General features: G+C 40.3%; 13 protein-coding genes and 1 long non-coding RNA gene across 22 annotated transcripts; 5 read left to right on the forward strand and 9 right to left on the reverse strand.

The window, feature by feature from the left end:
* Positions 1–49,494: 49,494 nt before the first annotated feature.
* Positions 49,495–58,173, forward strand: LOC6567505. Its single transcript, XM_043215233.1, has 3 exons — positions 49,495–49,542; positions 53,747–53,916; positions 57,609–58,173. Exons 1-3 carry the CDS (start codon positions 49,495–49,497, stop codon positions 58,171–58,173), a joined length of 783 nt encoding a protein of 260 aa, XP_043071168.1.
* Positions 58,174–81,916: 23,743 nt separating this feature from the next.
* Positions 81,917–86,751, reverse strand: LOC6567244 (G protein-activated inward rectifier potassium channel 3). 5 transcript variants are annotated; one of them, XM_032739751.2, is made up of 6 exons: positions 86,464–86,751; positions 85,569–85,822; positions 83,298–83,572; positions 82,451–83,233; positions 82,222–82,392; positions 82,092–82,159 (listed from the first exon to the last, which is right to left on the reverse strand). In XM_032739751.2, exons 2-5 carry the CDS (start codon positions 85,820–85,822, stop codon positions 82,337–82,339), a joined length of 1,368 nt encoding a protein of 455 aa, XP_032595642.1. In that variant the 5' UTR covers positions 86,464–86,751; the 3' UTR covers positions 82,092–82,159; positions 82,222–82,336. The 5 variants fall into 5 exon arrangements, with proteins under 5 accessions (XP_032595640.1, XP_032595641.1, XP_032595642.1 ...); XM_043214990.1 differs by having other exon boundaries at positions 82,127–82,175; XM_032739749.2 differs by lacking the exon at positions 82,222–82,392 and having other exon boundaries at positions 81,917–82,159.
* A 2,500-nt stretch (positions 86,752–89,251) lies between these two features.
* LOC6567243 (juvenile hormone esterase) lies at positions 89,252–98,946 on the reverse strand. Of its 2 annotated transcripts, XM_032739748.2 has the most exons (10): positions 98,746–98,946; positions 96,055–96,239; positions 95,058–95,138; positions 92,368–92,472; positions 91,647–91,783; positions 91,428–91,589; positions 90,640–91,370; positions 90,410–90,579; positions 90,071–90,351; positions 89,252–90,011 (listed from the first exon to the last, which is right to left on the reverse strand). In XM_032739748.2, exons 2-10 carry the CDS (start codon positions 96,208–96,210, stop codon positions 89,822–89,824), a joined length of 2,013 nt encoding a protein of 670 aa, XP_032595639.1. In that variant the 5' UTR covers positions 96,211–96,239; positions 98,746–98,946; the 3' UTR covers positions 89,252–89,821. The 2 variants fall into 2 exon arrangements, with proteins under 2 accessions (XP_032595639.1, XP_001993629.1); XM_001993593.3 differs by lacking the exon at positions 95,058–95,138 and having other exon boundaries at positions 89,254–90,011; positions 98,746–98,924.
* On the reverse strand, positions 92,479–94,578 carry LOC116805755. The gene has a single exon (XM_032739753.1). The coding sequence runs from the start codon at positions 94,276–94,278 to the stop codon at positions 93,895–93,897; it is 384 nt and encodes a 127-aa protein (XP_032595644.1). The 5' UTR covers positions 94,279–94,578; the 3' UTR covers positions 92,479–93,894.
* A 4,823-nt stretch (positions 98,947–103,769) lies between the features above and the next one.
* On the reverse strand, positions 103,770–105,873 carry LOC6567242 (glutamate dehydrogenase, mitochondrial). The gene is made up of 4 exons (XM_001993592.3): positions 105,327–105,873; positions 104,670–105,262; positions 104,207–104,614; positions 103,770–104,118 (listed from the first exon to the last, which is right to left on the reverse strand). The coding sequence occupies exons 1-4, from the start codon at positions 105,706–105,708 to the stop codon at positions 103,894–103,896; spliced, it is 1,608 nt and encodes a 535-aa protein (XP_001993628.1). The 5' UTR covers positions 105,709–105,873; the 3' UTR covers positions 103,770–103,893.
* A 1,609-nt stretch (positions 105,874–107,482) lies between these two features.
* Positions 107,483–164,395, reverse strand: LOC6567240 (ETS-like protein pointed). Of its 4 annotated transcripts, XM_032739979.2 has the most exons (9): positions 163,169–164,395; positions 157,754–158,063; positions 154,845–154,941; positions 130,119–130,235; positions 129,537–129,734; positions 128,450–128,698; positions 108,093–109,084; positions 107,865–108,022; positions 107,483–107,792 (listed from the first exon to the last, which is right to left on the reverse strand). In XM_032739979.2, the coding sequence occupies exons 2-9, from the start codon at positions 158,048–158,050 to the stop codon at positions 107,729–107,731; spliced, it is 2,172 nt and encodes a 723-aa protein (XP_032595870.1). In that variant the 5' UTR covers positions 158,051–158,063; positions 163,169–164,395; the 3' UTR covers positions 107,483–107,728. The 4 variants fall into 4 exon arrangements, with proteins under 4 accessions (XP_032595870.1, XP_032595871.1, XP_001993627.1 ...); XM_032739980.2 differs by lacking the exons at positions 154,845–154,941; positions 157,754–158,063; positions 163,169–164,395 and adding an exon at positions 130,354–131,250; XM_001993591.3 differs by lacking the exons at positions 128,450–128,698; positions 129,537–129,734; positions 130,119–130,235; ... (1 more) ...; positions 157,754–158,063; positions 163,169–164,395 and adding an exon at positions 110,627–111,941.
* LOC122322487 lies at positions 134,704–135,833 on the forward strand. The gene is made up of 3 exons (XR_006246630.1): positions 134,704–134,893; positions 134,978–135,397; positions 135,456–135,833. It is a non-coding gene; the product is annotated as an uncharacterized LOC122322487 (long non-coding RNA).
* A 2,041-nt stretch (positions 164,396–166,436) lies between the features above and the next one.
* On the forward strand, positions 166,437–174,131 carry LOC6567304 (DNA polymerase epsilon catalytic subunit 1). The gene is made up of 4 exons (XM_001993588.3): positions 166,437–166,565; positions 166,636–166,762; positions 166,818–173,107; positions 173,173–174,131. The coding sequence occupies exons 1-4, from the start codon at positions 166,495–166,497 to the stop codon at positions 173,474–173,476; spliced, it is 6,792 nt and encodes a 2,263-aa protein (XP_001993624.1). The 5' UTR covers positions 166,437–166,494; the 3' UTR covers positions 173,477–174,131.
* Positions 174,132–175,186: 1,055 nt separating this feature from the next.
* On the reverse strand, positions 175,187–183,858 carry LOC6570831 (fatty acid synthase). Its single transcript, XM_043214816.1, has 10 exons — positions 183,697–183,858; positions 182,330–182,847; positions 180,449–182,266; positions 179,962–180,382; positions 178,614–179,894; positions 177,944–178,556; positions 177,607–177,881; positions 177,186–177,535; positions 176,014–177,109; positions 175,187–175,932 (listed from the first exon to the last, which is right to left on the reverse strand). Exons 1-10 carry the CDS (start codon positions 183,841–183,843, stop codon positions 175,258–175,260), a joined length of 7,194 nt encoding a protein of 2,397 aa, XP_043070751.1. The 5' UTR covers positions 183,844–183,858; the 3' UTR covers positions 175,187–175,257.
* Positions 183,859–184,356: 498 nt separating this feature from the next.
* On the forward strand, positions 184,357–185,255 carry LOC6570830 (DNA polymerase epsilon catalytic subunit 1). Its single transcript, XM_043215236.1, has 2 exons — positions 184,357–184,886; positions 184,952–185,255. The coding sequence occupies exons 1-2, from the start codon at positions 184,357–184,359 to the stop codon at positions 185,253–185,255; spliced, it is 834 nt and encodes a 277-aa protein (XP_043071171.1).
* Positions 185,256–187,321: 2,066 nt separating this feature from the next.
* On the reverse strand, positions 187,322–195,966 carry LOC6570749 (fatty acid synthase). Its single transcript, XM_043214815.1, has 10 exons — positions 195,805–195,966; positions 194,440–194,957; positions 192,559–194,376; positions 192,072–192,492; positions 190,724–192,004; positions 190,054–190,666; positions 189,717–189,991; positions 189,296–189,645; positions 188,124–189,219; positions 187,322–188,042 (listed from the first exon to the last, which is right to left on the reverse strand). The coding sequence occupies exons 1-10, from the start codon at positions 195,949–195,951 to the stop codon at positions 187,368–187,370; spliced, it is 7,194 nt and encodes a 2,397-aa protein (XP_043070750.1). The 5' UTR covers positions 195,952–195,966; the 3' UTR covers positions 187,322–187,367.
* A 3,944-nt stretch (positions 195,967–199,910) lies between these two features.
* LOC6571616 (fatty acid synthase) lies at positions 199,911–208,636 on the reverse strand. Its single transcript, XM_043214814.1, has 10 exons — positions 208,475–208,636; positions 207,112–207,629; positions 205,234–207,048; positions 204,744–205,167; positions 203,396–204,676; positions 202,724–203,336; positions 202,384–202,661; positions 201,963–202,312; positions 200,791–201,886; positions 199,911–200,709 (listed from the first exon to the last, which is right to left on the reverse strand). Exons 1-10 carry the CDS (start codon positions 208,619–208,621, stop codon positions 200,035–200,037), a joined length of 7,197 nt encoding a protein of 2,398 aa, XP_043070749.1. The 5' UTR covers positions 208,622–208,636; the 3' UTR covers positions 199,911–200,034.
* A 555-nt stretch (positions 208,637–209,191) lies between these two features.
* LOC122322505 (DNA polymerase epsilon catalytic subunit 1-like) lies at positions 209,192–210,068 on the forward strand. Its single transcript, XM_043215003.1, has 2 exons — positions 209,192–209,674; positions 209,740–210,068. The coding sequence occupies exons 1-2, from the start codon at positions 209,208–209,210 to the stop codon at positions 210,041–210,043; spliced, it is 771 nt and encodes a 256-aa protein (XP_043070938.1). The 5' UTR covers positions 209,192–209,207; the 3' UTR covers positions 210,044–210,068.
* A 2,329-nt stretch (positions 210,069–212,397) lies between these two features.
* LOC6571452 (fatty acid synthase) lies at positions 212,398–221,132 on the reverse strand. Its single transcript, XM_043214907.1, has 10 exons — positions 220,971–221,132; positions 219,601–220,118; positions 217,720–219,537; positions 217,230–217,653; positions 215,882–217,162; positions 215,208–215,820; positions 214,871–215,145; positions 214,450–214,799; positions 213,278–214,373; positions 212,398–213,196 (listed from the first exon to the last, which is right to left on the reverse strand). The coding sequence occupies exons 1-10, from the start codon at positions 221,115–221,117 to the stop codon at positions 212,522–212,524; spliced, it is 7,197 nt and encodes a 2,398-aa protein (XP_043070842.1). The 5' UTR covers positions 221,118–221,132; the 3' UTR covers positions 212,398–212,521.
* Positions 221,133–223,283: the final 2,151 nt, after the last annotated feature.

The following is a 223,283-nucleotide window of genomic DNA, read 5'->3' on the forward strand; positions in this document are numbered from 1 at the left end:
TGGTGTTGGATGTTGTTGCAGCTGGCAGGAAAAATCGAAGAATGTCTAGACAGCAGACAGCCAAAGTCACTTCAGATTGCACATTGCTTCCTGACTGGCTGTAACGGACGAACGGTGACTATGGATGTGGAAGTTGCTGTTGCTGCATTAAACCTTGGTGGATTTCAAATATCAGGAAAAACGTACAAAAAGTTTTGGTATTGTTTTAATATAAGATTCGTGGGGAAGTAGTTTCCGATTTCGCTGACAAATACGCATTATGTGTTTCTAATATAAATTTCGGACTCTCAATAAAATAAAAATAAATAGATTTTTTACGCTCAACATTTCACCTCCCTCATCAACAAATAACAAATGACTGAGGCAAGAAACTTAGCAATCAAAACATTAAATGCTACTTAAGTAGTTCATCAGTCAGGAAGCTATACGAGAATTATATTGTATGCTTGATAGTGTCAGATAAATGCTTTGAGGCGACATTGCATGAAATTTATTATACCGCAACAATAGCACTTAAAATATCAACAAACTGGCAACAACAGCGTTAGACGGCACATGGGAGCAAAAAGAAAATGTATTGTAGTGCATCAGCGAGTATGTGGTTTGAAGTTTATAAATAAATAGGTAAAACGACGAAAATCAAACAGCCAAAGCAACTGGAGCCAAAGTTCTCAAACTGACAAGAGCAAGAGCAACAAATAATTTATGACACATGACGATGTTGTGTACAAGCAACAGCAACATAAACATCAATAGCTACTCTACCAACCACAAGAAGAACAGCGACGCGTCGACGTCGACGTCGTCGACGACTGAAGTGTAACTTCCCACTGACCCAATTTACAAGCACTTAATGCCAAAAAGGAGAAGTTGTAGAAGAAGAAATAAACAAAGACGAAAGCCAAGCTGGTAATGCATATCAAATAAAATTGTAGCAGCAACAACAGCAACAAGAGCAACACCAACAACAGCAATGGAGCAGCAACAATGCGTGCCAGCAAGACGACAAAAATTATGACCAAAATAGACAAATAAAAAAAAAACAAAAATTTAAATTAAAAGCCAAAAACTCCCACACATAAAAGTCGAGAAAGAAACTTGAAAAAGGTCTGTCAAAATTAAATCATTTCAGTGGCACACAACATTAACCGATGGTTAAAAGTTGATAATGATGATGCTTGGATAACGCTCGTTATTACTTTGCTTGCCGTTGTTGTTGTTATTGTTGTCATGTTGTAGTTGTTGTTGTCCAGTGCGTTGGTGGCTGGCACTGGCAGCGTAACAAATGCTGTTTTGACTAAGTGTTTGACATGAGGAGCGTGGAAAAAAGGCAGCAAGCACACACAGGTCACAAACACATACACACGCACACACACACACACACATATGAGGAGATGTAAGTCTGTGAAAGTGAGAAGAGTTCAGTGCAAAATGTGATGCGTGCATTGTATACAAATGCAAAATTTTCGTTTTGTGGAGCTGCTGCTTCTACACTGATAGACTACCATTCAGTTGATTGTCGGGCAAACCGACGGTGCGACCTACCGACCAAGCGACCAAGCGACTCAGCAACAATTTAAGTCCATACCACTTGAAGACCGCGCTTCCGGTTTCATTTGAGTGAAATTTTGCGCCTGCGGCAAATTTATGTGAGAAAACAACAACATACCAACACCAAACACCAACACTAAGAGCAGCTGCATTTTTCTTAGGAAATTATGAACGAAACCGAACCAACATAGAAATTTGCATATGCCGCCTTTGGCGCATTGGCACGTATTAATTTTTGTTGTTGAATACAAAAGCACGAGACAGCCGTCAGTTATTAATTATAAATATTAAATATTACAAAAAAACAATAAAAGCCAAATTAATCTGTTTGATTTCATAAAACTAAATGCATAGCAGCATATTATCGGCATTTAATTCAAACATAAAGTGTGTTGATTATTTCATTTAATTTGAGTAACATCGTTCCATTTATTTAGTTAATGTGCAAATTAGGTGCTAATCATTATAAGGTTCTAATACATGAAAATTAAAATTGACAAAGTAGTTTTCAAAGCATATTTGACAAGTTTAAATTTGAAAATAACCAGTTATTTCATAGAAAAAAGCGGAACGTCATTATCCGTTTTAATTTCGTAATTTGATATATTTTGAATTAGAATTGTGCCATATATTTATAAATTTATGTTATTATTTCCAGTGCTGATCAACCCAATATTAATTAATTTTTGTGTTTATTATTTAGATATTGTGAACGTGGGTTTCTGCTATGCCAAAAATGTGGCAATTCGTTTGATTGATCATCTATTAAAATCATTTGAGGCAGTTACTGACATTATTTAAACTATTTAACTGTTTCATTTTTACTTGAGGGTTAAGTGATATATTTATTCTTCAACAAATTTTTTTTGTTTATTAAAAATACAATACAACTAAAAAATGATATAAGGTAATAAATATACTTATTGAATACAATATTTGGCATTCTTATTAATAATCGTTTCCTAAAATATGCATTTAATTTATTCCATACTCTACTCTTTAAGGCGAAAAAGTTTTTCAATTTTATACTGACTCTACCCAGTTTGTACACACATTTTGGGGCATATCACACAATTGATATACACATTAAGTCGCTTGTTTTCTAATGCGGTACTAAAAATTTGAGTTTTATTGGGAACTCTTTAAAAAAAAGTTAATTTAAAAAATTGACTTTATTTGAGTATAATCAACATCTTAACCTTTCAAATTTGTATGTTTTAATGACACATATAAGGTTAACTTTAAGGCGATATAGATTGAGAAGCATTTTTAAGTGAAATTTGACTACTCAAATTTGATATATATATTTTTTTTTAGCAATTTGCAATTTTTAATTATGAAGCCATTAATACTTATTTACTGAGACCCAAACATAAGCGAGCAGATTTGATTAATTGCTTTTTTCGGCTTGTCAAGGGCTTAGTCATGCTTGCTGTTTTCTATTTTCGCAAGCATTTTTGCACAAAAGGTGTAGCCGGAAGATACTAAAGCGTTGGATTTTCAGTTTTGGCTTGGCAGCTTTTGCTGCGCAGTTCTAATTAGCTAATTATACGCTAAATTAATGTATAATTATTGTGAGCCAGGCGCGTGATCTTGGCGAGTGAATATTTTTTCCTATGAGCGCCTGCTCTAGGTAGTTTTGACAGAATTTGAAATTGATGTGGTGAATAACTAAAATGTGTGCAATTTTTGTGCATAAGACGATTTTATGATACATTGATTAGTAGCTAGAGAGAAGTGCTTTACAATAACATTACACAATTATTAGATAACGATTATCCTATGCAACCTGTGCATTTTTTTCTACTACACTTATAAACTAGTTTAGTCTTTGAATTTACTGCCCTAAATTGGTTTTTCTAGATTTGGTTGACAAAATGAACACAAGCTTTCAGTGAGCAAACAAATAACTAAAATAAAGAAGAACCACATTTGAAATTAATGAAACAGATCCGTATCTTCGATATGCAAAATGAAATTCTTGTGGTGTTTAAACATAAACATAAAATCGAATTGTATGTTGACGATTAGTTGACGGTTTGTGATGTTTGTATCAGTATTGAAGTATTAAAGTTTTTTGTTATTTTATTATGAATAAAATATTTTTAATTATATTTTTACTACTTATATCAATGGAAAATTTCAAGCAGGTTTTGTTCTGAGGAATCGCTTGTTTAATATATAAGATTATAAATAGACTTTGTTATTGGTGCCTACATTAAACAAAAGACTTGGGCAACGAACTTGGAAAAAAACTTGCACTCACCAGCTTAAAGTTGTTCGGAATTTTTTATCCAATTTGTATAGCTTAATAAATCCATGTAGAGGTGATAGCAGCTAATTTTTGTTTATATATAAATGTAGATGCAGAAATTGATAAGGTTGGCAACTCTGTTGTTTGTAACTTCTCACTTTGCATTAGTTTCTCACATGGCTTCAACTCAACCCATTATGGGCATTATTTACGACTTTCAATTGTTGGACACACTCACACACATATCATCATACTTGTATTATCAACTTATCATACAATACATAATTCTTGCAGCCATTCATAAATTTGCACTTTTCATTCCCATTCGGCGTGTCAGCTCATTAAAAATTCTGGAAAACTAATTTTGCTCGTCGAGCCTCGTTAATTAAAAATACTGCAATAATCGTCGGTCGTTATCGCTAGCCCGACTTCCGTTGGCGTTTTCGGTTTCCGTTGCGTTTACGTTTGTATTTGTGTTGGTGTTTGCACCCTAACTCGGCGACAGGAATCGCGACGCCCACGATAACGATCGTGATCGAAATTTGGCACTGGTCGGCGACCGACGGCAAATGAACTTTACGGAAGTTGATTCGACGATGCCGAAAACAACGACAACGAAACACTACAAAATCTCCGCTCTCCGCTTCGTGGCGCACGCAACGCACAAACACTTGAAACTGAACTAAATCTGGCCGGGCTCGGACCCGGGCCAGCAAGTCCAAGAAGTTGCTGGCCCGCAGCAGCGGTCGCTGCTGGCTTCGCAGTCTACAGTCTAAGTCGTTGCTGGTGCTGCTGCTGAGAGCATGACGGCAATACTGGAAGAGCGAGACCTACTCGTAAAAGTTTTTGTTTTTTTTTTTGGGTTTTCGTTTTTGGTTTTTGTACGGCGGACGAGCGGTAAATGATAATAAAAGCTGCCTAGGTTTTATTTCTGGTCGCCGCTGACGTCGGCGACGCCAACAGCGAAAAATCAATGAAAACGTTTCGATCTTTATTGTTGATCTCGTTGTTGTTTGGGGGCTTTTGCGCTAAGAGTTCGCTGTGCGCTCTTCGCGCTCTATTAGCTATTCTGATTTATGCTCTTAATATATTTGTCAATTATTTTTATGTTTGTGCGATGCCAAAGTCTTTTGTTTGCGCCAAAATCATTTTGGGTTGTAGCATTTTTCATTGTGAGCTTTTCTTTGATTTGCAAAAGTTATTGTTATTATTGTTGTATAAAAAGTAAGGTTTATTTTTGGAGATGCTATTGTTACTATTTTTGTGGGGGATTTGCATAGATCGTGGCGCATACATGTGTATGAACATGTGCACATTTATAAAACTGTCAACATTTTGTTGCGCTACGCCCCATAAATTAAACAATTTATGATAAGCTTTTTTATGAATAAACCCATAAAGGGCTGTGCAAATTTTGAGTTGGCCAAAAATACCTTTTGACCCCTAGAATTTGGAAAGGCCTGAATAGCAGACACGCCCTGCTCTTCAACTTTCCAATATGGATGCTATTTTCTCACACAATTATGCTGCCCCATTGATCGATTTTATACAATTTAGCGTCCATTGATGTTGTAGTAGCTTGCCTCTTTTTCGCTCCAACACTCGCTGCCTAACTGACTATCTCTTTCGAATAATTTATCAAAAGCTTTTAGTCAATGATTTCAAATTTACGTTTTTCATCTGACTCGTTCCGATGAGATGCTTCAATGGTCCATTGATCTGGAACTGGAACTGGCACCGGGGGTCTTTTAAAAGCCTTTGACTCTGGCTCCAGTAAACAGGCCGCGACGTCGCGACCCCCATAAGCGTTCACTAATTCATTTCACTTCCACTTATTAGCTACAACATCAACAGCAACAGCAACAAAAGCAGCAACAAAATCCACTTGCACCTGGCTCTCAGAGTTTGCTCCATTTAAAACATTTCAACGTCAATCAATAAGCATTTGAGCTCAATTTTCCGTTTCGATGTTGGGATTGAGCTGAGATTTCTTTCGTTTTGGCCATATCTGTTTTATGACTTAATGCCGTTTGTTGAGCTTTGAACACACTTAACGCTACATTTAAGGGGGCTCATTGTGTTGCAGCTTGGAATTGCCATTACCTTGCTTATTAGTTGTCATATCTCTGGCTATCTGTGGTCATCTATGCCTACTCTCTAACCGCTCATTTGCATTTTACAGCGCATTTAGATAGCTGTTGAGACATGCTGTGTCTTTCTCACATTTCTCTGCGAAGCCTTTTTCAATTTTGAGCACTTTTTATGAATTCTTAATAATATCTCTTATGTTTGATTTGACACCTAGCGAATAGCGTTTCCAATATTAACGGTTTTTTAATTACCTATGCGCCCCATTGGTTCGGCTCCTCGACTTTGTTGGCCAGGTCTTTTGTTTTGCAGCCAGCAACCATGACAAGCTGTCTTGTTCGTATGTAGAAAAGTGAAATTGAAAAAAACTCTAGTAATAATAACAAGAATAATAAAGGAGGCAGCTCATTAACTTGCCGCTTTCGTCAACTGTGCGACTGCCGAAATGCCAAATAGCGCCACGTCATGGCCACTGCCCTGCAACTTCACCAACTGGTTGCCTGCTAGAAAACACTTGCCCCTTGCGAGTCCATCTGTGGCATGCAGCGCCCACTCAGCCACCGATCTCGAGTAACTTTTTTTTTTGGGCTGGTCTGCCGCCCCGCTTGACCCATTTTGTTTAGCTGCTCGGCTGCTCTATTGCTTTCCTGTTCTCCAATCTTCTCTGTCTCATTGTTAAGTGTAACTATTAGTTCGGCCGCTCTTTGCAACGTTTCCAGGTCAACGGGGCAATCAATCATATTACAGTGTAAGAAATTTGTGTACCGCTGCTGCACGACGTACATAAAACGCCGTACAAAAATGTATCAATAAAAAAAAATTAGACGAAATTTAACTTTTATTGCCGAAGTTTTCATGCCCTTACAATATACCGATTGTGACTTTCAAACTTCATCGAGCCTTTACGGAGAGAGTTGCAAATGATGCGGACAGAAGAAAAATACAATCTTTAAAGCAAAAAAAAAACATATGTCTAATAACAAGCTTTTGTAGAATAACTCCTATATATGGAATTTTGTATTTTCCGCGGAAGGAATTATGGATGAATAAAATATGTATACTCGATATGTATGGCAAATATTCACAGGCGCTTTAGGCAGGGTATTCTATTCGCATTGATTCGCATCTACATGATCATGTACACATATAAATATGTACATAAGTATGTATTTAACATGTTTCTTCTTGGAACATTAAATTGTAATTTTCACAGTATATTTCTAAGCACTTTGGTATAAAAATTAGCGCAGGAAGCGCATACCACAAAAAACTTGCACATTCATTACACTGCGCGTTGGTGAGTATGAAAATAAGTTTATTTTCGTTTTGTTTACTTTGGAAATGAACTTTTCCCCATGCTACGATTTTGCTCCCGTTGGTTTTGTTTTTGTTGTTTTTGGCGTTGTTGTCGTTGTTGTCGTTGTTGTCGTTACTGTAGTTACTGCTGCCTGTTGCTCTTTGGGCGGATGTCGAGTGTTTAGCGGAAAGTGAAAAGTACTGCTTAAAATGGCTTAGTTTGCAGGTTTCGCCTTGCGGAAGTGGCCGCTAACAACGCTAACAAGTTGTCTATCATAGAAAAGCAATTTCCATGCCAATGATTTATGAGCCGCTTAACGGGGCCATTACTATCTTATCTCTTGGCTATTATGTATACCATTTGAGCTGACAAAATATATTGTGCTCGAATCTAAAGCTGGCGTTGCCACTGCCACGCTGACGCTGACATGTCGCGCTTATCGCCGCAAAATTATCAACAAACACATAAGAGACAAACAGACACAACAGCAACAGCAGCAGCACCAGCAGCAAAACAAAAGCCAAACTCAAAAATTGTTGGCTCAGACAAAAGCTTACACTGTTTCTCAATTGTTAGCCACCTCGCACGCGTGCATTTACTTAAATGTATCGGAGCTCGGGTTTCATTTGGAGCCATTCCGCTGAGTCCAAGTCTAAACATGTGCCCACATTGCAAGTGGAGTGGCTTGTCTGAGTTTGAGTCTGAGTCTGCGACTGGGTCTGCGATTGAGTGTGCGTGTGGGGGTCTATGCAAATGCAGTTAAACTCATTGAATGACCCTCGTTAGGCCTACTGCGTGAGTTCGCCCGTTTATCTGCCTGCCCCACCGTATGTTCGCTGCACGTCAGTCACGCTTTGTTCGGCCTGTCAAGATGACAAGTGTTTGCTTTGGACGCAGGCTGCAGCTTTCAGCTTGCAGTTTGCAGCTTTCAGCTTGCAACATGCAGCTGGCGCCCGAGCAACAGTAAACTTGACATTTGATTGTATTTTAATTAAAAAGTGGTCGAACATTCAAATAAAAGCAGTGAAAATTTATTGCGGTTCGCAAAAATTGTCAGTGCGTGGTCCAATGCTAAAAAATTGGACCGCTTTGACTTGCCTATAACTCAAAAATTATTTCACGCAGAGATATTATACGTCAGCAGGGGGGGAGTGTGGGGGGCGTTGCTAGTGGCATATGAATGCCGTCCGTGACCGTGTGGCGGACCAACAATGACGACGACGCCTAGCGAAATGAGGTCGAAATTATTTGCAATTTATTGAAGGCAATCAAAATGCTTATAAAGCATAGTTTGCCTTTATTTCTGAGCTGTTGTGGTTGCTTTGATTGTAGCGTGGTTTCTAAGCTGTCCGTGGAGTCCAAGTTTATTAGTTCTTCAGCTGGTATTGCCATTGAGCCATGAAACTCAGTTTTCTATAAATAATTTGTATGGGTACTCTTCTACAAAGAACATAAAGTGTTCAAATTATATCTATATATATCTTAAAATTGCAGTTGTACTCATTAAAAAGCCAATTGAATGTGAAACTAATTTCTGCAAGGTAGTTTGAATTTCATAAGTAAGAGTATTAACTTTTCGCCTATCCTCATAATTTCCATTTTGCAGACTCGCAGTCTTCTCATTGTTTGTTGTTTATTTCCATTTTGCCGCTTTGTAGATTGAGTTATTTTTTTTGGTAGCGGGTGGTTGATTAAAACGGAAATGTTGTGCATTTAGCTTAATATGTTTTACGACTTGCTCTTTTTTGGTAGTCCGTTTGTTTAGTTTCAAGTGGCAAGACTATTTCAATGCATAAGCAAATAGTAGTCACATATTTTAAGGCCTCAAAAATGTCATTAGGCAATGGCAACGGCAACTGACAGGCACCTTCTTAACTCAAAGTCTTACCGTGAACCGTTGCTCATTTATTACATCATATTTATTTTGGCAATGCTTTAAACTGTTTTATGTTGACTGCCAGTCGGCTGCAAGTCGTAAATATCAATGCAACTGTTGTAATGTGCTGTATGCATCCAAGAAGCCTTCAAGCCAGACTCCCAGCTGTACCCTGTGAATGCGTTTATGGCCGTCAGTCTAGAGCCTAGAGTCTAGAGTGTATAGTTTCTCAGGCCCACAGCTGGCTGGCCTGGCGATGTCAATTCTGGCAGGAAATTTGAATACAGTATGATGTCTAGAAGAGTTACAAATAAACGTTGTTGTCGACGGCTTTCATGCTTTTCATGTTCAGCGTGATCATTCAATGGCAACCTAGTCTCATCTCACCCAGATGCAGATCTGTGTTCAGTGTGCATCTCCATCTTCATTTTATGCGCAGGTGTTGGATAAATATCAAAATAGTGCAAAATCGTGCATACGAAATTTGTACGTGATGCCATGTTGTAGGTGTCGGTTTTGGGTCTTGGGTTTTAGGTTTCAAATTCGGCTTCAGCTTCAGCTTTAGCGTCGGCTTCGGCATTACAGCGTCCAATTTAAAAAACCTACCAAACCGACAAAAAAAAAAGAACAGTCAAAACAATGGCAGAGGCTGGCATGGGGGCAAGTAACTGTGCCAAAGTTGGTCGTCATTGGGGGTACATGAAATGCGTGGCTTATTCAAATTGCTCAAGTCAAGCATTATCACACTCTTGCACAGACAAACATCAGCACACACATACACACACACAAACAATCTTTTTACAGACATAGTCATAAATATAAAACCGACGTCATTAAAAAACGTTTAAAATAAATTTTTGCGCTTTTATTAACTCTGACATTTGAACAAAGGCTTTTGTCAGCTTTGCTGCCTGTTGTCTATTATTATGATTAAAATATCTCCAAAAGAAGTTTATTTTTTTATTTAACTCGATGCCGCTATATTTTTCATTATCCGAGCAAGCTGTTTGTTTAAGTAGCCAGTGCCAGCAGCCACATCACAAAAAAAAAAAAAAATTATTGTTGGTTTTTTGGGCCGCGCTTGTTATTTCATTGTTGTTTTCTTTACTGGCTTTTCAAATCAAACTGCTCCACATTCAATATTGAACGCATTCAATGCTACACATGGTTTTATTTATTATTATTATTTTTTTTTTTGTTTTGTTTATTTTCATAATGTCTGGCCGAATCGGCCTGGGACACACCTCAAAAAGAGTAACACTACAACAACGGGTGCCACTGATAGCCACTGTAGAGCCACCGACTGACTCGGTGATATCTGAGTACACACGCCGACGAGTCGGCTTCTTTCGGAGGCCGAAACTATGCGGCATTTAAACATTTTCGATTTGTTTTAAATAAAAGCAATCACACACCGCAAAAGTATTAACAGTATTGCAGCACATAATCACAAAGGCGCAGCAATGTCTGTCGATACGATACGAAACGGTATGATATTTCGAATATTGGCTTGACATTAAAATCTGTAAATAATTCGCGCCATTAAGCGTGCGACGATCTGTTTGCTGTTCGCTGTATGGCGGCTCCATTTGTCGCCTTATAAATTGCCCCAAAAGTGATCTCAAGTTGTTTGATTATTTATATAGAGTTGTTGTTCACGCTGTTGTTAATAATTTTGAATTTTTAGCTCGTTTATTTATGGTGCAATTCAGCCGATAATTTGCTGTTCAAAATGTGCACAGTGCTTTGAACACATAAATATGAATTTAGCATAAATAAATGTCAATAAATAACATAACTAAAAATAAATAATTCGCTAACCATATTTTCATTTCGGGTTTGGCTTGATTCAATTTTTTCTATTGTGTTTTTCTTAGTTTATTTAAATTATTTTTTTCAGATTGCTTATCTACGCTCGATTAGTCTTCTTGTCTTGATAATCTTATCATCATGGTTTCAATGTTCATCAAAGTCCATATCAAAAGCATAGAAGGTTACATATATAATATGTATATTCCGTGCTCATTGATAGTTACAGCCAATTAGTCTTTATTTGGACTCTTGCTGAGTGCAAAACATTTGTCAAATTTAACATGATTGAGAATGAGGCAACAATTAAATGAACCAATTAACATAAATCCGCATAAATACCGTATATTGGGAAAATAAATTATATAAAATGTTAAGGGCTCGTTAATTTAATTTACATTAACATTTTTAGCATGCATATTCATGCTCAATCAAAATGATGGAGACCCTAGCTTCAATACGAGCTTATTTGGTATGCAGCTCCATTAAGCGAAAATATAAAATATATATAGATAGTATACATATATTTCTCGTTTCAGTTTATATGCTGTTGAACATGTCGGAAATTGGGCTGCAAACTATTAAAAATGTTCAAATTTAAAATCAATTAAGTCAAATTTATGCTGACATGAGACAAATTTAAGGCAACATTGTGTGTAGGCGGTCATAAAACTAACGAATCCCAATGACGTGAAAATGAAACGAACTTCAAGATGCGAGTCAACACTGAATTGGTAGCCCATTACCAAGGCATAAACAAACAAATCATTAGGCGCATTTTTGGGCAGCTCGTTCTTGTTTTCGATATTTGATTTCATTTTCGGGCAGCGATTTCTGCTGATTTATGAGACGGGTGCACGCGATAAGAGCACGTTGCTGATGTAGAGGGTAGAAGGATTCGGAGTAGGTGCAGGCGCGATGCAAGATTGCGACGAGTGTGCGAGTGTTGGGGCCACCTACGATGTGATGAATAACAATTAGTGGCATAAATCAATGACAATCGGCAATCGACCGTCGACGAGTGTCTCAAAAGGCAAACAATCGCATAAATAACTAACGCAGCCAATGGCTACATTGCCATCTAAGTGTATGCCGTTGTTTGTTCGGTTACAGCTACGGCAACAGCGACAGCTTCAGTTTCAGGTTCAGCACTGGGTCTGATCACTTGTCGTCTGCTTGGCTCTAATTGATACGCGTCAGTGTTTACCAAGCTGTGGGTGTTCCATACGCACTGCTTGTTGACCGCTATAGCAATAGAATTTTCAGAATGTTTGCTTATTCTAATGAACTATCACAGCAGCCCACTCGGCGCATGCGCAACATAGCAACACACTCTCTCTCTCTCTCTCTGTCTGTCTTTCTCTATCGCTCCTTCTGCCTCTTTCTTTCACTCTCTCTATCTTGTTTCTGAGCAATGCGGAATATGATCTCATGTAACTCAATTCACATGATTCATGCGCTTGCCAGCGGTAGCTGTGAGAAAAATGATTGAATTAAAAGATACATTTGGAAGCCTTGGGCAAGAGATTTGGGGTGGTAGCAAACGCGCTGTGCGCCTGGCAAAATGTGTAACTGTGCAGGCGTTCGATTTTAATCACTTCATTTAAAATGCCGCTCGATACGCATCAGGTAGCCAGCAAGCGCTGTCGGCAGCGCATTGCGTGCCACTTGCTGCAATCTCGTTTTGACCAAAAATAGAGCTGCTGGCCAAAAAGCAATTGACTGCAGCTGCTCCAGCTGGCGCTGTAAATTGACCATACATTTTGATAACATTTTTCAGTTAGTGGCGAAAATATTTAATTAAATAGTATGCCTCACTCGGAACAAAACGAGTTGAATTATAACTTATATATGTGCGCATGTTATAAATTTATGTTGAATTGCATTTGCATACACTATTTATCTTAAATGTAAATAGTAAGTAGATGTACTCCTATATCCCATACTCTCATCGAGGCATCGAGGAACACGTGTTCTCTGCTTTGGCTGTGGTTGTAAATCAAATTGCCTAATGATGCATTTAGCGGTTGAAATATGCCAATGCAGCCACGCCGGGTCACTAACTGCGGATAATTTACAGCACCGGTGCCAAGCAATGGCCAATGCCGGCAACAGATTCAGCTTCAGCTTTAGATTGCCGCGTGCATATGGCGGCATTATGGCATTATGGCCTATCAAAGTCAAGGTGGATATTAAATGTTGAAAAATATGTGAGCTTGCCTGCGAGTACTTACAAGCATACATCCATAAATACATACATATGTGTGTACTAACGTGAGCATTTGTAATTCTCACAGCCGGCGCACAGAAATCTACACCAATACAAGCGCACCTATCATACTAATGATGCAAAATAACTTTAACGGCTTTTTTGTTGTTGTGGTTGTTGTTGTTGCTGTTGCTGTTGCTATTTTTGCTTTGGCAACTGCGACAACAACAAGGCCGACAATGACAGGCCCGGCTGGGAGCTCAGACGTGGCTAACTGGTTCTCTGCTCTCTCCCGCAAATGCAGTTGGCAAAGTGCAGACATTGCTGAGCTCTTCGATGAAATAAAGGTCGCATTTGCCCCGACAAAAAACAGAGAGAAATCAATTTCAGTAAAAACAGGTGTTTTTCTATATAGTCGGAGCGTCCACATTCGAATAGACCTCAATGCGATCTGCACGCTGTGCTTTGGTCACAATTAAATGACATAGCCAAAAACGATTTATTGCTTAAGATTTCTAGCTCGACATATGTGTAACATATTTGGTATTGGGTTTTTCGAAACTAATTCTACTATATTTGATGTACAGATTTGCTCGACCAGCACTTGCTCTAGTTATTTACATGCTGCTGCTTATCTATAAATTATATTCGAAACATTTCGAAACATTCCCTCATTTCGTATATTTCGCAAAGAATTTTTCGTTGTTATTATTGGATATTTAAATGAATTAGCTATGCAGATTGAAAGCCATCCAGCTTCTAATTTCCATAGACTGGCATATTTATCATCCGATGCTTTTGCTGGCGCCGTGCAGACAGCGAGTCCAAACCAAAAGAAAGCTGATCCAACGTGTTGCTTTATTTATTTCCGCCTTCTCAAGCAATGCCAACAGATTGGACTATACATTATATGGCTCCAATCTTTTTTGCTTGCGCTTCGCCAAGAAAGCGGTCTTAAATCAAAACGCTTAACAACGGAAGCTTTGAGTTACCACAATCATGAGCTAGCCAAAAATATTTGGCTGGCCCACAAAAAAATTAATCTAGCAATAAAGAAATTTTAAAGCAAATAAAAAGCTTGCCACGCCGCGAGACAGACAGCATGAAATTGGGTCTAGATGGCGCAGAATATGGCTTTTGCCTCAAGGCTAATTTGCGAATTCGAATGACCGACGAGTGGACCAGCCACATATATATATGAATAATAATAGATACAAGACTACTTATCTCTTTTCGCCCTTTGTGCGTCACGCAAGGGCGTCAACTGTTTTGCTGTGTAATCTTCGGTCAATTTTAGAAGCAGTTGCCGACACGGTCCAGAGGCGATTCAAGTCTGGAAAGTAGAACAATCCAGCGAGCCCCCACAGCAACAATTGACCAAAAAAACGAGACCAACAAATATTGAGCTATGAAAAGCCAATTATTATGAATAACTAGTTTCAATGGAATGTCGGGCCTTATTAAAGTGTTACAGCTTCGTCGAAGCAAGACATTACTCATACGCACTGTTCGCTCTGTGGGGCAGGTTAAAGATTTGACGAGACTTTGTCATGTCCGATCCGATGCTGCTGTCGACTATCGCTAATATTTATGTTGACTCTTGTAGCTTAGGGGCACTTAGTTAACTGCGATGCCTCCGTTGCGACACGTTACGCATGCGCCGTGTTGGCCCGTTGAAATGCTCATACGAGTATCACGAGAATGGGAGTGAATATGTGAGTGAGTGCCCATAGTTTGTCGTGGCCATGATTGATATACGATAGCATAATATGATCGATCTCTTTTTCCATCATCAATTACACTTTGAATGGCTTATGGCCCGGACTCATTGTACAGGCTGCGATACACTGCCGTTAGCTTTGATTGTTTTTCTTCTTTTTTTTTCTCGAAAAATGTTAATAATAGCACACGTTGTTTTTGCACTGGCATTTGTGGGTTAACTGCATATTAGTTACTGTTTGCTTTGCGCGCACGGGCCACACACGTCGGATAACGCCAAAGCCCAAGCTGTAATAAGTTTAAAACGCTGGACGTGTTATTAGCATTAGACCCATGGAGCTCTTAGTTTAGTAAGCCATTAACAGTTTCGGTTTTAGCATATGAAAAGCATTCACAGCTATAGAGTAGCAACTGCCACCTGTACCGTTTAGCTCAGTTAACGCCTGCATTTTAACCTACTTCAGTCTGATTTTGGCTGTAGCAGTGACGTTGGTGCTTAATGGTGATCAATTCACCTGATTATGCAAATGGCATGCATAAGATATCTGATTTTTATATATGTATCACATGGAGTGGAAGTGCTTTAATCAAAAGTTGACGACTTCAAAACACTTCGTGAGACAGAACAACGCAGCAGCAATCGTTGACGCACTACCAGACAAGTTTTGAAAAACTGTCGAAAATCATTTGCATAAATGATTTCTTTATCGAAATAGCCCAATCGTCTAGAGTTGCGTATCAACTGGGGGCGTGGTGCGACTAGCGAACATGCATTTGTCGTATCATATTTTCTGTTGTATGTTTTTACATGTTGTCTCACTCCTTACACGGGCTGTGGGTTTCGAAAATTAATTTGTCACTCAACTGGTGGAGACTTCGCTTAAGACGATCGGCTTACGTTGTTTTTTTTTTTTTTTTTGTTTTGTGTTTTGTTTTTTTTTTTTTGGGCGGGGCAATGATTATAAACTATGTTTGACTATGGATTTTAATGTACAGATATTCAAGGGAACAAATATTCTGTCTCAAACAACCATTTAATTTTTGTTGATTTAAATAAAATTGGTTGATTATTATTAAGCATCTTACTAATTTTATAATAAATATGTAAAATCTAATTTTTTTAATGGATCTGGACATTCAACAAATGATATATCTAAATTTCAAAGATGTAAAGATGGATTTTATTGTTGTTAAAAATTCTTAAATAGTGCTTTAATCAAAGCAATATAAAAAATATGAACCAGGACTAGCGCCTGATCCTAAATGCCAGCAACGATGGGACGGCTAGTGCACTAACAACTATAAGTGGCAAATGTTAGTATGTATAAAAGCATTGGACACGATGGTTGTTTCTTGCAATGGTGTACACCCTTCTCTTGCTTCACTGTCAGTCTCCCCCTGGCCGCTGTATGTTTCTTATCTCCTGACTGGCCACGCCATTTGCATGCGACGCTGACAGCGCAACATTTTGTTGCCCGGCTACCAATTCCGCAGTTGGAGTCGTCGACGTTGCTGTTGTTGTTGCTGGTGCTGGTGCTGGTGCGGTTGCCGCATGAGCAGGCAACAAGGTGCTGTGCCGTGTGCTGTTTGTGTTACACTAAGTTAGACTGTAGTTGCAGCCTGGCATTAGTTGTAGCTCGTTTGGCTACAGGTTGTTCTTGTTGCAGTCGCTTGTTGGTTGTCATGTACGAAAATTGTAGCGCGCATTGCTGCAGGAAATAGTTCAAACATATCAATTTTATTTTTATTTATGCTAATAAACCGTTAGGCTGCCTGAGTGAATTATTGGCAATATACGTACACACATAGAATATGTATACATATGAAGTCAGCGCTTGGGCACGACCCATTGGCACAGGCTGTCGAAGGCAAGCTGAGGCAAAACACTGGGACTGAGGTGAAATCTGTGCAAGCATTATGATTAATCAAATCAAATTACCGCCACATTCCCACACAAATCAATGCAATTTGCGGCGATGCCCGCGCCAGTCCGTAACCCAATTGCCAATTGGTGGCGGCGTCTGTGGCGTTGGCGAAAGTGTTGAATCCAACTCCCACCCAAATGTAGAGACAAGCTAAAATGGCTGCCTGCCCCTGCTGTTGGCCGGCTGGGCGCGGGCGTCAGACAAATGCAAGGCAAGTGCAGGCCGGAAAAGAAAACAAACAAAATCAATCCAGCTCCACAGTCTTAGTTGCAGAGTCAGATTCAAATTCAGATTCGGTTTCAGTCTGTTAAAGGCAACTGCCAAACGGCAAACGGCAAACGACAGACAGGCTAGTTGACTAGGTGGCTGCCACAAAAACAAAAAAAAGTAGAAGAAAAAAACTGGAATCGCTCGGACTGCGCCATTTTTGGGCAACCCCTGACGTTGTCATTATTTTTGGACACATAATTAAAATTGACTATCGCATTGTCGCGCCCAGTTGGTCGTCTTGGGTTTGCCGCAGAGTGTTCTCGACTTCAACTCCAACTGCAACTCCAACTGAATAAATTTCAGGCTACAATTGTCAGCTGCCGCTGTTACAGTTGTAACTGTTAGTGCAACAAATCACTGTCGCAGAGTAAAATAAATGTTTATTGTTTTGTAAGTGCCGTCGCCTTAGAAAAAAGTTTGCATTAAATGTATTGGCAATTTACAGCAGCCATTTTCGGCCATTTGACTGAAAGGCCGCATTGGGCGTTTACTGATTGTCCAAGTTATTCAGCAGTGTATATGTGAGTGTCTGTGTTGTAGGTATGTGTGTGTGTTGAAGAGTTGCGAAAACTATTTATTTTCGCATATTAATTTACAACTTTCTTAAGCAATGACCATAAAAGCAACTGGACAAACAATTTGACTTGGCCAAAAATGGTGGAGCATCCAAATTTTTGCTTGTTGTTGCAATTTTGTATTTTCGTATGGTTTTTTTCATTGTTTTTTATAAGTTTTGCATAATTTCCTTGTTGGAACGACGCACGCCAAAGCATAAAAGTGAAAACTTCATGAGTGCTTGAGAATTTCTAGCAACAAAAAATCATTTAAGACCTCGATTTACCTTTGCCGCTTTGTGGAAAGCAGCTGACGTTCATTGCTTGCTGTCTTCGCAATTAGGAATGCAATAGCCACGATTGTCTAACGGTGGTTAAATCTCCCACTTACAGTGTTTGTGTGTGGTCCCAAACGGTGGCTATATTTGCACTACGCATTAGACCGTCCAAGTCAACAAACGAGGAAGAGCATCTCCTGTCCTTGTGTAGAGTATAGTGACTATTTCGTTCACTTTGTGCTTTCATTTTTATATTCTATTTCAATCCAATCTCAGAACATAAATAAATAGAAATTTTTTTTAATTTTGTTTCAATAATATAAGTGTTTATATAAAATCGTATTGCATTAAATGATTATTGTTATAAAATCGCCAGAGTGTGTGTAAATGTCGACTTGCATATGTAACTCGTATACTATTTGTATTTGTTTTCAGCTTGAGTTATGGCCGGAGTTCAAAGTGTTTGCTCAATGCCAATGTGGCATTTAAAACTAATACGAGCGACAGCAGCGTTTACTTTTGCTGCTCGTTCAGCTTGTTGCCACCAATATGGTGTTGAAAACAGTCAACAGCAGTCCACAGCCTCTAGACTGCTTGGCGGCAGTCTCAGTTCCACTCGCAGTGGCAGTCCGAGTCGCCGTCTAGTCAGTTAGTTGTTTGCGCCTAGCAAACAATTGACTCGGAAGCCAATCCACGACCCGAAGACAACCAAAATTCCTACACGTGTCCGGCGCACAGCAGCATGTGCTTGTGTATATTTGTGTAAAAGCAATGTAGAGGCGGGACAATGCCGTACCCTTGCATGCTCAATTTTCTGCCCGTACCCCACTGGGCAAATGATACGCCACCTCCTAACGGCCGGCAGGCAATTGATATGAAGTTGCGGACCCATTGACTGCAGCAACTCGGTCATCTCGATCCACATATGATCCACTTGCCCGGCAAAGGCAAAGAAAATGCCTGCTGGCGCACTCCTATGGTTTTCCTAACTGTTTATCTGCATCAGCGCTTCGATATTTGCCATGAAGAGCTTCCCATTCTGTGCAGGCTGTGGCGCACCTGTTGGCGCAATAGGTTCAGTTTTGTGTTGCAAATTAATTTTGCTTTCATTAGTTTTGCAGAATTTGCATATAAAGTGAAAATCTGTGATACCCTCAAGCGCACACGTAGCACTATTTCTGCATTGGTAGTGGGGCGTTTCTGATAATATTACATTTTAATTTGTCAGTCTCCATCCGGATTTCGGGGCAGTTAAAAATTTGATGTCTAATGAAGCTAAAGTTGTCATGCACAACAGAGAGATTCGAACCGGTTGCCGAGCTAATAATTTAATTTATGGCTGTCGTAATGCGATAAGCTCTGATATGGATATGGAAGATAACTGCCTGGATATGCTGACAGCAAGAATAAGACAGGTAGTTGGCTGCTTGTCAACAGAACGTTTAAAATTCGAGGGGGGTTAGAAATTGGTAATTGGCAATCTAAATCGGAGCTGTTTGATCTTCCGATCTACTAACCAGTCTTTGGTTTGAGTGTAAAAGATAATTTAAAATCAAAGTATCACTAATTAATACTATTATAAGAGCCGAAAGGGTTCTGTTTTCATTATATGTAATCTTTCATTCTGTATTTGTACATGAATGTTGGCATATACAGACGCTAACAAGCAATTATATCCATTTAATAGTGGCATCCGAACGAATTCCTCTATCTAGTGAAAGCCTCGGACACAGAGTGAAAAGGAAACACATTTAGCTAACTTGCTTTAATTTACAACATGCAAAATGCGGCCCAGGCGCAAAATGAAATAGAACCGCCTCATTGCCGCACTGCCACAACCAATGCACCACAACACCCCAGTATTACTGTACCACTAAGGACGCATGCTGTGCACAGGCAATTTATTGTGTGTTTGTTTTAAGCGCACATATGAGCACATGTGCTCCTATGTATATCCCAGATACAGCTCCAGCTATAACGATAGCAACGGTGCCTAACTGCAAATGTGAGAAAAACACAATTAGCTTTTGGCGGCGGTGCAACAGGGGACCACCTGCTGCTCGCTCGCCTAGCTACGAAATCAAAAACTTTCAACACACGACGCGAAACCTACAAAAAAAAAAAGGAAAACAAAACAAAACAAAAAAAATCAAAACAAAAAAACCTAATAAAAATAAATACAATAAGAGATAGAAAAAAAAAAAATACGACTTATATAGTAAAAACTAATTGCACATAGAAACTGACCGCTGCATAGTTTATTTGAATTTGTTATTTGCCATAACAAAAGCCGCCTTGCAAGTTTAAGGTCAGTTCGTCGTGTGATATGCGGCCGAGACTTAGTTTGAAATTTCATGTAATTGCAGCAGTGACTGAGACTGAGACTAAAACTGAGGCTGCGGTTCAATAAAGCAGCATGGATACTTGTATTTGTATAAAATATAATCGTAAATGCAAAGACAAGACAATAAAACACAACAGCGATACAAAACAATACTATTCGTACCAATAACAATAGCAACAAATTGAAACTAGTCAAGTTTTGGCCAAAGGCAGCTATAAAACAGAACAAACCGACGCGGCGAGACGGTGCACAGTTTGCAATAAAAATCACTTTGAGTATCGCATAGGTGTGGTCCTAATTACCGATATTAAAGCGGATCTATTTCATCTGGCTGCTTGCCCGACTCAATTCGATTCGATTCGACTCGATTCGATGTGCCGCGCGTGCGCCGCAACATAACAAACATGAAAATCAATATCAACTCCGAAGTCAGAGATGCTGTTTCGCTTGTATTGCTAATGTTGGGCTTAGAGTCTATGGCGGACCTACTGTAAGCGGCCACTGTTACCACAACAATAAGCGACACCCAGTCGTGGCGGCATCAAAACAACTTTGCATTGCAACTTGAGATTTGTGTTAATAGCATCAAATATCAGTAATTTCACTTGGCAATTCAATACAACAAATGCGCTCCACTTCAGATTGCCAACGGCCTTAAAAAGGAGCGACCTCAGCGTCAGTTGTCGTCGGCGTCGGCAGCGGCAATGTCGCAGCTACACTGTTAAAGCTTTTGGGCAGTAAGTAACGATCGTTCTTATCAAGGCCAGTTGTTGAATACTTATGCCAAGCCTTAGTTTTAATTAGATAGCGTCGCATAAAATACAATACACTTAAATCGCAACTTGCAAACTAAGCAGGAAGTGGTCAGCCCGAAAGACTTCAGATTCGGATATGGGATAGGTATCGGACTCGTTGTCGGTCTTGGTCTCGGTCTCGGTTTCGGTTTCGCCTACTTTCGTTGTATCAATTTCACTCGTCTAATGCGCTGGCAGTGCCCATCAGTGTCAGTCTGTTGGTCAGTTAGTCAAGTAGTTCGTCAAACGGTCGGTCAGTCAGTCAATCTGGGTCTCAGTCTTGGCCACTCATTCGCCGTCTGTCAAAATGCACGCCCATTCATAAGTTTTGAGTTTTACATTTAACGCTCAATTATTGTACACTTAATGAACTCATCACATGACAGCACATCAAACAATAACTGCAAACTGTCAAAACATTTTTGGTCAGCTGTGAGCCGATTGAATCGCTTGCCACAGCGATCAACCTCAACAAATCAAATTGGAGCAGTCTCAAACGAATCATTGGAAGCAGCTTGCGTGGGTGCGTGTCCATGTCAGAGTCAAAACCAGAGACAGCAGCTGCTGCCTCATCATACTTGTTTATAAAAGAAAGCAATTACCAATTACAATTACAGCTTGATTGCAAGCATTTGACTTTTGGGCGCGCCATTAGCTAAGACGACATTAATCCAGCAATTGAAATTGAATCCACTTGGCAAAAAGCTAGCTACAATGGCAAACTTTTCTTTCTCTACGATGCTTGAGATGAAGTAAATTGGAGAGTAAATGAAATGCTAATATTAATATTATCGTTATTACCAATCGGTTATCTTTAATTGATTTGCTTTAAGAAATAAGAAATAAGAAAACTGCCCTAAATTGGAGAACTTTTGTATGAATCAAATTACAAAATTAACTCTGGCATGCATTGCAATTGTATGTAATCTTCGTTTACATTATTTTTTCTTGTTAAACTTGATTTTAAACTAACATTTCTTACCCTCCATTTCACAGTCACCAATTAAATATAAATGGTTTGATATTAATTTTAACTGCTAAGCATAAATGTATAAATTTAAAATTCAGAATTGTGCTGTTTAGCAGGCTGACAATTGTGTTTTCATAGTATGGCAGCTTGTCGCTGACCAAATTCAGATCGACCCGGTCGTATATATATATATATAATCAGTAAAAACAATTTAGTTCGATAGAAACACGCCTTTCTCTTCGGTACTGAGTCATGTGAAACCTCTAATAATAAGTTTGTACATATTACACTTGGTTTTACCGTTTCAGGGGGTCTAATTGATTGTTGTAGTTGCCGACCGCCACCTACTGACCTTCACATTGAGCGACCGCAGCAGCAGCAGCAGCAGCCGCCGCCACAGTCAGAGCAGTAGCTACGGACAGCAGTATCCGCAAACCAATCGATCCGGTAGACAAACGTCTCGGCGTCTGGCTCGTGCAAAGACAGATAGCCCGAATGAATACCGGACTGAGGTTGAAATTGCGACTGCGACGGCTACTGCGACGGCGACGACGACAGTGGCTGAGTTTAAGTCCGACCACACAATGGGCGCGTAAGATTGCTAATCGATTTGCTGCTCATTCGATTTGTATTATGTATTAAAATTGGAGCAATTACCACTTGAAACTTGTATGGCATAAAAGTGGGTGTGCCGCCTCAATAATAACAACAGCAGCAGCAACAGCAGCAGCAGCAGCAACAGCAGCAACTGCACGTAATCGTACCTACTACTAGCAACATTTTGCGAACAGTGTTGATAATTATAAATGTTGTTACAAGTGGACAAAACCACACTTAGTCTTTGTTGTGTGCACTGAAATTTCTCTAGCGCTTAAATTACCTGCCGGATTTGAAGTACAAGACAATGGTAACCTGCACGTGAAGCAGCCGAAGGTAACTCTATACCGTCTTTCACAAGAGGAGCAAAGTAAGAAGAAATAAGAAATAAAAAATATAAAAAAACAACAGACATGAAAAAAAATGATTTTCATTCAGTTATTGCCATGCCAACGCTTGGTATGCAGATATTTGTAACCGCAGCAATAGCAACCACAGTGGGCAACACTTGCTGCCTGGTTGGCTACTATGTCTGCCGGGTCTAGTGGGGATTGAGGAGCGGAGAGTGGAGTTGTTGCTGTGGCTCTCTGACTTGTTGCCAATCACTCAATCAAAACGTCACTTGGCGTGGCAGTTTTGCGTGGAGTTTGTTGGAAAATTGAAATAGAAACGTCAGAATTTCTGCTCTAATTATAAGGCGGTATGTTTAACGTACTAGTAGCTAAGTTTCTTGACTTCTCTATCCGTTCGTCCGTTCGTCAGTCTGTCTCTCTGTCAGTCATAGAGACTCTCTGTCTCTCTGTGTTTTTCTTCAATGAAATGTTACAGTCTGCACCAGAGCGCTGGCCCGCCGTCTCTGTTGCAAGAAAATTATGCTTTGATGCACTCACGTTAAGCTCACTTTACAGTTACAATTATTGTTTAATATCTTGACTCCACTCTTAACAAATACGATACCAAAAACAAAAACAAAATCACGAAAACCAACCGCATTCGGCTTGCATTTGCAACACTTGGCGCATTTTGTGCTTGGCTTTTGCAATTCGAGTCGCTCAGGTTTTTGTTTCACTGGTTTTAATTTGCAATTATTATACATTAATACATTAATTGTGGGTGGGATGTCTCGGATGTCGCTCAGCTTTGCATCTGCATGTGCTGCGTTTGCGTTTGCGTCTAGCGCTCTGACAGCCTGAAAGTCTGGCCAGTGCTACCAATTGCAACACTAAATATATCTACTGTAGGCCAGCTTCAGGTACAGTATTTGACCAATTTTTGTTGCCGAAAAGCAAAATTCAAATTGTTTTAGATTGCCCAAAGCAGGCAGCTAGCAATGGCAAATTACATGTAGTATGTTGCCACGTTTTGTGTCGCCGCTGATTATATAAATTGGTGCAGAAATTGTAAGCAAAATCGGCAACTACCATACGGCCGGAGCACGACCACTGCACGTCGATAGCAGCCTCTGGTCAATTGTGGTGCGGATTTAGTGCCGTGTGCCTGAGCAGGGTGCCAATGCAACACGTGATTATTGCCAGGCGGAAGTGGAGCTCTAAATATGCAAATACACTATACTTGTTAAAAGTTTGATAAATTAAGAAACAAAATTAAAGTCGAAGAAAAAATTAATCAACAAGCTTTCCCCATCTTAACAATTTAACTCTAATTAATCTCTTTCTATTAAATAACAGGAATTTACATATTTAAAAATTGAAATATTTAATTTATTATCACAATCACTTTACAAACAGTAGGTCACATAAGCGATTTATGCTTAAACTGTTAATGACAGCTATTAAAAATTGCATCTTATTAGAAATATGGGAGTTTTATCGTTACCAATTTAATTTATTTAACCAAAAATAAAAAAAGAAGCGTATGCAAAGTGCCGTAAGACTTGAAATTTCGCATGCACAAATTCGTTGCTCGTTGTATTTAATTCAATGTTTGAATTTCAGATTAAGCATGCATCAACAGGCAATGCACAAAACTACGTTTATACTTAACACTGCTGTTGCAGCTCCAGCAGCAGCAGCGACGTCGACGCCAGCAACAGCGCTATTGCCGCTGGTTAAAAAATTTTACGCGATTTGCGAGCGTGTCAAAAAATTGGTCATTGTTCATAATTATGAAAATTGCTTAATTGTTGCTTAACAGAAGTGGCAGCAGCAGCAGCGGTAAAACATTTTTTTCTGTTGCAGCTTTATTTTTGTAGTTGTAACTGTTGTTGTTGTTGCAGCGTCGCGACGCTAATGTGCCCAGAATTGCAGGCATAGCTTTAGACCCAAACAAAATATGTTTTGGCATCTGCTTCAGTGCTGCACCTAATTATTATTAATAATAAATGTTTTTGTTATAATTTTGTAGTGTAAAGTTTTTAGTTTTATTGCCAAATTATTAATCACAAAAATATTTTGTGCATTTTTGTAGCAGTTAACAGCCGTGGGCTAAATAGCTGTGCCCATTCAGCGGACCGCTTATTGCCGCTTGACTAAGCAAATTTTAAAACCAACTATAAGTATACACACTTACACACACAAAAGTGTGTGTAGTCATGTGTGATTGTAGCCCAGTTTCTTGTTGCTATAGTATGCAGCTAGTTGGTTCAAAAATTGGTTTTTAATTATTATTATTGTTATTAATTTGGTTAATATTTTTGGTAGGTGGCTGTTAATGTTGTTGTGCTTCTGGCTAATTGCCGCCTAATAAGCAATTTCAGTTTAAATTCTTTCAAGTGTTGCCCCTTTGTTGAGCTCTAACTGTAGCTATAAGCACGCAATTAAATGTTACTCATACGACCCTGTGGCCCCTGCATTAAGTCAAATTGTGGCGGTTTATTATAACAGCAACAACAAAAGGCAAAATAGTAGGAACAGCAACAAAAAAATCAACAGCAGCAAACAGCAAATAGCAACAGTCATAGGCAGAGCTCGATATGGTTCACTAAGGCGTACCAATAATTAAACACCCCGCCAACAGTTTGTCATATGATTTTTAATAAGTTTTGCATAGATTTATTTGCTATACAAGCAGGAAGAATGTGCACGCAGGAAATGCCGTATAAGTTGCAAAACGTTTAAAGCGAAACATTAAAGCGTTATAATTAACACAAAGAGCATACTTAACATACATTCATATATCTATAAATATATATACATATGTATAAATAGTCACAGATAAAAGCATAAAAGCGTAAAGTGGAGCCCAGTTTCTGGTATGGCCAGCATGCAGAGCGATTTTAATTAGACATAAATACGCACAGCAACTGCGATGATGATGACGTCGATCGGGGCTGAAAGTGTTTAGTTGCCAATTACATAAAATAAGGAGCAGCTAGCAACTGGCTGCCATGTAACGGCTGCTTGGCAGCTTGTCTGCTCGTTTTGCTTTTTATGCAACGCACCGCAGCGAATTAACATGTTCAACAGCAAAAAGTCAATGCGCACAAGTCCGCTGCCCAAGATGCTGTCATCATACTTAGCCACAAGACACACACACAAACTCACACAAACACGCACACACGCACCAATGAGCCTTGCCTTGCTCTGATTTCAGCCAGCGACAACAGCAACAGTTGCAACAACAGCAGCAACAGCAACAACAACAATAACTGTGTCCACAGCAACAGGTGCCTGGCAACGCCCATTGCGTGCGACCAAAGGCGGCGGCTAGAAAATAAAAAAAACTTGACGATAAGTTGCAAGCTGAGAAGAAGGCTGCAGCGAAGACTGGAGTTGGCCTGAAACTGGCAGCCCAGTGCGTGAGAAGTTAAAAGCAGCCGCAGAGGTGGCGCTTGTAGGGGCTCTAACAAAAGACCAAGATAAATGCATTGCATTACATGACTATATTATGTAAGTTGGGAGTTAAATAATGGAAACAATGTGTAGCTACACTTAAAAGTTGGGTGCTTCATACCGTTGACCCCTCTTCGCACTATGTCTCTGTATTAGGCTATTGAAACTACTCTATAACTAGCTGTCTATGTCCATTTGTCTTTGGGCCTGTCCGCCCGTCTGCCAACTCCAGCTTTAACTTGTCAGCCCGACGACGAAAAAGAAGCTTCGGTGGTGCTGGCGCTAAACGATTTTTGCCATATAAATGTCTTCATTGCGTATGAGTGATGATGCAGCCACCGGTCTCTATACGCATGCGTCTGTGTGTGTGTGTGTGTGTGTGTGTATGTGCGTGTATTCGTTTGAATGTGGCTGTACTGCTCTCAGGCTGAAGGAAGCCGGCTCTACGCACTTGGGTGTTAATTTATAATTTATGCGCTTTTAATGTGCGAGAAAACATGCATTTAAACAGAATTTATTATGAATAAAAATCGAATCTTAATTATGCGTGCAACTTCGAGTTTCTTAGTCCTCAAAAGAGCCAATAAGTTCGGCTGGTAGGTGGGGCAGTAATTAAGCTGATTGGGTGGTAGCAAAGTTGCTTTGTGTACTCCGATTGAGGCTTAGTTGGCTGTACTAGCAATGGACCAAAATTTGTCGTTGAGGGAATTGCTCAACTCGCAGTCTCACTTACGCTGCCCACATCCTGCAACGGGGACTGGGCACGGCGCGCCGTTTGCAACACTTTGGCACGCATTTGCGGCATTTTAATGTACAAAGTGCAATAAAAAGACTAGCAACAACAACAACAACAACAACATCAAGAGCAGCACGCCCACTTTTTGCTAGTCTTTGGTACCAGCACACTCTTTAAGATTTATTATATTGTATAATAGGCCGTACGCTGTTTTATTTATTGCAACGCATGCCGAGCAACAAAATCAATTGAAAAGCTATAAAAACACTCGTTCATTTATTTATTTTTTTTATTGTTGCGTTTCTTTTCGCATTTTGTTAAATATTTCAACATTTTTGTTACTTGCATTGCACCCAATTGCCAAAATGGCAAAATCGTTTTTGGTTTGCCAATGGGTTGGTCTCGGCACCACAGCTCGGCAACATACATAGTTCAGTGCAATTTTTAATTTGTATCATTCGGCGACGGGGCTGGGGGTGGTTTTGATCCGAAGTTAAGTGCTCAAAGAGGAGCGCACATGAAAAGAATATTTAATGCTTTTCAGTTGAGAGAGCGGTTTTGAAAAGTGAAAGATCATAAATCGTGCAAAATCGTATAAAACTTATCGACTATGCACATACTAAAACTTGTATGATAATACTTTAAATTTGGATCTCCAAAGAGCTTTTACTTGGATTTTGTGAACGTATATTTTAGGTCATATTCATAGTTTATCGCTAAGATAGTGCTTATAGGGTAATCAAGCCATCAGTATTCAATACTGCATACGCATAATAAAAACAGAAATTAATGCAATACTACTACTTAATTTCTATACATGCAAATTAGTCAAGCAAAAGCTAAATTTAAATTCTATTTATGGCTATATAAAAATTGGGTGTTCTTAAAACATTTAATTATTATTAAAAAAAAATTCAAAATTTGCTTTTGATTGAATTTATTAGCAAGAAGCTTATGGACGATTTCACTTTGGCGACAGACGGCTTAATTTCATTGCGAATCATGGGACAATAACCAACTGGAATCATATACAAGCGAAATCACCTGAAACATTTAAGCCAGCAACAAAACAAAATACATCTATACAGCAGCTCCTTTGTGTGGGGCTTAATGGATTTAGAGTCTAACACATCATTTTAGTGCTCTTCACACTTTAACGTGTTAGTTCCTTTCAAGCGGAAATGCCACACCCATTGCCAAGTTCTGTTGCTGAGCCATTATAGTTTAACGATCGTTTATTGATATGCTGCTTATAGAAAAGCCAAAATGTGTCAACACTTTTAAAAGCTAATGCGCCTTTTATAAGATAAAAATTTCGTATGCGATTGTAAATGCGTGTATTTGTCATAAAAATGAGGCAAAGCCACTTTGCCAGCTGGACATGGTATTAAATGCGCATAAGAGTTGAGAGAGGTGTAACTCATAAACCACCCAAAAACATTTGGGCCCATTATTGCTGTGGCTATGACTACACCTAAATACCATTGAACGAAAAGCTTGTCAGTATATTGACGTATTAGGTAGATAAGTACAGCATAAAACCCATTCACTTTTTGTTGTGATGATTTCATAAAACCAAACACTCAACTGGCCATAAATACACGTAGATGTAGATACAAGAAGTTGGTATTAAAGAAAATGTGCCTAACGCATCTCCAAAGCTGTCATTGTCCAGCGCATTTAGCGTAATGTGTAGTTAACAATTTTGTTATTGTTGTTGTTATTGCTGCCTCATAAGTATTGGGCAACTGCCAATGACGAGTAAATGACGAATAGCTGAAGCGATACCTAAGCCCCTAGCACTGAGCGCCTAGCGCCTGATTGGCTTTCATGGGCTGCTTGCTGAATGGCTGAGACGAGCCGGGTCGGGTCGGCCGCAACAAGTGGCTTAATTTATGCTAATGCCACTTGAAGAGATCGCCAGAGATCGCTCAGCACTTGAGTGGCTGCAGTTAAGTGCGCGCAAAGTGAGCCAAATGTTGAATTTGTGTGCACTCTGCATAACAATAAGCGGCCCAAAACATTTTGCATTTGAATGCCCCATAGAATCTCACGGCCCGATGCGGGCAATTAGACGTATGAATATGAACGCCCTCTGACTGACTGCCCGACTGACTCTGACTGACTCTGACTCCGGCTTTGACTGCTGTGTGCGACATGTTGGGCGTAGTTGGCTTTTGTGTTAAACGTTGCATTATTTGCATAAGCGATCCAAGCAGCGACACCTCTGAATGAGCTGCTGGGACCACGCATGAATGAAACCGTCAAAGAAATCAGAAAAATAAAACAACACTCGTTTCTCAGTGTGGGGCTCTCTTTGCCTGAGTGTGGGGTCTCTGTGTGATTTATGCCTGGGAGCCTAAACTGGGTTTTCTTTGCATATCGAATTTATTAAAGTGGGAAATACATTATGAATAGCCTAAAAAAAAAAGTGAACGCATAATTTAATTAGAGCCAATCTCTAATAAAGTAATTTGAACAACGATGGGAACCAAAACTGTAAAGTTCTTAAATATTGTAGGCCCGTTTTCCATTAGTTATGTGCTGAACCAGATCTTTATCTGCTGTAACAATATCTGATCATATGGTGAGTCAATCAAAGCTGGCATATTCAGCTGCTAGTCTGAGTCATTATATGACATTTAGGCACGGGCTAATTCCATTTGAAATCTTGTCCGGCTTCATGCGGAAGAAAATTTCTTGCAACATTGCCAACTCACCCAAGGACGCTGTTGAAATTAACGCTTAATAAAGCAATCAATGACTGGCCTGCAAATCAAATTGGTAGCATTGCCAGTCACAGCACCAAAATTAAACAAAATGCGCTAAATTAACTAAGTTTTTAAGCAACGGCAGCGGCAGCAACATCAGCAGTCGCTGGCACTGCAAAAACAAAGCCAAGCCAAGAGTGGGAAAATAAATGTACTGCACTAACAATGGCACATAGAAAACTACCGTGTTGGCTTTAGTTGGGACTTGGGTCTTGTACTCGGACTATGACTTTGAGTCGTTCTCGGACTTGCGGACTGAGGCAGGGCCTGGCCTGGCTTGGCCTGGCCTGGCCGGGTCTAAGCTGAGCTGCAGTGGCAATTTTGTGGGCGCAGCCGCTGTCCGTGTATGCCATAACTATTTATGAACAGTTAGTTAACTCAAATGCTAGGTGGCAATTAAATGGGCGTGGTTGCTTTGCCACACAGTCAGAGATACAGAGACACAGAGAAAGAGAGAGAAAGATAGAGACTCACACATATTCACGATTTACAGAAGCTCCAGCCAGCTCCAGATAGAGCTTCAGCTTTAGCTTCTTGTGTTGTCCAAATCATAACCTTGCCCTGGCCCCAGAAAACAGAGAGAATCAATGAGAGCTTCGGACGTACTCAGTAACTATATAATTAGCATTTGTTTTGCGAACTCGCTGGCCGTCAGTCTGTACGGGACTCGCCCAGGTCCACACCCCGAAAACGGCAAGTCAATTTGTGGGTTCTTTTTGTTTCGGCATCTCAATAATAATATGACCACCTTAGTTGCCACTAATTTGGCCAGCATTTAACCTGCGCCACATGCCTCAATTAAAAAGCAAACTCTCTAATTGATAAATGAAATAGAATATTCAATTAAATGCGAGCCTGTCGCCTCTATGTAGTAGATATGTATGTATGTAGGTGCAAAGTAGTTAACACAAACATTGAACTTCAATTCGGTGTGCTGTGTCTTGGATTGGTTTGGCTTTGCTATGGCATGGCTTGGTTCGATGAATCCATTAATTTTCGCCTGCGCCCCCAAACCGTAATAACATCAACTGCAACAACAAAAACATCAACTGCAATTGAAGTGCAAAGTTGAACAACAATGCAGTCTGTAGAGCTCTTGCTGGCAGTTGTTGTTGGTGGTGCTGGTGGTGTACTTGAAGTTACAGCTGCCATGGCAGCGATACCGCGTCGGAATAAGTCGCGAACCTCGCCTTGTCTGGTGTGCAGCAGTTTGTAGTCCTAGCCCAATCTTGATCGCATTTTTTACGGCACATAAATATATGCCAAAACACTACAATGAAAATATTGTGCTATACGAAAATGTGGCAACAACGGCAAGCGCTACAACTATGGCAAAAATATGAAAACGTTTTCAATGAAAATTAATGGGCAACGCCGAAAATTTCGGGGTGCTCGCTGCGCATGCGCAAAAATGTTAAAATCGTGACCACAGCCATAGCCAGAGCAGCCAGAGCAAAAGTTTGGAGCTCCCAGCTACAGCAACAACAAGTACCACAACAACAATAACTAAGTTCGACGCTACGATACGTTATTGTCTTGTGTCTCTGTGCTGTGGCTAGTCTGTAGAGCGCGTGTGATTTAGCAAATACTTAGACCGTATATGGAGCACCCGCCGCTGTCCATTGGGCAATCAATGAAAACAATTTCCTGCGTTGCGAAAAACGTTTCGCATTCTGTGACCGGGCGATGTCACTAGGGGCGGCTCCATATTGATAATTCATAACGCGACCATTTTTGGTGAGCAATCTGAAATTAACGCGCCAACAAGCGACAGCCGGTTGAAATGTCAACATTAATTTGCCATTGCGCGAGCACTTTGATAAAAAGCAGTCGAAAATATTGCCAATCTTCGCTGCAACATGCTGTGGCAATTAAAAATGCGCATACGCCGCGTTGTCAGCCAAGTCAGCCATAGCTGGCGGCGGCATCGGCGTCGGCGGCATAGTTAAAAGTGAACGCTTGGCTGGCAACGCGGAAATCGAATACAGGCATCATCTGGCAATAACAACTCATTTCCATTTTGATTTTTGATTTTAAAAGTGAGTGTGACGGCGGGGGAGGCCACTAAAATAAATACGAGTATTTAGCAAGAAGTCACTTTTGCAACTTATCTACAAAATACACTTCTCAAATTGAAAGTGCAATCTTATATACTTAAAGCCAAAAGTACAATTAATTTTAAAATCAGAATTTAACTTGTTTATTTAGTTTATTCATATGCTTTATTATGGCTACGCCCAATTCTCCAAACAAGTGCATTATAAAGTAATCGAGGTAAGTCCATATAAAAAGCTATAGCAAGTCACGCAAGTCTTTTGGTGCATTCAATTGACTAGTAAATCGTATTCATATTCCAATTCGTATTCGTAATCGTATGTATAGAGCGCAATGTATTTCATTATGCGAGTCACGCCCCGCTGGATCACAGCACGCACTTTATAAAGCCATTATATAAAAATATTTATTAGCAATGCTTTGCTTTTAATTAGCTTATGAGTTGGCGAACCAAATGCTTGTTCATTGACAAAAAAAATAAATAAATATACAAAAATGCTTTGCCCCGCACGTCGTCTCGAAGTTGAGCCGCGACGTCAAATGCTTTGCGTGCGAAATGTAGTATATATGGTTAATTAGAGTGCAGTTAATTTGAATGTTCATTTATCTGTTGGCCAGGTGTGAACAGACACAAAGCGCTGGCCCGGACTCTGTTATGAGCATAATCAATCTGCGTCATTTGTAGTGCCAAAATATTGCAATCGCAGCATTCCCACACACGCCCAAGCCAAAAACCAAAATCCATATTTAGATGTGGGGCGGCCTGGAAAGCGAAATATTGAATGGCCAGAGCCTATGGCGTTAATAATGCCAATTGCAAGTTTTATGTGCCACAACGATGCCAATAACAATAATAAACTGCATATTATTAAGCGTTTTAAAGTATTTGCAACGTGCGACGCTCGTTCATAACTAAAAGGCCTCCGATAGAGCGACGGACCAATCGACAAACCGACAGTGTAAGCGACCGATCGTTCGACAGACAGCCAGAACGACCGCAAAGCCGGATCTGAGGCTGGACGACCTCTCGCGGGGGCACACACGCTGCCAGACCAGACACGGCGACGTGGTCAGCCCCATGCCAACATTGTTATAATCTCGAGCAAGTCGTTTTCGTCGTTGCCGTAGTTGTTTTTCATAGCTCGTTGCTCTCTTTATGCATTGCATTTATGCTGCTGTTGCTGTTGGTGTTGCTGTTGCTGTTTTGACTTTGGCTATTGCAAAATCATTGCATTTTTTTAAGGAGCTCGATTTGCTCTCGTCTTGGGGATTCATGCTAATTGATTGATGGAACTGTTGGCACCTTCATGCTTAGCTCTCTAATGCTAATAAATTCATAGATCTGCAAGAAACACACGAGCGTCTCGAACAAATTAATTAGTCGCTTAATAGTGACACTAAGCCCAAGCAGCCAGGCCCAAAACGTACAAATTACCCAGGCATTAGCATAATAAAACGATGCAACCCAAACGACTCTCATAAATTATGCATAGTTGTGGACAAAACGAAACCGTTGCGACCACTGCGACTCCGACTGCCGCAATACCATCACAAAATTACAATAATAAAAGAACCCGAGACGATGAAACTGAAGTTGTTTTCTGATACCGGTCATCTTCTGGCTTTCGCATGTATTTCATTAGTAGCGAATATGCTATTGGCGAAAACTGCACGCTAGATGGCGCTGCTACTACTGCTGCTGTTGACTACAAACTGGTTCACATTTAACTTTTAATGCACAAGAAGCAAAGATGCAAAGAGCTGGCGAGCAACCAGGCCCCACAATCCAGGCAGGATGACGCTGATGATGAAAATCGTTATTGACAACGGAAGACGAGGGCTGGGGCAAACGGCTTGGACACCGATGGACTCGGCACCGTCAGCTGAGCGATTTCCATGCAAATGACCATGAAATGGAATCTGCTCGTTTGCCTGGTTCGGGCGATGGCGACTTATCTGAGACAAACGTACTTGAACCAGAAAACCAACGACACTTTAATGCAAGCCGACATTGAAACGTTGCCGTTGCCGTTGTCGTTGTTTGTTGTCGTTTTTGTCGTTCCTGTTGCCGTTGCCGTTGCCTGTCACGGCCAGAAAGTGGCACACAGGCGAACAATGCGTAAAGGAAAGAGAAAAGTGGCGACAGAGTAGTAAAATTAATTGAAATGTCCCGTGGAATGTGGCGCAGAAAATCATTTTTCAATTTCGGTTTTCATTTTTTTGGGCAATGGCATTCGGCGTTCGCCCGCTTTTCAATTAAGCTGCAACTAATTGTATTTGACAGCAGCAGCAGGCAATTTATATCAACACGCAAAAAAAAAACATAAAATTTGCGCCAAGTTTGTTGCTTAAGTCTTTTGTCAGCATCTGTTTGTGTGTGCACATGTGTGAGTGTCAACTGTGTCGACTATGACGGGGTGGCCGAGCGGCAAGATGCTAGCAATTTTCAAAAAATATAATAATCATAAAATAAAAAGCTGGCAACAATCAAACGGACCCAACAACAACAAAAGCAACGGCAACTTGTGCGATGAAAAAAGAAATCTTTGTGATTTCGCAAGCTAAAAACGTTGGGAAAAAGCAACCACAGAAATCAAAGCAGCCAGCAGCAAAACCGACTGCTAACTCCCCAGAGATTTTTATGACATTTTCACAGGCAGGCAGTCAATGTGAGGGCGAGAGGGGATGCGGCTGCCTTTGCCTGGCTACATGGCAGCCGTCTGACAGACGCGTCACTACGTGAGCGACGTGTTTAAAAGTTTAATGAGCCGCAAAATAATTGCAAATGCGGCGCATGTCGCCAAAACGTAGCACAGAGGCAGCCAGGAAAGCTGGCAGGTAGTTGCAGCACCCAAAGAAAGACCAAATAGCAGGCCAATCGAGCAGCCAGCTAAATAACACTGCGATCAGACAGCCAACACCCCCAGCGCCCAGAAAGGAGGCTGCTGCTGTTGCTGCCACCTGTCGAGGGCGGCCGCAGGCCACAGTCGATGCGGTGTTTTGGTTCGGTGTTTGGCGTCGGTGTTGGGGGCACTTAATTGCCAAAAGCGTGACTTACATTTAAAAAATCATAAAAGCCACGAGACCAGCGCTAAGATAGCGCTCAGATAAGGATAGACGGATGCTAAGCGTTTGTCAGTTTCGCAAATTAACGAAAAAATGCTTAGGACGAGCCGGGGGCCAATTAGGAGCACTTACCGCTGCCAGCTTACAGCTAACAGACAAGCGAACAGAATGACAGAAAGACGGACAGATAGTCGCAGCCAAAGGCGTCATTGTGTTGTCTGATGAGTCGCCAACTGGTTACTCTTTTTGTTGTTGTTTTATTGACTTTTAATTGGAGTCGTATTAAAAGCTTTGACACATTTCTTTGAGTCAGCTAAAGTTGATGCCAAAATTATGGGAAATTCCGTTCGCCAAATGACAAATCCCCCAAAACGTGTGTATGTCTGTACATAGCCAGTATTAGCGTCAGCCAGTGGGCGTAATTGCCTCAACACATTGATCCAAAGTATACGACGAATAAGAGATACTACGCACAGCACGTTAAATGCCTGCCAACAAAATTGTGTACGCATAAATCATGGCCCAAAGTGTCACTGGGCTGACAGCGGAGACACAAAATCGGGTGCGAGATTCCGATTCCTATTCCGATTCAGTTTCAGTTTCAGATCTGGAGCAGTAGATAAAATATGTTCGAGTATGACTCGTATTTAATAAACAATCAAGCTGAGAGTGGGAGACACATATATGTACGTATGATGGAGAATGTGTTTCAAAATAAAAAAAGGGGGAAGGGGATTGTTGTTGACCAATAACGGAGTTTGGTTTTCATGTCTCTTTCATTTGGTTTGCGCCCGCACTTTAAACCGCTTGTTTTTGTCATTGTCGATGTCGATGTCTATATGTCACTGCTCTCCCGTCCCTCTAACGATTTATCAACGTTTACAATTTCTAAACGTTTTAGCGCGTGCCTCACGCCGTCAGCTTAACGCACCCTCAGCGGCCAATCTATCTGGGTATCCCTCGCAAAGCGTTAATCCCTTGGCAAACGTTTTCATTTTGCATAGATATTCGAGTATCGGGTGGCAGCAGCTACAGATACAGATACATTTATAGCACAGGGATTAACGCGCCATTGACATTTTTTGTTGTTGAGATATTTGGTTGTAGCCGACGCACAGCAGGTGAGTTGTGTTGCTGGTGTTGACTTAGCGGCTAACGAAGCTGGCAGATTTGTAAGCCGAATCTCTTATAATCAAGTGTAGCTAGCTGTTCATGTGATCGCTAGTCGCGTTTGATTTATTTGCTGGCTATTTTAATGTCTGGACAACAGAGTGTTCGTTGTTTCATTAAACAATCATTGACTTCTAGTCAGACAAGCAGTCAGGCGGACAGTCAGTTTTTATGACCACCATATAAACATGCATAAAAATTCATCAGCAGTTGTGAGTTGATTTTAGTTATGTGCCCGTTTTCCGTTTTGCTTGATTTTAATAGTCTTACAATTCAGATGTTGCTCTTGCTGTTGGTGTCGATTTTGTTGTCGGCGTTGGTATCTTTGCAGCTATCGCGTTGCCTACTGTTGGTCTCTTGGTGTTGGTTTTATTGGCCCAATTTGTAAATATAGCGGAAAAGTGTTAAGCATAACAATGAGCTGCCCAGGTGGGGCAGTAATTTCTGGATCATGCCATCAACTTCGTTGCCTAAGTCATTCGATTCAATTCAATTGAATTCAACTCCATATTTTTACGTTTCGTGCTGCATGATTTGTTGTTTATTTGTTGCTTCTAATCAAAGTCAAATCAAACACGCACCTACAGTCAAAGTGTGTAGAAGTGCATATAAATTACAATGCTTATAGCGGCCTGCTAGCCACTAAGTCTTTGAAATCAACATTAATGCATCAATTCCTTTTTTTTTTGTATATTTTTTAATTTTAATTTTCATAAACAAACAGCACAAAATTTACGCATTATTTATGATTGCAAGGCATGTAATTCGTATGCTAATTGATAAGTATCTCAAAATTTATTAACCAGCTAGGCTGAAATGCAACAGCAAACTCAAAAACAACAAAATCAACAGCAACAACAAATGCGTGCGTGCCGTGCGGCGTCAATTTTCAAGTACACAAATGCAAAATTGAAATCTTGATATATATAAGGCAGCAGCAACAACACTGTTGTTGTTGTTGTTGTTGTTAATGGCCAGCTGGTTCTCACGCACAACTGTTGAACACAGCTGCATTCGGACAGCGTCAGGTTTAGAGCTGACCCCGGTCCCCGACCCAAACCGCCCCCTTGGCGGAGCCCATGACTTTTGTGATACCGCCACCAAAATCAAGTTCAAATATAAAGTTGCTTTAGTGGCGACTTCATTTGCAAGGCAAATTTTATTTGTGCACAGTTTTTAACTGGCATCGAGTTGTTGCTGTTTTTGTCAATAGCGCAAATATTTGTGTAATATAAAACCGCCTGCAATAATAACAACTGCAACGTCCAGAAACAAGTGCAACAACCAACACAAAACAACTTACATTCGGCAACTTTGTAACACGAAAAGCCACTGCAACTGAAACCGAAGCAAAAAGCGAATTTTGTATCAACAACATTAATTATAACAGCCATGCAAAATGACTAACACCACAAACAACAACACGAGCCAAATAAAATAATGAGTTTTTTCAATTGTAAATATCAACAACACTGCAAGAAATAAATAATAATAGTCCGTTGGTATTACAAGGTTCCTTGCATATAGATAATCTGAAAAAAATTTGTTTCTACATATTTTTTTTTAATATTTATCGTATATTTGTATTTCTTTTTATGGTATAATCAGGACTTTTCCTCTGTTTTCTATACTAAAAAAGTTTTATGTTCATGAGTATGAGTTTTTGTTGAGTTGTGTTTAGACTACTGAACTTAATGCGATGGCAAAACACTATTGCTTTGATGATTTATTTCTCCCGCCTGTTTTCTGACAGCTGATGATTTCTACTCCTCTTATAATTTAATTATTATGCTGACGTCAAACACTGTCAGATCGTCAATTAAAAATAAAATCGAAAACGATGTAACGCAGTTAAAATAAATGGAAAATAACAAATAAATAAAATGTGCGAATGGTCAGACTATATGGAAACGAAATACAAATGCAGTGTGTGGTTACAAGGGGTCGACGGGTACACACAGAGTGCTTGAAATATATTTGTATAGAGGACAAAAAAAAATGAAAAATAAAATATCTACTACGTGTCGATCAATAACAACAACGCACGCTTGTCCCGTGTGTGCGACATTTTTGTACATTTTCGCCTTGATCTAGAATTTTTTCCTATTAATTGATCTCATAATGACAGACACTTCAAAAGCGACATCACGACATTTATTAATTAATGCACGCAGCTCAACTAAACGCAACGAAATACGGCCCGAACTCGAATTTAAACTCAAAAACCTCATTGATCGACTGGTGCGTATACGTAACATACGTTTTGCATGCGTTAATAACAACAACAGCAGCAACAGCAACAAGAACACGTACAACAAAAATGCCGGCAGCTTAATTAGCATTTTAGATTACTTCGGGGCAAGTGCGTAGCAAGAATTGAGCAAAGCGAAACTTTGCTTATAAAAATAAGTTTATGAGGTTACACTGAAGGTTGCAGCTAAAGTGCATTTAAATAAATATAATAAGCGGCTAACTATGACTGAACTAAGTATGCTAATTAGTCACTGCTGTCAAAGTATTTCCCGTTTGTCAAACACCCAGCAAAGACCACAACACATTCACAAATTATTTATCAACTAGCCAGTTTGGCTAGCCTCTGTTGCACTAGGCAATGGTCTACTACAACTGTAGAAGAAGATACGATGCTTAACATGTCTGCTATCTGCAAAACATTGCACAAATGCACGCAGCTCATGTTGAAACTCAACTGCTATTAAAAGTCAAGGAAAATCGAGTCAATTGGCATCTAATATCAATGATATGGCTCGTTAGCAACGTAAAATGCTTTAATAGAATTGTCAGCAAGCCAAAAGGCTGTTGCCAAAATTAATATTATAATAGCGAAGTTTTATTCAATTTTAAAAGTATTTTCATTAGTGCATAAAATTAATGAAGTCTTTTATATTAAAGACAATAAAGATATTTTTTTAATTTAAATATTTTAGTATGAGTCGACTAACTAAAGTACAATTAATTGCTTTTGTAGTTGCTGATTGGAATTACTTTTGTTTTGTATATCGAATTTTATGCAAATGCTTGCAAATTTGTCAAATTACGCGTAGGCGATTCAATCCGAGAGCTGGAAGTGTTACTGTTGCCGTCTTGCGTCGCCATCGCCGTCGCCTCATCATGTGACGCCCCCAACGGATCCAGACTCGCTTCGCTGTAGCAGCAAGTTCATTGAACCACCTACGAGAAATATGCAAATCGAGCGTTGCAAAAAAAAAATCAGTGAGCCAAACAAAAAGAAAACTAATTTTTGATTTGATTTTTATTGCCTTTGTCTATTGTAGCTGAAATTTGTATGCATGAATTTAGATAGCTACTCGCATTTTTCTTCTTGTTTTTTCTCCATTTTATTTTCTGTGTTGCAACCCCATCAAAGCCAAATTAATTAATGTTACCAAAAATAAGCTGCTGACAAGAAGATGAAGATTTATGTGCATTGCGCTTCACACGAGTCAGCTAGCACTTGGAAATACGTGCTTAAAATTCCGATTGGCCAGCAACCAATTTACGAAGATGCTTATTAAATTAATATACGTTTATGGTAAGTATTCGACATAAATAATTTATAGCTGAATTTAAAAACGTTGTTCAAATTATGAATGCAAAATATTTTCATTTTAACATAGAACAACACAACAGCAAAAAATTAAGCATGCCGCCAGTTCAAGCCAAAAACTGCCAATAAGCATAAAGAAGCCAGCTTGCGATTATTTCACAGCTGACAATTTAGTGCTGTCGCAATCACTGACGCAAGAAAATTTGTAAAGCGAACTATTAATCTAATCGATTAATCTTCCACATCTTATCAGTGTATTTATTGATAATTATGCAAGCCATAAACCAGACAATAAAGAGACTGATTTATTAATCTAGGTTATCTCTTATGCCTGCGACCACCTTTCAAATCACATGTGGTGGCATCATTATGACGATTTGATTTTTATTATAGCCTATATAACCATTTTGATTTTGATTTAAATTTTAATAAAAAATTATCACGCCCATTTTCTGGTTACTAGTTAAAATGTCTGGCCCCAAATGAGTAGAAAAATTCATTAGGCCGACTAAAAACGCACAAATTTCTCACTTGATTACAGACCAAGGCCCCGAAACTGTTGCCCTTTTCGATTGTGATTTCAAGGGTCGCCGATGCTGCCACATGCGGCGTAATTAAATTTTCTTTGTTGCTTGGGAATTCGCTACGATTTTAATTGTCGATTTGTGCTGAAGCAGCCCACGGCGCTGAAATAGGCCTCTCATTTGAGGCAATCCCAGGCCTAGGCCCATTGGGTTGGGCCCTTCCGCACGGCTAATGCTACAATTAGCAATTTCATGCGTCGTTTTTTGGTTGTTTGTGGCGTTTTTATTTTGTAATGTGTGAAATTGATTATAATTGGCAATCGGAATTATAAGCGGTAAGAGATTTCCCACTCAATTTATCCAGCTTAGTTAATTTTTTATTGAACTATGGGAAGAACTAAAAAAAATGTAACTGTAATAAATGGGTAGTTGGCATATTGAATATATCTATAATCTGCTATTTGGCCAACTCACAAACAATTTTAATAAATGATCTCATGTGAGCATTCCACTGAAAAACTCTTCATGTATAATTACGTATTGCAATTTGCACATCTGCAAGGCGATCGCAACTTGCGTAGCAAGCTCTTTGAAGTGGTTTTTATCAAATGCTTCCACAATGTCGCCGACGCATGGGACCTGGACTCGGATATCTGCAAGCATTATAACACTCGTAATATAGGCAACAAGCACATTCAAATGACACTAACGGTTCTGTCTGTCTCACTGTCTGTTTGGCAGTGTGAGCGCCAGTAATCATGTTTTAACGACACTCACTCACACACACACACAAGCATACACATCCATAAAAAACTCACGCTAGTACTTATATGCAGACATACAGGCGCGTCATCTGCGAGTTCATATAGAAATCTTGTAATCTGATAGGCATGACAAGAAATATTTTGCTTGTCATTAAATTTACTTTTATTTATGCAGCAGCGCTGATTGTCTGCTCTTTGTTGCTGTTGTTATTGTTGTCGTTAGAGTTTTTGTTGTTTAATTCGCGTGTTTTGTTTCGCAGCAACTCGAAATTAGTGAAAACTCTTCATATTTGTGCCATGAAGTTGGCTTAGGATCGAAAGAGCCAAAATGTATGCATATTGTGTTGGCGCCTCCTACCGTCTGCCTAGCTCATCGATTTCGGCCGCTGTTGTTGTTGGTTTCGTTTGCTCGTTGTGTTGCGTAATAGACGAAATATTTGCGCATGGCTCATTACAGTTGGTTTGGTTGCCGTAATCAACGCGGGCGCAGTGTAAGCGGAATATTCCGGGAATTCCGTCGTATGACGAAACAAAAGACTTAGGCAACAAACTGAGTATCGCTACAGCTGCTTAGAATAAACAGTTGTGACGTATCGCAAGCTGAATCGCATTTAATTTTCAGAAGTGCGTGACATTTAAAGTGCTGGCATTGCATTGGCAGCTGATGACGGCGATGACATCAGTGGCAACAGCAAATGTCAGTCAAGTGCGTCATTGGTATTTTAAACAAAGGGCAAAAAGCGTTTAGGTGAAAATCAAAGCATTCGTTGCTAAGTTGCAGTAGCCAAATGGGCAGACAGCACGATTGACAGCCCCACTGACTAACAGACTGACTGACGGACGTGCAAGCGATCACCAGATGACTGGCGCTCATCCGGACAGACGGACTGACAGTCTGTCTGCCGCCTAGACAACATGTGTAATGACGCGAGCCCGTGCAAAAACCACAACATAAAAAACAGCCGGCATAATGAGCGCAATTACAGGTAAATCAAATCAAATGCAACTCGTTACTAGCCCAGGCGAGCACCGTTTGGAATCAGTCACAATAATTGCACTGGCAAAAAAAGTTAATAAATCATGGCAGCAGAAAAAAAGAATTAATTAAAAAAGCATATCGAGAAAAACTTGCTACGGTAATAATTTCAGCAGTTATAGATGAAACAAAAAAATGCAGCCAGACCGCTATTAAGAAGACTTCTTGTTGACTCATCAGTCAGGCGGCGGCCCACAATTAACAACTCAGACCAAGGCTACTACCAAGAAACTATCAGTCAACATTTCTTGAACTCAATTTCTTTGTCAGTGCTTACAATTAAACAATTGCCGACGTTTCTTGTTGTTGCTATGGTTAATGTCGCTTTTGTAGTATTCTTACTGTTACTGATGCATCTTGTAATGTTGTTGTTATTCCTGACAATATATTTAATTTAATTCGCTTTATGTGCAACCTCTAGCACACGCCCAGTTGTACCTGAAATCTCGTGACTTGCGTTTTGCTATTGTGAGAATTAAATAATTCTTTTCTCACATATTTGCAATTGGCTGTTGCCTTTTTATGTAATTTCCTTACTGTTGATTAAGTTTTTGTGTGATTTTGCTTTAATTATAGTCTGATAATTGTTTATGTCGGGCGTTAAAAGCAATCTACGTAAAATGCAAAGTTAAAATGATATGCGGAATACCTTATGAATACAACAGATCAGAACAAAATAATGGTAATAATAACTAATAATATTTATTTAAACGAAATTTTATGGAAAAGCCTATTATTTTTCTATGTATGTGACTGTTGTAGCATTAAAATCATAAAACATTTTCAATGTATTCATGCTGTGCAAGTAAATACTAAAATTTTAATTTCAATCAAACACGCCAATTAAAACGTTTTTCCAATAGATTGCATCACCAGACTTTAACTATCCCACTAACACAGACAATTAGACGGACGAAGTCAGACAAACAGCTGCTGCTTGCGGCGCTGATTCGTCTATTGTTAAAGTGTTGAAGTGTTTTTATTTAAATTGCTCAACTGAACTTGTAATTATGGCGCACTCTTTTTTCGTAGTTGTTGCTGCTGCTATTGGTCGGACAGCGGCTGCTCTTTGGTTTTTACATAAAATAAGGAAATATATGGCAACGAAAGCATCAGTTGAAGTCTTAAAAGCCAAGTGGCCCGTTTGTAGCTGATGTTTTCTCTCAAATCACTGCAATTAATTGTTGTGGCAAACTTTTAACTAACGGTTTTATAGCCGAACGCACCATCATCAGCAGAGGCAGCCACAACAGCATCAGCACTATCAACACCAACAACATCGAATGCGGCAGCTGTTTTGTCTGTTAATTGTAATTGAAATCATTCCGTCTGTTAATTGATAAATCCATGGCTTAGTTCAGCTCAGATTCGAGCTGGTAGTCAACTTGGAGTCAACTTAATGAATGCTTCACATCTAGTTTACTGATGCTGAACATAAAGTGCAATTAAAGGCTCATAAAAACAAATTCGACAAAATAATAACTATAGATGAGTAGAAAACATTCACACTTACCGCAGGCAAAATCTCCTGATCCATTCAAATTAACAGAATATATTAATATATATATATATATTATATATATTTTGGCTTTTTATTTGAATTATTTGAAATTATTTTTTTGGATTTGTCTGGCACAGACTTTTAGCCGATTGAGATTCTCCGAGAAACAACCACGGCACATACACAGAGAGAATGCACACAGTCAAAACACTTGCAAGTATCCAGCTCGGCAAATCTCAATCTTGAAAACGCGGATGTGACCGTCGTCTGTGCAACAGTTGCAAAAGGCAGCACGTGAAATATTTATGTAAATTTATTTGGCTTTTTTTCGCGGCAGTAAAATGCATTTGGAAACATTAAGAGGCACACTTTGCAATTGTCGTTGGGGCTGCGATTTGATTAAAGTTGAAGCCACCAGTCTGGCAGTCGACGAGCTGTCCGGCGTTTGTTTTTGTGTTGTTAGTTGTTTTGTTAGTGGTCGCCGCTGGTAGCCAGCTGTTTGTTTGTGGCAGGCAGGATTTGACTTGTCAATTAGTTTGTTGCTTGTTGCATTTTGTTGCTGTTGCTGTTGTTGTTGTTGACGTTGTTATTGTTGTTTTTACTTTTGCTGCTATCACCCGAAGCACCGTTATCTGGCGCAACTCTCACAGCTAACAGTTTACGGTTTGTAGTAGCTCTCGACACTCAATACCAAACACATAATGCAAGCGAGCAATGAAATCGGCAGCAAGTTCGTTGCCTAAGTCTTTTGTTTAGCAGAGCGACAGTTGTGTTATAGCTTCTGTTGCTGCGCCTATACTATATATTTGTATATGTTTTTTTTTATTATTTTTTTTTTTAAATCGTAAACTTTTTATCGCTTCATGTTTTTCTATATACAATATAATTAATTTGCTGATATTTTTCTTTTAACTGCACGCTTTTTATGTGATCTTTTGGCGGCAATTAAAATTAATTTAATTTAATTTGTTTTATATTTGTTACTGAGCGATGCCGTTGAAGGAAACAAGTTTGTGTTTTTGATTATACTACTATGTAGTATATATGTGTATAAGTTATGTGTGTATATACTACATCTGGTAGCTTGACGAAGGGCATATCTATGCACATGTTTATTTACATTCACACATGTAACATATGTGTATGTGTGTATGTGTTGTATTAATTTGGTTTTATGGCAACACTGAATTGCTTTTTACTGTTGCTTGTTCGGCTGCTTTTATGAGTGATTTGGTTTAGACCAGCCACAGATGGCTAAACATTAAAAATTTTAAGCTTTCGATGCAGCTGCAATCATTATTTGCTATGTGTTATGAATGCAGTTCATTGGCCAAGTCTTGCATACGGCCACAGTAAAACAGACGTACACAAATCGCATGCAAAACGCACGAAAATCGCAAATAAAACGAGCGCACGCGACTGCGAAAACGCGTGAACAATTCAGAAAACTTTTTTGCAACGCGCGCAAACGCAAAAAGTTTAAACAGTCCCGCAAGAAAGTCGCACAGAAACTGCAAGAGGATGAAAATTGCAGGCAGCTCGAGCTCCCAGCTCACAGCCGAAGTCACCGCTTAGTGCAGCGCAGCAGCAGTCGCGGCAGCAATTGAGTGCAATTGCCGTTGCTGTTGCCGGTGCAGCAGCAGCAACAACAGCAGCAGCAGCGGCAACCATAACAATAACAATAACAACAAGTTGCAAAACACCAACGAAGCGCAGCGAGCAAAAATCGCCAAGCAAAAAAGTGGGAAAATAGCAACAACCTCTCAAAGACCGACTGACCGAGTAATACAGTCCAGCAACAGCTACATCAACAGTAACAACAACAGCCAAACAGGCAACAGGCTGCCGCAGCGACTCTGACAGCGGCTGCGGCTTACGATTGAGAAGCCGAGCTCACATACGAACCTGGGAGCAACGGCAAAAAAGCCGCTAAAACGCAAAAAACCTGTTGAGCTGGCTACGGCCGCCGTTTGGTCTCTCTGCCAGCGTCGTTCGTTGCTTCGTTTATCGCCGATCGGCGTCGCTCTCTAGCTTTAGCTCCAGGTTCAGTTATAGCTCAGTTGCTTAGTGCTCAATGCTTAGCTCTGCTCTCTCAGTTGGCGTTGTTGAATTTGTTGGTGATTTTCCAGTCAATCGCTCTGCTGCCTGATGGCTGACCTAGCGGTTCATTTCCAACCCAGCTGTGCTATCAGTTGCCGATCAGCTTTTGACCAATAAAAAGAGGTTTCGGCGACGTCACTGGAAAGCGACGCAGCGACTGCGACGCTTGGAGTGTGCGAGCAAAGTATACAACACATGAATTGAAGAGAATAAGAAATACGCGTCATGGCGTTAAGAGAACTTAGACTTAAGCGTACTTCTAGCCCAGTGGCCATTTGGTTGATAAGAAATTTAATAAAATTATATGAATTTTAATAGCAACAGATATTCAGATTTATGTTTTTTGTTTTTATATTTTTGGCATAATTTTACAGGTATACTTTAAAACGCCTCTCGACAAATTCGAGCTGAGTCGTATCAAGGCTCATTTATCAGTGAACATTAAAAAAATTGCCAATTTTCTGGTGAGAAACTAAGTGGCCGATTAAAACAAAAAATTATAAACAAAAAACGAACAAAAATAAAATAAAGCTGTTGCTGCTCTGCCGCTGCTGCCACCGCTTGACTGTTGTGATTAAAATCATAATTGAAAAGCGCCCCTTCCGCCAACGGGGCGATAGAAGTGCTGCCAAAACCACCTTGCTGCTCACACTTTGCTTGCATACAGAGTGGCAAAAGCAATAACAACCACAGCAACAACACCAACAACAACTTTGACACTTGCCACGCGTCAATGTCAAAGGCCTGCGCTTGACAATTTAATTGTCACACGCCCGCCGCTTTTGGTCAGCTGCAGCAACAGCAGCAGCAGCTACAGCACACGAACCTGCCGCCGGGGTCCAAGCTCGAACTCTATTAACGATGCCAATTGACGGACACTTGAATGCAGCACTGCTGTCAGTGTGGGGGGCGCAAGGAGAGCGTTTCGAACTTTACATTAACATAAACACTGTTGGGCAGCAGGAGGAGCGTGCTCGGCAAGGGAGACAATAACAGCAACAGAAACATCTTGAACATTGTCATAAATAACGCGCCAGTGACAACTTGTTTGGTCGCTAGATGGGATTGGGATCGCTGCTCGAATCAAGACAGAGACTGAGACTGTGGCTGGAACTGGGACTGAGACTGCCATCTAATGCAGGAATTGACGTGCGGCGTTTGCACCTACCACGTTTTTGATGCGTCCGCTGCAGCAGCTCCCCAGGCGGAGGCCACATAAAAGTGGCGCGGCAATTGCCAACTTTGGCCAATGCCGGTGACAAGTGTAAAACGACTGTCGATGCCGGCGACTGCTCCAGCACCGGCATCAGAACTACCTCCTGCACAACAGCTTGGCCTGGCCTGGCCTGGCCTGGCATGATCTGGTCTGCTCCTTTTAGCTATCGTCGACACGTTGACGGCGTGTTTGTGTGTTTATGGCAGCTGCCGTTTGATACTCATTCAAGTGCCGCCTAACATGATTTCGGTGTCATCTGCCTTTCAGCTTTAATATCGCCTGTTTAATGTGACATTTCGTAGCTGCATGTTGTTGGCTGCTGCATTATTTATGAGACGAGGCAAACGTTTCAGCATCTAACATTTCCCCATGCAGGAATCTTAAATGTTTTTTAATTTAGTGATGATTGATGTCTTGTCCACGTTGCCTTGACAACGACACACGACTTGACGCAGACTAAAACTTTGACTGCGACGTCGACTGCGGCTGCGACTTCATCTGATTGCCATTTTGGATGTTTGATAATGTGCCTGTGGGGATACGCAGCTAAAGAGTACGTCAGCACAAAAGTCAATTAAGCGGCGATTTAAATGCAAGCAGGGTCAATGCCAGGTTGCAGACTAGAAAGGAGTGCCTCAAATGGCAGCCAGATTTGGCCTAATGGTCTCTCGCTACGTGCTGCCCATTGTGCCCCATTTGACCTGATTTTATTTGCAGTAGTTTACTTTTATTTCTCACTGTATACTGTGCTGTGTTGTGCTGAGCTTTGCCGCGCTATGCACGCTGCCTGGCAATGATGCGGAACTGAATTCGAAATGAAATTGCAACCACAAATTGCAAGTCGGAGCCATCGACAATTTCATTTTTCTCAATGCAGTCGAGTTCAAAAGGTTTACCAAATTATAAATTAAAAGTAAATCGAATCGAATGCGCACCCATTTGTCTCTGAACTTGAAAGTGCCTATCCCGCCAGGTAGCTTGTGAAAGTCAGGTTTGGGGTCAGGCTTATAGGCAGCAGCAGCAGCAGCCACAGCAGCCGTTCGACAAACAGGTGCACGCCAAATCCGTTTGACAGTGCTGTCAGCTGTGTGTTTTTCCATCGTGTTCTAATTTGCATGCAAACGGAACTGAAGCCGGACTGGCATCGATTCTTGAACTACGACTGTCTGACTGCCATGATGAATTACTTGACATTGGCACGTGAACGTACTAGATCACACACACACAGACAAATGAGATCACATTACCAGTGACACGGCGTGTGGGCGTCCTCAATAGTCTGCCAAAGCGATGTCGATTGTGATTCTGATTCCGAATACCGCAATCTCAATTCATAATGATTATGCCGGTCATTAGCAGGGAAGCATCGAAAGCACTAACAGCAATAACAACAAGAACAACGGCAGCAGGAGCTGGCTCATTGCTAATTACTATTGCCTACTGCCTGACAGAGCAAGCTGGCTGCTTTAACGAGGACATTGGCAATGGCAATGGCAATAGCAATTGCTGTGGCCCGGCTAATTTATGCCCACGCATTGCCATTGCGAAGATTCCATTGACCATTGGCCATTTGCCTGTCAGCTTTTAGTGCGTACATCACTCATTGTTACAGTTAGAGAGTTGGCGGCTCTAATTTAATTTAAATGAAACTCACTGTGGTTAAAACACCCGCGCGATGTAGCCGCATGCTGCACATTTATCTGCCAGCGGCAGCGGCTCTAACTGCAAGTTGGACTGGGCAAGCGGATCTTGCTCCACATCCACTTGGCTGTCGACTGTCGACAGTCCAGTTGCTGCAACTTTTCAAATGTGTTTGGGTTTACTAGGTGAAATTTTGAGCTGACGTGGGCGTTGCAATATTTTTGGTTTTATGGCCGTCGTTCACAATGCACCTCAATTGCTGTCTCCCGGCGGGTAAACATGGCAAAACTGGCACTGTCATTAACCCATTAAAATGTACCTGTAACTCGATATCAAGCTGAGCCTTCAATTTGAATTGCTGCCAGGATCCGCATGTTGTTCCTAATTCCCTTAACGATTCTCATTGCAGCCAATCAAATCTTTTGATGGATATGTTGACATGAAATTAAACTAAATAATAAAAATATATATACTTAATTCGATAATGGCATTTAATTTATCTAGAAACAAAAGTCCCAAAGCAGAATATGCCTAATGTGATCTGTTTCGCTATGTGATAAATTATTAATGTTTATGCTAATTATGATGTCTAAATGCGTCATTATTGTTTAACAATCTATTCTAAAATTCTGTTAATTAGAAAAATGAATGCGAATGTCTTAAACAACTGTCGACTAGAGCTGGGCAGTAGGTTAATCACCAGTGCCAAACCAGAATCAGCGATTGTCATCATCAGCGTCATCGTTGTCTCTGGCTTATTGCTGTTAATTCATTTTGCTCGCGCTTATCAACAGCGCCATCAGCGCAAAAGCGAACATTTGTTAAACACTAAATGCACTTATTTGTTTTGTGGCAGTGGCATCCGCATCCGCAGTTGGTGATGCTGCCGCAGTCGCAGTCGCAAAAATGCAATCAACAGCGGCCACACAGCGGCAAAGACAGCAACTGCGGCAGCGTCGACGACTAACTGACTGACAGTAGTTAGGAGCTGCGACTTGCTTGCGCAGTGGGGAAGCTACTAAAATGAGCAGCAGTCTTAGTCTGAGCCAGAGTCAGAGTCAGAGTCTCGGTGTGAGTGAGCCCCATGGCGGCGCAAACTCTGACTCCGACAACACAGTTTTGACTCCCACGTTTGCGCAGGCGCATTGCACAAATTGCATTATTTGCACGCCGCGCAGTTGTCTGCCAGTTGGATTTGTTGTTCTTGCTTTTGCTGTTGCAGTTGTTTGTAGACTGTTGACTGTTGTTGTTACTATTATCATCAACATTGTTCTTGTTTGGGTTTTGGCCGTATGGTGCGCAAAATTTCTACCGCTTTACTGCTCGGTGCATGACGGCAGCGGCACTTGACGCCACGAGAACATAAAAATGCTTTTCAGCAGTCGCACTCGAAGCGATGACGATGCTGCCGCGTTGTTCAACTAAACTACTCCAGTCAAAATAGCATTTTAATAGACGCAGCATCCACAAAAACAGCAACTACTACAGCAACATGAATAGCGAGTCGACACGACGACCTGGACCTAGGCTTTATGACGCTGCAACATGTGAAAATAGTTGAGCGAAAGAAATTACAAGCACACGCTTTTCTAATCTACGAACCTTTGCTGCTGCATGTCCAAAAATTTGACAGCGGTTTGCGGGGGGCGGGCACAAATCTTTATTTTGTGTTTTATGTTTGCGTCCAGGAATTAAATCCAGTTAGCTTCCTCTGCCCAAAGCAAATAGCACTTGTAACGCCCTGCACGGAGTCTGTGGCTCCGTTGCTGTTGCTGTTGATGTTGGTGTTGGTGTTGTTGTTGTTGTTGTTGCTATTCGTATTGGTGTTCATGATCATGTTGGTGTTCGTGTTTACTTTGCTGCTGAGGTGCTGAGCTGGTGCACATTTAGCTTAACGCTTGACTTACCCATACCCCATTTTTGGGTGGGTGTTTGTGTAATGAGCAACTGTTTATTGCTGTCTGAAGTTGGCAAGTGAAGTGCTCATCATGACAGCTGTAAATTTGCCAAGGCAAAGATGATTTATAATTGTCATAGACTTCCTGGTTATGTTATTTAAACGGGCGACTCAAAGATACGTAAGTTGCATAGCAAAGATAGTGCTTGAAAGTACTTGTACTCGTAATCGTACATGGCATATACATTTCAGCCGCTTGTCATCATGTTGGGCATCATGAGCTGGCCTAAAACAAACATTGCGGTCATGCGGCACTAATCATGTACTAACCACAAGGAGCAACCACTTTTAGTTTAGTTTTTCTTATAGCAAAATTAAATTTCTCTTTTATAAATTTAATCTAAACTAATTTTTTCTTGTGTTCCAGTTCCCCGAAGCAACAAATATCGAATATCTCGTGGCATTGTTTATTCGGCAAGGATTAATAACATCGCTTTAAATATATTAAGAAGACTGACAATACATATCCTTTAAGACAGTTGACTTAAAATCAAACCAATAAATCGATAGATTCATTTTATTTATTTCAGTTCCTGCTTCGGACAGAATACCCTATAAATCAACGTATTCATTAAATTGCCTGCAATAAAAACAACAGCAAATGAGCCGGTTGTGCAATTTTGGGCTGAATAGAGCCAGCCATTAGCAATTAATTTAATTGCAATTGCATGAAATCACACAGCACTCAACATAATATTCTAATTAGTTTTAAATGTGATCCATTATACAAGACGCAACTGATACCGAGTCAAATCACTGATGCACTGCGGGGAGTCCTCCACAGCTCCTTTTTAAAAACAGAAAATGCGAAAATAGTTCAATTTAACGAGGGACATTTATAATTTTATTGACTACTAGTCGACGGTCCATTAATGCCGAGTTCTGGGGTACAGTTGTGAAACTTGGCGCAGCAGAAGCACCGCAGGCGCTGACATGTGCGATTTGGATTTGGCTTTGGCTTTGGTTTCGCTTTTGTACAATCAAGTTAGAGCGGAATTTTCAACATTAGTTTGCAATTTGATGGCCCAAAGCTGTCACGTCGGAAAGCAGCAGAGGAAAAACAAAATGTAAAGCAGCAACACATTTGCAACATTTTGACTTCTCGTCAAAAAGTGGCGGGGAACAGCCAACAATGTTTGCTAAGCAGGCACACGTCGAGCCACCGAACAGACTCGAGTTGAGGTCTCAGCCTCAGCCTCTGACATATTCCTTGTTGACGGCGCACGACTTGGCTAAGGACGGCGGCCGTCTTTGCCGCTGACTGGCACGGATTGAGGGCATCATTATGATGTGACTGTGGCTGTGACTGCAGCAAAAACGGCTATGGTGACGGCAACGGCGACGGCAACCTTTCGGGAGGGGCTACATAAACATTTTCATTTTCGTTTGGCATAGAAACGTCACCGGTTGGCACATTTATCAAAACTTGCCTTACTGACATTTGCAAGCCACTTGAAGTGGGTTAGCGGTGCAGCGGTTTTTTGCCCCTATTTTTCTTTTGCCTGTCCGCGTTCAGCTCTGATCTCATTAATTTTATTTGTTGCAAAAACAAAAGAAAAGACAGTTTGCAGCACATTGCCACCCTGAGGCGTCATAATGTGGCGATTTCTCAATACGCAATTTTATTGTTATTTATTGAATTGAGAAATTACTCTGAAATTGACTAGCAGAAATACCAATTATAGATCTGATAATGAAAGGGCGGCCCTCTAATGATATCAGCCCCAATCGGAGCATTAATAATGTTTTTCTTCAACGATTTGTTTGCAACTAGAAGGCTACTAAATCAATTAACGCCTGCAGCCAATAAACGGAGATAACAAGCCCAGGCTAAAAGCAAATTATTTTGACATTTGCAACCGCAATACGCCCGACAGCCCGATGTTGTCGCCGTCGCCATCGCCGTCGTGGTTGTCGTTGAGTTTGCCGTTGACTCTGATGTAATCGCCGACTGGCATCGGGCTCGGCAACAAAACATTGGCGCTAGCCACAAATATGTTTTATCGCATTTATTATCAGTTGCACAAAATCGTCTATAATTGAAATACTGTTAACTAGATTAGCGACCATTAAAGACGAACGCGTTTTAGCCTGCAACAGTCGGCAGTTAAATTAAACGGCGGGCGTTGCATTTGGCCGCCAGTTTGCCAGTATCCCAGTTTATTGCCTGACCAGATACGTCATTCGCTCATTTTGCTAGTTTAAAGTTAAAGCACTCAGTCTCAGTTACCGAAATGGCGCGATTGGTAAACGTCGATCCAATAAATCAGCAGCCGCCCGAAGGGACATGCTCTCCATTTTCGATATTGTTTATTTAAGTGCATTCAAATAAGCCTTTTTACTTTTTCAAATCTAATTAAGTTGTTTAAGTGGAATTTGCGACCATTAAATTATGCAAATGTTGCCGCATACTCGAAACTCACTCGCTTCATGCATTTTTACACTGGTAATTTGCACGCCGTCGCCCTGAGGGGCCACTCCATAAATTGTAAATCACAAAACTGGGCAAGTTCGGATTTGTTTACCATTTGGCGCCAGTGCGAAGCCTTATGTGAGGGTGCGTTGCTTAGATACGTTTTATTTTTATAAACTTTAAAGTAACGAACATTTAAATTGTTATTTATTTTAAAAGTTGTATTCATTGATAAGAATTAGATAAAGTATCTATTATAAGTTGTAGGCTATTATTGAGAAAAGTGATGTATTATCACCGATATTTATAGAGCCTTAAATTATGTGTTTAAATCATTCACTAAAGCTGTTTAATATTTATTTTTATTCCCTTATGTGTTTTACATTTCTATTAACTTTAATGGATAATGGTAACGATTCGAGTGAGTGCGTTACATTTACAGCATCATGTACAAAAGTTTTCGTGATCGTTAAAGAGAGCACCATGCCTTTTTAATTGGCATCAACGCACAACTCGAGGAAGCTAAAAATTATACACGGATTTGTTTATTTGCTTTTTATGTTGGCTCCTTTTTCGATTGTGGTCAGCTATGCCAACTGGCATATACTGATAATGATGATGATGATGATGGCGCTGGGTTTGTGTGCTTGTTTAGTGCCCACACACGCACATAAAGATGTCAACGCTTAACTTATCAAGCAAGTGAAGCAAGCGGCTGTAGACGACGCCAACGATGCTGACGTTCATACAATAAAAACTACTATAATTTCTTATTTGAGTTTTATTTGCGTGTCGTTGCTGGACACACAAAATACAAATACAAGTAGCGCCCACCGTTGGCCGTTTATCAAACAACAATAAACTGTAATTTATGAAAAATGCTTGTAAAATGACGATAAAACAAGTGCCAGTCAGACAACGAGACTGACGGACGCTGCACCCGAAGAGACTACAACCACGACAACGACAACGACAACGATGATGATGATGATGATGACACGGACATAGACATTGCTGCCTGTCTTGCACAGTGGCATAGCTTAAGCCCGACCCATGGCAAGTGCACACAAAGCATGTGGGTGTCTCTTTATATGTGTTTGTGTTTTTGTATACCTTTGTGTGTGTGTCTATGGGAGAGCACAAAGCGAAGACAAACAATTCATTGTATGCAAGTGTCTCGTGGTCGTGGCTTGGGGTCTACGATCCCAGTTGCATCTTCACTTTGGCCTGCACATTTGACCATTGTCGACACGCTTGTTTTGTGCCAGCCCAGCCGGCCAAGTGAGCAGCCAACAACTGCGACGGTAACTGTTTTGGACCAGTCTAGCGACAGGTCAGGTCCACACAACATTTGTACAAGCCAAAACTTTTGCTTTCATACTCCGACGCTGGCGAGTTGTTTATCTAATTGTTGTGGACAATGTTTTACAATTCCATATTAATTGAGTCCATAGAGTTTTGCAAGTCAGCCCTTAAAAATGCTGACGCCACAATTTAAGCAGCCCCATTAAAAACCACAAACTTCTGGCCCACTGAAGAGTTCTGCTATACGAAACATTAAGGAGAATTTAGCGCTGGAGAAGGCACTGGTAATTGTTATTACTGCTGGCCTGGCGCTTAGTGGCAGTCTACCCTTGTGACCATTTAAGTACAATTAAATTTGTTTACTCTGACGAGCGATATTGAGCGATAGTATACAAGTGTAATCCATAAATAGTGAGAAGTTTGATGAAATTATTTTATTCAGTTACCTTTGTCCTGTTGGAGTTAGTCGCGCATTCGAACAGACTGTTGACTGGTGGCGTTTTTAGTAAGTGAATATTTCGTTGTTGTTTTTTTGTAATTCTGACAAATAAAAAAAAATGCAAATCGCCTGCCAAAAAGCCACCGCAGAGGCACGACGAACGGCACGAAGACTCATTTCAGCCTCAGAAATGAGGTACATTCAAGGAAACCACAAGAAAACAACCAAATTATGTAAAAACTCTGGCAACAGTCACCCTAACTTCAGCTAACCAATATTGGCCTAGTCCCCGTTGAAGAGATTTGATGTTAAGCTACATTACCCTTTGGTAGGCAGTCTGTCTGTTTGGGCTCATTTCATTAGCATAAATCGGAGAACTGTACGCCTGCAATAGACGTAGTAGTAGTCGTACAAATTTGTAAGCACGATTTTTGCAGCAGAGCAAACACCTGAAACATTGTTAGAACCTACTCTGCCAACATATTTCCCAACTAATGAGCATTTGTATCAATCAACTATTTGTTTATATTTTATAATTTATTTTCACAATAGCTGATTAACCACGTAATATTATGTAATATTTGTTCATATTAATCCAATTCAATATGGTCAATGGATATCAATTTACTAAACATTCAAGTATATTCAACATTTTAAATGATTGAACTTGTATTAAAAATCATCTCAATAATATACATGTATAAAGCCGTCTTTTATAATGTTTGACATTAAAATAGAGATATATCATTGTCTCAAAAATCAATTGAAATAATAAACGATTACACGCTTGTGCTCATATCCTTAGAATATTGAACGAACCCATACATTTCTATGGTTTGATCTTGCGTCAGACAATTGCCATACAAGTATCACAGAAAAGAAATTGGAAAAACAATTTATGGCGCCACGATTTGTTGACAAATTTCTCACAACACGATTCATAAATTATGTGACCGTGACCGTGGGCTGCCTGTGGATACATTGAAGGAGCTATGGTAGCCCCAGCCGAACTTCTATCCGCACGACATGTGAGACAATTTGGAAACGTAATCGTGCAATAGGTGTCACTGATGAGTGCTGACACTATTTTGCTGGCCTGACGATCATAACTTGCAAGAAATTATCGCTGCGTCGAAGGTCGTTAAAAAAATACACGAATTAAGGTAAATGTTGTTTGCAGACTTTTAAATTATCTCCATCTTTTTTGAGTAGGGGTCGCATAACTTTCTCTTTTCTTGCTTGGCCCAAAGGCATGAGCGGGTGTTGTCGCTGTCACGAAGGATCAGTTGAAACGCTCATAAAGTTTTATTACACTCATAAAGAACGCCGGATGAACTTTGGCATGCGGCATTCAAGTTAAATATGTTTTTAAATCGAATCTTTATCTGAAGTTTTCCTTAAGGGTTACCATAAGGCCAGTATATAATTGGTTAGGTAGAAGTTTTCTTTCTATCTATCTTTCTGACCAGCGAATAAAATTTATCTTGTATGCATTAACATATATAAGCAATTCATAAATAGATGTATAACCACTTTTATTTTTTTTTTGTTTAATATCCAAGGCAATTATGAACTGAATTTTTCTTCTCTTCTTGCAGATAAAGTTTATAGAAGATTTATTCCAAGGCAATTATGAACTAAATACATATCTTCTCTTCTTTCAGTTAAAGTTTATGGAAGGTGGACTTCGTTATGTGGATTAATAATGATTTTAAGAATTTTGACTTTGGACTTTACCAACTGTACGCGTTGGTAATGCAAGTCGTCAAAGCAAGAAGCATTTTCTATTATAATCCAAGTGGGCTGGAATGCAACTGGCAGTGGTTGCAGCAACATAATTTGACCAACCAGCCACAGTGGGCTTGGCACAGTCAAACACCATACTATTCACTGAGAGAGCACCAGAACAGCGAACTCTTTGTTTTTGCCTGTCTATCTGGCAGCTTCAATATTAATGAACTGATGACATTACCGGCTATTCTTAATCATTTAAGGAACGTACCTGTGCTCATTGAGCTGGCAAACAACAGTAGCAACAATGGTATACTCAACTTTAAAATGGATACTTTGGCCACTCAGATTCTTTCATTTTGCAAGCAGAGCAGCATGCTCAATGTTGCTCTGTATTTTCAACATACGACTCATCCCTTCACTCTATACAGCTTTAAGGCATTTCCACACTTTAGATTGCTTAAGCGAATCTTTACCAGTTCGGGCCTAACCCGAGATGATGAGCTGTATCCTAACCAGATAAAACATTTTGGGGCTATGCTCTCCGCGTCATGCTAGATTTGTCTGAGCCAAATTCGATCATGTATCGCGATGCACAAGGAAATTCGCGTTTCACGGGATCCATGTGGCATTTCATTGAGTCCTTTGCCAAAACTCTTGAAGCGGGGCTAAGTGTTTCGTATCGGACATGGAAAAAGACAAACACGAGGACGGAGGAATTGTATATGCTAGAATTTACAAGAAACGGCAGCGTAGATTTCGGCCTGTTTCCTGCGAATCCCCAGCCTTCGAATAGGTAGGTGGATACATTCATTGAAATTATAAGAAAAAAATCTATATTTCTTAACTTGCACTTAATTTAAATATTTTATTATATTTTCCAAATTGTAGTGCATAGTTATAAGACCCCAAATGACAAGTTATCCGAATTTGAATTTTAATTAATGTCAAAGATAGATTGACCAATCAATTTATTATAGGTATTACCAATATTCATTTCCGATAGTCTATGGAAGTTTGTGCATCTTACTGCCTTGGGAACGTCCCATTGAGATACAAGCTTTATTTAAATGCGTCCTGGAAATTAAAGCTCTCGCACTGTTGCTGGTTGTTTTTGGCTGCTATGGGCTGTCGTGCAGGATAGGAGGACGGCATTTCCCGATCTGGATACGATACTGTCGGGATCGTCTAAGTACATTTCCCAAACTACTAGCTCTACTGGTGTTATGTGCTTGCGAAGCTCAGTTGCTTGCATTATTGATATCGCGTCCTTTGCAAATGCCCATTAACAGCTTTGGTGCATTGCTTGAGTCGGACTTACACATCTTTGCCTTCCGACCAGAATTCAGTAACATAGAAAAGAGCTTTCAGGCCAGGTATGCGGCGGCTTTTAGGCTGACAGACAATGTAAGCGAGGTGTTCCAGTTACGAAACAGTTTTAATACCAGTTGGGCCTACATCATTCCAAAGACGAAATGGCATGTTATTGAGACTCAGCAGCATTACTTTCAGAAGCCGCTTTTTCGCTACTCTGATCTGTGCCTATCCGGAAACACTCCCCACAGTATTCTGGTGTCCGAGGAATCCATCTATAGGGAAGCTGTGAATTTATTCGCGATGAGGGCACGACAGTCAGGCCTAATGTTTCATTGGTTGACGCATGGTTTCAATGACATGGTAACTGCAGGTCGTATGTGCCTCAAGGATTACAGCCAAAGCGACCAGTGGCGAATTCTACGTCTGAAGGACTTACAGTTTGCCTGGCGTTGCTGTGGTGCTGGATTACTCCTAGCGCTGATCGTGTTTATAGTTGAGCTACTGAGATTCTACGTCGAAGTGTGGCTGGACAACTTGTAACTTGTTGTGTTGTATGTGGCATGTAATATAAAACCAAATGCAAATTGACTGTCAGAAAATCACCACAACATCACGACGAACTGCACCAAGAGTCATTTCAATCACAGAATTGAGACTCAACCACAAAAAAAGCTCAGAATTATGCTAAATCTAGGCAACAAGCACAACAACGGAACTAAGGCGCGAAACTGACTAACACCTGCCTTAAAGCAAATGGTGTTCCCTTGAAGTTGACAAAAAGAAAATGTAGAAATATTATGTTATATAAAAATGGACCATTATTGTGTAGGAGTTATACCAGTTTTTGATTATACATATGTAAATAGAATACTTTTTTTATGTTATTTTGCATACAAAATCATGCAGGTATTTATTAATGCTGTGCAATACGAGAATTGCAAAAGGTTTGTCTTTACCTTGCTACCAATCGTATGACTCACTGTCAGACGTTGACCGCCCTGGTTGGCATGGCCACCGCGTCATCGTCGTGGTCGTCCAGGTGTTCAATTAAATACCGACGTTGACCTTAATACTCGAGCTGTAAAAGCCTGCCAGAATTTTTGACAAATTGTCGTCGAATGTGCACAGAAATCAAGTTTATGGTCAATTTACTTGAACAACTTTTTAAAAATGCTCATTCACACTCGCATACGCTTACACACACACACACAAACAAAAACCACACACGCAGACATACGGGTGCAGATGAAGCCATGGCAAATATTTTTTTTATTTCAAGTCTTGTAGAAAGTTTGACTAAGCTAGCATTAAAATACCAAAAATAGTCAACGGCCGATGCAATTGCCAATTCCAAGGTGTTAAATACTAACGTATGCATTAAAATTGCTGATGAGGCGTCTTGTAGTCTGTGTGGATTGTAGGATTACCAAATATTTGCGACTGCTGCCAAAAGTCAAAAGAAATCAATCAAAATGCCACAATCAACAACAATGGCAACAACCGCACCAACAACAGCAACAACGGGCGCGAAAAGGCAACACAAGCAACAACAACAATAACTGCAACTGCAGCAACACACGCCACCGACAGAAGCGACAGTCTGACGTGTGCCTAAGACGCTTAGTGGCTGCCTGCCAGACGACGGCTGCTGGCATACCGACCGACAGCCCCTCGTCTCTAAGTGGACAACAAAACGCCTCCAACACTTTTGGGCGCGAAAAATGTGTTGCCATTGCCGGCGATGATGCCTTTGTTGTTGTAGCTGTTGCATTAAGTTTCCCGGGCCAAGTGTTTGCCAAGTGCTCGGGCCGACTGGGTTTACATGTTGCAGTTGCAGGGGCGTAACGGCTTTTCTCGACTCAGACTCAAACTACAACTCAGGCAGACTCATGTGATGCATATAAAATAAATAAGCCAACTTTGATCTTCATTTGTTGTTGTCAAGAAGCTGACATGACTCTTCCATTGCCTTCGGGCCTGACCCATATTTGCATAGTTTAGTCGAGAACAAAATGGCAACGCCAAAATGTTGACAAGTGTCAGTCAGGCAAACGCTTCGTGGGATTTGAGATCCTCGCATTGTGCATAAATTTGCATGTGGTCGCATCTCACGCTTTGGCCACAGACTCGGCATACATTTGTTGAGGTTGCGGCAGTGAAATTTTGTTTTGTTTTGATATTTCGATTTTTCGAGCGCACCTTTATGGTCTATTATACTAACGGGAATGCCCCGAGAGCAAGCGAGCCGATCGACGTCGACGTCGGGTAATAATAAGTAAATTGATTGAAATGTGCGATATCATGTTGGCCGCTATTGAACGGAAATGGCCAACTTCCCCGCAACTCCGCAACCAGACTCTGCAACATTTTTGTGGTAGCGGATTCAATGTCGATTTCGTTTTACACCAGAGGCGCAGATACGCAGCCAAAGATAGACGAGTGGGGTTGGGTCACTTGGCTGGGTCGCTGCCAATGCCACGCACGCGGGGTGCGGCTCAGTCCGAGACGCCCACCCAGTTTGCCCACCGGCCAATCAGTTAAGGTCGGGGTCGGGCAGCCTCAATGCTAACTTTATGCTTTAAATAAATCATTAGCATTTGCATCCTAAAACCCTTGATTGCAAAATTCGACACTGACTGGTTCTCTAAAGTGAATCTTAATTGAATACTTAAGAATCCTTTCTAAATGTATGAACGATAATCAGTTAATTAGCATTTGATCTTAGAGTTGCCTTCTGCTTGATTTAAGCACGTTCGTTGACAAAATCTTTTGTAGCGCGTGTGCGCAAAATAAGCAAGTCCGTATATGAGCTGCAACTGTGTCCCGCAGCAACAACAAGAACAACAGCAGCCACTTGGCGACATGTTGCTGGGGTGTAATTAGCATGCTAACTGCCCGGCGATTGAGTTGACTTTTTGGTCAACTTACACCAAAGTCTGGCGCACCTGCACATGCAGCAGTTGCCGTTTCCGCCGCCGCACACATTCACCGCCATCTCAAATGATCTCATAAAATGCTACTTAACACGTCGTTGTTGTTGGTCGGCACCTTAGTCTCATGTTAAACTGAGCAGTAACGATAACTCTTTGACTCGTGTGTACGACTGACTTGTCTTGTGAATGTCGGTCTGGCGATTTTTATTGACTTTTCATTGATTGCTGCCGAGCACCACAAATTAAAAATTAACAAAAAATTCTTTCAACAACGCCGGCTTCTTGACACATGCATAATTAAAACACTTTAAAAACTCGCGAATTGCGTTAACCAGCTGAAGTTTCTTGTTTCTTACCGCTGTTTGCGGTTTTTGTTTTTGTATTTGTTTTTGTATTTGTTTTTTTTTTTGCGTACGTTACAGTTCAGTATTTGCATGTCCCATGCGAGCTGATGTAATGCATTTTTTTCGGGTTTTCTTACTTATTGATTTTTTAAGTTTGCTCAAACATTTAATCAACTCTTTCTGTGTATATGCAAATGTATGGTTTCCTGCCTACACTAGCAGCAACACAAATAATATGAATACGACAACAGATGTAATAGCAACAACCACCGCAACTGCAAATGCCTCAGCCCATAAATAGGCAATTTTCGGCTGGCCGCTTAACGCCAACACCAAAATTGGTTGGTCTGCAACGAGTCGAATCGATTATCGTGCACTTAACACCAAGCACCTCTTTAACCTGTGCTCTGGATCGGTCCAAGTTGGAGCAGTGTTACCCTTTAAGGTTTTTGTGTAACAATTTCGAAAATATTTTCAATCAAAAACTAGGCGGTAACTGCAGCATGCTGCTTATACTGAGCGTTGATTGCTCGGCACTGCATCACACTGCACTCAAACATGATTGTAAAAATAAAAACAGCAACCTCGTCCAGAGCCGCAATCAAGGCCAGCACTGGCATCATTATCAGCTTCAGCTTCAGCTTCAGATGCAGCTTCGGTTTTGGCATCGGCATTGGAATCGGCCGATCGGCATTGGCTTCGTGCTGATTATCAGCATGTGCACTGGCTGGCCGACAATGACGACGTCGCCGCATGTGCTTTTGCCCTCGATCCATAGATCAAGATCATAAATAGCAATAAGCCAAGCTAGACAATGTCTGCTAACTGTTTCAGGCAATCAATCAATCCATCTTGCCGATGCTGCGCCGGCTGCAGCTGCTCAGTTGACGCCGACAGCATTTCGCGAGCCTCACGCTGCCCATTTGGAAAGTTCATTCAGTTGCGCTTCAGTTTTTCCTCTACTTTTATTTGATTTTTTTCTTTCCAAAACCAAGTTTGCTGCGGCATTATAAAACGTGATCGATTGATTTGTGCGATCGCAGCGGGGACAGCGGCAGCGGCGGTGACGGTGACTGCAACAGCTACAGCTGAAGCGCCGGTTGCAAGTTCAACGAGCCGATTGACTGACTGACTGCTGACTAGATAATTGTAGCGTTCTGCCGTTGACGCTACTTTTTTTTGCGCTAAACAGCTGGAGCAGTGAGAGCAACCAGCCGAGGAGGCTGTTCTGCCGCATAGCTGAAGCATGCAGCGCATTCCACTTGGCCTGGCCAGCTTCAACTGCCCCAGCTCCTTCTCCGGTTTACTGCTCTCGCTGAAAGCGGCCAATCTGTCAGCCTGACAGTTGGCCCAGTCACAGAATTCTGCCAGCCGCTGTCGGCATTGCATTTGATGATTGATGATTGTTGAAACGCGAACAAAATTATGATTAAATAAGTAATTGTAGTTAAACAAAACGGCAATAGCCATGGCGATGACGATGACTACGGTGACGACGTCTTCGAAGACGACGAGCACGATTGAGCCAAAATGGCCAGTAAGAAATGCTAAGCAGTTGGCGATTGGGACGTGGATTAGCGGCAGCACCTATGATAGCTGAAAAGCAGTCAGATCAGTTGCAGTTTTTATATGAAGATGAAGATGGAGATGGAGACAACGCTGACATTGTTGTAAATCATCCAGACTTCTGTAGCCACACTGGTAGAGCATTCCTAGCAATCCATAGACCTCGTACATAGGCAATTTTTATGTTAATTCTTTTTTTTTTTTTGTCAATGCTTAGGTTAATGTTGGCAGCGATATAGTTGCTTAATAAAAAGCTGCTTGGGTGGTCCCTTGCTCATCTTCGGGTCGAATTCAGTTAGAAAAGCAGACCACATATAAACACTTAACTTCACAGACACAGACCCATACATACAGTTGCACAGACTAAAGCACGATGTATGAAAATAATGTAATAACTTAGCACTAATAATAAATTCAAACGCTCGGCAATTAAATCGTAAATTTTTACAACTACAAATTTACAGTTATTAAAAACATAATTTGTTGTTGCTGCCCGCTATTATTAATTACTACAACAGTTTGGTGTCACGCTTAAATGCAACAAGCGACGCCAGCGGCGGTGGTGGTGGTGGTGGCGGTGGTGGTGGTGGTTGCGGGTACGTGGCGTCGTTTGTTGCATTTGCTAAATAAGTAGTCGAACGAAAAGACTTGGGCTACGAACTTGAGTTCAATCAGCATTTTCAATTTGAAAAGCATTTGCTGTTGCCGTGCTCCGCAAGTCATTGGGGCACAGGCACGTTTTTGTTATGTATTCCTCGACACTTGCGAGGGTTGCTCGTAAATTAATGAACATGATTATACTCAAAATAAGATTTATTATGATATACACATATAATATGGCTTTAAATAAACGAGACAATTAATGAGCATTTCCTATTGCACGATTATGGGCTGCTATGCTTTCAGTTACATATTGTACGCCTGAATTTGCAGTCGGTCAGTCATGTGGTGTTCTGTGGAGCACGTGTTACCCCCGTTAGAGTTAACTGCTAATCGACCATTTTTACCAAAGTCGTTTGTTCATTCGCATAGCTTAGCTCGATCGATGCTTATCGCCAAATGTGTTGAATGCTCGGCGAGTGCACAGCCGCTGCAGAAAAATTAATTAGAACAAAATACAAAACGAGAAAATATTTACAACAATGGGCGTGCCCGTTTGAAGCATTTTGTGTATTTGTTTTGGCAAACAATTGGCAACAATTTGTGGCAACAACTGCCAGTCATAGCCGCAGTCAACGTCGCAATGCGCAGACAGGCATGACGATGTGGCAGCCGTGGCGCTATCGCGATTTATGTATCTATGAATTATTTGTTAAATTGGCTGCCCGCACATGCGCGACTATTGACGAAAGGTCTGCAGGCCAACCAAAAGGTAGGCATCGGCCGGGAACTCCATTTCCATTCCTTGACGAACCAGTTTGCATGAAAATTTCCAACTAATTAGGCGTGGTGGCTTTTAATCAAAACGATTAAAATGCTTTCCGACAATATTTTTCGACGCCTAATCAAAGACTTAATACCATTTTTTGCGTTGCGCTTATGACAGCTGCAATAACTGCCAGAGTCGAACCTGAAGCTAAACTCAAAGCTGAATCTGAAACTGTAACCGTAGCCAGGGGACGGGCGTGGCGTTGCCATATCAAATTGTGCTACAATTTATTAAAACCGAAATATGTGCGAGTCTGGCGACGGTCCACACGAACGATAACAAGTTGTCGAACCAGATGTCAAAGCGATTTGCAAATATTTGACAAGCGCAAAACACCGGCACCGAAAACCGATGTGCGGCTGGTCAACAAGTTGGGAGTATAAACGATCATTAATGGCGACTGGATCTGGCAGAAAAATTCAAGTAGCTGCGGTATACATGCATACGTAGATGATTCACATGTAGGATGATACATTACAACCAAATAAGAACTCTCTGATCGAGAGAGCTCGACTAAAAGATACCCTGAACCCAAGACTTTTTCTATCACATCTGAGAAATTCAAGCAACATAAATACTTTCAGATTTGAAAAAGCTGTGCCTCTTTTTCTCATCAGAGTTGTAATATGAATATTATCAAGTCTTCTTCGGTTTTTATCGCTTTTACGAACCTATATAAAGTTATCAATGAAGTTAAATAAACTAAACAGTCTCGACTTTGGATTCATTTTCATTTAGAATATAAACTTCTTATGGTGTCGGCGAACTACTTTCATTTTTAATGGATTCAGGGTATACAACTCAATTAGTTATAATCAAAAGCCTCAATTAAATTTTACATACAATATTATTTCTTTTCTGCTTATAATGTATGTTAACCGTTCGTATATAGCCATTACATCCTAACGGGCACATACAATGTTAACGTATTTTTGACGAACTACCAGATTCGATCTTTTTATGGCATCGTCACAGCGGCGTCAACATAATAATAACATAAAATTTTATTTTATTTTTATTTTCAATTTAATTTTATTGAAAATCATCAAAAATATCATGTTAAAAATCAAGCGCGTGGCGGGCGACGGACAAGAGTTGAGAAGAGATTCTTGTTTTTGCAAAGTTGCCAAGGGAAAACCAAATTTAATACAACACACGGCGTAGACAGCGGCGACGTCGCACGCATTAAAACCGCAGCAGAGCCGGCGTTGTCCCCTGCCTTTCCCCTCTTCGGTAACCTTCGCGACCGTTGCCACCGGTCTGAGCCACTTTTAGGCCATTGTAGCTTCGCAAAATCTGATAAGTCGCATTATAAGAACATAAAAACACCCAAACCAGAAAATGTAAGCGAAACATGCACGAGGGAGAGAAAATAATTTCAGACCGGCCTGTCCCCTGCTCAGGCCCGGAATGACCCAGACCGAGGAGCAGTCCGATGAGCAACAACAAGGCCGAAACCAAAATATGCAGCATGCATGTTGCTGTTATGTTGATGTTGTGGTCGCCAAAAGTAATGCAAACCGAAGCGATGCGAAAATATTTGGGGCCATGCCACGAAATAAAGTTACAACAATGTACTGTACTTTACTTAAGGGCAAGTAGATGCACAACTGATACACGGACATGGGACTTGATTTCGCCTTTATGGGTATTTCTTCAGCTGCTCGCATCGTTCGAGTTCAATTTCTTGTGCAAACTTCGAGCCACTTGATGGGGCGTGTTAAGCCTTACATTTTACGAATGGGCAGCGGCATCGGCAGCGGCAGCGTTGCATGCAGCTGCCCTCATTACGTTCGACAAGGATGCGAGGAGGAATCAACACTGCCATTGTCTTTTTGCCTCATTGCCGCTGTAAATCTGCATTACGTGCGCATCATTTTGAGGTGTTCAATTAAGGTACGATGCAACCAGGGCATGGGCACACTTTATACTCGTGTTGCTTTTAATTACACTCGATCAAAAAAATCCGAACTCATAAATACAAAGCAATCCAATTTGAAGAAACCTGCTGTTACTGCTGAAGATGTGCCAACCATAAAGCAATATTCAATTAAAAATACTATTTTACCCACTGTTTGATGGTGGAAGGGGGTAATCAACTGTGCCTTTTTTTTAGAAAAAAATTATTGTTTTTAACGAATATAATTTTTTGTTTTCCTTTTCTTTTTTTTGGTATTATTAACTTAATTTTGGGATGCCAGCTGTTTATGTGGCTTATTCACTTGACTGTTTGTTTATTTATATCCATCTTCATATGATTTGACCACACGGTGAAACTGTAAAGTGCCTTTGGCCTCGCCGACTTTGCTCCACCTCCACCATCAACTTTATCTCATCTCCAACTCTGATTGATGCCGTAGACAACTGCAACAACAATAACAGCCCATTTGGCTTGATTTATTTTTAGCTTATTTCGTTGTTATTTGCTTTGATGAAGCGGCCAATAGTCTCTCTACATATAGAGATGATGAAGCATGTTCAAGTGCATTTGAAAATCGTTTAACATTTTTTAGCTGAGTCTCTAGCATTTTGACTGTTAATCAATTAAGTCGATTTGTTTGGGCCATGCTAGGCATTTAGGCCTAATAAGCAGCTATGCGGAACTGCGAGCTTGCCCAAATTTTTTCGCTAGAATACTAATTACTTTGGCACTCAGTCACAAGAGAGCACTTACTCAAAGCCACTCGGCATGCTTTCATCTCGCTGGCATCCAACGCCAGCCAAATGCAGCTGGTTGGCAACATTTGTGGATGTGTATGTGGCAGTGGCAGTGGCTTTGGGTCAGCAAAAAAAAGCCACCCGGACTGTCAGCTGGCTGGTCAACCTACTTTGGCAGCACGCCACTGAGTCAGACTGCATCCTCAAAAGGTGATGATGAGGTTGATTACTTGTACTTGCATTGGCGACTTTCCTTCTAATTCGAGCTGTACAAATAATCAAAATTTTTACCGCGCGCCTTGTAGCATTTAATTTGATTTTCAGCACGGTTTCGACTTTAATTGAAACCGTTTTTCGGACTCCATTTGTAGCTGCAAAGCGAGTGCAAATGCTGGGTGTCAAAATGAGCGCACGTTTTGGCCAAACTTTCACCCATTTCGAAGGCGTTGTTTAGGGTAAGCTTTTGCACTGTTTCGCTTAAATTCAGAGGTGATAAGGCTTAAAGTCTTAAGGAAATGTACTTACAACTTTTTAATAAATAAATAAATTGTCGTTTCTATTTTGGTTGGAGTTTAAGCAATCAATGCGAGATAGAATAAGTAATAATCAGATATATTTCAATTGCCAGCTTCATAATGTGAAGAGTCAGAACTATTTTAAGAAGATTATAACATGTTTGAGCATGTAGACCAACCCGAAAAAACGGCGTTAAATCATCAAAAAGTTGCACACGCGCCAACATCGACATCATCGCTGTCAGCACTTGACCCAATGCCGAAACAATGGCTTTAATTTTGGGCTGTCCATTTGTAGTTTCATTTTGAGCTGCGACGCGGGTGTGGCGCATCTTTTTCTCCTATTTCTTGTATTTATGATTATTTTTTTCTCTTTTGTTTTGATCTTTGCGCGTCGGAAAACAATGAAACCCTATAAGCAAATTGTCTGTCAGCACCACCACGATCAAGCTTTTGAACCACGGTTCGGACCTCGAACGGTTGATGGCCTGGTCAAAATGCTTGATGCCCTTACAAATGGCGCTTTTTGATTTTGTTTTCGTTTTCGTTTACGTTTTCGGCGGCGGCGACGGTGTTGGCAGGGGTCACCTTTCTGGGCGGCTTGACCTGACTTAAATGAAAAACCATATTTCTCTGATGCTGGCCCCAGTTTTTGACGTGCGATCGATTGCGCCTGTCCGGGTGCTGCAGCAGCGCAAATTTGTTGCCGACTTGGGCGTCTCTGGTCTGGCCTGGCTTGACCTGATTTCATTTTGGGGTTGGGCAGCATAAGTCATGCACTTGCCAAGTCCAAAACTAAAATCAAAACCAAAACGAAATCCAAATTCGAAACCGAACTCTAGTTTGGGTTAGAGTCGGATGTTGGAGTCTGTGGAGTCCATTGGAAATTGCCTTCTAATTAAGTGCATTTCGTTTAATTAATTTAAACTAACTGTAAATTGGGCGCGGTGGCATCGTCCGCAGACCAATAGCCATTCGCCAGGCCCAACAGCAGTGAACAAACCATCGAGAGGCGAAGCAACAAGCTCGTTAAGACGACCAAATCGAGGGCCAAAGACGACGACCAAGTTTATTAGTTCGTGCCTTCATTTCGTAATTACTTCAATTGATTTTGCGCTGCTGATGGCAGTGGCAGCGGCAGTGCCAAGGGAGAGGAAGCCAACGGGATCTAACAAACGAATTGAACGGAACTAAACCGAACCGAACCGAACCGAGCTCAACTCAACTCAACTGAAACCTCATTGCGACTCTTTGCGCGCTTCATTGCCTTTGATTATAAATCAGTTTACTTTGCCATTTAGAAGCATTTCTGCTGTTGTTGTTGTTGCTGATGTTAATGGTGGTGGTGGTGGTGTTACTGTAGCCTGCCAGTTGGCAGTTGAAGTTTGCTAGCCTTACCTTGCCTTGCCATTTCCAAAAGGTGAAATCACGATTTTCAAGTGCATCGCCATCGATATACAATGAGAACAAGCCAGGAACTGCATCGCCGTTGCAAATTGTAACTCTAACTGTACAACAGGTTCAAAGTATCTCTTAACAGGTACGCCTGACAATGCTGCAGCCCCAAAAGGAGCTCAGAGTCTAAGACTGTTGTCTTTAATTATCGCCAAGCATTTCAACAATTTCCACCCAAACAACTAAGCAAATAAATTTCAAATACTTGTGGATTACAAAAAAGTTAATTAGTTTTTTTTTCCATTCACACAGCATTCAGGAAATCACTCAATTAGATCGAGCGGCGAAAGGCTGCCAAACTGTGGTAATAACTTGCTGGCATAAGAGCAGAATAAATTGTATGCTACCCTGACGTGCATATTAAAAATTTAAAGACAAAAAAACATGAAAAAAATATACGAAACAATGGCCAGAAACTGGTCATAAACTTGGGCAGCGTGTGAGGTCAGCGAGGAATATGCGACTCACGTGATAATCATGTGAAAATACTTTGATTTAATAAAGTAGCCAACTTTGGCAGCCCTGGCAGCCAACTATAACAATAATTTTGCAGCCTTAATCGCATCTAAACGTTGGGTCTACGAGGCTAAAGCGCAGCTGCGAGCCGATTGGCGGGTCACAAGGCAGCCGGTAAAGTTCGCCGGCATCAACACCTCGGCTCGAAGGAGTCGCAGCCTGGCCGGCAACGCTGCTGACCCGTGGCTGGCTAATTGACAGTATCGTGACTAAAATCAATTTGTTGTGTGCGGCCAAAGCAACAAATTTCACGTTGTTGCTGTTGATGTTGATGCTGCTGATGCGGCGCTGCTGCTGTTGCTGCCTCTATGAATGATTTACGATGCGTCGTAGCTGCAATGACCCCAAAGTTCGACTTTGTTGAAACATCAAAAAACTAACATCATCGCGATCCTAGTCCCGGAACCGAGTACCCCTACCTGCAACATTCGCAAGCAGAGGCGCAGACGCAGTTGCAGCCCCAGCGTAGATTATGTGTTTGCCAGTGACGCCTGCTCATAATCAGCAGCACATAAACAACATTGCTGACCACCGCATTGATCAGCCGCCGCTGATCTTCGCAGATGGTCGAAGATCACTAGCGATTTTCACCATGGCCTATACAGAGACGTTGCCCCAGACGAACATAATCAGCAGTGGGTGTCCAGCAGTGAGTGGGCATGGCTGCTTAGCTATTTTGTTGCAATAACCACAATTGCGACGGGCGGGCTGGCAGACGGGCGGGAGAGATGGCAGGCGGGCTAGCACGATCATCAACACGATCATTACGTTTGTTTATTGGCGAAAATTCAAAAATTTATTGCTCATTTGTTATTATGACTTAAAAGTCAAAGCAGTTCTTACACTTTGGACTTTGACAGGTAAATAGCCCTAGGATTGTCGCGCCTCCCCGCCTTTCCCACTCCACAACTCGTGTGTTATATGTGCATTAAGCCCGACATTATCGGCAATCAACGGGTGGCTGTCTGCACAACATTACGCCAAATTAGTAAGCTCCACGTATTGGAGTGGAAAATTTGGATGCGTTGATTTGATGAATACTTAATTATATATTGTTTTTTTTTTTTTTTTTTGGTGCAACTGCTGGAGGTTGAATCTTAATTAGAATAACTGAAAGATAATGATTACAATCAAAACATCGAATTTGAGTTTTGCTATTTATAAACTTCAGTATACCTACTCGGCTGATTGATGGGCTTGGCCTTAATTTGCATTGAAAGCCAACTAATACTAATAGTTAAACATCGAAAAATACACATCCAATGTCTTCCGATGTTATCTTTACATTATTCACATCATTCAAGATGCGAACAGATAAGCTTAAGTTTTATTTTTATGTCAAACTTTATTTACAGTTTAATAAGCTCTGTAAAAACGAAATATTATATTTATAAAATAAATATCATTCAGTTATGTTTCCCTTTTAAGGCTCTAAGCACCAATTACTGCATTAAGCTTGTACAAACTACAAGAAAATTAATCGAACGTTTTCTATCAAGGTCTTGAAACTGTTTCATTGCCGCCCTGCTGTCATATCGTGCCACAACCACCGTGAACTGACGTGATAAAGGCGCGTAATTAAAATATGAACAGCGTTCATCTGTTGGCCTGGCATTTGTCTATGGCCTGCATCGGTGTCCGCTGCTCCATTCCCTGTGGTAAAAAGCGGTGCTCTATTTTAAATAAATGTTTTGTGGCAAGCAAAAAGTTATTCGTATTAGCTCAAGGATAGAAACAGGCAGCGGCTGCAACACGATGTGCGACTCTCACGGATGTTGATACTGATGCTGCTGCTGCTGCTGCTGCTGCTGCTACTTTTGCTGTTGCTGCTGTCGACCATCAGTATTGGATCTGGCGTGGGGCCAACACATGGTTGTTGGTAGCAACGAAGCCCGCTCCTTGCGCGCGAGCTGCCAGCCAGAGCTGCGGGAGCTAATAAATTTTTCGTCGACTGTTGTCTGTTTGCCTGCCGCTATTGATCGTTAAGTAAATTGTCTGCAATTATGCCAAAAGGGAAAATAATAGAAATTATAACGAAAACGCTGTTGACTTTGTGCGCCGAACAGAGTAAAATTGTGGGAAGGTACCGCCACAAACACCGCATCCTCCACTTCACTATATACCACACCTCACCACACTTCACTGCACATCAGTTCTGTTTATTTCAGTTTGGTTCAGTTCCCATTTGTGCATAAGTGACGTGACGCGTTTTGTTGTTGCCATTATTGCCGATCGTCTGTCTGTAAGCAGCAAATGCTACAAATGCTGGTGCTCACAATTTCCTTTAGGTGGAAAATAGCTAGCAGTTTCTGGCCTGCCATGTGGGTCAAAATGCACACGAATATTGCTACCCAGTTGGATCTTTATTTTGACATCTTGACATTCATATTTATAGCTCGAGCGAAATTCATTTAATTGTTTGCTGGTAAGTGAAACTTACAGCCTCATTGGAGTCCACAAAAGCCAAAACTGCTACAATTGCAGAAGCCAAATGTCTTACTAGTTGCTTGACTTACTAACCAACTTACTAACTGACTGACTGACTGAATGACTGACTGAGTGAGTGACTGACAATTGACTGGACAACAAGTAACTGGTGCTGTGGGCTTGACTTGTTTGAGGCGACTATCGACATGTTACATCCGAGCGGATTCTCAACATTCAATTAACATGAATAGCACAGAAATCAATTAAGAAATTGCCATGCGATGCTAATAATAACCCAGCCCCGCCCCAAAGTCAACCTGAGGCTGTCATTCAACATGAAATTTGAGTAGCTCTACGGTGACTGACCACTGTACACAAGAATTTGCATTCAAGCGAGGGTTGCTCAATCAACTGTTGCTGATGCAGCCGCTTCATAGTCCCAGGAAAAGTCAATATTTATAAAATGACTGAGCGTCGAGTCACCCTCCGCAAACGTCTACAAGCCCATTTGACTGACTGACCAACACACTGTGACAAAGTTATCCTGTGGACATTTGATTGATGCATGTTCTCCGCATGCAGACAAAATGCTTAATTGGCGCATATTCATGACAGGCCGCTGGCAAAGCAACCACGCTGCCCGCTGCAAAATGCTATACAAAAAATGTAGATTACATAAACGCTGAAAACGCGAACAAATGCTTAGGCAGGACTTTGATCCTGTTTTCACACATTGTGCAACACGCCCAGTTGGACAACCGGACAGAGAGAGCCCGTTACATGTGTATGTGGTATGTCCGTATGTGTGTCTGAATATGTTTGGCAGTATTTTTGCCCCGCCCGCGCATTGTCACTCTTTCAATTTCAATTGGAAATCGCAGTCGTCGTCAGCAACGTGTAAAAATATTTGTGTAACTGACTTCGATATTTGGATTTATTTTATTTTTTTTTAAGTTTGTTTCTGTTTCTGATTGCTGCAGTTGATGCATTTCAAATGAGTTGATTTATGGCAACATTTCGGCTGGTTTTTGAATGACTGACTGACTGACTGACTTTGCTAACTGGCTAACTGGCTAGCTGGCTGCCTGTCGCGGTGCATGAATGAAGGCTTGTTGATTTTGTGTGTTGTGTGACAGCTCCAAAAACTGGCCAGCTCGGGCCAACTCACAGCCAAAGACATGTTAAACTGCTTTAATTACTCAGTACTCCAACAACTGAACAACAGTGCATATGTACATATGTAATTATGTCCAAGTACATATATTTCGGATTGGTTTGCATTTTGAGGCCAAAGATTTATGAGAATTTCTGCCGCGCCCAGTTGCTGTTGGCAATTCAGCTTCAGAGCTGCCCTTAGCCAAAAGGAAAGTTGTTGGACATGCGACGACTTATCTTAACTGACCTGCAGATAGTTTTGTTTGTAAAAAAAAGGCAACATTTGACTCCCACGCGACGACAGAGCAACAGCGACACGAATTGAAACCAAATGGCACACATGCTGCCTCCCCTCCCTGTGGGTGCCCAGCCAAGTCCCATCTCGTCTCGTCTCGTCTCACCTCGTGTTGTCTGCGCAAACGACTTTGATAAATTCCGCACAAACACACGAGTATTTGAATAATGAAGCGGGGGCCTCGGCAACGGCATCCGATAGTGGGGCAGACTCGATGCCCATGCTGCTGTTGGGGGCATCAATCTGTCAACGCCGTCGCGTTTGTTGCATGCGCGTGCTCACAGTTTGAGTTCGATGGGTTTTGTGCCACTGGCGGCCTGGCCAAAGGCAAAGTTGGTAACAGCAACACCAACAACAACAATACGAGCAATAAGCAAACAGTTAAATCGCGTGCCGCATGGCCGGCGCAGCTTTGTCGCCGGCGTGGGTCGTCTATCAATTAAACAAAGCGGCTGCTGCAATATCAAATGCAAGGCCGGCATGGCGGCCACCCAAAACGCTGCTCCAGTTGCCAGTTGCCTTTTGCGGCACCAGTAATAGCAAGAGCCGCAACATCGGCATCGGCAACGGCAGACATCGTTGTCGCTTCCGCTCTGAGCAGTTAACCAGTTTAGTTGCTGGTTGCACCCATCGCCGTCTCTCTGTACTATCACCGCCTTCGCCTCCATCCTCTTCTCATGCAGGATTTGCCGACATGGCGCATTATTTAACGACACAATTCGTGCAACTCCCACGCATGCAAACTGAAAGCGAAAAATGCGCACAGAGCTCGCCAGTTGTTGCTGTTGTTGTTGCTGTTGCTTAACTGATGCCCCAGCGACCGAAATTGGCGCAAAAATGTCACCAACTTGCACTCCCTGGATATGCATCGATCATCGAAGCGAAATGTCAAATTGGCGGCGCGCTTATCGACCCACCAAAAGCAGCTTTAATGTCAGTTTAGTAATTTGACAAATGACTTGCGATACCAAAGACAAGTATTGCACACAAAATGTTGACAGATGCGTTCAATGCAGCTAAAACGCAGCAGAACGATGGGAACTACATTCAGCTAAATGTATTTATACACAGATATATATAAATATATTTATGTGGCTTTAGTTTACTTAGGCCTGCAGCTCGCATGTTAGCTACCTGTGTGCCACACAGCCAATTGGGGTTATCGGGTGGGCCTAATCGGCGATAAAAATGTTTGCCGGCATGTAAAATCAGATGATGACGATGCTGCCACCGCAAAACGAAGGCATCGTTAGACATTCATAAATGGAGGCCGAGCAGGAGCATTCCAACATTATATTTGAGAGTATCGCATTTCAGCGGCAGCAGCAACTGCCACAAATTACACGCAACCCGGCGACAACAGGCATTAATAATTGACAAACTAAATGCAATATCAAAGCACACTGGCAAGCGTTATCAATAAAACTGTTCAGCGACCACGCCCTCGCACGCACTTTGTGTCTTTTTGTGGCTTTGGGCGATTGCGGCTGCCTGCAGGATGGATGACAAATTGCGCAAATCCATGAGATAGTTATGGTTGGCGGTGGGGCAGTCGCACGATTGCATTGCCAATTGCATAATATTCAGCTTAGATTTGTATCTTTTGCATGCGGCAACGAGCGCGCCATGTTGTTGACTCAAAACGCTGTCAAAATGGCAAAGCAAAAATGATTCGTGGAGATAAAGACTGGGCGCGCAAAAAGCCACAAACAAATGAAAACTCAGCTGGCCCATGGAGCTGGGCTAGGCCTGGCCCCTGGTCAGCCATGAACATTTAATAAACATTTTTGCACCATTTTTAAGGAAGGCTGACAACTGAAAATGTTGCTGCTGCTACTGCTGCTGCTGTTGTTGTTAATTGCCATCATTAGCTGTTCATCTGCAGCCGGGGCTTATCAATTATCTGCACTAGTCTAGCCTGGTTAGATCGCTGGCAATTAGCCACGCTAAGCTTCTAATTAAGTTGCCCCTCCAGTTAGCAGCTCGTGCACATACGAGTTCTGATCGATGGCGTGCAAGTGGCTAACAATTTGGTTATAAAGTTGCAGATGCTAACAGCAAGCGAATAGATACATTTGAATTTGCACATACAATAACTAGTATTGGCAGCTTTAATTTCTCATACATTGTAGTGTAAACCTCTTAGTTACAAACCAAATCCGTTAATGTATTCAGATATCTCTAAAATAATGTACAGCCTCAAAAATGAAGTTGATTATATTTTTACCACCTAATGTCCCGAAAAATATATATATGTAATTGAATTGAATATAAGATGAATGCAGTTTTTAAAATGGTGAAATTAGCTGGCATATTGCAATTAACTTTGATTGGTCTCAACTACCATAACACCCTTTTAGCGAAGGCAAGTTGCCAAAAACAAAGCAAACATATAGTTGGTTATTGTTGCTTAAGAACTGCTGTCTGGGAATATTGAATAAATTCGTTAAGTCTTGGTCAAAGTTTATAGCAATTTTCAATCTTTTTTTCCGACTACTACGGCGACGCTACTGCACCCGTTGCTGTTGCCATTGTTGATATTGGAGTCACTCGATTCATTCAAATTGCATTCAAATCAATTACATTCGAACTAAACATAATTCATGTGGTATGGGTTAATACAACAAATTACAACTGACATTTAAACAGAAACATGAAGCGGACAATTTAACAAAGCCACAGTCAAACGGAAAGCAACAACAAAAACAGTAATCAAAATAATATAAAAGCGGCGCAAAGCCTGCCAACAGCCGCTGCCAGGCATCATATGAGGCAAATATATGGACAAACGCAAAAGTCGAAAAACCAAAAAGCCAAAAAGATACAAAAACAAAAATCAAAAACAAGGCGCACATAAAATCGGAGCCACTCAGGCAAACCAACAGCTTGTGATCAAGGTAAAGTGACCTTCAGTGGCCACAAAAAGTGCAGCCCCACACACAGCCAACAACGTCATGCCTAAGAAAAAAAAAACAATAAAATTCTTTTCTCACGATTGTTGACTTTAACACTTACAGCGTCGAAAAGTTACGAGGCATATTCACTGTCATTGCCTGCAAATCCCCTGCAGAAATTAAGCTTGACAGCGTGGCCGCATAAAATGCACTCGTATACAAAAGTTTTCTTTTACCAATAATAATAATAAAAGCAATGACAACGACAACAACTGGAAATAAGCTACTGTGCTGGAAACAAATTTCCAGCTGACGAGCAGCAGGAAGACTCGTGGCAGCAACCTGTAAGTCAATTTAAATGGAATCCAGAAACGAAAAGATAAATGTTCTTGGCCAGGTCTGGCCGGGGACAGGCAATTGTATTATTTTGCTTAATTTTATGTGCTTTGCATATTTTTCGGCTTGGATTGCATTAAAATTTTGTTTGCGTGTTGAACTCATTTATTTGTGCTGTTTTTATCGATTTAATGCATTTTGTAGTTGGCCTGCCTGCCAGGCTTTAAGTCTGTTTGCCTGCCTTTGTTTTTGCAATTAAGTGAAATTTATATCATTGCAAGTTCGTCGCTTAAGTCTTTTGTTTGCGCGTCGCGCATCGTGGCACGTAAATTGCCAAAAAAGATATTTCCTACTCACTCAGCAGGGACCGTGCTGCGTGGGCCGATACTAAGAGCTTTCCTCTCCACTCCACGAATCCCTGTCCCGCATGCAGCTCACTGCCACACTTGCGCCAAGCTGGGCTTCGGTTGTCCTGGCTAGCGGCTTCCCTCACAGCAGTAGCTTATTTTAATCCGCCGCGTTGGTGGCGTGCATACATAATACATAATTACCGGTTTCACTTTTTGCCTGCCTGTGATTATCGTGGCATTTCTTGACGTTTTATATTTGCTTATTTCTTTTTTTTTCTCCTCTTTCCAGCAATTGCGGTTTTTTATTACCCTCCGCTTGTTGTTGTTCTTTTTTCTTTTATTTATAGATGTATTTTTTAGTAGTAGTGGTTGCCGCTGCATTGTATGGTTTCTTAATTTTAAATTTTTATGATGTGTTAATGGATATTTTTGTGACATGACCTCCTGGCATGCCGTTGTTATGGCCGTAGCAAATCCGCCTACTTGATGAGTTCTGCAGCGCCTTGCTGCCTGTCTGATTTGGTAAAGCCGATGCGGTTGAATAGAGAGAAAAACATCTGAGGTATTATGCAATGCTATGCATGTCCAGTTGAAGTGCGCTATAATTAAAGCTATTTAAGGCTTATTTAATAACAAGGACAAGGTATTACCCTTTTGGGTCCTGTTAATATTCACCTGCCAATCATATTGATAGGCAGCGATAATGGGAAAATCGGCAACACCCTGTCTGGCTGGTGATAAATATCTTAATAGTGTTTAGCGGCGATAGATGGCGCCAGTGGAAGGAAAGCTGCCATAACATATTCACCAGATCATCAGACTTAAGTGAATTTCACATCAAATTGTGACCCAGTTTGCTATCAAGCATCTGCACTTCTCCGAAGAACATGTTGATATAGAGAACAAAGCATGTGGTATGAAACCGAAATCATGCTGGTTTGAGTTTGAGTTGGAGTTGAAGCCGGGGCAAGTTGTCGCTCAAATTACACACACTGCTCGGCTGAAAGCTGATTATAAGCCTCAAGGCATGCAATTTGCATCAATAAAACTCGGAGCTTGCTCCGACAATGTCTGCTGCTGTAGGTCAGTTTGTGATTACTGTCCCTGACGCTGTCCTTAAATGCCGTTCATCTTCCTCGGCTGGTGTTGATTTGCTGACTGCTTCTGCATTTGCCTCTGCCGTTAAAAGGCGCATATAGGATGGATACCAGGCGCAGCCTAACTCACGCCCCGTACACTTTCATCTGAGGCCGATGCCGACCTGTTATCCACAGCGTCTCTCTTATCGGAAAGAGTTTGCCATAGTGATGTCTGATGGTTTCTGGCCACTTGATCGAACAATAATTACTTTCTCCATCTTGAGGGGGCAACGACTGTTATTGATTTCTGACTGCCAGCATAATTTTTGTATGCATCATTAAGCCGATAAAGTCTCAGCTCATATACCAAATAACAACGAACATTTGCAGCCATTTGCAAATTGCTTATGGCCTTTAAGAACTGATTCAGCTTCGATAAAAATTATCCCATGAAATAAGAGATCATTTTCATAACCATATAACTTTCCAAAAATGATGTGTAAATGTGAAAGGTTCACGGCCTCTTGGAGCTAAAAGTGGGAATTTCAATCAGTTACACTTTTTGGGCGGGGGTCACTTGATTTGCATTTGAAAAGGCTGCTGGTTTTATTATTTTATATCGATTAATAAATCTTTGCTAATGATTTGCATCGAATACAAAGAAAAATTTAGATGTACAACTAAACGGAACAAAGGGCAATAAATCAGTGATTTATGTTAAAACCTAGATCTGATTTACATTGTGTTTAAGTGTTTGTGCATAAGAGCCAAAAAGTTAAGTTCTCCAGTAGCTTGTCCACTAAAACCTTAGCAAATCTTGCTGCAGCCTGATTAATGTCTGCTACTGTTATTCGCTTTACACAAAATCTTACAAAGTGAAAAACCGTATCAATCTTAAGCTCATCAGGGCTTATGGTTGCCCTCTCTGGCTAAGGGCCAATTTTTATAGTATATATATACATATATACATACTTGTTATTGTGCAATTTCTTTTGTGGCAGTTGAAGTTTGCTAAATTAACTTCACTTCAGATCAAAAGCCGCCAAAAAAGCAAATCCACAATATCCAAAAATTATAAAGAAGAAAAAAAGAAAAATGATAAAGCTGCAGCTTCTCCACACTGCTCAAGTGTTATTCCTGACAGTTTGGACGTCCCAACCAATGTGAGATCTGTCATAAAAGCGAACTGTGCCGCTCTTGATTGTGATTTTGATTTTGATTTTGGCGGATTTTGGATGACGGGCTGTCTGACTGCCTGGCTGCCATTTCAAAACGCAACTGCCCAAAAATGTATGCAGATCTTAAATTAAAGCGCGTTATCAACAACGAAATATAAAAAACCGGTTGGCCAAAAGCAATTTGGTCGGGGTCTCGGTCTGAGTTGATGGGGTTTCTTTAAATTTTTGACTTGTTTTGTTTTTATTATTACTATAATTTTTGTATTATTATTATTTTTTGTTGGAGTGGCACTTCCTTAATTGGAGCAGGCATTGCAGCAAGTGCAGTGCTAATTTATTATGTTATTTAATAAATTTAATTAGTGAATAACAAGACAGCAAAATGAAGCGAAACGAAAAATATAAACGTTTAAAGGCAACGAGAGCTGCTCATTTGTTGGCAACAGAAAAATTACTTAATAATTTCCATCAAAACTAATTAATTTCAATATTATTCAGGCAAGCGAAGTCAGCCGCAAGGCATCGTCAACTGGACGCGTCCACACAAAAGACACCGTCAACGGCGACGACATCGTCAACCACAACAGCACGTTAAGCAGTATTGCAGTTAACCCTTTTTGCCAACTTTGCGCTTTGAAGATTGTGGATGCAGCATAAAAATGCTCATTACGTCCAGCAGAACATGCAGCAAGCCCAAAGGCTTTTTACAATTATTATATACATAATTATACATGTAGCTTTGTGCTATGTCGTAAATATATAGTCATACTATATATCTCTTTCTTTGTGTGTCTTTCTCTCTCTCTCTCTCTCTCTCTCTCTCTCTTTTCCTCTCTTAGTTGGTTTTTAGAAGTAAGTTAAATCAATTGCTGTATGTAGCTGCAAAAGCGTCAACGGTTGGAGCTGAAACTGCAACCTGGGACTGGAGTCTCACTCGAAGTCTTTCAAGTCTGAGCCCCGTTCGCTACGCTTGAAAAATTTCATTTTTGGCGGCTTTGTCCTTACTGGCAAATGACTTGATGCTTGGATGTGGCTACCTTGCCAGTTCTTATGGCACTTATGCTACTTATGCAGCGTTTGTGGCTGCTGCTGCAGTGCGGCCAAAATGACCGTAATTAATCAATTTAAGCAAAGTGGGAGCAGCGGGACCTGAGAGTAGGGCGTTCGGTCAACGGCAATGTCCGTGTAATAACAATGAAAACAGCGTGTGTTGCATGGTACACGGGACCATATGCATGTACTCGTAGTCATATTGGTACTCATGTATATCTGCACACCATAAATTATGTTCGCACAGGGTTAAGCGCATTATTTAAGCATTCATCACGAGCTGCGGACCAGTCGCAGTCACCGCCTCAGTCCGGGCTCGTCCGGGGGCCCTTGGCTGCTTCTGCCTGCTGCTTCTCTCATCTGTTGCCGTGTAATAATTTTTGAAATTTATGTAAACAGTGTTGATTATGGATGAGTTATGTAGTATGTTCTACCTTTTGTTGCTGTTGCCATTTTCGCGCTGCGAGTGCAGTTAATTTTAAGCTTGTTTTGCAGGAACTCGCCAGCAGTTACCCGCAAGCCTGAACTTTATTCAGCCTGAGCTTGAGTCATCGGCCAATTGATGTCTTTATTAGGCTGCCCGCGACATGGCTGGCTAAATATCAAGCCACTTGAATATTTTCGCCTGCAACAGTAAAATGCCAGCTAGTGAGCGACTCTGACTCTGACTGTGACTTTGAATTGGGCTTTTGACTCTGAATATGCTGACAGCTTCAATTTAAGGCGTGTTCGGGGCACTTAGCCGAGCCATTGGAAGCCAAATATCTCTCACGGTTTCTTCAGCTTCTAAGCTTCATAATATGCATAAATATTTCAAATTTCCGATTTTTGTATGTGGCACATTAAGAATGACATGAACAATTATTTTCCAAGCTTATACCATACACACATACACACAGATACATGCATTTTGTTTTCGGCGAAATATGAGTTGCAGCGTGCAAAGCCACAGGTAGAGACCATACCATTTGGGTGGCGCTTTTGTCTTTGAAACGTGTCCGTGCTCGTGTCACATGCAGCTCGCGTCGCCTGCATCAATTCAAGCGCCAATAATATTTTAATTTTATTTTATTTTTCCATCAGTAAGTCAGGTACGCCGGGCCACGTAGCCAACTGGCAGAAACGGGCATGTTTAGCGGGGACAATCACTTGATAGACTGCCACATGTCCCCAACTGCGGCGCATATCCCATGAGCCTTAGCCTTAGCATCAGCTTCTGCCTCGGCTGCCAATAGCTGCCAATACAGTTGCAGCTTGAAGGTTGATCGCCTAATGGCCTGCGGCTAGCGCTTTTCAACATGAGCGCTGATAAGCACGACAAACATTTAACAAGTCGTTGAACATACTCTTAAAGCTCAGTCTCAGCTCGCAGTCACTGTTCGGTCTCCGTTGTAGTTTCAGCCTGGACTGGCGCTGGCATGTTCTGCTGCCAAATGTGGGTTAAGGACGCACAGCAATCAACGGTCGCCGCCCCTCGCCGTTGGCAGCCAATGTTCATTTTGTTTTCGTTTTGAATATTCCGTGTAATAGTTGTAATAGAGTTGCTGAAATTGGGCATAGTACAAGAATACGGTGTTCGCTTATATATATATATATATATATATATATATATATGTGTGTGTGTGTGTGTGACAGCGGCATAGAGTACACAGATGTCTGATCCACACCCACATTTCATTAGCTCCATTCGCTGGGCGCTGTTACAAATGTGATAATAAATATTCGAGTTGTTTGTGAGTGTTATAATTTAGTGTTGATTAGTTTGCGCAAATAAGAGTTATTGATTCAATTTCAATTAAAAGGATATGAATGTTTTGCGTTAGCGCCATTCCCAGGCCACATCAATTCTGTCGCCTACATATGCAATGACTTCAACAACAAACTCGTTACGGTTGCACACTTTTTTAGTGTTTTTTGTGGCACCTTTGCATTGATAAGGCCACAGTCAGATTATTAATGATACCTAATGAGTGGGTTGGGCAGCGCTATATAACTGCAACTGCATAATACCATTTCCGATTGCCGAATGCCAATTGCAACCGGGCAAAAAATTGCAGTTTTACGGCAATTATATGTCATTTATATAAGCCGCTGAATGTATAATTAGTGTAAACTAAAAGCTCAAGCATTTATTAACTAATTTGCGTAAGAATTAAGTCAGCAAGTACTCTCGTAAGTTTTATACTTCGATAGAATAGCCTCTCCGCAAAGGCACCGACAGCTGCCAGCGTTGCCGACGCAACTGCTGCTGAGTGCCACAGCAGGAATTGTAGCCGGAGCTGTTGGAGTGAGTGGATGACGTTGAGGGATTGGGCGAGCAACACAGCCCAACGGCCGCCAGGGGAGCTAAAAGAAAAGTGATCTGTCGATTATAGCCAACGTGTTCAACAGCAATGGGGCAAACTTACTTGGAAGGGAACACAGAGCAGGCTGCATAACAAACAGGGGCAACAACTATAACTACAACAAACTATATGTATATAGCAACAAATAGGAAGACAACATTTTGGACGACACATATGCCTATGAAGCCTGATCAGAATGATTGGTGGACAGCTGACGCATGGTGAAGGTCGTCTCTGCAGTTACAATGAACACACGATTAGAAAATTCATAGATTGCGATTTGATTGTATACCTGGTGTGCGGAAGCCTTCCTGGATCTTGTAGATTTCGTTCAACTCGCGGGCGCTGCAAAGTGGAGTGTCCACCTGTGTTGTCTCATTGAAGCGCGCATAGTCAATCTCATAGGCCTGCAGGTCCTTGTTGTATAGCACCACAGGATCGAATCGATGGCCCCACAGTATCTCGGTGTTTATGTAACTCGATCTGGCCTGCGTGGACTGGCCAGTTGATTCCACAGTACCCTCTAGTATTACAACTATCTCGAACTTGTCCTGCAACATATCTGTGGCATTCATATTGTAGAGCGGTGAGCTCTCGTCGATTCTGTGCTCAATCACCATGGGCCAGATGAAGAACAAATCAGAACCTGACTCATCTGTGCCTATCTGCAGCTCTGTGAAGTGCTGCGTCATCACCTCGCCTTCCCTCGTACTGCGCGTCCTTATTAGCTGAGCCCGCACACCCGCACCAATAATATGCGATTTTCGCATATCGCCAACGCGGAACATCAGTGAGAGGCAGCCATCTCGTTGGCAGATCACCGCGTTCTTGGAGAAAAGCAGAGTCTGGGCACGCTGCTTGGCGCGTGTCATTTTGGCAAAAACAATGCCAGCCATAAACGCCGATGACATCACACCATATATGGACTGAAAGCACATCATGAATATTGCCTCGGGGCACTCGGTCGAGGTGGTGCGCACGCCGTAGCCGATTGTGTGCTGTGTCTCGATGGAGAACAGGAAACAGGATGTGAAACCATCAATGGCGGAAACGCATGGAGCCCAGCCAGAATCCTCTATGCCATGAAATTTACATTAATAAGATTTGATAAGACTTTATGATTGTACTTGTTCACATACCCTGATTGTCCGGCATATGCAACTCCTCCAAATCGCCATGAGTGTACATGATGAGCCACCAGATCAGTGCAAAGAACAGCCACGACAGTATGAAGCTCAGTGCAAAGGCGAGCAGTGTCCAGCGCCATTGCCAGTCCACCATTGTTGTGTACATATCCTGCAGGAAGCGCACCCTCCTGCGCTGCAAATGCTTCTGCACCACATTGCAATCTCCATTTTTAAAGACGGCACGGCGTCTCACGCGTCGCATGCTACCCGGCCGAAAGTTGCGCGATCTGCAAAAATTTGTTGAAATCTAGCGTCTAACTTTTTACATAGCAACGAATTAAAGGAATCAGCCCGAAAATATGTTATACTATTTTCCACAATATTATAACTGGTATATATTAGTAGATGTTGTGTTTCAGTAATAAGGTATAAAGCGATTCCCTGTTTATCAATATTTCTGGCAGTTTGAATAAGAGTGAGAAGACTCTTAATGCTGAACTTTTGCATTTCCATTATAAATTGCATTCATACAGAGAAGATATTTTTAGAGGCCATCTGCACTTGAAAGTCATTCAGTCTGTCTACAATTGAATCGGCTGGCCAGACTTGCATCAGTTATCCACTATGCATATGCTAATTGTCTAAATTAACATTGTCTAAATGAATACTTGAACAACTTAGTATTCGCCAGCCTTTGGATATGGAAATTAGGTGTAACTAATTAACACCACACTAAATTTGTCAATGTCAACGGCAACCAACTGAACAGGTTCCATGGTGCGGTACGTCTTCTATATCAAACATAGGGTATTAATGACCATATGCAATCATGATAAGTGTACTCAATTAATTTCAATTTGCGTTGAATCAATCGCGGTTAGTAAATTCAACAAATTGTCACTACACGATTTAAGCCAAGCTCCCACATGACCACATCCCACACTCAGCTTAGTGCAATTCTCAGTTACAATTAAGTTTACTATAACCCCGTTGGCATTCTGATCTTGGCCGATTAATTGACATTGTGCCGGTTTCATAAATAACTGCTCATCGAATTTAATACACAAGTTACCCCAAATATGTGCGACATGTGGACGAATAAACGCGCTTGTGGCAGGGCAATAAAATGATTCATTGCGCTTTGAAGAAATGCCGCACTCACTCAACTGTTAATTACTTCCATTGCGTTGAAAATAATCTTTGCCAACGCCAACGCAGACGAAGATGGTCCAACCCTAGTCACTGGAGCACATTGTCTGTGGCTGCGGAAATGATTTCATAATGTCCCACGAGTGAGAAAGCTGTGGACTCAATTGATTGATAAATCGTGAATGCGATAGAGCCGGGCTAATAGCTTTAATCGAATCGTTTAACGGCCGAGAAAAATGTGAGAGAAGTGAGAATGAAAATCAATGTAATTTATGGGGCGTTTGGCTTTGACAGTTGAATAATGCGCCAGTGGACAATATTTGAATGGGCTGGCTAATGAGTCGGCGACGTCCGCAACCACTGAATGGGTAGGAACTCACTCGAGCGACTTCTCATTTAGATAATGCTCGTAACTCATGTAAAAATGCAGCAAGCTAGGCTGCTGCGTAGGCGGTTGTATAATTTACAACCACAAACAGCGCACGGGGCACTTGAAACCAAATAAACGTCGCAGTGCTAATCAGCTAAACAAATTGTAATGTAAGACTTGTGTGTCTGTCAAAATCGCACACACACACAGGCACGATAGCTGGCCGTGCATTTATTGGTCAGACCGCTGGCTGGCAGCAAGTTCAAGTTGAATGCCAAACACTTGGACCTCTATATAATGCACATATTTGCGTAGTCATACAACTGATGGAATAGCGCACCCCCTGGCCAGCGAGTGGCTGGATCCTTTGAGCGCCTCGTAGTAAACGCCTGCCTGGGAGGGAGTGTGGGAGATGCCTCTCATGTAGTGCCGCTTCCACTCTTTCATCTGAGCAAACGTTTCGTCCTTGTCGCCGGTAACGGTCTCCACATCAGCAACATCCTGTAGCACCTGCACATCGGACAAAGGCACCTGCATTTTGGACACGATCGCTCCAATCCCGTCCGCGCACAAAATTCGACTAAAGTTCCGATCGTCGCAATTGATCTTAAGCCAACATCAAGATCAGCTGAGTTGACAATGTTTACTTTGGAAATTAGAGAAGTACTAACCAATAATCTCCTATTGACTTTGCTACTTAGATGCCTGCCAAAACGAGTGCAAACAGCACTTTAATGGCTTGCCACACACTTGCCCCCACTTACCTGCAACTAGGCTGTCGCTGGAATGCTTTGCCATTCGTGGAGAGGCCATAGAAATTAGCTGGACGATTTGGTACTATCGTTATGGGATACGACTGTGGATTGCTGATCACACTGTCCAGCGAATCGGGATCCTCTTCGATGGTCGCTGGTCTCGTGACCGGCTTGACTAATTTTTCTTTCGATTTTGCAGTCGCCGCCGCAGTTGACGTTGAAGTTGTCGTCGCTGTGGAGTGGCTCGTAAAATTGAAACGCATCTGTGAATGGCAGTTCAAAAGTCCGCTTTAAATGACATTGTAGCTAGGTACTCGTGTGTGAAACATTTGTTTGCACTGAAACGATGCCAGGCAACCAATTTTGTTGCCTTAAGAGCGCAATCAGAAACTTTTGATGACGGCAAGTCGACGTGCGAGAAATATATCACATACAACTGATTTATATTCGTCAACAAAAGATGAGCACATGAACTTGAGCAAAACACTAAAGCTGTTATCAGTTTGCAAAAGGGTCGCTAGCCCCGCACTGCCTGTCATCAATTTGTTGCAGTTAATGTGTTGTAGTTATGTACATATAAATTCAATTAAAGTGCAACACAAATAATCGTAAAATTTATGAAAGTCGTCAATTTTAATTTGTACTATTGTATAAGTTTGATTGCGATGAATATGTTTGTCTTGTTCTATAAAGTATTTTAATTTTGTTTGATGAAACGATTGCAAAAGAAAGTCCTTCAGGTATATTTCTATTATTATTTTATAAGCAATCTTTTTGTTTTACACGGGGTATATAGGATGCTGCCATGTTTAGTTTTACATCTTTTACACAACGTATCTAACACGATTAACGCACTTTAAGATGTAAAACCCATTAAAAAAGAAAAAAACCACTTAAAACACACCTTTAAGCGATTATCTTATTTTCGGCACTTTTGAGGTTAAATATTTTTAGCACCTTATTAAGCGCGCACAAGTTTCAATAAATTGACACCTTTAAAAAGAGCATTACACGTTTTCCTATCATGCTAAAAAAAACTTTAGCACCTCTTTAATAATTTTATCACTTTGCATTTAGTGTTATAATGTACGCCAAACGCACACCGCTTAAATTGTGCTTCGTTTTGTGTGCACGCTCCGAACCTGAAATGAGCAGAGAAATCTCGGACCAACTGCACACAGAGCAGAAACAAAACAGTAGCCGAAGCTAAGCGAGGCACGGAAATCCAAAGCGAGACTGCGATGACAAAGCTACAGAAGCTACTATGTAAGTCTGTCCAACGGTTTAAATGACGGCCGACTGACAACGACGGCGACTGCGAAAGCGACAGCAACAGCAAGAAAATATTAAACTAAACAAAAATTGTGAACAAAAGGCGACTTGCTGTAAATGAGCTCAGTTACGCACACATGCACAGTGTCAGTTCCCACTCAGACAGTGCTGCAGATTGATGCTCTCACAGATATAGCAACAAATACAGATACGGACACAGATACATAAAGCGAATCAAACGCACACATGCAGATAAAATTGTTGTGTTGATACGAGAAAAGTTCAATTGAAATGATTTTTAAATTGAAAATGAGGCGGAAGATAAGCGCGATAAGTTTTGCTTATCTATATTTGATGTATACACGGACAGAAGAAATTAAAAATATTAGCTGACACGACCTTGCGTCTCAATGTATTATTACAAGGGGGACTTATATTTAATATTAATTATACTAAGCACTTGCTTATTGTACTCATGTACACCGTTACACTCTGAAATAATAGTGACTCTAGATGCTTAACGTGCCAGAATAAACAAGAGATTTATCATAAACACTTTTTGCTTCTGTACGTTACGTATACGTAATTTGAACTATCTACGCGTCGTTGATTGCAAAAAGCTCACGTGACTATATGATACAAATGAATTATTGGGGTAGCTTTTTTTTGTTCTGTTTGAGTATCATAAATCTCACGGTTGACGGAAGATACAGAATGGCGAACCAGTTAAATAAGCCAAAGTCACACATCATAAATTTATTAAACACTTTCCCAATTAAATTGCGGGGTGTGGAAAATAATTTAAAGACAGTGAATATATAGCTGACAGCTAATTATACAATACTTACAAGGACTTTGCTATACTTCAGATGAAATGGATGTTGGCGTGTGTACGGTGTGCGCCAGATCAATAATGCTATCGTGCGGCAGTTGACGCAAAAGCTTCATCTTCATTGAATAGTGAGGCAAATGGCTTTCGTCCACTTTTTCCGCACACTTATTTATGTAACGCTTACTATACACTATAATGTAATGTTAATGTAAGGTTGTTGGTCGGGCTGAATAGCAATGAGGTACTTATTATCGCTGGTATGTCAGCCATTTAAATGAGAGCGACCAGCAGTCGCACCTTGGCCTTGCTTTTATTGTATTCCACGTGAAAGAAGAATGTGTATTGGCAGCAGGAGACCACAACATCGGCCGCTTAATAAATATCTACTCATAGAATCGGTGTACCACTTATTCTATTAACTCGAATCCTCAATATCCTGTTTATCTGCTTATTTGTCGTTATATTGCCACATAACTGCACGGGGTGGCTTCTCCTTGAGTTGTCTGTCTTGTACGCGTACGGAGCGACCATTATGTGGTCATTTTATGTGTTACACAGTTTATAGAAGAAGTATTATTTGTTACTTTACGAAGTGTTAATGTATGTGTATTATCATTCATCTATTCTCTAGATAAAATAAACTATACGTGCTACGTCTATCACCAGCAGCTGTTTCTATGCGGCAGTGCGCTTTCTATATTCCACCACTATTCGAATGATAGATGCAGAGGTAAATGGTCTTCAAATGATATCAACAACTACATGAATTATGTCACGCTAAATTGTGAATGGCAGCAGCGGCTGACACTGATGAAGAGCACCCAAGCAGCTGTGAAAATTGAATAATCAGCTTAGTTACGCGGCTTGACAGTGAGTGACCCCAAGATATGTACACTCATCCTACCCCTCCAAAGTACTGATGCTGATACTGACGCTGAGGCAAGCATTGCATGTCAGAATTTATCACTTTGTGTATTCCGTGTGTGTGGATCGACAAGTGCATATTTGTAGACAGTCATTGGCTACTTTATTAACTAGACACGATGAGCGAGGGTGCAAATTTGTTTTTAATGCACTGAATGTCGCCCGTTTGCATCTATTGTTAACATTAAATCAATCACGATTTTGGTTTACTTCTTTAATTATAATTCTAATTCGATTTAATTTATTTTATTAAAAAATTATATTCCTGTAACAAGAATATTCAGTTTTTTAATTTGAATCGAACTCATCTTTTTGTTTTAGACTAAACAATTTATAATCCTAGATTAATCTGAAGGTATTGAAAAGGTCTAACAGGTAAAAAATAATTTTTCTCAAACAAACTTTAAAAAGTTTTCAAATTTTAAGATTTAGTGCTACTTAATAATTTCCCACATTAGAAAATTCATTAATATTCGGATAAATTTCAAATGAAAATGGAACACATAAGTAGCGGTTAATACCCCACAAGTTGTATGTTAGTTTTATGGAGCCATCTATCGTCACTATTTGAAGTATTAAACATGTGTTCTAAAAGTATGCAACATTTTTATTAAACGGAAGTTTAATTATTTGAGAATCGTGTAGCATACTTTCTGACGCTCTTTTAAAATACCCCAAAATTCCAACTTTACTTGACAACTATAATAAATTGAATCGAAATTGTTTAACAGTTAATGTGATTTATTTTAAATACGATACAAAACGTGTCCAGGAATACTCCAAAATAACACATATGTTGGACGAATTAACATTTGATATGGAATATGCTCGATTAAATTCTGACTATGTACACCTGATATTGCATATGAAGTAAGGAAAAGTTTGTTGGCTTTGGGTGTGCTAAAAGTACATTTCTTATACTAAGGATTTGTATATATATTGGGATGTGGCTATATGTTTGTGTAAATATGTATGTATAAATGCTGCAACACTTATGTACAAACTATATGCTAAGAAAAATATAGCTACTAACTATTATAAACTACGATAATATTAAAATGAAATTTGCATTAAATATTCTTTTCTGCTCACTCTTTCACAAAATGGCAAAATGTTTACAAAATGTGTGTGTATGTATGTTTGTATGTGTGTGTGTGTGTGGGTGTGGGTGTGTTTAGCTGAGCAATGTGCTGGTGATGCCTATACATAAATATGTCGATCAAGTCCTGAAGCATTACATAGCAACACCATTGTAATGTTCATACATTTCATCCCAGAATCGCTGACGCTCCGACTCAGGATTTGTTCTCATATTTAGTTCACTTGAAATGTCCAAATAGTTGAGACTGTTCATAACATTCGCGGCATCAATTGGGGCCCACTTCGTGCTCAGTATAGGATCGTCAATGTTGGGGGTGGGCGAACTATAACCAAAACACAGTACAGTTTCTATTAACGGATCTGGAGGCTCATGCATTATTACCCGTATTTGGCAAAGTTTGCCCACATTCGCACCATGCGATTCTTGACTTGCACTTCCATGGACCTTGGGTCCAGGCTCAAATTGAAGAATCCAAATTTGAAGAGGTAGCCCATCTCGTCGCCATGGCAAACACCTGGCCGGGGAATGCCCAGCATGCGCTTATATAGACCTAAAGCCCCATCGAAGGAGAAGCGATACATGTAAACGGGAGCATTGCCAAACTTGGCATGATTGCGAGCTGTGCGCCGGATGCCTTGCAGGAACATGAGATCAGTTAGCAGCTGGAGAATGATGGAGTTATTAAATTATGCATGGATACAACCGATTGCGTTTACGTACCGCTATCATTTCATCCACAGACTCGAGCCCAACATGCTTATTACCCAGATAGAAGGAGCGTATCTCGCGCGTAACTCTATCATGGACTTGGGTCACGTTCAGATCTTGTGGAACCAAACGTCCAAAGTCATTCTCAATGATATTCAATAGCTGTGGATTCTTGCGTAATCCTACAAAAATAAATGTACACCTTGCATAATCATTTTCACTTAGTGATTCTGGCTACTCACTTCTTATAAAGAGCATGGCCTCGTGGGTGTTATAACCCGTCATATAGGGTATCTGAGTGTTGAAGTTGTGCTCCTTGTACATATCGCTTGGGTGCTCGGTGAGAAAGGGTTCTTCAAGGAATTGCTCCTCTCGCGAATTCTGATTCCAATAGCCCTCCACCACAGGCACAAATGGCAGGCCAATGTTATTGCGCTGATCCTCCGCGGTTATCGTGGTGGGTGCTGCCTCAACCAGCTTCATGGCTGGCACTCGACGCAAGAAGTCTAAGATTTCCTCAGTATCGTTAGCACCCACATAGCCAAGATTGGCCGCCAGCCGCGCTGCTCTATGTCCCGAACTGGCTGCCATTGACCAGGGATTTAAAGCAGAACCGCTCTGTGAGATGGCTCGATGGAACAGACCCTTGGCCAGTGGCGAGAGCAGCAACAGCTGCACCGAAGATGCCCCAGCAGACTCGCCAAAGACTGTCACCTGCTCAGGGTCACCGCCAAAGGCGGCTATATTATCGCGCACCCATTTAAGGGCCAGCACCTGATCCTTAAGACCTTGATTGCCTGGCGCATCGGGTCCGGCTGTCAGAAAACCCAAGGGGCCAAGTCGATAGTTCATAGTGACTAGCACGATATCCTCGGCAACCAAATAGTCAGGTCCGTAAAGAAATGAGTTACCAGAGCCAAAGGAAAAGCCACCGCCATGCAGCCACACCATCACAGGCAGCTTGGGTTGCAGGCTTAAAATAAAACTAATTAATTATTTGATTACATAAATCATAAGCTCATTTGCTCACTCATCCTCCTTGGGCATGCGAGTGGTGAAAACATTTACATAAAGGCAATCCTCATCGCCCTTGAAGGTGTCCAGTATCATGTTCTTGTGCGGACAACTCTGACCCTCTCTCGAAGCATCTCTCACGCCAGACCACGGCTTCTCCGGTTCTGCTGCGCGGAATCTGCAGGCATACTATATAAATATATCTTTCAGTGGACTCACCTTGTTCAGGACTCACCTTCTGGCTCCAATGGGCGCTGCACCATATCGCATGCCCTTGAAACTATAGTAGCCCCCTCTCTCACCGGATCGGTACTTCTGAAAGCGGCCTCGCACCTTGCCCAAGGTGGTGCTAGCCACAATTTCGCGATCCTTCTACAGATACAAAAGTGTAAGAAATAATCATATTTTGAGCAAGTCAACAATCCAAACTTCATCGTCTTCTACTATCTGAAGTATATACGAAAAAATCAATTTGAGATCGCAACACGAGTGCTTTGGTTAGTTTGCACCTTGCCAAACTCGGCAGCGCGTGAAAATACCAAGTATCTGTGAGATACTTAGCGTGTGTGTTATTCTTGCACAAGTTCTGCATAAAGTTCGAACTAATCTTGAACAGCGCTGGCGTGTACAAGTAGGTCATGGTGCAATTCTTGCACAATTGACCAATGGCCAAAAAGCCAGTTCTTGCAGTAAAATAATAAATAATTGAATTTGTGTGGCGCCGAATGCTGCATGCTGCATGCTGTTCTTTCTTTGTTCTTTGGCAGAGATTTGACCTCATCCAAACTGCAGCTGTGCACGGTCCAAACAAGTAAATCTATCACTGCCTTTAAAATCTTGACGTTCAAGTTGAGAATTGATTGGCTCTAAATGTGTTGAGCATAATTCACACATGCATTGGCGTTTGTGCGTCAAGGTCGTCCAGTTGTCATCTGTGCGGATCATGTTTGGCTTACCCGTAGAGATCGCACCACCTCCTGCACCACTCGCATTGCACGCGAAGGCAGCAAGTGCACCAGCGAATTGGGGTGCGAGGTCAGCGTTTTCCAGGCCATCGTCTCCTGCAATTACAAAGGTCGCTTGTATTTTAAATTGAATTAACAGCAATTTGCAAACAAGCCACCGCGCCTTGTGCAAACGATGCTTTCAAGTTCACTGTTTACTGGTCTGTTGCATTAATGTTGACAATTTTTCTCTGTGTTTTTGTTTTCTGCTCAGGCTGCCCACTTTTAATGATGTTAACGGGCAACCTTGCGGACAAGCAAATTTCGTTTAATTGAAATGCCATTTGCATAATATCAAAAGAAACAAAAAATTAAATAATAAAAAAAACCAACAACTTCGTTAGAGGCGGCAACAGTCCAAAAACAGTTAAGTGGCAACAACAATGGCAACAACAGTCACGTGCAGCCAACGCTTAATAGTTAGGTATAGGTATATACAATATATATACATATGTACATATGTAAGTCTTGATACATATTGTGCGCTGTCTGTCAGCTGTCACATTAGCCGGCGTGTGTCCCCAGCTGAAATGTATCTGTATCTTGAAGTGAATCATGACACAGTTGGACCAAATACAAAAATATTCACATAGTTTCAAGTTCACATTTTACGAGTAAACCATTTTATGCTAATTTCTTTTTTTGTTGTCTTTGTGTGTGTGTATGTAAATACTTGACCCGCTAGGTGCGTGGGTCTCTTTAAGTCTTTGGCATGCATCAGTATCTGTGGTACAACATTATGCAAATGTGGGTGTAGCCGGTCGGTCATAAGACAATTTCGGTTACGCTTTATTTAAATTGATTTGGCTTGGCTTTGGCTTAATTTGATTGTGTGGCCATAATACCTAATGTTTATAATTGTTTTTCGTATTGCCTGCATTGTTGATATTGTGATATGATATGAATTAAAATGCGCACATTTGCCGCTTAAGTTCAAGCGCATCAGAAGTGGGTCAGCATTAAATCTTTAATGCATATTTAAATAGCTTTTATCGACATTTGTGCATACACAACTAAATTGAAAATGACCCAAGAGCACTATGTTTGATAACTGCCTTGTTAGATATATTAAGTTAAGCCAAGAAATAAACTTATGTAAATAACTTGTGAGTTATCACCAAGCCTTTACTGCATTTTAACGCTTTCAACTCTTTTATTTTTAGATACAACAGATAATATAATTGATTAACTCATCGTAAAATGCACACAGGAACTCAATCAAATGATGCCATTTATAAAGCGTAAATATTATGTAATCGCAAAGACAAAAGCAACAACATTTTGGCGCTTTCACGATACGCTCGAAAAATGAAAATAAATACGAAAATAACTGCAGTCCGGCAGATCGCCAATTTCAGCTTGGCGAATTCGCTGCACCATGCAGCAATGTAGAAAGTTGCTGTTACAATGGCAGCAACAATAATAGCAACAATATAACAGATTGCATAAATATTGTACGGTTTTGCAAATTTATTGAAATCAAACCTCAGTTGTGATCGTAGGATGCCCTATTTTCATTTTGCTTAGATCGAACGGTGACCCGGAAGAAGATTTTACGGTGGTTACTGCTGATGGCGACATTGTTGTTGTGGTCGTTGTTGTGGTACCAATCAAAAATAATACTTTGGGAACTAAATCTTGCAAGTCGCCAGCAGCGGAACCGGGCAATTCCCCATCAATGGGCAACACAGCCTCTGCTTCATCGCTGAAGAAATTCTCTTTAGGTTTTGCAATTTTTTCGAATTTCAATTGATTGTTCGGCTCACGGGGCCGCTCCATGAAAATGCCATATAGAATCAGACCAGTTGCCAGTAGAAGGGCCACAGTGGCCAGCACATAGGGCAGATGGGGGCGACAGGCCATTTCGGACAGCACTATCCTTATGCAACAATACAACCCGGTGACAATTGTGGGGCAGAAATCGGTTGCAGTTGCAGCAGCGGCACGCGTCGCAATGCGAAACACTAAACTTTGATTTATTGAAACGAGCTGTCTTTGTGTTCCGTTGCGGCTATTATTGGCACACAATACCGACTGGGGCTATACACTTTAGGACCGAGCTAGTTTTGCGGCATCTGCGTCCGTTATTGTTGCACTCGCGTTCACTGTCGACAGAGTTTTGAGTCGGCACCACAACCAACTGAATGCGAAGTGCGAGTCTTAGTTTTCTCCACCTGCATTTATCGTTTCTAATATATATTTTTGATTTTGTGTAGTGCTCGTAATTTATATATATATGATTTTGTTTATTGCCAAAGTTATATGCAGCACGCAATGGTCGAGTGCAGACGCTGACATTGCTTGTGCCGCCGATGTACTTGTTCACTTGTTGCTGCTTTCGGCTGATAAGCATTTATCTTTCAATGTTATCTGAGAGCGAGCGGAAATGTTGCACTTGTAATTAATATATTCATTTAATCACAATTATAATTTTTGATTTGCCATACTAATTGTTTCTTGGCTTGCTGTAGGTGTTAGTTTCATATTAATTGTTATACCAAGAGCTATATATTTATTTACACACATTTGTACAGACACCAACAGAGTTCAACTGCTGGCTGTAGATGAATCATAATTAATTGATTGTTAGACACACACATACATACATATACAATATAGTAGTAGTTACAAATTCTGCTCACCTGACTCAAATCTTCAATTATGATACATAACACTTGACAGATGGTGGGCAGATTATATTGCCCCATACTAAACTGATATACCTATAATAGGCAGCGAAAATTGAATGAAATACATTGAAAAATGATAAGAATTGTATTATTGAAAATACATTTTACAAGTATCTCGTTTAAGTAGCTCGATCTATCAAATAATTATAATCAGTCATTTTAACTTATTAATTTATGAAACACTATTCAAAAATTGACAAAATTAGCAAAGTTATATTAATATAAAAAACAAAATAATATTTGTGATTGTACTCTACGATGTGGATATAGATATCATGGCATTGGCAATGTAATGTGCATATACAATAGCATTGAAGACCAGATTCCAGATGTGCACTCAAGTGCCATTTACACACACGTTGGCCACAGATTCTTAAAAGCCATGGCCAAATCGAATTGAACAGCTCCGAAAATATTTGTTTGTTGGCTTATGCGCCTCATAAAGCACAGTACATATAAGTATTACAGCGATGGCGTATTAAGAATAGCTTTCAGCGAATCTTTGTTGGCTGCTGTGGCTAATAACTTGTGCACATGTCCATAAAATCCATTAACAACCACCTGTAAATGCGGTCTCCAGTGTTTTTCAGAGGCAGACAGAAAAGGCGATAATTCACAAATGCCGCATAAGACAATAGCTTGACGTTCATTGCGGCTACTTGTGCCTCAAGAGGCAGCCGCGGCGGCTGCTCAAGTGTTGAATTACTTTTGAAACGGCAACAAATTTGCGACACGATGTCAAAGTCACTCGCCGCATACTAGACTCAGTGGCTTTGATTTAAAGCCAGAAAAGCACAGCGTAAGCAAATTTGGGGTCTGGCACGCTTCGCTATTGCTTCTTTGTTTAAATACACACACATTCACATACACACACACTCTCACACACCAGTCACTTAGTGTAGTAGTAGTAGTAGCAGCAGTAGTACAAGTGCTTTTGCATCACACTTACCTTTAACGTATTGGAAATCTTTCCAGCTCTGGCTATAGCCGTGCCAAATGTTGAGGGCGCTATCGCAATGGACGCTGACTCATTGCACAACAGCAGCAGGGCGGCGAGCAGCAGCGGTAGCAGCAGCAGAGGACACGCGTTTCTTGTGCGTATCATGATGAACTAGTCTTGGTCTCGGATAACGACTGAGCAAATGAAAACGAATAATGCATTAGTCGATTGTCTACAGCGATAATGTGTTTGCCAACGCGAAACGCATACAAAAGCCGAACCGAACGCTTCTCAGACTACTTCTTGGTCAGGGACAAGCTGCGAATGTCAACAGCTTACCACCAGCAGTAGCAATAGCACCAACACCAGCTGTGCTGAGCTTAACTGAACTGAACTGAACTGAACTAAGCTGAGCTAAGCAACACCTAGTGATCAACTTGACTCTGTTTTCCAGCGACTAGAGCAGCATTGTCTTACATTTAATTGGCTGATATTATTTTCGTATTTGTTTACTTTTGCCGGTTGCGGTAGGTCGTTTTCGGTTTCGTTTTTGTCGTTGGCACTCGGTGCTATTATTAAATTAATACAGACATTATTCAATTTTGCTTTGATTGTGCGGTTTGTAAAGGTCACTGCGCGTATTTGGCAGCATCGATGAAGCACCGACTAAATATTTGCGTGCTCACTGGGCGTATGATAAATTAGATATGCGCAAGATGTCGTATGCCGCGGATAGTTCAATGACAGCAAAGGTTAATTACCAGACCGAGGAAAAACATATGGAGCTATGGCAAGCCGGAAGTATTACAGAAGGCTATGCCTATGCGATAGCACACAATGATATCGAGCTGTTCAAATTAATCTTTAGCAGCGTGCTAATTTCTTATTAGCATTCAGCTAAAGGGCTTTTTCACTTCCTCAATCATGCTGCGGCATCTCTGAGCAAATCAAGAATAGCGTTGTCATTGTCTGGGTTGTCTAATGACAAAATTTGCCAACTAATATGTGGCTTTGGCAACAAACTTGTTTACGGTTATCGTTCAGGCTTAGACAGCGATGAGGTGCCGTTGAGCAGAAATCAATTTGATACGGCATCAAATACACTTGATAATACTCGTGTAATATTAGCAAAATATGTGTGCGGCTGCCACGCCCACTCCGACGATGACAACAGTGCCTCATCGCACAATGCATAACATATATGGGAGGTGAGCGGAAGGGGTAGGGGGAGGGGTGTAGGGTTAACTAGACAACGCTTAAGCGACTAACCCACTTCCTACTTGAGGCCGGCGCTCAGCGCTCGACGACATTGCCGTTATTGTTGTGGGTCCGCTGTTTGCCAGCTAACAATGCTAAGGAAACACTTGCACTTTCATGGAAAGTTGTTTGGCCAGTTGCACTCCAAAGAGGCAGATAGTGAGAGAGAGAGTGAAAAAGTTTCAGCATATACGATGGCGAGAGAGTTAGAGAGACTTGAGTTAAGTCAGCTGTGCCATATGTGAATGAATGTATTGGTTCATAAGCTAATCATAAATATATGCTTCCATCTGTAGACGTATTTGTAGTCTTCATATTCGTATGGAAATTGGCTTCAACTCAATCATTAAGCAATGTTGCATTTAAATTGGTAGCACAGCAAAATTAACGAGCGAATGGACGAGTTGACGAACAACAGAATGCGCTGATTTAGCAATTGGCATTTGTAAAAGGAGAGAGCAGCAGTTATTGGGCCAAACTCAAATTAGGAGCAATCAAACAAGAAATAAACTACAGAAAGCAGGTGGGAAACAAAGCCCGACCAGCCACAAAAATCAAAAGTTAAGAGAGCGCAGCGAATATCAAAGAGGAGAGCAGGCACCTGGATTGAGACGCACTGGGGACACTGGCTGGAGCTTAAGCGAATGCGAGTGCCCGACGAGAGCTGGCTTCGCATACCTATATGGCTATGCGTTTCATTACATAAGCTGCGATCAAAACAAACAAGGTAAATATTGAAGAAAAAATAAAAAAAATAAATAAGTTAAACATGTTGAAGAGTCGATGGCGTCGCACAACGAGCGAGCGGAGCAGCAGAAAAGTAATCTGTGAAAAGCTGAACTGAGTGAGAGTGAATATTGTGGATATTTATAAAGAGGCAATAAAGGAGAGAAAGAGAGACGGTGAAAGAGGAAGGGGGCGTGTTGGGGAGAAAGACGGAATTAAAGATGAGTCGATGGTCCGATTATAACGTGACTAAAATCAGTTTTTAGGCAGTTAGCGAGGCATTTCATTTATGCATGCGTGCAAATTGAAACTTAACGCCAAATTTCGCTTGACCCCTTACATAAGCCGGCAGACAGATAACGGAACTAATGCGAACACTTTGCCAACTAAGGGGTATTTATGCGCGACAAAGGCAAAGATCAAGACTGAAGACGCAACTGGCGAACTGTTTGTATTGACGTACAATGTTTCATTTGCACAAAGCTAACTAGCCGCGCATCACAGTGGGCCAACGTGCCAGCTGACGGACAAACAAAATAAATTTGACATAGATACACAGTAGGTAAGTAAGTATATGGGCGATGTGACTCAACGGGCGAACAGCGAACATTAATGCGCAACATTTTCCGTATTGTCAATGACAATTGTCAATTTCAGGGCAACGCGAGACCGACTATCGATGATCGATTACGAATTGCCTATCCGATTGATACATACATAGGGTAACTGTTAATAATTCACAAATAATGCACTGCACACTAGACAAGTTCAAGTTTGTCGCCTAAGTCTTTCGTTTCGAATGGCGCGTGGCGCGCTTCTCGTCTTCTTCTTCTTCTGCTTCTGCTATGGCAACAATTTGGTCTCGTCGCGTACCAAAAAAATTTTTCGTGCTTCTCGTTTGACTGTTGCCGTTGAACTGAGTCTGTGCCCGGCCAGCAGTGCGCTTAAGCGTCAAATTGTTTTTTTTTCATACCCATATCGCATCGCTTCGAGTCGCGCACATTTCCAGCTGCCGCTAGAGTCGAGACGCAGACGAAGACGGAGGCGGAGCAAAAGTTGAAGAGTCGAAGATGGACAAACTCCTAGCAGGCAAACGGTTTGTGTTTCGTTTCTTAATTTTTTTGCTTCTGGACACAGAACTCGAGTTACTGCAAAAATAATTTTGAACTCGGCGACAACAAATCACGCATAAATTATGCAAATTTTTTTATTTTTTTGAGATGGTTTGCTGTTTGGTAATTTGTATTTATCATAGCAGGCAGCTATACTAACAGCTTAACATAACGACTCCGTATTCTTGACCAAGATTGGCTTACTCTGTGCCTCTCTGCCAAGTCGTTAATCTATAGACACGTGCAATTAGTTACTACCACTGGAAAAGTGGTTGACACTGAGAAGCGAAAAGCGACTGAAATTTTTGTCACTATTTGAGATCAAGGATAAAACATTAGTTCAGACCATAGACTTCCAGGAAAGGGGCGGAGACCTTTGACATTGCAAATTGAGTCTTGCAACAAATGATGCTAAAATGACAACTATGAATTACATTGTAATGTAATCATAAGAGTATTTTTGTTGGTTGTTTTGAATTAGTGATAAATGGCAAAGGTAATTAAGCTTAAGTTTTCACTAATCATCATTGTGTAATTAATTGAATCTACACGCTGCTCATCATTAACAAACATTTTCAAGTTTGGCAACGCATCAATTTTCATATTCCACATCATGCCCCATGTGACCTTATTGCGTTTTATGTATCTACAGCATCTACACTTGACTAAGTACACAATTCGGACAACAAAACCTTCGTAATTATGTATATACGAATCCAAATTGTGCATTCAGTGCGCAGCTCTCTGGTCTCTATCTATATCTATTATACGGAGTGGAAAGTGTGTCAACATATTGTTCTATACAAATATTTACTCTGGCGTAAATTATGAAAATATGCACATAAAAAATAATGTGCCGCTTCCCGAACAACGACTCCGCATCGCTTGGGCAAACAAGAATTTTGAAAGTGACCCGGTAGTTAAATTGCACAATGTACTCCAATACAGGCCGCATAATCAACTGACGCATGCCTCGCATATAGATTAATAAGTAAGATTTAGCGTGGTGACGTGTCAACTGAAAGGCTCAACCAATTCTGCATCAGTTGTAGTCCCGTTGGAACCGCTTCTCATGGTCAACTGCTATTCATTGTCCTATGTTGATATTAGTGGAGTTCTTATCATCATATACAGGTTCTTTAACAACAAATAATAATAATAATATTGTTTTTGTGGTTTTTAATGTTCATATCATCAATTGGCATTTTAATTATTGTGCTCACTGGTAAATTCAACAACATTTAAGTTTTTTATTTAATATTATCATATTTAATATCAAGGTTAAATTTTCATTTCAAAAAATCATTTGAATTTAGCGCCCAAGTGCTGTCTGTCAATGGCCAATTGCTACGACACGCAGAGTATACTCTTTGCATATCAGCCAGATTCGGACAGCGACAACATTCGTTTTGTGTGCAGACTGCCAACAAAAAATAGATGGCGCCAGCTAATTATTGTGAATGGTTCATGTCAAGGCTAAAATATTTGCAACGACACATAGAGGTACCAGAACCAGTATCGCAACCAACTTCAAGTGTAATAACCACACAGCGTGAAGTTGGCGTCGAAACCAAGTTCAACTTGAATTTGGCGTTACTGCCCGCCAAATTTAAAATCATAAATAATGTTTGTATGTCCAATCCTTGACGTATATTTCATAGTTATGGGCAAGTTATTACTTTAAGGCCAAGTTACTACATAAAATCACATTGGTAAAATTACGTTAAGCCAAATTTTGCATTTTATAGATCTTAATTTTGCCGCCTGTTGAGAAATTCACGCTTTAAACTTTCGTTAATAAAAATTCAAATTCAAAATGCTAAATTTTTGCCAAAAATATGCAAATTAAAGGGCATGAAACATAGGCTCACCTAAGAACCCAAACACTTTCAAACATTTCACACAATATATAAAATATACATGTATTGTATATATTTTATATATTTATATCAAAAGATTCCATTTTTTATGGAGGTTTGTAGCTCGAAGCATTCAATACATACATATATACATGCATACATTGCTCTATAACACGCTTAGTGCTTAAGCTTAGGCACCAACATGCCTAACCTAGAATCGGTGGCTTCAACTTTACTTAAATTAAATTTATTCTTATCACTTATCATAATATAATGATTATATTGGTGATTACTCATAATTGATATATTAGAATACTCCAATACAGGCCGCATAATCAACTGACGCATGCCGCGCATATAGATTAATAAGTAAGATTTAGCGTGGTGACGTGTCAACTGAAAGGCTCAACCGATTCTGCATCAGTTGTAGTCCCGTTGGAACCGCTTCTCATGGTCAACTGCTATTCATTGTCCTATGTTGATATTAGTGGAGTTCTCATCGTCATATACAGGTTCTTTAACAACAAATAATAATAATAATATTGTTTTTGTGCGTTTTAATGTTCATATTATCAATTGACATTTTAATTATTGTGCTCACTGGTAAATTCAACAACGTTAAAGTTTTTTATTTAATATTATCATATTGACTATCAAGGTTAAATTTTCATTTGAAAAAATCATTTGAATTTAGCGCCCAAGTGCTGTCTGTCAATGGCCAATTGCTACGATACGCTGAGTATACTCTTTGCATATCAGCCAGATTCGGACAGCGACAACATTCGTTATGTGTGGAGCAGACTGCCAACAAAAAATAGATGGCGCCAGCTAATTATTGTGAATGGTTCATGTCAAGGCTAAAATATTTGCAACGACACATAGAGGTACCAGAACCAGTATCGCAACCAACTTCAAGTGTAATAACCACACAGCGTGAAGTTGGCGTCGAAACCAAGTTCAACTTGAATTTGGCGTTACTGCCCGCCAAATTTAAAATCATAAATAATGTATGTATGTCCAATCCTTGACGTATATTTCATAGTTATGGGCAAGTTATTACTTTAAGGCCAAGTTACTACATAAAATCACATTGGTAAAATTACGTTAAGCCAAATTTTGCATTTTATAGATCTTAATTTTGCCGCCTGTTGAGAAATTCACGCTTTAAACTTTCGTTAATAAAAATTCAATTTCAAAATGCTACATTTTTGCCAAAAATATGCAAATTAAAGGGCATAAAACATAGGCTCACCTAAGAAGCCAAACACTTTCAAACATTTCACACAATATATAAAATATACATGTATTGTATATATTTTATATATATTTATATCAAAAGATTCCATTTTTTATGGAGGTTTGTAGCACGAAGCATTCAATACATACTATATACATGCATACATTGCTCTATAACACGCTTAGTGCTTAAGCTTAGGCATCAACATGCCTAACCTAGAATCGGTGGCTTCAACTTTACTTAAATTAAATTTATTCTTATCACTTATCATAATATAATGATTATATTGCTGATTACTCATAATTGATATATTAGAATACTCCAATACAGGCCGCATAATCAACTGACGCATGCCGCGCATATAGATTAATAAGTAAGATTTAGCGTGGTGACGTGTCAACTGAAAGGCTCAACCGATTCTGCATCAGTTGTAGTCCCGTTGGAACCGCTTCTCATGGTTCAACTGCTATTCATTGTCCTATGTTGATATTAGTGGAGTTCTCATCGATCATATACAGGTTCTTTAACAACAAATAATAATAATAATATTGTTTTTGTGCGTTTTAATGTTCATATCATCAATTGGCATTTTAATTATTGTGCTCACTGGTAAATTCAACAACGTTAAAGTTTTTTATTTAATATTATCATATTTACTATCAAGGTTAAATTTTCATTTCAAAAAATAATTTGAATTTAGCGCCCAAGTGCTGTCTGTCAATGGCCAATTGCTACGATACGCTGAGTATACTCTTTGCATATCAGCCAGATTCGGACAGCGACAACATTCGTTTTGTGTGCAGACTGCCAACAAAAAATAGATGGCGCCACCTTATTATTGTGAATGGTTCATGTCAAGGCTAAAATATTTGCAACGATACATAGAGGTACCAGAACCAGTATCGCAACCAACTTCAAGTGTAATAACCATACAGCGTGAAGTTGGCGTCGAAACCAAGTTCAACTTGAATTTGGCGTTACTGCCCGCCAAATTTAAAATCATAAATAATGTATGTATGTCCAATCCTAGACGTATATTTCAAAGTTATGGGCAAGTTATTACTTTAAGGCCAAGTTACTACATAAAATCATATTGGTAAAATTACGTTAAGCCAAACTTTGCATTTTATAGATCTTAATTTTGCCGCCTGTTGAGAAATTCACGCTTTAAACTTTCGTTAATAAAAATTCAATTTCAAAATGCTACATTTTTGCCAAAAATATGCAAATTAAAGGGCATAAAACATAGGCTCACCTAAGAAGCCAAACACTTTCAAACATTTCACACAATATATAAAATATACATGTATTGTATATATTTTATATATATTTATATCAAAAGATTCCATTTTTTATGGAGGTTTGTAGCACGAAGCATTCAATACATACTATATACATGCATACATTGCTCTATAACACGCTTAGTGCTTAAGCTTAGGCATCAACATGCCTAACCTAGAATCGGTGGCTTCAACTTTACTTAAATTAAATTTATTCTTATCACTTATCATAATATAATGATTATATTGGTGATTACTCATAATTGATATATTAGAAGGAATCTAAAGCTAAAGCTCATTACACTAAACGAATTAAATTCCTCAATAACACGGAAATTTTGAAAATGTTACATTAGGTACAAGGAAAAGAGAAAATTCTATTGTTGCGATATGCCAGAGCTCTCTAAGGCACGGAATATTTTAAATATGGAATGTATATAGGCAGCAGTGCGCAGATCGTTGCACAGCTCGAACTTATTGGCTGTACTTTTGATTCCAATGCCAGATGACTCCATAACCGTTTGTAAGGCAGCATCCACAATGTCAGCCTCCCTGGTGCAATCTCGAATTTGTTGGAGGCGCTCGTTCGGGATGATTTCGGGCTACGAATAAAATTGGTGAATTGTAAATAGTATAGTATATATATATAAATATACCGCCCAGAATCTGATGGAAGGTTTCGCCACTTACGTATTCACCCTCATCACAGCGGTTAAGCGACTCGTTTATGGAATTAATGACCCCATGAATGAGCTGTGAAGTGATTTTCGAGTTCATCTTTCCATAGGACACATGATTAATATTCTTCAAATATTCGAAATAGGAGACGGTGACGCCGCCTGCATTGCAATAAATATCTGGAACCATCAGGACGCCCTTCTCTAACAGAATTTTCTCAGCAGCTGGTGTCGTAGGCCCATTGGCTCCCTCCAGTATCAATTTAGCTTTGATGTCTTTTGCATTATCACTAGTAATCACCTTCTGTGTGGCACAAGGCATCAATATGTCACAATCCGCAGTGAGCAGACTTTCCTTGGTCTCCTTGCCCTTCGAATACCCCTTGATGGTTTTCTTTTCAGCTTTGAATGCAATAACATCCTGTGAAGAATGCGTTCCTTCAGAGTATACCAATTGATTAGCGATTGCTACTTACATTAATATCAATACCATCCTGGTTGGTCAGGGAAAAGTCGAACTCCTGGATGCCAATCACTTTAGCGCCTGCCTCGTGCACAAATTTAGCGGCAAACGAACCAACATTGCCAAATCCCTGGACAATGACCCTCTTATCTTTCCAGCCAGTCTTAAATCCAATTAGATCCATCCATTCTTTATCTTGCAAAAACAAATCTCCCGTCTTCCACACACCACGGCCTGTGGCCTGAAATCTTCCATTAATGCCGCCGATGTGGACAGGCTTCCCTGTGACAATCGCCGCCGCATTGATGTCCTTGTAGCCAAACGTCTTGGTATACTGATCCAATAGCCAGCTCATCTCTCGGGGACTCGTGTTCACATCTGGGGCTGGTACATCGATACCAGGCCCAATCATGTTGCGCTTTAGCAACTCCATGGTATAGCGCCGTGTAATCGTTTGTAATTCCATAACCGAGTACTTTTTGGGATCGATCCGAATGCCGCCTTTGGACCCACCATAGGGGAGATTAACACAGGCGCACTTGAATGTCATAATAGCTGCTAATGCCTTCACCTCTGCCTCATCCACATCCATGGCGAAGCGAATTCCTGAGGGTGGTGCATCAACTGTAAATCAACTGGCCGCCTTAGACATCTGTCAATTGATACTTACCACCCTTTAGGGGCAACCGATTTCGTACATGATGTGCTCGATAGCCAGTTATAATCTCATATGTGCCATCATTTCGTGCAATAGGAAAGTTCACTTCCAACGTTGTGTTCACGTTTCCTATTAAATTTAAAATGGCACTCACGCGAGCCTGCTTCTCCTCTGGCTTCAAATGTGGATACTGATCCATCTCTTTGACCAACTCTTTTTCCATGATCTGGGCGGCCTTATGATAGTAGTACATAACCATTGCCGAGAGCTCAGGGTCCTTATCCGTGGCAACCTTTTGCAGTTTCTCGGGAATCTTGTGCTCATTACGCTTTTGCAATTGTGGCGACGTTTGGAAACGACCACTAAACAGAACATTATTTATGCCACGAAGCATTTTCTTTTTTCCAAATTGAACAAAAATAAATCTGTTTTATGAGACAATTTTGTTGTTGACTCTGCAAATGCTGTTGCCTATAAATACGATTGATTTCAATATTCCAAAGATAACTCTGTTATTCGAATTTTGTCACGATAAATAACGTAAAACGTCAAAGCTAATATCTGTGAAATTTAAGAATTTACTTCAGGAATCTTATACAAAGTTTAAGTATACTATTTTCCTAGTAAATACTAACGCTGCCAAAGCTTATTTCGTTGTAAATATGATCCTAAGAAAGTTTAAGTCGTAGCAAGGATTAGATGCAATTTGAAATGTATGCCTAGAAACAGTATTGCTACTCAAACTGGTAATTATCAAGTGGAAAAGAATTAATGGTAATGATCAATTCCAATACTCCCTTTCGAGCCACCCTAGGGGAGATCTACACAGGCACACTTAAAAGCTGCTAATGCCTAATGAATGATGAGGTAGCCTAACAGTTTTCGGAACCTTGCCACTTACCACCCTTCAGAAGCTACCGATTTCGAACGTGATACGCTCGATAGCCAGTGACTATTTCATATCGTTACTTACAATAGGGAAGTTCACCCTTTGCGAAGTAAACACGCACCTCCTATCAAGTTTATAGTAGCATTGACACGCATGGGCTTGAAATGAGATCCATACTCTTTGACCAACTCCTATTCGGGATCCTTATTTGTGGGGACCGACTTACGTTTATTTTTTGTGCTCTCGGAACAGCATATACTGAATTGACAGGCTTTAATTGTGTCAAAATTATTTCATGTTTGAATTTATATTGTAAAAGTAAAGAAACGTTTGAACTCAATAATTTCGCCGTTATTTCATTGTTGATTTTATAATATTTTTGGATTTTGTTTTTATTGTATAAATTGCTCTACATAATACGTGGCTACAGGCTACGATCTAGGCTTAAATATTTTATAGCTATACACAAATATAAACATATTTTGAATGGTAAATTCTTAACGCATGGAAAACTCTAAGCAGCCAGTAATTAAAAACATAACTAAGAGTATCCTATGTAGAGTTGCATTATACCTATGTGTATATAGAGTTTATTGGGCACACAAACACAACTAACACAACTGCATATGCATTTGTATGTTTGTTTGTATGTCTGTATGTAAGTATGTATGTATTAACTGTTGTGCCGTTTGACGTTTAAAGTTTTGGACTCGCACGGAAGCGCACAAAATGAATGTAGATTGGAGTAGGGATTATTTAGTTTGTATGTATGTAGGTATATAACTTAGTTGTACCAGTAGCACAGGTTACACATAAATATGATAGACTTATTAATAAGCATTATTATAGGTATTAATAATATTATATTATAGCTTTATGTTGTTATTATTATCTATATACACGCACAGACAGCTTAGTGTTTGTGAAATGGTTTAGAACTAGAAAAAAGCGACCCCGTTTGCAAAATGAAAAGTAAAGATTTAACAAAAATGTAGCTTTTAATATCACTTTGGGGACATGCACTCGATCTCTTATGGCCTCTTTTACGATGGATACAATTGGTAGCATATAGAACTTTAATTCGACAACAATCGCATTGCACATAAATTTTCAAAATTTAATTCGCTTCATTCAATCCGGATGTTAGCTTCATTCTAATAATGCGTATTGAAACTGGTTTGCTTGATTCATTGAAATTCAATGCTACTCACTAATGGCTTAGTCATATATCATAGTGGGTATCATACTTATCGCTAGCATATTTTCAATTAATTTCAAATTAATTCAAAAGTCTAATCTTTATATAATAATTACAAAGTGATTACGACGCCCTAACAAACACATTAATCTCGTAGCAAGATCGCAGGTATTGCTGCTGCTTAAAATTTAACATCACGCTTGGAAACAATAATTCTCAAAAGTATATTTTTCCCGTTGAGTACTATAATTTGTGGCCTTTCTATAGAACTGTAGTTCAGTGCCCTTCAGCTGCAGCACATCAAGCAGCCTCTATTCCGCTCAAGTGCTAGTCGATGTCCTTCTTCTCGATCTTCAGATCGAACTTGGCAACTAGCTCCTCTGGCGTGTGTCTGTAATAAATGCATGAAACTTCAGTTAGCTAAATGTGCCTTCGACCAGCCTTTGGGCAATTGATTACTTACCCCACCAGATTCTGCAGATCGCAGACAAAGCGATAAACATAGCGTTTTCCCGCCGTCTTATGTATGATGTTCTTGTCGTAGTAATAGCGCAGACCGCGGCTCAGTTTCTCGTAGTTCATCTTGGGCTTGTTTTTTCGTATACCCCAGCGACGCGCCACCTATCGGACGGAAGATGCAATAATCACAGTTTTAGTAAAGTTTTGGGGTAATACAAATGAAATGAATTACCTCATCGGGATCGGTTAGCTTAAACTCCCAACCATCGCCCGTCCATGAGATGAAACTCTGACAGGTCTTGTCCAGCAACAGCTCCAGCAGGAATTGCCACAACTGAATGGGACCAGAGCCCGTAAAGCAGGGCACGCCCCCCTGCGTTGTGTAGCCGCCTAGCAGCGTTTTATCCAGACCCAATGTGGTCATATATGCCGGATGCTGATGGGCGTGCGCGTTCCACTGATCCATGTTCGGCTGGGCGCCCATCGTTGGAAACTGTGCATCGTATGGCGTAAACTCGGGCTGGAAAGCCTCGTGGAAACGTGCCCGATTATACGAAGGATAAAAATCAGGACTGCCATCCATATAGCCATTGGTGTTGGCGTTGCCGCTACCATTGCCTGCATTGGTGGCCTGGTTTTGATGCTCCTGCGCGGAAAGTGTGCTGTGATAGTCGCTATCATCAGCACTGCCAGCAGCTACAGCACCAGAGCCCCCACTGGCCGTGTTGCCCCCTCCACCACCACTATAGTGTCCAGCGGCTGCTGTTGCGGTCAAATGTGCGGGCAGATTATAGCTGCTGAGATCTGTTGGATCGTTTTGAGCATTCGATGCATAGGCGGAGCTGCTGCCGTTTCCAGACTGTGTGCCCGGCTCCTCTTTCAGCTGATGATGTTGGTAGAGAGGCGCTGCCATGTAGTTCATATTATTGTTGCTGTTGTTGTTATTGTTGTTGTTATTATTATTATTGTTGTTGTTGTTGTTGCCCGCATTGACATTGTTATTAGCATTATTGTTGCTGGCGTTGCCACTGCTGCTGCTATTGTTGTTATCGGAAGCATTTTGCTGCTGTTGCTGCTGCACGCCAGGCGGCAGCATGTTGCTGTTGTTGCTGCTGCTGCCGGTGCTTGTGTTGTTTCTGTTGCCATTCACATGCTGTTGCTGCGATTGCTGCGGTGGCGGGCTGCTGTTGGTGCGATCATGTGCATTGCTGTTGTTATTGTAGCCTGCAGAATAATAAAAATATACAAAATTGATTAGCTTTTGGCTTATAATTTGAATGTTGTAGAACAGAATTTACCAAAATTATACATAGTATTTATATATTTGCGAATCATAATGTGATTACTCCAATAATTATTATACACAGCCTGATTTATTAGACAGACAAACAAAATTCAATTGTAATATTTGAGAAATGTATTATATACCTCTACTTTATCGGACTTTGCAGAGAAACTCCACATGTACAAATGTCACTAAGGATCTAAGTTGCTAGTCAAAAATTAAGAATATGAAAAATACAACAAATGTCAATTTAAATAGACATTCAAATCGGTTTAGAAATGAATTCTGATTCTCTTGCACAATTTCGTATTTATTATTAACGTTTTGGAGAGCAAAAAATTGAAATATTAAAAATATCTCCCAAACGCGATAATCTCATCAAATCCTTTGATTTGCTGCAAATGCATTTTTAGTAATAGTTGGGGGGCGTCTCTGACACGAACACAATTCGAGGGCAATCGCTTCGGAAGCCAATCAAAATTCGAAGCGCACACCAATACAAATGCCCAGCGGAGCAATAGATACAAAACACAGATACACACGCATACATCAACAGCTATAGAGACAGACACACACACACACACACACACACATGCATGCATGCACATGCTCATATTTGCGAGCGAGTTGAGCTACCCTCTCTCAATCTAATGTGGCTTGTGAGAGCACGCTACATTAATTGCAAATACGTCGAAATTTAACACGTTTCATCATATGCGTGTGAGTGTGTGTGTATCTGTGTGTGTGTCTGCATGTGTATCTGTGGCATACGAAAACCTGTTGCACACGTACACATAGACACATATAAACTCACACATGCGCGCTGGCTCGCTCGCTCGCTCTTACAATATGAGCAACTGGTGCAATCTCGCTCGCTCGCTCGCTGGCTGGCAGCGGGCTGGCTGGCAGCGGGGCAAAAGCTTAGCGCGTTTTCCCATTCGCTCGCGCAGCGACGGTATTGCGCAGATACAAAGATACAAAGATACGAAACGCTGCCCGTTGGCTGAGCCAACGGACGGCTCGACAACAAAGAGCTGGGTGCCTCCCACGGTTATCCTCATACAGAGGCGCAGCATCTTAGTCCAAAAATGTATCTGCAAGTAGTGCATCTATGTATTTTACCAGCCATCCTTCCAATCATCTATCTATCCGTCTATCTATCTATTTATATATCTATCTATCTAATAGTTAGTCAACTCAGGCAGAAACAAAGCATACAACTGTGTTGAGGCATTTATCACCAGCTCAATCTCCTCCCCCTTCATTCAACTTGTTGCGTGTTTGTTGTTGCTGCGGCCGCTGCTGTGGTTGCTTGCGGGCGTCACACAAACAAACACTTGAAAACGAATTACAATTTAATTACGCGTTGAGGGTTGTGCGCACATCTTTGAGCTACTTTTTACACTCCAACACCTCACAATTGTAATTAAAATTGTGCGGCATTTGATGTCCGCAAATATTTGACAAGCGTTGTGCTATACCTGAGCTAAAGAAGTTCACATCCGAGTCCGTGTAATAGGCATTGCCAGTTGCATGATGCGGCGGCGGCGGCGAATAGTCGCCCACAAAGGGCGCCATATCATTAAAATAGCCCAGGCCAAATGAAGCCGCCGTGGAGCTGCTTAAGGCACCCGCCAGGCTGCCAATGCCAATGGCGCTGCCAGTGCTCGCAAAGCTATGCGACGAGGCATTCGAGGATGCACTAGAACTGGAGCCGGAGGATGAGGAGGCCGTATTGCTGCCAGTGCTGCCGCCGGACAAGCGATGCTGCTGCTGTTGCGTGGGTGAAACGTAATGTGAATGTTGCTGTGGTTGCGGTTGCTGCTGCTGCTGTTGCTGTTGGTGTGTCTGCTGCTGCTGCTGCTGTTGGGGATGTTGCTGCGAATGATGTTGCTGCTGTTGCGGCTGATGAAGATGTTGTTGCTGCTGTTGTAGCTCTGCTGGCAAGACATGTTGCTGATGCTGCAAATGCACCGTTTGCTGCGGCAAATGATAGTTCGAATAGTTGTCATAACTTTGTAGCACCATATTTTTCGTTGTTGCTGCCGTTGTATAATTGTAGTTGGGCGCCGTGTGGCAATTATTGTTGATGCTGCTGTTGTTGCTCCTGTTCGTTATGTAATGTTGCAAGTTCCTGAACTGTTGCTGAAGCTCTGATGCTGTTGCCGCTGCTGTCGTTAATGCTGTTGTTGCCTTGTCGTTATCCGACGCGTTTGCTGCACTGATTATGGTGGCATTAACTAGGAAGGCAGAGGGCGGCATTTCTTCGCGTTTTCCAATTGATCAATTGTCAAAAACTGAATGTTAAAAATGCACGTCATTGACTTTTTGGATAGTCTACACAAATGTTATTCGTATTTATATATACTCTATACAAAATCAAATCTGCGGGGTCCACTGTCAACTGTCAACTCAATTGACAATGCTTGGCCTGGCTACACACAAATTGTAAGTGGATTGCTGTGGCTCAGCTCGCTTATGCTGGTGCTACTTGCAGTTGTATTAAAATTGATTTCACTTTTCGGCTATATACGAGAATTTTTAATTTTTGCACTGACTCTGCTGCTGGATGCGGGCTCTAATCAATTGAGCTGCGTCTGGAATTGGTTCTCATAAATATATGGATCATACGCTTAAGTATGCTGTATGCTGTAGGCTGATATGCATAGATTCTCTAGCATGTGGGCGATAGCACTTGTGGTTTGAGTTTTGCTTTTGGTATTCAGTTGTGTTATTTAAGTAGCGCCGTTCCGTTGATTGTGTCCAAGTGTGTGTGTGTGTGTGTTTTTTTTTATTATTATTATTTTTGAGATTGCGAATTTAGAAGAGTTTTTTTTTTTGTTTTCTTTTCTTACTTTTGATTATTTGTTGTACATAATTTTGGGCAATTCCCTAAGAATTGTTTTAATGAAACGCAGTTATCGCACTTTTTGGAATTCTTTTAAATTCAGAACGTTCTCGTCTGATAGTTGTTGAGATTTTTGAAATATCTTTTACTAAGAATTCCGTCGCATTTTTAATTCAGATAAAATTATAACACTTGCAGGCAATTCGCGCATTTAATGGCATTTAATTGAAGGCAATTCGTACAAAAAATCTCTCGCCACAGCTCTGATGCTTTACATTGTATACACACTAACACTAACACGATCTTGAATAAATACATACATCAAAAGCAACTTGATAAATGAAGGCGCATATCGTACATATTTCATATATTGCATTTTCTGATATTTCTTGTTTTATTTCTTTTCTTTCTTTTAAATATATGTACTACTGTTGGCAAAATGTTGCACCATTTGTTTTCGATTTCCTTGTATTCTTTAGCAATCGTTTGGTTGTTTTCTTCGCGTATACGCGATTTTTCACTTGTATCCACTGATCACTGATCACTGATCAACTTCGTGCGATTTACTTAGCGAACGTTCGTTCGAGCGACGGCAGCTCTTCTACCTTCGACATCCGTTTAAGAACTGAAGTTGCGCTGAAGTTGTGCGTCGTGTTGTTGCCTGTGTAGCGAGACCATTGTGTTTGCGAGTGTGTGTGTGTGTTTGTCTGTGTGTGTGTGCGTCTGTGTTTCTGTGTGTATCTGCAGCGCTCACTCGCGTGTATCTGTGAGCGTATGTATTTGTGTGTGAGTGTCTGCCTCTGTGTGGGAGCGCCTCGTGTGCTGGTTTCGTCGTCGTGCGCTCGGCTCGGCAACAGCCACACGAGCCACATACACTCACACACACCAATACACTCGCACTAATGTGCCATTGGCAATAATAATAATCAAGAGGAAGGCATACTTGCACAGCGCTTATTCACAGATACTCTCCGGCTCTGGGTTAAGTAAGAGTATGTAAAAGCAAAAATAAAAATACAAAAAAAAACTCTAGTTTTGCTTGTCTGCGACTAAGTATATCGAAAATGTATTTAGATCAACTTCCATGTACTATTGGGCACCACTTGTAGCTGCAACATGGCCGCTAGATAGTATTGCAACATTTGTTAATTATGTTGTTTTCAAATTAGCCCGAAAAGATCATTAATATGGCAACGCCAACACATAGGAGCAACAATATTAACCATTTTAGGCCATCAAAATGGCCATCAGCAACAACCCGCAGCCCACCAGACACTGGTCTGCAGCAATCGGATTGGAACTGTCAGTGTTATGAGTGTATGTGTATCTGTGTGCTAGCGTGTGTAAGTGTGTGTGGGTAGTAGCTCATCAGCGAACAAACGCCAACGATTTTTTGTTGATGGACCACATAAAAAGCATCTCATAGATACGCACACATACACACAAACACACACACACACACGTACATAATTAGACAAAGTTGGGATTGGCTACTGCGACCGTATGAGATCATAACCAACGGGCCGGCCAACAACCCAGTGGCGTTGAAAAGCTGCTGTCGAGTCTTCAACAATACCAAATTAGTTGCCGTCTTTATTATTATTTTTTTTTGTTTATATTTTAAAATTGAAGGCGTACGTGTTTTTTTTTGCTGGCATAATTTGTTGGTGAAAAAAAAGATGAAAAAACTACAAGGGAAAAAACAAATCTTAGAGATTTTTTTTGTGTTGTATAATTGCTGTAAAAAGAAAAATGGTGGCATTTGAAACGTGTTGTCGAGCCATTTGTGGCAACAGCCAATGACAAAATTAAGCTCAAGTTACGTGTAAGACGAAATGACACGTTCAAATGCAACCCTATTAAAAATGCCCTATGATAAACTGCATTGGAATATAAGCATTCAAATATTTGCAACTCGTTAGCCATCCCATTGTTGCTGTACTCAGTAATCATTCTTATCGCGGCCATGTTATCAGTTTTGGAGTTTATTGATTGCTTGAGCGATAGATATGGAACCAAATAAAAAACAGCAATGGCCTCAAGGGTGAATAGCTCAAGTTTTTCCAGGAAAATGTGTTGCAAGTACATTCAATGTTCACCTTGTGCGTTAATCCACAAAATGAAAAAAGTGCTGATAATGCAGTATAGTTGCTTCTGAAACTTCTTCGGCATGAAGGTAAGTATGTGGCTTAAAATGCTGAGCGTTGGTAAACGTCAACAGCTGTTGACCATTTGCGGTGGCTTTAATGAACCTAACCACAAAAGGACTGCTAAATGGATTTATGTATACAACAAATCATATTCATTTTTGGCCACTTACAAATTCTGGCAGCGCACGCGCCTCTGCCTAACAGAACTGACAAATAACAACAACAAAAACTAATAATGTAAAAAATATTTATTTATATGTGATATTTTGATTTGATGTGTAAAGTGGAAAGAACAATGGAAGCATCAGCGGAAATACACACAAAAAAAAAAGAAAACAACAAAAAAAGAAATGTAAAAAACATACAACAAAACTGAGCAAGGCAATGACAGCTGTGACTATGGCCCTGGAGTGCAAGTGGGAAAAGGAGAGATGATGATGATGTTGATGCGCCTCGCTTACGGCCGTTTCCGGTTGAAGCACGTGCGCACTAAAGAGGAGACACGGAGACACGGAGCCACAGAGCCACCGAACCACCGAAAAGCAACCACCGCAACATAACGCACCAATCACAATCGGAATCACTGGCGACACAACACTCGGATCCTATCCTACTAACTACTTGCCCAAAACGCACACGTTCGAAAATTTGAATCGAAAATTTGACAAAACGAGCCGAACCGAGCCGAACATAATAATTATGTGCGTACCCGTGTGTGTCGTCTTCGAGTGGCAGAATACCAAACTGAATACCAAGTGAATAGTGAATGTTGAATGGTGTGTGCCAAAAGGATTGAGGCGTTGCCCAGGAGCAGGCGGTGGCAAATCTTGTTGAATTTCAATTAAAAAACTTGTTCCTTCGCACAATGGCGTAAATACCCTGGTGCTAAAAGGGATTACAATTTAATGCAATAACGCGTTGTGAACTACACAAAAAAGATGAACAACTGGTACTGGTACTTGTATTGGTAGCCAGAGCACTGGGTTCAGGGGAGTTGCAGGAAGCGCCTACCGAATAGCCAAGCGTGTAGAACAAGGAATCGCATCAACAGCTGCCGAGGGCGGAGAAAGAGAGCTCAGATACCAAAAGGGAGCTGGAGTAGGAGCAGGAGCTGGAGAAAGAGCAGGAGCAGAAGCAGGGCACTCGCTGACACTTGAGCTGATCTGAAAAGGTCTGAATTGATATCAAATTAAAGCTAGATCTATACCCTGGCACACGTGTGCAAAACTGCTGCAATTGCTGAGGAGTGCAATCAAGGTCTGGGTTTGCTTTTGTGTCTGACTAAGCACTTCCGTTGCCTGCCACACGTGTCTCCTACTCTTTCTGGCTAACTCACTCTCTCTCTCCCTTTCTCTCTCTCTCTCTCTCTCTCTTCCATTCTCGCTGTCGTGCTTATGCGGCTTGTGGCACTAATGTAAATCGGATGTCAATGCAGCGTGATGTGTATATAAATTATCAACAACCGCGCAACAAAATAATACATATAGAATGTGTGAAAGAGAGAGCGCGATCGTGTGGAGAATCCACTTCAACGCAGAACCTGTTAGCTGTTAGAAGCAAAGCTAAATAAATAAATAAATAAACTGTTAGTCTGCAAAACGGAAGGAAATCATAAACACAGCAGTAGTAGTTGTTAGTCTCGAGATGTTGTTTTTGTTGTTGATGTTTTGACACGCATACAATCATAATTACAGCTGCACTTGCAACCAACCCAACGCCCCACACACACACACACACACACACCTGTTGCTGCTTCCGTGCAGCGGTGGCAAAGAAAAATATCAATTTTCCACGTAAACTGACGCTGGCCAAGATGCGTCCGCAATTTAACTATATAGATCATCATCACATACGATACGAGTGCGAGAGTTCGAGCTGGATTGTGTACCTGCATTTTGACAACAAAATAAACAGATGCAGCTCTGAAGATATGCTTTGATTGTTAGACTTGTAAACAACACATATACATATACACAAGATACAAACAACAGCCCTGAATCTGGAGGAGCAACAGCAGCAGCAGCAGCAGCAGCAGGAGCATGAGAATGTCGATGGGAATGGGAATGGGCATGAGAATGAGAAGGCTGCGTCGCAGCGAGTTGCATTATCTTTGCAGCTCCTTGGCGCGCATGTAGAGCGGAAATGAAACCAGATACTTTGATAGAGAGCTCTAGCAAGGAGACGCTCTCCAGCAACTTCCAGCAGCAGCAGCCGCAGCAGCATCGTTGATCTTCAACTTCTGATGAGGCACTGTGTAATGATCTGGCCATAAATGAGGCTTGGCTATAAATATTATTGATATTGGTATTTGCTGGTACTTCTGCTTGCTTGATTAAAAATGCTGCTGCAAACTGTTGATCTTGGCACAAATGCTACTGAGCCACTGAAGCAGACATGGATCTTGACCACAATGAAGACGTCGTGGGGCATTGATTTGACCTGCATTAAAATTAAAGCGAGTGATTATTGAATACCATAGATCTTCACGCAGGATCGTATGCTTGGTCTTAACTGTGGTTAACTATCGTTACTTTAATTACATAAGTTTGCACTTTTAAATATATAGACATAGCTCAACAAGCTAAGTGTGGGTCTCTATGCTGGTCTTAATCGATCAGACATATGCATATACTATAATCATCTTCAACTGATTTACTATAGTTATTTCACAGAACTTGTTCTTTAATAACATATGGAACTGCAGCAGGAAGTAACCTTAACATGATCAATTGATCTTCAATCAGAGCTAGTTGGTTAGTTATGGATCTGCTTGGGCTTGTCTGCCAATGCCGTTGCTCTCGGACCGTCAACTGTGGACAGTTGGTAAGTCCTAAAATTTGAGTGACTCGCTAAATGGCTCATTTAATACCGTTTCCCACTGAGCACAGAAGGTGGCATGCGGTCAACAACAACAACAACAACAAGAACGACAACTACAAAAAGCAACAGCAACAGCAACAACGCAAAGCATAAACGAATGAAGCTGAACCCTGCGACGAACGCAACTCCAACGGCTGGCTGAACGTCAAATTGTGCACCTGTCCGACTATCACCATGACTACGACAACAACAACAACATCAACAACAACAACACCAACAACAACAACAAAAACAACTGCAACAGCAACAACAACTAAATTCGGACAACATGTGTGCCCTGCAGAGTGTACAAGAGTGCGAGAAAGACACCGACCCCAGGCTGAGGCTCGGACAACTGTTGTGTGTGCCTGAGTTTGCGCTTTTTTCCAACGTAATTCATGGCCAGATTGTGTGCCACACACATACACACACACACACACACACATACATACACACATGCACATGCACACACGCATGCAATCGCCCACACATTTCCGAGTTTTGGTTCCGAGTTGTGAACGCTGTGAGAACGGACAAAACGCTGATACACACGCATACACACACACACACACATACACACGCAAGATGCAGCCAGGCGATATGGGAATAGGATATTAGAATGTCAGGCGAAGGCTCGCACATCGTTGCCCGGTGTCTGCCGCTGTTGCTGCTACCTGCCTGGCCACTTTGGCGCTGAGTTTGGCTTGCCTAATTTACTTGCGCCGACGCATTGTCCTTCAATGCAGCCAGCCAAAAATCTTTCCCTTTCTATGTGGCAGCACTTGTGTGTGGTTCATTCATAAAGCTGAAACTGAAATCTCTACCACTTGCATGCTAACAAAAGGCACTGAACTGATCTGAACTGAGCTGAGCTGAATGTTCATTGCGGGGCCCTTTAGGCTACATTCAAGGCATCGATACGGAACTAAAGGAAGTAAATTACCGGATGTTGTATTCTCATTTGCTTGTTGTTCTTTGTGATTCACCGAGATATCCTGCGGCTTTTGTGCACTCCGACCCACAACAACCTTGCTCATTTGTCATGCTGCTTCTTGTTTTCTGCCTCTTGTTCTTCACGCTTTTCGCATGAAATGACCAATAATAAACATTATTTTTCTCCGTTCTTTTTCTTCTTTTTTTTGGCAACAAGATGCACATACAATTAAACAGATATATGCTTGTGTATATTCGGTTGTATGGTTGTAATAATTGCATTTTGTCGCTCATTAATTGCATATATGCAATGGCTTTTTAATAGCCCACCTGAGTTATGGTCGCATACTCTGCGCAGAACTCGACACAATGTTTTCCCACGGCTGCTGGTGGTAGCACAACTTAAAAACAACAATTTTATAATGTTCACAATTTTGATAAATTACACGACAAATGTGCAACACACAACGCGGGCGAGACTCACGTTCCAGCTCATTGCCTGCTAATGTTTTGTCCTGCCAAAGGATAATATTATAGCGTGGGAGACACAAGTGCACAAAGTGACTTCTGTGTGGTGCATATACTCTCAAATATTTAATAAAATTACAAAAAAAAATCAGCTGTTTATTGGAAATGACTTTATCGAAGAATTCAATTTCCGTTTCAAATTAAGCGTTTTTTATAAGGTTTTCATATTATTGTGGTCAGAAAAGTTAAAAGTTGTCGAATTCACAACACATGCTTACGTTCATTTAATTTGTTACAAACTTAATAATACAATATAGCCGTAATACCAAAAATATTATCTTTATAAATTACAATCACATATTTAATTAATTGAATTGTAATTTTGTTTCAAACCCAATAGGTGTATGCACTTAAGATACTTTAAATGATACTATCATGCAACAATTTCAACAGGACCTTAGTAAAATTAGGTTTTTTTTTTTTTAAATGTAGCCGCAAGCAAACTGTTCATATTTTATGCCTTATCTATGCAAATGAGGTGAAGAACTTGGGCAATATGTACGCGTACTAGAGTCTGGGCAAACAGGAGAAACATGACAAGTAAACAACAACAAGAGCTGCAAAATGAAACAATATGAAAACAACATCAACAACATTAACGGCAAAGGCAAAAACAAATCAGCTGCGCAAGCGCACACATCAAAAGATAAATGCCGACAGCACAAAAAATCCGGGATGGGATGGGACGGGACGGGAGGGGACGGGATGGGTCCGAGTTCGACTCTGAGTTGAAATTGCAAAAGGCCAAGACGAATGAAAGAAAAAATTAAAAGCTAAAACAAGCTGAAAATTCAAATTTATTTACACTGTGACGCATTTAAAACAAAGAGAGCGAGAAAAAATAAAACCACCCAAAAAAACAAAAACACAAAATGTAGACAAATAAATGAGACGAAGGCAGGCCGACAACAACAATACGCATAACGATGTGAAAATAAATGTAAAAGCCAGCGACAGCGAGAGAAAGAGTACAAAATAAAATAAAAATAGGTAACTGGCAGGGCGGCAAACTGATAAAAATCAAGAGAACAACTTTTGCACTGAATTTACGAGCCCGCAGCCCAAATTGCATTAGCTTTAAAGAATGAGAATTTTCCCACGTTATCCAGAACAGAAACTTCCAACTCGAACTGGCAATTGAATCGGTCAGGTGCTGGCTTATTTCACCAGCCACTGGCTACAAATTATAACATATTTGAATGCCGACGCAACAAATTGTGAGCAGGACATGCCGGCGCAGGACCTTCCAGTGGTTGTTTCCACTGATAGCCATCATCAAGTGCAACAAAAGTAGCAGCAGCAACAGCAGCAAAAAATGCTGCACTTGCATACAAAAATGCTGGAATTTAGCTGGGGGCGCTCACCCTCAACGGCGCATAGCCTCACAAGACTACAGTCAGCCAGCCCTCAGCTTCAATCACCCTCACTGGAGTTGCATTTCCCTCCTAGTTTTTGTTTTGTAGCATTTCTATATAATTTTGTTGTTTGTCTGTCAAGTGACAAGTGTTGTTGTTTTTGGTTTTGCTTTCTGTTCCCAAGGGTGTTGGGTCACAATTAACTGTGGGGTAGTTTTCAGGTGCAAGGTCATGTATGATATCTGATGTGTTTAGACATTTCCAGTTCTTGATTATTCAATTACTTTGTATCGTGTACTTTTTAGATGTAATAGTAGTAGTTTTATCTGAAATCTGGAGCTAGTCTTAAACAAAATATGGCGATAATATTGTATCTTTAAGATACGTTCAATGTACTCCACTATCGTAAAAATAATCCTTACACTCAAAGCGTTTTCCCCATTCAAGTAAATCGATGTGATGCACAAGACGAAGAAAAATGGAAAATTCACACAATTCAATTAGTTGGCGGCCACAGAATTGCGTTAATGAAAATTGCAAATGCCGCACGGGCAAATAAACAAAAATAAAAATGCATTTCAAATGGAAAAGCCAAAAAGCCTGATGAAAACTGTAACTGCGGAAATATGCAAGGAAATTGCGAAGATGCTGACGGAATGATGGGCGAGCGTTTTCAGGGGGCGGGTCACAAACTGGCGGATATTTGTATAGACTGATTGTACATTTTTGGCAGTTGCCCAGGAAATTGCGGCTTAAACTGTAAGGTTGGAAAAAAGCGATTTAAAAATTACGTTAAATTGTTCAATACTTTTATTTGCTTAAAGCTTTTATTACCAGCAGAATAGAAATAAGTTGTCTTTAACACGTTCGGCATTCAGTTCACAAATGGAATCGAATTAGTAACACTGAAAAAATCACCAAAATAGTTTCAAATTGTGGTTGCAAAAAAAAAAAATAATGAAAAAGAAAAGAAAATAAAAAAAATATGTATGAATTAGTGTGCTTTAGACATGAAATTCGCATTAATAATATAATTATTAAAACACACATAGTCACACATACACAAACACACATACATACGCACATATACAGGAGCAATGGCTAAAAAAAAGCGCAGCCTCACATCCGGTCAACATTTTGTCGCCGTTGCCGTCTCTTTCATGTGAACTCTTTTGAGGCAACAGCAGAAGCAAAAATTAAAAAAAGAGCTAAACCAAATTACACGAAGCTCTTGCACAAAAAAAAAACCATACACACCCATACACAAATATATATATACATATATATAAAAGAGATATATGGACAGCCGTAGAGTGGAGACGGAGTCTAGGCAGATTGTCCGTTGTTTAGTTAGGCGCAAATCTAAAACAAGTTACAGTTCATTCATTTCCATTCATTCATTCAATCGAGCAACGAACCGGCTTTTGGTGCCCCATTCATCGACGCGGCCAGCGGATGTTGCCGTAGTTCTTTAGAGGGCCTCAGTCTTAGCCTCAGCCTCTGTCGCAGTGGCAGCCGCAGTTTTAGTTCCAGCCTCAGTCTCAGTCTCAGTCTCAATCACAATCTGAATCTGTGGCCCAAGACGATTTCCCTCACTAAACACACTCACGAACATAATTTGATTTTATTTATTTGTTCGCTTGCCAGAGTTAATAATTATAAATTGGCGTATGTTGGCCAACTCGGGCCACAACTGTATGTCCAACCAACTGGTCAACAAATAGATATAGACACATTTAGATATCTCAAGTTGTGTGCGTGTGTCTATGTCTAAATATTTCTCCATTTTGTCGTTTGCTTTTTTTGTTTGCCTAATTCTTAATGATGCATAAAGTGCTTTGCTTGTCGCTCTTTTGCTGTTGTTGTTTTCTTTTGTTGGTGTTGTTGTTGTTGTTGTTGTTATTGTTGCTTAGCAAACAACATTTTGAAAGTTGATTGCAAATTAATTGCTAACCTGCCCCCATCATGCATGATTTCGATATGGTTTTCAATTCGTTTTTGCAATGCCAAATGCGGCTAGCTGCAAAATATAAATTAACTACGTGTGATCTATATAGGTTAATATAGGCATATAAATAAACTTTATAATATCATGTTGATAATAAATCATTGAATATTAAAATGTAAATACAAAAAACATTTCATTTAAAATACCCCAGTAATGCAATACCACTTACGCAATTAATTAATATCATTATAGCGATTAACAATTTGATTCAATTATGAATGATCTTAATGACTTAAGTTAACTTTACGAAAAATATTATGGACACGATTCAATGATTCGCATTGCTTAGTAACGAAGAGTTGGATATCGTTAAGTGCGCGTAGTTTGGTTCAGTGCACTCAGAGACAAATAAGCCTCACAAAGCTACAAAAAAAAATATTGGCTACTTGAAAATAATTTCTAAATAAACGTTATACATTTCTTATTCTCTGAAGTCCAGGTCATTTTTTCTTAAGTGTATTTGCAACAGTTTTGGTAACATGTATTTATTTGTATTTGTATATATTTGCATGTATTTAATTACCACAATATTTACTGTGTATTTCCAAACTATTCTATTTTCGATTTCCAATATTTTGAATACATAGTGTTGGCAAATGAAATGTTATCTGCATCGGCGAGTACTAAAACTTTCGCCTTGCTTTCCAACACATACCCTAATCAAAGTTCAGGGCAGTTCACATGAAATACGAACACTTTTAGTTGCTCATTCAGTTGTAGCTATGGTTACATACGAATCTAACTATGAATGTATTCGTTCGTATTCACTATCCAATGCAATTCGTCTCTGCGTTTCGTTCATTGCATTGACTGACTCTGTTGTTGTTGTTGTTGTTGCTGTTGCTGTTGCTATTAGCGGCTTTCGCATTATACAATTTAATGTTTAATTTTTTTCCCCCGAGTCGAAAACAAAACAAAAACAATAACATCAACAACAACAAAAAGTCCAACTCACAGTTGCCGCTGATGTTGTTCTTTTGAATGTTCTTTGTTTTAAATTAACTCGACCGTAACGCTTTTCTATGGCGTAAATTTACATCTACGTACGTAACGAAATAAAACGAGCACAAAAAACTGAAAAAACTAAAAAATAACTGAAAAAAGGCAGTTCGAGTCCCAACATCGAGGAGACGCCGTCATCGTCACTGGCGTCGACAGCAACAATGGGTATACAAAAATATATATAAATATATGTGTACATATAGAAATATATATAGTGAATAAACGGGTAGGCGACTACATATTGCCACCATACTCGAAACGAACAGCCTTAAAACCCATTTGAATTCTCCATTCTCCTAACCTATGGGGCAAGGGGTGCACCGAGCACTATTAGATCCAATGCCATTGCTGGTGTTGCCGTTGGCGCGCGTCAGATTCCGCTGAGTATGGTAATAAATTAAACGAGATCTGCCGAGAACGCTACAACGTGGCAGTAGCTAACTAACTGGCAATAGTGGATACCACAAAAATAAAAACATAAAAATAAAAGGGAAACCGCAGGGCTGCAACTCCCCCAATACGAGCAAACTAAAAATTCTAACTTGTGCGGCTTTTGAACCATGCTAAAAACTGAAAATACCATTAAACCGAACCGTTGACTTGACTTTTCACAGCTTGGCGCACCAGCACCACCACCACCAGAACCACAAGCACCACCAATAGTTGACCAACGAAGCGCGCAGGCGCGCAGTACAAATCTTCAACTTCAACTCTCCAACTCCAACTCCATTTCGACTATGTTAATTAGCTACAATGTGATTTCTGGCTTGAAGGCCTCCGAGTTGGCTCTAACCATTGTTGCTCTGAGTATGATTAATATGCTATTCTAAGTGTAGCTTCTGCCACGGCCTGAAGTGGGCGCATTAAATTCCGCTAAATGCTTTAATAATATGCCTAGGCCAGTTACTAGCTTCTAGATTCACTTGAAGTCAATTCCCTCTCCCTCTCTCTCTCTCTCTCTCTCTCTCTCTCTCTCTCTCTCTCTCTCTCGCTCTCTATCTCTCTTCCCTTTTTATTTTTCTTTGCCCCTGCTCAAAAACAATGGCGTTAAAATTAAAAATGAAATTTAATTTTATGACCTTAACAAATTTGCAATCAACATAATTTTTAGTCGTAGATGTTATGACTTAAGGGTTTTATGTGCTGTTGCTGTTGGGGGCATGGTGCGTGGTTCATATTTGAATATTAGTTGGCCGTCTTTAGCCACTCATTGTGATGAATGGGAATGGTGTCTTTTGACCGGGCCCAGTGTTCTGCTTCGTTGCCACATAATTTGTGGGAGGTGAAAATTGTATTGCGTTAATGGCTGAATTTAGAGTAATTAATATAGGCGGAAGGCTCTAAAGTTATACACTTTATTTGCCTTACATTGTATGCAAATCAACAGGAATTCGATATCTGTTTGTATATGTGATCCCTTCATGCCAAAAATTTTAAACATGATTCCAGGTTTTCAGTGTGTTTTGAATATTTTTTCTGGATATGAAATGGTAATACGACTATATCCTTTCTTAGGTTTCGCTCTATTAACTTTATTTTTTTTATTAACTTTAAATTCTCTGAAATTCAAATACACCCAATTGACTTCCTTGATTTAAGCGATTCATTTCGTAGATTCACAAAAATTGTTATTTTATTCAAATGCTTTATTCTCGGAATTGAAATAATTTTGATTATTTGATATTGTTAGTCATCACCCTATCCTCCAAATAAGCAGCACATATGTATGCATTTGTGTGTGTAAATATATCAGTACTCGTGCGATGCGCCGTATGCTAAGAATCCCATTGTCGCTTTCAAAATCAACAAACTGTAACTAAACTTAAACACTTGGCACACACTCAAGAGTCCACAAATGTCACAAATACATTTATGAATCTTGTACTTGTATTCGCGATAGCCACAAGAGATGTGTGTGTATGTGTGTGGTGGTGTTGTTGTTGTGAGTGTGTGACACGCAATATGGCGATCAGAGAGGCGTTAGTTCTGACTCTGACCCCGCGGCGTGGAGTTGCTGGAAGGTGGAAGAGGGGCGTCTGCATGCGCACTCAAATGTATCTACAAGTCAAATATGCATTAAATGTGTCATTTTGTGAGGCAACAACCTACGCGCGGCACGAGCAAAGACGCAACTTGCATGGCCAGGCGAACTGAAAAGCGAGTGAAGCACTCACCAGGCCAACTGACGGACGGACAGGCGGACTGACGGAGTGACGGACTGTCTGTCAGGTCTGTCTGATCGGTTGGTTGGCTGGGCTGAGGTTATATGCCGACATCAGCATGATGTTGTTGCTGTGCCTGTTGCTGTTGCTGTTGCTGTATGCTATGATGATGATGAACATGAATCAACAGCCATACAACGGCAACAATGGCAACTCTTCAAGCTTGGACAAACATTTCACGCATCAAGCATTTTATTGTGTAGAAATATATTTACAAAAAAAAACAAAAAGAACTAAAAACTAAAAACAAAAATCAAAACGAAGAAAAAATAAACACAGAACTGAAAATAGAACACATTTTTCGCAAATATACGTTCAACAATAGTCCATGGAATCCATTTGACTGGTGTTGAAAGGTAGTTGGCCTTTCTTCCATATATCTACAACATTGGTGTTAAGGGGCTTCCAATTAAACCCGAGAGCATATGGGTTTGACCATATTTTAAGAAGACGCATCGCATCGCCTTGTAGTTGAGAGAACAATGCAAAGCCAGCGATAATAAAAACAATTTTGCGTGCAAATATCTAAGATACACTAGCCTAGATGCGCTCTCAACCAAAACACCCAAAGACCCTGGCTGTCCACAAACACACACACACGTAAAGACATAATCATATGTGAGCTATCTGTGAGTTATTGTATCTTGCCGTTTGTACAAATGATGAGTAAGCGTTAGCAGCAAAAAAAAAAACAAATCGATTCATGAAAATCGAAAAGAAATAGAAAAAATCTCTACAATATGAGAGTAGGCACATTGAAAGTGATGAACTCAAGCAAATCGCCACATAACACCTAAATGTAATGCGTTCCAGAATGCAACACAGTTGTAAATCACTCAACGTACTCAAATGGTGAGGGGAGTGGATGGGGGGTAAGGGTGGAAGAGGGTTAACTATGGATTATATGTAGGCATGTGGCTCAGAAATCGCTGCCCGATGACGAAACTCAAAGCATTTTCAACTTTTTTGCGCTTCGTTGACTTCGCTTGTAGTAGGTGTTGTATTTGGTGGATGGAGCTTCGAAGTTGTAGGTGAGGGCAGAGACAGCTCAAATTAAAACAAACTTTACAAAAGAATACACACATACCCCAAAAGAAGAAACGACCATAAAAATAAATTCAAGTTAGTAGCTGAGCGTTCATGACACTGTTTCTTGGCTCTTCGACTGTTAAATTTGGAAAACCTTTGCAAGGCATAAACTCTATTTTAATGGGCACAATTAATCATAATTTGTTTTAGTTTTGATGGTTGTTTGGTTATTAAGTCGCTCTTAATGCCGCATTGCAAACTAGTACACACAAATCCGCCAGACGAACACCTGGATGATATAAATATCCAAAGTTAATTTGCATAACTGCCATTGCACTTAAGGACACATCCCTGAGAGCCAGTCAAAGTGTCAACAAGTCATGCACTCTAGCCAAGATAGCCAGCAATTCCAACAATTTTCACACAATCTCAAAGCTCCATGGATACATGTAGATAAATTCATGTATGCAAATGGGCAAGCAGAGAGACAGAGGAGAGAGGGAGAGGAGCGAAGGGGATTGCTGGAAGTTAGCTAAAACATCAATAATATGTAAATGCAGCAAATTAATGACTGACAAAAAGACAATCGAAACGAATTAAGCAAACAACCTACAAAACCAGCAGGAGGGTACCAGATCCAAACACCGCTCGATGACAAGCCGACTCATATAATTTGTATGCGGGCAACGGGCAACGGTCCGATCCGATCCGCAAGATGAATAAAAAAAAGAAAAGAACACTGTCACAGGGTCTCTGAGTTCATTTAGAATATAGAAATTATTGAATCAAATTGAAGACCGAGCCGAGCCACACAAACTAAAAGAACCGAGCACTGACGACGATTTACGATTAAGCATCAATGTAGATTTTAGTCTAGATTTTGTGGCTGATCGCTCTTTGGTCTTGTGTCACTCACTACAAATAGAAGCTGCACAGCTGCATGAGAAAGTTTGCCACAATGCAATAAAATGTATAATTAGAAGATTTCAACGTTAAAACTGTTTGAAATTTTGTTGCTCACTAATTCAATTCTAATACATTGGTTAATTAAAAGTCCTGTAAATGCTAAACTTTATCGATCTATGAAATTGTGTAAATAGACACAAAAAACTGCATTATAATTTATAAGTAATTTATAACATGATTTTCATTATCATTGAGCACAACCGAAGGTAGCGTCTGTCCAATTCGTTGTGCTCCTTTTAAAGATTAGAAAAATTAGTTTTTTTGTCAAACTTGTTGATTATCTAATTAACATCGCACACTTATGGCTTCGAATATGAAAATTTCCTTAACTTTTATGGTCATAATGTGTCAAAGACCATAAATTTCATTAATTTATAGTAATTGTGAACAGCAGCAGCAGCGACTGGGCCATAATATTGTGAGAGAGCAGACGACATCGGTCTCAGCCTAACAGTAACTGCAGCTTCAGCATGTTGTGGGCAGAGGCTACGATTATTAATAAATTTGTGTGGCGCATGCTACATCATGTTAACACTGTGGCAGCAACGCAAAGAGTAGCTCAGCAGATGCAGCCACATAGATACAGCTACGGCTACGGATACCGATACAGATACAGATACAGATACAGATGCAGATACAATGCAAAAGATACAATGTATTAATGATGCGTCGCTGTCGCTCCAATTTGTACGGCGTCGCATTAAATAAATGTATCTCAAGCTGTGCTGAGGGAGAATGCCATATATGTAAACAATTTAAATAGATATTTAGATATGCTGTCGTCGCGGTCTCCGGCAGCCTACGCTGGCGCCATGCGCACCGCAGACACATTTAGCTATTTGTTTTAAAATTTAATTTCCGTTTCAATTTCAATTTCACATAAATAAATTAAAAGCCAATCCAAATGAACACGAATACAAAAAAAAAAAAAAATATATATATATATATCAACGATCGCACTCCACACTGAATGGATTGCATTCCACATTAGCGATTAATAAAGATCTGGATCTGGCCATTACGGGCAAGACAGATATCGCTGCCATACATAATCGTAATTGTTGATCGGGGCCGTAATCGTAATCGTAGGTGCCTTGATTGCCTTTCAAGCAAATTATTGCCGAAATAACATTCCGCCGGATGCACAAAACATATGCCAATCCATGTATCTACCAGATACAAAGATACAAAGAAACTTGTATCGCCTAAAATTCGATGAGAGGATGTGCCATAAACAACTTTGATGGCTTAATGGGCAGATCTTCATGAGCAATGGCCAACATCGTTTGTCATTGATTCAACACTAATTACACGACTAATCCGATATGTATTTGTGTATTTGTATTTATGGATATGAACAGGCAGGTGGTGTAACTGTTTATCTTATGGATAGTGTTTGCTTACCGCTGTGTGGCATGGCGGGTGTTGGGTTGTGGTAGCTGTTGCTCTTATCACTGCTCGCTGTTGATGTCCCATATTCTATGGACAGGCGACTAGCAATGCTGTTGTTGCTATTGTTGTTGGACACGGGCGTCGTGGCTGGTGTTGCTGCTGGGTAATTGGCTACCTGATGGTCTGATCCACAGACCGAGGCGGTGGTGGTCGATTCATAGGAATTGCCATGCACAATATCCTCATTTGGCTTTTCACAATCTGCCATCGGAAATTCAATTAGTTAAACAATATTTTCATTATTTTAAATAGAATCGACCCAAACTAAAAGCATTCTTTTTTTTTGCGTCAATAAATTGTTAAAAATGGTTACACTGGCTATTATGTGAGGTTCAAACGTCAGCTAAATCAAATTGCGACCGGTCCCAGACCGGAAAGGAAGCAACAGGCAACAGTTCATAGAACCCGTTCACTAGTAACTCTCTAACAAAAGACCCCACACTCTCCACCCAACCCTCAAACAACTTTAGTCCTTGATTTCGTTAGCGTTCGCTCGGCTGGCCAGTAGACTTCCGCCAACTCAGTTGCCAATTTGCATTCTAGCTTAAGAACAGGTAAATTTGGTTTGGTATTGCATTACTACTGCTTGTGAAAGGGTCTTCATTGAATTAAGGCATGTGCAAAATTTGCAAATAATGTTTTAAAAAGGACAAAACTTGTTAATAAATATATTTGTTATATATGTTCCTAAATAAGGAAATAACGAATCAAATACGGTTAGAACGATCCCAATTATTAATAAATCTACTATCATCGATATCTGACAAATTAATGTTGATACAAGTGTCTGAATATTCAATAATCTTTATAGTTTATACAGCCCTCATGACTTTAACCTTGATTTGCTTGTAGGATATTCAGATATTTCCTAAAAATTCAAACTGTAAATATATAAAATTAATCTTAAATTATGTGAAACTATAGGGGAGTCATTTAGCTTTGTAGTTTATTGCCGATTGACTTGGCAGAGTGACAGACTGATTGAATTAATGTCCGAGTGGCGCCAATGTCTGCTGTTCTATGCTGGTCACGTGCTCACCTTTTTGTAGTATATCCAAATGTTCCCAGAGAATATCGCCTGTGAATGGCGGCGTTATGGCCAAGAATTTCTCTTTGCCCAGCTCGACCATTTCCCGGCCGGTCATTTTGCAGAATGGCACCATGGAGAGCAGGGAGAACTCATTTTTGGCCCAGTTGAGCCAATAGATGACATGCTCCTCCGTCCAATCGCGGGGATCTACAAAAAAGTGTAGCAAGCAAATAAAATACATAATTAAATTAATTACTTTTTCGAATGCCACGTTCATTGGTTGCCTAATTAATTGTTATTATACGTATTCTTATTATTGTTGTTGTTGATGTTATTGTTGTTATTGTGCGTGGGAGCGCTGTAAACCAAATTTCGTTTCTATTTAAAGTCTATTGCTGTGGGAAACGATTAATATTCATTTATGATCACGTCTTTGTATGGGACTGTTTGTAAATTATTATTTTATTGGCGTTGCCAATGCAACCAATTGAAATTTCGACAAGTGCATAAGAGTTGAATTGTGTTTGCCACTTGGGAAAGTTGTTTTTTTGTTGTTGTTGTTTCTTTTCTACTAGCTGTTGCTCTCCTTACCTTTGGTTATATTAAAGTTCTGCACCTCCTTTTCCCAGGAGGCAAACGAGGCTTTCAGCACCTCGTTCACCTTGCGATTCGTGCCAGGTGTGAGGGGTGGCATCGTTGTGGGCCCATCTGCAAAATGAGTCGAAAGAAATGAAATCAAAAATTATTATTTGTTGTACATTGAATTAAGTCATGTATATTAAGAGGGGTTTACTCTAGTCCTATATATCTGTATCTGATTAATTACCTCGCAACTTGACATTGCCAGTGTGCAGCTGTTGCAACTTGTGCGCTTTCAGATGAAATTTACCCGTTAAGCATTGACAATTATTGCTAAGGAATGCTTGACTATTGGTGTTGCTGTAGTTGTTGTTGCTGATGCTATTGATATTGTGATTGTTGCAGTTGTTGCTGTTGTTGTTTGTATTGTAGTTCGCTGAGCGCAATGGCGGCAACATGCGACTATCATTCCAATCGATCCATTCATTTGTCATAATTTTGCGGGTTACAACTCGTATCTCAACTGTCCAATGAGTATGTTGTGGTGGGTTAAGTAGTATTGTGCTCTTGGGTGTCAAAAGTCAAAACAATTTAAGATGACTCCGATCATTCACGACGCACTCACTCAAGGGTGGGCAGACAACGTTGGAATAGTTGGATTCAATTGCTTTCAATTTATTGGCGTGAAAATCAAAGCATCAACAAAAATTAACCCGAAATGTCAGTGAAAGTCGCGACCCTTTCTTCCACAAACACGCCGTTTGATCTCGCAGATACAAATGTATCTAGTGATTGGTTCGCTCAGTTACTTGCTTTACTTGGGGCGCTGTGTGCTGCCTTGTGTGTTTGTGATTTGCAGCGCACAATAATTTAAATTGATGGCAGAACACGCTAATTAGTAATAACTCATCGCAGCACTATTATTAACTTATAAGTTGTCATTATTGTCTTGACAGCGAGTGTTGGTTTTATCAGTCGCGTTCTTTAATTTTGATAATTTTTTTATTTTTTTTTTAATAAACACACACACGCGCACATACACACACACACAGCACAGCAGCGTATAGAAGCAAAGTGCGATAAGATTTATTTAAATTTATTTAAGTTAAATTTACGTTGCACAATGCACAATAAAAAAAACAACACTGAAATAATTTTTGTAACTTGTCTGTGGTTCTCTGTGTATCTATTGGATTGCTGGATTTGTGAAGCCAAACTGAAACGAAACGATCGCCTCGTCCGTTGGGTATCCTAAACAACGAGAAGAAACGAGCCAGAGAGACACCAATACACGCGCAGAGAGCGCCCAGAGAGCGAGAGATATGAGTGCGCAACAAGTGGAATTGAAATGCTCGCCTCATAAATCTCGGAGCGAGCGAAACAAAATGGAATTCATTCACAAACGAAACGGTTTGAGCGTAATAAGTGGGAGAGAATTTGTGTTTATATATGCATGCGTGTGCATGAGTGTGTGCGTGTATGTGTGTGTCTGTGGAACGGAAACGGCCATCACATCGTGCCGACAACAACAGCAGAGCAACAGCTACACCTAGTGAAACAACACAACAACAACAACAAGCTGTTTGTTTAGCACTGAGAAAAAAATGTGCACGAAACGAAAGCCAAAGCAAACAACAAATAAAAGCAGGCAGGCAAAACGGCAAAGGCTGGCAACAACAGGTGACACTGCGTACAGGGTGTAACAGGTGTACAAAGTTCAAAAGCTCTCTCTCTCTCTCTCTCTTTCTCTCTCTCTCTGGCAGTGAAAAAAATAACTTGCAACAACAAGTTGAATAATCAAGATCAAGTGACCAACGGCTATAAAGTAGCAGCAACAATTTTTTTTTACGAAAGAAAAAAGGAACGTATTAATGCCTGTGTAACTCACATATGGCAAATCTACTCAAGTTTCCTTCTTGTGTGCAGCAGGCAAACAACAACAAAAACAACAGCAGCGTATTTATGAATGAATTTCTTATGTTGCCTTACACGCGCATTCTCTCTCGAAAACTCCAGCAACAGACAATGAGACAGCAGCAAGAAGTTGTAGAAGGAGAAGGAGAAGACAACGACGAAGAAGAAGAAGAAGCGATTCGTCGTCGGCTCGTTTTCTTTACATCAAAACTATATATATAACAACAACAACAACAGCAGCAGCAGAAACAACAATGATCGACGTCGGCGTCGCCACTTCCGCTGCTTCCGTTCGCTTTGCTTCGCATTCGTATCGCTATCGAACGAACACAACAAGTCCCGTGGTGTATGTGAATGTGATAAAGCAGGAGAGCCAAGAGCCAAGACGAAGACCAAAGCGCAGAGACTCGCGTACAAATTATAAGTGCTATATACGTACATATGTATGTGTGTATCTGTGAGTGCGCGAGAATTTAGAAACGTCAGATAAAAACGGCAAAGGCCAACAGATAAAGCTATTATGACAACGCGACCAGGTAAATTTATGAATGAAACAACCGAACGATGAATGCGGCGTCGACTTTCTGCGACTCTATGAATGAATTGAAATTACGTGCGGCGACGACGCAAGCAGCGACGCGACGTCGTTCAGATCATTTGGTCATCATTATCCCAAAACCGCATATGATTGGCGACAAACGGCAAAATCGAAGTCGAAGTAGCCCTGCCACATCAGCAAACACATAAATATGCATTTAAAAAGCTATCTACACAATACATGTGGATGAATGTATCGTATCGGCATCAGATACAATGTGCCCGTCTTCGAGGTGGGCGCATCTGCGTGTCAAGCAAATTGCTATGTCGCTAATCGCAAGTGACTACAAATGTTTGACATTGCACATGTTTATGTTTATGTATGATATGTGTGATGCCGATGCCACATGACCAGCAGTTGGTTGGCCAAAAGGGAAAAGCTCTTTAAAACACAAGTAGTTACAACATGAAATTACAAAACGTCTGTGCGTGTCTGAAATTCATTATGTGCCCCGGCCAGCTTTGTCTGTACGAATCTTGATGGAGTTCCGTTGGTGGGCCACACACACCAAAACGACAAACAACTTGGGTGTTAATGACTAGGCTACATTCCTAGTCGATACTTCTTGGACCTTCGCTTGCATGCGATCTGATGCGGTTGGTGATCACTAGCTCACACTCACACACACACACACATACACAAATAACTATGCTTATGAGGTGTTCATTGTTTGCTCTTGACGATGAACTGGGTCAATAAAGTCATTACATGCCGCACGATCAATGAAAATGTGAAGACTTAATCCGAATATGATTGAAATTTGCGGCCTAACGGAAACTTAAAGTAAAACCAAAACGGGAAATTCAGAATTTGCAAATCTTTGGATACTCTTGACATGGCTAAAACTGGCTTTCAATTTCAATTTTCGAGTGTACCAGTTCTCAAAATAATTAAGAGGCACTTGAGTTTAAATGACTCTGTAAATTATTAATACAAATTTACTTATTTTTCTCACCGAGGCTAAAATCCGAGCATCGCTGCAATTTATATAAGAAATAAATATAATTGATATTTGATTATTTTAGTGACTTACTAAGTTTGGTCTACACTACAAATGTCACGTAGTCCATGCTTAAAAAATCTCGATACAAAACTCTACTTATGCAAAAGGCATCGTGGTCTCGGTGATTCACAGCATTTGACTTCTAATCTTTAATTTTTTTGTTTTTGTATATATATAAATGCGCAATTTACGCTTATGCCGCTTATCAAATTTCCAAGAAGGCGCATAGAGGCAGCAATATGTTTAAAAGTGGCCATAAAGAAAATCATGCGCGCACTCGCAAAAAATTGTTCAGTAAGGTTTTTTTTTTGCGATAACTTATCAAGTTGATAAGGCCAACTGACACGGTATACTACCGAGGGCAGTTCCGAGTACATTTCCGAAACATAGTTATAATTAGGCCACGCAAAGAACTCCACTTTAATCTGAGATCCAGATGTAACCAGAGACTGTCTGTACATTTATTTATTTACATATATATGTATGCGTTTCTTCGATTAATGTGTAATGTGAATATGGATAAACATATGTGGGAGCATTTCAGTCGTTTGTATTTTGGCCCGCGTGTGAACAGTTTATCTTCCGGTTTTATAACGCAAATATGATCGTTATCGAACATAACGGCATATTGGGAACTCATTAAACGTGATTGGCCTTTTTTTTAGCATTTGAACGTTGCACCCAGCTAAATTTGAAGATAGAGAGAGCTCGATTAAAATTGTAGAGAATTAAATACATAAGTATGTGCATACTATAAGTATACAAACAAAAAATCCCCCAGAAACAGGAAAAGATTAATTTCAAACTTTTAATGGAGCATGTGAAAGTTTAAGATCATTTAATTCGTTATTTATAAATTTATTTTGGTTATTGCCTGAGAAATATCAGAAATCAATTCATGTCCAGTAAATACCCTATAAATCCTGCAACCAGAGTATTTTCGTTCAGACAATAGAAAATATATTTTACAAAATAAAGCGCAACCAATACATATATATGGAAAAGAAATATAGATAAAAAATAATGTAATAAGAACACTTCTTCTGATATTGCCAAGACTAAAACTTCTTGGTTCTCACTTCCTTGCAGACATATTGGAACTCTCCGATATCCTACCAAGGCAACAACCCAGTTCAAACTACAGGATGGATGGAATGTCAAATCTGCGTTTATTGCCGGAGTAGGAAAACTGCCAATAAGAATCAAATCGGTCGATGGGGGTTTCTCACCCTAAAAACTGCCCAACGTACCCTAACCTAACCATAAGTGGAAGTAATTATATTATATACTATCAAAACTATTTTATTATCGTAACAACTAATATTTATTTAATTTGCTGCCATAATTTTTAACCAGTCATATCAATTAAAACATTGTCTCGCACATCTTTAATGGGTGTCCACCCGACAGGTTGGAGGGCGTGCAACTAACTACTCACAATTTGATTCCAGCCAGATAAAATTAGCAACGGCAAATGGCAGCCAAAGGCGAACAACCAAACAACAAAACAACCAACCACAAAGCAACGCAACTCATAGAAGGCAACATCATTATTAAGTATTTGCTATTGACTTCCGGTCGTTAGATATTTCATTACCAACTTCATGGGGTCGGAGATGAAGCTGAAGTTGGGGCTTCTGTTTGCACAGAAAACCAAAAGTCAAAGAGCTTAATTCTATTAAATTGCAAATATAGTTTGTGTCTGTTCCCATGCTGTGTGCGAGTTCGATAGGAATTAAATTGTTTAAATATAGTTCGATTACAAACTGTATTCAGGTAGTGTTATACGTATATATAATTGAAATGCTACTCTTAACTCAATTTCCCTTGACAGCCACTGCAACGTCTTCGGTCTTCGTCTATTTTCTACACCCTGCCCACATTGCAAATAATGTTACTTCTTTTTATCTTCAATGTCCTTTGCAATCCAGCTTCAGGTAGAAATGACTTTGGCTTCGGGCTAAACAAGGCAACTTTGTGGATTTTTCAACTAATTTGATTCAACTCCGATTGAAGTTGATTGCAACAGCTTTTTAGTTTAATAAGTCGAACCAAGAATAGTCGCTGACAATCGAATGTTGTGCATTTAATGCTTAAACCGTAAATTATGTCAATAATGGGGCGACATAAAAAAGTTTATGTAAATACGAAGTCAAACTGAGGCAAAATGTGACAAGTTCTTGGAAAAGTTGTGAACATTAAAAATAAATTTGAAAAGTGTATGGGCGACTATTTGAACGCTCTTACAAATACAAATATATCAGTGTCTTCAGTATTAAAGTATCTAAATATTAAAGTTATCTATTATTACTACTATTGTCAATGTTTCAAGACAAAAATAAAGTATAAATTGATAAAAATTATAAACATTTTTTAAGGAAAGAGTATTTATAATTTTATATGGCAACAATATAAATATGTTTAGCATTTGTGTTTTTTGCCGTTTTCATTTCTACGAAAAGCCTTATGCAGTTTAATTTAATTAATGTTATACAAGAAATACAATAGCAACAGACATTCAACTTCAGTTCTGGATAAAACGAAGAACTTCAAAATTATATTGAAAGCGAATAAATCAAATAATGTGCATCCAAATTACGACAAAGCATATAGTGGCGTAAAAATAAATATGTATGCATGACAGGCTGTCTCGGTGTCTGTCTCTGGCTGGAGTCGATAGTGGCTGTGGTGGGGTGTTTCTTGGTTTATTTTTTATTTTTTTCGATATAAAAATAATTGCAGGAATTGTGTGAGACAACGCTGACGTCGTTTGCCTGACAAGCAGCGCCAAACCACCGGACAGATACTTGTAGTTGTTGCTGTTGTTGGCTGTGGGCCGTTGGCTGATGGCTCTTGCTGCTGCACTTTTGCAGCTGAAACAGCAAAAGCAGCGCGCAAGTGCAAAGAACAGTGCAGCAGCAGCAGCAGCAGCAACAGGAGGAGCAGCAAAAGCAGCAGCAGCAGCAAAAGACAGAGAAAACCAGTGAAAGATGTGGCCCAGGCAAAGAGCTGAGTTGTCGTATGAAACTTACTACACCGGAAATATAAAATTACACACTCAACACTTAAATTGTGTATGCCCGTCTTGGCGAACCTGTGTGTGTGTGTGTGTGTGAGTGTGCATATATGTGTGTGTGTGCGCGATTGTGTGTTTGTTTCTCACATGTTGCATGCTGCAAGATTCAGAGAGGATCGCCCGTGCGTGCCCCGCAAACAGGGTGCAAAACGATCGAGCCCAATACGAACGTTTCGAATATTTGGAGTAGAAGACAATCATTCAAAAAAATGATATAATTAATTGCCATTTTGATGAGGGTAGCAGCCACAGAGAAACGAAAAATGCTGCACCTGAGCCGTGTGATAATTGTCCTTTTATATACACATTACTAATTAATTATGCTCAAGGGATTTATTTTTATATTTAATTCAATAAGAAAATGTTGTGAAGGTATCAAGAAATTTAAATTCAATTTAATATTATACATTAATAGACGTACAATTGACCATCAATCCCCATTATGATATTCTACAGACCATGAAAATTCGCAGAACTCAAAATTCCCACGCACTTGAACTTGAAATTCTTTTTGGCGAGCATTTTACATACATCTGTGTTTTAATATATATGCTCATATTTGTTTTAGGCAAAGATGAAATAAAAACCCGAAAAAATGAATGGTTCGACTCGAATTACAAAGACACACTCGTCGTCTCTGCGGATCCTGTGAGCGGTACACAATGAGGCTGCCTTTCGGCTTTTACCTGCTAATCCCCCCAAAAAGAAAAGGGCTCTTTAAGAGACTGAGTGAATTGTCGAAGAGGTGAATACCCTGCATGCCGGTTTGCGGTATGCTCGACTTGCTGGCCAATGTGCGAATCATTGCGAATGCAGACGATTTAATCTGAGAGCAACTATCACTTACCGAGGTACTCGTACATTTCAATGCCTCGATCAAGGACTCGTCGCGTTGGCGTCTGGCTCCATGAGTCGTGGGAATACGAATATTTCTTGGTTTCCCTTTTTGTGTGCCTTTTTTTTTTTGGTATTTTTGGGCTAAATTCTCAAGCTGCTGCTGCTGCTGCTGGGGCTCTTGTCTCCCCTCAATCTTTAAGCACTGATTTCATTTCATTTAATTTTTTACTCAACTTCTTTTGCGCTACTCCCACTAAGGCTGTCCGAAACAAATTTGAAAAGAGTCGCCAGCCAACTGCTTAGTCGCCCGACCAGGTAGCCACTCGAGCTGGCCAAGTAAATGGTTAGCAGTTACGGTAGCCGGTCCCAACGATAGCTGATAATAAAACCGCTGAAGGTCTGCCCACTCCGCCAAATGGTAGCCGCATTACTTTTGCGAAGAACCCAAACATAATCCTAGGGTCGTAACTACCATATATGCAATAAATGTGGACATAATTATACATTTAGAAAATAATCGGGCTGAAGGGCAACTCAGCTTATTATTCAGAAAGTATATTTCTAAAATGGAAGGTTGTGCGTGCCTATCGGAAAACCAGGGACCCAGGGAAAATCAGATCTCTAAGCTTAGTTCGATCTTTAAATACGTAAGATATACCATTCAAGAAATTTAATTTGAAGAGACTAAAACTGAACTAAATTCTAGCGTAGCAGTCGAGAGCAAGAAAAACTTTCTAGTTTTCAGGGCGATTTTCTAACATTCAGGGTGATTTTCTTTTTCTGAGTGTAGCGATAGCAAGAAGCATTTCCCAGAACTACGTGTAAATCAGTGAATCATTCTTGTTATCGAAACAAGTCCAAATAGCGCGCTGTCTGCGCCCTGTCGTCCCGTCGTGTGTACTCTAAACCACAATCACAATGGTCAGGCATTTAGCTCCAATTTTGAGGGGGAGAATCTTCAAGCGACATTCTTCTTGTCTGCCAGCTGCTGCTTTAATTGTTGTCTTTCAATTTTAATTTCATTCAATTAGCCTATGGAAATCTGACAAAAACTTACAGAATGAGCTGTGCGCGTGCGCATTGCGTTCGCAGCTTTAATTGTGCGTTGTTAGTCAGTTCATCAGTCAGTCCGACAGTCAGTTCGTCGGTACCTCATTCAGAGAGAATTAATTAAGGGTGGGCGGTACGAATAATATGTCTAATTGCATTTGCTCAGAGTCATTAAAGTTTGTGCTGCATTTCATCTTTAGGGGGAGTTAAATAAACTCCAAAGTTGAAGTTCTCTGAGAGCTATCAGCATTTATATATAAAAGCTGAAATGCATTTTACGAAGCCTTAACATTGGCATTGAGTAGAAAATGCTTTACCGAAAAAGCTGTGTTTGTGAAACTTAAGATAAGCCAAGTTAACTGAATAAATCACTGAATGAATCATTCAATTATAATCATCCAATTATTAACTGAGACTGTACTGCATTATGTGACTACAATATTCAAAGTTAATTTACATATTTTAAGCACAGGGTTCTGTTCATTAGAAGTATGTTACCATATATTAAAGACAAATGGCACAAATGTTAACGAACAAAATACTCACAGGAATAACAAATACAATAAAAGCAACAACAAATGTTTATTTAGCAAACGATCAACACAAAATACAATTTATGTAGACAAGCCAAAGTCAATCGATAGATAGGCGGTGTGAAAGTGTGTGTGTTTACAGAGACTGGAAATCCCCAACAAGAACAATTGAGACTACTTTGTTGGCGATGATACAACTTTGAGATACCCTTCAATTGGTTAATGAACCTATGAAAAATTCTTAAGAGCGATAGACTAAAATGGAACTTAATAAAAGTATATTTTACAAATGTCTTGAATATAAAGTGTGTCTGTTGTAAAATTGAAGAATAATTGAAAATGGAATTTGTATTGTGATTAAAAGGGGGCACAATCTGAATGCATATATGCACATTGGCAGCATCACTGTAGGGTATACGAGAGCAACAACACAGCCTCAAGCCGATCATGTAATAAAATTGATGATCAAACGAAAACTCTCACATTTTGTGCCGTGAATGCATTGGCAATGAGCGAGAATCGGGGCAACGTGAACGGAACTGAGATCAATCGTCTAATATTTGGTACGATTTTGGTTCTCGCTAAAAGCGAATAAATTCATTTTTAATATGTGTGTTCCAATGGCAGAAGAAAACACAAGAAAACAAAAGCGCCACAGACAACACATTATTGTTTTTCATATTTGTACAGCCCATCTTTATGGGTATATTGTTTCAGCAACAACAACAAGAACAACAACAGCAAACACAACAATAACAACAAGAACAACAACAGCATTAAAGAACACAAACAGACTGCGCGGCGTTTTTGTTTCAATGAATTTGCGTGCAGTCTTCGGCGGAACTAGTCATGTTTACAAACAATGCCCAACTACGGTACACATTATGCTAAAATTCAGGAAAAATTTACCAAAAATTTATATATATTTAGTATAGTCGTATATATATAACAATATGTGGCAATATATTTGACCAGTAAATTGGTGCACAATAAATTCATGCTAAGTCGCATCCGAAAAAGCGCATTGTTTATTTTCCAAACGATTTTCCTCCAGCAGTTGTACAAACATCAAACGACAAAAAGAAAAACGGAAATCTAACAGCGCAAAAAATCGAAAGCTAACAAAAACGCATTTTTATGTTTCGAAAAACGATTTGTTATATTTTGTTCATTGGCTACCCCAGCTCCTTCCTGTGCCGCATATTAAAAGCAAAAATCATTTTAACATACAATTATGAGTGGTAAAACGCACCACAATTGGTAAGTTCTGAGCGGGTTTCAGGGGTGGATAGGGGCGGGTAGGGATGTTGGGGCTCGCACAATGAGGTGTTATTGCAGTCGATAGATCAAAGCATTTACTTTCATGTTTGTTGCCATTGCACTTGTTGTGGCTGCAGTGCGTCTGGGCCGGTAAACTGGGCGGGGGTGGGAGTTGAGGACCTAGAAACGAGTACCGCATATGCATCGGGTATGCATAAGGTGTGAAGAAACTGGCAAACGGAAAGCAACCGAGTGTCTGATATCAAACAGACACTTTGGCAACTGTTTGAAGTGCAGTCATCGAGATTATGATTACATACACATAACACATCGGCGTTTATGGGCATAAATAGATGTTCCAAAATTCGGCTATAAACTTTGTGAAAGGAAGTGTGGATGTGCTTCGGTGTGAGTTGCTTATATGCATTACAAAGTCACATCCTTACTTCATTTTCGAATCTTGAAAATTGTAATTGTAAATATTTTTTAATATCAAGTGTCGATAAAAACTATTCCCAATGGAAATTTGATATATGCAGGTATTTTCTAGTATTCAAAATCATATAAAAAGCAGCTGTGAACTGTATGAAAGAAACAACAACTACTACAACAAATATTTGTAAAAACCAATCATTTATTTAAAATTTGAAGTATTCATAAGGTACAAATTTGATACATAATTATTTTCAATCATAATGCATCATAAATTTCAATGAATACATAAATCATACAAAATGTGCAGAAACCGAAAAGTGTAACGCAATTGATTGATAATCTAATTGGGCTGATCTATCAGTTCGTTAATTTAATCAACATTTCAGTGTGAAACAATAAAAATTTCATATAAACAAAAAGCTAGCAACGAGCCGCTTCAATGATGGAGTAGGATATCCCATCACTCTATATATATGTGTATGTACATATATGTAATATATATATATATATATATATATATATATATACATGTATATTCACATATATGTAAAGATGTCGATAAAAAATGGCATGAGCATAACAAAATTTTAAACAACACTCATTAACTCTACAAGATCGCCGGCAATATAATTAAGAGAAATTATGTTTCCACCGGCGCTACGTTGACGTTGACGACGCCGTCGAATGTTCGACCTGTTGGATCAATGGACCAGCAGCAGACGCAGCAGCAGCCACCGCAGCATCAACCGCAGCAACCGAGGCAGCATAAACAACAATACAAGTTGTTTCGGCCTGTTGCCGAGATTTGTTGTTGTTTAACAATTTCGCAATTCAGCTGTCGATCATTTCATTCATAAAATGTGCATAGCACGGCATGAGGGAGCCCCGCTCCATACACACATACGCACACAGACACACTCAAAAACACACAACGCTCAGTAGCAATTCATTCACACAGCTCGGGTGATCTGGAAACTCGCACACATCCGCACACGCTGGGTTAGTACCAACCACCCGCCTGCTCGATCGGTCCGCAGCAAACGAAGTGATTAATTCATGTAGTGGTCTCTCTCGGCTCGGTCACTGGTATACACGGTATACACGGTATCCAGTGCCCAGTACCGGCCCCAACCAACAACCAACCACACGGGCCCCCAGCGATTCTCCGTTTTCTCAATGAAACTGGTTTCGTCAGTTCGATTGCTGCCGTTGCGGCTGCCGATGCTTGTTGCTAGAAGTTGTTGTTGGTGTTGCTGTTGTTGATATTGGGGTTTATGTTATTATATTCATCCTCACCTGATCCGCAGCAGCAGCAGCAGCAGCTGCTCATCCGGTCAATGTGAGAAAAAATACACAACAGCACACACACACTGCAAAAATAGACAACGCCAAGTTGCACGAAAGAAACGCATGCAACTTTTTCTTTTCAGAGCTGCACTCCAAGCTGACGCTGATCATTTAGCCCGATATTGAGCTAAACCAATGCCGTGCCGTGCCATGCGATAAATGATGTGGGGTGCTGTTCACTCACAGGCAACAGCTCGCAGCGCCAAATGAAATGCGAAAGCTGCTGCTCGGGATTGTATCTGGCATTCAAATCAGCTTTGGAAAACTGCAAACAAGTGACCAGCCCAAGTCAACCTATTTCAGCATCCGCAACCGTAAAGGAAGCAGCCATAAAGCTACGAGTAGCAAAAAAAAAATATATATATATATATATATACCGCCAAGTAAACTGGAAAAATCGTTGCTTTTCATTCAGCTCCCCCCTCGATCTACGGAAGTTGCCGAAGCATGTGTAAAACAGTTAATGCACACAGGATATGTTTCCGTGGCAAACAAGTTTTTGGATTGGTTTAGTCTCTTTTTATAGTTTTCCTTTGCCTATGCTATCGACAAGCCATCAAAGTTATTAATTATCAATTTATTATTTTCAACCGATGAATATCATTTGCATACATCTGTAGGCGAAGGTGCTGGAATAGCAGCAAGTTCTTAGAACTTTAATTTGTGTTAATAGGTTTTTAATTGTTTCGGGAAGAGCGCTTTAATATTTTCACAAGTTCTTTCATCACAATTAATACTGCAATTTATGCAATGGGAAATGGCGCATGGGATTGAATTGTCATTTAGAAATTAGAAACGCGGTCAGTCACCTACGTATTTGTTTCCACATTTGAAAATGCTATAGAGAAAGGAGTGGAAATTAACTCAAGAACTGCTAACGAGCGAAATAAATTACAATCAACAATAAATTGCTGCTCTGAAAATGGAAAGAGTATTCAACAAACAAAAATTATGCTTGGGAAATGTTTAAATATTTTGCTGGGATTCTAAGGAAAAATAAATGCAATTGAATTTGTTGTGAGGCAAGCAGTAATAAAAATAAATAAAATAAAAATTACTTGAGCCATCGAAAGACATATTTAAATTTTACAGAGAGTTCAACAAACAAGAAACCATAAATTGTCAAGGTAAATCAAATATATGCAAAAGGAAAATTAAAAAAAATCTCAAGTCATAGACAAAGTTAAAACTTAATGAGGCAGCGAAAGGAAGCGGCTTTGCCAAATGAGAGAAGCGAGAGCCATGGATAAGCAGGCCGCATTTTAAAAGCGCAAGATAAACTCACTGGGATGTTGATCGCGTATCAGCTGCCGATGTTACTTCAAGTAGCGGCTACAACAAACAACGACAACAACGACAACAACAACAGCGACAACGACAACAACGGGGACGATGCGATCGTGTGGAGATGCCTGGCCTGCCTGTCCAGAGGGCCAAGCATCTAAAATACAGTAGCCGCAGCAGTAGCCGGCAAACAAATTACACACAATTCCAACTCCAAACAGAAACTTCACAGCATCCACACCGAACAACAGCAGCAGCATCAGCAGCAGCAGCTGTAACAGCAACAGCAACAACAACAACAACAAAAGCTACAACATTATTATCTCTGCTTTACGTTCAAGTTGCAAGCAAGCAATGCCTGGCGCTTCAGCTGGCTGTGGCACCCCACTCAGCGACCATCATCATTGATGATCATAATCATTCTGGTGACGAAGACGATGATGATGATGATGACGAAGACGTCGTAGACATAAGAACCAAAAACGAATCAACTCGAGTGTCGTCGTTGCTGCTACTGTTCAATGACTGTGGATGCTACGTTGTTCGTTGTTCGTTCGTTGGTTGTTGGTCGTTCGGTTGGTTTTTCGGTTAGTAAACCGGATGTTCCTAATCATTGCTAGTTTGCCTCAAATTAAATATGCTTCATGTATGTATATATATATATATATACATATACATATGTATACAAGCTCGCATATAAGCAGTTACGTTTTATATCTTTCGTTTGTGAACTGAGCGTTGTACTTCATAGATACGTAGATAATAGCTTCAATATATATATACATATATATGTATAAATAGCGACACAGCAAAAATTATGAATGAATATTTAGATAAGGCCTTCTCTATCTCGAATATCTCTTTTTTAAGTCGCAAATCGTGTGATTCTCTGCCGCATCTTCAAATCTAACTGTTTACTGAACAGATAGATAAATATATGGATAACTTTAATGCTACTTCCGCCTCTGTTCGCAGTCAAGTTTGCCAATCAAGTTACAAATCGACTTGTTTATTCATTCATGAGGCCAATTTAATTGGTAGTTCTATCAATTAGAGACCTCAACACACCACACACCACACATAACACATTCATAAATTCATTTTTATCAACATCAATTAGCAATAATTATTCATTAGTGGCCGGTCAGAGCTGGACTGGAGTCAAGCTAATAGTTGTGACAAAGGCACTTTATCAACAACTTGTTGCTTGATTGAAACTTGTCTTTTACAACAGCGATCAACACAAATTTTCGTGATAATATGTAGACTTTGGTTCACATGTCCTTCACCACGAGGTTAGCAATAAATTAAATATCTTTCCATGTGTCAAGTGCATTGTAAATATTTTTTTCGGACTTGCAACACTCCAAAACTGAATCTTCACAGAAATTTTCGTCTAAATTTGATATAAAAGTTTTTAGAAAATAGTGTTTTTCTAGTGCTGCTTTATCTGTGGTTTGCTGCCAGACAATTTTTTTAGCATTTGCATTTTCAATGTATTCAACTGAGTAAATCCCACTAATCGACTCATCGGCTAATAATAGCTTTCACACACTTAAAAAAAGCAATAATATAAGCGATTAGCCATTATAGTCGCAATGGCGGCATTTTACAACCATTTGGAAACGGCGTTGCATAAATTAAGACACCCAAAATGAAATGTATCTTTAAGAGTAAAGCATTTTGTTTGCTTTATGGCTACATCGATGTTTTCGAATTGGTGCCGTTTGGTTTATTTGACAAATCTATGGCCATTAGTTGATAACAATTAAGATGAAGACGTTGCCGTCTCCAATGCTGATGATCATGCCTTAAAAAGTGTGACGGAAAACATTTTAAAAACCGCCGAGCGGTCGCGCACCGATAAGGAAAAAAATACAAAACAAAAAACAAAATGAGAATAAAAAAAAAACATAGAGACAACAAAAGCATTATTAATTGTTTTTAAATAAGATTTCAGTCGAGTGGCGCCTGCGGCAGCACGTAGGCAGCACTAAGCGCTAAGTTGCCCCAAACGAAATCAGTTTAATTTCCGTACAACAAATTGATAGTGGGCAGCTGTAATCGCTTATTTTGCAGTGCACACAACATAATTCCACATGAAGATGCAATTTGAGTTCCGTAATAAGCCCACGCGAGGCAAACAGAACGCGGCAATAGCAATAGCAACAGCAGCAGCAGCAGCAGCAACAACAGCAACACCAACTGGACTATCAACTGGTGTCCAGTTGGATGGCGTGCTATGTGGAGCATCTACAGCATAACACCTGGCGTTTTGCCCTAGCCCGATATCAAACTGGAAGCTGCACTTGAATTGTGCGTCTTCGTTGCATTGCATTCAATTCCACAACTTAGCGTTTATGCCTCCGCACCCTCCCTCTTGGCCCAGCATTTGCATATGCCAGGCGGGGAGGTGGAGGGGAGTGGTGCACATTGATCATTAGACTATTTTTAATAGAGAGACTGAGAGACCAGTTTGCCGCCAGTAAGCTGCCACAAAAGTGGTCTGTCCAGCTCAGAGCTGGACGCAAGTTTCACCTGCTCCTAGTTGAGATTTTGCAGCTTGCGTGCTGAAGTGTTTGTTGGCACAGCTCGACAAGGCACTGAGATTCACAACTCGCATCAAGCAATGCATTTGTTGCACCACCACCTTTCCGGTGGCTAGCTAGCGAACTGTTTGCTACTACCTAAACAAGCCAACAACAGAATGAAAGTGGCAAAGAAACAGACACAATTGCTTGGGCCCCCGAAAAAATGGTTTTCAACAAGACGCCAATGCGATCAATGACAAACTAATTTATGCGCCCAGCAACAAATCTTTTGGCTCAAATAAACAAAACTAAATGATACAATAGAATCCAGTGGGTACAGTACAAGTATATACACACCATGGATAGCATAAATTAACTTCCGATCTACTATGGAATGTATACAAATTTATGCTCAGAGTCACAAGCGAGTAATACTCCCTTACGATTTGCCTGTATTTTCACGGCAATCGGCTGGTGTTATGGTCAGCATCAGGCGGCAACAATTAAAAATGCAGGCGAGCAACAAAAACACTCAATAAAATGCGTTGATAAATTGCGCCAAGCATCAAAGGCTAACCAAAAGGCAACCCACTGTGTCGATGGCGCTTCGTTGCTCCACGAGCAACAGCCACAGCCACATCCACAGCCAACAACAACAACAACAATTAAAGCAGCCATCACCCGGAACAGCAGCCACTTGCAATCTGCCATGAAAATTTATCGATTGTTTTCATTTAGAGCATATAACAGAAAATCAGTTTAACTTGGCATAGACACAAAAGCGCCAGCAAAGCCGACAATGAGCCAAATGCGTAAAGTGAATGCCAGGCAAATTGGTTAATTACATTTACATTAGCCAAATACTACTGGAGTGAATGATGAAAATTACTTTTGAGCGATATCAAGGATTTATTAAAGTCTTTCATCTGAAAAACTCAGTATTTAGATATGTTTTACTAAATGAGCATTGGTAAAAATAAAGGATTTAAATCAGGTAGTTGTAGGCATTTTCATTGAACGCTGGATTGATTGATTGACAAAAACCGATGAGGTGTCAGCGACTGAGTGAGTATTATGAATACTCGATCATAATTTGAAATTGCGGTTAGGAATACAGTATTGTTCAGATTTAAGTCTTACATCTTAAAATCTCAGTATTGAGATATATTTTAGTATTATGAAGTAAGTGAGAATTGCTAAACATAAGAGTTTGAAATAAAAAAGGCCACCCGTGGCTAGATAGTGGAATATTTTATAGATTTCTAAGAACAATTGAAACATTTCAATAATTAATTTTTCGACGCTCACTTAATTAATTGAATTAATTGATAAGAGAGCTATTCATCTTTGCTGCCAACTACTTAAGAAAATCTATATAAAATGCTTCAAAGTTAAACAATTCAAAAATGCATAAAATTTCTTTTCATTTATTTTCAAATGTTGTGCAAAATTACAGCGGGCAACAAATAATTGTTCCCACAACAACAAAGTAAAAGTAAAACAAGCAGTAAATGAGAATTGGTAAAAATAATGATTTGAAATAGACATTATTAGGAGTTTTATTTGAACTAAAGAATAAATTATTGAATATTCGATGACCATATGATATTTGGAGGCTGCAGAAGGGTTCAGAATTCTTGCAAGACTTACAAAAAATTTGTTATTATCAATCTATTCACACTCTATTGTAGATAATTAGATTAATATAGATGTGCAAAGGGATACGCAATAAATATTAAGTAAATTAGCTAACAATCTCAAAGATATTGTGCTTTGAAGATCGGTGAGCAGACGAAGTATGTTGGCCCATAATGAAAACTTACTTAAGTGAACTGTAAGTGCACGGAAGTATATCCGACTCTAGAGTTTTAAACGCCCTAATGCAATGTTGAGAAAGCTTCCCTAAGAAAGTGCCACGACGAAATGGCTTTTAATTTCAATGACAATTAAAACTAACAAAAGGCATTTGCCACGGCTGCTTTATCGCTCCACACAATGTGTTACAAATTATGACAAGGCTGAAACAAATAAGAACAATAAAATAATGGAAAAGGCAACAACAACAAAAATTCAGACGATGCGACGCCGGCGCACTGGGCCAAAGAATTAGGTACATACGTAAGTTAATTTCTTTTTGGGCCAATTGAAGCGTTAAATTATCAATTGGGCTTAAAGCGAAATGAGCAAAAGGGTAGGGCCACGGCTGGTCAGCAGCGTTAAATTGGCCCAAAGGGCTTATGGGCTATGCTCGCTAGTCAAACTCGTTGGGCCCAGGCGGACACGCTTCAATTGTCCATTAGCTCCTGGTAGGTAAACTATAAACTATAAGCTATAAACTGTAAGGTTCCCCTTCCGCCACCGACATGTTCGCGCTTGACGTGCAGGCAACTGGAAAATTGTGCAGTCGATTCCCAATCATAATGCGAATGTGTTGCAGGTGTCTCATATTTCCTCATGACTGATATTTAGATACGCGGCATCTATACGGCTTAGACACATGATCCACATACGATTTCAAATCGATTTTCGTTTGTCAATTGACCGTTGGCCATTGCATTATCAATTGGCCATGCTGACGGCGCCCGACGACCGTCCGCCCGGCATATAATCACTTGGCCAATTGATGCTGCCCCAAAGAACGAGTTTCTATCTGCAATCTGTTGTTGCTGCTTTTATGGCGATTGACGATTGGCGATTGGCACATCCATGCATCTGGATACATATTCGCTTGCCAATGTGGACATGATTGCCTTTTGCTGCACAAGCTAATTGATTCATATTTGTGACGAGATTTCACAGTTGTTTTAATAGCATTCCGGTTGCCTTATGGAATATGCTTTTAATAGGCCACCAAATTTGGTGCGATTGATTAATTGAATTTGGCTCAAGATGGGCATTAATTATTTTAATTATCAAAAGATAATACAAATGATTATCATAATGACATTTTGATTGGTATTTCCGTTTTAATTGAATGAAAATGAATAGTTTTGGATTTAAATGTATTTCTTACAACTAATACTGGTAGTATCAAACCTTGACGAACAGCCGATTTCGATCAATCAAAGCACACTTTTGTGCAAATATACGATACAGGCAATGCTCAGGCTCAACATGTTCTTTAGGAAATGGCTGTAGATCAATTTATAATATAATTTTTCAATATAAAAATAGATATATTCAGAGACTAAATACACGTTCCATTAAAATTTAAGATTACTTTTAGTTCACCAAATGATCTTAAGCACAATAATTGTTTAATATTTAAACACTTAATTTATCAACTTTATTTTGAATAGTTAATATGTTTGAATTCAATATATATTGTACACATTTTAAAACATTTCTCTTCTTTCTGGAACTGAATGGAATAAATAATTTCTATCGTACTGGCCATACATCAATTACAAAATGTACCCATTTTCACAATGGGCGAATTTCCTTTTGTATTTGTATCAACACATTTTAAACTGATTCTTATGTCAAGTCACTTTAGAAATGTTATTTGGTAGCATCTGCAAAGTATGCAATATATGATAAGCATTCGTTTTCATTGTGGGGCCCAAAAGTATGCTTTGATCTTTAAACCAGCAAAGATTCTAGCGAAGACACGCACCACAAAATTAAATGCTAACTTGAAATTTTGCCAGCGGAATAAATAGAAATTTATAATTATATATATATTTAAGTATGTATGTGGTATGTGCGAATATTTTTAAAATAAAATTGAACTAATAAAGAACAGAGTGAATAGCTAACGAGAAAGCACTTGTTTTTTTGGCTTCAATCGATTTTAAATTGATGGCGATAGGTGTTTGCAGGTACTTGCATTAAAATATTGAAGTGCTGATAAGACTCTTATCAGAAATAAGCGTAAATGTCAGAACGTGGTTACCAGTTCACCAACTTGAAGGTCGTTTCTTGTCAATGGTTTCGTCGGGAGTGGGCTGTAAGTTGGAGGAGGGGGAGGGAGGGAGTGCGCAACGCTTACGCGTGCGACATTTACACAAGTTTTCCATTTTGCCCAAATACAATCTATATTCAGTTAATATGTAACCACATCCGATACTCGATTTGGAGGCCTCAACTTTCAACCCATCTCTGTGCACCTTCAACGCTCCGGTGACATTCTGCCATTGTGCTGGGTCAGTGTAAAAGAAGCAACAACATCGCCCCCGATCTGTTGTCACCTCTCGGCCGCTTGGTGCGTGCTGATTAGCCATGCCCCGGGCTTTGCGGAGCTGCCGTAAAAACTGCGCAAATTATGGGGATGCATCAATTTACTCATTTCCGTTTTCATGATTACAAATACGAAATGTGAAAGAAAGACAACATCAGCATAAAGCCAAATAAACAAATTTATCTACGTTTAGGGTAATATTTTCTTTTTTTATGATTTTATGAATGAATTGAGAGTTGTCGCAGTCCAAGCGTGATTAGATAACGAATTTTTTAATAAAAATTCCAGTTGTAGATCACGTACGTGCTTAAACAATTTGAAGTGTAGTTCTAAGTATAGATTTATCAATAAATTCACGAGCAATTAAGCTGGAATAGAATATGCAAAATTTAGAATTAGTTTTGCGACATTCACTGAATTAATTGGTAAGTAAACAATTTGGTTCTTTTGCCAGCCAATTAAGCAAATTAATGTGAAATGCTTCAAAACTGGACAATACAAAAATGCATGGCATTTATTCAAATGGCAAAACGTTGCGAGATTTTAAAAATTGTGAAAGATTATAGTGTAATACATTGATAACTATGGGCAGTAAAACACAAAAGAACTCAAGTAGAATTTATGAATGAATGAACGAGCCGTAATAAAAAGCAAACATACTCAAATACACACACACATACACATGAATATGTACGTGTAAAACAGGCAAGGCAACTACAACAACAATTCTCACAAATGCACACATACATACACACTACACACATTCATGTGGCAACCGCAACAACAAACATTTAAATGAATGAATGAAAAAGTTGTTAACGCAGCAGTTCCACGAAAAAACAAAACAAAAAAAAAAGACAACAACAGCAAGAAATCTGTGAACAAGAAGTTTGAAAGGTAAAAACTTAAATTAAAACAAAACTTAAATAAGAAACACGGAGCAAGTGCTGAGAGAGCCACAACACAAGCAACAGCCCCAACCTCAGCCTCAGTAAATCCAAGCAACTGGTTTGGTTTGATTTGGTTGAAAGCAGCAGCCGTAGCAGCTGTCCACAAATGTGCGTTAGGCAGCAGTTGGGGAGTCCAAATTATGAATAAATAAAGCCAGGCAGGGAGCCAAAGGCAGCTAAAGTCAAAATAAATACAGACAAAAGACACAAACACAAAACAGCAGTCCAAGCTGAATTGGGAGACGCGCCCACGTCGACGAAAAAGTCAAAGCCAAAGCCAAAGCCGAAGACGAAGACGAAAACGAAGCCGGTTTGCAGGAACAGTGCTGGGGGGCACACGCAAAAAAAGGAAGGAAACAGGCATCAAGCATCATCGAGCCAAAGCAAAAACTACACACACACACACAAACACACTATGAACGAAAAAGAAAAACGGACAAAGAGAAAGAGAGAGAGGGCGAGCACAAGTAGAGAACTTCAACAAAGCAGCGAATCGAAAAAATAACAAAAACAACTAAAATTCCCCTCAATGGCCATCCAAAAAAAAAAGAAAAAAGAAAAAAACGCAGCCAGCTAGCCCCCAGTCAAAGCGAGCGAATGTTGCTTCTGCTGTTGCTGTTGCTCTTCCTATTCCCCATTCATCAACTGCATTTCAACGCCGCGAGGCGATCAAGCAGCAGCAGCAGCAGCAGAGCCAGAGACTTTTCTACTCGCACCGTAAGTATGAATGAAAACGAACGTGTTTTTTTTTTTAATTTTTTTCTTGTTTTTGTCGAGAGCGTCGCGAGAGTAACATGAATGAATGGAAACGAACGTCACAGTGAGCGAGTGAGAGAGCGAGCGAGCGTCCAAAATGAATGAAAGTTGTGGCGCTCTCTTCTGCAGTCGCGGCCTCTGCCCGCCGTTCAGTTTGCTTCTCTTTGCACCAATACACGCGGAGCATGTAACAATTTCATACGAATCATATCATATTAAAAAATTATATTTGTTCTACGTTTTTCGTGTCGCTCTTGCGGCTTTTTTTTTTGCTTTTCTTCAAAGTTTATGATTAATATGCGCTGATTAAAGGCGCGCAAATAAATATACATTGTATAAACATACACATATAGATATATATATACAAATGTAAATAATTTTAATAAGGGCAGACTGGATACATTTATATGTATATTTGTCTGCATATATAAATATATATGTCTGTGTGTATCTTTCGTTCCTATATACACACATATATACATATGTATGTATATAAAGTAAAGTAAATTTACGTGCTCCGTTGCCTTTTCCCCCTATTTATTATTATTATTATTTTTGTTCCCTTTCATTTGGGTGCCCAGCATCTGCGCAGTTGTCGCCGTTTTGCATGTTTTTTGTTGCCATTTTTATGGCCGATCTTCTAGCGGCAAAAGATAAGTTCATGCCCAGCTACGAACATGATTAGTAAGGAGCAGCGAACAGGGAACAGGGAACAGGGAACAGGGAACAGGGAATGCGAATGGGAATGGGAATGGAACATGGGGCTGTTGCTGTGACTTTGACTGGGGCCCATACAACAAAAACAACAACAAAATGTGTATGGTATAGTTGGCCACTGACTTTTGTCGTACGTTTGCGTCGCGTTGACATTGAAATTGTTTTGGTTTTACTTTTTGTTGATTTTTACGCAGCGATAAGGCACACATATTTTTGTATATCTGCGAGTCGCATGTATGTGGTTGTGTGTGTGTGTGTGTGTGTGTGTGTGTGTGTGTGTGTGTGTGTGTGTGTGTGTGTGTATGTGTCCGAAGACAAAAATATCTCAATATGTGATTTGTTTTTATAAACAACATTAAATGCGAACTGCCAGTGCATTGTTCAAATTTTACTTTGCATGCCCACAAATTCATTAAGTATCTGTAAGATACAAATCTATGTTCTCATAAGAAAAAGACTTAAAGTTGTTAACAAATACGATTGACAATAATACCCATTAAATGTGTTAATATTAAAGAATTCAGTCTTTGCAAACCGGTTCGAAGCGAACCATTCCTCTTTGAATCGATTCACAAAAATATATCGCTTGAGTGTCAACCGAATTTAGTACCTTAAGCTGAATTCAATAAATATTATTTATATGTATTAAATATCTAACGAAACCCTTCAAATTTTATAAGAAACTAATAAACTTTGAAATTTATTTAATTGGGAGACAATAAAAAATTAAAAACTGATCACAGTCAGAATAAACAGAATAAGATTTAATACTAGACTGGCTTAAGTCAACCTTACTTTAATACAGCCTCTTTTTATTATAATTTAGGGTGTTGAAAACGCTTTGTTCTTTCTACGAGTTTCCCATCATTGTACCTCAAACTAAGAGATTTTCATCAACATTCACACAGCAGAGATGCATGCAAATTACCATAAAGCTGCCAAATTCATTAATACATAAAAAACACATAGTATTTAACTACATATGCATATGTGTGTGTGTGTGCAATAGAATCAGACATAAGTGGCAGCATGCAGGCGCACAGTGGTGGACAAGAGTATAGAAGACACATGCCAAATGAACGACGACGACGACTTTTTGTCACATAACGTATACGTAAGGTATGTTGAAAGAGTGAGTGACGGTCGTATTGCCTGATTGACAGCAGCAACAGGCAGGAGGCACTGAGACTCTGAGGCACTGAGGTGACCAGGAACGCAAGGGAGCACACACTGAGTGCACATTTAAGATATTTATTTCATGTATTCCAAATGCAAATGTGTGTGTGCGAGTGTGTGAGAGTGTTTTGCTGTTCGAATTGAATGACTTGACTTGGGGGCGAATGAGTGAATGAAAGAATGAATGAATCTGTAAGTTCGCTTGGCACTTTGCCGGCGTTTTGGGGCGCGGTGACTGGTTGTGTGTGTGTGTGTGTGTGTTGCCTGTGCCACCGAATGGACACCGGAAATAAACGACGTGACTTTTAACAAATACGAACCAACTATGTATGTATATGCATGCATAATATTTTAAATACATGTACACTTATTAGATCTATACGATCTATGCAACAAATTGCCTCCACAATATCTTTCGTTCGCATTGTTTTCAACAGCGAACAACAATCACAATTTTTATATGGCAGTGCGTCTGTGGCTTATCTTATCGCAAACAATTTGTATTTGGTATTTTTTTTTATCGCCCGTGCAAAAAGCAAATGCGAATAATAAACTTGCAAACACAAATCACAAAGCCAAAGAGTCTGAACATGACTGATGATGCGCGTGTGTGTGTATGCATGAGTGTGTGTGTGTGGGTGTCTGAGTGTGTGTATAATATTTTTAATATATGTGCATACCCAGAGTCTCTGCGAAGCTCTCCCAATTTGAGTATAGATACATACACACATGAATACCAACACAGATACACACAAGTTCATCTGTGTGTGTGTGTGCCAAGATAGCGCACAAGACTCGTATATATAATCGTATAAGAAGAGACGAAGCATTCGCACAACATATTGCCATTTAATTATTTCCATTTCCAAGAAATGTGTTTGTTATCTATAAATGTCTGCAACATTAGCTCCCATATCAAAATAGAGTTAACTGCTGCGACATTCTCATTGGGTACATTGGAATTTGGAAATACGAGGCAAAAACTATTTTTTTTATTTTGGGAGTCCCATTGGAAGTCACCAGTTTAATCAAATTTGATTTAAAAGCGATTCTTAGATTAATAAAAAAAATGTTGTGTGCTTTACACTTACCCAGTGAGGCCTCATGATCTGAAATATCCGATAATCTGCACACAGGCAAGTCCTTGCAGTCACTAACTGGTTCCTCTTTAATATATTTTGTTGTGGACTATAAAATAAATGCAGAAAAATATTGTTATTGTTATTGATTTTTGTTTTATTTTTGCCAGCACCTAAATATAGCCAGTTTGCTCCATCTTTCTTTTTGTCTATTAGTCTTGAAAGATTCCTTCTCTAGACAGACAGACAACTGAGATAACGAAGATTGTGTTTCCAAACTTGAAGACAACCTTTCGTTTTTTCTGTCGCCAAAGGTGTGGTCATTTTCTAAAATTGGGGCGATTCATTTTCTGATTCATTTCCATTTTCTAAATGACAAGAATCATTTCAATAGCTGCTAGATGACAGTGATCCGATCCGTCTGGCTGCAATCAAAGTACATATTAACTGACTGCACTAAAGAAATGGAAATAATCAAAAATTAAAACTACTGCTAATTTTCTTGGAAATATACAGATAAACAGACAAAACGGACTGACACTCGAGTAGAGATGCTGATCTATAATATATATACTTAATGAGGTCTCCTTCCACGCGATACAAATTGAAAATATAAACAAATAATTAAAATTCAGGTCACACTTTATTAAAGCTGAGACGCCAATGTTTTTAAAAACTTTTCAGATTTCAAATCTTAGTTTTTTGCAAAGTTGAGCTGCCATCAGATAATTACTGATGCCCTAGTAGATCTGACCCACATAATGAATGATGTCAAATGGTCGCAGCATTAGGGTAGTTAGACTTAAATATAGTATTTTGAGCTTGGCCACTTTTGGCCAGTTAGCGAATTTGAGTGAGGCCCCCTAAAAAAACGGGGGCGCAATCAAAACAGTAGACACTACAACATGGAATAGATTGCCGGCAATTGTCTGTCGAGAGGAGGAGGGAGGAGACTGTTGTCCAAATTGCCGAGTCGGTCCCATGGGCTTGATCATGGCAAACGCGTTCTAATAAATTAAATTGTACATTTGACATCCACACACATAGCCACACACACAAAGACGATGATCAGTGGAGATGGGGGGATTATTTGTGATGTGTGTCTGAGGCTGCTGTTTCTGTCGTTTATTGCCGTTTATGATAATGGAGGTCAAAATAGTCAAACGAAATGTTTCATAAATATCGTAATCAATTGACGCCAAGCAGACAATTCAATTTGAATCTCGAATTGGAATTTGATTCGACGCTCAAGAGTCTCAACAGTCTCTGAAAAAAGTTTAGCTTCTGTTATGTGGTTAGCTTTGAGACCCCCCCCCCCAACCCCCCCACAACCAAAAAAAAAATAAAATATATATATATATAAATATATATACAAAGCCGAAACTTAAGACACGACTTTTGTCCAGACTATAGATTAAATTACTTGACTGCATTTTCCACACGAATGCGCATGCGTCCAGGTTCAAAGCAGGTCCTTTGACTCTGGCTGGTTCGTCAGGCTGTTGACCGAGCAACCGGATGAAAGTGGTCAGTCCAACGGATATGTTTACCGCAAACTATGCCAACGACATACATTTACTTAAATACCTTCACAAGCTTTAAAAATCAACTAAGAATGTTCGACGTCGAGATATCCTGATCCCTGTTAAAGATTATATTTCAATAGGAATTGGAATTGATTTTTTCGATTTTTTCTATCGTTATTCGCGAAACGTGTGCAATTATCGATCAAACTTGACCTGCTCTGGATATACATGAAATTTGTTGTCTCTCGCACTTATAGACTCTGAGATCCAGTAGCCAATATCTCGACTTAACTTCTTCTTATAGAGAAATGTGATCTTAAAAATAATTCTTACGATGTGTGACAAACTTCATTTAAAAATGCATATACCCTTGCGAGTGTATGGGATATTCGAAAATCGGATCATCATGAGTTGAGATCTGATCGGGGTATTGTCTGTTATAATGAGGCGACCGGGAGAAGCCTTATAAATGCCACATATTGACTGTATTGTATCCTCACCATTGTCTGCCATTTTCGGAAGAGTTGCGTATATTCTTGATTGTTCACATTTCTGGCAAGTCTCTGGGCTTACTATTTATGTTGTAAATTAAGTGGCACACCTATCACTTTCATAGCTAATAAACAAAAGATTTTAGGCAAACAGCTCTCAACGACAATGATTTACACTACGTTTAGTTGTGCTTGGCTCTTCTTCATCAAAATAAAATATAAAGTGGACAACAAATAATTCATATAGACTTCAATTTAGTTGCTGATCATCTTTTTATTTATAGATTTGTGTCTTTTAAATTGAGCTTGCCGGACTTTCAGATTGTAGGGTGTTAAGACACAAAAGCATAATACAAAATAATTGCGTTTTGTTTGGTCAGCCAAATCTAGAATCAATCGACGTGCTATGCATATCAAAATTGCCTCAAGATCGCGTCAACCTGTCATTGCTGTAGCTGATCAAATGTGAAGCCTGCCAAACTGGCATGGAATAATATGCATACATGATCAATCAGCCAACTGATTTACAGTCAAATCTAGCTATGATCGCTCTCCAGGATTACAGGTGCATACAATTTATTTATGAACAATTTATACAAAGTACGTCAGGGCAATCGGCAACTGATCAAAAGTTTAATCTATGAGTGGTATCAACTTATTATTTATGCGGAAAATATTCCCAGAGAATCCAGACAATCGGCAGCTAATAGATTACCTTGATCAATTTTTATATTAATTAATTTACTAAGAGTTACATAAAAGAGTTACAAAAACATGAAGATTTGATTTTTATCTTCTTCAAATCAGGGAGAATCAAAGTAAGCTTTTGACACAAGATTTTCATTCAGAATTTTTGACAACTTTGGGACAGATAATTTTAATAAAATGAGTTTTAAGAGTTTACCTCAACCAGGCTGGAGAGAAATGTGACTTTTCGATTCTTTTTAAGCCGCATGTTGCTGGTGGTGTTGTTGTTGCCGCTGTTGTTTAATATAGAGTTGGTGGAATTGTAGTTGGTCTTAAATAAATGTTGTCCCGCGTTGAAGCCAAAGAGATCGTTGATATTCACCGCCCTATCAAGGAAGGAGTGTGTTGCAGTTGCCGTTGCCGTTGTTGTTGCAATTGCCGCTGCGGTTGGCAGCACGGGAGGCAGCATAAATTTGGTTGCAGACAGATCTGTCTTACAAATCGCCAGTTCCATATTGTGCACTCATCTAGAATGGTAGGAAAACAAACAAAATAATTGGATAAATAATCAATCAAATTAACGTATTGTTGCCCTTGCTCCACATGACCATTGCAACGGCGCTTCGAAAGGCTCAATTGGCCACGTTATTTAGAGTAGTATTGGGCCTATTAGTTAACAGCCAGCCCGCCTCAGTATGCTTTATAGACCTCGTTCACACCTTCAACTATGGCCGCTGTTAGCACCTTTCTGCTCAATTTGAGCCAGGGATGCGTTATTGACTCTAGAAATTATGACACTCTGGTGCGACTCAACACACGTCTGGGCATAGTATATACATTGGTAAGTAAGTACACAGTGTGTACACAGTAACAGCGATCGGTGCTTTTTAAAATTGCTCGCGACACGAGACACACAAAGATCAAAGTGTTGTCCGCCCCATTTTGAGCAGCTCAACGGCGACAAGGCCACAACAAAAGGAGCCGCTTCGGTTTGCATATAAAAGACGGTTTTGTTTATACAGCATCCATCATATAGTTTGTATTGTTTTGTTATTTTGAGCTAAAGGGGTTTGATATTTGTACAATTTTCTAAATATATATTTCTAATGGATTTATATTTGTGGCTGCAGTTCTTCAATATTTGCCAAAGCCACAAGGAATGACGCTGATGTTAAAGTGTTGCTTTCACAGAATCGGCTTGTTGTTAAAGTTGCTTTGATGTTGCATATTCCCTCATAAAACAGAAGACTCTCAGAAATTGGGTTAGTTTCTTGAAATTGATTTTGATCACCGATTTTTGGGGAACGATAAATATTCTTGTAATCAGGGTAGAAAAAGCTTTATGCAGATCACTTTTTGAAATCATAAAATATGAAAGGATGTGCCCAGGCTATATTCCAAACATTTTGAGTGACTTCCAGAATACAATTAAGATATATATATAAACATATATATATATAAACAAGAAGTGTGACAATAGCTTCCGGTAGGGTTATTATCAAGCTGCCAAAGGCCGAATTCGCTGATAAGCTGACCGAGTTCGCTAAGCATAATCTTCTATTCCAATGAGCTACCAAAAACTTACAAAAGAAATAAAACAATTGCATTTTTTATCAAACGGAAATGTTTCTTAGTACTTAAAAAGAAATGAATAAAATAGAAAAAAGCTAAAATCCACGAGCAGAAAATATAATATATATATAGACACTACAGTAGCTGTTGTTTTGATGCAACTATAAATAATACAACTCCAAGATAAATTCAAGTTAGCAATTACGCATTTTAAATTATATTTACATGAATTGTAGCTCTGATAAGCAACGAAAAGTCGCTGCACAGTTCTCTGATCTGTATACTTGGCATCAAAACGGACATACACTTGAAAAAATCTACCCTTAACAAAATCACACTAAAATTAAATATAATTTCTGAACATACGAAGAATAAAAAGAATATATAATTATATAATAATAATAGAAAATATTTCTTGTTGTTTTTTGAGATATTCAGAAAATAGAGAAATTTGCTCTGTCCTTCGAGTTGAGTGGAAAGTATTTCAAATCGCATTCTCGGTTTTAAATTAATATTTAAAAAATACACAAATGGACATGCTTTTCTAGACTTTTTTTTGTATTAAAATATCGCCTGGAATGAAGTAAAGAAAATCCCGCCAAAAAACGTGATTTTGAGTGTATATTGTAAATACGTATGCATGTATGGATAGCTTGTTGCGTAGCTATGTTATGCATTGACCAGCGGTTTCTGAATCCGAATCTGAATCTGATTGTGGCAGTGTCTGCCTAATTAGATACGTTATGCAAATAAAGTTTGGGATTCGTGACGATGACGTTGTCGCTTGGAAGTGTCGTCTGTATTGTATGGCAAACAGTTCGTTATCTGCCATCTGCATATACATACATATCTATATATATATTTATATATATATATATATATATATAGACCTATTTACATACAAATATGTAAATGTTAAGTGTTGAGATTCAGATTCGCATTAATCTAACTGCATAAATTGTTGTGAAATCAATTTTCATTTGATTTGCTGATTTGATGGCCGTTAGTTGTACAGATCTGGCCAACTGGCTAACCCCAATTACACCCACACGCATACACATACAGACACAAATACACACACAGCGAGAGAAACTGTCACAGATCAAGTGTGATTGAGTGCAGTAAAAACGAATTTAAGTTAATCAACATTTAAATGGATAATAAAATCGCAGTGTGCAGTCAACAACGGCATTAAATTTTCAGTGCAATCAAAATCAATGCAGAAACAGAAAAAACTACTACAAAAACAGCAACAATATGACATACATATATATATATATATTTATATAAATATATATATATGTATATGATACATATGGCATATGCATATGCATCTAATTGATTTGACAGCGCAATAGTGCATTTAGTGCGATTTTCTATATGCATACATTTTTAGCATATATACATATATACATATATATATAAACATACTTATATATTTTTATATACGATCTAAGTTTATTCGGCATACGTACGTGTGTACTTAGCTCACTTCATAAACGAAAATAATTTATTGACGCATAAAAGTGGCAAAAATAATAAGCAAACGAAAATTTCGATTGATTTTACGTGTCCGCTGAACATTTCTACGATATAATTCGACTTACAAGTGAATTGTGGGATTTAATAGTGTAAAAATAAAATGTATAATTTTATTCCATGTGGTTGCTTTAAGAATCATCATGCTGTCAAGTTGGTCAAGTGCCAGTTAACAATGATAGCCATTATCAGCAAGTAAGACAAGTAGCAGACACTTCAATCTGTTAGCCAAAGAGCTTATTATCAGTCAATTAACCGGAATTGGCGACACTTGACCATTTCGAATAAGGAACACGTTATATATATTTATATATATTTCTTTTTTTTGTTTTTGCTTGGCATTTAGAGTGGGGATTATGATATGAAACACAATCTCCAATGATCGAATCTGACATAGCTTAAGGAAATTCGTTTCTATGCTAGAACCAGAATAGCCACAAAATTCAAATCTGTTGCTCTAATTCAACAATTAAATGCTGTTGACAAACTTTCATCTGGTAGTGATCTTCATAAGCACTTTATTAAGCCTACGCTTATCTACCCAAAGATTGTCTACAAAATACCCTTTATGTGGTAGTTGTTTGATTGCTGAGATTTCACATAACCTATTGGGAACATGTGCCTGACGTACGGAGTAGAAAACCAAACAAACTATGTAATTGTTGTGCCCACAATCCACAATCCGGTATCTTAGCAAAACGAACTTATCTGACAGCTCAGCCAAGGAGCTCAGATAAGAAGGAGAAGCCCAAAAGGCAGCAAGAAGCAGGCAATAAGCGATTGCCACTTTCTACGAAGCCAGAATTCAAAATCGGAGCATATGTTTTCCGTAGAAAAGTGCGAGTAATATGCATGGACCATATTTCGGTTTGGTAGCCCTGCACAACCAGACACAGATACAACACACACACGCACACAGCGACAACATAAAAAGAGAGCTGGTAAAAAAAAAAGAAGAAAAAATGATGAGCCCAACTGTGTGCGGGACAACGGACAGCAGATGCTCAAGAAACATATTGTAAACGAATATGATATTTCGATATGGTGCACACTCCTTGCACAGACTCCGAATCAGAGCCACAGCCACAGCCACAGCCAGACCCAAGCCGAGACCCATACGATGACGACGGCGACAGCGACAGCGTAGCATGCAACAATAGGGGTGCAATTTTCAACGTACACGTAACGGTAGAATATATTTTAGTTGCTGTTACTGTGGCTGAGGCGGTTCTTTTTTTGGAAAAGGGATCTTCAGTGATCTTCTGCTCGTCTGCGACTGCGCACATGTGTTGACTGTCTGTCCCGGCGTCCGCCCCTACTCCTACTCGCTATCTGAATCGGTGTGTGTGAGTGTGTCTGTGATTGTGGTATCGATCTTGAACTCGGCATGCCTGCGGCAGGTTGATATCCCGAAAAAGAAAGGACCAACGAGTAACAACATTAAACGTAGCATGGGGCAACGAACCAGCTACAAAATGCAGTGAACTGTAAGTGAGGAACATTTATTTTTGAAATCGGTCAAATCGGTCGCAAGTGTGTGCGGAGTGAACAAAGAAATTATCTATACAAAAATTTGTGAATTTATTTAGAGGTATGTAGTATTAAATCACATTTTATCCAAGTCATCTATGCTTTTTTTTGGTCAATTATATATTTTATTTAAAATGGGATTGGTTGGCTGGGAAATAATTAATTTTTCTGAACTAGCAAAAATTGTTATGAATAACTTTCTCTCTGTGAGAAAAGATATTAATTTTCATTAGGAATTTCAATTAAATGTAAATCGAGTGATGTGATTTCTTAATTATCACTTCTTATCCTTAACATATGAATATCTCCAAAATACTATTGTCAATTTACTTAGTTAAGTTTTCTCTTTCCGCTTAAGGAGCATCCATCCAGCTCCATCGAGACTCTCAGCATTTGTTTGCTCCATTTTATCAATGATCGTAAATGTTCTTACGCGTTCATTGATCCACATTCTGGACGCATTTAGAAACCAACAAACCAACAGTAGCGCTTTAAAAACCGATTGCATGGCACCCAAAAAAAAAAACAAAAACAAAACTAAAAAACACAAAACCAGAAGCATTAACACATTCCCATTAACGTAATGGGAATCAATGGCCATAAAAGTGAGAATAGGGAACCGAAAAAAAGAAGAAATGCAATCAGAGGTAACACCGGAAACTGTAACAGTAGTAATTTCACTGATGTTCAAGGGTTGAGAGGCAGCAGCATAAAATGGCCAATGGCCCCCCACCGCCACTTCCCTTCCCAACAAATGCAACAATCTGAAAGATCGCCAACAGTCCTGGCCACAAAGCTGAATTGCTGTGATAGTTAGTTAAGGCCGCGGTAGCAACTTGATTCAAACCAGTTTTTCCTAGATTCATTCAAGAAAACAGGCAACACACAGACACGCATAGGTGTGGGCACATATCAAAAGGGTTTCTAGCTGGTAGCTAGAGTTGAATAAAAAAAAAAATACTTCAACTACTGTTTTCAACACTTCACTCACCGGTGGGGCAATAAAATGGAGGCGCGTGCAACGCCCCTCAAATGTAAGACGAGGTAGCCGCTTGTATATTTTGTTTCGTGTCTTTCCTTTTGCGTTATGTATTCGGCTCAAGAGTCTTTATTCTGGTTTTTATTAGGGTATCCAAATTAATTACAACTTCAAATTAGGCGCACAATCTTGATCGGGGAACATAGCCCAGAAAGCAGGAGCTGCCGACAGCTTTTTGATATTCCACCTCTGTCTCTCTCTCTCTCTCGCGCGCTCTCTCTCTCTCTCCCTCTTTCTTGTTTCACACACTTGGCACAAAGTCTGGAACAGTTTTGTGTATGTATCTGTTTGTAGTTGTGGTATCTGTGTAACCCTCTGTGTTTATATCGCGTGGATGGATCAGCAGGCAGGTTGATTATGGCCGGCAAACGAGAGAGATTACGTACGTGCCTGAAACAAAGCACACGAAAGGAAACCGCTCAGAACTGGGATCGGGCAACGGATCGCGTCTTGGCTTTAGTTCGGCTTATAAGACGCAACGCTGACGGCGACGGCGACAGAGATCGAACGACGACGGATCAGTGCGCGACCCACACAAACTGAAACACAGATGCGACTACACACACATACAGATACAACTACACACACACAGATACGCGCACGCACAGACGATCTTTTAAGCGATTTTGTGGTTTTGTAGACAGATTTTTTTATTTTTTGAATCGTTGGCTGCCCTGCTTTGTGGCTCTTAACACACACAGACAGCAAAAAGGTTTAGCGTTTTAGCCTTTCTTGAAGCAGCTCTATTGCTATTTTCGGCTCATTCAATATTTGCACCGCCACTTGAAGTTTGTTTAGACAGCAACAATAATTTGTTATTAATTTTTTTTTTTTCCTTTTTTTTTATTCAATTTTGTATTGCACTCATTTCGATGACACAACAACAACAATTACAACAATTGAGAACACAAAATTTGCCTATCGATTTGCGTTTCTTTATTTCTTTGGCAACAACCGACAGACGATAGGCGACAGACAGACGACGACGCACTCGCGATCAGAGCGAAGCAGAGCAGCGAATATAATTCTTGCTAATTAAATTGTGTTCGCTTGTGCGTTATTTTTTTTCGATTGCTGTTTGTTGTTTGTTTTGTATTGCGTATAGAGTTAAGCAGCATTTAAATATTCAAAGCAGATAACCGTTAGCCAATGCGAGAGAAAAGCAGCACACACAACATATCGCGTCCAAACGCAAAGAGAGTCGACAACAAACTGAAGCAGGCAGCGCAGCAGCAGCAGCGGCAGCAGCAAACCGCCGACGCCGACGCGCTGTTCATGTGTGAGGGAATTGAGCGAGCGGAGCAAGTGCCTGCTGAATCAGAAGCACAAAAAGCAGAACACAAGAAGAAGGAGCGCTAAAGCGAAGAACGGAAAGTGATGAACGCAGAGAGGAGAGCGACGAACGTGGTGGAGCTCGAGAGTGCGGCAACTGATAACGCCAAAAAAGCGAGAGTATCTTTTTGCGCTACTCATGTGGGCAAGTCTGTATTTGAATAGTGTGTGTTGTGTGTGTGTGTATGGGTGTGTGCGCTAAATCACATAAAAAGACGCAATATAGAATAAATTATTACATATTTATATGAACGTACTCGTATTTGTATATGTACAAATATAAATGTCAAATGCACGCATTGAAGATCAACAAAGAGAACAAAAATAACGATTTTCCGCAAGCTAAAAGAGCACACACACACAGATAAGCATATACCGATATGCAGTGTGAGCGAAAAGAAAATCAGAATAACCCAAACAACAAAAACAAAGTGTTTGTACGGAACGAACAACAACAACGATAAAATAAAAACTCTGCGTGGTCAGAACGATACAAGTGTGTGTGTGTATATTAGGTAGCTGAGTTTGAGTAAGCGTGTTTGTGTGTGTGCAGCAATAATTTTTAGCAAGCGACGCACAGTGACACAGAACCACAAATTAACTATTCAATTGTGCCCACTGTGCATATGGAACGCTCCCATAAAGGCTGCAAACAGGTTTACAAACATACAAAAACACACACACGCACATACGGCCAGAGAGACACACACACACATGCATGCACATATGTATTTATATTCTGGCAACGCTTTTCGCATAAGTTACACATATATTTATACAGCTTTTATGTGCGTGTACTTAACTACATTTGTATTAGTGCATCACTGTGCATAAGGCGAATAAGATTTAACGGCTCCTGCTCCCTGTTGCATTTTGCTTGTTCCAGTGGCAGCCTTGCATAACGAACACGTGTAACAAATATGGTTGACTGGCAGCGATAGCAAAGCGATTGTCAACTTGGCGCAGGGGCGGACATTTAATTGCCCTCAAGCGACAAGTGCACGGCGCAGCAGCAGGACGAACTCAACGAAAGAGAGTTGCCACACTCACTGCGAGAGACAGCAAAAGAGAGACAAAGAGAGAGCGCTTGCGCGCAGCTCTCTGCTGTTTGTGTGTGTTTGCTGCGCATGCATATATAAAAATGTATGTGTGTTTGTATGCGTTGCTTGACGACTGCATTTTTACTACGCGTGTAGGTGAGCCGGATTTTTATGAATGAATTTGGTTGTGTGCGTGTGTAATTTGATTTGACGATGAAAATATGCACAATGTAAGCAGACACATAATGGAAAATGAACGGTGAACAAAACAGGCTGAAATGCACACATACATAAGAGCATATGTAAGTATATTTATATGTATGTATGTAAGTGTGTGAGGTTTGTGTATATGTGTAGGTTTAGCAATTCAAGTGGCAAAAAAAGAAACATAACTGCGATAACAGTCGGAAGTTTGTTTAATTTCAGGGCACAATTTGATTTATTCTTGCTGTCGAGTTATATCTAGCAATATTTCTCACTATTGTAAATAATTAATTCATGTATTTCTTACATTTTACTGTATGTTTTTATATATTAACTACGATAATTGATTTGAATTTACTAAAGTACTATTTATGACTACTACAGTATTTTTGCTTCACTGTTATGCGTAAAGTATTTGGTAATATTTAAACAAATTTACGTGTTACGTTTCGGCTTTTCAAATTTTAAATTCGAGTTTCGTTAAGTGAGCAGATAGTTTCGTTCAATTTCAAATTGGCTGCAGCCAACCTTACGTTACGCAAATTCTTTGCTCACGTGAAGTAGGTCGCGCGCAAAACGCAATGATGAGTCGATAGTTTTAGTACTTGACACATCACTAACTGCAACAAATGGCGCCAAATGAAGCCTGCTGTTTTGTGTGTGATAAATAAATAATATATGCAACGTAAATAAAACAAAACCATGGCTGACTTTGGCAAAGCAAAAGTACTGCAAAACACGGGCAAATTCGTGAGTGAAACGCGTGCCGAGGGGTAAGTGCAGCTAAAGTGTAGTTAAAGTGGCAAATCGAAAGTTGTTTTTTATTATTTTTGATTCGTCCAGCGACGATTTCTTTAATGAGGCCGGTTATCGCCAGTCGCGTGAAAATGACAAAATCGACTCGAAATATGGATTTGACCGTGTCAAGGATAGCCAGGAGCGAACCGGCTACCTGATCAACATGCACACGGTGAGTTGCCACTTGAAGTAAAGCAATTATTAAATTGCCCCCTCGCCATTCGCAGAATGAGATTCTCGATGATGATCGCCGCCTGGTTGCCGCTCTGGATTTGTTCTTCATTCAGATGGATGGTTCGCGTTTTAAATGCACTGTGGCATATAAGCCGTATTTGCTGATACGTCCCGAGGCGAACATGCAGCTGGAGGTGGCACGTTTCCTCGGCCGAAAATATTCGGGGCAGTTGGCCAGTTTGGAACACATCAGCAAGGAAGATCTCGATTTGGCTAATCATTTGGCGGGGCTGCAGCAGCACTACCTTAAGCTCTCGTTCCTAAATCAGACGGCCATGACGAAGGTGCGTCGCGAACTAATGGCTGCAGTGCGTCGCAACACGGAACGCGAGAAATCCAATACGTACTACATGCAAATGTTGGCCAATTCCCTGGCCCAGTCCGCTGGCAGCGTTGATGATGGCGGCGGCAAGCGACAGCAGGATTATATGGATTGCATTATGGATATACGGGAGCACGATGTGCCGTATCATGTGCGTGTCTCCATCGATTTGCGCATCTTTTGTGGCCAGTGGTATAATATACGTTGTCGCAGCGGCGACGAGCTGCCGCTCATCACTTGTCGGCCGGATATATTGGACAGACCGGAGCCGGTGGTGCTGGCCTTTGACATAGAGACAACGAAGCTGCCGCTGAAATTTCCCGATGCCCAAACGGATCAGATTATGATGATCTCGTATATGATCGATGGCCAAGGCTATTTGATAACGAATCGTGAGATTATCTCATCCAATGTGGATGACTTTGAGTATACGCCGAAGCCGGAGTTTGAGGGCCACTTCATCATCTTCAACGAGGAGAACGAGATGCAGTTGCTGCAGAGATTCTTCGATCAGATCATGGAGGTGCGTCCGCACATTGTGGTCACGTACAACGGCGACTTTTTCGACTGGCCTTTTGTGGAGACGCGCGCGGCTGTCTACGATCTGGATATGAAGCAGGAGATTGGCTTCTCCAAGATGCGCGACGGCGTCTACTTGAGTCGACCAGCGATTCACATGGACTGCCTCTGCTGGGTGAAGCGCGATTCCTACTTGCCCGTTGGCTCGCAGGGCCTGAAAGCGGTGGCCAAGGCCAAGTTGCGCTACGATCCCGTAGAACTCGATCCGGAGGATATGTGTCGCATGGCCGTGGAACAGCCGCAGGTGCTGTCCAATTACTCCGTTTCCGATGCGGTTGCCACCTATTATCTTTATATGAAATATGTGCATCCATTTATATTCGCTTTGAATACCATTATCCCCATGGAACCCGATGAGATATTGCGCAAGGGATCGGGCACACTGTGCGAAACGCTGCTCATGGTTCAGGCGTATCATGCGAACATTGTGTTCCCCAACAAGCAGCAAAGCGAGCTGAACAAGCTCTCCAACGAGGGCCACGTCCTCGACTCGGAGACCTATGTGGGCGGTCACGTCGAGGCGTTGGAGTCGGGTGTCTTTCGTGCCGACATCCCCTGTCGCTTTCGCCTCGATCCGCATATGGTCAGCAAGTTGATGGAGCAGGTGGACGCGGTGCTTAAGCATGCTATTGAGGTGGAGGAGGGCATAGCCCTTGAGCTGGTCAGCAATTTGGCTGAGGTGAAGCAGGAGATTGTGCAGGCACTGCAGGGACTACACGACATACCCAATCGGCTGGAGCAGCCGGTCATCTATCACTTGGATGTGGGTGCTATGTACCCGAACATCATTCTCACGAATCGCCTGCAACCGTCGGCAATGGTCAGTGACATGGATTGTGCCGCCTGCGATTTTAATAAGCCCGGCGTGCGTTGCAAGCGTTCCATGGATTGGTTGTGGCGTGGCGAAATGTTGCCCGCCTCGCGCAACGAATTCCAGCGCATACAGCAGCAGCTGGAAACGGAAAAGTTTCCATCGCTCTTTCCCGGCGGACCGACGCGTGCCTTCCACGAGCTTTCCAAGGAGGATCAGGCGGCGTACGAGAAGAAACGACTCTCCGACTACTGTCGCAAGGCATACAAGAAGACAAAGATCACCAAACTGGAGACACGCAACTCGACCATCTGCCAAAAGGAGAACAGCTTCTATGTGGACACAGTGCGCGCCTTTCGCGATCGTCGCTACGAATACAAGGGTCTGACCAAGACGGCCAAGGCATCGGTTAATGCTGCTATCGCCTCGGGCGATGCTGCTGAGATAAAGGCGGCCAAGGGACGCGAGGTGCTCTACGATTCGCTGCAGTTGGCGCACAAGTGCATCCTCAACTCCTTTTACGGTTATGTAATGCGTCGCGGTGCCCGTTGGCATTCCATGCCAATGGCGGGCATTGTTTGCTTGACGGGGTCCAATATCATCACCAAGGCTCGTGAGATTATCGAGCGTGTTGGTCGCCCTTTGGAGCTGGATACGGATGGTATCTGGTGCATCCTGCCAGGCTCATTTCCGCAGGAGTTCACGGTGCACACAACGCACGCAAAGAAGCAGAAGATTAACATCTCGTATCCGAATGCGGTGCTCAACACAATGGTCAAGGATCACTTTACCAACGATCAGTACCATGAACTGCGCCAGCCGGGGGCGCCCGGACAGCCGCCCAGCTACGATGTACGAGATGAGAATTCGATATTCTTCGAGGTGGACGGTCCGTATCTGGCCATGGTGCTGCCCGCAGCCAAGGAGGAGGGCAAGAAGCTCAAGAAACGCTATGCGGTCTTCAATTTCGATGGCTCCCTGGCCGAGCTGAAGGGTTTTGAGGTGAAGCGACGTGGCGAACTGCAGCTGATCAAGAATTTTCAGAGCTCCGTTTTCGAGTCGTTTCTCGCTGGGAGTACGTTGGAGGAGTGCTACGCCTCTGTGGCCAAAGTGGCCGATTATTGGCTGGATGTGCTGTATAGCCGCGGCTCCAATCTGCCCGATTCGGAGCTCTTCGAGCTGATCGCCGAGAATAAGTCGATGTCGAAGAAACTCGAAGAATATGGCGCCCAGAAGAGCACCTCCATATCGACGGCCAAGCGTCTGGCCGAGTTCTTGGGCGAGCAAATGGTGAAGGATGCCGGCCTGGCCTGCAAATACATCATATCCAAAAAACCGGAAGGCGCACCTGTGACGGAGCGTGCTGTGCCGCTGGCCATCTTCCAGTCGGAGCCGAGTGTGCGGCGTCATCACTTGCGACGCTGGCTGAAGGACAACACCATGGGCGATGCGGATATACGAGATGTGCTCGACTGGAACTATTATATTGAACGCTTGGGCGGCACCATTCAAAAGATTATCACCATACCGGCTGCGTTGCAGGGCTTGGCTAATCCTGTGCCGCGGGTACGTCATCCGGATTGGCTGCACAAGAAGATGCTAGAGAAGAACGATGTGCTGAAGCAGCGACGCATCAACGAGATGTTCACCAGCAGGCCACGACCCAAACCCGCACTGGGCACCGAGGATAAGCAATTGGAATTGGAATTGGGCGACATGGAGGATTTGGCGGGCAAGCAGGACTCGGAAGCCAGCACCTCCGGCAGACCAATGGTGACCAAGCGCAAACGTGTCCAACTCGATGACGATGATAATGAGAGCAATGCAGCAGAGTCATCACCACAGCCAAAGACCTGGCGCCAGGCGCTCGGTGCACCACCCGCCATAGGCGAAACCCGGAAGACGATCGTGGAATGGGTGCGCTTCCAAAAGCGCAAATGGGCCTGGCAACAGGAGAAGCGTCAAAATTGCCGCCAACAAAGCAAACGTCAGCGTGGTGGCGATGATTCAGCAACGGGTGCCGCCTCGTCACAGGCAGCGACTAGGGCAACCACAGCCACGGCCACATTGGGTGGCTTCCTGCGACGTGCACAACGTACGCTGCTGGATCAGCCGTGGCAGATACTGCAACTGGTGCCGGTTAACGATTTGGGCCAATTTACTGTGTGGGCGCTCATCGGCGAGGAACTGCATCGCATCCGGCTGACAGTGCCACGGATTTTCTATGTGAATCAACGCAGTGCGGCGCCACCCGAGGAGGGTCAGCTGTGGCGCAAGGTGAATCGGGTGTTGCCGCGTTCACGGCCCGTTTTCAATCTGTATCGGTACAGTGTGCCCGAGCAGCTGTTCCGGGACAATTGCCTGGGCATGCTGGCGGATTTGGCCACGCCCGACATCGAGGGCATCTACGAGACGCAAATGACTCTGGAGTTTCGTGCCCTGATGGACATGGGCTGCATTTGCGGGGTGCAGCGCGAGGAGGCGCGTCGTCTGGCGCTGTTGTCCACCCGCGAGCTGGAGAGCTTTAGCATTGAGCAGCTGGAGCAGCGACCACAGACACACATCCGATATCTGCAGCAGGCCGGCACAAAGCTGCGCAAAATTTATCTGTATCAGCACAATATACCCACGGCCAAGAAGGAGATGTGGGCACTATTCCTGCTGCCCAGCAAGAAGGCATTGGTCTTCGCCTTGGACACGGTGCGTGCTAATCAAATGCCCAACATGAAGCAGCTCTACACAGCGGAGCGTTTGGCCCTGATCAAGAGTCTGCAGCAGCAGGCACAGGCGGAGAAACTGCCTCCGGAAGATTTCAGCTTTGAGCTGCTCATCGAGGTGGATGTGAAGCAGATCTACAGGCACATTCAACGTGCGCTGGCCGCGTACAGGCAGGAGCAGCCGGGACCCACCATGCTCTGCCTGCAGACGGCAACCGAGGCCCGTAAGCTGAGCGCTGTGATGCCCGTGCTGCTCGAATTTCCGCAGGTCCAGATCCACATCTCGGACGATGCCAGTCTGCTGTCGGGGCTCGACTGGCAGCGACAGGGTGCTCGGGCTGTGGTGCGTCATTTCCTCAATTTGAACAATGTGCTGGAATTAATGTTGGATCAATGTCGTTATTTCCATGTGCCCATTGGCAACATGCCGCCAGATACAGTTCTCTTTGGTGCGGATCTCTTCTTTGCCCGCCTGCTGCAAAAGCACAATTTTGTGCTCTGGTGGTCGGCTAGCACACGGCCCGATTTGGGTGGACGCGAGGCAGACGACAGTCGTCTGCTCGCCGAGTTCGAGGAGAGCATTACGGTCGTTCAGAATCGTGCCGGTTTTTATCCGGATGTGTGCGTTGAACTGGCCCTGGACAGTCTGGCGGTGAGTGCACTGCTCCAATCGAATAAGATCCAGGAAATGGAGGGAGCCTCATCGGCAATAACGTTCGATGTTATGCCGCAGGCATCGCTCGAGGAAATGATCGGAACTGTGCCGGCGGCGACATTGCCCAGCTATGATGAGACTGCTCTCTGCTCGGCAGCGTTTCGCGTGATGCGCTCCATGGTGAATGGCTGGCTTCGTGAGGTGTCCATCAATCAGAACATCTTCTCCGATTTCCAAATCGTGCACTTCTATCGCTGGGTCCGCTCCAGTAACGCCTTGCTCTACGATCCGGCGTTGCGCAGATCCCTCAACAATCTGATGCGCAAAATGTTTCTGCGTATCATTGCCGAGTTCAAGCGTCTGGGCGCCACCATTGTCTATGCGGACTTCAATCGGATCATACTCAGCTCGGGCAAGAAGTCGGTGTCGGATGCGCTGGGCTATGTCGATTATGTTGTGCAGAGTTTGCGCAACAAGGAAATGTTCCATTCCATACAGCTGAGCTTTGAGCAGTGTTGGAATTTTATGCTCTGGCTGGATCAGTCCAATTTCTCCGGCATTCGAGGCAGATTGCCCAAGGGCATTGATGAGACAGTCACCTCAATTGTGGCGGGCAACACAACGTTGCGTCAGAGTCAGGCGAGAAGTGAGCAGGTGGATGACAGCGACGATAATGATGATGATGATGATGTGCAAGCACTTGAAGCAGCCCTCGATGAACAGCACGCGGACGAGGAGGAGGAGGAGGAGCTTGCCTTAGAGCTTAACTGGACCATTGGTGAGCAGCTGCCGGATGAGAACGAGTGTCGCGAGAAATTCGAATCACTGCTGACGCTCTTCATGCAATCGCTGGCGGAGCGCAAGAGCACCGAGCAGGCAATAAAGGATATATCGCATTGTGCCTTCGACTTTGTGCTCAAGCTGCACAAGAACTATGGCAAGGGCAAGCCCAGTCCGGGCTTGGAACTCATACGAACCATGGTCAAGGTGTTGAGCGTGGACAAGGGTTTGGCAGAGCAGATCAATGAGCTGCGTCGCAACATGTTGCGCCTGGTGGGCGTGGGTGAGTTCTCCGATCTGGCCGACTGGACAGATCCGTGTGATACGCACATAATCAACGAGGTCATCTGCAAGGCGTGCAATCATTGTCGCGACCTGGATCTCTGCAAGGACAAACAGCGCGCCCTGAAGGATGGCATGTGAGTGGTGCAGCCCTGCTCATAATTACATATCAACTTATAAATGTTATTTGATTTGGTTGCAGTCCTGTTTGGCTATGCGCTCAGTGCTATGTAGCCTACGACAATGAGGAGATAGAGATGCGCATGATTGATGTGCTGCAGCGCAAAGTGATGTCCTATGTGCTCCAGGATCTGCGCTGTGTGCGCTGCAACGAAATCAAACGCGAAAATCTCGCTGAGTTCTGCACCTGTGCTGGCAATTTCGTGCCCCTAATCAGTGGCAAAGAGATTGAAACGCTCCTCAACACATTTAATAACGTTGCCAGCTACCATAAGATGCAGTTGCTCCAGCAAACGGTGCTGCAGGCACTAAAAACTCCCCGTTAAACATGAGCCAGCGACATTTAAGTATTTTCTAAATATGGATTGAAATTTGTGTTGATTAAACTCGTTTTACATTTCATTTCTACACTTTTAATTTTCTGTAACTGACTCATAATAGTTGGTCACATTTCGTAATTTTTCAACCTTTACTCTAAATTGTATGGTTTAAGTGAGCTTTTATAACGCAGCCAATTTGGTTGTCTACACTTGGCTTCCGGCAGCTGGAGCTGCACCGAAAGAAATTATAAAAGTCGGCTGATCCCAGCAAAACGCTTCCTTAAGTTTTTGAAAAGTGCTAGTTGAAGAAAAAATCGTAGGTCTGCCAGAATTCTTTTATGGTCAAAATAACGTGGCAACTGTATCGAAAATAAGACACTATTTAGACAAATCGAAAGCAAAAACAAAAAACTATAGAAACCACACAAATGTATAAAATAAGAACAACGGAGAACGTTGCAGTCAGGCGTAACCGACTGAGAAATTCTTTGATAACATAACTAATACCAGCTGATAGCCGGAAGCAAGGAGCAGAGTGGGCGCAGCCAAAAAATACCGAGATGGTTCTTAGTAATCTTCCTTTCAATTTTGGTATCTGTAACTCTTAAATTGCAGGAGATATGGGCTTTTGAGAACTTTGGGCGTGGCAAAAAAGATGTTGGAGGACGATCTTAGTAATTCGATGTTTGGTAACTGTAGCTCTTAAATGCGGGAATCTTGGAGGCGGAGACATACATATTAATACATATTAATAGCATCACGTACTAAAAGTCCCAAAATACCAGTTACAAAAATCTTTTTTTAAATAATACATACAACAGATATTTATGTACATAAGTATAAATATAAAACCAACCAAAAATACCTTAATAATCCCCACAAAAAAAACATATACCAGAAAAATACACATAATGTAATAATGTAAAAATGACTGTGTAAAACAATAAAAATAAAATCAGAACCAAATCTATTATGTATAAAAACATTCACTGTTGACATGAACATTGAACAGTGCACTCCAAACACTTAAGGAGTTAATAAACAAATAAAATTGTTTTAGTCATATACAAAAAAAAAAGTAATTGAATTAAATGAATTATTAAAATGATTAATGTTGTATTTTTAAAATCTATTCACCTTTTGAAAATTATAATTGATTACGGTGCCAGTTTATATTACATATTAGTATATCCACTCTAGAAGACAAGATAAACAAGAAGGATGCTAGCAAATAAACTTCAGAATAGGTAATAGGTTTATTTGTAGGGAATCTCTTTTAACTCGCATTCAGAGATTCATGGTGATTATAGACAGCGAGGATCGATTACCAGCTCAGATACCGCAAATTTTAGGGGACAGTCAAGTAGGTATAAGCAACTCCCCTCTAATAATACTAACTGTAACTAACAGGGTCCCGACCGCCGCTGTGAACCAGAGGCCTTCTTGTAGGTTATATTTAAAGAAGGAATTGTATATTCTAGGGAATTCCTTTCAAAAGACAGATTGAAAACTACAACTTGAGTTGACAAAGTTCAACGATCTGTCGTCGTCGAATAAATATACGGTCTGTGCCATTTGCTAATCAGTTAAGAGCGTTCATAAATTTAAAATCATTCACCCGAATCGATGTTTAAGCAAATTGATAATAAAAACAACTTTCTCATAAAGCATATTTAAAATTGAATTTTGTGAGAAAACATGTTTTTTTTTTTTACAATGAGAATATTTGATGCAAGCCTTAATGCGATAAAGTGAAAAGTAAAAGTAGAGACTTTTTAATGGGAATATTAGGCCACGGCTACTGGCTTACCATCTCGAATATACTCTTCAAAGTTCTTGTCATCTAATAGTCCAGGATCAAAATCGTTAATAATCTGAGGTAGGACTGGATTTTCCAACATTGTAGAGTGATTGCCCTCGATGACCTTTAGGGTTACTTTACCAGAAGTTAGCTGGGAAACACAATAATCTTCTTCGATGTCCTTTAGGGACACCTCTGCGGGACGGACTAACATAATGGGAGACTTCAAGTCCCTTATGCTGTTCAGATCGAACTTCGCTGCGATTTTAACCCTTCGGAATAAGGCCTCGATTATCACTTTGAAGTATTCTTTGCTGTAGATATTCTGTTTGTCCACATATTTCATGAATAAATCCATTTTCTCCTTGAGAGTGTCGAGCTTGTGGAAAACGGCAGATACGCTCTCCTTAGTTTCCTCTGGGAATATTTGATTGACAATACTTGAGAACAGCAAGTCATACAGGGAGTTATCTGTGCAATTTTCTCCCAGATGTAAGTTCGTAAGTTTCGTTAGGAAATGCGGTGCACCATCTATCAAAAGAACATGTCCACGGTAACCCAATTGCTCCAGCAGTGCGGCCAGTTGAAGAGCCACATACGATCCATAAGAATATCCAATAAGGTAGAATGGATGTGTGGGCTTCAGCAGGGCTTTTACATGCTACAACAACAGAGTGATGATTATTTTTTAAAGATTTATTCATAAATATATTCGAAAAATCGAAATCTGTAATATGCTAACCTCCAATGTCTGTTGACCAATATCATTGATAGTCTCCAGCTCTGCAAACTGATGGAGTTGTAATACATTCGCCCTGCTGTTCAACTTGGCTCCAATATTATACCATGCTTGGCCAGCTGTTCCTTCTATGCCAGGTATTATAATGCTAGGTGGAAAATTTTGCTTTGTCAGTCTCCCATGCGTTTGAAGGGAATACATTATCTGATCGGAATGGGCTTCATCACCAAAGTTACGCAGTAAAAGCTCTATACCCATTAGCTTTCCTTCGGATGCTAAGATCATTTTCACCGCATCCGAATTATCCTTTTCCCTTGCCTCCATAATCTCTTGCAGCTTTTGGACGGTGAGTGACCGCAGATCCTGAGGAGTCAATACGAGTTCAAAGTCACGTTCAAGCGTTTGCTTGATTTCAACGGACATGAGTGAGTCCATGCCCATTTCGGACAGTGTTGTGCCCAGCGAGACAGACTTTAAGTCGCGTATACCCATTATGTGCATTACCGTATCGATAATACTTTCATTTCCGGAACGACCTGAGCGCTTTTCGGCAACAACCATACTGGCTACAACGGCCGATTTTGCACTTAGTAGTGTGTCCAGTTCGTGTAGGCATGATGAGATTCTTTGCTGCAGCGTTCCACCGATTTCCAAGTCAATTTTATCTTCGGCCATATCGGCGACTAATCCCACCTCACCCACAGCACCCCATTGAATGGCCTTGGCTGGCAGACCCTCCCGGCTGCGGCCCTCGATGATACGCTCCATGACAGAATTGGCCATGCCATAATTGGTTTGTCCAGCATTTCCACGACCACAGGACACACTTGAGAATACTACGAAATGGTCCAGCTCTGGGCACAAGGTGCGGGATAATGCATCCAAATGTTTGGTGGCAACCGCTTTTGGCGAAAAGCTTTGCACAAATTGCTCCATATTTTGATTGGCAAAGATGCCGTCACGTAGGGCAACTGCTAGATTGAAAATACCGCCAATTGGACCCAGTTTAGCAGCCTCCACCAAGAGATTGCGACAGCCCTCAACTGTTGATATATCTGCTGTGTTGACTACAACTTCACAGCCGTAATTCTTCCAAAGCCTGCGAGTTAGAGAGAGCGACCGCAAAATTATTAAGATGTTTACAGTTAATCCAATTGAAATAAGCAAATACATACGCAATTCGAAAGGACTGATAGTCCTTGGTAATGCCACGGCTGGAGCTGAGCACTAGCTTGCGGGCACCACGCAAGCACATCCAATCGGCTAATTCCAAGCCGAATCCACCCAAACCACCCGGAATGACATAAGTCATATGGGGCTTAAAGTAGATTTGGCTTTGGACACGTACTGGCAGAGTTTCGGCTGCTTCCGGGTTATCACGCACTTTAATTATGACCTTGCCAATATGCTTGCCACCAATCAAATGTCTGAAGGCCTTCTCAATCTCATTAGCCGGAAACACTGTGACTGGCAATGGTTGTATTATGCCACTGGAAATATCCATGTCAATGAGTTTCTTCAAGTGCTGCAAGCAAAATGAGATTTTATTAGATTATCAATAAATCGGAGTAACAAAATTGTACAAAAAATAATTACCCAAATATGATCATCGGATGCCACCAACAGACTATCCGCCAGCACCGCATGGAAGGTGAGCTCTTTGAGGAAACAGCCCAAGCCGAGCTTGGTATCCTTGGCCATATCGAATTTGCCAATCTCGAGGAAGTGGCCCGACTGCCCAAGACAGCGCACCGACGCCAGTAGCTTGTCTTCTGAGAGTGAATTCAGCACAAAGTCAACACCCTTTCCATCGGTTTCACACTGTATCATTTGCTCAAAGGACGTGTCTCGAGAATTGCCAATGTGCGATTCTAAAACGTGATATCTCTTTTATTTTTGAGCAGTAAACCAATACGTGACACAGCTTACATACCTTCCAGCTGTGGGAAGGTGTCCAAGAGGAATTTCTTCTTCAGTGGAGTACTGCATGTGGTATACACATCCAAATTGTCGGCCAATGCCACGCGAATTGCTGCCAGGCCAATTCCTCCTGTTCCGGCGTGTATAAGTATGCTCTTTCCTTTGCGAATGTCGGTTGCCATAAAGAATGCGTAATATACGGTTATATAAACAACTGGCACCGTAGCAGCATCCTGCAGCGACCAGTGGTCGGGAATGTTCCAAATAAGCTTCGATGGCTTATCCACATATGAAGCGACACCTCCCTTAACAACCATGCTCATAATTCGTCGACCGGTTTGCATATTGATGCCGGAGTATTCAAATCCAAGCACACAACTTTGATCGATTCGGTTAGAACCGTCTAATTCAGTTGCCAGTCGACCAGTTGCCAGCATTACGTCTTTGAAGTTGAGCGATGAGTACGCGGTCTTAATGATACAGTCTTCCGGATCAAGAGGTCCCTCAAACCAGCGCAATGACGACAAATCTCCGTGCTGCATCACATTTCCATAAATGTGATCTAGTCTAGGTTTGACCTCATCATTAACGGGCAGATTCAGATGTCTGAGACTTCCCCAAGTTCCCTACACAAGTTGTCGGGTTATTATGAAATATTTCAGTTCACATATATATATACTTACATGGCGATATATGTTGAAAGCCAGGCCCAGTGCAAATTGGCTGGAATAAAATGGATCTGCTAAGTTAAACTCGGGTGCTTTCGGATCATCAATATAGAAACAGGTGACCAAGTTGCCATCGGGCTCCTTTCGCAAGCAATTCACTAATCCAACCAGACCATTGTGTTTCTCATTGAAAGCGTAGGCAACAACAGCACTCTTCATACTAATGGCAGACTGCACCTGACTTATCCACTCAAACTTCATGTCGCTATCAGAAACTTTGACGACAGTCGGCTGCAATTGCAATTTCTTGGAGATATTCTGGAGTAGTACGAAGACTTCCTCATTGTTGTCTATTGGAATGACCGTGATCAAGTGGAATTGTTCGGGCAGTTTTAAGTTGCTTATGTTTGTCGTGGGTCGTTCTCTAAGCAATAAGTAGCCGTTATCTACCAGAACCTTTTGGGCATTCATAATCACATCCTCGTTGAGATCTCCACGAGTTCCACCGGCTACAATGAAATGGTAATTGGATAGATTTTCCACCTTCCCATTTTCGATATGTATGCCAGGGATTTCATCAATCTTTCTGTCGGTCAAATACATGTACTCTCCAGTAACAATCGGTAAGTCCTCAATAGCATCGATAAACTTCGCCAAAACGTTGTCTCTTCCATCGGTGTCAACTTCCACGAGTTTTACCTTCGATATCGACATGTTTTCTAAGGCAAGTTGTACGCATATTCGTGCTGCATTTGATAGAGTCATTTCTGGTGCTGGCAAATAGGGCAAAAATTCGTACTGTTCCAATACTGGAATGCCGGGAGGTTTGCGCCTTTGAACCAGACTGGCATGAAGTCCAATCACTTCAATGCCACCGGCTACAATGCGATTATTCTTATGATCCACATAAACATCAATAATTCGGTTCTCGGGATCCATTTTGTTTATCACATCGAAATGAGGAATTCCATTTATACGAAGCTTACGAATTTTCGTTGGGAGCAAGAGGGAGCGCGAATCTGTGCCCAATATCTGAATTTGTAGCATTGCGTCCATAAATGTCACCCAGTTATAGTCCCATTCAACCGTTCCATATAATCCATCCGCTCGAGCGCTGCGAACGGGTTGGAACGCTCCATTATAATGGTATCCACGTAGTCTTAGTTCCTTGTAGAAATCTTTTTTGGCAAGCATCGGGAATTTCGATTCGTTCTGGAAATTATATATTTCCGGTGCGAGTGGCTTCTCAATCTCTCTTATATTACCTGTAACTACCAAGCTACCCGCTTCAGTTATCTGAAATCAATATATTTATATACTCAGATGCATTAAGAGTTGCATAAGAATAACGAATTTAGTCTACCTCAAAGTGGCCGCTGCCATAGTTAATCATAACATTCAGTTCAACTTCTCCATTAACTGACATATTTGTGGCTCTCAGGAATTGCACCTCCTCAAATTCGACTGAAATATCCGTGTAACTTGGCCCATGATGCATTAGAGAGAACGTCTTCCAAACGTATTGTAAATAGCTAGTAGCGGGTACGAGAATTTTACCATCAATAATGTGACCACCCATACACTCTTCATCACTGGCCAAGTTAATAAGGAAAACGCGCTCTACACTGGCCTTAGTCTTCATATTCTCATACTTCGTCACAAACCAATCTTCACTGTGATCCCAACGGATGAGAGAACTAATGCCCGGAGTTGATCGTGAAACAGGGAATTCAACTTTGGGATATAAGTTGGCCACCGGCACCATAACACCATTTTCATATAATCTGCAATAAAATGATTACAAGTTAATACATTTATATTAATATTCAATATTTGAACGCGTTACTTACTTGCCAAGTGCGGTCATAAAGAAGAGCGCATTGTTTTTGTTTCCTCGATGGGTTAGTGGTATATAAACACCATTAGGCATAGATCGCTTTAGGATGGCGCCCAATAAACCATGTGGAGCAAGCTCAATAGTCAATGCATTCTTGGGTAGTTCTGCAAAAGTCTCCTCGAAGAGTACACTGTGCAGCAGATTATTGGTATGGTATTCGGCAGAGCACAATTTATTTTCAGTTTGTTCCCATTCACTCCTCGGCACACTGGTACTCAGCCACTTGGCTGTCCTAGTCTTTGGCTGTGTGATTATCTCCTTCAAATATTTTAACAATTGGGGTCCCATAGATGCAATATATCTTGAATGATATGCAATATTCGAGCATGGCACTTCCTTTGCAAAGATATCTTTCGATTTTAGTTCTGCGACGAATCGTCGAACTTCATCAATGGGTCCCGAGATGGTGCAGGAGTCGGCACTATTGTGGCAGGCGACTTCAATGGCTTCCGGCAGCAAGTTCTTAATTGCCCTATACCCAATGCCCACAGCTGCCATACCACCTCTGATTTTTTTAGACTCCATACTGACTCGACCACGACAATAAGCAGCTAGTATCATTTGTTCAGCCGTTACTCCTCCATCTGCGTAGGCGCAACCCAATTCTCCAACGGAATGTCCAATAATAAAATCGGGTTCCAAGTTTAGTGAACGGAGAACATCAGTCAGACCAATTTGTACAGAGGCTATGCCGACAAAAGAGTGCAAAATATTCTCGTAAATTGCAGGATCGTTCGAAGTGAGGATATTAATGAGGTCGAGGCCCTTCGGAACTAATGTATTGTGGGAGATTTCAATGGATTGCCGGAAGCGCGGAATCATCATCAATGATGCTCCCATTTCGTTCCACTGTGAACCCATGCCGCTGAATACCCAGACAATGGGCCGCTTAAGGCCAGTGTAATGCTGAACATTCCTAACCAAAGATTTTGTTGGTTGGTTGCCGTTATTGCCGAATATGCCATATCCTCGAAATACCATGCCGGATACTTCTTCCTCTTGTATATTCTGCAACAGTCCAATGAACTCGGCATCCAACGGTTTCTTCTCAATCCCATTGAAAATCTCATTGACAGCATCCTCCGTTCTGCCAGCCCATGTCACAATCCTGGGCAGATTATCCTCAGGTATTCCATAGTTTACCTTTGACTTCGGATGTGCTTTAAGAATGGCATGTGCATTGGCGCCACCAAACCCGAATGAATTAACTGCGATACATGGCTTTGGCAGAGGAGTGACATCCTTAACCACAACTAAACGTTCCTCCGCCAGTGCTTTTATTGTTCTTTTCACCTCGGTAAAGTTAATATTGGGTGCTATTAGGCCAGTTTCGAAAGCAAAGCACGCTTTCACTAGTGAACAGATACCAGAGGCAGGTTCCGAATGTCCAATATTTGATTTGACAGAGCCCACAAGAAGTGGCTCCTGACGCTGGCTACACAGCACACTATCAATGGCCTTGCACTCTTCGGGATCACCCACAACGGTGCCAGTGCAATGAGCTTCCAGGTAACCCATGTCATTTGGTGTTAGATCAATTTCCTTGTAGAATTCCAATAGTAGTTTTCTTTGAATATTTCCTGATGGATAGGTAATACCTTCCGGCTTGTATCCATCACAGTTGGTTTTCGAATAAACCACACTTGCGTAGATGCGTTTCGCATCTCTTTTCCTCTGAAGGAATAGGCAGTTAATTGCCTCAGAGCGTGAGTATCCACATGCATCTTTGTCAAATGGGCGACAGTAACCGTCCTGCGACAAAACACCGAGTCTGAAACATGGAATATGAGTATTTTACAAAAGCAATAGTGATGACAAGCGAAGAGCTGCTTACCGTGCAAATTGAAGGGTCACAAAGGGATGCAACAACAAATTGGCACCGCCAATAATTGCAGCGTCAATTTCACCATTTCGAATTGCACTAAATGCATTATCCAAGGCATACATTGAACTGGAGCAAGCCGTGTCAAGCAAAAAGGACGGGCCCTCTAAACCAAGGGTGTACGAAATCCTATTGGCCAGCATTGCGCGACTGCAGCCGGTGATGCCAAAACCCCCCGACGAAACCTTCTCATAGAACCAAGTTTTCTCTGACTCAGATATACAAGATCCGATATAGACGCCAGTTTTCGTACCACGCAGGCTTTTCGGATTGATACCTGCATCAATGACAGCTTCGTACGCTGTCTCTATCAAAATTCGTGTTTGTGGATCCAAAGTATGCGCTTGCTTGAAGTGTACCCCAAAGAATGTTGCATCGAACTTTTCCAGATTGCTGATTTTACCAAATCGCTTGGGAATCTCAGGATTAAAATGACGCCAACGACGCTCATCGTCATCTACCATGTCAATCTGATGAAACAATATTAGCGTGAATCAGAATGACCAATTATGTAATCGATATTATTAATAACTCTTTAGTTTTTAAGATTGAAAATCATTCTAGTTGTTTATAAGAAAAATGGAGACTGACTAAATAACATTATATTTAATTATAATATTAAATTTTTGCTCACCCAACATTTTTTTTTTACACTGTCTTGCAATTATTAAATGAAAATGTTGAAAAAAATGTTTAACGACTAAAAATTAAATATACAAATTGTAGATATTTCTGTTTTATAAAATTAGGAAAAGAAAGTCACTCAAATTATTGAATTTGGATTAATCTTTTGACCGGTTTAAATTGGAAATATTTGTATTAACTTAAAGGGTTGAATTGTTCAAGAAATATATAAATTATATTTCCACATAAATTTAAAATACACAGATCGTAGTTTCCGAAAGATATTTTCATATTGAAATATTAAAAAATATTATAAAATGAAAGTCTCGTATATTGTGGAATTAAGTTCAGTAAATTATATTACATATAATTTATGAATTTTATATATTATATTATCTGGTATCAACTTAATGAAAATTTTGGATATATTTATAAATTTTTAGAGTCACTTGAATTAATCAAGAAATATATATTATTCCAGATAAATATGAACTACACAAATCATTGTTTTTATCAGTTAATTCCGTATTAAAATATTATTTAACGAATGTCGTGTATCTTGTTGAATTAAGTGTTAACTGTTGATTGTTGTAATAAATATAACTTGTTTCCATTTCAAACTTGTGTTGTAATTTTTTGAATTGAAGTAATTCCACATAAGCATTTTTATTTAAATCGATTGTGCGATTGCAAACCTTGTTGTAAAGATTGTACTCGTATTCGGAGATATTTTTGCAATTGGGAAATTTCCCGGCCATTCCAGAAATAACAATATCATCGCCATCTGTATCAGGACGCGATCTAGAGTATTTTTTATTCTTTTTTGCCATGTCAGAAGCCATATCTTTGAGTTTTAAACACTTGATTTGTACTAGGGGTAATGTTATTATTTATTAAACGTCCTTTGACAGGCTTGATTTCACTTGTACACTAAGATATATATCACAATATGGTTAAAGTTTGCGTTTCGTTCCGAAATGTAATCCAGCGAGAGAAAGCGAACGAATTGCCAGACAAACAGCAATTAAACCCATACCTTACCCACTAGCTGCTTTTATACACTTATTACGAAGGGCATATCACAAAGTCAAAAAAGGAATAAAAGTGGTGAATACTTTGACCAGATACTCTTCCCAGCAAGAAAGTCAACGAATTCCAAATTAATTAAGCAATTGATTTTGCCGTGCACTGTGATGTCAAATGCTTTTACATTTTTAGTATAAAAATGTGTGCATCGATAGATATGTGTAGTCGTTGCAGTTGACTTAATGTATTTTAGTTTCGGTATAAAAATTATAAATATTCAAGTACAACGTTGCACTCTAAATCGAAGAAAATGTGCAATTGTGTGGCTAATGCAGTACGCTTTGCATAATTCATACGTGCTCAAGGGAACGGCGCAGATCCTTCAGCAATCTGATGTTTCTGCGCGTCGTTGCCGAGTTGAAGCGTCTGACGCCACCATTGTTTATGTGGACTTTAATCGGATCATACTTAGCTCGGGCAAGAAGTCGGTGTCGGATGTGCTGGGCTATGTCGATTATACTGTGCAGAGTTTGCGCAACAAGGAAATGTTCCATTCCATGCAGCTGAGCTTTGAGCAGTGTTGGAATTTTATGCTCTGGCTGGATCAGTCCAATTTCTTCGGCATTCGAGGCAAATTGCCCAAGGGCATTGATAAGACGGTCACCTCAATTGCGGCGGGCAACACAACGTTGCGTCAGAGTCAGGCGAGAAGTGAGGACGTGGGTGAGTTCTCCGATCTGGCCGACTGGACAGATCCGTGTGATACGCACATAATCAACGAGGTCATCTGCAAGGCGTGCAATCATTGTCGCGACCTGGATCTCTGCAAGGACAAACAGCTCGCCCTGAAGGATGGCATGTGAGTGGTGCAGCCGTTCTCATAATTACATATCAACTTATAAATGTTATTTGATTTGGTTGCAGTCCTGTTTGGCTATGCGCCCAGTGCTATGTAGCCTACGACAATGAGGAGATAGAGATGCGCATGATTGATGTGCTGCAGCACAAAGTGATGTCCTATGTGCTCCAGGATCTGCGCTGTGTGCGCTGCAACGAAATCAAACGCGAAAATCTCGCCGAGTTCTGCACCTATGCTGGCAATTTTGTGCCCCTAATCAGTGGCAAGGAGATTGAAACGCTCCTCAACACATTTAATAACGTTGCCAGCTACCATAAGATGCAGTTGCTCCAGCAAACGGTGCTGCAGGCACTAAAAACTCCCCGTTAAACATGAGCCAGCGACATTTAAGTATTTTCTAAATATGGTTTGTAATTTGTGTTGATTAAACTCGTTTTACATTTCATTTCTACACTCTTAATTTTCTGTAACTGGTTCCAAATTGACTCATAATAGTTGGTCACATTTCGTAATTTTTCAACCTTTACTCTAAATTGTATGGCTCGAATGTGTTTGGTTATTCGAATAAGTAGTAATTATATTGATTATGCTTATACTAAATAAACGAGTATTGTTTAAATATTCACTCGAGATAAATTTGATGACTTGGATCAAGTTCATCAATACTCCTTTACTTTTAATGGTCAGTAGGCAACATAAGAAAATATAGAGTTGCAGCGTTAACCGATTCCGATCAATTTGTCGCCTGAGCTGTAACGGCCGATACATAAACAAAGCAGTGCATCTAAGCGCGTAAAAAAGCTGAGCTTTGAGAAAAAGCTTTAGCGCAAACGGAGCATACTGAAGGTTACCCTACCGGCGATAGATCGTTTAAGTCAGCTTTTATAACGCAGCCAATTTGGTTGTCTACACTTGGCTTCCGGCAGCTGGAGCTGCACCGAAAGAAATTATAAAAGTCAGCTGATCCCAGCAAAATACTTATTTAAGTTTTTAAAAAGTGCTAGTTGAAGAAAAAATCGTAGGTCTGCCAGAATTCTTTTATGGTCAAAATAACGTGGCAACTGTATCGAAAATAAGACACTATTTAGACAAATCGAAAGCAAAAACAAAAAACTATAGAAACCACACAAATGTATAAAATAAGAACAACGGAGAACGTTGCAGTCAGGCGTAACCGACTGAGAAATTCTTTGATAACATAACTAATACCAGCTGATAGCCGGAAGCAAGGAGCAGAGTGGGCGCAGCCAAAAAATACCGAGATGGTTCTTAGTAATCTTCCTTTCAATTTTGGTATCTGTAACTCTTAAATTGCGGGAGATATGGGTTTTGAGAACTTTGGGCGTGGCAAAAAAGATGTTGGAGGACGATCTTAGTAATTCGATGTTTGGTAACTGTAGCTCTTAAATGCGGGAATCTTGGAGGCGGAGACATACATATTAATACATATTAATAGCATCACGTACTAAAAGTCCCAAAATACCAGTTACAAAAATCTTTTTTTAAATAATACATACAACAGATATTTATGTACATAAGTATAAATATAAAACCAACCAAAAATACCTTAATAATCCCCACAAAAAAAACATATACCAGAAAAATACACATAATGTAATAATGTAAAAATGACTGTGTAAGACAATAAAAATAAAATCAGAACCAAATCTATTATGTATAAAAACATTCACTGTTGACATGAACATTGAACAGTGCACTCCAAACACTTAAGGAGTTAATAAACAAATAAAATTGTTTTAGTCATATACAAAAAAAAAAGTAATTGAATTAAATGAATTATTAAAATGATTAATGTTGTATTTTTAAAATCTATTCACCTTTTGAAAATTATAATTGATTACGGTGCCAGTTTATATTACATATTAGTATATCCACTCTAGAAGACAAGATAAACAAGAAGGATGCTAGCAAATAAACTTCAGAATAGGTAATAGGTTTATTTGTAGGGAATCTCTTTTAACTCGCATTCAGAGATTCATGGTGATTATAGACAGCGAGGATCGATCACCAGCTCAGATACCGCAAATTTTAGGGGACAGTAAAGTAGGTATAAGCAACTCCCCTCTAATAATACTAACTGTAACTAACAGGGTCCCGACCGCCGCTGTGAACCAGAGGCCTTCTTGTAGGTTATATTTAAAGAAGGAATTGTATATTCTAGGGAATTCCTTTCAAAAGACAGATTGAAAAGTACAACTTGAGTTGACAAAGTTCAACGATCTGTCGTCGTCAAATAAATATACGGTCTGTGCCATTTGCTAATCAGTTAAGAGCGTTCATAAATTTAAAATCATTCACCCGAATCGATGTTTAAGCAAGTTGATAATAAAAACAACTGTCTATCATATTAAAAATTGAATTTTGTGAGAAAACATGTTTTTTTTTTTTACAATGATTTTGATGCAAGCCTTAATGCGATAAAGTGAAAAGTAAAAGTAGAGAGACTATTTAACGGGAATATTAGGCCACGGCTACTGGCTTACCATCTCGAATATACTCTTCAAAGTTCTTGTCATCTAATAGTCCAGGATCAAAATCGTTAATAATCTGAGGTAGGACTGGATTTTCCAACATTGTAGAGTGATTGCCCTCGATGACCTTTAGGGTTACTTTACCAGAAGTTAGCTGGGAAACACAATAATCTTCTTCGATATCCTTTAGGGACACCTCTGCGGGACGGACTAACATAATGGGAGACTTCAAGTCCCTTATGCTGTTCAGATCGAACTTCGCTGCGATTTTAACCCTTCGGAATAAGGCCTCGATCATCACTTTGAAGTATTCTTTGCTGTAGATATTCTGTTTGTCCACATATTTTATGAATAAATCCATTTTCTCCTTGAGAGTGTCGAGCTTGTGGAAAACGGCAGATATGCTCTCCTTAGTTTCCTCTGGGAATATTTGATTGACAATACTTGAGAACAGCAAGTCATACAGGGAGTTATCTGTGAAATTTTCTCCCAGATGTAAGTTCGTAAGTTTCGTTAGGAAATGCGGTGCACCATCTATCAAAAGAACATGTCCACGGTAACCCAATTGCTCCAGCAGTGCGGCCAGTTGAAGAGCCACATACGATCCATAAGAATATCCAATAAGGTAGAATGGATGTGTGGGCTTCAGTAGGGCTTTTACATGCTACAACAACAGAGTGATGATTATTTTTTAAAGATTTATTCATAAATATATTCGAGAAATCGAAATCTGTAATATACTAACCTCCAATGTCTGTTGACCAATATCATTGATAGTCTCCACCTGTGCAAACTGATGGAGTTGTAATACATTCGCCCTGCTGTTCAACTTGGCTCCAATATTATACCATGCTTGGCCAGCTGTTCCTTCTATGCCAGGTATTATAATGCTAGGTGGAAAATTTTGCTTTGTCAGTCTCCCATGTGTTTGAAGGGAATACATTATCTGATCGGAATGGGCTTCATCACCAAAGTTACGCAGTAAAAGCTCTATACCCATTAGCTTTCCTTCGGATGCTAAGATCATTTTCACCGCATCCGAATTATCCTTTTCCCTTGCCTCCATAATCTCATGCAGCTTTTGGACGGTGAGTGACCGCAGATCCTGAGGAGTCATTACGAGTTCAAAGTCACGTTCAAGCGTTTGCTTGATTTCAACGGACATGAGTGAGTCCATGCCCATTTCGGACAGTGTTGTGCCCAGCGAGACAGACTTTAAGTCGCGTATACCCATTATGTGCATTACCGTATCGATAATACTTTCATTTCCGGAACGACCTGAGCGCTTTTCGGCAACAACCATACTGGCTACAACGGCCGATTTCGCACTTAGTAGTGTGTCCAGTTCCTGTAGGCATGATGAGATTCTTTGCTGCAGCGTTCCCCCGATTTCCAAGTCAATTTTATCTTCGGCCATATCGGCGACTAATCCCACCTCGCCCACAGCACCCCATTGAATGGCCTTGGCTGGCAGACCATCCCGGCTGCGGCCCTCGATGATACGCTCCATGACAGAATTGGCCATGCCATAATTGGTTTGTCCAGCATTTCCACGACCACAGGACACACTTGAGAATACTACGAAATGGTCCAGCTCTGGGCACAAGGTGCGGGATAATGCATCCAAATGTTTGGTGGCAACCGCTTTTGGCGAAAAGCTTTGCACAAATTGCTCCATATTTTGATTGGCAAAGATGCCGTCACGTAGGGCAACTGCTAGATTGAATATACCGCCAATTGAACCCAGTTTGGCAGCCTCCACCAAGAGATTGCGACAGCCCTCAACTGTTGATATATCTGCTGTGTTGACTACAACTTCACAGCCGTAAGTCTTCCAAAGTCTGCGAGTTAGAGAGAGCGACCGCAAAATTATTAAGATGTTTATAGTTAATCCAATTGAAATAAGCAAATACATACGCAATTCGAAAGGACTGATAGTCCTTGGTAATGCCACGGCTGGAGCTGAGCACTAGCTTGCGGGCACCACGCAAGCACATCCAATCGGCTAATTCCAAGCCGAATCCACCCAAACCACCCGGAATGACATAAGTCATATGGGGCTTAAAGTAGATTTGGCTTTGGACACGTACTGGCAGAGTTTCGGCTGCTTCCGGGTTATCACGCACTTTAATTATGACCTTGCCAATATGCTTGCCACCAATCAAATGTCTGAATGCCTGCTCAATCTCATTAGCCGGAAACACTGTGACTGGCAATGGTTGTATTATGCCACTGGAAATATCCATGTCAATGAGTTTCTTCAAGTGCTGCAAGCAAAATGAGATTTTATTAGATTATCAATAAATCGGAGTAACAAAATTGTACAAAAATTAATTACCCAAATATGATCATCGGGTGCCCCCAACAGACTATCCGCCAGCACCGCATGGAAGGTGAGCTCTTTGAGGAAACAGCCTAAGCCGAGCTTGGTATCGTTGGCCATATCGAATTTGCCAATCTCGAGGAAGTGGCCCGACTGCCCAAGACAGCGCACCGACGCCAGTAGCTTGTCTTCTGAGAGTGAATTCAGTACAAAGTCAACACCCTTTCCATCGGTTTCACACTGTATCATTTGCTCAAAGGACGTGTCTCGAGAATTGCCAATGTGCGAACCTAAAACGTGAAATCTCTTTTATTTTTGAGCAGTAAACCAATACGTGACACAGCTTACATACCTTCCAGCTGTGGGAAGGTGTCCAAGAGGAATTTCTTCTTCAGTGGAGTACTGCATGTGGTATACACATCCAAATTGTAGGCCAATGCCACGCGAATTGCTGCCAGGCCAATTCCTCCTGTTCCGGCGTGTATAAGTATGCTCTTTCCTTTGCGAATGTCGGTTGCCATAAAGAATGCGTAATATACGGTTATATAAACAACTGGCACCGTAGCAGCATCCTGCAGCGACCAGTGGTCGGGAATGTTCCAAATAAGCTTCGATGGCTTATCCACATATGAAGCGACACCTCCCTTAACAACCATGCTCATAATTCGTCGACCGGTTTGCATATTGATGCCGGAGTATTCAAATCCAAGCACACAACTTTGATCGATTCGGTTAGAACCGTCTAATTCAGTTGCCAGTCGACCAGTTGCCAGCATTACGTCTTTGAAGTTGAGCGATGAGTACGCGATCTTAATGATACAGTCTTCCGGATCAAGAGGTCCCTCAAACCAGCGCAATGACGACAAATCTCCGTGCTGCATCACATTTCCATAAATGTGATCTAGTCTGGGTTTGACCTCATCATTAACGGGCAGATTCAGATGCCTGAGACTTCCCCAAGTTCCCTACCCAAGTTGTCGGGCTATTATGAAATATTTAAGTTCACATATATATATACTTACATGGCGATATATGTTGAAAGCCAGGCCCAGTGCAAATTGGCTGGAATAAAATGGATCTGCTAAGTTAAACTCGGGTGCTTTCGGATCATCAATATAGAAACAGGTGACCAAGTTGCCATCGGGCTCCTTTCGCAAGCAATTCACTAATCCAACCAGACCATTGTGTTTCTCATTGAAAGCGTAGGCAACAACAGCACTCTTCATACTAATGGCAGACTGCACCTGACTTATCCACTCAAACTTCATGTCGCTATCAGAAACTTTGACGACAGTCGGCTGCAATTGCAATTTCTTGGAGATATTCTGGAGTAGTACGAAGACTTCCTCATTGTTGTCTATTGGAATGACCGTGATCAAGTGGAATTGTTCGGGCAGTTTTAAGTTGCTTATGTTTGTCGTGGGTCGTTCTCTAAGCAATAAGTAGCCGTTATCTACCAGAACCTTTTGGGCATTCATAATCACATCCTCGTTGAGATCTCCACGAGTTCCACCGGCTACAATGAAATGGTAATTGGATAGATTTTCCACCTTCCCATTTTCGATATGTATGCCAGGGATTTCATCAATCTTTCTGTCGGTCAAATACATGTACTCTCCAGTAACAATCGGTAAGTCCTCAATAGCATCGATAAACTTCGCCAAAACGTTGTCTCTTCCATCGGTGTCAACTTCAACGAGTTTTACCTTCGATATCGACATGTTTTCTAAGGCAAGTTGTACGCATATTCGTGCTGCATTTGATAGAGTCATTTCTGGTGCTGGCAAATAGGGCAAAAATTCGTACTGTTCCAATACTGGAATGCCGGGAGGTTTGCGCCTTTGAACCAGACTGGCATGAAGTCCAATCACTTCAATGCCACCGGCTACAATGCGATTATTCTTATGATCCACATAAACATCAATAATTCGGTTCTCGGGATCCATTTTGTTTATCACATCGAAATGAGGAATTCCATTTATACGAAGCTTACGAATTTTCGTTGGGAGCAAGAGGGAGCGCGAATCTGTGCCCAATATCTGAATTTGTAGCATTGCGTCCATAAATGTCACCCAGTTATAGTCCCATTCAACCGTTCCATATAATCCATCCGCTCGAGCGCTGCGAACGGGTTGGAACGCTCCATTATAATGGTATCCACGTAGTCTTAGTTCCTTGTAGAAATCTTTTTTGGCAAGCATCGGGAATTTCGATTCGTTCTGGAAATTATATATTTCCGGTGCGAGTGGCTTCTCAATCTCTCTTATATTACCTGTAACTACCAAGCTACCCGCTTCAGTTATCTGAAATCAATATATTTATATACTCAGATGCATTAAGAGTTGCATAAGAATAACGAATTTAGTCTACCTCAAAGTGGCCGCTGCCATAGTTAATCATAACATTCAGTTCAACTTCTCCATTAACTGACATATTTGTGGCTCTCAGGAATTGCACCTCCTCAAATTCGACTGAAATATCCGTGTAACTTGGCCCATGATGCATTAGAGAGAACGTCTTCCAAACGTATTGTAAATAGCTAGTAGCGGGTACGAGAATTTTACCATCAATAATGTGACCACCCATACACTCTTCATCACTGGCCAAGTTAATAAGGAAAACGCGCTCTACACTGGCCTTAGTCTTCATATTCTCATACTTCGTCACAAACCAATCTTCACTGTGATCCCAACGGATGAGAGAACTAATGCCCGGAGTTGATCGTGAAACAGGGAATTCAACTTTGGGATATAAGTTGGCCACCGGCACCATAACACCATTTTCATATAATCTGCAATAAAATGATTACAAGTTAATACATTTATATTAATATTCAATATTTGAACGCGTTACTTACTTGCCAAGTGCGGTCATAAAGAAGAGCGCATTGTTTTTGTTTCCTCGATGGGTTAGTGGTATATAAACACCATTAGGCATAGATCGCTTTAGGATGGCGCCCAATAAACCATGTGGAGCAATCTCAATAGTCAATGCATTCTTGGGTAGTTCTGCAAAAGTCTCCTCGAAGAGTACACTGTGCAGCAGATTATTGGTATGGTATTCGGCAGAGCACAATTTATTTTCAGTTTGTTCCCATTCACTCCTCGGCACACTGGTACTCAGCCACTTGGCTGTCCTAGTCTTTGGCTGTGTGATTATCTCCTTCAAATATTTTAACAATTGGGGTCCCATAGATGCAATATATCTTGAATGATATGCAATATTCGAGCATGGCACTTCCTTTGCAAAGATATCTTTCGATTTTAGTTCTGCGACGAATCGTCGAACTTCATCAATGGGTCCCGAGATGGTGCAGGAGTCGGCACTATTGTGGCAGGCGACTTCAATGGCTTCCGGCAGCAAGTTCTTAATTGCCCTATACCCAATGCCCACAGCTGCCATACCACCTCTGATTTTTTTAGACTCCATACTGACTCGACCACGACAATAAGCAGCTAGTATCATTTGTTCAGCCGTTACTCCTCCATCTGCGTAGGCGCAACCCAATTCTCCAACGGAATGTCCAATAATAAAATCGGGTTCCAAGTTTAGTGAACGGAGAACATCAGTCAGACCAATTTGTACAGAGGCTATGCCGACAAAAGAGTGCAAAATATTCTCGTAAATTGCAGGATCGTTCGAAGTGAGGATATTAATGAGGTCGAGGCCTTTCGGGACTAATGTATTGTGGGAGATTTCAATGGATTGCCGGAAGCGTGGAATCATCATCAATGATGCTCCCATTTCGTTCCACTGTGAACCCATGCCGCTGAATACCCAGACAATGGGCCGCTTAAGGCCAGTGTAATGCTGGACATTCCTAACCAAAGATTTTGTTGGTTGGTTGCCGTTATTGCCGAATATGCCATATCCTCGAAATACCATGCCGGTTACTTCTTCCTCTTGTATATTCTGCAACAGTCCAATGAACTCGGCATCCAACGGTTTCTTCTCAATCCCATTGAAAATCTCATTGACAGCATCCTCCGTTCTGCCAGCCCATGTCACAATCCTGGGCAGATTATCCTCAGGTATTCCATAGTTTACCTTTGACTTCGGATGTGCTTTAAGAATGGCATGTGCATTGGCGCCACCAAACCCGAACGAATTAACTGCGATACATGGCTTTGGCAGAGGAGTGACATCCTTAACCACAACTAAACGTCCCTCCGCCAGTGCTTTTATTGTTCTTTTCACCTCGGTAAAGTTAATATTGGGTGCTATTAGGCCAGTTTCGAAAGCAAAGCACGCTTTCACTAGTGAACAGATACCAGAGGCAGGTTCCGAATGTCCAATATTTGATTTGACAGAGCCCACAAGAAGTGGCTCCTGACGCTGGCTACACAGCACACTATCAATGGCCTTGCACTCTTCGGGATCACCCACAACGGTGCCAGTGCAATGCGCTTCCAGGTAACCCAAGTCATTTGGTGTTAGATCAATTTCCTTGTAGAATTCCAATAGTAGTTTTCTTTGAATATTTCCTGATGGATAGGTAATACCCTCCGGCTTGTATCCATCACAGTTGGTTTTCGAATAAACAACACTTGCGTAGATGCGTTTCGCATCTCTTTTCCTCTGAAGAAATAGGCAGTTAATTGCCTCAGAGCGTGAGTATCCACATGCATCTTTGTCAAATGGGCGACAGTAACCGTCCTGCGACAAAACACCGAGTCTGAAACATGAAATATGAGTATTTTACAAAAGCAATAGTGATGACAAGCGAAGAGCTGCTTACCGTGCAAATTGAAGGGTCACAAAGGGATGCAACAACAAATTGGCACCGCCAATAATTGCAGCGTCAATTTCACCATTTCGAATTGCACTAAATGCATTATCTAAGGCATACATTGAACTGGAGCAAGCCGTGTCAAGCAAAAAGGACGGGCCCTCTAAACCCAGGGTGTACGAAATCCTATTGGCCAGCATTGCGCGACTGCAGCCGGTGATGCCAAAACCCCCTGACGAAACCTTCTCATAGAACCAAGTTTTCTCTGACTCAGATATACAAGATCCGATATAGACGCCAGTTTTCGTACCACGCAGGCTTTTCGGATTGATACCTGCATCAATGACAGCTTCGTACGCTGTCTCTATCAAAATTCGTGTTTGCGGATCCAAAGTATGCGCTTGCTTGAAGTGTACCCCAAAGAATGTTGCATCGAACTTTTCCAGATTGCTGATTTTACCAAATCGCTTGGGAATCTCAGGATTAAAATGACGCCAACGACGCTCATCGTCATCTACCATGTCAATCTGATGAAACAATATTAGCGTGAATCAGAATGGCCAATTATGTAATCGATATTATTAATAACTCTTTAGTTTTTAAGATTGAAAATCATTCTAGTTGTTTATAAGAAAAATGGAGACTGACTAAATAACATTATATTTAATTATAATATTAAATTTTTGCTCACTCAACATTTTTTTTTACACTGTCTTGCAATTATTAAATGAAAATGTTGAAAAAAATGTTTAACGACTAAAAATTAAATATACAAATTGTAGATATTTCTGTTTTATAAAATTAGGAAAAGAAAGTCACTCAAATTATTGAATTTGGATTAATCTTTTGACCGGTTTAAATTGGAAATATTTGTATTAACTTAAAGGGTTGAATTGTTCAAGAAATATATAAATTATATTTCCACATAAATTTAAAATACACAGATCGTAGTTTCCGAAAGATATTTTCATATTGAAATATTAAAAAATATTATAAAATGAAAGTCTCGTATATTGTGGAATTAAGTTCAGTAAATTATAATATATAATCTATAAATTTTATATATTATATTATCTGGTAATGACTTAATTAACCTTTTTGGAAATATTTATAAATTTTTAGAGTCACTTGAATTAATCAAGAAATATATATTATTCCAGATAAATATGAACTACACAAATCATTGTTTTTATCAGTTAATTCCGTATTAAAATATTATTTAACGAATGTCTTGTATATTGTTGAATTAAGTGTTAACTGTTGATTGTTGTAATAAATATAACTTGTTTCCATTTCAAACTTGTGTTGTAATTTTTTGAATTGAAGTAATTCCACATAAGCATTTTTATTTAAATCGATTGTGCGATTGCAAACCTTGTTGTAAAGATTGTACTCGTATTCGGAGATATTTTTGCAATTGGGAAATTTCCCGGCCATTCCAGAAATAACAATATCATCGCCATCTGTATCAGGACGCGATCTAGAGTATTTTTTATTCTTTTTTGCCATGTCAGAAGCCATATCTTTGAGTTTTAAACACTTGATTTGTACTAGGGGTAATGTTATAATTTATTAAACGTCCTTTGACAGGCTTGATTTCACTTGTACACTAAGATATATATCACAATATGGTTAAAGTTTGCGTTTCGTTCCGAAATGTAATCCAGCGAGAGAAAGCGAACGAATTGCCAGACAAACAGCAATTAAACCCATACCTTACCCACTAGCTGCTTTTATACACTTATTACGAAGGGCATATCACAAAGTCAAAAAAGGAATAAAAGTGGTGAATACTTTGACCAGATACTCTTCCCAGCAAGAAAGTCAACGAATTCCAAATTAATTAAGCAATTGATTTTGCCATGCACTGTGGCGTCAAATGCTTTTACATTTTTAGTATAAAAATGTGTGCATCGATAGATATGAGTAGTCGTTGCAGTTGACTTAATGTATTTTAGTTTCGGTATAAAAATTATAAATATTCAAGTACAACGTTGTACTCTAAATCGAAGAAAATGTGCAATTGTGTGGCTAATGCAGTACGCTTTGCATAAGTCATACGTGCTCAAGGGAACGGCGCAGATCCCTCAGCAATCTGATGTTTCTTCGTGTCATTGCCGAGTTGAAGCGTCTGACGCCACCATTGTTTGCCCAAGGGCATTGATGAGACGGTCACCTCAATTGTGACGGGCAACACAACGTTGCGTCAGAGTCAGGCGAGAAGTGAGGACGTGGGTGAGTTCTCCGATCTGGCCGACTGGACAGATCCGTGTGATACGCACATAATCAACGAGGTCATCTGCAAGGCGTGCAATCATTGTCGCGACCTGGATCTCTGCAAGGACAAACAGCGCGCCCTGAAGGATGGCATGTGAGTGGTGCAGCCGTTCTCATAATTACATATCAACTTATAAATGTTATTTGATTTGGTTGCAGTCCTGTTTGGCTATGCGCCCAGTGCTATGTAGCCTACGACAATGAGGAGATAGAGATGCGCATGATTGATGTGCTGCAGCACAAAGTGATGTCCTATGTGCTCCAGGATCTGCGCTGTGTGCGCTGCAACGAAATCAAACGCGAAAATCTCGCCGAGTTCTGCACCTGTGCTGGCAATTTTGTGCCCCTAATCAGTGGGAAGGAGATTGAAACGCTCCTCAACACATTTAATAACGTTGCCAGCTACCATAAGATGCAGTTGCTCCAGCAGACGGTGCAGCAGGCACTAAAAACTCCCCGTTAAACATGAGCCAGCGACATTTAAGTATTTTCTAAATATGGTTTGTAATTTGTGTTGATTAAACTCGTTTTACATTTCATTTCTACACTCTTAATTTTCTGTAACTGGTTCCAAATTGACTCAGTAGTTGGCCACATTTCGTAATTTTCAACCTTTACTCTAAATTGTATGGCTCGAATGTGTTTGGTTATTCGAATAAGTAGTAATTATATTGATTATGCTTATACTAAATAAACGAGTATTGTTTAAATATTCACTCGAGATAAATTTGATGACTTGGATCAAGTTCATCAATACTCCTTTACTTTTAATGGTCAGTAGGCAACATAAGAAAATATAGAGTTGCAGCGTTAACCGATTCCGATCAATTTGTCGCCTGAGCTGTAACGGCCGATACATAAACAAAGCAGTGCATCTAAGCGCGTAAAAAAGCTGAGCTTTGAGAAAAAGCTTTAGCGCAAACGGAGCATACTGAAGGTTACCCTACCGGCGATAGATCGTTTAAGTCAGCTTTTATAACGCAGCCAATTTGGTTGTCTACACTTGGCTTCCGGCAGCTGGAGCTGCACCGAAAGAAATTATAAAAGTCGGCTGATCCCAGCAAAACGCTTCCTTAAGTTTTTGAAAAGTGCTAGTTGAAGAAAAAATCGTAGGTCTGCCAGAATTCTTTTATGGTCAAAATAACGTGGCAACTGTATCGAAAATAAGACACTATTTAGACAAATCGAAAGCAAAAACAAAAAACTATAGAAACCACACAAATGTATAAAATAAGAACAACGGAGGACGTTGCAGTCAGGCGTAACCGACTGAGAAATTCTTTGATAACATAGCTAATACCAGCTGATAGCCGGAAGCAAGGAGCAGAGTGGGCGCAGCCAAAAAATACCGAGATGGTTCTTAGTAATCTTCCTTACAATTTTGGTATCTGTAACTCTTAAATTGCGGGAGATATGGGTTTTGAGAACTTTGGGCGTGGCAAAAAAGATGTTGGAGGACGATCTTAGTAATTCGATGTTTGGTAACTGTAGCTCTTAAATGCGGGAATCTTGGAGGCGGAGACATACATATTAATACATATTAATAGCATCACGTACTAAAAGTCCTAAAATACCAGTTACAAAAATCTTTTTTAAAATAATACATACAACAGATATTTATGTACATAAGTATAAATATAAAACCAACCAAAAATACCTTAATAATCCCCACAAAAAAACATATACCAGAAAAATACACATAATTATTTTTCCATTTTAGAATAATGAATTAAGTTTCAGTGAAATAGAAATAAAATCAACACATTTAAAAACCAAGAAGAAAATTCCAGAGTTGGAACTCCTTTCACCGCATCGAAATGTATGTGATACATAAACTTAATTTTTTATATTAAGTTTTTTGTAAAATTATGTGTTCACTTACTTCTGTGCATAGCCATATGTAAACATATAAATGAAAATTTTGCTGCGCATTGTTCTGCCAGTTCAAAAATTTGTTCAATTATTTTTTTATTATCCATCCATGCAAAAATGTACAAAATGATCCCTTAAATCCTTACGTAAAACTAATATAAAAGAAAAGAAGAGAAAAATGCACTAATAAATAACCCCTCCCTATATATATATACATATATAACTTTAAGCTTGCAGTTTTATAAGGGCTAAGCTTGTAGTTTTGTTCGACTTTAGCTTGAAGCTTATCGAAAGCTAAGCTTGCAGCTTTAGCCGAGCGTAACTTTGAGCTTAAGCCGAGCGTAGCTTTTAGCATAAGCTTTAATTCGAAATGGCGCCAACAGCAAGCTTTGGTCTTAACTTGTAATTCAATTCGGATAGGTGTCTACAAAATGCGCACCATGCGTACTTCTTAACACTTTTTAATTTAAATACGAATTTTGTCAATGAAAAATTGAAAATGGAAGTGAATATCTACTAAAAAAATAAAATATCTACCATAAAAAAATTATAAACAATAATCAAAAACTTTTGTTTTATTCAAAAATAAACAACAAAAGTCCAGCTTTACTATGTAAAACAATAAAAATAAAATCAGAACCAAATCTATTATGTATAAAAACATTCACTGTTGACATGAACAACAAATAGTTAAAGGGTTAATAAACAAATAAAATTGTTTTAGTTATATACAAAAAAAAATGTAATTGATTTAAATGAATTATTAAAATGACCAACGTTGTATTTTTAAAATCTATTCACCTTTTGAAAATTATGTTTGATTACGATGCCAGTTTATATTACATATTAGTATATCCACTCTAGAAAACAAGATAAACAAGAAGGATGCTAGCAAATAAACTTCAGAATAGGTAATAGGTTTATTTTTAGGGAATCTCTTTTAACTCGCATTCAGAGATTCATGGTGATTATAGACAGCGAGGATCGATTACCAGCTCAGATACCGCAAATTTTAGGGGACAGTCAAGTAGGTATAAGCAACTCCCCTCTAATAATACTAACTGTAACTAACAGGGTCCCGACCGCCGCTGTGAACCAGAGGCTTTCTTGTAGGTTATATTTAAAGAAAGAATTTTATATTCTAGGGAATTCCTTACAAAAGACAGATTGAAAACTACAACTTGAGTTGACAAAGTTCAACGATCTGTCGTCGTCAAATAAATATACGGTCTGTGCCATTTGCTAATCAGTTAAGAGCGTTCATAAATTTCAAATCATTCACCCGAATCGATGTTTAAGCAAGTTGATAATAAAAACAACTGTCTATCATATTTAAAATTGGATTTTGTGAGAAAACATGTTTTGTTTTATTTTCGTTACAATGAGAATATTTGATGCAAACCTTAATGCGATAAAGTGAAAAAGTAAAAGTAGAGAGACTATTTAATGGGAATGTTAGGCCACGGCTACTGGCTTAGCATCTCGAATATACTCATCAAAGTTCTTGTCATCTAATAGTCCAGGATCACAATCGTTAATAATCTGAGGTAGGACTGGATTATCCAACATTGTAGAGTGATTGCCCTCGATGACCTTTAAGGTTACTTTACCAGAAGTTAGCTGGGAAACACAATAATCTTCTTCGATATCATTTAGAGACACCTCTGTGGGACGGACTAACATAATGGGAGACTTCAAGTCCCTTATGCTGTTCAGATCGAACTTCGCTGCGATTTTAACCCTTCGGAATAAGGCCTCGATCATCACTTTGAAGTAGTCTTTGCTGTAGATATTCTGTTTGTCCACATATTTCATGAATAAATCCATTTTCTCCTTGAGAGTGTCGAGCTTGTGGAAAACGGCGGATATGCTCTCCTTAGTTTCCTCGGGGAATATATAATTGGCAATGCTCGAGAACAGCAAGTCATACAGGAAGTTATCTGTGAAATTTTCTCCCAGATGTAAGTTCGCCAGTTTCGTTATAAAATGCGGTGCACCATCTATCAAAAGAACATGTCCACGGTAACCCAATTGCTCCAGCAGTGCGGCCAGTTGAAGAGCCACATACGATCCATAAGAATATCCAATAAGGTAGAATGGATGTGAGGGCTTCAGCAGGGCTTTTACATGCTACAACAACAGAGTGATGATTATTTTTTAAAGATTTATTCATAAATATATTCGAAAAATCGAAATCTGTAAGATACTAACCTCCAATGTCTGTTGACCAATATCATTGATAGTCTCCAGCTGTGCAAACTGATGGAGTTGTAATACATTCGCCCTGCTGTTCAACTTGGCTCCAATATTATACCATGCTTGGCCAGCTGTTCCTTCTATGCCAGGTATTATAATGCTAGGTGGAAAACTTTGCTTTGCCAGTGTCGTATGCGTTTTGAGGGAATACATTACCTGATCGGAATGGGCTTCATCTCCTAAGTTACGCAGTAAAAGCTCTATACCCATAAGCTTTCCTTCGGATGCTAAGACCATTTTCTCCGCATCCGAATTATCCTTTTCCCTTGCCTCCATAATCTCTTGCAGCTTTTGGACGGTGAGTGACCGCAGATCCTGAGGAGTCAATACGAGTTCAAAGTCACGTTCAAGCGTTTGCTTGATTTCAACGGACATGAGTGAGTCCATGCCCATTTCGGACAGTGTTGTGCCCAGCGAGACAGACTTTAAGTCGCGTATACCCATTATGTGCATTACCGTATCGATAATACTTTCATTTCCGGAACGACCTGAGCGCTTTTCGGCAACAACCATACTGGCTACAACGGCCGATTTCGCACTTAGTAGTGTGTCCAGTTCCTGTAGGCATGATGAGATTCTTTGCTGCAGCGTTCCCCCGATTTCCAAGTCAATTTTATCTTCGGCCATATCGGCGACTAATCCCACCTCGCCCACAGCACCCCATTGAATGGCCTTGGCTGGCAGACCATCCCGGCTGCGGCCCTCGATGATACGCTCCATGACAGAATTGGCCATGCCATAATTGGTTTGTCCAGCATTTCCACGACCACAGGACACACTTGAGAATACTACGAAATGGTCCAGCTCTGGGCACAAGGTGCGGGATAATGCATCCAAATGTTTGGTGGCAACCGCTTTTGGCGAAAAGCTTTGCACAAATTGCTCCATATTTTGACTGGCAAAGATGCCGTCACGTAGGGCAACTGCTAGATTGAAAATACCGCCAATTGAACCCAGTTTAGCAGCCTCCACCAAGAGATTGCGACAGCCCTCAACTGTTGATATATCTGCTGTGTTGACTACAACTTCACAGCCGTAATTCTTCCAAAGCCTGCGAGTTAGAGAGAGCGACCGCAAAATTATTAAGATGTTTACAGTTAATCCAATTGAAATAAGCAAATACATACGCAATTCGAAAGGACTGATAGTCCTTGGTAATGCCACGGCTGGAGCTGAGCACTAGTTTGCGGACACCACGCAAGCACATCCAATCGGCTAATTCCAAGCCGAATCCACCCAAACCACCCGGAATGACATAAGTCATATGGGGCTTAAAGTAGATTTGGCTTTGGACACGTACTGGCAGAGTTTCGGCTGCTTCCGGGTTATCACGCACTTTAATTATGACCTTGCCAATATGCTTGCCACCAATCAAATGTCTGAAGGCCTTCTCAATCTCATTAGCCGGAAACACTGTGACTGGCAATGGTTGTATTATGCCACTGGAAATATCCATGTCAATGAGTTTCTTCAAGTGCTGCAAGCAAAATGAGATTTTATTAGATTATCAATAAATCGGAGTAACAAAATTGTACAAAAAATAATTACTAAAATTATATGATCATCGGGTGCCCCCAACAGCCTATCCGCCAGCACCGCATGGAAGGTGAGCTCTTTGAGGAAACAGCCCAAGCCGAGCTTGGTATCATTGGCCATATCGAATTTGCCAATCTCGAGGAAGTGGCCCGACTGCCCAAGACAGCGCACCGACGCCAGTAGCTTGTCTTCTGAGAGTGAATTCAGCACAAAGTCAACACCCTTTCCATCGGTTTCACACTGTATCATTTGCTCAAAGGACGTGTCTCGAGAATTGCCAATGTGCGATTCTAAAACGTGAAATCTCTTTTATTTTTGAGCAGTAAACCAATACGTGACACAGCTTACATACCTTCCAGCTGTGGGAAGGTGTCCAAGAGGAATTTCTTCTTCAGTGGAGTACTGCATGTGGTATACACATCCAAATTGTAGGCCAATGCCACGCGAATTGCTGCCAGGCCAATTCCTCCTGTTCCGGCGTGTATAAGTATGCTCTTTCCTTTGCGAATGTCGGTTGCCATAAAGAATGCGTAATATACGGTTATATAAACTACTGGCACCGTAGCAGCGTCCTGCAGCGACCAGTGGTCGGGAATGTTCCAAATAAGCTTCGATGGCTTATCCACATATGAAGCGACACCTCCCTTAACAACCATGCTCATAATTCGTCGACCGGTTTGCATATTGATGCCGGAGTATTCAAATCCAAGCACACAACTTTGATCGATTCGGTTAGAACCGTATAATTCAGTTGCCAGTCGACCAGTTGCCAGCATTACGTCTCTGAAGTTGAGCGATGAGTATGCGATCTTAATGATACAGTCTTCTGGATCAAGAGGTCCCTCAAACCAGCGCAATGACGACAAATCTCCGCGCTGAATCACATTTCCATAAATGTGATCTAGTCTGGGTTTGACCTCATCATTAACGGGCAGATTCAGATGCCTGAGACTTCCCCAAGTTCCCTACACAAGTTGTCGGGCTATTATGAAATATTTAAGTTCACATATATATATATACTTACATGGCGATATATGTTGAAAGCCAGGCCCAGTGCAAATTGGCTGGAATAAAATGGATCTGCTAAGTTAAACTCGGGTGCTTTCGGATCATCAATATAGAAACAGGTGACCAAGTTGCCATCGGGCTCCTTTCGCAAGCAATTCACTAATCCAACCAGACCATTGTGTTTCTCATTGAAAGCGTAGGCAACAACAGCACTCTTCATACTAATGGCAGACTGCACCTGACTTATCCACTCAAACTTCATGTCGCTATCAGAAACTTTGACGACAGTCGGCTGCAATTGCAATTTCTTGGAGATATTCTGGAGTAGTACGAAGACTTCCTCATTGTTGTCTATTGGAATGACCGTGATCAAGTGGAATTGTTCGGGCAGTTTTAAGTTGCTTATGTTTGTCGTGGGTCGTTCTCTAAGCAATAAGTAGCCGTTATCTACCAGAACCTTTTGGGCATTCATAATCACATCCTCGTTGAGATCTCCACGAGTTCCACCGGCTACAATGAAATGGTAATTGGATAGATTTTCCACCTTCCCATTTTCGATATGTATGCCAGGGATTTCATCAATCTTTCTGTCGGTCAAATACATGTACTCTCCAGTAACAATCGGTAAGTCCTCAATAGCATCGATAAACTTGGTCAAAACGGTGTCTCTTCCATCGGTGTCAACTTCCACGAGTTTTACCTTCGATATCGACATGTTTTCCAAGGCAAGTTGTACGCATATTCGTGCTGCATTTGATAGAGTCATTTCTGGTGCTGGCAAATAGGGCAAAAATTCGTACTGTTCCAATACTGGAATGCCGGGAGGTTTGCGCCTTTGAACCGGACTGGCATGAAGTCCAATCACTTCAATGCCACCTGCTACAATGCGATTATTCTTATGATCCACATAAACATCAATAACTCGGTTCTCGGGATCTATTTTGTTTATCATATTGAAATGATGGACCCCATTTATACGCAGCTTACGAATTTTCGTTGGGAGCAAGAGGGAGCGCGAATCTGTGCCCAATATCTGAATTTGTAGCATTGCGTCCATAAATGTCACCCAGTTATAGTCCCATTCAACCGTTCCATATAATCCATCCGTTCGAGCGCTGCGAACGGCTCGGAACGCTCCATTATAATGGTATCCACGTAGTCTTAATTCCTTGTAGAAATCTTTTTTGGCAACCATCGGGAATTTCGATTCGTTCTGGAAATTATATATTTCCGGTGCGAGTGGCTTCTCAATCTCTCTTATATTACCTGTAACTACCAAGCTACCCGCTTCAGTTATCTGAAATCAATATATTTATATACTCAGATGTATTAAGAGTTGCATAAGAATAACGAATTTAGTCTACCTCAAAGTGGCCGCTGCCATAGTTAATCATAACATTCAGTTCAACTTCTCCATTAACTGACATATTTGTGGCTCTCAGGAATTGCACCTCCTCAAATTCGACTGGAATATCCATGTAACTTGGCCCATGATGGATTAGAGAGAACGTCTCCCAAACGTATTGTAAATAGCTAGTAGCGGGTACGAGAATTTTACCATCAATAATGTGACCACCCATAAACTCTTCATCATCACTGGCCAAGTTAATAAGGAAAACGCGCTCTACACTGGCCTTAGTCTTCATATTCTCATACTTCGTCACAAACCAATCTTCACTGTGATCCCAACGGACGAGTGAACTAATGCCCGGAGTTGATCGTGAAACAGGGAATTCAACTTTGGGATATAAGTTGGCCACCGGCACCATAACACCATTTTCATATAATCTGCAATAAAATGATTACAAGTTAATACATTTATATTAATATTCAATATTTGAACGCGTTACTTACTTGCCAAGTGCGGTCATAAAGAAGAGCGCATTGTTTTTGTTTCCTCGATGGGTTAGTGGTATATAAACACCATTAGGCATAGATCGCTTTAGGATGGCGCCCAATAAACCATGTGGAGCAATCTCAATAGTCAATGCATTCTTGGGTAGTTCTGGAAAAGTCTCCTCGAAGAGTACACTGTGCAGCAGATTATTGGTATGGTATTCGGCAGAGCACAATTTATTTTCAGTTTGTTCCCATTCACTCCTCGGCACACTGGTACTCAGCCACTTGGCTGTCCTAGTCTTTGGCTGTGTGATTATCTCCTTCAAATATTTTAACAATTGGGGTCCCATAGATGCAATATATCTTGAATGATATGCAATATTCGAGCATGGCACTTCCTTTGCAAAGATATCTTTTGATTTTAGTTCTGCGACGAATCGTCGAACTTCATCAATGGGTCCCGAGATGGTGCAGGAGTCGGCACTATTGTGGCAGGCGACTTCAATGGCTTCCGGCAGCAAGTTCTTAATTGCCCTATACCCAATGCCCACAGCTGCCATACCACCTCTGATTTTAGACTCCATACTGACTCGACCACGACAATAAGCAGCTAGTATCATTTGTTCAGCCGTTACTCCTCCATCTGCGTAGGCGCAACCCAATTCTCCAACGGAATGTCCAATAATAAAATCGGGTTCCAAGTTTAGTGAACGGAGAATATCAGTCAGACCAATTTGTACAGAGGCTATGCCGACAAAAGAGTGCAAAATATTCTCGTAAATTGCAGGATCGTTCGAAGTGAGGATATTAATGAGGTCGAGGCCTTTCGGGACTAATGTATTGTGGGAGATTTCAATGGATTGCCGGAAGCGTGGAATCATCATCAATGATGCTCCCATTTCGTTCCACTGTGAACCCATGCCGCTGAATACCCAGACAATGGGCCGCTTAAGGCCAGTGTAATGCTGAACATTCCTAACCAAAGATTTTGTTGGTTGGTTGCCGTTATTGCCGAATATGCCATATCCTCGAAATACCATGCCGGATACTTCTTCCTCTTGTATATTCTGCAACAGTCCAATGAACTCGGCATCCAACGGTTTCTTCTCAATCCCATTGAAAATCTCATTGACAGCATCCTCCGTTCTGCCAGCCCATGTCACAATCCTGGGCAGATTATCCTCAGGTATTCCATAGTTTACCTTTGACTTCGGATGTGCTTTAAGAATGGCATGTGCATTGGCGCCACCAAACCCGAACGAATTAACTCCGATACATGGCTTTGGCAGAGGAGTGACATCCTTAACCACAACTAAACGTCCCTCCGCCAGTGCCGTTATTGTTGGTTTCACCTCGGTAAAGTTAATATTGGGTGCTATTAGGCCAGTTTCGAAAGCAAAGCACGCTTTCACCAGTGAACAGATACCAGAGGTAGGTTCCGAATGTCCAATATTTGATTTGACAGAGCCCACAAGAAGTGGATCCTGACGCTGGCTACACAGCACACTATCAATCGCCTTGCACTCTTCGGGATCACCCACAACGGTGCCAGTGCTATGTGCTTCCAGGTAACCCAAGTCATTTGGTGTTAGATCAATTTCCTTGTAGAATTCCAATAGTAGTTTTCTTTGAACATTTCCTGATGGATAGGTAATACCCTCCGGCTTGTATCCATCACAGTTGGTTTTCGAATAAACAACACTTGCGTAGATGCGTTTCGCATCTCTTTTCCTCTGAAGGAATAGGCAGTTAATTGTCTCAGAGCGAGTGTATCCGCTTGCATCTTTGTCAAATGGACGACAGTAACCGTCCTGCGCCAAAACACCGAGTCTGAAACATGAAATATGAGTATTTTACAAAAGCAATAGTGATGACAAGCGAAGAGCTGCTTACCGAGCAAATTGAAGGGTCACAAAGGGATGCAACAACAAATTGGAACCGCCAATAATTGCAGCGTCAATTTCACCATTTCGAATTGCACTAAATGCATTATCCAAGGCATACATTGAACTGGAGCAAGCCGTGTCAAGCAAAAAGGACGGGCCCTCTAAGCCCAGGGTGTACGAAATCCTATTGGCCAGCATTGCGCGACTGCAGCCGGTGATGCCAAAACCCCCTGACGAAACCTTCTCATAGAACCAAGTTTTCTCTGACTCAGATATACAAGATCCGATATAGACGCCAGTTTTCGTACCACGCAGGCTTTTCGGATTGATACCTGCATCAATGACAGCTTCGTACGCTGTCTCTATCAAAATTCGTGTTTGCGGATCCAAAGTATGCGCTTGCTTGAAGTGTACCCCAAAGAATGTTGCATCGAACTTTTCCAGATTGCTGATTTTACCAAATCGCTTGGGAATCTCAGGATTAAAATGACGCCAACGACGCTCATCGTCATCTACCATGTCAATCTGATGAAACAATATTAGCGTGAATCAGAATGGCCAATTATGTAATCGATATTATTAATAACTCTTTAGTTTTTAAGATTGAAAATCATTCTAGTTGTTTATAAGAAAAATGGAGACTGACTAAATAACATTATATTTAATTATAATATTAAATTTTTGCTCACCCAACATTTTTTTTTTACACTGTCTTGCAATTATTAAATGAAAATGTTGAAAAAAATGTTTAACGACTAAAAATTAAATATACAAATTGTAGATATTTCTGTTTTATAAAATTAGGAAAAGAAAGTCACTCAAATTATTGAATTTGGATTAATCTTTTGACCGTTTTAAATTGGAAATATTTGTATTAACTTAAAGGGAAGAATTGTTCAAGAATTATATATATTATATTTCCACATAAATTTAAAATACACAGATCGTAGTTTCCGAAAGATATTTTCATATTAAAATAAAAAATATTATAAAATGAAAGTCTCGTATATTGTGGAATTAAGTTCAGTAAATTATAATATATAATCTATAAATTTTATATATTATATTATCTGGTAATGACTTAATTAACCTTTTTGGAAATATTTATAAATTTTTAGAGTCACTTGAATTAATCAAGAAATATATATTATTCCAGATTAATATGAACTACACAAATCATTGTTTTTATCAGTTAATTCCGTATTAAAATATTATTTAACGAATGTCGTGTATCTTGTTGAATTAAGTGGTAATTGTTGATTGTTGTAATAAATATAACTTGTTTCCATTTCAAACTTGTGTTGTAATTTTTTGAATTGAAGTAATTCCACATAAGCATTTTTATTTAAATCGATTGTGCGATTGCAAACCTTGTTGTAAAGATTGTACTCGTATTCGGAGATATTTTTGCAATTGGGAAATTTCCCAGCCATTCCAGAAATAACAATATCATCGCCATCTGTATCAGGACGCGATCTAGAGTATTTTTTATTCTTTTTTGCCATGTCAGAAGCCATATCTTTGAGTTTTAAACACTTGATTTGTAATAGAGGTAATGTTATAATTTATTAAACGTCCTTCGACAGGCTTGATTTCACTTGTACACTAAGATATATATCACAATATGGTTAAAGTTTGCGTTTCGTTCCGAAATGTAATCCAGCGAGAGAAAGCGAACGAATTGCCAGACAAACAGCAATTAAACCCATACCTTACCCACTAGCTGCTTTTATACACTTATTACGAAGGGCATATCACAAAGTCAAAAAAGGAATAAAAGTGGTGAATACTTTGACCAGATACTCTTCCCAGCAAGAAAGTCAACGAATTCCAAATTAATTAAGCAATTGATTTTGCCGTGCACTGTGATGTCAAATGCTTTTACATTTTTAGTATAAAAATGTGTGCATCGATAGATATGTGTAGTCGTTGCAGTTGACTTAATGTATTTTAGTTTCGGTATAAAAATTATAAATATTCAAGTACAACGTTGTACTCTAAATCGAAGAAAATGTGCAATTGTGTGGCTAATGCAGTACGCTTTGCGTAAGTCAGACGTGCTCAAGGGAACGGCGCAGATCCTTCAGCAATCTGTTGCGCAAAATGTTTCTGCGTATCATTGCCGAGTTCAAGCGTCTGGGCGCCACCATTGTCTATGCGGACTTCAATCGGATCATACTCAGCTCGGTCAAGAAGTCGGTGTCGGATGCGCTGGGCTATGTTGATTATGTTGTGCAGAGTTTGCGCAACAAGGAAATGTTCCATTCCATGCAGCTGAGCTTTGAGCAGTGTTGGAATTTTATGCTCTGGCTGGATCAGTCCAATTTCTTCGGCATTCGAGGCAAATTGCCCAAGGGCATTGATGAGACGGTCACCTCAATTGCGGCGGGCAACACAACGTTGCGTCAGAGTCAGGCGAGAAGTGAGGACGTGGGTGAGTTCTCCGATCTGGCCGACTGGACAGATCCGTGTGATACGCACATAATCAACGAGGTCATCTGCAAGGCGTGCAATCATTGTCGCGACCTGGATCTCTGCAAGGACAAACAGCGCGCCCTGAAGGATGGCATGTGAGTGGTGCAGCCGTTCTCATAATTACATATCAACTTATAAATGTTATTTGATTTGGTTGCAGTCCTGTTTGGCTATGCGCCCAGTGCTATGTAGCCTACGACAATGAGGAGATAGAGATGCGCATGATTGATGTGCTGCAGCGCAAAGTGATGTCCTATGTGCTCCAGGATCTGCGCTGTGTGCGCTGCAACGAAATCAAACGCGAAAATCTCGCTGAGTTCTGCACCTGTGCTGGCAATTTCGTGCCCCTAATCAGTGGCAAAGAGATTGAAACGCTCCTCAACACATTTAATAACGTTGCCAGCTACCATAAGATGCAGTTGCTCCAGCAAACGGTGCTGCAGGCACTAAAAACTCCCCGTTAAACATGAGCCAGCGACATTTAAGTATTTTCTAAATATGGATTGAAATTTGTGTTGATTAAACTCGTTTTACATTTCATTTCTACACTTTTTAATTTTCTGTAACTGGTTCCAAATTGACTCATAATAGTTGGCCACATTTCGTAATTTTCCAACCTTTACTCAAAATTGTATGGCTCGAATGTGTTTGGTTATTCGAATAAGTAGTAATTATTTTGATTATGCTTATACTAAATAAACGAGTATTGTTTAAATATTCACTCGAGATATATTTGATGACTTGGATCAAGTTCATCAATACTCCTTTACTTTTAATGGTCAGTAGGCAACATAAGAAAATATAGAGTTGCAGCGTTAACCGATTCCGATCAATTTGTCGCCTGAGCTGTAACGGCCGATAAATAAACAAAGCAGTGCATCTAAGTAAAAAAGCTGAGCTTTGAGAAAAAAGCTTTAGATTATAAAAGTCAGCTGATCCCAGCAAAATACTTATTTAAGTTTTTAAAAAGTGCTAGTTGAAGAAAAAATCGTAGGTCTGCCAGAATTCTTTTATGGTCAAAATAACGTGGCAACTGTATCGAAAATAAGACACCATTTAGACAAATCGAAAGCATAAACAAAAAACTATAGAAACCACACAAATGTATAAAATAAGAACAACGGAGAACGTTGCAGTCAGGTGTAACCGACTGAGAAATTCTTTGATAACATAACTAATACCAGCTGATAACCGGAAGCAAGGAGCAGAGTGGGCGCAACCAAAAAATACCGAGATGGTTCTTAGTAATCTTCCTTACAATTTTGGTATCTGTAACTCTTAAATTGCGGGAGATATGGGCTTTTCAGAACTTTGGGCGTGGCAAAAAAGATGTTGGAGGGCGATCTTAGTAATCTACATTCGATGTTTGGTAACTGTAGCTCTTAAATGCGGGAATCTTGGAGGCGGAGACATACATATTAATACATATTAATAGCATCACGTACTAAAAGTCCTAAAATACCAGTTACAAAAATCATTTTTAAAATAATACATACAACACATATTTATGTACATAAGTATAAATATAAAACCAACCAAAAATACCTTAATAATCCCCACAAAAAAAAACATATTGCAGAAAAATACACATAATTATTTTTCCATTTTAGAATAATGAATTAAGTTTCAGTGCAATAGAAATAAAATCAACACATTTAAAAACCAAGAAGAAAATTCCAGAGTTGGAACTCCGTTCATCGCATCGAAATGTATGTGATACATAAACTTAATTTTTTATATTAAGTTTTTGTAAAATTATGTGTTAACTTACTTCTCTGCATAGCCATATGTAAACATATAATTGAAAATTTTGCTGCGCATTGTTCTGCCAGTTCAAAAATTTGTTCAATTTTTTTTTTTATTATCCATCCATGCAAAAATGTACAAAATTATCCCTTAAATCCTTACGTAAAATTAATATAAAAGAAAAGAAGAGAAAAATAATAATAATAAATAACCCCTCCCTACATATATATATACATATAACTTTAAGCTTGCAGTTTTATAAGGGCTAAGCTTGTAGTTTTATCCGACTTTAGCTTGAAGCTTATCGAAAGCTAAGCTTGCAGCTTTAGCTGAGCGTAGCTTTGAGCTTAAGCCCAGCGTAGATTGCAGCCTAAGCTTTAAGCCTAAGCTAAGAATTCAGCTTAATTCGAAATGGCACCAACAGCAAGCTTTGGTCTTAACTTGTAACTCAATTCGAATAGGTGTCTACAAAATGCGCACCATGCGTACTTCTTAACACTTTTTAATTTAAATACGAATTTTGTCAATGAAAAATTGAAAATGGAAGTGAATATCTACAAAAATAATTAAATAATAATAAAATAAAATAACTGTATAAAAACATTCACTGTTGACATGAACAACAAATAGTTAAAGGGTTAATAAACAAATAAAATTGTTTTAGTTATATACAAAAAAAAATGTAATTGATTTAAATGAATTATTAAAATGACCAACGTTGTATTTTTAAAATCTATTCACCTTTTGAAAATTATGTTTGATTACGATGCCAGTTTATATTACATATTAGTATATCCACTCTAGAAGACAAGATAAACAAGAAGGATGCTAGCAAATAAACTTCAGAATAGGTAATAGGTTTATTTTTAGGGAATCTCTTTTAACTCGCATTCAGAGATTCATGGTGATTATAGACAGCGAGGATCGATCACCAGCTCAGATACCGCAAATTTTAGGGGACAGTCAAGTAGGTATAAGCAACTCCCCTCTAATAATACTAACTGTAACTAACAGGGTCCCGACCACCGCTGTGAACCAGAGGCCTTCTTGTAGGTTATATTTAAAGAAGGAATTTAAAATTGGATTTTGTGAGAAAACATGTTTTGTTTTATTTTCGTTACAATGAGAATATTTGATGCAAGCCTTAATGCGATAAAGTGAAAAAGTAAAAGTAGAGAGACTATTTAATGGGAATATTAGGCCACGGCTACTGGCTTACCATCTCGAATATACTCTTCAAAGTTCTTGTCATCTAATAGTCCAGGATCAAAATCGTTAATAATCTGAGGTAGGACTGGATTATCCAACATGGTAGTGTGATTACCTTCGATGACCTTTAGGGTTACTTTACCAGAAGTTAGCTGGGAAACACAATAATCTTCTTCGATATCCTGTAAGGCAACCTCTGCGGGACGAACTAACATAATGGAAGACTTCAAGTCCCTTATGCTGTTCAGATCGAACTTCGCTGCCATTTTAACCCTTCGGAATAAGGCCTCGATTATCACTTTGGAGTAGTCTTTGCTGTAGATATTCTGTCTGTCCACATATTCCATGAATACATTCATTTTCTCTTTGAGAGTGTCGAGCTTGTGGAAAACGGCAGATACGCTCTCCTTAGTTTCCTCTGGGAATATTTGATTGACAATACTTGAGAACAGCAAGTCATACAGGGAGTTATCTGTGAAATTTTCTCCCAGATGTAAGTTCGTAAGTTTCGTTAGGAAATGCGGTGCACCATCTATCAAAAGAACATGTCCACGGTAACCCAATTGCTCCAGCAGTGCGGCCAGTTGAAGAGCCACATACGATCCATAAGAATATCCAATAAGGTAGAATGGATGTGTGGGCTTCAGTAGGGCTTTTACATGCTACAACAACAGAGTGATGATTATTTTTTAAAGATTTATTCATAAATATATTCGAGAAATCGAAATCTGTAATATACTAACCTCCAATGTCTGTTGACCAATATCATTGATACTCTCCAGCTGTGCAAACTGATGGAGTTGTAATACATTCGCCCTGCTGTTCAACTTGGCTCCAATATTATACCATGCTTGGCCAGCTGTTCCTTCCATGCCAGGTATTATAATGCTAGGTGGAAAACTTTGCTTTGCCAGAGTCGTATGCGTTTTGAGGGAATACATTATCTGATCGGAATGGGCTTCATCACCCAAGTTACGCAGTAAAAGCTCCATACCCATTAGCTTTCCTTCGGATGCTAAGACCATTTTCACTGCATCCGTTTTATCCTTTTCCCTCGCCTCCATAAACTCTTGAATCTTTTGGAAGGTGAGTGATCGCAGATCCTGAGGAGTCAATACGAGTTCAAAGTCACGTTCAAGCGTTTGCTTGATTTCAACGGCCATGAGTGAGTCCATGCCCATTTCGGACAGTGTTGTGCCCAGCGAGACAGACTTTAAGTCGCGTATACCCATTATGTGCATTACCGTATCGATAATACTTTCATTTCCGGAACGACCTGAGCGCTTTTCGGCAACAACCATACTGGCTACAACGGCCGATTTTGCACTTAGTAGTGTGTCCAGTTCCTGTAGGCATGATGAGATTCTTTGCTGCAGCGTTCCACCGATTTCCAAGTCAATTTTATCTTCGGCCATATCGGCGACTAATCCCACCTCGCCCACAGCACCCCATTGAATGGCCTTGGCTGGCAGACCATCCCGGCTGCGGCCCTCGATGATACGCTCCATGACAGAATTGGCCATGCCATAATTGGTTTGTCCAGCATTTCCACGACCACAGGACACACTTGAGAATACTACGAAATGGTCCAGCTCTGGACACAAAGTGCGAGATAATGAATCCAAATGTTTGGTGGCAACCGCTTTTGGCGAGAAGCTTGCCACAAATTGCTCCACATTTTGATTGGCAAAGATGCCGTCTCGTAGGGCAACTGCTAGATTGAAAATACCGCCAATTGAACCCAGTTTAGCAGCCTCCACCAAGAGATTGCGACAGCCCTCAACTGTTGATATATCTGCTGTGTTGACTACAACTTCACAGCCGTAAGTCTTCCAAAGTCTGCGAGTTAGAGAGAGCGACCGCAAAATTATTAAGATGTTTATAGTTAATCCAATTGAAATAAGCAAATACATACGCAATTCGAAAGGACTGATAGTCCTTGGTAATGCCACGGCTGGAGCTGAGCACTAGCTTGCGGGCACCACGCAAGCACATCCAATCGGCTAATTCCAAGCCGAATCCACCCAAACCACCCGGAATGACATAAGTCATATGGGGCTTAAAGTAGATTTGGCTTTGGACACGTACTGGCAGAGTTTCGGCTGCTTCCGGGTTATCACGCACTTTAATTATGACCTTGCCAATATGCTTGCCACCAATCAAATGTCTGAATGCCTGCTCAATCTCATTAGCCGGAAACACTGTGACTGGCAAAGGTTGTATTATGCCACTGGAAATATCCATGTCAATGAGTTTCTTCAAGTGCTGCAAGCAAAATGAGATTTTATTAGATTATCAATAAATCGGAGTAACAAAATTGTACAAAAAATAATTACCCAAATATCATCATCGGGTGCCACCAACAGACTATCCGCCAGCACCGCATGGAAGGTGAGCTCTTTGAGGAAACAGCCCAAGCCGAGCTTGGTATCATTGGCCATATCGAATTTGCCAATCTCGAGGAAGTGGCCCGACTGCCCAAGACAGCGCACCGACGCCAGTAGCTTGTCTTCTGAGAGTGAATTCAGCACAAAGTCAACACCCTTTCCATCGGTTTCACACTGTATCATTTGCTCAAAGGACGTGTCTCGAGAATTGCCAATGTGCGATTCTAAAACGTGAAATCTCTTTTATTTTTGAGCAGTAAACCAATACGTGACACAGCTTACATACCTTCCAGCTGTGGGAAGGTGTCCAAGAGGAATTTCTTCTTCAGTGGAGTACTGCATGTGGTATACACATCCAAATTGTAGGCCAATGCCACGCGAATTGCTGCCAGGCCAATTCCTCCTGTTCCGGCGTGTATAAGTATGCTCTTTCCTTTGCGAATGTCGGTTGCCATAAAGAATGCGTAATATACGGTTATATAAACAACTGGCACCGTAGCAGCATCCTGCAGCGACCAGTGGTCGGGAATGTTCCAAATAAGCTTCGATGGCTTATCCACATATGAAGCGACACCTCCCTTAACAACCATGCTCATAATTCGTCGACCGGTTTGCATATTGATGCCGGAGTATTCAAATCCAAGCACACAACTTTGATCGATTCGGTTAGAACCGCCTAATTCAGTTGCCAGTCGACCAGTTGCCAGCATTACGTCTTTGAAGTTGAGCGATGAGTACGCGATCTTAATGATACAGTCTTCGGGATCAAGAGGTCCCTCAAACCAGCGCAATGACGACAAATCTCCGTGCTGCATCACATTTCCATAAATGTGATCTAGTCTAGGTTTGACCTCATCATTAACGGGCAGATTCAGATGCCTGAGACTTCCCCAAGTTCCCTACACAAGTTGTCGGGTTATTATGAAATATTTCAGTTCACATATATATATTTATACTTACATGGCGATATATGTTGAAAGCCAGGCCCAGTGCAAATTGGCTGGAATAAAATGGATCTGCTAAGTTAAACTCGGGTGCTTTCGGATCATCAATATAGAAACAGGTGACCAAGTTGCCATCGGGCTCCTTTCGCAAGCAATTCACTAATCCAACCAGACCATTGTGCTTCTCATTGAAAGCGTAGGCAACAACAGCACTCTTCATACTAATGGCAGACTGCACCTGACTTATCCACTCAAACTTCATGTCGCTATCGGAAATTTTGACGACAGTCGGCTGCAATTGCAATTTCTTGGAGATATTTTGGAGTAGTACGAAGACTTCCTCATTGTTGTCTATTGGAATGACCGTGATCAAGTGGAATTGTTCGGGCAGTTTTAAGTTGCTTATGTTTGTCGTGGGTCGTTCTCTAAGCAATAAGTAGCCGTTATCTACCAGAACCTTTTGGGCATTCATAATCACATCCTCGTTGAGATCTCCACGAGTTCCACCGGCTACAATGAAATGGTAATTGGATAGATTTTCCACCTTCCCATTTTCGATATGTATGCCAGGGATTTCATCAATCTTTCTGTCGGTCAAATACATGTACTCTCCAGTAACAATCGGTAAGTCCTCAATAGCATCGATAAACTTGGTCAAAACGGTGTCTCTTCCATCGGTGTCAACTTCCACGAGTTTTACCTTCGATATCGACATGTTTTCCAAGGCAAGTTGTACGCATATTCGTGCTGCATTTGATAGAGTCATTTCTGGTGCTGGCAAATAGGGCAAAAATTCGTACTGTTCCAATACTGGAATGCCGGGAGGTTTGCGCCTTTGAACCGGACTGGCATGAAGTCCAATCACTTCAATGCCACCGGCTACAATGCGATTATTCTTATGATCCACATAAACATCAATAATTCGGTTCTCGGAATCCATTTTGTTTATCATATTGAAATGATGGACCCCATTTATACGCAGCTTACGAATTTTCGTTGGGAGCAAGAGGGAGCGCGAATCTGTGCCCAATATCTGAATTTGTAGCATTGCGTCCATAAATGTCACCCAGTTATAGTCCCATTCAACCGTTCCATATAATCCATCCGCTCGAGCGCTGCGAACGGCTCGGAACGCTCCATTATAATGGTATCCACGTAGTCTTAGTTCCTTGTAGAAATCTTTTTTGGCAACCATCGGGAATTTCGATTCGTTCTGGAAATTATATATTTCCGGTGCGAGTGGCTTCTCAATCTCTCTTATATTACCTGTAACTACCAAGCTACCCGCTTCAGTTATCTGAAATCAATATATTTATATACTCAGATGCATTAAGAGTTGCATAAGAATAACGAATTTAGTCTACCTCAAAGTGGCCGCTGCCATAGTTAATCATAACATTCAGTTCAACTTCTCCATTAACTGACATATTTGTGGCTCTCAGGAATTGCACCTCTTCAAATTCGACCGGAATATCCATGTAACTTGGTCCATGATACATTAGAGAGAACGTCTCCCAAACGTATTGTAAATAGCATGTAGCGGGTACGAGAATTTTACCATCAATAATGTGGCCAACCATATAATCTTCATTATCACTGGCCAAGTTAACAGGGAAAACGCGCTCTCCGCTGGCCTTAGTCTTCATATTCTCATACTTCGTCACAAACCAATCTTCACTGTGATCCCAACGGACGAGTGAACTAATGCCCGGAGTTGATCGTGAAACAGGGAATTCAACTTTGGGATATAAGTTGGCCACCGGCACCATAACACCATTTTCATATAATCTGCAATAAAATGATTACAAGTTAATACATTTATATTTATATTCAATATTTGAACGCGTTACTTACTTGCCAAGTGCGGTCATAAAGAAGAGCGCATTGTTTTTGTTTCCTCGATGGGTTAGTGGTATATAAACACCATTAGGCATAGATCGCTTTAGGATGGCGCCCAATAAACCATGTGGAGCAATCTCAATAGTCAATGCATTCTTGGGTAGTTCTGCAAAAGTCTCCTCGAAGAGTACACTGTGCAGCAGATTATTGGTATGGTATTCGGCAGAGCACAATTTATTTTCAGTTTGTTCCCATTCACTCCTCGGCACACTGGTACTCAGCCACTTGGCTGTCCTAGTCTTTGGCTGTGTGATTATCTCCTTCATATATTCTAACAATGGAGGTCCCATAGATGCAATATATCTTGAATGATATGCAATATTCGAGCATGGCACTTCCTTTGCAAAGATATCTTTCAATTTTAGTTCTGCAACGAATCGACCAACTTCATCAATGGGTCCCGAGATGGTGCAGGAGTCGGCACTATTGTGGCAGGCGACTTCAATGGCTTCCGGCAGCATGTTCTTAATTACCTTATAGCCAATGCCCACAGCTGCCATCGCACCGCTGATTTTCTGAGAGTCCACACTGACTTGACCACGGTAATAAGCAGATAGTATCATTTGTTCAGCCGTTAGTCCGCCATCTGCGTAGGCGCAACCCAACTCTCCAACGGAATGTCCAATAATTAAATCGGGTTCCAAGTTTAGTGAACGGAGAACATCAGTCAGACCAATTTGTACAGAGGCTATGCCGACAAAAGAGTGCAAAATATTCTCGTAAATTGCAGGATCGTTCGAAGTGAGGATATTAATGAGGTCGAGGCCTTTCGGGACTAATGTATTGTGGGAGATTTCAATGGATTGCCGGAAGCGTGGAATCATCATCAATGATGCTCCCATTTCGTTCCACTGTGAACCCATGCCGCTGAATACCCAGACAATGGGCCGCTTAAGGCCAGTGTAATGCTGAACATTCCTAACCAAAGATTTTGTTGGTTGGTTGCCGTTATTGCCGAATATGCCATATCCTCGAAATACCATGCCGGATACTTCTTCCTCTTGTATATTCTGCAACAGTCCAATGAACTCGGCATCCAACGGTTTCTTCTCAATCCCATTGAAAATCTCATTGACAGCATCCTCCGTTCTGCCAGCCCATGTCACAATCCTGGGCAGATTATCCTCAGGTATTCCATAGTTTACCTTTGACTTCGGATGTGCTTTAAGAATGGCATGTGCATTGGCGCCACCAAACCCGAACGAATTAACTCCGATACATGGCTTTGGCAGAGGAGTAACATCCTTAACCACAACTAAACGTCCCTCCGCCAGTGCCGTTATTGTTGGTTTCACCTCGGTAAAGTTAATATTGGGTGCTATTAGGCCAGTTTCGAAAGCAAAGCACGCTTTCACCAGTGAACAGATACCAGAGGCAGGTTCCGAATGTCCAATATTTGATTTGACAGAGCCCACAAGAAGTGGATCCTGACGCTGGCTACACAGCACACTATCAATCGCCTTGCACTCTTCGGGATCACCCACAACGGTGCCAGTGCTATGTGCTTCCAGGTAACCCAAGTCATTTGGTGTTAGATCAATTTCCTTGTAGAATTCCAAGAGTAGTTTTTCTTGAACATTTCCCGATGGATAGGTAATACCTTCCGGCTTGTATCCATCACAGTTGGTTTTCGAATAAACAACACTTGCGTAGACACGTTTCGCATCTCTTTTCCTCTGAAGGAATAGGCAGTTAATTGTCTCAGAGCGAGTGTATCCGCTTGCATCTTTGTCAAATGGGCGACAGTAACCGTCCTGCGACAAAACACCGAGTCTGAAACATGGAATATGAGTATTTTACAAAAGCAATAGTGATGACAAGCGAAGAGCTGCTTACCGTGCAAATTGAAGGGTCACAAAGGGATGCAACAACAAATTGGCACCGCCAATAATTGCAGCGTCAATTTCACCATTTCGAATTGCACTAAATGCATTGTCCAAGGCATACATTGAACTGGAGCAAGCCGTGTCAAGCAAAAAGGACGGGCCCTCTAAACCCAGGGTGTACGAAATCCTATTGGCCAGCATTGCGCGACTGCAGCCGGTGATGCCAAAACCCCCCGACGAAACCTTCTCATAGAACCAAGTTTTCTCTGACTCAGATATACAAGATCCGATATAGACGCCAGTTTTCGTACCACGCAGGCTTTTCGGATTGATACCTGCATCAATGACAGCTTCGTACGCTGTCTCTATCAAAATTCGTGTTTGTGGATCCAAAGTATGCGCTTGCTTGAAGTGTACCCCAAAGAATGTTGCATCGAACTTTTCCAGATTGCTGATTTTACCAGATCGCTTGGGAATCTCAGGATTAAAATGACGCCAACGACGCTCATCGTCATCTACCATGTCAATCTGATGAAACAATATTAGCGTGAATCAGAATGACCAATTATGTAATCGATATTATCAACAACTCTTTAGTTTTTAAGATTGAAAATCATTCTAGTTGCTTATATGAAAAATGGAGACTGACTAAATAACATTATATTTAATTATAATATTAAATTTTTGCTCACTCAACATTTTTTTTTACACTGTCTTGCAATTATTAAATGAAAATGTTGAAAAAAATGTTTAACAACTAAAAATTAAATATACAAATTGTAGATTTTTCTGTTTTATAAAATTAGGAAAAGAAAGTCACTCAAATTGTTGAATTTGGATTAATCTTTTGACCGTTGTAAATTGGAAATATTTGTATTAACTTAAAGGGTTGAATTGTTCAAGAAATATATACGAGTATATTATATTTCCACATAAATTTAAAATACACAGATCGTAGTTTCCGAAAGATATTTTCATATTAAAATATTAAAAAATATTATAAAATGAAAGTCCCGTATCTTGTGGGATTAACTTCAGTAAATTATAATATATAATTTATAAATTTTATATATTATATTATCTGGTAATGACTTAATGAACATTTTGGAAATATTTATAAATTTTTAGAGTCACTTGAATTGATCAAGAAATATATATTATTCCAGATAAATATGAACTACACAAATCATTGTTTTTATCAGTTAATTCCGTATTAAAATATTATTTAACGAATGTCGTGTATCTTGTTGAATTAAGTGTTAACTGTTGATTGTTGTAATAAATATAACTTGTTTCCATTTCAAACTTGTGTTGTAATTTTTTGAATTGAAGTAATTCCACATAAGCATTTTTATTTAAATCGATTGTGCGATTGCAAACCTTGTTGTAAAGATTGTACTCGTATTCGGAGATATTTTTGGAATTGGGAAATTTCCCAGCCATTCCAGAAATAACAATATCATCGCCATCTGTATCAGGACGCGATCTAGAGTATTTTTTATTCTTTTTTGCCATGTCAGAAGCCATATCTTTGAGTTTTAAACACTTGATTTGTAATAGGGGTAATGTTATAATTTATTAAACGTCCTTCGACAGGCTTGATTTCACTTGTACACTAAGATATATATCACAATATGGTTAAAGTTTGCGTTTCGTTCCGAAATGTAATCCAGCGAGAGAAAGCGAACGAATTGCCAGACAAACAGCAACTAACCCATACCTTACCCACTAGCTGCTTTTATACACTTATTACGAAGGGCATATCACAAAGTCCAAGAAGGAATAAAAGTGGTGAATACTTTGACCACATACGCTTCCCAGCAAGAAAGTCAACGAATTCCAAATTAATTAAGCAATTGATTTCGCCATGCACTGTGATGTCAATCGCTTTTACATTTCAAGTACAAAAATGTGGGCATCGATATACATATACTCGTATATAGTACTTGTAATTGACTTAATGTTTTCATATAAGTTTCGTTATAAAAATGATCAATTTACAATCCCTGTTTTTTCACATACAGAATTCTTATGAGGTCTATTAACTTTAATGCTATAATTACAAGGTTTAATATTATTTTCATTTTATTGTTTTAATTTTAATGTTTAGTTGGAGTTCCTTAAGGTAACTTTGTACACAAGTTTTCTATTAATCTAAAAATTCTATTCTGCATCGAATTAAATACTATATCATTAACTCAGAGCATTTCCTACAAATTAAAAGATTCATTTGTGTAGCTTAAACAAATTATGGTACAGTTAAACAATCCCAAAAATACGCAATTAAATTTATTTTATTTGGTATTTCCAAAATATGTAGTGTGTTATTGAAATCAATTGGCAAGGGAACAAAGCAAATTTTTTTCAATGAACTATACATACATAGTAGTTTGATATTTTGTTACTTTTAAGAAGTTAATGAACTTGAACAATCGGCGACAACCGGCAAAATGTAAATTAATTCTTCGATCGTTGAACTTACCTAATAGAATGCATACATGCATGTGTTGTTGCCTCTAGTATCTATATATATATATATATATGTATATACCATCACATGTTGTATTTAAAGGCTGAAATACAGAAATAGTTTATTTCGTCATAATCACAAAAATTGTTATTGTGTCTATAATATCTAAAACGTGCATTGGAATAGTTCAATTTTCCAATTGAGTAGTAAATAATAAAACTAATTCAATTTGTAACCATTACCATTATACTTACATTTGTTAGCCCAGTAAATAAAATCTGAGACTTTGATGTATTTTTTGAATGTAATTTGCATGCACAAACTGCAAACATTTTTATATCTCAAAATTTGCTTAAAGTGTTTTGTTAAATATTTATGTGTATGTGTATGTAATGTATGCAAGTGCGCATAATAATTTAGATAAATCCATGATGCATATCTTTAAAAAAGAAAAATGGAAAATGTTAAATTTGTATCAGACCATGGAGCAAGCGACCGGCAATGATTGTTGCTAATAATTTGCAAAAGTGGCTTGATTGCGGCCAGGAAATGCCCCAAGGGTCTTCCACAATCAATGGCAATCAATCGTTTTAGATTTTTCATACCTTTTCATCCATATGCAAGTGTGTGATTCGTGTGCGCATATTTCATCATTTGGCCAGAGGGTGTACATTCTGGCCGACAGTGTTAAATCAAATATTTTTTTATAAGCTCGTTGTTAGGAATGCAAATACACAAACTAAAATTTGAGCCTTCAAGCTTTACCCAGGATCCCAGTCTCAACTAGACACATTAGGCTCAAATATGCGTATTTGTATTCTTATTCAAGGATAAGTGTAGTAATCAATTCGAGTGTTTTGAACAGTTCTTACACTCAATAAAGTGGTCAAATATTAAAAGTCAACTATTTAAATTTGTTGCGTATGTTTTTGCTTATATGATATTGTTTGTTATTAAAATTGACTTAATAATTATAACAAACTTTTGACATACATACTTACAACTTTTAACAATATAACTATGTATGATTGCAGTGGCATACGTCATTTATTTATATTAAATGATTTATTTATTTTACTAAATGTATAATGTAATGTATATTTATTAAGTGAGCAAATTGCACTTTACGCATTGATTGACCGCAATACAATTGGGGAACATACAATAGGAAACCTGTATCTGCAATGCAAATCCCATAAACAGGTTTTTTATTTTAATGAGGT

The sequence above is a fragment of the Drosophila grimshawi genome, unplaced genomic scaffold (assembly GCF_018153295.1).
Source record: "Drosophila grimshawi isolate 15287-2541.00 unplaced genomic scaffold, ASM1815329v1 contig_311, whole genome shotgun sequence".
Lineage (NCBI taxonomy): Eukaryota > Metazoa > Arthropoda > Insecta > Diptera > Drosophilidae > Drosophila > Drosophila grimshawi.

What these genes read in the sequence shown, in the direction of transcription:
- LOC6567505 (XM_043215233.1), top strand. Translation starts at nt 49,495, where the DNA reads ATGAGCAGCAGTCTTAGTCTGAGCCAGAGTCAGAGTCAGAGTCTCGGT. An exon ending in GTCAGAGTCAGAGTCTCGGT is followed by an intron (nt 49,543 to 53,746) that starts GTGAGTGAGCCC and finishes CGATAAAACAAG; the next exon opens with TGCCAGTCAGACAACGAGAC. An exon ending in GGCAAGTGCACACAAAGCAT is followed by an intron (nt 53,917 to 57,608) that starts GTGGGTGTCTCT and finishes GCCCATTAACAG; the next exon opens with CTTTGGTGCATTGCTTGAGT.
- LOC6567244 (XM_032739749.2), bottom strand. Translation starts at nt 85,822, where the DNA reads ATGCGTTTCAATTTTACGAGCCACTCCACAGCGACGACAACTTCAACG. An exon ending in CAGCGACAGCCTAGTTGCAG is followed by an intron (nt 83,573 to 85,568) that starts GTAAGTGGGGGC and finishes AAATTTTTGCAG; the next exon opens with ATCGCGCAACTTTCGGCCGG. An exon ending in GCATATGCCGGACAATCAGG is followed by an intron (nt 83,234 to 83,297) that starts GTATGTGAACAA and finishes TTCATGGCATAG; the next exon opens with AGGATTCTGGCTGGGCTCCA.
- LOC116805755 (XM_032739753.1), bottom strand. Translation starts at nt 94,278, where the DNA reads ATGGCCTGTCGCCCCCATCTGCCCTATGTGCTGGCCACTGTGGCCCTT.
- LOC6567243 (XM_032739748.2), bottom strand. Translation starts at nt 96,210, where the DNA reads ATGATACGCACAAGAAACGCGTGTCCTCTGCTGCTGCTACCGCTGCTG. An exon ending in TAATTGAAGATTTGAGTCAG is followed by an intron (nt 92,473 to 95,057) that starts GTGAGCAGAATT and finishes TTGTAATTGCAG; the next exon opens with GAGACGATGGCCTGGAAAAC. An exon ending in CTGTGGATGAAATGATAGCG is followed by an intron (nt 90,352 to 90,409) that starts GTACGTAAACGC and finishes ATCATTCTCCAG; the next exon opens with CTGCTAACTGATCTCATGTT.
- LOC6567242 (XM_001993592.3), bottom strand. Translation starts at nt 105,708, where the DNA reads ATGCTTCGTGGCATAAATAATGTTCTGTTTAGTGGTCGTTTCCAAACG. An exon ending in TCGGTTGCCCCTAAAGGGTG is followed by an intron (nt 105,263 to 105,326) that starts GTAAGTATCAAT and finishes CACCACCCTCAG; the next exon opens with GAATTCGCTTCGCCATGGAT. An exon ending in AGGATGGTATTGATATTAAT is followed by an intron (nt 104,615 to 104,669) that starts GTAAGTAGCAAT and finishes CATTCTTCACAG; the next exon opens with GATGTTATTGCATTCAAAGC.
- LOC6567240 (XM_032739979.2), bottom strand. Translation starts at nt 158,050, where the DNA reads ATGGAACTGGCGATTTGTAAGACAGATCTGTCTGCAACCAAATTTATG. An exon ending in AGATCATGAGGCCTCACTGG is followed by an intron (nt 130,236 to 154,844) that starts GTAAGTGTAAAG and finishes CTCATTTTGCAG; the next exon opens with ATGGGCCCACAACGATGCCA. An exon ending in ACCCGCCATGCCACACAGCG is followed by an intron (nt 109,085 to 128,449) that starts GTAAGCAAACAC and finishes ATTATTCTGCAG; the next exon opens with GCTACAATAACAACAGCAAT.
- LOC6567304 (XM_001993588.3), top strand. Translation starts at nt 166,495, where the DNA reads ATGGCTGACTTTGGCAAAGCAAAAGTACTGCAAAACACGGGCAAATTC. An exon ending in AGTGAAACGCGTGCCGAGGG is followed by an intron (nt 166,566 to 166,635) that starts GTAAGTGCAGCT and finishes TGATTCGTCCAG; the next exon opens with CGACGATTTCTTTAATGAGG. An exon ending in CGCGCCCTGAAGGATGGCAT is followed by an intron (nt 173,108 to 173,172) that starts GTGAGTGGTGCA and finishes ATTTGGTTGCAG; the next exon opens with TCCTGTTTGGCTATGCGCTC.
- LOC6570831 (XM_043214816.1), bottom strand. Translation starts at nt 183,843, where the DNA reads ATGGCTTCTGACATGGCAAAAAAGAATAAAAAATACTCTAGATCGCGT. An exon ending in CTTTCAACATATATCGCCAT is followed by an intron (nt 178,557 to 178,613) that starts GTAAGTATATAT and finishes CAACTTGTGTAG; the next exon opens with GGAACTTGGGGAAGTCTCAG. An exon ending in CACCTTCCCACAGCTGGAAG is followed by an intron (nt 177,882 to 177,943) that starts GTATGTAAGCTG and finishes ATCACGTTTTAG; the next exon opens with AATCGCACATTGGCAATTCT.
- LOC6570830 (XM_043215236.1), top strand. Translation starts at nt 184,357, where the DNA reads ATGCAGTACGCTTTGCATAATTCATACGTGCTCAAGGGAACGGCGCAG. An exon ending in CTCGCCCTGAAGGATGGCAT is followed by an intron (nt 184,887 to 184,951) that starts GTGAGTGGTGCA and finishes ATTTGGTTGCAG; the next exon opens with TCCTGTTTGGCTATGCGCCC.
- LOC6570749 (XM_043214815.1), bottom strand. Translation starts at nt 195,951, where the DNA reads ATGGCTTCTGACATGGCAAAAAAGAATAAAAAATACTCTAGATCGCGT. An exon ending in AGTACAATCTTTACAACAAG is followed by an intron (nt 194,958 to 195,804) that starts GTTTGCAATCGC and finishes TTGTTTCATCAG; the next exon opens with ATTGACATGGTAGATGACGA. An exon ending in ATGGCAGCGGCCACTTTGAG is followed by an intron (nt 192,005 to 192,071) that starts GTAGACTAAATT and finishes TATTGATTTCAG; the next exon opens with ATAACTGAAGCGGGTAGCTT.
- LOC6571616 (XM_043214814.1), bottom strand. Translation starts at nt 208,621, where the DNA reads ATGGCTTCTGACATGGCAAAAAAGAATAAAAAATACTCTAGATCGCGT. An exon ending in TTTATGACCGCACTTGGCAA is followed by an intron (nt 205,168 to 205,233) that starts GTAAGTAACGCG and finishes ATTTTATTGCAG; the next exon opens with ATTATATGAAAATGGTGTTA. An exon ending in ATGGCAGCGGCCACTTTGAG is followed by an intron (nt 204,677 to 204,743) that starts GTAGACTAAATT and finishes TATTGATTTCAG; the next exon opens with ATAACTGAAGCGGGTAGCTT.
- LOC122322505 (XM_043215003.1), top strand. Translation starts at nt 209,208, where the DNA reads ATGTTTCTGCGTATCATTGCCGAGTTCAAGCGTCTGGGCGCCACCATT. An exon ending in CGCGCCCTGAAGGATGGCAT is followed by an intron (nt 209,675 to 209,739) that starts GTGAGTGGTGCA and finishes ATTTGGTTGCAG; the next exon opens with TCCTGTTTGGCTATGCGCCC.
- LOC6571452 (XM_043214907.1), bottom strand. Translation starts at nt 221,117, where the DNA reads ATGGCTTCTGACATGGCAAAAAAGAATAAAAAATACTCTAGATCGCGT. An exon ending in GTGACCCTTCAATTTGCACG is followed by an intron (nt 219,538 to 219,600) that starts GTAAGCAGCTCT and finishes TCCATGTTTCAG; the next exon opens with ACTCGGTGTTTTGTCGCAGG. An exon ending in TTGGTCAACAGACATTGGAG is followed by an intron (nt 213,197 to 213,277) that starts GTTAGTATATTA and finishes CTGTTGTTGTAG; the next exon opens with CATGTAAAAGCCCTACTGAA.